This window comes from Diprion similis, chromosome 4, assembly GCF_021155765.1.
Source record: "Diprion similis isolate iyDipSimi1 chromosome 4, iyDipSimi1.1, whole genome shotgun sequence".
Taxonomy (NCBI): domain Eukaryota; kingdom Metazoa; phylum Arthropoda; class Insecta; order Hymenoptera; family Diprionidae; genus Diprion; species Diprion similis.
In genome coordinates this window covers 12,534,870-12,753,748 of record NC_060108.1, presented here as the reverse complement: position 1 = coordinate 12,753,748, position 218,879 = coordinate 12,534,870, and the positions used below count along the sequence as shown (strand labels likewise).

General features: G+C 35.0%; 13 protein-coding genes and 1 long non-coding RNA gene across 34 annotated transcripts; 10 read left to right on the top strand and 4 right to left on the bottom strand.

The window, feature by feature from the left end:
* Positions 1-8,243: 8,243 nt before the first annotated feature.
* Positions 8,244-11,014, bottom strand: LOC124405130. Its single transcript, XM_046879782.1, has 4 exons — positions 10,543-11,014; positions 9,653-9,752; positions 8,824-8,957; positions 8,244-8,620 (listed from the first exon to the last, which is right to left on the bottom strand). The coding sequence occupies exons 1-4, from the start codon at positions 10,762-10,764 to the stop codon at positions 8,498-8,500; spliced, it is 579 nt and encodes a 192-aa protein (XP_046735738.1). The 5' UTR covers positions 10,765-11,014; the 3' UTR covers positions 8,244-8,497.
* Positions 11,015-20,595: 9,581 nt separating this feature from the next.
* On the top strand, positions 20,596-49,440 carry LOC124405127. The gene is made up of 5 exons (XM_046879778.1): positions 20,596-20,846; positions 38,509-38,857; positions 40,779-40,993; positions 47,230-47,579; positions 49,213-49,440. Exons 2-5 carry the CDS (start codon positions 38,527-38,529, stop codon positions 49,340-49,342), a joined length of 1,026 nt encoding a protein of 341 aa, XP_046735734.1. The 5' UTR covers positions 20,596-20,846; positions 38,509-38,526; the 3' UTR covers positions 49,343-49,440.
* A 22,239-nt stretch (positions 49,441-71,679) lies between these two features.
* LOC124405137 (zinc finger protein 706-like) lies at positions 71,680-73,681 on the top strand. 5 transcript variants are annotated; one of them, XM_046879794.1, is made up of 4 exons: positions 71,680-72,109; positions 72,269-72,340; positions 72,538-72,682; positions 73,408-73,681. In XM_046879794.1, exons 3-4 carry the CDS (start codon positions 72,539-72,541, stop codon positions 73,495-73,497), a joined length of 234 nt encoding a protein of 77 aa, XP_046735750.1. In that variant the 5' UTR covers positions 71,680-72,109; positions 72,269-72,340; position 72,538; the 3' UTR covers positions 73,498-73,681. The 5 variants fall into 5 exon arrangements, with proteins under 5 accessions (XP_046735750.1, XP_046735749.1, XP_046735748.1 ...); XM_046879793.1 differs by having other exon boundaries at positions 72,269-72,344; XM_046879792.1 differs by having other exon boundaries at positions 71,681-72,340.
* Positions 73,682-89,392: 15,711 nt separating this feature from the next.
* Positions 89,393-138,420, bottom strand: LOC124405135 (RING-box protein 2). Its single transcript, XM_046879787.1, has 2 exons — positions 138,139-138,420; positions 89,393-89,953 (listed from the first exon to the last, which is right to left on the bottom strand). Exons 1-2 carry the CDS (start codon positions 138,290-138,292, stop codon positions 89,772-89,774), a joined length of 336 nt encoding a protein of 111 aa, XP_046735743.1. The 5' UTR covers positions 138,293-138,420; the 3' UTR covers positions 89,393-89,771.
* LOC124405121 (facilitated trehalose transporter Tret1-like) lies at positions 107,763-134,426 on the top strand. Of its 3 annotated transcripts, none has more exons than XM_046879769.1 (7): positions 107,763-107,905; positions 118,337-118,795; positions 129,810-129,929; positions 131,227-131,350; positions 131,445-131,618; positions 131,776-132,155; positions 132,861-134,426. In XM_046879769.1, exons 1-7 carry the CDS (start codon positions 107,837-107,839, stop codon positions 133,440-133,442), a joined length of 1,908 nt encoding a protein of 635 aa, XP_046735725.1. In that variant the 5' UTR covers positions 107,763-107,836; the 3' UTR covers positions 133,443-134,426. The 3 variants fall into 3 exon arrangements, with proteins under 3 accessions (XP_046735725.1, XP_046735726.1, XP_046735727.1); XM_046879770.1 differs by lacking the exons at positions 107,763-107,905; positions 118,337-118,795 and adding exons at positions 125,238-125,340; positions 129,568-129,608; XM_046879771.1 differs by lacking the exons at positions 107,763-107,905; positions 118,337-118,795 and adding an exon at positions 129,437-129,608.
* A 959-nt stretch (positions 138,421-139,379) lies between the features above and the next one.
* LOC124405128 (17-beta-hydroxysteroid dehydrogenase 13-like) lies at positions 139,380-142,234 on the top strand. Its single transcript, XM_046879780.1, has 7 exons — positions 139,380-139,397; positions 139,629-139,802; positions 140,844-141,017; positions 141,096-141,245; positions 141,491-141,747; positions 141,858-141,983; positions 142,146-142,234. Exons 1-7 carry the CDS (start codon positions 139,395-139,397, stop codon positions 142,210-142,212), a joined length of 951 nt encoding a protein of 316 aa, XP_046735736.1. The 5' UTR covers positions 139,380-139,394; the 3' UTR covers positions 142,213-142,234.
* LOC124405117 (symplekin) lies at positions 139,646-150,222 on the bottom strand. Of its 3 annotated transcripts, none has more exons than XM_046879752.1 (18): positions 149,822-150,222; positions 149,241-149,437; positions 148,662-148,895; positions 148,203-148,489; positions 147,786-148,015; positions 147,517-147,702; positions 146,930-147,375; positions 146,542-146,814; positions 146,281-146,464; positions 145,952-146,193; positions 145,690-145,868; positions 145,466-145,626; positions 145,163-145,298; positions 144,742-144,929; positions 144,450-144,626; positions 144,293-144,370; positions 143,929-144,030; positions 139,646-139,781 (listed from the first exon to the last, which is right to left on the bottom strand). In XM_046879752.1, the coding sequence occupies exons 1-17, from the start codon at positions 149,876-149,878 to the stop codon at positions 143,944-143,946; spliced, it is 3,342 nt and encodes a 1,113-aa protein (XP_046735708.1). In that variant the 5' UTR covers positions 149,879-150,222; the 3' UTR covers positions 139,646-139,781; positions 143,929-143,943. The 3 variants fall into 3 exon arrangements, with proteins under 3 accessions (XP_046735708.1, XP_046735709.1, XP_046735707.1); XM_046879753.1 differs by lacking the exon at positions 139,646-139,781 and adding an exon at positions 141,122-141,241; XM_046879751.1 differs by lacking the exon at positions 139,646-139,781 and having other exon boundaries at positions 143,904-144,030.
* Positions 143,422-143,683, top strand: LOC124405139. Its single transcript, XR_006929068.1, has 2 exons — positions 143,422-143,455; positions 143,569-143,683. It is a non-coding gene; the product is annotated as an uncharacterized LOC124405139 (long non-coding RNA).
* A 2,744-nt stretch (positions 150,223-152,966) lies between the features above and the next one.
* LOC124405129 (THAP domain-containing protein 5-like) lies at positions 152,967-154,659 on the bottom strand. Its single transcript, XM_046879781.1, has 4 exons — positions 154,598-154,659; positions 154,084-154,268; positions 153,774-153,938; positions 152,967-153,565 (listed from the first exon to the last, which is right to left on the bottom strand). The coding sequence occupies exons 1-4, from the start codon at positions 154,657-154,659 to the stop codon at positions 153,186-153,188; spliced, it is 792 nt and encodes a 263-aa protein (XP_046735737.1). The 3' UTR covers positions 152,967-153,185.
* A 461-nt stretch (positions 154,660-155,120) lies between these two features.
* LOC124405123 (sodium/potassium-transporting ATPase subunit beta-1-interacting protein) lies at positions 155,121-164,220 on the top strand. 2 transcript variants are annotated; one of them, XM_046879773.1, is made up of 6 exons: positions 155,121-155,388; positions 156,415-156,552; positions 157,156-157,236; positions 157,591-157,782; positions 157,889-157,949; positions 163,117-164,220. In XM_046879773.1, the coding sequence occupies exons 1-6, from the start codon at positions 155,335-155,337 to the stop codon at positions 163,890-163,892; spliced, it is 1,302 nt and encodes a 433-aa protein (XP_046735729.1). In that variant the 5' UTR covers positions 155,121-155,334; the 3' UTR covers positions 163,893-164,220. The 2 variants fall into 2 exon arrangements, with proteins under 2 accessions (XP_046735729.1, XP_046735730.1); XM_046879774.1 differs by lacking the exon at positions 163,117-164,220 and adding an exon at positions 159,660-161,020 and having other exon boundaries at positions 155,130-155,388.
* A 2,925-nt stretch (positions 164,221-167,145) lies between these two features.
* On the top strand, positions 167,146-183,454 carry LOC124405119 (glutaminase kidney isoform, mitochondrial). Of its 5 annotated transcripts, none has more exons than XM_046879763.1 (12): positions 167,146-167,406; positions 169,988-170,088; positions 173,428-173,463; positions 175,307-175,406; positions 177,051-177,193; positions 177,779-178,152; positions 178,782-179,062; positions 179,690-179,866; positions 180,369-180,529; positions 181,747-181,890; positions 182,352-182,492; positions 183,157-183,454. In XM_046879763.1, exons 1-12 carry the CDS (start codon positions 167,323-167,325, stop codon positions 183,335-183,337), a joined length of 1,923 nt encoding a protein of 640 aa, XP_046735719.1. In that variant the 5' UTR covers positions 167,146-167,322; the 3' UTR covers positions 183,338-183,454. The 5 variants fall into 5 exon arrangements, with proteins under 5 accessions (XP_046735719.1, XP_046735720.1, XP_046735721.1 ...); XM_046879764.1 differs by lacking the exons at positions 167,146-167,406; positions 169,988-170,088 and adding exons at positions 173,031-173,057; positions 173,227-173,360; XM_046879765.1 differs by lacking the exons at positions 167,146-167,406; positions 169,988-170,088 and adding exons at positions 173,036-173,057; positions 173,227-173,360 and having other exon boundaries at positions 181,765-181,890.
* An 11,165-nt stretch (positions 183,455-194,619) lies between these two features.
* Positions 194,620-200,095, top strand: LOC124405118 (glycine, alanine and asparagine-rich protein-like). 8 transcript variants are annotated; one of them, XM_046879762.1, is made up of 7 exons: positions 194,620-194,919; positions 195,696-196,001; positions 196,835-196,941; positions 197,062-197,584; positions 198,041-198,622; positions 198,857-199,044; positions 199,264-200,095. In XM_046879762.1, the coding sequence occupies exons 1-7, from the start codon at positions 194,850-194,852 to the stop codon at positions 199,717-199,719; spliced, it is 2,232 nt and encodes a 743-aa protein (XP_046735718.1). In that variant the 5' UTR covers positions 194,620-194,849; the 3' UTR covers positions 199,720-200,095. The 8 variants fall into 8 exon arrangements, with proteins under 8 accessions (XP_046735718.1, XP_046735716.1, XP_046735715.1 ...); XM_046879760.1 differs by having other exon boundaries at positions 194,623-194,919; positions 198,041-198,692; positions 198,825-199,044; XM_046879761.1 differs by having other exon boundaries at positions 194,631-194,919; positions 198,857-198,926; positions 199,059-200,095.
* Positions 200,096-205,980: 5,885 nt separating this feature from the next.
* LOC124405902 lies at positions 205,981-207,772 on the top strand. The gene is made up of 4 exons (XM_046881171.1): positions 205,981-206,224; positions 206,701-206,878; positions 207,470-207,649; positions 207,742-207,772. The coding sequence occupies exons 1-4, from the start codon at positions 206,110-206,112 to the stop codon at positions 207,770-207,772; spliced, it is 504 nt and encodes a 167-aa protein (XP_046737127.1). The 5' UTR covers positions 205,981-206,109.
* Positions 207,773-211,215: 3,443 nt separating this feature from the next.
* On the top strand, positions 211,216-214,108 carry LOC124405132. Its single transcript, XM_046879785.1, has 4 exons — positions 211,216-211,372; positions 212,054-212,196; positions 212,831-213,050; positions 213,917-214,108. Exons 2-4 carry the CDS (start codon positions 212,112-212,114, stop codon positions 213,960-213,962), a joined length of 351 nt encoding a protein of 116 aa, XP_046735741.1. The 5' UTR covers positions 211,216-211,372; positions 212,054-212,111; the 3' UTR covers positions 213,963-214,108.
* Positions 214,109-218,879: the final 4,771 nt, after the last annotated feature.

Here is a 218,879-nt window from a genome sequence, read left to right as displayed (position 1 = left end):
GGTGAATAAAACCTGCGTTATTGTGTACTAGATAGAATAAACTTGTACGGTGAAAAGAAAAAACACACACAAAAACAAAAAAAAACAAAAACAAAAATGAATAAAAATCAAAACAGAAACAAAAAAGAAGTAAGTTTTACATTTCGAAAAGAATAATAATATTAATAATAACGAAAAAGCGAGAAGAAGAAAAAGAAACGGCCGAGGTCTGTTTCGTATTATTATGTTAGAAATAAAAAATTATAATGATAATGTTAACGATAAACGTAACGTGAAAAACGCTTGGCTCAAATCGGACGAATTTACCCCAATCACAGGTATGCCAAATTATGCCAAAATTCTTTTTTTCCATTCTCTAATATTACATACAATAAAACAGTATTATATATTATATATACATATACGTATATACCTACGATATTATGTAGACATACTTACAATATACTGTATACTTGTGTATAACCGGGATTGTCCGACTGTAAATTCATAGTTCTATAATGTTGATAAGCAGAAGTGGAATAAGGAAGAGAAAAACGATGCCGTATATAATATAATATATCTATATATGTTATACATATATAAATTTACAAGTGAATATGATGTAATGATATACATGATATTTGATGTATGTTTTACTATAACAAGAATAATAATATTAATAATAATAACGACGGTGATAATGATAACAATAATGGAAATTATTTTATCCACATACACCGAGGTAATTACAATTGCAATGAAAAATGTTAAATTATTTAGGAAAACTTGATGCGTTTAAAAAAGTGATGATAATTTTGAATGAATGAAATTTAAACAATCATAAAAACTAGCCGATTTTCCAACGCACTTTGCAAAGGTAATCAAAATTCTTGAGATATTTTGGAAACTTGTTTACACTCGATCAGCTTTGTAAAGTCAGAAGTGATTCTTTGAAAATTTATGAGGACTTGAAAATCAGTTTGCAAATAAATGAGGAATATAAAAATAGTGTTATAATTGAGCAGAGAATATTGAAAAAGAAATAACAACTCGTGTTGAATTGTGTGTACATTTTTCTTTTTGTTAAAAATCGAAAATTTTCCTCAAGCCTCGTTTTATGTGTACAACGTAACGAAGCGTTTTCCATAAGCTTGGAGATGACTTGGCACACGAAAATTTACAACACCTACAAATAAATATTCCAATATTAGGTACAATTAATTACCACTGCCGACACAAATTCAATATTAACCTGTACTTCAAATTTCTCTCCCTCCTTTTACCCTCCAGATTACTCTTGTTAATATTGAACGCGTTGAATGTAAATTCAATCTTCCAATTTGCAAAGAAGTAATAATACTTGATACGATCTTTTGTATTCTTATATCTTATAATGATTATACACATCTTGTGATTCTGTGAAATGATACAAATTGAATCCACAGTTGAATCGAAAAATTGGTCAAGTAAAGGGAGCAAGAATAATAGGAGTCAAAAATTATTCAGAAGAATAGAAAATTGCAAAGAAGAATTAAACAAATTGTATACTAGGTTCGTATATGTATAAATGAAACATTGTAATACCTCGACGGTCGGTTAAAATTCAATTTTTTAGATACCATGAACAGAGAATGCTTCGAAATAAATGAGAATTGTCTTTAAAGCAATACAAAGAAAATGGAATGATGTGAAATAAGAGCTCTGCCTTCCGCCACCCTGAATGTTGATTATAAAATATGATACGAAAGAACAGAAAATCGAGGAAAAAAGGACATCCAATGCGAGAAAATAATAATAAAGATGGTGGAATATTAATAACACTCGTTATTTGAAAAATCTGAATGTATTTATTATTATTAATATTATTATCGATTATAACGACAAATAAACTTGATTTGTTTCGAAAATTGAATAATTTAAGCGTGTTTGTTTTACGTCCCACGCGTTTTACGATAACAAATAAAAAAGGGTTATTGAAAAATGAATAAATGAATCACAATTTCCTCAAAATAAGCTTCTTGTCTTTTATGTTTTTTTTTTTTTTATGGCTGTTTGTTTTTCAACTTTCGTGATTAAATTTAATATTCGGGATAACAAAATTTTCCACCGCAATTGTGCAAACTAGCTCAAAACTTCAATGCTTATATACGCAACAGTAAAATAAATATGATTGTACACATGGGAATAGAAAGGAATTCTTGAACCAACAAAAAATAGATTTTGTTGGAGTCCATTCGCTTCAATCTAGTATCCCTTATTCGTCCCGAAACGATGACTTCAACTCAACAATTTCGATTAAGTTAGTTTGTCAAAATGATTTAGTCAAGGGAATACATTGATTCAACAAAAGCTCTTCTTCTCGCGATCGAGTGAAGTATTGATTCGAGTGAATCTTTTGACATGTTAGCGAAATCAAGTCAACAAAATATCATTTTATTTAAAGTTTATGAATTGTTTCTCCGAATCGCATGTTCCTTGACAGAAACGATTGGATACTTCGAGTAAAATAAGTACACGAATCTAGCCAAGAAGAAATTTGCATCGATCGAATGTCGTACTTTGACGATCTTACCGGAGCTTGTTTGGCGTAACTGGTTGAATCAGTTGCACTGATTTGTTTGCCAAGTAAGAGGAAATCAGCGTGCTTTGAAACAAGTAGAACATACATTCAACGTATACGTTAGTATATCAGTACTACGAACGGCCACTAGGCGGTGAACTTTCTCGCTACGAAAGTAGCTTCAGAAATACTTATAAGACCGGATAGTCGGCCGCGAAGACAGTCACCGGTAACTATAGTGAAATTGTCGTCGTACATGTGATGATCAAAGAAAGCATAACACCTAGTATCGAGTCACCGAAATTAACATTGAATACAAATGAACAAAAACCTATTGACACATATATAACAATAAGTTTTCGGGTTTAACCTTTTATCTAACGAGAGTTAATCCGACGAAATTTTGAGTCAACGGAATTACAAATGATATCATTCGAAAAATACGTTTCGTGCGCTTGAATAACTCTGAAGTTCGGTTAATGCAAAAGATTTTTGTAATAGCAAAATTTAATTACCTGTTTCAACCGTTGAACTCTCGACTCAACAAAACATTAATTAAAACAAGCTCAATTTGTTTTGATACAACAATTTCATAATTTGAAAACCAAACGATTAACTTCAAATTGATAACTTCAGAATCATCAGAAGAACAAATGAGATGATCCGTGGAAGACGTTTCGTGCGCTTGAACAATCCTAATTTAACAACTCTGAACCCTTGTTTCAACAAAACGTGTATAAATACAAAGTCAATTTGTTTTCAAAGAAAAATTTCATATTTTCGAAACAAAAAAATTACGGAGCGTTCAAACAAATGACGGAGAAACAACGCGTACACACATTTAGGCCATGTTTATTGGTGCTGTTCTTTAGGGTTTACATCAATTTTTTTTTTTTTTTTTTTTCTTTAATAACAATACTTATTTTCTACAATAACAGACCCGTTACCAAACAATTTTTAGATCAAACTTCTACATAAACAGCAAAAACACACCCATACATACACATCAGCGTACAAACGCATTTAACATTTAAACGCGTCTTTATGGTTGTCTTTTATTTTTTTCTAACGTTCAAAAAATAGAATATAACAATGTTCTTTAGATTTTTATAAAAAATTAGTTAGTTAGTCATAATATCGCGAAGAAAAACATAGAAGAACAAATTTTCGATAGAAATTTACCTGAACGGTATTAGGTGTGAATAGAAAATTATCTAAATAAACTTTATTTTCAAACAATAAATATTTTCGTCAATCGTAATTCGGATATTTCGTGCAACTAATACATCAGGCTGATTTATAACTTACACACACACACACACACACACGCACATACACACATGCACATATAATATACATATATATCATATAAATACATAATACAATAACAACGACAATAATATTAATAATAATACTTATTACTATAAATAGTTATACTGACAGTAATTTTTTAAATTTGCCACAAATTCATATCAAACGTGTCGTGATAATAAAAAAAAAAAAAAAAAAAAAAAAAAAAACAAGAACAACGCACGATGAGGAGCATTGATCACCGCAGCAAGCACGGTGAGTGGTTGAACAAAATTAAATCATTTACGTTGAATATTGTATATATGTATGTATATAACACAAAACGATGAAAACTAATAAATTGACTTGCAAACACTGCATAATTTTTTTTTTTTCTTTTTTTTTCTTTTTTTTTTGTCAGAATAAAAATCTATACACGACACACATTTAACATCTACAAATTTATTGTTATTATTATACACAATATTCAAATTCTTTCATACCGTTCTATTTTATACATTACATGTATATATATATATATATATATATATTCATACGTCGTCATAGTAGTTTTTATAACTCTAAAGAATATATATGGTTAATATATAATATATTGTATATACACACGAATATTATCCCCCGCATATGTATTCATATAGTCTTAAATCGTTAGTATTATATATAAAACTAACCGCGCGCACACAAAGATTATTTTTATTTTCATTTTATAAGTATCGTTATAAATTTGTTGTCTTTTTTTTTTTTTTTTTTTTTTTTTTTTATCGTTTCTCTGTTATTTTATTCCCTCCCCCCGTTTTTTTTTTTTTTAATTTTGTTTCGTTTGTTTATTCGCCTATTTAGTTGGTATTTTTTTTTTTTTTGTTCTCCTTCCTTTTTTTTTTTTCATTGAAATAGGTACGATTATTTATAATATGTATATCCCGAAGTGATGAAATAAAACGAGCGACTCTCGCCTGACTCGATCTCTTTATTTTTGTCTTCTTTTTTTTTTTTTTTTTTTTTTTTTCTATTCTGAACTTTTGCTTTCTCTTATTCCTTCGTACAATTATTAATCAGTCTATTATAATTAAGCGGTATAAAAAAAATTCATACCGCGAAATTTCTTATAATACTACAATTTTTTTATTCTCTGAAGATGTCGAGCTTAGTCGGATTAGCAATTTTAGATTATGGGTAGGATACGAACGATTTTAAACTTAGCGAAAAGTACGATTTTTTTTTGTTGATATATTCTCGCGAAATTAAAACAAATTAAGTGAATAAACCTTAATACGACGTACTTGGATCATTTTATTTTAAATCTTTTCGAGAAAATAATAAAAACGAACATCATTTGAATTATTTAAAAAAAAATTTTTAAGAAACTCGACATCTTCGTTTCTTTTTGTTCTTTTCCGTCAACATGTTGGTTCAGTGTGTAGAAATACATTATTATATACCGTGTGTGCGTGGAGACTTCCTATTCAATTACTTTAAATTAGGTATCTACCCCCCCCCCCCCCCCCCCCACTCTCCCACCACGTTTCTTTTCTCTTTCTCTTTTCTTCTAGTTTGGTTTTAAATTTTTCCGTTTGCTCGATGAACCGATATACACATTATTACATATATTCTGCACGTACATACGTATATGTACAAGTTCAGGCAGCTCAGATGGAGATACTTTCATTTGTTTCGAGTTTGATTTCCCCAATAACAATATTTATATACTTGGAAAATCTGACTTTATTATAAATACCAACTATTTTATATAGGTATACATATAGTATGGGGTATTTATTAAACACTTTGTATGTATTTTATTATAGAATAGTAATACCCGTTATATGCGTATATATCTATATATCTATATATATATACACATAATAATATGCAACACGTTTGAAAAACCAAGACGTGAAAGTAAAAAAAAAAAACAAAAAAAGAAATCGAAACGTATAACAGTCGGACTTTTCGAAAACATCGTTAGGCATATAATTTTGCACCTATGTTTGAGAAAAAAAATAATCAAACAATCGTCATATTTGAAGAAATTGCAATTGAAAGTCTCTGCAAAAACTTGTCCTTTTGTTTTTTTTTTTTTTTTTTTTCACCCTCAATTTCAAATCACTTTTTATTTTCATTCTTTCATACATCTGTCAATTCTCAGCCTGTCTTCTCGTGTAGCCCGATAATTGAATGGAAAAATTTAGGCCGTAACAGCTGATCCAGAAAGTTTGGAGCAACTATGTGTGACGACACCATCGGTATAATTGCAAATCTCGTTATCAATTCATATCAGACTTATTATCGAGAGGCGGAGAAGAAAAAAAAATTCACCGTATCCTTATTTTTTTTTCAAATTTTTAATTCAACGTTCAACTGAATAGTTTCATGTACACCTGTATCGAAATTATTCAAAAAGTCGCTGCTACACGCGTAAAAAATGAAATAAAATCACAATGCATGCTCACCTTTATAAACTTATGATTGCGACCCTCGGAACAGATGAATTTGAGATAAGTACATTCAACAAATGGTTCTTCTTATTTTTTTTTAATCTTATTTAGAAACTTTTGAATTGCAGGTTGATTTGACCGCGTAAAAAATTTGGAAAATTCAAGAGTTCGCGTATAATATTTTTCATCCTAAGTAATCCCAGTTCTAATCTGTAATCTTCAATTTTATTCTAATTATTTTCAAACATACATCTTTCCAAGAGTTTCGTGGCAGCTTGTTACAAAGGTGTGTGAAGAAATTAATTAATTATCAATACGCTGTTCGTGTAGAATTTAAAGCTTGACATTAATTTCAGATTTATAATTAACGACGCTATTACTGTTACCTGCAGTGATGCGCGTGATCCCATTTTCAGTAATTCATCATTTTCATTAGGTATTTAGGTAATGCTTATGTTTATAAATTTATACCGACGGAGATATTTTACAATCGTTACATGCGTCACATGCTTGTTGTAATATATATGTATGAATATCCGATAGATATATTAATTACGTTGCACAATATATGTATATATACAGGGGATTCCACGTCAAATTAGCAGCCCATGTACCTCATTATCTTCGATTTTAATCATTTTTTAATACGATGTTCATGGCGACCGAAAAAGGTTTCTGAACTTGTTTTAGATTTTTTTTAGAAAGGTCAATTCCAAAAACGCCATTTTGTTTTAATCTGAATAAAATTCACACTGATTCTGTGATTTGAAATGTGATTTTTAGGCACTACATGATACTGCGATCTCAATATATGTATATAACTTTTTCCTCAGTTCTTAGTTTCGCGATGTTGAAAATAATTTTTCTTTCTTATACTCCCCGATCTAAATAGATCACGGAATTACGGAAATAACGTGATTATGCAATTTATTCAGATCGAGGCATATAAAAAGTAATAAAGTGACAATAATTCCGCCATGAAAAAACTAACACTTACGAAAAAAAAGTTAATATTAAGATCGCATCATCGTGTGTTGCTCAAAAATCATATTTTTAATCATTAAATCAGCGCAAATTTTGTAAGATATTCAAAAGTGGCGTTTCCGTAATTGGCTTTGCGATTTTGTATAAATTTCACAAGTGACTGAAGAAGACTTTGTAAAAATATAATACTAGAAATGGTTAGAATCGAAGGGGGTGAGGTATATGGGCTGCTAATTTGACGTGGAATTCCCCATATATATTTATATATGTATATATATAATATATGTTTCAATATGTAGGCCTATGGTTGAATTAAAATATGACCAATATTATTCCACAGTCGAAAAATTGACAAATTTTTTAAACATAATTGTTTACTCATTGTTTTGTTTCTGTATGTATGTACGTATAGTGTATTACATACTTGTATTCGTGGTTTTATAATTTTGTCGATATTAATGTTTTTGTTTCGTTTCTTTCATTCGTTTCGTGTTTTAGCGATTGTTAATACGTACATTTATATTTCTTACCGCACACGCAAGTGTAATTCTAATGAATTTAAAAGTAAATCAATCATTCAAAAATTATATATCTAAAATGATTTTTTTGCTAATTACCCGATATAGCTGAAAATTTTTTCAAAATCCTCACGTTTTTATTCACTTTAAACCCCTAAAATCATGTGCCTGCGATCAAATTAAACGATTGTTAAAAAAAAAAAAACTAAACAATTGTATAGTACTGAAAAAATTATTGCACGACAAAAAGTGTGTAGAAAAAAAATAAAAGATTGACAAATTAGTATCTAATAGAGAAGTAATCCTTTCATTCAGTCAGTCAGATGCGATTTGCAAGATCAGATTAACTAATATAATCCAAGAAAGAAAAACGATGCGATTGTAAATCGCAACCCAATCGTTTGGCTGTTTTTAGTTTATAATCATACTACATTGTTTAAAAAGATAAAAAATAATAATAACTCGCTGATTATTATATAATCATCGTCATTGTAATTTTTGTTAATATTATTAATTATTTAAGATTATCGTTACTGTTAGCATTATTAATACTCTTATTCGTACTGCAGCCTCATACCAAAAATATCCATCTCACTTCTCGGGCGTGTTTCTGTGCCATTCGTGAACCGAATTAGAGATCTCGAGGATTCAATCTACGCCGTATATCGATCGATCACTAATCTGTCGATATCGCGGTACCAATAATCCCTTTATATAATCGTACAGGCTGTACCCTGCATCACTTCCGAAAGGAACATTGGCGTCCCAGCGCCTAAACCTCCGTCCGTTTTCTCCTGCTCGTCTCTCTCGTATTCACAATCGAAGTAATGACTCTGGAATAGATAAATAATAGATTTGACTTAAAATTCTGACGTTAAATCACATATTAATTGGCAAAGGAATAAAATTTTATAGCGATAGTGAAAAATATCCGGTAAATTTTTTAATATCGATTTTTTATATTTTTACTAATTACAATTTTTTTAATTTCATTTATTTTTTAACTTTGCATTTATTGCAACGTTCTGAGGCTTACCTGGCAGTCAAAACACCGGCACTGATCGCTCATCTTGCACGTAATACCCCATTGCTTGGCGACAGCTCTGTACAACTCTTTACTCGACTTGTGCAATATTTCTGGACCCTTTATCGGTGTTCTTCCACCCCGATCTGTTCAACACAAATTCAAACTTCCATTTCACCGTTTGTCTTAAGAGATTTCAAGTACGGAATAAAAATTGATTAGAAAGTTTTTTCATCAATATTCAAAACAACAATCGAATGAAACAAAGTCCGTAGTGAAAACAATTCTACTACTTTATCGTTTGAGGGTTAAAAAAAAGTTTCAAACTATTCACTCAAAGACGAAAAAGTCAGGGAGTTATCAATTCGGACGTTTATATTTAAAAAAATACTGATTATCTACTGAACAATCAAAACATTTTCTGATTACTTCATCATATTACAGTTCTGTTAGAAAAAATTTAGGAAAAAATCTCTAGAGGGACGAATTTTCACTGGTTAGAATAATTAAAAACAGGCCAACTGTAAGAATTTTAATAAACAATTTTCTGTACCTGTTTATAATGAGAAGAGCTTAACCGAACTTCAATCAAGTTATATCAATGCATTTATCTGCAGGTAATTAATACCTTATACACAAAAAAATTCCTCAACTGTTACGATGAAAATAACTTTCACGCCAAGTAAAAGTCAACATCTGCTTGAAACGATGAAATATCTACCAAAGATGCATTGAAATGAATATTTTCTCTCAGAGTATAACAACGATGGAAATGACGAATGTCAGAAGTTGCTTCAACCGTCTGATGTTCGATTATTCCATCCAATTTCATAAACCATACCTGTACCACCATCCGGTATTTCCTCTCTCTCTCTGTTATTTGCTGCAGGGCGAATTTCGTCTTCGGCATTATTTGCCGACTGCCCAACGGCCATTCTCGTCTAAAAGGTAAGAAGAAATTTTTGCGACTTTTTCATTCCCTTCAAATTTCCGAAGTCACGTCAAATGTCGCGGACTCTCGAGATAATACTGAATAACTTTTTTTTTTTAACCGGTGAGTCTTAGGCTCGACATTTCGTTATTCGTGCCACGTCAACTCGCCTCATACGTATAATATATGCATTAGGGTGGCGCAAAAAAACCGACTGTTTTTTTTTTTTTTTTTTTAATTCTCGTGTGACAAAATGTTAGTTTTTGATAGTTTAAGAGCCCACTCCAAAGGACAGCTCAAAAAAAAAATTTTAAGAGGTCGCTCCAAATTTAAAAAAATGTCAAAAATCAAAAAATTATATTAAAAAAGTTATATTTTCAGTATTTTGTTTGATTTTTAATTCATGTCGTGGTGTATTGTTATCGATTCTTTCTTACTAGTTTAAAGAAAAAAAATTTATGAAATTTTAATATGAATATTAACAGGTCGCTCGAAAAAATCCAAAGAAATGCATCAAAAAATTGAAAAAAAATTATGAGCGACCTTTCAAAACTCAAATTTTGAACTGAAACTTTCGGAAACTTATTTTTTTTTTTGTCTATAAAATGATACCGTAACAAGAAAAAAAAATAAAATAAAAAAAATCGATTTTTGACGATTTCTAACGTTTTAAAACATGTGGAGCGACCTCTGAATTTTTTTTTTTTAACTGTTCTTTGGAGTGGGCTCTTAAAACATCAATAGTCGGTTTTTTTGCGCCACCGTAATATGCATGGTAGAATATACATGAGGATAATTACTTCTTCGAGCACGTGCTCGTAGGAGGGAGGCGGCGAGTTTGGCACGAGAGGTTCGTTCTTGGTGCAGAGAGCGTTTTCATCGGCGGAGCCGGGCGTCTCGTCTATTCTCCCATTGGAGCTGACCAGCGCCTGAATGTTGATTGGCTGCTGATTATTCGCGTCATCGCACTCGACGCTGCTGCTGCGACTTCCGTCGTTTCCCCCGCTCGACGACTTCGACATCTTTGAAAATCTTAGCTTGAAGGGCGCCAGTTTTGATGATTTCCGGTCACGACCAGGGGGAAGAAGTATAATCTAATTCGTGAGTCCAAGAGGTTTTCTTTTTTTTTTTTTTCACTTATCTCCCCCGATTTTTAACACGAGCAAATACCTCCAACGTTCGCTAATCGAGGCATTAGTGTGGGCAAATATTTGTGTTTGTATGTATATATCGTGTATATATATATATATATATATACGTAACGCTATTGAGATAAGATTGATCGAAGGAAGGTGGATATTCGTATTGTGTATAATGTGTATATATGTATGTATAAATGAGACGGTAATAAATTGACGAAGGTAGTCAAAAGCGGTGAGTCTTCTTTGAGCTTACTATCGAGTTAGGATCAGGTGTGGATTCTGTTCTCCCTCAATGTATATATACAATATTTGCGTGTAAAGAAACTGTAGAATCTGTAACAAAGAACGGGATCAGACCAAAATTAATAACACTCATCGGATTTTGACGTCGATAAATAGGGTGGATTAATTTTTTCTAATCACTGCATGATTCTAGTGATAAAATCAATTCGGGTGAGAAAAAAATCACCACGCGATAGACTGTTGTAAGAATTAATCTTTCAATTTCAAATCATTTCATTCAACAATGAGATAATAATTTCATACGACTATGCAATCAACACATTGCCATGACAATTGCAACGCCTAGTTTAGATCTGCACGTGAGTTGACCCAGTAACGCTATAAGTTTGTTATATAGGATGAAATCAACGCGGTGCTGAATCGTCGATATCCTCTACCGGAACTCGTCTCTGTAATACAGACAGGAAACGTCTATGATCGTATTTCAATAATAAACAACAACTTTGGAGAAGCAAATCTAAGCATAAAACATTCCCCTGATCACGATTCCAATTCACTGCCATTCTGATTCTCACTGTTTTCGATTCCCCCTCCCTCCTTATACCTAACCGGCGCAAAAAGTGAATGAAAATTATCAGAAGGGTGTGAGTGCGACACACACACACACATATATATACATCCGAACCGAGTACGTGATAAGCGGTGGAAAACATTATCCAAAGATTCGAGTATCAAGTATGGATGGAATATAAAATTTTGAAAATCTTGAGCATACTACGAGTCAAATTTTTTCCGTTTATTATCTTTGGATGTTGGATAAAGTTGAAGCAAAATCGAGACGCGACGTAAGACGTAGCCGCGGCAGCATCAAAACAGACGAGGCGATTACCTTATTGATCGCGAGGTGTAACACATGTTTCACAGCCCAGCACGCACTAGGCAGAAATTTTTGCTCCGGGTTTTCAGGTAGGGGTGAATAACGGCAACGTGGGATGTAAAAATTTTTCTCTGAGCTTGCGAAGGGCCTAGATTTAAATCAGCTACTTACGATAGCAGTCGACTTGGTTCCTCGGCCGGCTTTTTGTTCGGTGCTTTGGTTCGTTGACGATCCTGAGGAGCGTTGCTGCGCGGCTCTACCAACTCTGCAGGGCGGCTGCCATATTAAAACTACCCCAGCGCTCGTCGCGGAGCTTTTTCACAACCGCGGAAGGGTGCCCAACCCCCGAATTCACTCCCTTACTTCGTGTTCCGGTTTCCGGCTTACGGAGCCTTTCAGATTCTACGAATAAGTCGCATCTTCGTTGTACGATTTATGCGATTTTTTTATTTTTTTTTTTTTAAATTTTCTTTGTGATTGGGAAACGATGAGCTTAATTCGTGTAAAAAAATGTGATTTTTATCAATATTAGATTTATTTTTAAGTATATACGGTAAGAAGTTTGGAAAATATTTTGTTTTTCATTTGCAGGCCTTTACACGCAGAGGCTAAAAAAAATGTATTATTTTCCTTTGTTTTTGTGGAGAAAATTAGAAGTAGCATCTTGGAGTATGACCTGAAATATTATTAAATCAGTTCAAATATTCCAAGAATATACCTGAGTGTATCTGGAAAATTCAAAATCCTTGGAATATTTCCCTGGAAATATTTTTAATTTATGTATTTTTTGGAACTGGCGTTTCTTTATCAACCTAGAGTGGACAGAATGTTAAATCAATTTGAAGGAAATTTGATACTTTGACGTGATTTGCGTTATTTATAAAATGTAAATTTGCGTATTATCGTTGTCGAAGGTGAGATTATTCTAGTTCAATCGCGCCGAGCGCGAGAAAAGAAAAAATTTCAACGCATATAAAAATGGAAATTTCTTTCAACCAGATCTTTTGATCGCTCGTTTTTTCGCCGTACAATTTCCGTTCGTGCCTGAATGTCAGGGTCGTGTTAAAGAATTAAAAGTTGAGACAACTTTTATGGAATTGTGTTTCCATTCAATATTTGTTTCTCGTATTTTCATCGGTATTGCAAAATCTAACAACATCCAGCAAAGAGTAAAAACAAAAATAAAAAAATAATAACACTTCGATAAGCGATATTTTTTCAAGTGGTTGACGAAAAGGAAAAACAGAAGTTTGATGATTTTCAAGGAAATTTTTCATCGATATCAAACCGCGGAAAGCTATTTGCAAGAGACCCGAATGGCGGCGATTTATGTAAACGGATCGGCTTACTTATACATTTTTCATACCATAAACTTACACCAAGATAAATCCAACGTGATCAATAAAAATAATTTATCACCCGTCATTCGCAAAATATTGAGTATGATAAGTATACATATCAGTTCGGCACGCAGGATCCGATACGCTTGATATGAAATCGGGACTTGAACTATTGCTCTTTCGTTCACGTATTTCTCTTGTCTTTCCTCATATTTTTTCGTTCTCATTCGTTTTTTTTTTTTTTTTTTTTTTTTTTTTGCACTTCGAAACAGCCTCGCAGATTATTTTTCACAAATAGAGTAAAATTTACTTTTTTAGTAATTGTTTACGCAATATTATAACGTTTTTGGGACTTTTCTTTGATGGTTGCGATAATGAATTGCAAGAAAAAGTCTAAAGAACGTTTCTATTCACTTTAAAATCTTCCCTCGTTAGGATTAATATTCCACAAATGAAATTACGTAAAATCCTCTTCTTTTTTTTTCACTTTTTGCTACCGTAAAAAATAGCCAATAAAATTCTGACTTCGCGTAAGAATTTCAATTCTTAACTGACATTTTGTTATCTCTTTTTTTTCCATTCCCGTAACAGACGAATATGAAATTACTTCGAGGCTTGTTTGCCGAAGATTCTTGATTACCGTACTTGAAATTGTGAAATGGATGGATCGAGTTACGAATACGAAATTTTCGTCTAATTAATGCAGTTTCATCAATCTTTAGCAGCTCCGTCATCTCGAGAGCTTCTCTACACTCAGCAAGTCTTGTAATCCGTGAACTAATGTTATTTAATAACTCTGAATTCGTTCCGAAATTCTCTCGAAGCTTTTTGAAACGATTTTAACAAAAGAAACAATCAAATTCACGAAATCTCAGATATCAGAAGCAATTATTCACCGGCTCTTCCGAGCCGATCACGCACCGAGTTTATAATGAACAACGAAGCCTGGATTAATCTCATCCCATCGCTGCCACCGACTGTTACATTTATTTGAAAGTGATAAGAGTGAGACGCTCGTTTGCAATCGGATCTAGAAATTTTGATTCTCTCGTACCGATTGTGAAAAAACGAAGTTTTGTTTCCCACGTGTCATCAATCATCCCGAGACTGAATGCGTTTTTATTTAGATAAAATAAACTTCACACGTCATTCGATAGACTTTTGTGAAATCTACAACAATACTTGTTTACATACAGTCGATTTTTTTTTTAACAACTTCGGTAAATCAATGCTACTCAATCATCAAGCTAGAGGCATACGTTTTTAGGAAAGTTTTCGGTCAATTCAAAGTTCCAGACGTGAACTGTATTTAAAAAACAAAAGTTAAAGTGAGGTGAGGAAAATTTTTTGAAAATCTAGTAGATTCGATCGATTTCTTTCTGGGATAGAGGATTTTTGGTATCGATTTTTAGACAACAAATCGCCTCAAACTTAGCTGCAGGAGAAATATATGTTAAGACATATATTACGGAAAGCCTTTAAGAAAATCTGAGATACTCTAAAGCTTTCTTTGTTCAATTTTTTTCACTGATGCAATTACAGAAATAAATTATTCTGCAATAGCAGTTTTTTTAGTGATCGGCGTTGCACGGTGTGCTGAAACGAGAAAGCTGGGGATCGAGCTGATTATTGGCGAATGCAGGATACATTGGCAAATGAGTTAAGCTTTAATCTCCCGCAGCGCAAAAATAATTCAAACAAACAAAACACGCACGGACAAAAATAAAATAAAAATTAACTGTCAATATTGTTCGTCGAGGGTTTTCGCACGAAGCTTTTTCCCAATTTTTCTGCATTTCTAGAATACTGATCGAGTAAAACTATCACGATGGAAAAGATTCGACGCATTGTGGTGAATAAGAGATTTTTTATTCATAAAATAGATCTAAATTATAGCCGCATACTTATATTTATGAAAATTTCAATTTTTCTACTTTCTCTTGTACTTTATATTTTCACTAATAAAGTGGAAAACAAATATCTTACCTGCCTTGTCGACTTTTCTGCATAGGAATGATAGAGTATAAAAGAACAAAAATAGTCACTCACGTTCAAAATATTGTTGACGTTTTGACGATTTTTTTTATAAAAAATCGTTTTTAATAACATGCAGGTGATGTTTGAGGTACGGAAATTTCCGCCGTGGTAAAGACACTGTAACTGAAACGCTGCAGCATCGATTTTTGTACGAGGCCCCAAACCCTTCCAGACTAATGTCCGAGGCAAAAATCGAGGCAAAAGAAGACAGGGAGGAGAAAAAATGGCAAAAAATGGAAAAAAAAGGATCGCTGTTGCGCCTGTATAGTACGAGGGCTCATTATTCAAGCTTCGGTGAGCCCGGGTCTTTGTCTTACTGATTCATGAATTTTAAAAGTCCATTCAAACGCCGAGCCACCTTGTATCGCTGCAAGCTGTTCAAATCTGACAATAATTAGCCAGCAGCTTTTCGGCCAATATAATATAACGTTATAATCCTTTTCTCCTGCAGGGTAGCGATTATGCAATAATTCATTTAACAATGTGCAAAATAATCTCGATTTTGTAGGCCGAGAGAAATTTTCGGTTCTTGTTACTATATAGTCGAAACAAATAAATTCATTTTTTGCCATCGCCAAAAAATATGTTCCTGGATGAAAATTTGAAAATAAGTTTTATGGGTTGAAACAGAAAATCTGTATCACTTGTTACTATTATTTTTTATTGCGGTCACTCGGAGCATATTTTCTTTTGATTATTAACAATTATAATGATTATTGACTCGAGATATTGAAGAGAAATTTCCCCTTCCTTTTTCGCCTTAATTGATCCGATGAAAAACTTCCTTAAGTCTTAATTAATTACATCAAAGAGTGCAAGATGATGAAGATGAAGTGACGACAGATGTTATAAGTAGAAAAAAGGCAATTTTAATATTTAATAATTGATTCAATTTTTCGAGGAAAATTTCGAGGATAGTTGCGTTTTGGGTAAACATTTTATGATATAGTCAATCTCATTTCAGGCGGTTATTCCACTCGGTGTAATGTGCAAATTAGGGGATACAATCACGACTCTTGAATACCTCATCATGTACCTTTATACACGTAATGATCGACCAGAGAACACGCTCGTTCTTAAAATATATAATATGACATAAGGGTGGCTCATAAAAAGGTCATTTTAGAAATTCGACCGGCTCGTCTTCCAACCCGGCTCCATATAATTAAAAAACGATTCCCAAATTTTTTCAGAATGAGGATTTCCTCATTCAAACCCTTTTTTCTAGGGATTTCGATGAAATTTGGTATCGAGCAACTTTTTGAGTCGCTGGTTACGAATCTGGACTCAAAATTTGAAAATTCAAAGTGGCGAATCCGATATGGTGGACCAAATCCGCAAAAGTCACTTGATGTCGCCATATTGGATTCACTATTTTGAATTCCGTAATCAGCCACCTGATCTCCGCCTAACGAGTTTCATCGAAATCAAATGACTTTTTCGATTTCGCTCCACCATATTGGATCTGTCGTTTCAAATTTCCAAATGTTGATTTCAGATTCGTAATCAGTGACCCGAGAAGATATACCTCCGAAAGGGTTGAATGGAATCCACCCTCTTTAGGGCGCGGGTTGGAGTCGAGATAAAAATCTGAAAAAATTAGCGATTAATTTTTGAATTATGTGGAGCTGATTTGGAGGATGTGCCGGTCGAAATTTAAAAACGATCCATTCAAGGACCACCCTAAATTATGAAATGCGATTAAAATTATTGCACAACTTCTTCAAATCAACGAAACTATGACGCGGGAATATGGAGGAAAAAATTAAAGGTACTCATGTACGTGTAGTGTACTTATTAATTATGTTATCAATTAAAATGTCATTGGAATCTTGAAAGAGATTTCAATCTATTCAAAAAGGCGAAGGTGAAGATGAAACAATAGAATAGAACTAAATTTGTGCGAAACTTTGGTTTCTGATTTTCAAATAAATTTTTTATTATTCTTATTATTATTATCATTCTAACCAACTTTCATTTCTCTCAAATTTTCTATGTCTACTCTGAGATTGAATCCTTCATTCAAATACCCCATCATCTTCTTTTTCCATGTCTGTAATGAAAATTTTCAAAGCATACTTAATCGACTTACCGTTCCACCATCGGAATACGATACGTCAAACGATGCGTTGGTTTCTTTTCAACCCTATCGTTGAAAATTTAAAAGTTTGCGAGAACGATCAGAGAGAAATCGTGCGCGAAGAGATTGAAAAGAAAATGTTTCAGACAGCTTAAAGATCTCCTCTTTGAATCGTCCTTCGCCTCCGTGAGAATTTTGTCGTCTCTTTTTTGGTGACACCGAAAAATAAAATGACGGTAATAAAAAATAATTGACATTGTGTAAATTGGTCACGAAGAATCGAAAAGTAGGGCAAATTTTTGTAAGAAAAAAATTATAGTCTTAGCAGGTCAACTTTTGTTTATTTGTCATTTAAAGTGAAATATTTTCTCAGCAATAAAATACATTTGAAGAAGCGAAGCTTCGATTAAGCTTTCGAGTACCGTGTACAGCTGTTTCACTGCAAACGGTGATTCAGATTTATCGCGCGAGACTACGTGAGATGGAAAAATCAGCAAGTTGTTCACTTTCACTTTTTACTCGAATGGTTTAAGCCGGACGAGTCAATTTACCCGAGATATGTTTCATGCAGAGATTTCTACGGGTTCTGGAATTTTGTTTTTTATTCTGGAAACCAGATTTTTTTTTTGCATTTTTTTTTGCATTTTTTTTTCTATGCTATGAAAACTACAGGGAAGGGAAAGAATTCTTGAACTAACAAAAAATAGATTTTATTGGAGTCCATTCGTTTCAATCTAGTATCCCGTATTTGTTTGAAATACGATGACGTCAACTCAACAATTTCAGTTAAGTTGGTGTATCAAAATGATTTAGTCAAGCGAATACATTGATTCAACAAAAGCCCTTCTTGTCGCGATCGAGTGAAGTATTGATTCGAGTGAATCTTTTAACGTGTTAGCGAAATCGAGTCAACCAAATATCATTTTATTTAAAGTTTATGAATTGTTTCTCCGAATCGCATGTTCCTTGACAGAAACGATTGGATACTTCGAGTAAAATAAGTACACGAATCTAGCCAAGAAGAAATTTGCATCGATCGAATGTCGTACTTTGACGATCTTACCGGAGCTTGTTTGGCGTAACTGGTTGAATCAGTTGCACTGATTTGTTTGCCAAGTAAGAGGAAATCAGCGTGCTTTGAAACAAGTAGAACATACATTCATCGTATACGTTAGTATATTAGTACTACGAACGGCCACTAGGCGGTGAACTTTCTCGCTACGAAAATAGCTTCAGAAATACTTATAAGACCGGATAGTCGGCCGCGTAGACAGTCACCGGTAACGTATAGTGAAATCGTCGTCGTACATGTGATGATCAAAGAAAGCATAACACCTAGTATCGAGTCACCGAAATTAACATTGAATACAAATGAACAAAAACCTATTGACACATATATAACAATAAGTTTTCGGGTTTAACCTTTTATCTAACGAGAGTTAATCCGACGAAATTTTGAGTCAACGGAATTACAAATGATATCATTCGAAAAATACGTTTCGTGCGCTTGAATAACTCTGAAGTTCGGTTAATGCAAAAGATTTTTGTAATAACAAAATTTAATTACCTGTTTCAACCGTTGAACTCTCGACTCAACAAAACATTAATTAGAACAAGCTCAATTTATTTTGATACAACAGTTTTTAGTCAAATTAAATTTTTAGCCATTTCAATCACACATTTTCTTGGTACAAAAAATTCAAATCATTGCAAGGCTTGATTCCATTCTAAATTAAGTTGTCACAAGTATTTCGTCCTACAAAAATATTTTGTTGAATTAAGCATTGTGTTCGCCATACTGGACTATAGTATTTAATTGAATCACACGTATATCACTTGACTCAGATAATCCTTGCCCCTTCGACGTCCTTGTTTGAATGAAAATGACATCAAGTATTTTGCGATTACACAGCTGTAATTAAGAATGTGTTTTCTAAAAGCAAAAAAAATCTGATGGTTAGTTTTCCCGAAATAATAATCATTTCGAAGTATTACAATCTTTAGCACAAGTCTAAAAAGTAACTTCAAGAAACTAATTTCAGTTTCTCCGGGAAATTTCCTAAAGTAATCGTTCATCGTACGATTTGACAGTTGGGTCGGATTCACTTTAATATTCAGAATTATAACATATCTGTTCTCGAAGATCTTGGAAGGTCGGCTCATCAATCTGTCATTTTAAACAAGAGGTCCAAATAGATTTGATTTTGAAAATATCTACCTTGTAATGGCTCCAATGTAAAGAAAGCTGTGATTATTGCTATGAAGATAATTTTATCATCTGCAGGGTAATATCAATTCAAGACTGTACTGAATAGGTTATTTTCGAAAATTCCACGACGAAACGGAAATAAGTATATTTTTTTTACATCTATTTTGAAGTTACAAAAATCGCAATCGAATTTTCTGCACGATAAAAACTATTAAAATAGAACCTTCTTTAATCAAAAAATAGATGAGAAAAAAAATCTTCATTTATCTTCTTAAAATCTTAAAATCTTCTTTAATAAAAAAATCTTCAAAAAAAAAAAATCTTCCTAATTCGAAACAGTTTTGTGTTTCGGGTCTCTAATACCGTATATTCCAATCCTTCGAGTGATTCAAAAATCCACTCCAAATCCACTCTAAAATTTAATTTCCTAATTTCTACCGCAAACGTGAGGAAAAAGTGGCGTGTAAAAACTCCTGAAAGAGATCCAAGAGCTCAAGGGTGGTGATGCGAACTCAACGGAACGTCGGAAAGAAGGTAAGAGAAGAAGGGAAAATTGGAAGGTTGGAAAATAAAATCATCACCTGTCGGCAAAAACGAATCCCACGGAAAGCAATGAACATAAAATATCAGCAACATCGCGACGCCGTCGTCGTCGTCGTTCTTGTTCTTGTTCTTGTTGTTGTTTTACAGGTACAACACAATATATATATGTATATACTGCACCTACGAACACATGCAGATCTCCGAACATGCCTGAGGACACACGAGGCTTGAATTTTCTCTATTTGCAGGGACGTTTCACCCTCCTCGACGGGGGTGGCGAGGGGGTGGAAAAGGGAGAGAGCCGGTAGCCACCGAGCGGAGCGCTAACGTTGGTAAATCGATGTGAAACGGCGGGCGCGCAGTTCTCTCACCTCGGTTTTCTCTACTGGAGTCAAAATCGTCATTCCACCGTTCGGTTCGGTCGGGTTCGGGTTGTTTCTACCCTTAACGTGCTTTCGCCCCGACCGATACGCGCTCAGTTCGCGCCCGACCAAATCACGTGCTCCTGACACCCCGAAATTCAAATTCAAAATCCGCAGCTTCGAAAAGCGGTAAAAATTCCCACGTTTCGTCCTGACGATGCTGATGTACTTCGACCCGCCTACTCGAGTACTCGAATAATCTCCCAAGCAGGTAAAATCAAAGAAATATGAAACTTGTATCCGTAATTTAATCACACTTTTTTTGATTTCTCTCATTGATTTTTTTTTTTTTTTTTGTTTTTTGTCTTTTTTTTACTTGCACAGGATTTATAGTCGCGGATCGTTTCACCAGGAAGTGAGTAGAACTCAACGTATCTATCAAATTCTTTTTTTTTTTTTTTATCTACTCTTTCTACAGTCACGAGGTAACGCAATTATATGTCGATTTGATAAACAGTTAGCAGTAGTAGAGTGGAAAGTTCGTTTTTCGATCTACTCTCGAATTTTATTACCCCATTATCGTGGCTGCAGGGGATTTACTTGGTCTGCAACGTTTGATTGTAATCTGCACCAGGTATATAAAAAATATATACGTAAATTGAACGTACAAGTATTAAAGTGGATCGAGTTTAATCTTGATGAGGACGGTAATATCAAGTTTAAGAAAAAATAAAACAACTTTGAATTTGAATTCAAAGTTACCCTTCGTTTAGTCAAACAATTTTACAGACAGCAATCGAAGTGATATAACCGCTTTTATTTTTTTTTTTTTTTTTATGCTAAAAGCATACGGACGAAGATTGTAAATCAGAAAAACTCTTATCTTTCTGTACTCGATACAAGTACTTCGCTGCGCAAATTGCATATGTTAAAATTGTTGAAAACTCAAAAGTTTATTCTTAATCACAATCATAGTGTTAACGATTCTATACAATGCAGTTAAAACTTTTTTCTGTTTAAACTTTGGTCGTTTTCTGTGTTTTTTTTTTTTTTTTTTTTTTTTTAAACGTGTTATCGTTTCGTTCGAAGGAGTCGAAGTTAAAAGCAATAATTCGTGCAGTCAGACGATACACAGTGAATATTTCACCAACGAGGCGCAAACTTTTCAAAATTCAGTAATATGCATATGAAATTTTACAGTTGAAATTCGAGTTACTGATTTATTTATTTTTCAACCATCACTCAAGTTTTTTTCCCATCCGTCAAAACAAACAGTACAGTAGAATAATTTCAATGTATAATTACTGCACATATGTACACCTACACGCAATTTTTGTGACACCACCGTATGAATTCTTTCGCACGACAAAAAAAAAAAAAAAAAGAAAGAAAGAGAGAAAGAAAAAAGCAGGATCATCATAAAAATTCATCTCGGTATAACCTGCAAAATACTATTATAACGTTAAAAAAATTATCGAAGCGACGACAGCAAGGATATATATTTTAGAAAATATATATTCAGTCAATCCCACTCGTACATTTTTATTATTATAATCTACTGACAACTCACTCTCTCATACTTATGCTCTTATATATTTTGAATTAATTTTATTCACTACATGGACAAATTTTTCTTATGCATGAGAAAGTAACACCCTATATATACATATATTACCACGAATTTGAATACTATAATAGATATACTGAATGTATAGGTACGTTTTTAAATCACTTCATAACGGTTATCATAATGTCTTGACGATATAATAATAATAATAATAATAATAATAATAATAATAATAATAATAATAATGTTGTTATTACTATTATTTTTTCCATTACTGTTGTGATTATCAATCTTGTGGCGAAAGAGCCGTTATAATTATAATACACGTTTATAATGCTGCGGTGAAAAAAGCTCCCAGTCCAGTAGGGAGAGCAGGAGAGAACGTGTTATAATGATAATAATAATAATAATAATAATTCATGATTATGATGATTATGATGATAATAATAATAATAAAGACGTTGATAATGTTAATGATGACGATGTCAAGGGAAGGTTGAAAAAAAAAGAGAAGTAGATAAAAAGAAACACGAGGCGAGAGGAAAATGCGAGAGGAAATTTTTTTCATGTCTTTTTTTTTCCTGTTTCTTTTTTCTTTTTTTACGATACCGCGCAAAGCAGAAACGAAACAAGTGATTGATTAGCAATTAAAGTGCTCTCACTGATTGCGAGATCTTCAGGTGTCGCGGTATAATTATAATTGCAATTAAGTTTCTGCGTCTTGTTTGTGAGAGACGCTTTGATATTTACTTACATGTATCCAACTTGTCAATGTTTGTGTGTGCAAAGTTCTTCCCCGTAGCTCTAGACTCTAGACAGATACGTACGTACGACACCGAGATACTAACAAGCAAACGAACAAACAGAAAAATAAAAATAAAAAATAAAAAATAAAAAAAAAGTGAGCTCCCACCGTCCCGGGATGACCCAGATTTCCAGTTGTTTTTTAATTGTGAAAGCTAGTGCATCGCGAAGCTTTATTTACCCCTTTCACAATTTTTGACTTTCCAGTATTTTCTTCTTCCACATTATTTCTACGGTGGCTTTACATTGCATTATTCCGTGTAAATAACTCGTGTTGTAAATTTATCACGCGTGAATTGGCGGTTTGAAGTACCCGAATTATCGTTACCACGGTTAAACATTCAAACCTCGTTTTTTGGCTCCGGTATTTCGTTGATTCAAACTCGTTTGTTATACGACTCGTCCGGCAATCAGAAATTTCTGCATTTATATGGCTCGCGTAATTCGAGCTTTATTTTACACGCGTAGATATATATGTATATATATATATAATCAAGCTCGTTTATTTTCACATGCACTTCTCGAGATTCTCTTAATTTACCAGTTCTTTTATACAGTCGTATAAGGTTCTACCTGCCTACTACGCGTTACGTTCGTGATGCTGCAGCATAAAAGCTCTCGCTGGTGGGTAAAGAGGCGATTAGAGAGTTCAAAATTGAGCTTCCACTTCCTGACTTTAACGAACTTCTCTCCCTCTCTCCCTTTGGTTTAATGAAATTCTCGGTACCCCCCCCCCCCCCTCACCATTACTGATGAAAGAAAAAATATTTCTGTTTTACGTAAGTTTGAAATATCGGTTACGATTCCTGTATTGTATAAAATTATTGTACAAATTATGCACAAGTTGCAAAATGTTTTTGCAAATTAAAGTCATACGTATTTAACAATTTTACGAATTCTTCGATCGTTGTTTTTTATTTCCTTTTTGTACTGTTTTCAACTCGTTTCTGCTTAACACTTTTCCAATTTCTAACATATTTCCACTTGACTGTAATTTTCGTTTATGAAGCTGCTGGACCTGCGGTGCTGGTTTTTGTTGCCGTGCGTAGAAGAGAATGTTTAACGGACTTCATTGTGAATTCATGGCTGGGGGAATGAATTGATTAGATTGGACCAAACCTAATTTGAATGAAGCGTGATGTAGGTATAACTAATTCAAGCGAAGACAGAACAGCTAGGTATTAGAATTATTTTCTCAAATTGCTGATTTACATTCGACGTATAAAGCTTTTGGTTCAACAAAAACACTAGTGATAAAAATTTGACAGTGAAAAATTTGTGCATTCTTTTTTTTTATATATATAAACATAACCGCAAAGCAGTTTCAGAAAATTGGGAATTGATGTATGAAAGCATTCTGAGAATATGAAAAATCGTAGTCCACTGCGTTCGAGGTTGCAAAAAATTTTGCGAGAGAAAACTGTTGAATCAGAGAAAAGAACTTCGAATCGAATTTAATATTCTTCAAGTAAGAAACTCCATCGTACGGTTCTGTTGAAAAATAACAGTCCAACATTTTTTTCTAAGCAAAATGTATGTGTGACCCAGACTACATGATTTAGACGACGAGTACGTAAGGAGCTTTCAAATTTTGCCCCAGACGTTAAGTTCTGGTTTAACTCTTTGCCAAACTCTTGTCCAGCCATGCAGAGTTATCATTCAATTGTTCATTCGGGCTCTGCAAAAGTCTGCATCCAACCCTCAAACCCAATCTCTTCGACTTATCCGCGACGTCAGTTGAAAAGTCGAAAGATCGGAGCTTAAGTCAAAAAATCTTTACGTTTTCTTTATCCTTTTCGCGAATGCATGGATATTTATGTAGGGCGTTGAAACGTCAGTTTCCGAGTTTATTTTAACGAAATATTGAAGGTATAATCGATTAGTGGACAAAAATAAATCAATAAATCAAATTCGAGATTGATAAAATCGAGAAATCGACCAGACTTGCAATCCGGTGTAAAACAAACGCCAGAAACTTTGAGAAATCTTTCAAATATTTGGAAAAACAATCAAGTCGTGAACCCAAAACGTCCGCCAATATTGTAGGAATATTTTGAAAAATTATTTGAAATATTTTCGAATGATGTTAATTTATTCTGAAATCGTTTGGAATCGGGCAAAATTTTTTTGAAATTTTCATTAATTCAGTGAAATCATTTTGGGCCCCTAAAATTCTCAAGTTTTATATAATCTTGCAATCAAGTATTTACAATTAGAGAAGAATTTCTGGTTATTTTCATCCTTTCTTTCGGATTTGTACCTTTTTCCAATTCCTCCAAAGATTACGAAACGTTTCAAATCGCGTCACTGGTTTACTTGATACAGAAATAACTTTTTCCTCCATTCACTGTCTCGTTTCCTTTTCTCACTTTCTTTTCTCTTCAACGATTACGACCCATCGCGTCCGTCAGAAAGATTTTGGCGATATTCTATCGCATCTGATGGCGCGATAAAATCAAGCGAGCTTTCTCACGAATGTACAGCTTCAACGCTTTTTTACCACCAGGTCAAAGTTGACCGTTTTGGCGATCCAGAATGGGCAGTTGAATCGAATTTAGAAGGTAGAGTGCCTACGAATATTTCACGAAATTTCAACCGAGAATCTTTTTCTTTCGCACGATTTCATTCGATCTTGGTTTCACCTTTTTTAAATTTTATTATGCAACCCCCCTCCCCCACCCTTCGTCCCCTTACGAAAAAAAAAACCTCAAACCGATAACTTGAGGGTGAATACGTACCGTCAACTTTAACTTGGGGATTCGAATTCACCCCAAGTTGAGGTTTTTTTTTCCGTAAGAGTCGTCGCCGTTGAATCCGAGATCGAAGCAGTGAACCTTAAGCAATTCAAAAAGTAATTTCCAACCTCATTGACCTAGATTGAAGAAACAACAGAGATTTGGCTACTGTGGTTTTTTTTTTTATTTGACTCACGATATTTTGGAACAAACAATAGTTTTTGAAAACATGAAAACAAGTCGGGAAAAAACTCTTGATGTATAGATAGCAGTTGGTAAAATAAGAAAATCCGTCAGTTTCCGATTAGGTCGCCATAGTTGCATATAGTATAGGCTAAATTGAAATCGATTCAAAGAAATGGAATTTTGAGTTTTTCTAAAAATTCTTTACAGCAGCTGGAAGAGGTCTTAAAATTTAAAATGAAGTTCTGATTAAAAATTCATTCTTGTTATTAGTTTATTACGGGACGGCTGTGCATTGAGTAGATGTCAGATTGTTGTGTTAGTAAGCCACAAAGATAATCTCTTAAAAATACAGTAATAGAGAATACTGGAATTAGAAACAAAAGCTACGGTATTGATGCTTGATTTTGAATCGTTTCATAATGGTTGAAAATCTAAATAGATTCCTTAGATTTTACTCTATAATGACACATTTTATTGTGCAGATTATTTTCAATTTTTTATGATAATCAATATTGGGGCAAAGTTGTGCAAACTAAAAAACTAAATGTATAAAAAGCAAAGAAAACTAGTTTCCAAATAGATAAATATATAGAAAATAGTCTTCTCAATAGAATATACTATCGTAGAGTGAAGTAAAATTTCGTTTATACTATATTTTCAACAACTTTGAATCTAAGTAAAGAAAAAAAAGAAAAAAATGATACGCGCAACTCGAATCTCTTGAAAATCACAAGTCGCCGAAATTGTACCAGACTTTGAGTAAAAATTGCTTAAAAATGATATTTCTACTTCAACTTTAGAAGTGAAAAATGGTGGCCCAGATGGCCACAGTAGTTGAACAATGTAATTGATGGGAATATAGCTGATTATTAGTTGATACAGGCGAACGATCCGCTGACCCAGTTTCAGGTCCTCGCCTCAACAACTCAACCTAAATTCGCGATTTCCTGCACCGCACAAACCGTCCCTCACATTTCCTGGTTCGCCATTTATGTCTATTTTATTTTTTTAATTTCTTTTCCTTTCAATATCAATTGTAACGTTCAATAAAATGTTTAGAGAACAACATTAAGAGTTTTGCATTTGCGAGAAAACTTTTCTCCACCATTACTGCATCTTCTGATTTTTATTCCTGCGGTAAACACGCCAGTCACGTAAAATATCCACATTCACGCAAGGCATAAACGTGGTTGATACGGTCTCCCTCCTCGGTTTTTTGCTCTAAAACTGTGAATAATAAAATATCCGCGGAATATATCAGCAGCGTAAGTGTGAGATAGCGTATCACTGGCAGGGGTGAAAAATATACGAGCGCATGCATGCAAGGGGGGGGGGGGGGGGGGGTGAAAATTTTACGAGTCCTGAGAAGCGTAAGAACAAAACCGCACACTCTGCATGAATCCGCACGCAAAAATTGTACATTTCGCTGCGTAAATTCAGTTTCTTCATTTTTTTTCTCTTCTTTTTATTTTATCATGAGTAGAAAGGATAGAGTTATGCATACATATATGTATAGGTATGTGTATTAATAAAAGAAGTAGATTTTCAGTGAATAATAAAATAAATCGTCAAAAGTCAAGTGTTATTTTTTATTCAGAATACTTACCACCGACGTCTATGTATTCACTATATATCTATATTTATACATACGTATATGTACATCCATGTACACTTATTGTAGATTCTCGTTTCAATATTTCCTTCCAATTCAGTTATATTATACCGACGACGGACAGATAAACATCTGTGTGTATATATATATATATACGTTATAGAGGTATTGCATAACTGGATGAAAAAGTTTTATCTATGTAAGTAAGTAGTTTTTGCCATACGAGAGGATTCTGAAGCGAGATATTTCCTACTTTTCTTATCTTCGACGACTATTCCTTTTTGTTGCAGTGTTAGTTTATATTCATGTGTGGAAATGACTGTGTATATAACTATATATATATATATATATATATATATATACACTTTTACTGTGTAACCTACCCCTATTGTTTATTGCAGCCAATCTAATTATATCAGGAAAAGTTTTTCTCCTTTCCTCATATATTTCATTCATTCGTTCGTTCGTTCTTTCTTTCTTTCTTTCTTTCATTCATTCATTCAGTTGTATTTTCGCCGCTTCTCTTTTATCCACCATTCGTTCAACTTGTCCACCTCTCTGCGAAAAACTAATCAAAACTCTCGCTATTCTTCATCCCGTCGCGTCGATTTATAAGATCATCTTTCTTTTGGGTCGTCGTATTTATCCCGCAGCATCCCAAACATCTTATCTTTATTTTCGATGTCTTCATTAGCTGTAATTAAACTTGACGTGAAATTTTTTCGAACGGATTATATATATTGACAGGTTCGATACATAAGAGAATAAAATTTCGATTCTTCGATATCTTTTGTATCGATTGACGTGAGTTTCTCAAATCCTGCAAGTTTCAAATATCTATTACGATTTAGGAGAAGCAGATCGATCGATTTTTCGACTTTGAACAAAGTCTCTCATCTTTTTGACCAAAATTCTGAGGAATCGTAAAAAATACGTCGTTTCAAAAGAAACAGATTTCTTCCAAGTCCTCCAACCGATATCTTAAATTTAACGTTTCGTAAGTAAGCTCGTTGTTTTCAGTTTTAACCAGACATTTTCATGTTATCTACATTTCTACACAGAAATATATCTATAGTTAAACGATTCTAAATAAGATCAACACCGTTTGAAAAATATTCAAAATTTGGATGGAAAATGACCGAGATGCTGAAGAACATAATAGATTTGAGGCAGAGATATAACGCAACCCGAGTGACACGGGCGATAATTTTCCGGCTCAGGAACTCTAAGGAATGGATATAATATCACAATAAAAAATTACGTTGATTAACAATATTTCGGTCGAGTGAATAACCGTCATAATAACGACGAAAATAATCTTCGGGGCCAGATTTTCAACGAAATAAGTTATGCGGTATCGATTTCTTGGTCCGCTTCTTCTCCTTCTTCTTCTACTTCTTATTTTTTCTTTTTCTTTATTTTTCCAGTGAAAAATTCCAGAGCTTTGCGCGACCCGGCTGGTTTCAATTGCTCCATATTGTATATATACCAATTATTTAAAGCGCATTGTGCCGTCAGGCTGCTACTCTCTTTTTCTCCCTTTTTCATCCCTCACGCGGTCCCTTCTCGCTCGAAGAATTCTCAACTCGACGAACGTAAAAATAACATTTCTTATTCTCCTCCTTGTTTATCTACTTGTGATTTCCTCCGCCTCTCCGTGCAGTGAGTACGGTTCTCCTTATTGTTGATATTATTGTTGTTGTTATTATTATTATTATTATTCTATCTAGTTTTCTCATATATTATATTACACGGTATATTTAAAGAAGCATAGCACACTTGCAGCATAAGTTATAAGTCCGAAATGAATTAGAGCTTGAAAATATGACGTACATAAGGATTTCTTGTTTGATACTCCATACTCAGTTTTAAATGGAAAATATTCGGATCAAACAACGACGGTAAAATATTCTAAAATTGTTAATAATTGGTCGGTATGTTGGTTCAAACTTGTGATGAAACATTGTTGTTGGTTTTTTGGGGTTTTTTTTTTTTTTTTTTTTTTTTTTTAGTGAAAAAAATTACAACTGTTTGGATAAAATTTACCTCGATCAAATTCAATCGCTCCTTTGAGCTTTTGGCTCAGTATTTTTTGTGTCGACACTTTCTTTGACCAATCACAATGACAAAGTGGCAATATATATGTAAATTGTAAAGTGGTTACGAAAATGTTATAAAAACATGATTTCAAGAGCTGGTGTGTTTTAATTTAATATTTTAGTAGCTCAATTTCGTCACAGCAGTCCAGAAAAAAATTTGCTTACTCGTACATCTGTTAGAGAGATTAAATCGCAACGGGTGAGGTTTTTTTTTTTTTTGGATCAAACCAGTTGTGGCAAGGTTTTCGAAAGAATGTCTAAAGTTTTAATGAAATATCCGGAAATTCATTGAGATCTTCGGAGACTTGAATATCAGAAGGTTTGGTGGATTGAATTTGGCAAAAATATTTAAATATCCAAAAGCTGTGATTTGAAATTGATAAAAGCTGTTGCGAATATATTTCAGGACTTACTAGAGCCAATAATTACCAAATAAGAAAAGACCGCGCAATTGTTTAATTGAAATCGGGTGAAAATGATCGTAGAAGTCAAGTAATGAATCAACGCACGAGCCGCGCCTTCCGGTCGTATTTAATAACCGAACAAGCATTGGGTGGAGTAATAGTAGTTATTGCTATATACTGATATACGATTTATTAAATTTTCGACCTTTATTAATATAATTATTATTAAATTGTGATTCGAACTTCATTAGATAAAATATCTCTTTTCCTTCGTTTAACGAAATCTTAAACTTTCAGTTTAATTTTGGTTTCGATTTTTCAAACCTGTTAAAGAATAGTTTAAAAATCAAATCCATATTATTCATATCATATTTTTCTATTTGATACTTGTCTTAATAGCACCGTATTTTTTTACTTCACAAATATTTCAATACTATGTCAAAAAAAACGTCGAACCAACCGTAAAGAATTTGAATATTTTTTTCACACTAAGTAGAAAAATACTGGATCGTAAAAACAGTATTTAACTTTTCAAGCATTTAAAATATCAATTATCACCGTGCGTCGCTTAAAGGGTTGTCGAAGCATAACGAATACTCATGAATTTTCAAGTGCAACGGGGGTTTAAATAGCCCGGAGAATAAATTTCATTTCATTTCATTGAGGTTCGGGGTAGACGACTCAATACACCGTACATATTATATGTACATATACATACTTGAACAATGCAGCATGTACATACATACATACATACATAGAAGGGGGGAGTAAAAGCAACCCGTTGTATAAGGCAGGGTTCTTTTGTTAAGGCCGGTAACGGCAAGCAATTATTTGACGTGCGGCCGTAAGAAAATCTCTTTTGTATAATGCATACTTAATATATACTCGTATATATGTTTTATTCCACGGCCATGGCCGATGCATAACCCAGAGCCACAATGTAAGACCATGCGAACCTTCGGCACTGATGTGGAAAATGAAAATCTTAGCAAGACATTAATTTTCGACTCTGAGGTAGCATTTTTCCATAAACCGTAGCACCAAAATAATATTGAAATGATAATAACAATATAAAACATAATGACAGTATAACGGCGCGCAGGAGTGGAAGCGCAAAATAAATAAAGTAATCAAGGTATATGTCAAAAACAGATTTTTTCAAATAACACGACTTCATACTGGTTGAAATATTTCTCTTCGAATTATAAACTCGTTTCGATAAAAACAAAAAACAAAAAAAAAAAGTTCACTTCTAATATCCTCGTATCTCTCATTCGGACGGCTAATTCTCTGAAAATCATTAACCAAATAAGTTGGAATTCGAAAAAAACTAGACGATGAATTTTTGAAAAGTTGATAAATGCCTGGAATTTTATTGATCGACTTACGGAATAAGATTTTATTCTATAGTGGCGATGGATGTCCGTCAGATGTCACTAAAATGCTCAGCGTTCCCGCAAGAGAATAATTCTCCAAGCACTTCGTATTTTCACTACCAAACACGTATTATTTTTCGGTAAAGCACATATTCAGGAGACACTGTACTGCAACACCTGATCAGTTATTTGGAAAAAAATATGTAAAGTCGTCGACTTCGTCATTTTTTATTCGAAATTATGCGACAAGCTTGAAAACTTTAAAAAAAAATCGTATTTGAAGTTGGATTGTTATTTTTCCGTGCCTGTTCAAAAAAATTTTCCATGCTCATCCCCGTGATTTTTTTAACGTTTTTAACTTTTTACATAACTTGTGGGTAATTAATGAAACATTGAAAAAAATGAAGATTTTTGTACGATTGTTTTTATTAATCACTGAATAGGGTTAATATAATAATCGCTCACGCTTTCGTAATATATTACCTGTTTTTTTTTTCTTTAACATGTATTGGAAACACCTAACTTTCCGTATAAATTTTAGATTCAACAAACGGATTCACAACAAATTGCCTAGTATTTATGTAACGTATTTGTTGTATACAACGTTGAAAAATCAGCGTTGAAATTGATCAGATTGTATGCCTTTCAATGTTAAATTTTTTAAAATTTCTTTAATTTTTTATACGATGGAGGGTTGCTTTTGAAAGTTTTTTCAATGGTGTTATTGCTCCCTTGCAAGCCTTCATCAATTATCTAGTTCCGTTCATCACGGATTTTCTACCCTGTTTACACACACAAAGGTAAAATGCGAGCGTGCTTCTGCGCAGACACAGAAACACACGAAGCTCCTAAATCAACTCGATTAGCTTTGCGCTTAATATTTCGAACCGGTAGTGTACGTAGTACGTAGATAGGAAGGGTACAACATCCGGTTCCACGCTGTTCGAGTTCAACGAGGAGCGTGTGCATACATACATATAATATATATACACCTATATGTATATATAGATATATGCATGTTCGTAAGCACTAAAATCGTAAATTGTTTTGAAAACAGAGCTTACGCCAAGTTTACTTCCGCATTACGCGTGGGGAGGCTGATTCTCTCAAAACGACATGAGGGTGGAGGGTGGGTGGTGGGTTAATGTTATAAGCCACTGTAATATTCTGTAATCAAAATATATCCTATAGATAGGCTATACAGATTGCCCACATCGATAGCTTGTTATCCAGATATAAACCAAGTTCCGCTGAATCAGCGCGGGTTTCATGTTAATCAAATTTACTGGTACGTGATATCTTTTCATCTAAAAAGGAAGGGAAAAAAAACGGGGGGAAACACGTACATGTACTTACAAATCTACCGTTGAGTCATATAACTTTGTTGTATTAGTTTTATCTTGTTAAGTTTCTCTCATATCTCATCCTTTCATGATGCGGAATGGTGAAATTTGTTGAATTTCTCAGTAATAGAAATATGAGAGAGAAAGGATGGAAAATGACGGTTTGTAATTTTTTGACAATCCGGATTGAGTGCTTGGTATAGGTATAGCTGGGTATCCGTTCATACCCGTGCCTTCCTCTTTCAATTACTTTTTTCTAAACTTTTAATTGTGGTTAAAGTATTTTAAAGACCATCAAACTTTTTGTTTACAAGCCTGCAATGCCGAGATTGTTGATGCCTGTATATTTCATTTCAATCAAATGTTTCAGAGTCTTGATCGTTGTGAAGATCTTAATGAAAAGACAAAAAATTAGGGCAAAATCGAATGACGAAGTATCTTACGATCTTCGATTCTGCTCAATGTATAATACATAATGCGACAAGGTAGACAATATTTACATTCATATTTTATAATATCAACTACGACAAAAATCAACTGAACGAAGTACTGAAATCATTCGAACAATCGTATTATATCTCGTATATTATAAAGTACCTTTCTAAATTTTTTTGCATTTTTCGTCGTCATATTATGTACCGAGTTATTGCGAAAGTTTCGTATAGCCATATGGAATTCTACGGTAGTACAACACTGTATCGTGACAGGCACGTATGATTTTAATAAGATCACCTTTATGAAATTTTATAAAGTTACGTGAGAAAGTAACAAAATTACACAACCAATGCATACGTTCATTTGATTCTTGACACATTATTTTTTACTTTTCTTATCAACGACATAAATATGTATGAATCTTTCTTATTGACTACTTAAAATACATTTTAATTTATGTGATTATGAATCATATTGAAACAGAATGATTTGGGACTTTTTACATTCAAATTTACAAAATTAGCGTATGTCTATGTCTTGTCTTCGATAAGATGGATCGAAATCTTCATCTTCATTTATTACAATGACTTCGTGAAGATAAATAGCCTAATACGTTGGAATTAGAGCTCTCAGGTAATTCTAAGCAACATGCAGTGTCATCATCTGAGTCACACTCACAATTATTCGAGCTTTTCACTCGCAACAATCTTTCAGAATACTAATCACCTGAGCGAGAACATTTCTTTTCTAGCTATTTAATTTCAGGATAGTATCTCAGTTAGTCAGCTATTAAACGTTTACAATGAGCAAACTCAATCAAACTGCCCGTCCTGTCGTCTTGGACCACTATTTTAAATTGATGCGTTTTCACAGAGTGAAGTTGCCTGCAACTGAAGCTATCAGTATTGGCTATTGCGCCAGTTTCAGAATAAACTTTCTCAGTCAGATATTAACAACGACCTGTCACATTATTAATTTTCATATTAATATATCTTCTGATTGTGAGTAAAAAATGGGCATTCAGCCAATCAGCGGTCGAATACGCAATAATGCGTTCAAGATTTTCGATTTGACAGTCAAGGATTTTTGAAGACGTGGGTGGATAAGCGTAAATCAAAGAAATAAATCTGTCTGCATTTATGCAATTCCGAATATATTTTATCGATCGATATAGTTCACGCTTCCAGATATATTTAGGAGTTCGGCCATGGCAAACAAGGATATAAATGACTGGTAATAAGACATCTTGAAACATACTTTCGGTTCTCGAAATGCTGTTGGATTTCGGTCAGTAATATCTTGAATTGCATATATGCAGGCGAATATCTGTCATGTGTATCCTGAATTGCATAAATGCAAGCGAATATCTGTCATGTGTATCCTAGATTGCATAAATGCAGGCGAATCTCGGTTATGTGTATCCTGGATTGCATAAATGTAGGCGTATTTCGGCCACGTGTATCTTAAATTGCATAAATGTAGGCGGCTTTGCGTTAAATTAAAGCATATTTATAGTACCCTTATGAGTCAAACTACCCGTGTAACATTTCCACGAAATAACTATGCATAATTTGTATGAATATCATAAGAAATCTGCAACATTACGTGTATATGTATAATTATACGCGTGTAAAAAGGTTGCGGCACGTAGATTTCTACTTCAAGTAGCTGTACATTACAAAAACTGCAAGCTTGCCCGAGGGTTGGAAGTATAAGGCTTATCGTTCGCGGGAGCAATAACGGCGTCTAAAAACATGGAATCCTCCTCCCGCCGTCCCTCTTTCCCTCAGTCGCTGCCTCTTACCTCCTGCACCTCTTTTCTCGAGCGATTTTCTCTCATTCCATCCCATCCTCACCCTTTTTTACCCCGCCTTAGAATTAGCCCGCGAGGGCTTAAAACTCTGTCAGTATCCCACAGGTAGTGTGCATGGTGCATGTTATACGGGTCGTGACTCTTTGTTGTACACCTGGCCACGCTACCTGCAGTAAATTCCGCTAGAATCGATCTCAACCCCTCCACGGATAGACGGAGGGGGTGTTGGAAGTACACTTCAACCCCTCCGTCTTCTGACGCCCTAAAGAAAAAACCGAAAGAGAATATACGGCATATAATATAACTATGTATGCTAGACTGTATCGGATTAGGGAATTGTATGTTGTTTTTTCCCCTGCTGAAACAGGGTATAAACATTAGTTTTTGCAGAACTAAAAATCCTCCCGAAGTAGACGATTTTTAGCTCAAGTCTGAACGGTGCTTCACACCAAATGTTGCTTTTTCTAATGTGAGCTACGTGTAAAAAGGTTTACGTATTCTAGTTTCTTCGTGAAATTACCCAAAATAATCTTGCAGAAGACTTTAACGGTGAGACTGGATTTATTTCGATATAAATAATAGTGTATTTACTTTCGTAAAATTTATATCTTATAGGGTTGGCTTCAGTCTCTCACTTTGAACAAGAAGTACAAACAGTCCTGATTAGCCTAACATCTGTGTAAAAAGCTGTTAGTATTTCCAAAAATAATTTAATTATCTGTAATTTTTCTCAAAATCTAAAATTCAAATTTGTTTTTCAGTTAACAATACGAATTTCGCGATAAGAAATTTTTTTTTCCATTCTCGGGAATCAGCCCCGAATGGTTTGAAATTGAATTTTTGTTTTAGTGATGCAGGAGCTTCGATTGTTGTGCAATTATTGAATTTTCTTCAACGTTATGTTTTCATGACAAAAATTTCTCCAAACCATAATTAACGACGACTCTAAATTTTATACCTATAAAAAGAGTTTCTCAAAGTATCTTCGACCAAAGACAATATCCGAAAAACGTGTCGAAAAAAAAAAAACATTTCTCCCCAGTGTTTGCTAAATTTTTTTTTCCAATTCCCTTCATTAAAATTTTTCCCTTTTTCTTTAAATTCTGAAAGTTTCTTCGATTAAATTTTCCACCCCTTTTCCTTTCGCCCTGCTTCACCGCGACTGCGTTGCAGCCCCCGTCCCCAGGCAACGCCGGCAAGAGAATTCCGCTACCCTGGGTGAAGTATCTGTCGACATGGACCGCAACCCCGAGGCCGGGAGGAAAAGGGTGGAGGGTGGAAGGGAGGCCGGGTGCTGCGGAGTTTGACCCAGATCTGCCATCGGGTGGATGCCCTAGCGTCACTGGACCAGCATGACCTCAATAGATCCACGCCCGGTTACCGAACTACCTATATGTGGCAAATCTCCGATATACCGCTAAGTAAACTCTGTCCCCGATTCGGTTTTGGGGTGAAGTATACGTCCTCTGGGTATTTCCCTACACCAACGACGTTATTAGTTTCTGCAACCTTGCCAAGATATAGCTGCCAAGCTACTGGTTTCATGTAATTTGACACAGAAAGAGGAAAAGATTTAAAAGATCGATACATCACGTTACATAAACATTATTTCAGTTCTGTTTTTTCTTTCTTTGGTTTTTGTAAATTTTTCAACAAATTGCAGCAAGAAAGAATAGAAATATCTTTAAAAACTGTTTGAAATGCGTCAAATTTAATTAGATTCGAGTAGATTAATTAAAGTCAATATCTGTTGTTCATTTTTTCAATTTTCCAAATTCTTACAAGATTCTCATAATTTTGATATTCATACCTGAGTACGTCGAAATGTTCGAACTTGAAGTTGAAATGTCAGAGAAAGTTTCAGTTTTTTCATTAGTCACTATATTTCTCTTTGAAATTTGTCAAGAATATCAGTCAATTCGTTCTCATATCGACGATCACAAATTCGAATTCGAATTTTTACAGCATTTCGATAAGAAAATTTTCACTTAAATATCCACATACGTTTGTCTGTTTTTTTCAATTCGTACTACAAACACTGCTGATCATTATTTGTCAATAGAAGGATTTATACAGAAACTACAAACAAGAATAAAAACATTATTTCATCCAATCTTAGGAACTCGATAAAATCTAATATAGACCCGTTCCCTAGTTGCGTTTTTCTCACGATTTGTGCGTACATTTTCCAAAGCTGTTAATATAGTAAAGTTCTTCTGTATTTGTGCAATTCATTTCTAACTCGAGCAGACTTGACGCGCCCAAAGTTAAGTCAAGTCAACATCTACCCCCAAGAGAACGGGGAAAACTTGTTTTTTTTTTTTGGGAGCAAGTGTAGAACTCATAAGCGTTGAAAGTATTTTTATTTGATATATAAAACCACGTGTTGTCTCATTTTTTGTCTCTTCAATATTCATCCCTCTTTTCCGCGCCTTGCTTCACTATCGCATATATTCTGTTTCCTCTAAAATGAGAAAGATTGCGCTCACAGTAAATCAAAGCAGAAGTTTACGGTGAGTTTCACAGAGAACAGAATGCGATAAAGACACGTTGGATTGCCGAATCCTAATATCACACATCTCGATTCCAAGGTGTAGATGTCGCCCTCAAAGTGGTACCGAAATCACGGCAGAACAGCAATGTTGGGTAATTCGAACACTTTCATCCCCTCGCTATGATTATACATATACACCTATACAGATAAGTCGTGTATACACGCAGCTAAATCAACATCTCACCGATTTTCTCAATGCCTTGCGGCTACGTTGATACCTGTAAGTTAAATTAAACCGTATGACTGGCAAACCCTTGTCCTTTTGCCTGTACGTTGGATAAAATTACGGATTTACGGATTCTTCAACGACTTAGTGAATAAATATACTGAATTGAATTGGGTTAATTAATTTTTTTTATTCAAATATAGTTTAACGTATTAACTAATGAATCCTTTTCTATATAACTACACAGCTTATACTGGCTCACCGTGGATTAGATGTTATAAGAAAGAAAAATGGGAAAGGGCTTAGAGAAAGAGGCGAATATTTTTCTTCTTCACAATCTGGAGAGCCGGGAAAGCCGATTTGCCAGGCGAAGAAGATCGCCGGCATAATCTATGCCAAAAGTCGCGTAGATGGTTGGCAAGCAACGAGGGTTGGACCTGAGGGAGTTCTCTGGAGGAAGGGTGGGAACTCGATTAATGGATTCCGTCGCTCCCAGTTCCTGATTGTCGTTGTCACAGACTCCGACGTTTTTTTCACCCCGTAGGAAAAATCTTGCCCCGCGTCTCTTCTTTACCCTAAGGGGATAAAGTTTCCACCACTAACGTCAAACTTCCACCCGATGTAGAGGGTGTCTTTTAGGTATCTGCCACGCAGATGAAAAACACCGGTCACGCGCAGCGATTACCATTGTATTCTCCTTTTTCTCTTTTCTTTAACTCTAAAATAACCGGAAGGATCGTTTTTTCTCTGCAATGACTAACTTTCTAGATTCTCCTCACGATTCTTAACCAACGAGTAATTTGACGAAAAAAAATGATGATCCATTTTTCACGTTTCAGATTTCCACTGCTTCGATAATGCCGAATGAAAGTGTTCCAATCTGCGGATGCGGAGTGGCGTTGCAGGAGCTGCCAAAAAGTCGAAGCGGGAACATGATCCAGAGTAAATCCTGCGGGGTGAGTCTGCAGGCTGCGAAGACATCGACGAGCGTCCCGAAGTGGAAGAATCGGGGAGCAGAGGGACAACAAGGCCCAGCATCGGGGCCCGGAGGTGAGAACGGAGGGACAAGTTCGGTCGGCGATCAGCAATGGAGGACGAAAAAGCACAACGCGAAGCAGGGAAAGCGGTTGAACTCGTCGAGGAGAACTCGAAGTGCTGAGAGACCGGACTCCCACTATACTTACATAGGTAATTCATCCCTGCCTCGATTAGCCGCCGTTGCAATTAGGGCCGAGTGGCTAAGCCGTTGCGTTTAAACATCAGGGATTTAACCCGTATGTCTATTCTTGTGCAAGTTTCACAGCGGAGAACGGTTTAGGGATGAATGGGCCGTTTGGCATCGTCTTAAATACAAGTTAGGAAAGGAAAAATAACCGGTCAATACATCCAACGATGGTAAAACACAAATGAAATGACTTTTCTTCTAGTTAATATCGATGAATTTTGATATATTGTATAATATGTTGAGGAATAGTAAAAAACTAAGATCTCAACGCGTCGGGAAATGGTTTTAAAATTGAAAAGAGATGTTGAACTCTGGTTTTTTTTTTAACCAGTTCTGGGATTTTTCAACCTAATTTCGTCGAGGAAAAAGATTTTCGGAGATTGACTGGAATCTGTTTTTTATAAATAATTATCTTGAGAGTAAATGAAAATGGATTTCTTTGTGTATATAGCGTAACGAAAGTTCGTTAACAGTTAAATTACCGTGTTATAATTATATTATAATTTTAGATTTCTTGAATGATTTTCAGACAAGTTGGGGAGATCTGGCCAGTGAGAAAAATAATCCCAAATACGTTAGAATCGAATAGACATATCAAATTATAAAACGTTTTTTCGAATTCTTAACATCCGAAAAGTCATGTTTAAAAAAAAGTTTATATTTTTCCATTTCATGCTGCATGTGAATTTCATTTTCATCATTTTTCAGATCTGATTGAATCTGTATAACGCCGTGGTAAAAATGAAAAACTTTCAATTCACAGTAAGAACAGAAGTTGAAAAATTTGAAAACCAAGCGTCATATGATTTCCAAGCTTCAATTTCAAGTTTAATTTTTCGTCTTTGCTTTTTTTTCTTCTCTTTTTTGTACACGTCGGAAAGTAATTAATGATTATCCTCTCGCTCTTGGACCGTCGCTACGTGCTCTATGCATACTGAACGTGTTTTCTTACATATTAATCACGGCTTAGGACTGCAAAGATATACGACACAAGATACAGGGAACTCACTCCCAACTCTTCAACAGTACCCTGAATTCTTAAAATTTTTCATTTAACGGATCAATTATTTATAAACATCTAAAATGACTTAGAAAACGACCATTTGTAAATTCTCAAAAACTGTGTTTTCTCTCCCGAATATTTCACGACGAGACCCGTGTTGAACCGATATTCTTTCGTCTATTTTTTGTTGGCACTTTTAATTTTTTTCATTAACCAAAAATTGTTTAAACGGTCTGAATATTTCCAAAAAATTCTCAAAACTTTTACTTCTCACTTCGAACATTTCTAGACCGATTCCATCATGAAACGATTCCAAAAGATAAAAGTTTGATCATTTTTCATGAATTTTCCGATCATTTACACAATACTGAGTTGATAGAAAAAAAAATTGAAAGTGTATAATATAGAAATTTATTTCTGCAATATGATTGTCAGATGGATATAAAAACTGAGATCTGGGAATAATATCTGTGAGGGTAAAATGACCGAATTTTCGTTTGATTGTAGAAAACAAAAGAAAAAAAAAAAAAAAAAGCCATTCCGTATAATTTGAAAATTCTTCTCGTCGTCAGCAGTGATGAATTTTTTCTCCGTATTTCTAAATTTACTTTATTTTGATTGTTATCCCCTTTTGTTCTCGTAAATTTTCCTTCCTTTATTTGCCCTCGTGTAGTTACGACAGGTTTTTCTTTGTCGATTTCGGAATTAGGTTCGATCCAACGTTGCGTGACGGTCGGTGTCTGCAACAATACGTGATAAATTGTCTCTGGAAGAATCAGGCAGCCTCGATTCCCTTCGAACTGAGGGAAAATAAAGAGCGTCGAGGTTCTACGGAGGGTGGATTTGTCGGTTTATTTTAAGTCGGAACAAAACGTTTTCAGACTCAGGTTCGAGCATCGTCGGCGCTGGAATCAGGGAGGATGTTATTCCCGAGGCTTTGTACGCCAGCATCAATGGATCCCCAAACAGAACTGCCAATCTCAGCTCATTGTCGGCCAATAACCAAACCAACGGACAGAATAATCACTCACAGCCAGTTTACGCGATTCCCTCGATGACGTCACCGCCGCCTACCTACGACGTCGCGATGTGGCAGGTCAGTGTGCTTTTAAAATTGAATTAATTCGTTGATCAGCGAGGGGAGAAATATAAGAAGGACGAATTCCACCCCTGCGGCAGCTTGTATACGCAAGTGGAATTTTTTTTCTCGCTGTGTGATGATTATTATTATTATTAACTATTGCACAGATACCTTGAATATACATTATCATACAATTTGATTTTAGAAAGTATATCGAGTAGATATATAAATGATTGTGAATAGAGGAGCAAAATTTTTTTTCAAACAACGATATCATATTCATTAATTCATTGTTTTTTCCCTTATTACAAACTTCGGTAATTGGAGAAAAAAAACTTTGTTCGGTGATTTAGACTGATTCGCTAATAAATTATATCTTCTTTTTTTATGCTAGTTTCTAAATTTGTACGAATAATCTTTTAAAAGAAGAATGCAACACATTAAACATTTCTACCAAATCTTAGCATTTTAGAATTCTCGAAATTGATTAAAATCGGCATTCTTAAAAATCTTGTAGAAGCCAATTATAAATTTGTCGGAAATTTTAATAATTTTGCCAAATCATCTGCCCCGTGTCAATTGAATACACAAGATAATTATCCAACAAATACTAAATTACGATGTTATGCTATATATGATAAGTTGAAAGCCAAAGAAAAATGCTGAGAAATATTTCGATGGTGCAGATTTTTATTCTACAAATGGTTCAAATGACTCATCAACTGAAAACCGAGAGAGTTCATTCTGCGCTTGAACTCGATTCATTAGTTCGGTAATAAACCACGTGGCCAATGAAATTTATCTTTTATTCCACTCAGTTTATTCCGGGATTAACAGATAAGCTGAAACCATCCTGAATTTATCTACACGAAAATCTCTGAGCTCTACGGTTCTGGTTAGCAAAAACTGTAACCATTCTGCTCGAGCTTATATAAGGAGGTTAATTGTCCAAAAATCAATAGACGTTTAAATTTTTATCAATTTTTTGACAAGATAATTGAACACAAATATTCTTTAAATTATCGTAATCATAACATACGAAGATCTTCAAAATACGAAAATCGTAAGAACAGAAATTGGAAGACAACTGTTGGCTTTCGTTTCGAATCCTGTCAAAATGATTAAAAATATAGTAGACCCCCCCAAAAAGCAACTCTGGTTGCCAAAAACCTTTCTCAAAGTATATTAAAAATATGTATTCACCGTTTATCAACAAAAATTGAAATCACGTACTACCGCCGAGTACATGTCTGTTAATTCACAATAAAATCATGTAGCGAGTCGTAACATACCCTTAAAAAATGCGACATTACAATAAATGAAAGGGTTGATAGATACTTATTAAGGATAAAAGATTATGATTCATAAGGCTTTTTAACAGTATTACGCACTATATGAGGAACTATTTTACGCACAGAGAGCTGGCATAGATACGCACAGTAATAAGCAACACATGCATGCAATCACTTGAGATAGTAGATCAGTTTGTACTTTCGTTGTTCTGACTGTTTCCTTAAATTCAAAGACCAGATTAATTTGCACCTCGATTATTCTGACTGTTTCTTCAAATCCAAAGACCAGATTAATTTGTACTTCGATTATTCTGACTGTTTCCTTAAATTCAAAGACCAGATTAATTTGCACTTCGATTATTCTTTCTGTTTCCTTAAATTCAAAGACCAGATTAATTTGCACTTCGATTATTCTTTCTGTTTCCTTAAATTCAAAGACTAGATTAATTTGTACTTCGATTATTCTGACTGTTTCCTTAAATTCAAAGACCAGATTAATTTGCACTTCGATTATTCTTTCTGTTTCCTTAAATTCAAAGACCAGATTAATTTGCACTTCGATTATTCTTTCTGTTTCCTTAAATTCAAAGACCAGATTAATTTGCACTTCGATTATTCTTTCTGTTTCCTTAAATTCAAAGACTAGATTAATTTGTACTTCGATTATTCTGACTGTTTTCCTAAATTCAAAGACCAGATTAATTTGCACTTCGATTATTCTGACTGTTTCTTCAAATCCAAAGACCAGATTAATTTGTACTTCGATTATTCTGACTGTTTCCTTAAATTCAAAGACCAGATTAATTTGCACTTCGATTATTCTGACTGTTTTCCTAAATTCAAAGACCAGATTAATTTGCACTTCGATTATTCTGACTGTTTCTTCAAATCCAAAGACCAGATTAATTTGTACTTCGATTATTCTGACTGTTTCCTTAAATTCAAAGACCAGATTAATTTGTACTTCGATTATTCTGACTGTTTCCTTAAATTCAAAAACCAGATTAATTTGTACTTCGATTATTCTGACTGTTTCCTTGAATTCAAAGAGCAGATCTGTTTGTACTTCCGTTATTCAGGCTGTTTCGCCATACCCTTTTGTAGATTGGTAGCGGTTGTAACACGATAGTTCTCAAGTCTGTTCTATTCTATAAAAAGTATTTATTTCCGAACAATTTATGGTGTACCTAAGTCTCCTCTCTATCTGTCTCTTTCAAGTCTCCCGTTTGATCGAGTGTATGTGTAGCGATATTTCCAAAATAGATTAAATTCCTAAACGAATAGAAAATTATTCAAAAGGAATAAGATTTAGATTTCATAAATCACAGGTAGATAAATAATAAATATCGAATCATATTCAATACAAAAGGAAATCGAGGACTTCATTGTATGATCTTTTAATTTATAAGAGCCCTGAATTCTATAATATTAAATATTCCTTAATTCTGTAATTTTGTCCACCTTTCTTTGATTAAGCAAACGGAGATTATGTAGAAAGTTTAAAGGTTATTACCTCTAGCCTAGTCATATCATTGAAAGTAATTCTTGCATTCCATGTCGATGAATAAGAAGTTTTAATTAGGCCTGAGGAAATAATTCCAAACCTCCTGAGATTCTTCTCTGCTCTCCGATTAAAATATTTAAGAAAAAATACAAACTATAACGCGATTTGTTTAACGCCTACAATATACATATACTTAATCCTCGAAAAAAATAGGAAAAACAACGAAAAATGAGCAAATACGATAAAACGAAAATACGTGACATGCAGACACAAAAAGTAAACGTAAAGATGCGTGTATTCTTCGCCAATCTCCATTTTTTACATATCTGTTTCTCAAACTCCTTGAACACACTCGCATTTTTTTTCTCCAATTGTCGACCTTTCGGATCTTTTTCCAGTGCTTCGAATGAACATTGATTTTCCATCGTTGTAGTAACTATTCACTACATTCTTTTTCAACGGACAATCATTTGCTGTGTCCTATTCTTAAAAGTGGGATTGAATTACCATTTTCTTGTTTTTTTTTTCCCTAGAACAAATTTCAAGAAAGTTCATTCATTGAACCTAGTTCTAATCCTGCCATTTTTCAAATGCTAATGAATCGTTCAAAAAGTATTATTCGGTAGTAAAACGATAATAATAATTTTTAATCTTCATTATTTTAAGTTTCAATCGAAAGTAGGTATATTCTGGAACAATTCGATTCTTTTAATCAATGCTTTTCTCAAATACTGTTTATCATAAATTATTACCGAACTGAAAACCCGTACATAAGCGTCTACATCAGTACAACCGATTCTAAAATGTATAACCGAACTGAATCGTATTTCTTCAAGACGAGATTAAATTAAACAAGCCAAAATGTGATTCCTTTTACAATTTGATAACAGTACAAAACTGTTCTTATTTAAAGCAATCTCTCCTACGAAACATTTCAAACAAGTACTTTATTCGTATCTTCCACAAGTATAAAAAATCCTAGACAAAGAACATCTCTGAACTAAATCTGAAATCTAGGAAAGAAAAAATTCCATTATTTATCTTAGAATTGGAAAAATGAGTGGTGGATGAAAAACTGAAGAAAAAACAAAAATAAAAGCGAAGATGATTTGCAGGGTTAACACATCGACTGACTCGGTACGGAATGCCCCGTAGGCACGTAAAATGCCTCTCGAATCGCTTTCACCCCCTATAAAATACATACAGACCTATGTATATACCTGTTCCGAATATAAAGTAAATTTACATATGACATACATATACACATGTATGTATGTATAATATATATATATATATATATATATATATATATATATACGCATCATATTATACACGTAGACTCGTATAAGAAAAAAAAAAAAAAAAAAACAAACGAAACAGCGTCACTTAAAGGCTATGCGAATGCGAATATCTGTTGAAATATTATAACGCGAAGGGACACTTACGAAGGGCAGAAGTGCCCTGAGGGTACGTCAGCCCGAGAAGGAAATATCTCTTCTCCGATTTCTTTTCAAAATTTTTTATTTTTATTTTCCAACCCCCCTCGCTCTTTCCTTTATCGCTCCACTTTTTTGCCACCCAGCAACGGCTGGGCTCCCTTATTGCCGTCCCGGATCGTGTGTACAGGACGAGGACAAAAATGGGCGGTCAGATTCAATTCGGTTACATTACATCGCCGAGGTTGAGAGAGAAAATTTCATTTCATCTCACTGAACGGGGAAGATTCTTGGATAGTATATATGTATATATGTATATATGTATACACACCTATATACGTGAATTTATATGCTCAGTGCTCCGGATACATATATGTATTTCATTCGCGGTTTGCCTCCCGGCTTCGCTTATATTCTTACATGGTATACCTCGACACACGTGATGTAATATACAAGCTGCATCTTATAAATAATATGATGGCAGATTTTTCTATAAGAAATGAAAATCAGATGACTCGGTGTATTCCATTCTTTTTCTGGCGTTTTTGATTGTCTTAACTTTTGCCTCGTTATTATTAAATATGTCTTTCTTTTTTAACCTTGCAGTCTGTTGATCAGATTAAGCTTTCAAGAACTTTCATCCGAGAAATGAAATCATCCGTACACCTAAAATTGACCGGAGAGCTGGATGGGTTTTTTTTCTTTAATCTACACCCTAAACACGAGTTCGAGGATCGATTGTGCCGTGTGTATTCTGAACTGCGTACTTTTCAATCGCTTCGAGTACTCGAAACTCACTTCTTTGAACAACAAGTCACGTGTTATACTCGCTTTGAGGAGGGTAGGAATTGTTCAAAGTTTTAGCACGAGTTGAAGTAGGTACTTTTGTCAGACAAAGTCAAGTTTATAAATGTTCTTTGAATTTTGACATGTTTTGTATGCCAATTAGATTCTTAATTCCGACGGTTTTGTGAGATTTTGTAAAAATTACTTCCGAAGGACTTGAGAGCAAAAAGAAAAACACGATCATTAAACTGTTCCAGGTCAGAGCAATATTGTTTTTCTGAAACAAGATCCAAGTCAGTTTTTCCTAATTAAAAGTCCTACCGAAGTATCAGATTTTCAGTTCAAGCATAAGAGGAGCCTCGCTAGGGTGGTCCTTATTTTAGGACAGACCGTTGACGATTTTTTTTCGGCTCACCCCCCAAATCAACTTGAAATAATTTTAAAACATTGCCTCATTTTTTTCAGATCTTTGACATTATATGTATACATTCAAAATATACGTGTTTCGGACACATTCTTAGTATATATTTTATTGTAAAAGTAATAATGTTTAAAAAAAAAATCAGAAACTGCGAAGTTTTAGTGGGCATTAGTGCTACTATCTGAATCGCATTTCCTCTAGATAAAAAAAAGAATGTGGAAATCCATATTGTTGGTGGCAAAAATCTGAAAAAAAAACTAAGCCATATTTTTGAATTATTTGAAGTTGAAATGAGAGGGGAACAGAAAAAAATTATAAATTTCTTCCCTAAATAAGGACCACCCTAAGCCTTACGGTTTGTGACTTTGCCCTCATTCAAATGTCGTGTGAAAAAGAAAAAAATCTTACTTATTCTCCTTTAGAATCTGTTTCAGCAAAAGAAAAAAGAATATCGCCCTAATTCGAAACAGTGTAATGAACCTTTCACCATACTTTGAGGCAATTTTTTAAAATTGCATGCAACACTATCGATTGTAAGAATACTGCGTGTAATTTACTTAACAGATTTAATGTGGCTTAAAACGTCGCAAATAAATGGATGATGGTGATCCAGCAATACCTGAAAGGTATTTCGTAGGGACTAAAGTCACGAAACGAGTGTAACCGAAATTTTAATTCAAAGTTAACTGCGTTTCATGGGGGGCTAAAGAAAATCCCAAAATGGATTTTCGTTTTCATTAAAAGCCTTAACAATCATCGATTTGAAAAATATGAAAACTTGGACTCCGTAATAACGAGCTTTTTTCCAACAGTCGGGACTTCCGCCGTCCTACGAGGAGTACTTGTGCCACAATTACCCGATAAATTCTCGCTCCCACACGCCACCACCACCGTGGTCAGACTCTGGAAACGGCCAGCAACAATCTCGTCGAAATATTTTAGCGAGCCAGCCGGATCTTCGAGAGTACTTGAACCAGCTCGCCAAGGCTCACGCCCAAGTAAAAGCGCAAGCTTTGCAAGCACAGGCGCAAAACAATAATCATACATCCGGACGGCTTCACCAGCAAAGGGTTCAACGCGAAACTACAACCTCGGCCTCAAACCTTCAAGTATCGCGGGATCAAACGGTTGTCTCCAACCGAGCTCGAACCAGGATTTCTAGGTGAGCTCATTATTACACTTAATTACAAAGTCCGCAGAGCCTCATTAAGCGGGACTGCCACTGCGTTTTTTTCTTCATAAATTGTTAAAATATGACATAAATTTTTCAGTACGATTGCTAAAAAGATTATTCAGTCTGTTAAAAATCTAAGAAAGCCTTCTAACCGAGAAAATTAGATAAATACCGATCCACGTATTGGTTAGAATAATTAGAAAGCAATTAGTACGAGTGGTGATGAAATTTGTTCAAAATTGTTACGCAATTTTTGCAACATAACTGATTACATTTAGGTATTATATATTCAGCTCGCTCTCAACTATGACCGTTATAAATAGTTTTTATTTCTATCATTCTTTATAATTTTTTTGTCCTTTGCTCGTTTTTTTTTTCATCTACATCTTCATTCATTGCGTCGATTTCTTTTAAAATAAATAGCTGCTTTACTGATACGAGAAGGTTCGAAAATAATCATTTATTCCATATGGACTAAAGATTGAAGTTTCATCTCAATTATAAGCCTTGGCATTTAAAAAATCGTCTATAATTTGTAAAGTTTATGGCAAACTCTGAGAAAAATGTTTGCTCTTTCAAAGAAAATGAATTTGCAGAAGCATTTTGTAGAAAATTTTCTCGTGGAAACACATTTTTTTTTTTTTTTTTTTTTCTTTTTGTAAAAATCAAAATTAACGAAAAACATGCTTATAAATACTAAATCTCAATTTCAATTTAGTTGATTTAATGAAATAATACATTATTCGTGGTATTATAGAAATATTGCACATGCTCTGGGAAATTCAACCAAATCGCTTCATACAGATAGCTAAATCTATTCGGTGGATGAAGATTAGTAAAATTTATCGAATCATGAGAGCTACTAATTGATTAATTTGGTACATCGTAGATCTATAAAAAAAAAATTTGAAATGGCAAAATACTTTTTGTAACACGTTAAAAATCCTTTCTTGCATAATAAGTCAGTTGAACCGTTATTAGCAAGGGATCCGAGCATCTATGTGGTATAATCAGTAGAATAAATGATTCGTGGTCTAATATCATTAAATCAGCCTTTCAATTCAAAATGGCATATTTCCTTGTCGTTGTTTGATGTGGCACTTAGTTCATGCAGCATAAATCACAATCGAACGATAATTTTTTCACCCACAACAATGAAACATTCATTTTTCAATCTTTCCAAAATGATTTCACTATGTAAATCGGATTTAAAATGTGATGTCAAACCTTTTCTTAGACATTGCTGAAACGTATTGTTTTCTACGCTCTATAAGATCAACTACACTTTTCGATTGTATGGAAATAATTTTTGGTCGGATGTATATTAACCCTGAAATTTCGCTTCAAAGACCAGATTTTGGTGATTATGACGACATTTGTTTCTGCGAGCCCGTTAATCCGAAAATCTATGTATCAGAACAAAATAAAAAGTGTTGAAGAACGTGATCGTTTCAAATAAGATAAATTCAGTTGAACAATTATTCAGCATTTTCAAAATTTCAAACGTTGTAGTGAAGATGAAACTACAGTGTCTTTGATATTTTACCTTTTATATTATATGTATGTATGTATGTATGTATGTATGTACCTTCGCTAATCGATTAATCGATATTAATTTCAGATCTCAGAGTGAAAGTCGTGCGCGACAACAACGTGTGACAACGATGTACGCGGATGCTGCATTTTGTATGGAAACAACAGCGATCCAATCGGCTTTCGAACACGGTGTCGCATTTTGCAGCCTAATGTAAATTGATCTACGCGGGTGGCGGATGCAACCCTAAACGCTCTACGTGCAATTCTCCAAGTATTATACAACACGCAAAATGTTTTATATAATTTACGACGAAATCGCTGTATAAAGTATATATTATATACAATATGCATAATATAAAAAACGGGATATTCTGATCGATAAATCGCTTGGGGGGTTAATTACTTTTTTTTTTTAAATTCGTCAAGTATTCTTTCTATTTCTTATACGTCGCCTGAAAAGTTATATAACAGGATAAAAGAAAAATTCTCATAAATTCAATACTCTTACTATATATTTTATAATCTCGTGTGACTTTTTGCGCTAGATTTTGATCTCGTTGTTTTCAATAACTGTCCAATTAGATTTACAGCAAACAATCATACTTTCGAAATATCCTGCCATGATTTTTTTCTTAATTTTATTCAAGAAATTCGCAGAGTCATTTTTTAAATTATTATTCATCATTGAGGTTTGTGAATAATTTTTCTCCCTCCAAGATTCATGGATAGAAATAACGATTATACTGAAACAATTATACACGATGATATTATGTATAACACAATTACACCTACGTATGATACCTATAATATTATATTACATAAATGTTAATCGAGTAAGCATATTATAATTATATAATTATATTTGATATAGAAATTTACATAAACGTTTTAGACGTACAACATAGACTGTCCTAACGACATACAAAACATACAGTAGCATGTAAATTTGATGTTAATAAAAATATTGAAGAAATGAAAAAAGAGAAACAAACAAAAACATTAGAACCAGTAATACACACGGTATTTGTAAAATTACGAACGCGGATTCATTTGTTCACGATTATAAACACGACTTATTATTTGACTCACCAACTTTGCTTCCGTTGATAAAAAATCGAAATCGTTAAGTGCATAAGAGTGGAAAAAATTACTGAAACAAGTGTACACGGAGATAAAGGAAAATAAATTTCCATACTTTTTTCAGTTGGAGCGTACACCGTGTTTATTGTGAACTATAATACAAAAAAAAAAGATATAATATACCGTGTTAGACTGTAAGTAGTATTTAAGCAATATTATGACGAGTGTCATATATTTTATCTGTTACGTAAAAAATGTATATTATTCGTTTGCAGAATAGTCATTTACAAATACTTGAAGAAAGAGGATGGATGCGAATGTATTTCTGTACGCGACATTCTAATGCAAATGTTTGGAATGAGATGAAAAATTCAAATATAGACCGTTAAAGAATGTTGATAAGAATCGATGATATCGAAAAGCAATAAAAGAAACATACATACTAACTTGAATATACGCAGCGTATTTAAAAATTCAATTGTATAAAGATATAAGGACGCGGATTACGATATGCAATTGCAAATTGTTTACTTAACCCATTGTTAAACGTGAAAAATCAAATATCTTTAGTTTCAATTGATAACACAAGTCATTGTTCTAAACACTTTTTTGTTGGGTCGAATAGTATTTCTTAGTAATCAAAAAAAACTTTGTAAACATTCAACCGTGTCGATTGACAAAGGTTGATTTCAAGTAAAAGTTCAATTACATGATTAAATTATACTCCTGTAATATTCTGAGGCTTGAAAAGTAAAATATTGTGAAATCAAAGGAAATTTGTGGAAACAAATGTTTGCAATATGCGACTGAAGTTAATCAAGTAGACTTCAATAAATACAAAGTACCCTTTACGCGAACGAATTTTTTCAACCTTAATAAGGCCTATAAAGAACAGAACTAGAACTCAGAAAACCTTTTTTTCTATAACTTAAAGAAATATTCAAAATTGAAAAATGCCTCGAAGAATAATGACTCTTAGTTACGTAATTACATCTGCTGTCGTTTGTTGCAAGGTTGGAAATTTAAAAGTGAGATACGTATCTGAATGTATAAGTAAGATATTTTTCGATATGAAGAATATTGAGTTGAGCTGTGAGAATTGATATTATATCTTCGAAAGTCGATTTCTCGGCACTAACGTGTAACGAAGTTATGTAATGAATACAGAATAACGGTGCGTTTTAAAATATCGCCTAATTATATAAATTACTCAACTTAAGGATATACTTCATAAAAATTATCGTGAACTTATTATACTTCATAAACTACGAAGAAAAATACCAAAACAATTAGTACTGCGTCGCTATAACCACACGTTATACCCATGAATTTATTTTGGCGTATTTGTACGTTCTTGAAAAAATCCTGATGCAAAAAAAAATTGAAAAACAATTTCATCTTATATAATTTTATAATTATGAAATATATGATCTCTGTTGATTTCAATTTTGTAAATTATGACGCAGTTAAAAATTTTAAGGCTTTATTTAATTGCGGCCGTACAAGAGATGATTATTTTCAGTTCTATTTATTCAAATTTGTTATATGAATACCATCGGTATTAATTGCAGATTTTTCCTAAATGTATAGTTAAGTACCTGCATACGAATGCAAGCAAGAAACATAATTAAACAGTAAATGTATAAGTATTATATTATACACATATAATATATAATTATACAAATATATGAAGAGATAAATGTCGTGAACTATTATTCTTAATATACATGTTGAACGTTTCAAGAGAACATCTGACGATATGTTATTATTATTACTATTATCGTATAGTGAGAAAAGTTATTGTATGTTGTGTAAAAATTCTAATGCGGACCATGATCAAATAGACTTACGCTATACAAAATACGAATATAAGATGTACGTAATCGTGGAAGTAAATACGAATATATAGCATTCGCGACGGGTATGGCACCTTCCTTTCATTTTCGCCAACATTGTCTTCGTGGCGCGCAGAAGTAGGGAATCCAAGATTTTCAAAAGGAGAAAAAAAATCTCACGTACCTACGATCATTTGAAACAAAGTTGGAAAGAAGATTTTACACGGAAGGTATCCCAGGTCGATGTACTAAAATCTAAGCGACGCGTATTTTTTTTCATTTGCCATCAAACACTTTAAGGGGGTGAAACTATTCTCCAAAGTAAAGCACGTCGAGAGGTAATTTGGCATTTTTTTTTTTTTTTTTGGCATGGAAAAAATTAAATTTTCCATTTCTCGTTGTTAGAAAACTTTTCCACTTACATTGGTTAAGGACCATTATGTTCTTGTGGGTGAAGTTGCCAAATTGCCCCTTGACGTGCCTTAGTTTGGAGGGTGGTTTAATCCCCTTAAAGTATTTAATGTCGGATAAAATAAACTACGTGTGGCTTAGTTTTTAGTTTACTATAACGTATTACGAAAGAAATTAAATCGGAGAGATCGACATGGGATACCTTCCTTGCTAGTTCCATAACATTTGTACATTCCTGATTAATTTTTTTTCCTCGACCCGGTATGTTTTGTGACATGGTTTCAAAATAATAAATACATTATGTGTAGAAGTGTTTCATGTTGAAATTAACGAAAGTAAATATGTGTGATTGCATATTTGCAGCCGCAAGCAGTTCAGGAGAAATTAAACTACTTCCGATAATATTTACGCGATTGTGCACAAATTTAAAGTATTTATAAATACGAATATGGACGAGCGTCAAAAAAACGTGCAGGCTTATGCCCTAACTATCGACACTGCGTACGCAGCACACGTAAGCCATGTAATAGAAATTAAATTATCCTTTAATGTGATATACAAATGTTTAGTGATTTAGAAAAATATTGTATGTTGTCTGTATGATACATGTTTAGAGGACCAAATATATAATCTTCCAGTGTGATTTTTGAATTAGCCATTTTTCGTTAGGCCTTCTTTTTTTATACATTATATCTTTGTGAACTTTTGAACCGTGCTTTCTGGCCGTGAATTATGTGTCACGAATGTGACTAAAGTATTAGCGTCGAACGTTACATTCGTTTGAGAAATATATGATCTTCGCAACGGTGTGAGAGATTTGAAAATGGGGATGTAGATGTAAAAATAAAGAAACAAAATGTGTGCAACTCATCAGCATTGTTGAGGATTCGATTACCTGCTCGGATGCCTTTTCTCGCTACTTAGGAAAGAGAATTAAATTGAGTTGGCAAATTATGGCATCATTAATAGAACAGTTGAGAAGGAAACTCGTCATGCAAAATGACTTGACCCTTTTTTTCATTTGAAGTAGTTTTGGTTCCCAGTCTTAGTTTTTTAAGAGTATCTTGGAGAAAATTGGGAAAGTTCAAGTATATCTATCTTTACGCGGTGCTGGATAATTATTTGATGAACACACCTTGCGTACCTTTTTTCATGCCCAGAATGACGCCGTTGCATTGACTCTAGTGTTAAGTAGCGTATAATATGCACACCCCGCCGCCCCCTTAACAACGTTGTCCTTACTTTTTTCCTGATTATTTGAGCCGAAAATTTTTCGACTTGGTATCGATTTGTATGGGTCTTTCTTTATCAATTGGACGCCCAGGAACTCAAAAAACTCTGCCAGAATTGCATGGAATCATCAACGGAAAAATTACAAACAAAACGTTGGCAGCAGGAAGATCACGAAACGAACGTTTCCTTTTTCCAGCTGTAACTTTTTTTCCGTTGCTCGCAGCGTATTGGGACTGCACCTAATCGATTACTCTCGCAAAATTACGTTGGAATAATACATGAGAAAGTTGTTTGCAGCACTTTTCAGAACGTCGAAATTTCCACCAGCAATTCAAAGGGGTTAGCCTTAATTTGCAGATTACGAAAACTCTGATTTTTAGAATCGTTTTGCACTATTGCTCCCGACCGGAACCTCCGGAATACTCAAAATCGTATAAAACACTGTAGCTGAAACTGTAATTTAACGATGAATCAACAAGTATCGGTAATAGATATTTTTAGGGCATGTAACTAGGCCTAGTTACAGGCCCAAAACTGCTCATTTTCGTCCTCATTTCTCTGCTGTTGGTCCTACACTTTTTTTAATGTGCTTTTTGAGTTCCTGGGGTTCCAATTAGCCAAGAAACGGTCATACAAATTAATTCGGAGACCAGAAATTTTCGGCTCCAAAAATCGCAAAAAAAGTAAGGCTAACCCCTTTGGATTTTTGGCGAAAATTTCGACGACTTTGAAAATTGCTGCAATTAATTCTTTAGAGCACTATTCCGACGTAATTTTGCGAGAGAAATCGATTGAGCGCAGTCCCAATACGCTGCGATTAACGGGTCAAAAGTTACAGCCGAAAAACTGCAGATTTTCATCGTCATTTCTCTGCGGTTGGTCCTACGTTTCTTTCAATGTGTTTTTTGAGTTCCTGGGGTTCCAATTAGCCAAGAAACGGTCATACAAATTAATTCGGAGACCAGAAATTTTCGGCTCCAAAAATCGCAAAAAAAGTAAGGCTAACCCCTTTGGATTTTTGGCGAAAATTTCGACGACTTTGAAAATTGCTGCAATTAATTCTTTAGAGCACTATTCCGACGTAATTTTGCGAGAGAAATCGATTGAGCGCAGTCCCAATACGCTGCGATTAACGGGTCAAAAGTTACAGCCGAAAAACTGCAGATTTTCATCGTCATTTCTCTGCGGTTGGTTCTACGTTTCTTTCAATGTGTTTTTTGAGTTCCTGGGGCTCCAAAATCGCAAAAAAAGTAAGGCTAACCCCTTTGGATTTTTGGCGAAAATTTCGACGACTTTGAAAAGTGCTGCAATTAATTCTTTCGGGCACTATTCCGACGTAATTTTGCGAGAGAAATCGATTGAGCGCAGTCCCAATACGCTGCGATTAACGGGTCAAAAGTTACAGCCGAAAAACTGCAGATTTTCATCGTCATTTCTCTGCTGTCTGTTCTACGCTTCTTTCAATGTGTTTTTTGAGTTCCTGGGGTTCCAATTAGCCAAGAAACGGTCATACAAATTAATTCGGAGACCAGAAATTTTCGGCTCCAAAAATCGCAAAAAAAGTAAGGCTAACCCCTTTGGATTTTTGGCGAAAATTTCGACGACTTTGGAAAGTGCTGCAATTAATTCTATCGGGCACTATTCCGACGTAATTTTGCGAGAGGAATCGATTGAGCGCAGTCCCAATACGCTGCGAGCAACGGATCAAAAGTTACAGGCGAAAAACTGCTCATTTTCGTCCTCATTTCTCTGTTGTTGGTCCTACGCTCTTTTTCATGTGCTTTTTGAGTTCTTGGGGGTCGAATTATTCTAGAGATGGTCATACGAATCAATTCCGAGACGAAAAATTTTCGGTTCTGAAAATGACCAAAAAAGTTATTACTGCCATTACTGTTAAAAGTTGTACTGCCAGTTATTACTATACCATACACATGTAATATTTATCTATCTAGAAAATGTATGATACAATAATAATAATTGTAATGATGGTACATACATGAATGTGTAACTGTATAAGTTATTACTATACCATACACATGTAATATTTGTGCATCTAGAAAATGTAAGATATAATAATAATCATTGTAAGAATGGTATATACATGAATGTGTAACTGTATAATGTATAAATAAATACGTATTATAGTTGAATATGGTATGGTATATATAATACAGAATATTATACATAAACAACAAACATTATCACCTGAAGTTTGTGAAATGAGCTTTGGAGTACTAATGAAAATACACGAATTTAATATGTTGAAATAATCATAAAAATAAATTGAAATTTCATGATCCCAAATGGTTGTTTCAATTATCTACAAAATATCCCAATCCGTCCCGTACAACGTATTTCCTTTACTTGCAATGGATTTACTATTGCAAACATTGCTTACACGCTACTTCCAATTTGAGTTAGGCGAATCGGAGAAACTTTAGCGTCAAACTGCTCCTGGTATCCGGAAAACATCTTGAACAAGTAGATTGTTTAAAAACTTCCAGTTAACATGAAGCGAACCAGAAAAATTTCAGCGTAAAATTTCTCCTGGTATCGGGAGAACATCTAAGCCGAGGAAGTGTTCCAAAAACAGGGACTAATTGATTGACTGCTTGCGACATTGATACTCTGTGCTTTGATGCATGCCCGCTTGCTTGAGAAGGCATGTAATCGCTTGCTTACGTGCTACAGCCACTTAGAATTAAGCAAATCGGAGAAATTTCAGCGAAAAATTACTCCTGGTATCAGGAGAACATCTGAGCCGAGGAGCTCTTCCAAAAACAGGGATTGATTGATTGAATGCTTGCGACGTTGATACTGTGTGCTTTGATGCATGCACGCTTGCTTGAGAAGGCATGTAATCGCTTGCTTACGTGCTACAGCCACTTAGAATTAAGCAAATCGGAGAAATTTCAGCGAAAAATTACTCCTGGTATCAGGAGAACATCTGAGCCGAGGAGCTCTTCCAAAAACAGGGATTGATTGATTGAATGCTTGCGACGTTGATACTGTGTGCTTTGATGCATGCCCGCTTGCTTGAGAAGGCATGTAATCGCTTGCTTACGTGCTACAGCCACTTAGAATTAAGCAAATCGGAGAAATTTCAGCGAAAAATTACTCCTGGTATCAGGAGAACATCTGAGCCGAGGAGCTCTTCCAAAAACAGGGATTGATTGATTGAATGCTTGCGACGTTGATACTGTGTGCTTTGATGCATGCCCGCTTGCTTGAGAAGGCATGTAATCGCTTGCTTACGTGCTACAGCCACTTAGAATTAAGCAAATCGGAGAAATTTCAGCGAAAAATTACTCCTGGTATCAGGAGAACATCTCAGCCGAGGAGCTCTTCCAAAAACAGGGATTGATTGATTGAATGCTTGCAACGTTGATACTGTGTGCTTTGATGCATGCCCGCTTGCTTGAGAAGGCATGTAATCGCTTGCTTACGTGCTACAGCCACTTAGAATTAAGCAAATCGGAGAAATTTCAGCGAAAAATTACTCCTGGTATCAGGAGAACATCTGAGCCGAGGAGCTCTTCCAAAAACAGGGATTGATTGATTGAATGCTTGCGACGTTAATACTGTGTGCTTTGATGCATGCCCGCTTGCTTGAGAAGGCATGTAATCGCTTGCTTACGTGCTACAGCGACTTAGAATTAAGCAAATCGGAGAAATTTCAGCGAAAAATTACTCCTGGTATCAGGAGAACATCTGAGCCGAGGAGCTCTTCCAAAAACAGGGATTGATTGATTGAATGCTTGCGACGTTGATACTGTGTGCTTTGATGCATGCCCGCTTGCTTGAGAAGGCATGTAATCGCTTGCTTACGTGCTACAGCCACTTAGAATTAAGCAAATCGGAGAAATTTCAGCGAAAAATTACTCCTGGTATCAGGAGAACATCTCAGCCGAGGAGCTCTTCCAAAAACAGGGATTGATTGATTGAATGCTTGCGACGTTGATACTGTGTGCTTTGATGCATGCCCGCTTGCTTGAGAAGGCATGTAATCGCTTGCTTACGTGCTACAGCCACTTAGAATTGAGCAAATCGGAGAAATTTCAGCGAAAAATTACTCCTGGTATCAGGAGAACATCTCAGCCGAGGAGCTCTTCCAAAAACAGGGATTGATTGATTGAATGCTTGCGACGTTGATACTGTGTGCTTTGATGCATGCCCGCTTGCTTGAGAAGGCATGTAATCGCTTGCTTACGTGCTACAGCCACTTAGAATTAAGCAAATCGGAGAAATTTCAGCGAAAAATTACTCCTGGTATCAGGAGAACATCTCAGCCGAGGAGCTCTTCCAAAAACAGGGATTGATTGATTGAATGCTTGCGACGTTGATACTGTGTGCTTTGATGCATGCCCGCTTGCTTGAGAAGGCATGTAATCGCTTGCTTACGTGCTACAGCCACTTAGAATTAAGCAAATCGGAGAAATTTCAGCGAAAAATTACTCCTGGTATCAGGAGAACATCTCAGCCGAGGAGCTCTTCCAAAAACAGGGATTGATTGATTGAATGCTTGCGACGTTGATACTGTGTGCTTTGATGCATGCCCGCTTGCTTGAGAAGGCATGTAATCGCTTGCTTACGTGCTACAGCCACTTAGAATTAAGCAAATCGGAGAAATTTCAGCGAAAAATTACTCCTGGTATCAGGAGAACATCTGAGCCGAGGAGCTCTTCCAAAAACAGGGATTGATTGATTGAATGCTTGCGACGTTGATACTGTGTGCTTTGATGCATGCCCGCTTGCTTGAGAAGGCATGTAATCGCTTGCTTACGTGCTACAGCGACTTAGAATTAAGCAAATCGGAGAAATTTCAGCGAAAAATTACTCCTGGTATCAGGAGAACATCTCAGCCGAGGAGCTCTTCCAAAAACAGGGATTGATTGATTGAATGCTTGCGACGTTGATACTGTGTGCTTTGATGCATGCCCGCTTGCTTGAGAAGGCATGTAATCGCTTGCTTACGTGCTACAGCCACTTAGAATTAGGCAAATCGGAGAAATTTCAGCGAAAAATTACTCCTGGTATCAGAAGAACATCTCAGCCGAGGAGCTCTTCCAAAAACAGGGATTGATTGATTGAATGCTTGCGACGTTGATACTGTGTGCTTTGATGCATGCCCGCTTGCTTGAGAAGGCATGTAATCGCTTGCTTACGTGCTACAGCCACTTAGAATTAAGCAAATCGGAGAAATTTCAGCGAAAAATTACTCCTGGTATCAGGAAAACATCTCAGCCGAGGAGCTCTTCCAAAAACAGGGATTGATTGATTGAATGCTTGCGACGTTGATACTGTGTGCTTTGATGCATGCCCGCTTGCTTGAGAAGGCATGTAATCGCTTGCTTACGTGCTACAGCCACTTAGAATTAAGCAAATCGGAGAAATTTCAGCGAAAAATTACTCCTGGTATCAGGAGAACATCTCAGCCGAGGAGCTCTTCCAAAAACAGGGATTGATTGATTGAATGCTTGCGACGTTGATACTGTGTGCTTTGATGCATGCCCGCTTGCTTGAGAAGGCATGTAATCGCTTGCTTACGTGCTACAGCCACTTAGAATTAAGCAAATCGGAGAAATTTCAGCGAAAAATTACTCCTGGTATCAGGAGAACATCTCAGCCGAGGAGCTCTTCCAAAAACAGGGATTGATTGATTGAATGCTTGCGACGTTGATACTGTGTGCTTTGATGCATGCCCGCTTGCTTGAGAAGGCATGTAATCGCTTGCTTACGTGCTACAGCCACTTAGAATTAAGCAAATCGGAGAAATTTCAGCGAAAAATTACTCCTGGTATCAGGAGAACATCTCAGCCGAGGAGCTCTTCCAAAAACAGGGATTGATTGATTGAATGCTTGCGACGTTGATACTGTGTGCTTTGATGCATGCCCGCTTGCTTGAGAAGGCATGTAATCGCTTGCTTACGTGCTACAGCCACTTAGAATTAAGCAAATCGGAGAAATTTCAGCGAAAAATTACTCATGGTATCAGGAGAACATCTCAGCCGAGGAGCTCTTCCAAAAACAGGGATTGATTGATTGAATGCTTGCGACGTTGATACTGTGTGCTTTGATGCATGCCCGCTTGCTTGAGAAGGCATGTAATCGCTTGCTTACGTGCTACAGCCACTTAGAATTAAGCAAATCGGAGAAATTTCAGCGAAAAATTACTCCTGGTATCAGGAGAACATCTCAGCCGAGGAGCTCTTCCAAAAACAGGGATTGATTGATTGAATGCTTGCGACGTTGATACTGTGTGCTTTGATGCATGCCCGCTTGCTTGAGAAGGCATGTAATCGCTTGCTTACGTGCTACAGCCACTTAGAATTAAGCAAATCGGAGAAATTTCAGCGAAAAATTACTCATGGTATCAGGAGAACATCTCAGCCGAGGAGCTCTTCCAAAAACAGGGATTGATTGATTGAATGCTTGCGACGTTGATACTGTGTGCTTTGATGCATGCCCGCTTGCTTGAGAAGGCATGTAATCGCTTGCTTACGTGCTACAGCCACTTAGAATTAAGCAAATCGGAGAAATTTCAGCGAAAAATTACTCCTGGTATCAGGAGAACATCTCAGCCGAGGAGCTCTTCCAAAAACAGGGATTGATTGATTGAATGCTTGCGACGTTGATACTGTGTGCTTTGATGCATGCCCGCTTGCTTGAGAAGGCATGTAATCGCTTGCTTACGTGCTACAGCCACTTAGAATTAAGCAAATCGGAGAAATTTCAGCGAAAAATTACTCATGGTATCAGGAGAACATCTCAGCCGAGGAGCTCTTCCAAAAACAGGGATTGATTGATTGAATGCTTGCGACGTTGATACTGTGTGCTTTGATGCATGCCCGCTTGCTTGAGAAGGCATGTAATCGCTTGCTTACGTGCTACAGCCACTTAGAATTAAGCAAATCGGAGAAATTTCAGCGTAAAATTACTCCTGGTATCAGGAGAACATCTCAGCCGAGGAGCTCTTCCAAAAACAGGGATTGATTGATTGAATGCTTGCGACGTTGATACTGTGTGCTTTGATGCATGCCCGCTTTCTTGAGAAGGCATGTAATCGCTTGCTTACGTGCTACAGCCACTTAGAATTAAGCAAATCGGAGAAATTTCAGCGAAAAATTACTCCTGGTATCAGGAGAACATCTCAGCCGAGGAGCTCTTCCAAAAACAGGGATTGATTGATTGAATGCTTGCGACGTTGATACTGTGTGCTTTGATGCATGCCCGCTTGCTTGAGAAGGCATGTAATCGCTTGCTTACGTGCTACAGCCACTTAGAATTAAGCAAATCGGAGAAATTTCAGCGAAAAATTACTCATGGTATCAGAAGAACATCTCAGCCGAGGAGCTCTTCCAAAAACAGGGATTGATTGATTGAATGCTTGCGACGTTGATACTGTGTGCTTTGATGCATGCCCGCTTGCTTGAGAAGGCATGTAATCGCTTGCTTACGTGCTACAGCCACTTAGAATTAAGCAAATCGGAGAAATTTCAGCGAAAAATTACTCCTGGTATCAGGAGAACATCTCAGCCGAGGAGCTCTTCCAAAAACAGGGATTGATTGATTGAATGCTTGCGACGTTGATACTGTGTGCTTTGATGCATGCCCGCTTGCTTGAGAAGGCATGTAATCGCTTGCTTACGTGCTACAGCCACTTAGAATTAAGCAAATCGGAGAAATTTCAGCGAAAAATTACTCATGGTATCAGGAGAACATCTCAGCCGAGGAGCTCTTCCAAAAACAGGGATTGATTGATTGAATGCTTGCGACGTTGATACTGTGTGCTTTGATGCATGCCCGCTTGCTTGAGAAGGCATGTAATCGCTTGCTTACGTGCTACAGCCACTTAGAATTAAGCAAATCGGAGAAATTTCAGCGTAAAATTACTCCTGGTATCAGGAGAACATCTCAGCCGAGGAGCTCTTCCAAAAACAGGGATTGATTGATTGAATGCTTGCGACGTTGATACTGTGTGCTTTGATGCATGCCCGCTTTCTTGAGAAGGCATGTAATCGCTTGCTTACGTGCTACAGCCACTTAGAATTAAGCAAATCGGAGAAATTTCAGCGAAAAATTACTAATGGTATCAGAAGAACATCTCAGCCGAGGAGCTCTTCCAAAAACAGGGATTGATTGATTGAATGCTTGCGACGTTGATACTGTGTGCTTTGATGCATGCCCGCTTGCTTGAGAAGGCATGTAATCGCTTGCTTACGTGCTACAGCCACTTAGAATTAAGCAAATCGGAGAAATTTCAGCGAAAAATTACTCCTGGTATCAGGAGAACATCTCAGCCGAGGAGCTCTTCCAAAAACAGGGATTGATTGATTGAATGCTTGCGACGTTGATACTGTGTGCTTTGATGCATGCCCGCTTGCTTGAGAAGGCATGTAATCGCTTGCTTACGTGCTACAGCCACTTAGAATTAAGCAAATCGGAGAAATTTCAGCGAAAAATTACTCCTGGTATCAGGAGAACATCTCAGCCGAGGAGCTCTTCCAAAAACAGGGATTGATTGATTGAATGCTTGCGACGTTGATACTGTGTGCTTTGATGCATGCCCGCTTGCTTGAGAAGGCATGTAATCGCTTGCTTACGTGCTACAGCCACTTAGAATTAAGCAAATCGGAGAAATTTCAGCGAAAAATTACTCCTGGTATCAGGAGAACATCTCAGCCGAGGAGCTCTTCCAAAAACAGGGATTGATTGATTGAATGCTTGCGACGTTGATACTGTGTGCTTTGATGCATGCCCGCTTGCTTGAGAAGGCATGTAATCGCTTGCTTACGTGCTACAGCCACTTAGAATTAAGCAAATCGGAGAAATTTCAGCGAAAAATTACTCCTGGTATCAGGAGAACATCTCAGCCGAGGAGCTCTTCCAAAAACAGGGATTGATTGATTGAATGCTTGCGACGTTGATACTGTGTGCTTTGATGCATGCCCGCTTGCTTGAGAAGGCATGTAATCGCTTGCTTACGTGCTACAGCCACTTAGAATTAAGCAAATCGGAGAAATTTCAGCGAAAAATTACTCCTGGTATCAGGAGAACATCTCAGCCGAGGAGCTCTTCCAAAAACAGGGATTGATTGATTGAATGCTTGCGACGTTGATACTGTGTGCTTTGATGCATGCCCGCTTGCTTGAGAAGGCATGTAATCGCTTGCTTACGTGCTACAGCCACTTAGAATTAAGCAAATCGGAGAAATTTCAGCGAAAAATTACTCCTGGTATCAGGAGAACATCTCAGCCGAGGAGCTCTTCCAAAAACAGGGATTGATTGATTGAATGCTTGCGACGATGATACTGTGTGCTTTGATGCATGCCCGCTTGCTTGAGAAGGCATGTAATCGCTTGCTTACGTGCTACAGCCACTTAGAATTAAGCAAATCGGAGAAATTTCAGCGAAAAATTACTCCTGGTATCAGGAGAACATCTCAGCCGAGGAGCTCTTCCAAAAACAGGGATTGATTGATTGAATGCTTGCGACGTTGATACTGTGTGCTTTGATGCATGCCCGCTTTCTTGAGAAGGCATGTAATCGCTTGCTTACGTGCTACAGCCACTTAGAATTAAGCAAATCGGAGAAATTTCAGCGAAAAATTACTCCTGGTATCAGGAGAACATCTCAGCCGAGGAGCTCTTCCAAAAACAGGGATTGATTGATTGAATGCTTGCGACGTTGATACTGTGTGCTTTGATGCATGCCCGCTTGCTTGAGAAGGCATGTAATCGCTTGCTTACGTGCTACAGCCACTTAGAATTAAGCAAATCGGAGAAATTTCAGCGAAAAATTACTCATGGTATCAGGAGAACATCTCAGCCGAGGAGCTCTTCCAAAAACAGGGATTGATTGATTGAATGCTTGCGACGTTGATACTGTGTGCTTTGATGCATGCCCGCTTGCTTGAGAAGGCATGTAATCGCTTGCTTACGTGCTACAGCCACTTAGAATTAAGCAAATCGGAGAAATTTCAGCGAAAAATTACTCCTGGTATCAGGAGAACATCTCAGCCGAGGAGCTCTTCCAAAAACAGGGATTGATTGATTGAATGCTTGCGACGTTGATACTGTGTGCTTTGATGCATGCCCGCTTGCTTGAGAAGGCATGTAATCGCTTGCTTACGTGCTACAGCCACTTAGAATTAAGCAAATCGGAGAAATTTCAGCGAAAAATTACTCCTGGTATCAGGAGAACATCTCAGCCGAGGAGCTCTTCCAAAAACAGGGATTGATTGATTGAATGCTTGCGACGTTGATACTGTGTGCTTTGATGCATGCCCGCTTGCTTGAGAAGGCATGTAATCGCTTGCTTACGTGCTACAGCCACTTAGAATTAAGCAAATCGGAGAAATTTCAGCGAAAAATTACTCCTGGTATCAGGAGAACATCTCAGCCGAGGAGCTCTTCCAAAAACAGGGATTGATTGATTGAATGCTTGCGACGTTGATACTGTGTGCTTTGATGCATGCCCGCTTGCTTGAGAAGGCATGTAATCGCTTGCTTACGTGCTACAGCCACTTAGAATTAAGCAAATCGGAGAAATTTCAGCGAAAAACTACTCCTGGTATCAGGAGAACATCTGAGCCGAGGAGCTCTTCCAAAAACAGGGATTGATTGATTGAATGCTTGCGACGTTGATACTGTGTGCTTTGATGCATGCCCGCTTGCTTGAGAAGGCATGTAATCGCTTGCTTACGTGCTACAGCCACTTAGAATTAAGCAAATCGGAGAAATTTCAGCGAAAAATTACTCCTGGTATCAGGAGAACATCTCAGCCGAGGAGCTCTTCCAAAAACAGGGATTGATTGATTGAATGCTTGCGACGTTGATACTGTGTGCTTTGATGCATGCCCGCTTGCTTGAGAAGGCATGTAATCGCTTGCTTACGTGCTACAGCCACTTAGAATTAAGCAAATCGGAGAAATTTCAGCGAAAAATTACTCCTGGTATCAGGAGAACATCTGAGCCGAGGAGCTCTTCCAAAAACAGGGATTGATTGATTGAATGCTTGCGACGTTGATACTGTGTGCTTTGATGCATGCCCGCTTGCTTGAGAAGGCATGTAATCGCTTGCTTACGTGCTACAGCCACTTAGAATTAAGCAAATCGGAGAAATTTCAGCGAAAAATTACTCCTGGTATCAGGAGAACATCTCAGCCGAGGAGCTCTTCCAAAAACAGGGATTGATTGATTGAATGCTTGCGACGTTGATACTGTGTGCTTTGATGCATGCCCGCTTGCTTGAGAAGGCATGTAATCGCTTGCTTACCTGCTACAGCCACTTAGAATTAAGCAAATCGGAGAAATTTCAGCGAAAAATTACTCCTGGTATCAGGAGAACATCTCAGCCGAGGAGCTCTTCCAAAAACAGGGATTGATTGATTGAATGCTTGCGACGTTGATACTGTGTGCTTTGATGCATGCCCGCTTGCTTGAGAAGGCATGTAATCGCTTGCTTACGTGCTACAGCCACTTAGAATTAAGCAAATCGGAGAAATTTCAGCGAAAAATTACTCCTGGTATCAGGAGAACATCTCAGCCGAGGAGCTCTTCCAAAAACAGGGATTGATTGATTGAATGCTTGCGACGTTGATACTGTGTGCTTTGATGCATGCCCGCTTGCTTGAGAAGGCATGTAATCGCTTGCTTACGTGCTACAGCCACTTAGAATTAAGCAAATCGGAGAAATTTCAGCGAAAAATTACTCCTGGTATCAGGAGAACATCTGAGCCGAGGAGCTCTTCCAAAAACAGGGATTGATTGATTGAATGCTTGCGACGTTGATACTGTGTGCTTTGATGCATGCCCGCTTGCTTGAGAAGGCATGTAATCGCTTGCTTACGTGCTACAGCCACTTAGAATTAAGCAAATCGGAGAAATTTCAGCGAAAAATTACTCCTGGTATCAGGAGAACATCTGAGCCGAGGAGCTCTTCCAAAAACAGGGATTGATTGATTGAATGCTTGCGACGTTGATACTGTGTGCTTTGATGCATGCCCGCTTGCTTGAGAAGGCATGTAATCGCTTGCTTACGTGCTACAGCCACTTAGAATTAAGCAAATCGGAGAAATTTCAGCGAAAAATTACTCCTGGTATCAGGAGAACATCTCAGCCGAGGAGCTCTTCCAAAAACAGGGATTGATTGATTGAATGCTTGCGACGTTGATACTGTGTGCTTTGATGCATGCCCGCTTGCTTGAGAAGGCATGTAATCGCTTGCTTACGTGCTACAGCCACTTAGAATTAAGCAAATCGGAGAAATTTCAGCGAAAAATTACTCCTGGTATCAGGAGAACATCTCAGCCGAGGAGCTCTTCCAAAAACAGGGATTGATTGATTGAATGCTTGCGACGTTGATACTGTGTGCTTTGATGCATGCCCGCTTGCTTGAGAAGGCATGTAATCGCTTGCTTACGTGCTACAGCCACTTAGAATTAAGCAAATCGGAGAAATTTCAGCGAAAAATTACTCCTGGTATCAGGAGAACATCTCAGCCGAGGAGCTCTTCCAAAAACAGGGATTGATTGATTGAATGCTTGCGACGTTGATACTGTGTGCTTTGATGCATGCCCGCTTGCTTGAGAAGGCATGTAATCGCTTGCTTACGTGCTACAGCCACTTAGAATTAAGCAAATCGGAGAAATTTCAGCGAAAAATTACTCCTGGTATCAGGAGAACATCTGAGCCGAGGAGCTCTTCCAAAAACAGGGATTGATTGATTGAATGCTTGCGACGTTGATACTGTGTGCTTTGATGCATGCACGCTTGCTTGAGAAGGCATGTAATCGCTTGCTTACGTGCTACAGCCACTTAGAATTAAGCAAATCGGAGAAATTTCAGCGAAAAATTACTCCTGGTATCAGGAGAACATCTGAGCCGAGGAGCTCTTCCAAAAACAGGGATTGATTGATTGAATGCTTGCGACGTTGATACTGTGTGCTTTGATGCATGCCCGCTTGCTTGAGAAGGCATGTAATCGCTTGCTCACGTGCTACAGCCACTTAGAATTAAGCAAATCGGAGAAATTTCAGCGAAAAATTACTCCTGGTATCAGGAGAACATCTGAGCCGAGGAGCTCTTCCAAAAACAGGGATTGATTGATTGAATGCTTGCGACGTTGATACTGTGTGCTTTGATGCATGCACGCTTGCTTGAGAAGGCATGTAATCGCTTGCTTACGTGCTACAGCCACTTAGAATTAAGCAAATCGGAGAAATTTCAGCGAAAAATTACTCCTGGTATCAGGAGAACATCTCAGCCGAGGAGCTCTTCCAAAAACAGGGATTGATTGATTGAATGCTTGCGACGTTGATACTGTGTGCTTTGATGCATGCACGCTTGCTTGAGAAGGCATGTAATCGCTTGCTTACGTGCTACAGCCACTTAGAATTAAGCAAATCGGAGAAATTTCAGCGAAAAATTGCTCCTGGTATCAGGAGAACATCTCAGCCGAGGAGCTCTCCCAAAAACAGGGATTGATTGATTGAATGCTTGCGACGTTGATACTGTGTGCTTTGATGCATGCCCGCTTGCTTGAGAAGGCATGTAATCGCTTGCTTACGTGCTACAGCCACTTAGAATTAAGCAAATCGGAGAAATTTCAGCGAAAAATTACTCCTGGTATCAGGAGAACATCTGAGCCGAGGAGCTCTTCCAAAAACAGGGACTGATTGATTGACTGCTTGCGTCGTTGATACTGTGTGCTTTCATGCATGCCTGCTTGCTTGAGAAGGCATATAGTCGTTTGCTTACGTGCTACATCCACTTAGAATTAAGTAAATGGGAATAATTTCAGCGAATAATTACTCCTGGTATCAGGAGAACATCTGAGCCAAGGAAGTCTTCTTTAAACTGTTATGGTTGCCTTCAATTAGGCACTCTTACGTGACGTAAGATTGGTTGCCCATAATTAGGCACTCTGACAGTACGTAAGATTAGTTGCCTATAATTAGGCACCTTTACGGTATGTAAGATTGGTTGTCTATAATTAGGCACTTATACATTATGTAAACTTGGTTGCCTGTAATTAGGCACTCATACATTATGTAAACTTGGTTGCCTGTAATTAGGCACTTTTACGAAGTGTAAGGTTGGTTGCCTATAATTAGGCACTCTTATGGTCCGTAAGATTGGTTGCCTATAATTAGGCACTTTCACGGTATGTAAGATTGGTTGTCTATAATTAGGCACTTATACATCATGTAAACTTGGTTGCCTATAATTAGGCACTTTAACGATATGTAAGATTGGTTGTCTATAATTAGGCAGCTTGAAAATGAACCGAAACGGCCCTCGTCGATTACGCTATCATCACTCTGTTATTTACACAATTTTGTGGAAATTTCCGATGACATGCAGTGGGGACAGGTAAGTCATAAGTCATAAATTCTTAATTCATATTTTTATTCAGGCTCTACAGACATGTTGTCAACGATTAGTTCTATGGACGTAGGATTCTTATTTTCTATTCAAATTCATATAAAAATAATAAACAAGGAGATTGGTTACAGAAACCAAAAAATAAAATACCTGCAACTATATCCCTGACGAATATAGAGTTAAGCTTGAAAATCCCAATGAAATTGTTAATACTAAGTTGAAACGCTTCAGCATTACAGGTAAGGAATTAAGTGAGGCAATAGCTCAGCCTCCTGTCTGTAAAATTAAATTCCTACCCCTTTGAATTCTCGACGAAAATTTTTCCGACCTTGAAACATGCTTGGGGCCGATTTATTCCGAAAAGGGTCATACAAATCGATTCCGAAACGGAAAATTTCCGGCTCCGAAAATGAGGAAAAAACTAAGGCTAACCCCTTTGGATTTTTGGCCAAAATTTCGACGACTTTGAAAAGTGCTGCGACTAATTCTTTCAGGCACTATTCCGACGTAATTTTGCGAGAGACAACGATTGATCGCATTCCCAATAGGCTGCGAGAAACGTATTAAAAGTTAGAGCCAAAAAACAAAAGACCAATCTCTTCAATTTTTTTGCTCCTCGTCTTTGCGTCTTCATTCCTCTGCTGTTGGTCCTATGCTCTTTTTGCTGTCTTTTCTGCGTTCCTGGGGTTACAATTAGTCGAGAAAGACCCATACAAATCGATTCCAAGCCGGAAAATTTTCGGCTCAGAAAATCACGATAAAAGTAAGGCTAACCCCTTTGGATTCTTGGCGAAAATGTCGACGTTTCCGAAAAGTGCTGCAATTAATTCTTTAGGGCACTATTCCGACGTAATTTTGCAAGAGAAATCGATTGATCACAATGGGCGCAAGAGTGCGGCAAACAATTTTTTCATGTACATACTATTACGGCGTAATTTCGCGAGAGAAATCGATTGGGCTTAGTCTGAAAACGCTGCGAGCAACGGAACAAAAGTTACAGCCGAAAAACGAAATATTTGTTGCGTCAGTTCTGCTGCTGCTGGTCCCTACTCTGTTATTCATAATCTGTTGGACCTACGCTCCTCCCGAAGATTTTATTGAGTTTTTTTGGGTCCAACTAGGGCAGAAAGGGCGATACAAATCGATTTCCAGACCAAATTTAAGATATTACGGCCAAAACAAAAATACGGCTAATCACTTCAGAATTCGGTGAAAATTTTGACATTTTTCAATAATGCCGTCATCAACTTATTGATGCACTACATCGACATCATTCTTCTAAAGGAATCCATTGCGTACACTTTTGACACGTTGTGAGCAACGAACTAAAACTCATGGGTTGAAAAGATAAAATTTGTAAGAGATCGTCAAAGAGGTGAAAGAGAAAAGACACAAACTCATAGCTCCAAGGTTTCAGTTTACGTTTAGTCAGTATGCTTCATTTCTAGTACAAGTGTTCAGATTATAGTGCATACTACTGCTCATACCACTAGTTATAATGATTCATTATTTTAATAATCATGATATTATTGTAAGGTGAAGCTGAACTGGCATGGAATTTCATGTTTCGTGACGTTGTCAACACTTACAGCGCTCATAATATTGAACGTTGAACACATGATTTGATTAGCCAGATTATGACCGGCAGAAATAAAGAGGTTCCTCTCAGCGCTACTTACATGCAGCAACGCGTCTTGACTCGTAGATATTTCAGGCTCTTCTGAATGCGACGTGGCGAAAACCAACCACGTGGAGCTCGGAACGTTCAGTACCTGAGCTCCTGTAAACCATGTACACTTTTAGTTTTTGTTCTAAATATCAAATTTATATGAACACTTGAAGACAAATGGAGTTGATGTGAAACCCTTTTAGCACGGTCTTCTATACAGAAATGGCGACTCAGCCGGTTTTATGGTGGTGGGGGTGTCCCGCTTAACGGGCTCTTTTTCAATAGTTTCACAATATTCTAACCTTACTGCTGGTATTAAGGGGTTACCCCCACTTGCGATTTTCAAAAAATCGATTTTTTTTTTGTTGCATTTTTTTGAAGTTTATTTATCTGAGAATATGTCCTGAAAATTTCAAGTCGATCCGAACAAAATTGACTGAGATATGAGCGTTGAAAGAGAAGAATCCGTTGTGTAAACGACCGGCTACGCGTGGCGCGCTCGACCCTCGCTCCGGTTTCAATCGATTGTTCGAGGAATAGGGTCGTATATCTGGCATTCACAACGTTCATATTATACATAGAAATACATTTTTGTTGCCTGCTATGGTCTAAACTGGTCTAAACTCGTCAGTGTAGCTCGAAAGTTCGACTATATAAGACGTATATTCCACCGTTCCAAATATTATAAGCGCAGTTTTTATTCATTTTACATTGAAAAATGGATCGAAAAAAAGGTTCGCGTGAAACAAGAAGCAGTGAAAACGAACGGAAATCGCGACCGAAGAAAAGGAAGGGAGTTTTTAACCCGAACCTGGCCGAATCGGAAAGTGGAAGTTTCAGCACGTGAAGGAAGAATGCTACGAAGACAGTATCAGATTTCCCTGTTGCAAGCGGCATCGTCGGCGGAAGAACTTCTGTATGGACCCGGAATAGATGACTCTATGTAAGTTTACAAAAAAAAAATTTTTCTCCGTGTAAACTGAAATTGAAACTTTAAACGCGTTTTTCTCAAAATGACATTTCTGAAGTCGGTGACCAAGATTACTCGAACACTAATGAACCGATCTTCTTGAAATTTTGCAGGCTTATTTAGTACATAAAAATGTAGTCTTTAATCGTTCGATTTTTTTTTTTTTTTTTAAATGGCCGTTTTATAGCCAAAAAACGGCCGTTTTTTCTCGTTAAAATCGAACTATTGACTTTGACTGTCCGCCATTTTGTGAAAAATGAATATTTTTTTAAAACCTACGATTAAAGACTAGTTTATACTTATATTTGACTAAATCTATTCATATTTTTTGTTTCAGATGATCCACTTCACCGCAATGTTGGTCACCGCAAACCGTGCACACAACAACTTGATTTAATTGACGGCCATTTACCACTAAATTTTGTAATATTTTTCAATAAAAAAATTACTGAAAGGTCTTCAAGATGTGTTCTTTAAGATGATATATTGATCGATGAAAAAAGTTTTGTCGTTTTCTTTAAAAAAATTCATGGAAAAGGCCTTTTTTTTCGCTCTACAAGTGGGGGTAACCCCTTAACCGTCTTAACTAAGACCGTGTAACCGCAATATTTCTAACCTTACTGCTGGTCTTAACTAAGCCGTGTCGCGTCGTCAACAGTTAGCCATTTCCAAAACAAAACTTATTTCAGCATGCGACTCTAGCGGTAAATGTAAGAACTACGTAGAAGAGGCCCGTAAAGCAGGACACCCTCTCCACTAGAGTTAGAAGACCTGTATAGAAGACCGTGCCTTTTAGCAACAAGGAAATAAAAACCAAGATTTCCGCCACCTGCAGTAGTGAAAACGGAAAAACGTCGCATTGATGAAAGTTGGACTTAACATTTCTAGGGAAATCGTATAGGGACTTCTAGGGAATCTGTGGGGATTTCGACGCGGCTTGTGAAAGCGTCACTGGCCACTCCCGGCAGCCTGCCAAGAGTAGTACAATGAACCATTTACGTGAACACGTTCTAGTTAACTGTTTCTCTGTCCTTTTGCCACATTGAAATCTGTTCGTTGGCTCTTTGAGTATAAGTATTAATAACACGGTGCTGGCCGTCGTGGGTGATCAGATAGTCTGAATATAAATTAATTGAAAAAAATATTTAAAAAAAAAGGAAAGTCCGCATAAACCGTTAATAATCGTAAAATAACGTTAACTCGGTAAAACAATAACACTACAGCACGGGATTGAAAGAGAGAACGTTTCCCTGCCGTCGCGAGTAGAAAAGTAAAAAGTAAAAAAAAACACGCGACATCAGCTGAATAAACTAAGAACACATATCAACTCACGTCAAAAGTCTGTTTAATAAACAAATACATTTATTTCCCCCTTCCCTCCACTGCGCTCTCTTCAGGTAAGCCAACAAGAATGTACACACATCTCTTCGAAATCGTTATTTTTCGGTGGAAAGAGGCTATCCGCCTACATATGTAACCTAAGACAGACAACGTGTGCAAAGACAGAGGCTCGTTTAAAGATGTTCCTGGAACGTGACACTAACCTTCTTATCTAGACGGTCGTCGGGGAGACGAAGGACACCTTTTGCTACTCTTCCTGTATACCTACATACCTCAGTTTTCGAACCGTGGGTAATACAATTTCTCATTGACGCACATTGGTAACGATACTTGATACTTAGGGTACGCCAGATGTTAGAACTATGCTCGCTCCTAGCACGCATTCAGTCTGTCTTACAGATGACGCTCACTTCACCACACCCGATTCTTTGTCTTTCCTGAATATGTTTTATCGATTAACTTATTTTTATTAATTACGTTGCAGAATGGCTCGTGGACATCAGAAATTACAATCTCAAGCCAAGGCTGCTGACAAAGCAGCTAAAGCGAAGAAACAGCAGGGTCACAGTGCCAACGAACAGAAAAAAGCTGCACAAAAGGCTCTCGTTCATATTTGTGCCGTTTGCAAGGTGAGATAGCAAGCGAAGATAAATTAGCTCTTTTTTTACTGACAATGGAATGTATTTCGTCTTAATCATTTGTCCATTATACTCTTCGATTCTTTTATTGCAATACAGTATTCTCCGATCGAATTGGATGCGGTTAAAGTTCATAACATTAGTCAATAACGTGATTCTAGGAAAAATCCTTATTTTACAGTTTTGCAACCGCCGCGTCGAATATACTTTAATATTAACAACTTAATTCACCTTTAAATTCATACCAAAGCTGCAAAGTAATAATTTTTTATCAATGTTTTGCCAAGTTAATGATACCAACTACAATCTCGTAAATTTGGAAAACAGAGGGTCACAAATAAAATAACTTGAGAAAATAAGCAGTTGATTGCCGATCACTTCGTGAATTGTCAAGCATATCAATAAATCAACCTTTAATGAAAGAATATCATTCAAAATTGATATAGAATTGTAATCATGACTCCCTTCACGTTTCATTGCCTCGGTATCCAACTAACGATCAAAGTAGTAAAGAATGCAAAGCTGAAATCTATGAATTGGAACGACTGCTGTGTATTCCATTTATCAAGTTACGCAGCTTAGATATTGTGTTGAATAAAGCAATTGACTCAATAAACTCAAAGTATTTATACAAAAAAAAAAAAAAAAAACTAAGGAATGATTTTGATTCAATAACGTTTTTATTTATTTCCCTTTTTTGTGGGATATTTTTTCAGGCACAAATGCCGGATCCAAAAACATACAAGCAGCACTTTGAGAACAAGCATCCAAAAAATGATATGCCTGAAGACTTGAAAGATATATGAGACTAAAGCTTCTGTAATATTGAACACGAGTGAGAAGAGAAAGTGGAGAAGAAGACGGAGGTGGTGGTGTTGGAAAAAGAAGACGCAAAGGAAAAAACACAGTCAAGAACAAGCCAGTTCATATGACTCTAGCTCACAACGTGATAAATACATTATATACTAATTTGTTCGAGACTCATCAGACTAAAAAAAAAAAAGAACAATAACTTTAGACTACTTGGTATTTGGACAAGGAAATAAATAATAAAATTGAAAATTCAACTGCGTATCAATTACAATCGACAATTATGTTTATGTAGCTAAACATTTCACTCTGTCGGTTATTAGAGTTTAGACTATCTTTATCTCTCTTTCTCTGTCCCTTTCTAGACTTGTAAAGTATCATTATTGTCACCTTGTGCACAAAAATACCCCGTATATAACAATACCATTACATCACATTTTAATTGCAAGTTACAATTTTGAGCATTATTGTATGTTATATATAAATACATATTCATATAAACATGCAGGGTGAATGATTGTTTTGGCAAGAGAATTAGAATTAGAATAAAATAACTGGCGGTAATTGATAGGTAGATAGATAAATAGACAAATAGATAGATAGATAGATAAATAAACAGATAGTAAATGTATGATTAATAACACGCGTGGCGTGCAGCTGGCATTTTTTGAATAGAACTTTTTTAAATTCAGTTAAGATCCATAGAATTTTCAAAGATACTTTATACAGCAGGCATCACTTTCCAAAAATGCGTCTTGGGGAGCATATCAATCCGCTTTCTATCAGATCGACAGAAAATTTAGACGATCCAGGTGGTCTCCCAATAAGCGAACGTAAAAGCATAATAAAAATAGCTATAATTGAATTAACAAATTTCAAGTCCATGAAAATTCACTGCATTAATGATGATGCAATTTTCACGGATATTATACTTTTGTTCCTCATATTTCTTTTTGCTAGAAATCCTCGATTGAAAAAGTATCAATAGAAGCTCTCATTTGACGAAAGTAAAATTATTATGCATGATCCCATCCCTGGATGATTGTTAGTTGAAAATAAATATATTGCCTAAGTATAGGCAGACGTATGAATGACTATTTATTTATTTATTTATTTGTTCAATTTTTATTTTAACGTTTACGTTTTCTTTTTTGCTACAGCTTGTTCTGCTTCCGAAGTACGCGTTCGATTCGGTTTACATTAATCAGTTTCAGTCCCTCCAATAGATTAATTATCGATTAATAATCAATAGGCAGTAATCGATTTTCATATATAGACGAATAAACGTGAGAAAGAACAGAATTGAAACAAAAAAAAAAAAAACATTAATCGGTTATCAGCAACATCAAACCGAAATTAATAGCGCAGTGATATTAGCAGAGAAACCGTTGCTACAATATTTTGTAAAAATAATACATAGATTTTAAAATTTAATGAAATTATAAACTCAATACTTACATTATCCTACTAACTATCTAATGTAAAACTTTAGGTGAGGATAAAGCACTAATTACATCATAAGTGCAAATGGTTACTGTATGCATAGCTGCTTAATTAAACTATAATTATCATCAATTGGTGAATCTTACTCCTGATCACACAACGAAACACTTCGCGAAATTAGTTATTATTACAGAGCGAATTGCATGAATATAAACGAAGCGAGTACCAGCTTCTATTGTGCCAAATGACGGATTGAAACAGTATTAAAGGTGCCGATCATGTACGATTGTAATTAGTACCCAAGTACGATGAAAGTTTAGACATTCGGAATATGTAGTCAGGAGCAAAGTTCGCTTCACTTTGATACGCTGTGGCAGCTTTATCAATAGGCATACATGTACCTTAGACATTGGCTTTCTTTACAATAATAACAATTATTACGGCTATCATGTTTTGTAATTATTAAAACGATTAAAACCTTTTCCAAGAAATACGTACAACTTTATTATACCAATATGCTTTAATTATATGGATCACGATAAATGATTAAGAACTCGCCATAATTTTCATTTTCTTTTCGCTTTTCCTTATTTCGGCCTTATTTACAGGTAAGCAATCGCGTTATTCTGCCCTCTGTCAATAGATACTATTTAGTTGACAAAATTATTTTTAAAAATCCCCATCATTACATGTATTTATAATTCGTTTTGTTTTCGACGATAATTTTCTTTGGTAATTCTTTGACTTCTCAATCATTTCTGTTTCTACGCATTTTGTCCGCACTGTTTTTTTTTCTTTGGTACTTTGATGACAATAAAATTTTAAGGTAAGTACTTTCATCAATGCAGAAGAGGTTGAAATAAAAAATGAAAATCTAAATTATTTTCCCGGTAAATTAAAAAATTCATATACTAATTGAAACGATACTACTAATTGAATCAAAAATGAACAAAACAGTCTACTTCTAGAACGAAAAATGGTTCAACTCTTCCATAACTATAACCGGAAGCAGGATGATCACAATATTTACAACAGACGCGTGTTCACACGTGCCGAAGAATTTCCTTGAATCATTTATTGTACTTTTGTACAATAAAGATAAATACCGTCGCAGTTTTTCTGCTCCCCCACAACGCCATTGTATACTTGTTTACAATCTGCATCCATAAAACGTAATTTACCGAAGAATTACTGTAGCTACGGATATGACACATTTGTTAAACAAGAATTAAGTAAAAGTAAATATGGAGGCGTGCGAGCGCTGCTTCTTTAAATACGGTAAACATTGCATTGATGGAAAATGGGAAATGTAATTTTTCGGATAACCCACAGTTTTGATTTTTGATTTTTACCAGCTATGGTAAACTTTCATGTGAAAGAATTCTTGCTTCACAAGTTTAAGAAAAAATAGATCATCTTAAAATAATCAGGTCGTATTTTTTCATATCCATGACATCGAAGGATGATTGCGGAAGTTGTATGCAATCAACTTTCACGGTTTTTCTCTTTTTATATCCTTCTATCCTATGTTAAAAATTGGATGGACATATGTTGACACTTGTTGCCCTCTTCCTGGGAGTTTTATATAATAAAAATCACTCCGTAATTCGAAATTGAATATAGTCTAACTTCGTCTCAATTAGAAAAGAAAACAAATGATCAAATTATTCTTTTCCAAACTACGGAAATAAGAAATAAAATCAACCTACGAAACTTCTCTGTTTGTTTGATTGCCTTGCAGATTTTTCGTAAACTGCTGTAACAGGAAAAGAATCTATTATTTACAAATTGAAGTTCAAACATTCTGAAAATCATTTTAGCTCATCGACAATAAACAATTGATTATAGCCGTAAACAGATAAACAAGTAACCAAATATTGTTGAATATATTTCTAACTTAAGTTGTAAAAAATTATACTTTTTAAAAATTTTATAAAAACAGAAAATAAAAAATGCAATTCAAATTTTCTGTGGTTCGTGCGATATCGCAAGCTTTCTATTTTATAACGAGACAAAAATCCCAACGAAACAGTGTTAGTGCTTTACATTCTAAAACTTTCTCAATAAATGTCGATTCCAAGTATCAACGATATGATTCGAGATGTGTAAAAAAACCAAATTTCATTGTTAAAGAATGTAAATGTGAATCGTTCGAAAAGTAAAGGGAAAATTCGTGTACAGAAATGAAAAAATCATCATCTGTTGCGTTGACTTCTGTTGCACCGAACTTGGATGTGAACACCGCGTATCTCCAGTTGCGGTACGTAAGGCGTTTGACCAACGGCTGACCGAGCACGGATACTTACTACTGAGGATTGAATTTTCTCCTCTTTCATATCGCAGAGACTAAAGCTTTGACGAAACTTTTTTTATCTACACACTTCGCAAAGGCCAAGTTTTTTTTTACATCTCGTTTGAAGTTCTGGCAACAACCACACGTACAGAAAATAACGAAAAATTGAAAATAAAGTAAAGACACGAATCGAAAAATATGAAAGTAAACGTCTTGAATACGTGAAATGGCGCCAAGGCTGTGAAAGCGTTTGCGGAGAGTAAGTAATGAATCAATACGCACACACAACCGCAACGAACGGGAAATAGGTTTTTGAAGGCTAGTAGGAAGTGTGCATTGTGTTCGGCACGGTGACAAGGAAGCCTTATGATTAGAAGGTGTTCGTTTCTCGTCGAATCCAACGTAAGCTGCTCATTGCGCGGCCGCAGATCAAATCGAGAGAAGGACTTTGACTTGGTTATTGTAATTAAGCACCAAGCCAATGCAGATCTTTGCCTCGTGCCGGTTAATCTTTTGACGGATTATACAGCTTTATCCTTGGACATTCTGCCTTATAACGTTTACGGTTGCCACAACCTTGGCGGCAACGTGTGCAGGCGCACATGTTTGACCGATGAATAAATTTCACTGAAATACCAGATAGATAAAATATAAATATATTTGCATCGAAAAAAAAGCAAACTCTTCATATACAAAATTTGAATGTCGAAAAGCTGCGCGAATGTTTCAACTGCAATATTCTATTCTGAATTTACCTTATCCCTTTAAAATGTACATCAACAATCGACAAATTTGTCATCAGTAATAAATATAAGAAAGAAATTTCTTTTTTTCGTTGTAATGATAAATATTAGTGCATCTTTCTAAAGACTAACATGACAAAAGAGGGAATAAACGAGGGTAAAGTTTTTTTGTAAAACTTGCCGCGCAAAATATTTGTACCTTCGGTTACCTATTTGTTGGCGTTGAACAGCGAGTTGCATACAAAACTTTACCCTTATTTAGATCATCAATTTTCATCAGATTACTTACAAATCCACAATGTACAGAAAAATAAATTCGATCATTCATGCCGTGCAGATTATAAAATTTAATTATAGGCATACATTGTTACGATATTAGGTAATAAACATCATTTCAATGAGATTCCCACATCCGAAAAAACGATGACATTAATATTCTACATATATATACGTTTTTTACATATAAAAGCCCAAAATTGTCTCGCCTTGAATGTCTTGGCAAACATATATAACCAGGACTATATACAACATGAAAAATAGTTAAACGAGCGTGAGGAACTCGTTTGAATCCTTCGCAACCGGTTTTTTTCTAGATCAAAATGCAGAAAACTAGTTTAATAGCTGCGGTCGATTCGCCAATTAGTTGATTGTGAAAGAGATTTTTGGTGTGCTAACACGCTTGATCGGCACATTTTATCACTCGTCGCTGTAAATCGTTTACCATAAAATGAAAATAAAATGTAAAATGACATTTAATATGCAATTTTATTAATAACGATTCAGCATGATCAGGATTACAAAACATACGTTTTTCTCAAGTGAAGGATGATTCATTCATTATACGGGAAAATTTTTTCTAAAAATAATGATTGAGAAATTGATAGAAAATAATGATAGAGAAATTAAAGAAGGAATGACTTACTGCTGGTGTAATCGGCAGTCAGATCAGTCCAGAAATGTGACATTCCCATTTTTTTACAATCCGAGTGTAGGTACTTTGAAAACCTCAAATCTCAACCGTTACTATTTCGGAGGTAATGAAGTCCCTTTCATGAAAAGTACATAGACATTTTGCTCATAGACTGTTTTACCGCAGTTTCCAGAAGCCATGAAACATAGAAGTATAAGAGGTGAATATTAGCAATAGTAGTTTTTTTTTACCAGAATCAACACTATACTCTCATTGTAAGCCAATGATGAAAAGTGAAATTGATTGGAAACAAGTTTAAAAATAATGACAGAAGCAAAAAAAATACGGCTATACTAAAATTGGGTTGAAGCGAGACCATTTAAGGACTCGAGCAATTCACTAACTAATTGATACTGATCCGGCACTAAAAATTTTTTGGACTATGAATCGATCATGAATCAAATTTTTAAGTTTCCTGTATTAATGCAGAAACCTGTTCACAAACGGAACAAAAATAACGAACGATCGTCAGTATATAAAAATATATACATGGTTAAATAAGTTTAATGGCACTCTGAAGTCATATATATAGTATACATTTGCATTTCATTTCCTCATTTTTTTCTCACGATTTTATGCACTCTACTAATTTCTAAACAATTTGAGTACCGATTAAAAAAAAAACGATAATTGATTAAAGTAGTTTTAACACTATTGAATAGGCAAAAATCCTGTACGTTCCTTTTATGCAATATGCGGTGTACGTGGCTCGTGACACGAAGTGCCGTGATATTCCTTGGAATCGCCTTCTTGAATCTCTATAACCGTTTAGATAATTACTGTTGATTTAGCAGCGACGTTTGCCCGGCTATTCATATAACACACCACGTTATTATTATGAAGACACATGACGGCAGTGCTCTGATCGTTTAGTTATAAAGAAACGTACAAGCTGATGATTCGCGAAATGCTGAACCAAGAAAGATATTTCCCAGTCCTGGGATCCCTGATTCGATGAAATGATTTGTCTGTTTTTTATTACCTTAAACAAACTTTATTTAACTCAAAGAAATCTTTCGTCACGCGGAAAACAATTTTTTTATATTAAGACTATTTGTTTAATCTTACAATGACAAATTTTCATATATACATATATGTATATAATAAGTGTAAAAATGGGCTTGAGATGTGATTATATAGATAAAATTCAGCTTACTTCAATTCACCGAAATTATTTACTAACGAACCGCTAACTTCTTTGAATAAAAAATTGACATTTTGAGAAACATGTTTCTGTGTAAATTCCTCCATTAGAATCGTTCAAAAAACCCTTATCAAGATATTACTAAGGTCACCAAGTGATTTGAGAAACTTATAAGTGTGTAATGTTTGCACTAGCGAGCAAGGCAGCATTGATTTGCATTAATAATTTGATAATTCATACACGAGGTGAAGTGAAAAAACCAAAGTAAAAAATGACAGACATATACATGTGCTGCTGCGCATAGATTTCCTCACACATAAAGAGATTTCAACGATATTGGCTGGCAAGTTTAATGCGGTATTTGTTGCAGTAATAACCGAATTGAGGCAGAGACAATTGATAGGTCTTCGGGATTGGACAGCGTTAAAACGGTGCCTGGCGAGCCTCCGCAATATACAACTCATAGAATAATGGCCTTTGACGTCTGGATCTGTCAGCGAATAAAATTGCTCGCTTCAATACCGCTGTGCCAATCAGTTTTTATTGGCAATGTACACGTGTATTGTACATAATGCACACGTAGATGGCAAGAGCGTCGATTGTTCAAGGACTAACTTATAATCACTTTTTATTACTATACATATACATATATATGTGTGTGCGAAATATGTATTTGTTTTTTTGTTTTTTTTTTCTTTTACACGAGCAGAATAACGTTTTTCTACTTTCTTTGGTATTTAGTTCGGTTTGTTTTCTTTGGTTATTCTTATTTTTATTTGGTTAATTTTGTTTTATTTATCATCCGATTGACGCCAAATCAAATTTTTTATTTAATCCTGAAGTGAATATAGATATATATACGCGTTATTTATTTTGGTGTGCGTTCCGCTGCCTTTTATATACCGATTTATTCTTTTTCGGTTTTGCCATTTCGGCTCTACTTCCTTGTTCGTTAAATAGGTATTATGCAATCATTCGTCACGCGATAAACGTTATAGGAATAAATCAATCTTAATCACGTTCTGCGATGCGTGTGTATAGCAAGTCACTTCTTGTTTGAGTGTTACGTAAATTTAGTAAGAAAAAATTCATGTTTGAACACGCCGGTAAAAATCTTTTTCAATTCATAGACAGAACTTACTCATTATCGGCAGATAACGGCAAAAATTTTCAATTATGGATTTTCACTGTGTTGAAATAAATTGATTATAAATTTAAATGTGTGATTAATTTAAGATCGAGACGACAAAGATTTATAAATAATGAAGTTTTAATTTTTATAAGGAACTGACGTAAACAAAGTTTGATTATTTCGTATAATATTTACAGACTATTCCTTAGAAATGTTCTTTTGCCATTTCATTGTGTATGTATATACCTGTGATATTTTACTCTTTACGTGTGATTAGTGGCAACCAATATTTCCTAGCAAAAAGTTAGCACGTTTATAAACAATGAAATGGAAAGTTTCAAGTAGTGACTGGAGATAACTGGAATCCAACTTTCGAAATAGGACTCTATCAAAAGTTCGTGCTTTCTTTAAGCCGTTAGTTTATTCATCGTTAGCGATAATTATATTTGTAAATTAATAATATGCTTGTATTTGTCAAAAGTAGCTACCGACAGTTTGAAATCGACGTAATCCAATTGGTCCAATATGAATTAAATATCATGGTCACAGAGAATAAATTAGAAAAGAAATTCTTTCATATGATTATTCCAAGACCCATGATTTCGTTCGACGTTTAGAAATGTTTCGTCTAAAGTTGAAGAATCGTAATAAAATAAACTTACAAAGTGGGTATGAAAATGTTTTTTTTTTTTTTTCGGAACATTGACAAATTGTCAAGTATTGAAATCATCCTAATTCGTCGCTTCGGACGTTTATACAACTAATCGGTAACCTTGTTAAAATAATTAAAAAAAAAAAAAAAAAAAAAAAAAAAACAACCAAAAATCGTGTCTAATCTGTATTTTTCCAATTCGTCAGGAGTAACGTTGAGTATAGACAGTCACTTTAAGCGTATATAATTTATGCACCTACGCCTGCGCATGCAAAAGTATCCACTGCATAAACGAAACGCTGTAATAAAAGTGAAAAAAAAAATAAAAAAAAAAAAAAAAGAATGGACAGAGCGTAAAATCGTTCGGAACGAAAGGAGAGACTTTTAAATTGTTCGACACCGGGGGCAACGCGCAGTAAGCCAAAACGACCGAGGCACACAAGTTTCGCAATAATTTGTCAAATTTGCACCATCGACCCGGTACCGCGTCACGCTTATATACATATATAAGCAAATACACACGTGGCGCGTCATATTATAATAAGTATATACGGGAAGTTTGCTGAAGCGATATTTCATCATACGAATAACTGAAAGTTGCACGAGGCTAAGGCGGAGGCGGAGGCGGAGGTGGAGGAGGGCGAAAAACGCTGGCGAAGAGATTCTTATCCCCATCAATCAGGCCGGGTTTACCGGCTGTTACTAGGCGAGGTGGTTGCTCCAAAGGTGTGTGCTCGCCGTTCGGCTCAGCCATTGGCCACTGGAGTGGCGAGCCTCCGGTGACCGAAATGACCTTGGCATTCCAACTCTTCGAAGGCGCCACCGTGCGGCTAAAGCTCTCGTTTTTGCAGACATTCAGCTCCGCTTCGCGGCCAGCCGGTTGCCCTCCAGGCGTTCTCCCGCCATTATTCTCGCCTGTGATTGCGAGCAACCGACCTGATGCAACTGCGGAGATGAAATACGCTTCAGGATCTAGTCGAACCACGAATCGTTCTTTCGGCTTGCAACTCCATCCTGGGTTCCGGACCCATCCGCCGATCTTTACGAAACCCGGGTTTTGATTCGATCCTCAGAGTCGATTGAGTCCCTTTTACTCGAGGGATCCACACTGTCGCTAAAGATGATTCGAAATCCTCTCGTTGATTGATTCGAAGCTATTTTGAGCACGGGGCTATGTGATCAATTTGAGAGTAGTTACGAGGTTAGGTTCAACTTTTTCTCGAGACTTCTGGTTTCGAATTTTTTGTAAAATGATCTTACTAACGCCGGAAAATACGATTTGGTCACGTGTGGCTGAATAAATATCGTACTGATTTTTAATCTATTTAATTAGCTGCGAGACGAAGAATTGAGGTTATATTTTGCAAATCTTGCGATTATTAACTCATACGATAATTTATTGGTTCTAGGTGACCAGAAAGCATTTCCGAATATCTGAAGGATTATAACACGAAATTTTTCAGATTCAATCAATGTTTTGGGAAAGATGGGACTGAATTTTGTGAATACTTTGAACTCAGTCACGTGACCCGGTACTAATTCAACTGAATGTGCTACAGTCGAAAAAAAATTTTCTCCACTAGAATATAACGGTATTTCGAAAGTTTCATGACTGCTACACAGGTTTTTTGAAATTATACTACGACTTTATGATGCTCATCAGTTTTTTCAAACAATTGATCTTTTTTCAATTAACCTATTAGTTGATTTAATTTTGTCGATGGAAAAATGTTGACTCGTTTATTGAAAAGGTTTTCTGGTATGCTCCACTGATTGAATTTTTTTTTCGAATCGACTGAATTATATAAACGAGAGTATTTTACCGGTAGTTTATAAACCTATTTAAGGCAGCACCATCGAGAAATCATTGAAAGTGGAACACATCAGAATTCAAACACATTAAAACTGACGATTATGTCCGTCCATATGTGAAATATTAGATCAAATAACACAGTGAAAAATTATTGAAATTCTGATTTCAACGTAAGATGTAATGGAAGAAACACTCTTGGTAGGCTAATACGTAAACACCTTTCAGAAAATTAGGTCCCATAAAAAAACAAGGCTCACATATTTGTATATTTCAGACGGATTCAAAATTTTACAGAAAAACGTTAAGACGCTGAATTGGTATAAAATATTATGCATCTAGGGAAAGAAGCGCGCGTCTTTGGTTGAGCGCCGATGTTTGCAGAACGAGTCGTTAGCGTCGGGCGCTGAAGGCGCTATCACTGGTCGATATATATCGATATGACTCGTCCTGAAAACATTATTTCTCTGCTAGACGCAGCAACTCACAAAGCTATTTCACTGTACAAGATTTTTTTTCCCGGTGGCGAGTTTTTTCCCCTCTTTAGGTCCTCGGTCAATAAGCTGTCACTGCTATCCCCCTTCAGAGGTAAAAAACACGAGTCTTTAATGCATCTGTGGCAGAAAGAAATTAATTCAATGCTTCAAGTGTTCACATGCACGTCCCGTTATCTAACTTACAAATCACATATAATTTTTTATCGCGTGATTCATTTTTCTTGTTGTTTCATCTTTTTTCTAATACCCAGTATTTATTAATATCACTCCTTAAACATGGCTATTTTACCACTTTTTACCGATATCATCTGTCATTCTCTCGGCTAAAACAGTGAGGGCAAAAACGGCTAGGCACATCAGAACAACTGAAAAACTCTCGATTACGTGAAGTAATTTCAAAAATCTGACGCTGCTCGTATGTGGATTTATTTTCACCTCGAATAAAGATGTATGTACCATAGGTTGCCAGTCAGGCATACAGGCAACAAACGTAATTGCATGTACTACAAGTGAATCTCTCGAGTCGGATTCTCGGCTCCAAAGTTCTTTCGAGAATGAACTCAGAGTTATAAACTATTCTTGCCGTTATTGTGTTGGGCGTGAAATAGCGCTTAGCAACTGGTGAGCACTGGAAATGATCTTAGAGCTAGAACAAAATTTCAAGCGTATTAACGGCGGCCATATTGACGTTGTATCAACGTTTAAGTGCGCCGGTCAAACACTAATTCAGAGACATGCCTTTTTATGGCTGCAGTAGCCGCAGGGATCAAGACTTATTTCAGTCCCAGGGCCAGCTAATGACTTGGCATGTAAGAAATTACATTTTTTGCACCACTGCAACACATGCGCAGGATGCGAAAAACACGGTATTTTCATTCTGGAGAATTTATCTCTAGTCAGCAATTTACTCGTACAACGTGTTTATTCCGCTCATACGCTTATGGTCGGCTCTTTACAAAGCAAAATACGCCGAAATTTCCGTATATGAGCCCAAGTCGTGGTAAATTCTACGCCAATGGTCCGCAAGCTGCATGGAGAACTTGGTGGCCGGATATAAACGGGGTTTTTTTTATCCGCGACTCCACGTGCCAAAAAGAAACTCTCTCAAGTCACGTACGCAAGTAAGTGTATTCGACATACGGGCATCGGTGCACGTTGTAAGTATGTCATGTGTAAGTATGTATACGTAATACAGGTATGTAATGGCGATAAAAGGCCCACAGCCGGGTTGGCTTATCTAGAAGTGAGGCTTTTCCGCTTAAATTATACGTTATTAGAAACTTATCTAACCGCAGGTGGTTTGCGTAATGGCGAATAGCCTTTCGTGATTCGTTGATTCCGAGGTCGAGCCTCCAAGAATGAGTTGCACGATACTTTATTATAACATGGGTTGAACATAGATATGCAATGCTCACGTACAGCTTGTTGGTCACGGCGATTGGAATTCGCTTCGAGCAATGTTAAATTACAAGACCCGACAAAAAGAAATGATCGATCCGTTTTATAGTGAATCGGTTCCTCCACCTGGTGCAAACGACCGCCTATTCCGATTTCACGACATCGAATATCTTTTGCGCAATAACTTCGGGGAATCGGATTGATTTCACGTCAAAATAAAACTAGTTAAACGAACGGAATCAAGGGGCTTATCCATTTCTAAAAAATTTTCTGCGCCATTTTATAATATTGCAATCCATTTGCAACCATTTCTCTATTCTTGATATCAACATGAGAAAAGAACTAGAATCACACTAAGAAAATTTACAATTGTACAAAATGAGTCGAGGGTATTTGAAATTTCACTTTGAAAGTATACGAAATCATTTGAAAGCACGTACAGTACGCTCTAAATATGTGAATGCGACAGTTTGGAATCGGTCTATTCGATTTAGTCTACTGCTGAGTTTCTCCCAGTTTTTCCAAAAGGAGCTTCAAGCGCAAGTTGCATTCGAAAATGCACCAAGTGCATCGATACATGCACTCCAGCTGGGGTACCTCATGCGCAGCGGGTAGGATTTCGCTTGATCGTGTGCAACAGCACGAAGAGTCAAGTTTCATCCGTTCAGATAGCTGATTAAAACGAACCGTGGCTCATTGCCCCGGTAAAAGAGAGGCTCTAGAATCTTCTGAGCGGTGATTATTGCACCCTGCACTGTATATGCGCAATGCACATGTCGTAGTAATTATTGACAATATAGAAACGCTCTCTGATTGCCCTCGTGTTGTTTAGTGATTACAACCGTCTGTTGCGTCGCCTTGTAATTGACAGCACAGTTGTATTACCTAAGAAAAGAGTATCAATGCGAAACGGGGTTGAACTGCTGTCGGATTAACAAGACGATAGAACGTTCCAGAGATCCACCAGCTGAACCTGGTAAACAGTTAAACACTATAGTAAGCGCGAGCGCTTGAAAAGTGGAACGTGCGAGAAGGATGAAAGCTTCTAGAAGGTTCGCTCTGTATATTCTTTGCGCGAAGATAAACGAATGGAAATGACAAAGCAAGTGCTGATATTAGCTGACGAGTTTATCGTATTGTATATCCATATAGGAATATGTCTCAGTTCTTTCGAATTACAAAGAAAAAATCATTTTACAGACGACTGTCTAGATGAGTATTTGATAATCAGTCCAAGAATTGCGAAATTTACACAAATTTTAGTAGATCTCACAAAATTTTTACCTCAGTAGGATCAAAGTACGTTTCGTTGGCGTATTTGAAATGCCCCAAAAGGGAAAGATATGTATTCGTCGAACCTGTAGCACAGATATTATTCTATCGGTGAGAAAACTTTGACTTGCCAATGAAATTGTTAGTTCAATATCAACATGGCCGCCATTGATACGCTTGTGATTTGCTTTCGGCTCTGGGATGATTTACAGTGATCGAAATTGATCAGTCGCTATTTCACCCGAAACAAAACGACGGCAAGAATAGTTGAGCCACAATTCCAGCATCGAGAAGAGCTTGAAATCTGTCAATATAGCTCGCGAAGTTATCTCGCCGCATGGCGCGTCAGCAAGGAGTGCATCACGTGTACAGGTTCACTATCAAGATACAGTAGTATATTTAGACACATACCCAGTGTCTGTATATTCCGGGGTACATCATCTCGTCGCGATGAAAAAAAAAGTGATCAGGCGTGAAGAATGTTGCTACGTTTAGGTACAACTTCATGAGAAATTGAACACGCGATTATCATCGCCATCACGACATCGCGCCGAAATTGAAGCATACTTAGTAAGGCCTGGTGGAAACACCCGTTCGATCGCAGGTGTCTCGGATTCCGACTAACCGTAGTCAGACAGAAATACCACCATGCAGGAACGGCGACAATGACGCGAGGAAAACGATCCAAAAAAAGACGAAAAAGAGGGAAAAAAAAGTATGAAAAAATAAGCAAGAAAAAAGGAAGGCACGAGAATAACGATCACGAGGTTAATTCCAGACGGCACAGCTGTCCGGGGGAGCGGTCGCCTTTCTAACCTCTGATTGGCTCGCCTCGGACGAGCCTCCGTGACGCGAGACTCCCCACCCTGACCACGTTTAAGTATAACCTTCGTGACTGCAATCATGTAGCCCGTTACCTAGAATGCTGAGGAAGCGGGTTGCGTGTGTTCTGTACTTGGACGACACGAATGTTGATGCGACGAGACGTCGCGTCGCAAACGTGAGCAACGCAACGCAACGCAACGCAGCTGCGTTGCAGGAGGCGCCGCAACGCCTCGACGAGTCTGTGACGACGTGGGGTTCGATGTTACATCAGGCTCGACTCATCGGCCGCAATCGGGGCCGATTAACCTTTATACGCAAATAAAAAGAGCGTGTAAACACGTGTCGTATTTTTCATTCAACAGATATATCACTGCACGGATTTCGCGTCGTCCTTTCTACGTCAGAATATTGTCGGCGCATATTAATTGCCCGGGATGTAACGCGTCCCGTACGATCAAGTATCGCCATCGTCATCTTTAACTGATTAGTTCGCGACGACATTGTAATCGCCTTATGCACCTACGCAGTTGTCGCAAATATTTATGCCTACGAGACATCCGACAATTATTCGCGTACGATTGAACTGCGAAATATCCTAAAGAATTAATCAGGCATTTCAGGTTGATACGGTTGCACCAGCTATTTAAGGTTTAGCATCATGAACTAGTGGGATACATTCGTGCAATTTTTTTTGTCCAGCAAAAGAAACGTTGTTTTTGGGTTATATTTGCAGCAATAAATTGAACATCATTCTCTGTTCCTTGTTGGGTTATAACAGTTTGAATTACTTTCAGCGATATTGGGAAATATATCAAGTATTTTACCGTTTAGAGTAACGACGAAAGTAAGTTGGAAATGAAGTGAAATTCGCAAAAATATGACTAATACAATATTTCATTCTTTGAAAATTGATTCCGTGCCTTTTTCCTCTTAAGTTTGTCACATTTAAGGCTTTTCTTTCAGGTGGAAATAATAATTAATAAAAAAAGTTGAACATACTTGAAAACTGTACATTCAACTAATTGTACATTTTATCAATATCGAACTTCACAATTGCAATTACGTGATATTCTTATTCGTACAACGGTTTAGTGGAGGTGATTTTTTTTCTGGAAAACAAGTATGGAAGATTTCACTCAATTTTGAATGATGATAAGAATGAATGAAGATGAAAAGAAAAAGAGAACTTATAGATAATTACCTACCTTACATGACAAGAAAAATATTGTAGATTTAACATCTTCTACGTCTAATATATGGACAGCATTTTTTTGAAGTTAAATCTACAGCAATTGTGGCAAGATTTACAGATCCGATAATAAGATTTCAGAATCAATAGTAAAACTTACAATATGTTTAGGTAGATTTATCACAATTGATGAAGATTCGAGTCCGAAAAAAAGCTCTCGACATATTCACCACAACAAATTTAATATAAAATCTACATTACATTTTTTCCGTGTAGTGTATTTACCATAATAGTACATTTTGAATCAAGAGAATAAAGTCGAGATTATTCCCGCAGGTTCGAGTGATTCAAATTTACGAGAAATATGACCTCATATTTTCCGAAAATCCGGGATGAAAATGGTACTTTTTCTGACAGACGGGGAATAAAATAAAGATGAAATAATAGGCAACTTTTATCTCGTTATTGAGGTAAAAAAAAAGCCAAGATTATAGTTGAGTTCGGAATAAAATCTCTTATTCTAAGGTTGTATAACTCATTTTATTATAATCAATGATTTACTATGAATTAAAACGATTTTTATTCCTATGTATACTTTCATCCTAGATGAAAATCATCTTGCATAACAAACAATAAAAAAGCTATCTTTATGCATTATAGCATAAAGTTGATAATTTATACACCCGTCACAGAGCCATCCCAGAGTTCGAGTCGAGGAAGGTGACGTAAAATGAAAAAAAAAAAAAAAAAAAACTAATTAGGAATGTAAAAAAGACGGACAAAAATATAACGAAAATAGTTTTACGAAAAATAAAAACCGAAACTAATACGTGAAAGAAAGAAGCTTGACGTATTGCGCGCGCATAATTGTTTAGGCAAATAAGCGAGACTTGTTGGTTAGGCTATTTTCCCATACGCTGAATTGACCACTCCTGTTGACACAGGGGACAACGGTTATTCTGCTTGACCCAGAGTGACATGCAGCAGTAATGAAAGGAGTGATTGCACTCCCCCCAGACAACGACGCAGTCCTGTTTTCCATAGAAATCTTTCTTGCTCTCGGCCTGGCATCTCAGACAAGCATCTGAAACAAATTGAGAGTAGAATTCGATTACTGAAGGAGACACTTGCATTGAAGGAAAAGTATAAAGCGATTAGAAAAAAAACGCTATTGAGAGTTGACGAGATAATTTTTTGCCATTCAAAATTTTTACAGACTCTTTCGAAACTCGGTGAGTATCCGAAGAATTACTTTTCCTAACTGAGTGCGTAAAATTCGATTTTCCATACCCAAATGAGTGCGCGAAACATCTCATTCCCGCACTAATGCGGGACTATATGCACTATACATAGGGGACCATAATGTGCTATTTTGCGCACGCAGTTAAGAAAAATAGTTTGCGCAACGAGTGTGGTAATCAGGTATTTTGCGTACTAGTTGCGTAATGTATTATTTCACGAGTCTCTTTTACAGGAAGCCAATAGATGCGTGTAAGAACTTTCGAAGGGTTCGATGAGGATGAGAGATCTAATCGTGGTTCAAATAGTAATTAGGGGGATCATGAGGTGACAACGCGTTGATGTTACCCGACGCAAATTGGCCGCTGGACTGCGCCGGAAATTTCCAGTAGAGAATTCCAAGCCGCGTTTCTTCTCCTCCCTTATCCTGACAATAATTTAGCCGCCAATCGAGCTCGGCTGACGATCCGAGTTAGCGCGTGCCAAGTGGGAGTGTAAATTCATGTGCGGCTATGATCTGTAAAACTTCCACTGTATCGACTGATTGTCAGACGTAAAAGAGCTGGTCCATGGGTTTTCCCCCACTCTCTCTCTCTCTCCTCTCTCGTACGCTATTTTTTTCAATTTATTTAACAACTTCGACGTCGACGACGCCGACCTCGACAGCCTGACCCGTCCCAGGGGGGCGCAGCTTCCCCAATGCGCGGGGGTCAATCCTGAAGTAACTTTTCGAACCGCGCCAATCGACCCGCTTCTTCGCATGGCATCAATTAAAGCGATCGCCACAAATTAAGTGCCTATATAACTGTAGCTCCGCGTGTACAATAATTCCTAGGATGAGTTTAATCGCAAGCGCGACGCGATATTTTTGCGGAGTAATATTCCTATATCAAGTAGATACTTACATCTGAATCATACTTGTCGTAATCCCATGGAAATATATCTATCTATTATAAATCAAACATATCACGATACCTACGATAAACAAACTCTCAAAAATTCTAAATTCCAAGTTTCATTTCTGCGTTTACATATGAAATAATCATTATTCTATGACATATAAACATTGATTACTACAGTGGCGAAGCGTAGTGTCAGAGAGAAATCTAGTGCCTACTCACACAATGAAATTTACTGCAAAGGAACCATTTTTTGGCGATGTGCTGGACGACCTCGATAATTTTTGTCGTTTTGCTACACGCCGATGTACGGGAAAAAATTGTTGCTGAATAGGTACGACAGTAATAGATTTTACGTTCTTGCGCAGTTGTGTTATGCTTATATATACCGTTATAATAATTTAACCTCGTTAGACCCTCACTGTAACTGAACCCAAAAGTTTGAGTTCATCATAAAAACAACTACCTACAATGCTTATGATGCTTTGGTGTTTTCAATATTCAGGAACTCTAAAGTCTATATTTTTAATTTTCAATTCAACTTTTCAATCAATTAATGTAAAAGTTTGATACAATAAATTGCATTTTTCAATTCTTATTCTAGTATTCTAATAAAGTTTTGAAAGAAGAATTGGAATAAAAAAAATTTCTGAAGAACAAGAAATTTATACATTTCTAAAAGTATATATAAGTATATATAAGTATATATATATATAAACCGAGTCATACGCAATATTTAATTTGAAATTGCTCGCGCATTATAATTATCGCGGAATTTCAAAACTATGGAGACAAACTGAATTGGATCTTAAGTGTCACGTTTACAATGTCTAAAAGTATACATTTCAAGGCAAAATAATAGATCGTCTTAATACCGAAGGAAATTTTTATCCGTCACAAATTCCAGTAGCTTGAACCTTATCGGGATTTCTTACTTATCAACAAATTCTTTCAGCTTGTAAAATCCCGTGGCGAATATACAGCAAGATTCTCATTAACCGAATACTCATATTTATTCTAGGATTAATCGCAATATCAAGTAAAGTATATATATATACAATGTATACCATTCGTTTAAACAGACTCATATTAATTCTATGAATAAATGAATAAACGAATTCCACACTCGCGAATTCAACGATTTTTAATCGCTAATCAATAACTGGAAATCGAACGACTGAAATTGTTATCTCTGCACAAACAACACGCGCATAATATATGTAAAACAGTATATATACATACATACATTGGGATGAGGATGTTTATAGTTGTGTTAAAAACAGTGAGGCAGATCAGTAACCGACTTTTGATCCGTGATAACGTCTTAATTCACGATTTTTTTCCGTTTATCATCCGTCGTTAACGACGTTGACATATATTCGTTGTTAATCTTTGATTGCTTATTTAACACCCGAATAATAATCGCGGAGCATTAAAGTTTGCACAAGTTTTCTACATAATTCGAGGTCAAGCATTATTGTCGACAAAACTGAGAATCGACGTAACGCAGAGTTCTTATATATATCTGAAACTTCGATCATGGTCATTAGCCGCGGGTCAAGCGACCTCTTCTGTCGCAATGATTGCGTTCTTTTACCAAAGATATGTAAAAAAAAAAGTGAGTGATTAATTCAGTCAATTCTCTTTGTATTCCATTATTTTTTCTCTGCTTATTTTTTTAAGAATAACGTCTCGTTTTCAACAAATAATTTCAACAACAAACCAATTCATTTTGTTGATCACGGGACGATTATGAAGTAAACATTCTCCAATGATCGATTATTATCACCTGCTAAGCAGTTCGGATCAACGATCAAAATAATATGTCATTGCGCAGAGATAATTCAATGAAGGCGAGATTGAAATTTGTTGTCTCAATAGATATATTTCTAATATTAAAAATATGTCGTAAAGAATAAATGTGTCGTAATATTTTTCATATTTCAACTTTAGTAATGTTGGCAACGATTTTTAATCAAGTCATTTAATCAAGTTACAAACAAGACAATAAAGATTGAAAAAAAAAAAAACCAAAAAAAAAAATGATAAGCCAAATAATAAAAGTAGGAAATGCCATAAGATTTGGATCGGTGAGCACGGCCTGCAGTTTTAATCATTTCCGTTATGTAATAATATATATGTTTATTTACATATCGGATGACTTAATTTCTTCCGGGGGTCATCAGCGCGTAGTTGACGCGGTATCAACGGCCTGCCGTGGTCTAAAATAGGATAACGAAGCAATGGAAACAAAAAAACGTACATACTAGAAAATTCTTCATGATACAAATTCACCACACAGTTTGGGGCGTGAAAATGCTGTGGTTTGAGGGGTTAAATGGCTTTTGAAGGACCAAAAAAAAAATCATATGTTGTCTAATTTTTTTTTTTCATGTCATTATAAAATAACTTTGAGTTTGCGAAAGAACTATATTTCAACAATGTTTTATAAAATATTCATTCAAAATTTTTCAAAATTTAACCATTGAACACTGGTTGGTGTGAATAACTCACGATAGCTTTATCTGAAGTTAAAAACCCAAATATTTACTGTTTAAAATAAAAAAGGAAAAATTGAAATTTGAGAATTTTTGGTAAAGTTGTGTGCAAAAACGTAGAACTACCGGTAAAATCTACACCACGTATTGCCTTGTGAAATAAGTTTTGGTCAAATTTTTTCAGTTGATCGGTTGATTTCAGATAAAGTTATCACGAGTTCTCCTGACCACCGTAAGGATAAGCGTTTCTCCAAAAACTAGTTCTCAACGGCAGTGTTTTCAAAAATTTCGATTAAATATTACATAAAACATTGTTGAAATATTGTTCTTTTATATGCTCAAAGTTTGAATGAAATAATTCTTTCATTACATAAAAAAAAAAGTTCTTCGGATCTGTAATATCCACGTAACACCTTGAACGCGTAAACGTTACTCTTATTATACATAATAGAAGAAGGAGAGGGAAAGAGAAAACGAAGGATTTAGTGTAGATTATTCTTCCCTTTGATTTATAACTTTTCTGCATTTTCTGTAAACAAGTTGCATTCGCGTTTCACGTGTCGATCACACGTGACAAGAGTCTGCGTATATTTTTATTGCCCTCTATCATCTCTTTCTCACCGTCGAAGAGAGTAATGAAAAATAAAAAATTAGAGTTAGATAGCATATCGACACGTGAACTCTGCATGTCTATAAATTACGTACGTACATAATAATATCTACGTAAATATACGTAGCGTAGTATCTACTGCAGAGGGAGCTGACGTAAGGAGCTGCCTGCAGAGACTTTGAGGGGCGATTTATCGCTCAACGTAATTTTTTCCCTCAAATTTAATCGTTGAAAGACGCATTAAAATTAAAATATGGCGGAAGAAATGCCTGAAAATTAGAGGAAGTGAGCAGAAGCTGGACTCGTGGAACAGTCGAGAGGCTTTTTGATATCTTTTGCTTTTTCATTATAAATATATTAGTTATACTGCTTCGATGTTGCTGCGAAGTGATTAGCAATGTCGGGAAAAAAATGCAAGGAAAGTGCTTGGATTTTTTATTGTTACCCATGATTCACCGGTTTTTTTCTTTTTCTTTATTATCGACGTGGTTTTTTCTCAAAGTTTTGAAATGCTTAGTCGCATCTAATGATTTTTCAACAAATACAGGATTATTTGTTTTTCAATCGTTTATTTATGTTGACATTTTTACGAAATTTATTATCCGTATAATCATTTGATTAGCAAGATTTTTAGGCTATTTTCATACGCACAGGAAAAGTATTTGCAACAGGTTTTTATTATTTAGTACGATACGCTCTTCAATTTTTCTTCGATTTGAGGGAAATTTCCAAAAATTGTGTATTTAATCAGCAAGCCACGTGTTCTTATCGCAATTTTCGTTTGTTTTATTCATTATTTTTTATTTAAACTTCGACAGAATTGCCATTCCGTAATTTTTTCTTCGTCATTTTTTTTTTTTTGACAATCGAAGAAAAAAGTCATTCGGTTCGTTTTTCGCCACTCAAGTGCTATTAATAAAATACCGAAAATTGTGAATTGGATAGTTGAAAAAAATGTTATATATTATATATAATAAAAATGATTATAATATATTGTATATAATATATATACGTAATAACAGGTGTTATATTATGAGTAATGATAATTGTAACGCGGAACGATTGTTGTATAGATTAATTTAGCGGTAATAATGCAAGACAACAAGACAACAAGTGACAAGAGAGCACTGATCTATAACAACAAAGATTTATGTTGCCCTGAAAATTTTGTAATAAAGATTTACCACGCGATGGTAATAAACCGATAAATTATATTTATTAATCAGTAATAAAGAAAACTTTATTACTTGTTTATTGTACATGGCAATAAAGGAATATTTCACTGTATATGTACCTGCAGACTTGTGTCATCTGGAAGTCTGGACCTCTGTGAGTGGATTCGAAATCGTTTACAATTCGAATTTAAGTTATCTTATCGTCCACGAGCTGATGTAGCCAATAAAGTAATTCCGTAAGCAATACGTTAGGGAATAAAATGTGAAAATAATGATTTGTCATTCAGATGCATTCTTCGGCTTGTGCAAAACTGCATCGTCACGTCAGGAAAGTTGAGCCACAGTTTGAAAAATCCTAGAGACTAAATTACCAGTTTCATCTTTGTAATTTACAAGTATTCTACTCTTTCCAAGAGGGAAAAAACCCCGCGAACTTTATTCCCGTCATTTCTTTCCCTATAATTATATTTTTCCCCAACGACGTTGTAGTAGAACAGCGTATATATATATACATACGTGTTACAAAATATCGGACAAAACGCATGACTATATACATATAATCGCAGGGGTGTATCGAAATTCATGACATGCGTCAGCCTCGTTCCGATTAAATTTATTATATGCGCACAAAGTTCGCGCTTAATATGTGGCAAATTCACTTTTATCCTCGACGACATGCAACACCTACGTACTTAGAACGCGGTCAAAAGTTTTCCGTTGATTGACGAGGACGCCAGACATTCGTGCGTTAAATTATTTTCGTCGTTATTTACATTTTTCTTTTTAAATTTCGTTTCTCTCTCTTGCCAAAGCTGCGATGCGCATGCAAGACGTTTGGCGCTTCGTTTCGTTGTTTGCAGATTTTTGGATCCATCGAGCCCCGGAAATGATTTTTTTCTTTAATTATGGTAGAATAATAAATTATTTGTTCAAAAGCCACAAAAAATAACTAGCGGCTTAAAGGGTTCGTCGTGCGCCACGTTGCCTTTTATTGAATTTATAAAGTGGTGCGATGAAGCAAAATTTCAAGTACAAGTCTTTTCCTCAAGATCGATAATACTTGGTATAAGAACGAGTTTATTTCTTTGAAAGACTCAGAATTCCAGTTTCATTTTTCAAAATTCCCTGACTTTTCCTTTAGTTATCCCTACTATAAGAAATTCCCCGAGTTTTTCCGGTTTTCAAGACTTTCCCTGTGTCTAAAGACCCTGATGAATAATCACCTCGGAGTCTCGTCAGTGATTTGCAAATTAGAATATAAATCCAAGATTTTTAAGGACTACTGAAGCTAAGATGTGATATCGCGCATTGAACTGCGGGAGAGTGAAAGGATGAGGAGTATAGTTGCACAGTCACCGAGCAGGATATTTATTATGTAACCAAGCGTCACTTCGATCGTCACAATCGTTAACTCTTGCCTCAAAGATGACGAAAATAATCTGGAAAACGTCAGAAGGTGGATAAACCGTAGTACAGCAGCGATAAACAAAAATATGAAAGCAGAAGCGATCGAGCCTCCAACAATTTTCGCGTGTCGGTTCGAAGACCCTTGGAAGTTGCGAAAGGAAGGCCGACGGATTGGATGGTAAACGTGACCTCATGCACGGGATTCACGCGGCGTCGTGTTTCGCGATGGAAACGTGACGGCAACCACGTTCAATCACCTTTACCCGCAGGGTAAAAAAAAAAGAAAAAAAGAGAGATCGAGAGAGTAGTTTTTGCGTGGAGACTCAGGTTAGTACGAGAATTCGCAACCACGGCAAACAAATATCTTTTTCTAGTACGCCAGCATCACGCGCGTCTCTTTTGCGCAATATTCACTCTCAAAAGTGTGACGCTGGTGTTCGAATTCCGACGACGACGATATCTCATCTCTATACGAGATCGCGATGCAGTTTCCAATTGTCTAAATCGATCGGAATAATCGCCCTGTTTTACCGACGCGTCGGTATCGGCCGATAATGGGATCGGTCGGTAATCCGTACCGTAATTGCTCAAGATTCGATGGCGTGATAACCGATTTTATTTTATGGCGTATGTTTTTCGTCATCCCACAATATGTTTGTCTTACGATTATGGCTATATGGCGAGATTTTTGACCATCACACGTGCGGATGCAGGAATCGCGATCTTTTCATCGCGTAGAGAGTAATCAGGAAACGCCTGTGGCTTCATCGCCAAGTTAATCATTCATTCCACACGCGAGGAATTCTTATACGAAACAGATGACAACCACGTGAGACACGAATTTACGAACAAGTTGTTTCATGTTCGCTAGAAATGCATTTTATTTGGAATAAAAAGGACAGATTATCAAGAACTTTATTGGTAAAATTTTCTTCGATGATTCAATAAACTTTCACCTAAATTCGAAAGTTTCTTGTTCGAATTTCTAATTATTATGAGGAGTGTTAAATTTTGAAATCTAAAAAGTGATTAAACAACAATACGATGTTATGCATGAAAAACTTTTATACTTCAAAAAATTCAACAGCGGCTTGAAATACGACTGAAAAAAACAGAGAAATGAAAAGAGAAAAGAATTGTTTATAAAAAAAAATTAAAAAAAATAAAAAAAAATTATCATCAAGTTTCCTTATCCCGTTCGCAACAATAAACGTCACATGTTTATCACTACGTCATATCATTTCACAAGTGTATACCAGTGTCATTATACATATGGCGTAATGTATGCATAATCTACATATGCTGCACATTCAGATTTAGTTATCCGTTCATTACTGACCTTCACCGAGGGTGAATGATGATCGTGAAATCGCACTGATAACCACGTGTTACTTAATCTTATGTTTATTAAGAGTTTTAATTATCCACGTGATATGGAATGGGTACACTAATAGATAGAGGAGGGTGGGGAAAAGTGGGCCCCTTAAAATTGTTAACGTCTAAAAAATTTTTGGGGTCAAAGTGGGACTACTGAAAATTTTTAAATCACAAGAGATAAAATTAACTGCCTGAACTTTTTTCTTGAATATGAATTATTCGTAAATTATAATTACTCTAAAACATTTTACTCTGATTTTAGGCATCATTTTCTTAAGGGGCCCACTTTGCCCCACCCACCCTCCCCTACATATTGTACAAAAGTAACAAGTATGAGTAAAACTAATAAGCCGAAAACAAATGAGTAATATTGGATTTATTTTCGGCAGTTATTATACAAGAATGAGAGAGAGCGGATCAAAAGAATAAAAATAAAAATGTGGAGGAGTAGACGTTCCGGTGCGATTTTTTTTTAGGGGTGGGAGTGGGGAAGGGACATTCTATAAATACGCTTCTTCCTGACGGTTAAAGAGTTATCGTAACGACGTACGGCTTCACACCTTCGTTTTTTCTTCCTTCGTATTCGCTTTTCATACTACTTCGTTTTTCTTATTATTCTGATTTGGGTATTGCGTATTTGATCGTTACGTGTTTGCACGATTCAGCTACACAAATTATTTATCATGCATATTTATACACTCGTTTCAAGAAATACAAAAATTAATCAACACCGAGTGACTAATTAACGGGAAATAATCAGCGTAGATATAAACTTTAAAGGTTTTCGACTTAAAATGGTGAAAGTTTTTTTTTTTCACACCCCCAGAAAAAAGACGAAGAGAAAAAAACCCGGTTCACCATTCATTTTTTCATTACGTTTGAGAATTTCTGTCATATTCGTTTTTGTTTTCATTTAAATTCGACAATTTTATGTCTTACAGTCTTTTTTCTTTTACCGAAGATTTTTTTTTTTTTTTTTTTTTTTCCTTCAAGAAAAAAATAACCAGTACCAAGCGTTACGAGAAGTTTAATATTGTTTAATAAGAAACGAAGAAGAGGTAAACCAGTGAGACGGAAACGTAAAAAAAAAAAAAAAAAAAAAAAAAAGAAACCACAAATTTTCAAGGAATTATCGAATAGCCGATATTATCCACCACCGGAATACACTATACATTTATATATATATATATGTACAATTACGACAAAAGAAGTAAAAACTGACAACATGCAGGCGCTGTCTGCTTGTAACATTTCACGTCAGAGAAAAACATAAATAAATTATAATATGTATAGATAAGTAAAAGTATTTATAGAGGCGGGCAATTGTACAGAGAAACGTTAATAACAACGTCGAATAACTGATCAATACTCGACAGAATTTTATACAAGTATTTTTTACCATCCATGCCGTAGAAACGAGTATCGTCAATATCACAATCTATAAGGCACGGTGTACAGCATATATACATTCGATACAATAAGTAAGTGTGAAAACAGATGAAGCGTGGGTGACAAAAAAAATTGAAAAAAAAAAACGATGAAAACGATCAATTCCAGACGAGGAGAAAAACAAACCCATCGTCAGCTATGGCGAAACGCATTCGCGAAGCATTTCGATTTTCTCAAGGTGCCTGCATGGCTGCCGTAGTCCCGGAGTCAAGGTCAAAATTCGCATCTATTATGCAGTTTCCCCGACGTTGTCCAGGCAAAAAACATTCAAAAAAAAAAAAGGGAAAGAAACAAAAACATGGGATTTGAAAAAGGAAATACTAGAGAAGAATCTATGCGATGCTGTTTTGGTTTGTCTTGTTGATTCCTCGTATGACGTTATTGAAACAAATTAATCGCAATTGTATGAATGTGCTGATTTTGGTAATTTCGAACCAGTGTGGTGACCATTGCTCGATCCAATTGTGGCCATATTCATAGCGTGTATATAATATAATTTGAAGTTATGGCGAGAAATCTTACAAAGTTACTTTCATCCATATAAACACCAAAGTGTACCAAATTGTGAAACTTGTTAAAAGTCAGAATTTAGTCACGAATCGAGTTATTGAAGAGATTAAGAAAAATAAATAAGCACAGAACTTTATAAAGGAGCAGTTAAAGTGTCATAAGAATGTCAGAAATTTCATCAGATTGATACGTGTAACGGGATTTCAGAAGGTTTCGCCAATTTCGTTCAACGTCTTGTATAACGCGTTATATGTATATAAGTAATGCTGACCCAGACTCAAGCTTGATTAAATTCTTGGATGAAGTTAGACAAGGTCTTTGACACGTGGAAGAAAAATTTGCGAAAGAAAGATGTCTTTATGTAGAGCAATGATCTAAACTGGTCTGTAATCTGAACTGCAGGCTCAATCGCTCTGTTATCGAAGACGACAAACACATGTTGGCAGGAAAAGTATCTGATCAGAAATTTGCAGTCTCGATAACTGATCGTAGAGAGTCAGGAAGCAATGCCGCGTGGCCTAAAGACATGTGAGTGCCTGATGTCGTCAGCTTTTATCGCACGAAGGCTTGAAGCATTTGGTTACAGAGTTACAAAGATTTCAGATGATTCACAGAAATTTCACATTGTGTAATAAAATTTTAAACGGTTGGATGAAAAGTCTCGAAATGGATTGGAGAAAACCGATAGCGGAACTGACTTGACTGACTATTTTAGACCAGATTTCAAGGCCCGTGAACTTCGTTTGAAAAATGAACTACTTAGTTGTTACAACTGATTCCGCTGCCTTGGCATTGAACGCAATCTGCAATTGAAAAATGCGAGTATAACTTAGGCCGTCGATTATATTAGGCAGATAATTCAATATGTCAGTAATTTATTTTTGAACCTCTTATCTCGCGATGGCATTGAGATATTGCCAATAGCATTATGTGGTCATTAACATTGCGATCACTCTTCCTCACCATGCGGAATTTTCTAAATTCACATCCCGACTGCCGATTCGTAATTTAACGAATCGGTGGATTCCCAAACACGTTGCTAAATTACTCCGATGAAAAGTATGTTCCAAATCGTTCAATCATGCGATTCCAACTCTAATGAGTGATGGATGCGCTGTGAAGAGGTACTTTAATGGAATTACCGGCTCATTGCCATCGAGAAGATAAAGAAGAAACACAAGGACCAAGCCACGTGGATTGATTTTCAAGTCCATAGATCAAGGCAGAATTTGACCCGTTACATCACTCCAATGAAGGTCCGATTTTGAAACTGAAGCTAATAGCCAAAGTTAGCAGTCAAACGTGTTAAACATTTTGGAAGTAAAAAACTGTACCTAGTTAAGCTTCGGCCTCATAATTCTATAAAAGCATTAGGAGACTGAAGTCAGTAACGTTAATGTAACGAACCATCTGCAAGAAAACCAAATTAAAAGTGCGAAGTAACAACGTTACAGTAACGTTACTAACTTGATCTTCATGAAACATTGGGAGTTCAAGGTATTTCCCAAAATTTTGATTTCCGTACTTCGCTACCTTGTTGAAAAAAGCATTAGAACGTTTGGTTTCTATTTCCGGCAACTGGCCTTAGTCTCGTGTCCACTTTACCTTCAGGAAGTCCCGCCAACTGGTCGTTTGATTCGAAATGACCTCAAAGGTGATTAAACAGTCAATAGATGAACACTCGTTACCAGTAAAATGGCGTTGAGACTTATTGCTCAGTGCCGCGGCCTTGTATTAATTAGTTTGAAACGTAGAACACAGAGACTGACATGAAACCGTGTGTAAAACGAGATTGCACTTGTACACGTTAAAAACACACATCGGCTACGTGATAAAGGGTCCAATAATAAGTATTTTTCGGCATGCTTATCTCATCAACAAAGTACGAGCTACCGCGAAGAGTTCTTGAGAAACTGCGATGAAGATGTCGCGTTTATTGTGATCCGAGTAGGTATCCAAATCCTAAAGATATTTCTTGTATTATCTCAGGCTTATGAATCGGCGAGGATGAAACACGGAGATTCCATCGTACACATCACAGATAACGCATCTATCTTTACGACACCCTGGAAACATTGGCTAAACGTCATCGGTCATCGCAGTCATCAAATGCTTGCAGTAATATATTCCATACAAAAGAACAACCGCTAATGACGCCAATATTGTTATTGCATTTTACTTCTAGCTTTCCAATAATGTAATATTTATAACGATGCGAGGTTTTCGCTGAACGTCTACACACCTGATTATCTATTTCTCTTAAAATTATTATACCTGTTGTAAAGTAGTTCAACGATGTTATGCAATGGCGTGTGCGCGTTGGATTGATTAACAACTGTTGAGGTGTATTACATTATACTTTTTTCATATATACATATGCAATATGTATGTATGCATATTAGGGTGGTGCAAAAAAACTGACTTTTTTTTTATTATTTTTTCCTTCGAGTCTCGTGTGACAAAATGTTAGTTTTTGATGTTTTAAGAGCCCACTCCGAAGGACAGTTCAGAAAAAAAATTTTAAGAGGTCACTCCACATTTTTTAAAACGTAAGAAATCGTTAAGAATCGATTTAGAAAAAAAAAAAAAATTTCTCGTTACGGTATAATTTTATAGACAAAAAAAAAAAAAAAATAAGCTTTCGAAAGTTTCAGTTCAAAATTTGAATTTTGAAAGGTCGCTCATAATTTTTTTTTCAATTTTTTCGGTGCATTTCTTCAGATCTTTTCGAGCGACCTTTTAACTATATTCATATTAAAATTTCATAAATTTTTTTTCTTCAATTTAGTATGAAAGAATCGATAACAATACACCACGACATGAATTAAAAATCAAACAAAACACTGAAACTATAATTTTTTTAATTTAATTTTGTGACGATTTTTGACATTTTTTAAAATTTGGAGCGACCTCCTAAAATTTTTTTTTTTGAGCTGTCCTTTGGAGTAGGCTCTTAAACCATCAAAAACTAACATTTTGTCACACGAGACTCAAAAAAAGAAAAAAAAAAAAAAAAAAAAATAGTCGGTTTTTTTTGCGCCACCCTAATACATATAGACTTGAACTAACAAAGAGCTTAAATTTACGATAGTAACGATAAAGCGATCATGCGCTTCGCACGGGATTCTTTCGCCCGTAATTATTGCATACATCACTGCCTCTTTGTGTACATTATGAACCTGTTACGATATCACATCGTCAAATCATGAATACCGAATGTCAATAATGTACGTATATATAGATATAAATTTTATCACTTACGCACGTTGATTACGGATAATAACGGATAATTCACACACATCAAGTGTTTACACTATTCATTGCTTCGAATTTGGGAACAATGTTTACAACAATCACGACAGATCATGAACCGAATTAACCGGACTGACTTCACTGATTTCATTGTCAACAATCGCAGTTACTGCGCGGTTTCGATATACCTTATAATATGTTTATTATACGTACAATGTGTGTTTACATGTATGATATATACTCCTTAGGGTATTAACAGTTCCATTCCATAAACAATTCTGAACGAAAACACTCCGATGCATTTTCATTTCACATAGGAAATAAATAAATGGCGTGACTGTGTGTTTTTTTGTATATATATATATATATATTCTTATAAAGGCCCGAGTTTTTGAATGAATCAGTGATTTGAATCGAGCCTCCAAGCAAGAAGAAGAAGAAGAAGAAAGAGATTTTCGAATGAAAAAAGAAAATCGGCCAAAAATTTATTTCTCCACTTCCGCAGTAAGATTCTTTAATTGCAAATGGAGGTGAGATAAGGAAGAGGATGTAAGAAAAAAAGAACGCGGATTGAGTAACATCTATAAAGAAGAAGCGACACGGGTTGTTGTTTCGTCAATTGCGTATCTAGCGTAAACAAAAATCGATGATAGATTGTTGGATAGATATATGTTATATACTAGCGTATGTAACACATCTTGGTCACATGCTGTACCAGAACAATGATTTGGTATCGCCGAAACAGTAGGCGAGTTGCGTTATCCATCCGGGATGGCACAGAATGACGCATGTCAGACGAATTCGTCACATTTCCTTAACTTGTATACCGATAACTCTTACCAAGTCTTATCAGTTGTATCCAACTAGTGATTAATTTTTTCAAACCAGATCGCGATTTGTTTCAATACTTGGAAATTTAGAGTGTTCCTAAATTTGTTTTCTGTAAATATTCTATATTACCAAAATGAGATAGAATTGAAGTAAATAAAAGAGGCGAAAATTACATGCATAAAAAATGATAATTATTATCGGTGAGCAAAGGAAGTTTTTCGCAACTTGTGTGTATAATAACCATTTTTTGTTAGTAGGTATAATACATTACAGATGTTATGTTTACATAATATTAAAGGCAAGTTATGTAAATGTGTATACAAGGTGAGAAATATAATTTACTGTTCACTGCTTGATGAGTATATATAGTACATATTAATAGGATATGTATGGTGTATAAGACACCCGTGTGTATTATCCGTAATTGAGGACATAAATTGATCAGTTCAATATTAGGTCATGAATTATGACGGAAGAATGAATTACAATGCCATGTGTGCCCAAGTGTCTGGGCCAATAGAAAATTTCGGTTGCTAGGCTAAAAATTCTTTATATACTCAGGCGTCAAGTCTAGCACGTGCGAAAGTTGTTCAAACGACGCGAACGCTCGGCTGAATTTACTACTATTTGTTAAATATGATGTAATAATATTTCCAAAATTGTATTCACAAGAGATCACGCGATTCGAAGACGCAAGTTTTTAACAAATTACAGCATTATCTAAGTAGTAAGTATAACCGATATCGATTAGTGGTTCCATTTTCGTTAGTGGGGTCAATTTTTCAAATTCCATATCACGAGCTGCGTAGAATAATTTTTGTATTTATCTTTGATTTTCGCTGACAAGGTGATAATAATAATAATTCACGAATTCGTCACATTTTCGACGATTCGAATATTCAAATTTGATAAATTGTAAAAAAATCTGAATCCCCGCGTATTCTATAGGCTCATGTAACGTATAAACTCCAGGCAAATATACAAGCACAATTATAATTCCGTAAATCATACATCCGGCACGTATAAAGACGCGTAAAATTATTAAAAAAAAAAAAGAGTCAAAGAACTTCTAATCGCCAATATAACAAAAAAAAAAATCAATTATTAATGTCGTCTTCGTGTTTAAATTTGCAAAATTTACTCGGCGACTTCGTCGTGAGGAAAATAAAAATGGCAAAAAACGGATACGTTAGTCGGATTCAAAACTACGCCGTAGAGTCCAAAGTGCTGCGGGTACAGTAACGTCCATTAATAGGTTCCCAGTGGCTTACCATTTTCTCGTAATAAAACCTGAAACAAGGAAGGAAACACGTTCCAGTTTTAAATAGGGGTAAAAAAAAAATGAAAAAAAAATCGTGAGCCACTGAGAACCCATTAACGAATGTTACTATAGATCCTAATTGATCCTTCACGATGGTATACACGTAAGACTGGTTCTTTGTCAAAAAGCACGCGTATATTGTGCCAAAAATTCAGACTGTCCACCCAGAGGTATATATATTACATGTATGTATATACCTACATATGTGCTCAGATATGGAAGATATCAGATTTCGAAAATAGTCTAACAACAGACATCCGCGTGAGCAATTTTATATTCCTAGCAGGATATCCTTCTGTAACTGTGGTGCAGTATAACGCGAAATCTTTCCACTCTCTACGTCGAGGATTAATTGCGCATACACTATGGATGTGCTTGAGTATAGGTGTGTTTGTGTGTGAAAACTCGCGCGAATTCATACGAAGTATCGTATTGCGTGACATATAACTGTACGTCACTTGAGAATAAACGAGCCGTTGCGTCTCCTCGTCTCTCCTCGTTTCGTCGTGTCGCGTCGCGACGCGTCACAAGGTAGCAAAAATACCCTTCGATTGTGATCAAGGTTACGCAAAAACGCATCTTGCACCTTAGTGCGAATAAACATTTACTATTTTGCAGTTTTTTTTTTTCATCCGAATACAGGGAGTCGATGATCGCTCACATCCTCCCTGTTCTTTCCTTCTGACCTAATGACCTACGTCACCGACCTCTCAGATAATTTGACAGACCTCAAAATGACCCTGCAGATTGACTGGTTTAAACATGAGATTGAATTTCGGGCTAGAATCGTACTCGAGATACGTTATACTGTTATATTGTTGCTTTTGTGGATTCTTACGTGTTTGGGAAAACCGAATATTTTCCGAGTTTTTTAAACCAGACGCTTCAAGTTTTTTTTTTTCTTCTAGTTTTTTGAGTAAGTTACGTCGCGCTTTTTACAACCAGACCAAGAAAGGGGAGAAAAATTTATTCGTCACCTTGAGCGGGGTTCAAAATTTAAAATAACCACGTGACGTGAGTGGAGATAGTGAAAGAGAATCGCGAATTCGTCAATCCAAAAAAGCGGAAAGCGCGCTAAAAAAAAAAAAAAAAAAAAAAAAAAAATTCAATACTACAATGTTTACATCCCTAAATCTCTGACTCAGACTTCAAACATTGACACATGAATGAAACAGTTTCATTGATACAGCAAAAAAAAAAAAACAGAAACAAAATCAAGTCAACAACGACGACGACAAGGAAAAAAAAAGGCGGTAAACGGCGGATGCATAATCGGTATCAGATCCGAAGGAGATCCATAAAACGATCATGAGGAAGATGCAACGTAGATGATCCACGAAGGTGGTTGGATCCGGATATATAGAGATCAAGGGGCTTTTGGGGCTGCGTAGCAGGTCCGGTCGCCGCGCCCGCGCCCGCGCAGTTTGAAAAACGAGAGGCTCCAAGTGCAGGTTGGTATAGGTTCCTGGTAGTCCACGGCGTGTTTCGAATCGGCGAGAAGAAATTCGCACGGCGCACGTCGGCGAACGTCCCCCACCAACGGAGAAAGGGGGCGGCGCCTGAATGCGGGAGCGGCAGTCGACGTGTATATAAAAGACATGCCCGCGATCTGATTAGCAAACTACCAAACACAAAGCATACAATAATTTTTCTGTTCCACGTTTGAAAGGAACCGGGTGAAATCTTGTATATATGGTTTAGAATTAACCATTGATACTATAGATATACTAGATTCGCGCAAAGAGTAGATGATTTAAATTTATAAGTGCACGATCGATCTGTTCCGAGTTTGTTATTGATTGTTAATAATCGCTGATACAGTAACCTTTGAACCACGTCAATTCGTCTATCTTGGAAGAGGGAAAGAGAGGGAGAAAAAGAGGGAGAGAGGAAGTTGGCGACTTGTTTGATTAAAGAAAAGGATAATAATAAAAGTTTGGCAAAAGTGATTCACCAATCGTCGAGAGAACAGAGAAAGAGAGAGAGAGAGAGAGAGAAGAGTAAAAAACAATAAACGATACATCACTAGCAGTGCGGGAATTTTATCTTTTTAACAAAACGCGCCGCGTCGCGGCGACAGTTTTTTTTTCTTCTTCATCTTTCAATTCGTGAAACGTTTTACAACAACAAACAAGGATATATAATCAATACAAAAAACCTCACACTCATACAAGCAAAGTCCGTTTCAACTGTCACAACAAAACCACGTGTTTTTCAAACCTGCACAAGAAGTCTGAACGTCGAAAGGAAAACGACACCAACTAAGAACAAACTAATCGTGACTTCGTGAAGGCGAAGAGTGAAGAAGAAGCTTGAATATAGTTGAGGAGAAAAGTCCAGCTGAAAGTTGGCGCAGCAGATTTTAATCGACGAAAGCGGTTCCGACAAAGGCGGGAAAGATGTCGTCCTCCCAGAGGAGGCAGATGCTGCAACCATGGCCGGTCTGCTTAATATTCTCAAACTCGAAGGTACGTTATAGCTCAGATTTATTTATTCTTCAGTCACAAGGTTGTGATATAAGTGTTGGAAAAACTAGCGAGGCAAAGGTGTGAAAAAGCGGGAAACGGGTTCCAAATTTGAATTTGAATTAAAAAAAAAAAAAAAAAAAAACAGTAGAGCAACGTATCGATGATGAGAAGAACCGTTACGGTTTTGAGGGTCGGCAAAACGCGTCGAAATTCGTCAATTTAAAGCCCTGGACGTCCTCCAGTGCGCAAAATTTGATATCGCGGTGCTACTTTAATGTAGGATTGCAACGTGAGCGAAACGAGCGGTCGCGTTCCGTCGACTGGAAAGTTCCACTGGTAGGCGCCCGTCTCCGACACACCAACGCTGGGACGTCGAGGTCCAAGCAGAAGTACGAGTGCAGCAAACACGAAATTATCCGCCGAAAAAGCCACCCCGACGAATCATGATAATAAATTTCCGATAAAACCGAATGATTTTTCACCGCTTGAACGTCTTCGATAGGGTCGATTTTTCAAATTTTTCTTCAGTTCTGTTGTCGATTTTTTCCACTCACGTGATGAAATCTTCATTTTTTTTCGAACTTTATAAACTGAAAAGAAAAACAGGATGACAGCGTCTGAAGACTCGAATGGGAGTAACTGAAACAACTGCTAGTCGTGCATCTGTAGCAGACTTCACGATTGATGAGCTTTTATTGCTGTTATAATTAGTGAAACAAGAAGAAAAATCGATTCTTTGAATCGTTTCGTGTTTCAGATCCTAAGATCATCCCAAAGAGTAATAATTTCGTTCTCGATAAGATGACGTAACCTAACCTAACCTAACAAACCGGCGTGATAAAAAATTGGCGGGAATTATGGCGTGACGATCAGCACATATGTTTTCTTTTTCTCGGAGGTCAAGTTATTTTCACTTAATTTTCAACTTAATTTTACAGCAGATGTAACACTTTTCGCTACGCTACTTATGTATATAGTTATGATATTTGCGCAATTGCGAATTACCATAGAGATTTGCGACATTCTGACGTGTTGAATTTACATTGTATATACACCAAAACCGTGTATTTACGCACATCGATTGATGGCGTAGGCATTTATTGGTATTCGGCTACGTGCGTAGTTGGTTCGACATTGCCGTCCGCCACCATCGTGAAGCAGGGAAATCATGAGAGCGAAAATATGCAATAAAAGGCGAACGCTTTCGTCTTCCTGGGATTATCCAACATCAAGGATCCAACATTAATTCTTCGGTTCAATAACAATATATCGACTCTTTCCGGTTCCACCGTTCAGATTTGACTCTTCCTTCAAAGAAGTATAATCTACAGAATTCCCATTAAATTCAATCCAGTCTTAATTCGTTGCTTGGTAATATTTTTTAACGGACTGTACACGCGTATGAGTATCCTTAAGACGCTTGGAACGATGGCAAATGTAACGACGAAACAGCGGTTCAGGGATGTGATTACCGGAAGTCGATCGAACTGAATTTGAGAAAAAAAAAAAAAAAGTACTTGAATGAACGTCATAAATCGAATAATCAAGAGGTTACAGGGGGTTTCAGTAACGATTGCTCGATTACTAAATATCCGATATATCCATTATTACATCATACATTCCAACTACCAAGATCTCAGTTTTCAATTTTTCGATTCTGGGTTATCAACTGATTCCTGATACATTCGTATCGCTTAATTGATACGGACAATTCTTTCGTTTAATTCTAACCAGAAATTTTCTACCGGACTGTACGTCTGAGGATACATCCTTAACCGCATCGGATTGCGTGTGTAGTTGTAGGTGTATATATATATACCGCATCTCCTGCGCTCTGAGACGACTGTAATTTTCTCTATTACACGAGACTTGCAACTTTTCTCCAGCGTTGGCATATATCGCCAAAGTCCATCAGCGATACAAACACACACACACACACACACATGTATATATATATATATAACCCGACACCTTTCTACCGATACATTCTCGCCTGTCTACTTTATCTCCTGCTATACACACACACACACATATATATATATATATATATATATATATATATATATATATATATATATATATGTATGTATGTATGTATGTATACTATATATTTATACACTGTTTCATGCATAATGTGTTCGGACATAAGTTATTATAAATAAAGTCGGTTTCGCATATTGATTTCTGTTGACATCACGCGAGATCGTCGCAAGGACGCGAAATGAAACGGGATATAAAAAAAGAGAGGAAGCAAAAAATCTTTGTACCGGCACTCAGCGTATAATAAACTAAATATGTTAATAAATTTGAGGACGAGTGTAGAAAAAGAATAGAGGAAAGATGTGATAAAATATTATCGACTTTAATTTTACTGAAGAATCTAAATATAAAAGTATATTATTTAAATTTACCAGCAAACAACAAATATTTTTTGGTCAGATTTTTTTCTTCTTCTTGTTTTCGACTTTAATTTATTTAATTTTTTTTCTCTCCTTCTACCTTCTTTTGGACAAAACTGCGATAAATAAACAAAACTTGTTCTTTGTATCATCGTGTTTTGAATTCAACGGAAATACATTGTCGTAAACAATCATTGATCATCGGGTTTGAATCGCGACGGAACGTTGCCAGGAAAAATAAAATTTCTTGTTCTCACCGACTTAATTTGTCTGCTGCCTGTCAGCCTACGCAGTTGACATATATTTCACATAGATTTACTTATGCATATATATATATACGGTTTGAGGCAGGTTATGGATTACTGCGACTCGCCATGCGCAAAAACGTCATCCTCTTTTTTTTTTCTTTTTCTTTTTTTAAATTTTTTGTTTCTTCTTTTTTATCGTTTTATTCTTCTCATTTTTCCTTGACTATTTTTCCATTCTTTACCATAAGAGAAAAGTGCGGTTATACATTTTGTAGATACGTGAAGGGTAGAAATGTAAATTAGTATTGTAACTATATTTTATTTGAATTTTTTGGAAGTAACTATAAGAAATAGAATTTTACTTCTCAGCGTATGATAATTCGAAATTGCAGGGACGTTTTATATCGTAACTATATCAACTCGAGAACGTGTTAAGCAATAGGAAAATATATTTACTTGTTTATATAATGATAAAAATTATAATTACCGTGATAACGTTTACGGTGCAACGACAATTCCCGTAATGTTCTTATCGGAAAATTATAAAGAGAGAGAAAAAGAGAGAAAGAAAATAATGAACTAACGATCGACGAAACAAACAAGACTACGCACGTTGGTGTAACGTAAAAGGTGATCGATCTTGATCGTTTCACGCGTATCGTGTGCGTATTTTTAGCACCGTAGAGAATTAATTATACCTGGATGATAACATCGGTACCGAGAAATTGTTTCAAAACCGCATTACATACGCGGTAGTTCGCCGGCGATCAATGATCGGAAACTAGCCGAATCGGTAAAGCAGTGCAGCTAATTTGATAATCGTAAATCGGTAAATCGGTAAATCGAGAATTGAAATAATTCTGATAATTTTCAACAAAATACAGTCAACAGGATCATCGACTGAAGATATTTATTTCAATTGCTGATTTTCAGACGAGGATAATGAAATATTTTTCTTAGGTATTAGTGATTGTTTCGGTTTAATACAGATTCCTTAGAAATCGATCAATCGATCGGATAGATTTTTACAACAGTGTGTGAACATGTTATACATATCGAGTCGGTTCAGCTCGATCTGTGAAACGATGGAAAAATCCTGCAAACGAAGTAAGTAAGTGAGAGAATTGAGTTGACTGGACTGCTGGCCTGATTCGGTTTAAGGCAGTCTCAGCGTTAATGACGAATACCCTGCAGTTCAATCATGACTAATCGTAAGCAGGAGCGCAGAGAGAGAAAGAGAAAAAGAGAGAGAGAGAAAAGGAGAAATTGTGATTTAAGGAGGTGTCCTGGTCGATTTTAACGTTATCGTACGTATCTTCAGATATCAAAGTCCACGTATTTTACACGTAAAAAAGGATTTAACAGCGTCATTCTATACACAATTCTGAAGAAAAAGACTTTTAACGAATTTTCATTTGATGCAACAATAAAGAAATGGTACGAAAATTACGAAATCGCAAATAGTAAACTCGTAGTTTGTAGTTTTCGTGCAATTTCTTTATTGTTGTGTGTAATAAAAATGCGTTAAGAGTCTTTTTCTTCAGAATTGTGTATAGAATGGCGCTGTTAAATCCTTTTCTATGTGTAAAATACGTGGACTTTGATATCTGAAGATATGTACGACAATGTTAAAATCGATCAGGGGCAGCCCCTTAAACTCTTTCGAAGTTTATACGGCGGAATATAGGCAATAATTTATGCGGTGTTCACACCGAGATGAATTTCAAGATGTGATTAATATCCAGACATGAAATATTTTCATTCTTAAACGCAAGCGAAAAGTATGATACCTAGATATGAGTAGAAAATGAAAATTAGATTAGCACGTGCAAGCAGCAGAATAGATATCCGTTAAGATTTATCGTTTTCGATATTTTTTTTTTATTACGGTCACTAAACAAACAGATTTTTTGTTGCAATAACTAGAAAATGTAGCACTTATGACTATAAACACACGATGCAGTTACTTGCACCATATTTTCTTGTAATTTCAACAATACAATATTGAAACCGATACTGTAACGATATCCATTTCATCACGATTATCTATCAAAAGAAAAAAGAAAAAAAAATCCGAATGCAGCGTCTGCATATTATATTCTTGTCTCGATATTTTTAAACATTTTAAACCCATGATCCATGGGCAGTCGAATTTTTCAACGAACATTTATTTCCGTCAATTCATTTAATTTAAATATCTATTCAAAATTCAAATAGATTGGGTAAAACGCAAGTTTGGACAGATCTTAAATTGACACGGAATTTCACGAGTCGTAATTAAAATTTTTCTCTCACAGTTTTTTCTCATCCTTCCGCTGAAAGAATTTTCGCCGTGAATTTGAATAATTTAGCGATTGTGGCCAAAGCTTTAGTAGATAAAAAAAAAAAATCCGACTTCTACAGTCTTACCAACGTTTAAACGTCTCACTCGATTCTGTTTTAACTTCAAGTAAAAATCTCAACCTATTCGCGAATTCCATTCATTTTTAGCCGTACAAGTGTCACGTGTTCATAGAGTAAACGATGATTTATAAATAAAATATTTTACGATCGCGACGAAAATTTTCTCTCTCTTTCTCTCTTTCTCTCTTTCTGATGTACGACGTTATGGATATTCATATGCACTTTGCACAATTTCAGGATATTATTTGCATACTCGAATCCGGTTTAACTGCGTTCTTTGTAATGCCACATTTTTTCATTTATACGTAATCTGTAAAAACAGAGACGCACACATTTTAATTCGATTACATCGTTGTATTATATGTACACATAGTAGGTATAAGGCAAATAAAATTTGAGGATTATTATACGAGAATAAGCGATATTGTATAAACGAATATACCGCGATCTTAAAAGTTTATTTGCATTATTAAAATTCGCATATAAAGAAGGTAAAAAATTTTATCAGTCATATATTCTGTCGTACACTTGTAACGATTTAAGTGTGTTATTAAAAGCTTCAAACGAGTCGATATTTGCTCGAAAACAAACATGAATACGCAATTTATTACCATATATTCAACAGCTTTGCAATAAATTTTTCCAGACCATCGAACCGCGGCACTAATTAGATGCATTGAATAGACATTGTACTTTATAGATATGAAACACAGATATAATCTGCGATTGGATTAATTTCGGATCAGAGAATCGATTTCGGATGTATTCTAACTCTGTAAAATTGTTCCCAGATCGTTCCCGATATCACATGCAAATATTGAAGAATAGTGTTCAATTATACAGAAAGAAATTTTATACATATTTCTTTTTTTTGCAAGAGTGTGAAGTTTGTAAAGTTAATGTAACGATTCATTATTAGTAAAAATCGTTATATTATATTATTATGTAATAACGATTTTATATATATATATATATATATATATTTTTAAGTAAAGTGTATTCAGATTTTGGAAATTAAATACCTTAAACTCGTTCCAAATTTTCCAAACAATAATTTTAGTTTCAGTATTTCGTTACATCGGCGTTACTAACTTCAATCTCGTTCATTCCGGTTTTTATCAATCTAAAGTTTATCGAGCTTTCTTCTCTGCATTCTTATGTAGGCACGATAGGTGAATAATAGTAATAATAATAACGCAAAAAGAAAAAAAAAGAAAAAAGAAAAGATAAAAAACGTGACCTTTAAAGGTGTGAATGTGAATTGTGCTGCGGCAGCAGCTGGTTCGCAAGTGTGTAACAATTCATTCTAAATTCATATTCATTGTTAATCACATGACGTTATGCAATGAAAATAATATAATAGTACATACGATAGTAGAGTTATAGTGTGTAAGGTTAGCATGAGGCTATTATTATATCCATAACGCTTCAACGAAAAAGAATAGTCCGAGAATGCTTTTTATCTCTATTTTATTTTTCATTAGACACCGTCATGCGTCACCTTACGTTGCGGATTGGCGAAATTAATCGATTATCAACGCTTTCGATGCACCTTTTGTAATACAATGTGAGAATAAAGTAACTATAAATATGTAAATAATATATATACACATACACAAGAAATACGAAGATTGTTGTTATCGTGCCGAATGGTAAAATAATAAGGATATTAAAAAAAGGTGGCAAGAATAGATGAAAATTGATCAATCGAAGTACTATAATGTAACTAATTATACAAACTTGAACCAAAATATTAATAAATACTTTTCATAGTTAGTCCCTACGTATATTTTTTTTTTTTTATTTATTCTCTTTTAATTCCTTTTCTTATATATTCCAATCCTACGAAAAATTTACTACGTTTACCTCTGTAGGGTTTATATTATTAGTATTTATGATACTTGCGTAAAATTTTGAAAATAACTAAATAAAAAAATGAATAAATAGATAAGTTGAATAACAAATTTTAAAAGCAAATAAAAAAAAAATAAAAATAAATAAAAAAAGTATGTCACAATATTATACGGAACATACGAATCGTTGTGCAAAACAATATCGGTTGCAATGCAAAGCACCGGACAAAGTTCACGTTTCGCGATCAGCTGAGAGAAATTGAAGTATAATAATAATAATAATATGATACCAGAGAGTCACGGGTGGGTGTAAAAATTATCTATATTAGAAGATTATTACTAGAAACTGCAGTACTTTTAGTTATTTTTATCTACATGCATCCTTTTCTCTCTGACTCTTTCTCTCACTCTCTCTCTCTACCTCGTTTTTCATGACTTTCTAAATTTTTTCGCCATTTTTCATCTCTCCAACATACATTATACGTATAGTCAACCTTGATTTCGAGGACAAGGCCAGATCATCGAGATCAAAAAACTGTCACGCTGAAAATCGCGTGCAAATTAAACGCGCCTGCAGGGACGTAGTTAGAATCTTATTTATATTTTCATTTCTATTTCAAATGAATGAATGAACTTGTAAAATTTTTTTTTTCCTCTCTCCCTATTTTCAAGTTCAACTTTCACAGGTTTAAAATTATAAACGCTTGACCGAATTTATGTATTATATACATAATTACATACTTGTTTTATCCGCGTGTGTTGCAGAAAACAATGCTAATTTCATTCACCATATAGTTATACAGCATGACAATGCATTTGGAACGTCAAACTTATATGCAAATATGTAATAATATATGGAACAACTATTCGTCACAATGTACATAAATTTTAAACATACATTGTAAGCTTCAAATGCCTAAAATAAAATCAGCCATAATTGACTTATGCACATGCAATTGGTGAAATTATGCGACATAGTTATGTGCAATAAATAATTGTACAAAGAGGAATAACATATCGATTAGTAAAATATTATCACAGATTAAATTATACGTCGGAGAATTTGTAACCGAAATATCCAAGAAAAGTTTCTCATTAAAATTTGTATTAATAATATGCGGAATAAGACTTGAGAAATGTTATTTACCACTCAGAATGTAGGCCAAAAGATTATTTTCCTTGTATTTGATTTTGAGGGGGTCCTCTCATCGATTTCGACGTTTACGTATGTATGTCCCCAATATCAAAGTCCACGTATTTCATATGCGAAAAAGAAAAAAAAGAACAGAAAATTCATAACAAAAACATTCCAACGCATTTTTACTTTACGCAGAAATAAAGAAATATCACGTATTCTACGAAATTGCTTTAGTAAATTCGTCAACGATCAACGTTGAAATCGAATCGACCAGAGCATCCCCTTAATACACAAGAATTATTATCGACAGCATGGTAAAAAAAATTGAAAAAAAAATACCGACATTACGCTTTTAAAATTGTTACGTTTGAAAAACTTGCAAAAAGAAGAGACACGTGTCGTAGTCATTATTTAGTTTATTATCACTTGCCTACTTGGTTACAAAGTAACCGAAAAAATAACGAAATTTGAATAGAAAATGAAACGAAAGAAAATACGAAAATGAAGGTAAAAATCGTTTGCTCGATAATCTCGGGAAAAACTTGACAAACTTGTTGTTTTATTTTCATACAAAACGAGCGGAGTGTTGGATAGTCATAATTATGTTACGCAAACGCCTGAAGTCCTGCAACCGATGCGGCACGAATTCGTGGCGGGAAAAAGCGATTAGGAGATAAAATTCTGGATGTTATTTATCAGCCGATTAGTCGATCTCTTCTCAATCATTACTGAGAAAAATCTACACGCGTTAATATGAATGATTAAAAAACTAGATAAGAGCCTTATTTTTTTCTAATTTCTTCTGTCCATTTTATAATAATTTTTATAAAAATATTCTCGCATTCTGGCCTCATTATTATACACACGCAAATAATATTTAACTGAGCATTAAATATACGTATAGTGACGTAATTTATAAACAACATCAGACGTAGAAACCGAGTCGCGATGTCTGGACCGTCCTCGTTTATCGTATATCGTTTCTCCAACAATCCCTAATAATAAATTACATGAAAAATGAAAAAATGATGAATATTAACCGTCTAAATGAAAAATTACATCCGTCGACTTTTCATATAAATATAATTTTTTTTTTTTTTTTGTTTTTTGTGTGTCAAAGAGAAGAATATTTTACATCCATACATACAATATATTATATACATATATAGATGGGTTCTGTGGTGTATGAAATTAGTACAGTCAATGTCGTGTAGATAAAGAATGCGGAGACGACGATGAACCGAATTCGAATTGAGAACGATATTTTTTCTCTCCGTTTTTTCCTTCTACATACAATTTACAATTTATTTTTATACACACACGTTAATTTTCATAATGCTGTGTGGGTTGTTTACGCGATATGATGAGAATAACGGCTTGTAAAAGAACCTGAAGAGTATAATATGCACAAATGTCAAAGGCATGTATACATACATACATACATACATACATACATACATTATACAGAGAGAAACAGAAAACACACAGCGGCATCGCAACTTATTATCATTACCATTATTGTGAAGAAAACGCGCAAGATCTCAAAGTTCGTCACTCGAGAGCAAAGGGTTATCTGCAGGGTGCCGTAAAGACGTATAAAGTTAAAGAAATCATTAAAAGTAAAATCTTTCCCAGCCCGCGAACCGCAGACAGTGAGCGCGCATCGTTCTCGTGGCGAAAGACAACTCGATTCCGATTGGCTAATTCTACAAGTTTTATCCAATACACTCGATACACAATTTCTCGATAAAACCGAGGGTGTTAATATAAATACAAGAAGCGCATATTTTCTTATTCATTTCTATTTAACAAATCGCTTCCGTGCCTCAGTTTGATACCTTGTACGAGTAATACTGCTTCTGAACTGCAAGTCGAAGGTGAAATAAAATTCTAATATATCGTCGAAGGGAGGAAAATAAAGTGCGTGTGTGTCTGTGTGTGTGTTTATCTGTGTTTATACAAGGTGGCCATAGATTTTCGGGAAAAAAAATTTCAAGACTTTACCAGGACCTAAAACTTAGTTTTTCCTAATCTTTTCCCAGTTCTAACAAGTTACTAAAACTATAATCGTTCAAATTCGATTTGAATTGAAGATCAATATAACGTAAAAAAAAACCAAAGTCAATTCAAGTCAATTAAAAAAGTAAACTTGTTACGTCAAAAAATCATTTCTAATTCTCATGATAAGAAATTGATATTTTCACAGTTTTTTCCATGGGTAAATAAAAAATCCAGGTTTCCTAAGTTTTTCACATGTGTATGGCCACCCTGTACTTATAAGATATTTGCCCAACTTAGTGATTAGAAAAAAAATTGTATATATATATATATCCATATTGAACTGAATATTTGGGAAACTAAATTGTGCTTTTTTTGCTGTATCGTTGCAGGAGCGAAATATATTGCCGAAGCAATACACGAAGGTGCCAACGATCGCGAGATCGACGACAACCGATTCCAACATCGTTTACGACTGTGCCTCGAATTCAACCCTAGCAACGAACGCGAGTCCGTTCAACAGTCAGCTTACTTTGTCGGTTGACAAGAGGGGGAAAAACCCCGGGGGTGGTAATTACTACGCCGATAATTTACTGAGTAATCATAAGGGGCTAAAAAAGTCGGAGACATACGATCTTCCGGCGAAGGACTGCGGCAAGGACGAGGAGAGCGAGTACAAGCTTCAGCTCGATCCGCTGCTCCAGTACCATCAACACCAGATACAAAGCGACACCGAAAAGATGTTTCATTCCCAGGAGTTTCAGGTCAAAATGACCGCCGGTCCTCCCTTCAAGACCTATTTTCAAGCTGAGGTTCCCACCAAGAGACACAGGCCACGATACCTCGCTCAGGTGAGTTCAAGTTTTATATTTTACGAAAGGATTTTTCAGGAAGTTAGTTAAACCGCAGGGTGCGGAAATAGTGGTGAAGACAGGGTTTATAATGTCAAGGGTGCGTTTCCAAATGGTGAAAAGATCGAATTTGAGACTATCTTGTTATTCGTTTTTCGACTATGCGAAATAGAGTTGTGGGCAGAAAATGAAAATAAATTTTCAAACTGTGAATAGAAGATTTATGATTGATGTGGAAAAAAAAAGTGTGATGGAGCGGCGTTGAAGTTCCGAATTTTAAGAGTTCTAAAATCCGAATTATTTTGTGGCGAAAGTTGAAGAGAAGAAGTCAAACTTTTAGGGACCAACAAAGTTTCGAACGGTCCGAAAGCCGACGGCTTTAAGTTCCGAAATGCGAGATAACCAAAATTCAAGTTACGATAGAGTGGAATTTCGAAAATTAAAATATATCTACTAAGACAGTGTAAACAAAAAAAATCAGAAAAACCGAAAATCAGAATGACGAGAATTCCGAACGAATCAAAGTGGTGAAATTTCACGAAGCCGGAAATTCGCGAAAAAATTCAAAACTTGGCGCGTTCGGGACTCTTCAAGATCGGAATTTCAAAATTATTGAAATTCATCAAGTACGAAGATTAATTTTCTGCTTAATCAAATAAACTTCGATTAACTTGAAACCACGAATCACTGTTCGGACCACTTCTTAGGTAGATTAAATAACATTTCTTTGAATTAAAAAAACATCTCTTTCGCCATATTTAATCGCCATAAAAAATACTTCGCTGAAATATTGATAAACATTTTCTATGAAAGGGCTGAAATTTTCAGAATTAAACATGTTGAGCATCATGCAGTTAGAACGCGTGTTTTCTGTACCCTTTCAAATGTAGGTTGAGGTTAACGTAAATTCGAATGGAATTGAAGAGTTTTTTCTTTTTTCTAAATACTATTTTGAACCGCAATTTCTATCGAATAGACTTACACATATTACAAGTAAGTTTTACAGTAATCGTATCGCTTCAAAGAGCAAAAAATGCTGCACTAATAGTGATCCAATCATCAGTAATTGAATATATAATTAACATCACTCGAATACGATTATCTGATTTCCATTCTTTGATTAAAAATCGTTGATTCTAAAATCCAGCTGATTAAGGTTGTGAAAAACTATCTTTCCATCTCTATTCAAAACAATATCTAGGAATACATTAAATAGAATCAATCCAAATGAATTGGGTTAGAATTACTTAACGTGCAGTTCTCGTAAATAACATCGTGAGTCGAAGTTTCTTATTTCGTTAGAAAAAAGGAAAAACAACGAAAATCCGAAAACCAATAAACGTCGAAGAGAGACTAAATAAAACCCTTGCAATCGTAATAATTCGAAACAAATAAGACCGTTGAAGAAAATGAATAAATATCTAACAAGCCGAATTTATAGGACTAATCAGTCTGTAAATAAATAATGAAACATGAAATACGGATAAAAGGAAGACATAATTTCATCGGACGATGATGATGGAAACTAAAGTCCGTCCAAACAAGTCCCAAAGGCAGTAAAAAAAAAAAAAATTTACACAATTTTTTTTCCCTTCTAATATATAATAAATATATATTAATACATATATACAAATTATTCTGCTAATAGATTATAATGAAAATAATGATGATTCGACTTATTATATTTGTCTTTGTGTGCGTGTAAAAATTTAGATAATTCAAACGTTTAAATTTGTTACCTGTTTAGCGTCTCCTTAATATCCGTAAAATCACACGGTATTGTGATCGGCAACGAATTAGTTGTACAAAGAAATAGAGAGAGAAAGAGAGAAAGAGAAAAGTTTCAGCTACAATAATATTAGATGAATAAAAAGAGAAAGAGACAGCCAAAAAAAAAAAACGAAAAATTGAGACGCGTCGTCACGAGTCAGTCAATAATTCAGGGGCTTGGCAATTAGCATTTTTAGTATACGTCGCGTCGTCATGAGCGAGGAAATTATTTTCAAAAGACCGTTATTACGAACGCGGTAAGTAATGGCCGCGTGCATATAGGTATATAGGTTCATATACACATACCTGTATAACACATTATACATATACCTACGAGTATATACACGAAATTGTATAATTTTTCTTATGTATGTACGTTGGAAAAAATGTTGTTTGTTTGTTTTTTGTCCCCCCCCCCCCCCCCCCCCCCCATTTTTTGCGCAATTCGAACGCATGCGAGGCTGTACAAACTCATTATATCATAGGTACGCAGATCATCATTCGAGGTTGTGAGATATTCATTTTCAACATCATTTGTCTATTCTAATATAGTATATATACATTTCGATTTGGTTAAAGAATTTGTTGCAGAAATTTTTTTGTTTTTTCTCTTTTAAATATCCCAAATAACAAATAAGGTAATATTTTTTTCTAATAAACGTTTTACATTTAACAAATGATGAAATTTTTCTTTGTGTATCATTAAAATTTATTACAAAATATTGCGTTTATATCTCTCTCTCTCTCTCTCTCTCTCTTTCTTTGGTATTTTACCCCTGACAAGCCTGATGCACACTTCACGCAAGTCCATGCATAATTATTATAGTCTGCATGAAATATCGTTTTCAACCACATTGCGTACAAGCTGCATGAAACCGGGGAGCTTTATTGTTGTTAAAAACTGTGAAAACAAAGGCGAAGGACGGAATGGTAACTACGCGAGAATAACAATGGCCCAGAAAAACTAGAGCGGAAAAAATTAATCGGTGCAGCACTGGTTAAATATTGATTATTAATGTATAATTAGAAGACAAAAGTAAAAAAACACAGTCAATTACAACAATTTCTTATTTTTTATATAAACAATATTTGTAGACACTACAAACTTGAATTTAACGAGAATCGAAGTCATACAATTTGTTTAATTAATTTGTTATTCTCGTTGGAATCGAGAAAAAATTTAATACCTGGAGAAGTTTGATTAAAAAATTAACAACTTTAACGTTACAATTTTTTAGTGGATTGAAACTCTTACACGTGATATAAATAATAACGAAGCCTCATAAACCAAAGGTCATTCCATTTTATATCTACTCACGCAACTGTTTTTGGGTAATTAATATTAATAAAAAATCTTTAGATCCACCGTTACGTATTTTGTTTTCTTTCTTTTTTGATATAATTATTGTGGAATCGTTTTTCTTTCAACACTTTCTGCTCTCAGCACTTGGAGAAAATTTTCCTGATAAATTTGCGTGATAAAATAAAGAATAAAAAAAAATAGAGCTCTTAGAGGCCTCAAGGGTTTCGACTATATAAAAAATGGCGTGGAACGGCTTGTACATAAATATTCTTGCATGAATAATGGAGACGCTGCGGACATGGAACTTGGGCCATCGAAAATCGGCCGTGATACACGCTTTATAAGACTCGTTAACGATCGATCAAGGTCCCATAAAATTCGCCATGGCTAAAGCCAAACTTGACCTGTTACACCGTGCAACTGACACATCGAAGATTTAGGGCAGCCATTAATTAATGGCTGAAGTTAGAAGGGAGCTCACCTCACTTCGCGTGAGGTCAGCAAGCTATCGATCAGGATCGAGATCCAGAGATTAATAGAGACGAAAATACGCGAGTTCAAAGTGAAAATCAGCAAAATTTTACGAGGCTGAAGTTAATTGGTGACGTTACCGCATGGAAACGTTGAAACGAAAATGAATATTTTTTTTATATACATTTAGAATAACTCAAGAAGTTTCCTGAACTTCAGGTGATCCTCCAAAGTTTAAAAAATAACAAATTTTTCGATAAGAACTTCAGCCTGATAAAATTTTTATACAGGAATCGATGTTGAGTAGAAGACTAAGAACAGAAAAAACCGTTTAATGAGATAAGAAAAACTTGCATGCTTACCGAATTTGATGGAGAAATTTTCAAGCGAACATCCGAAGAGTGCAAAAACTTGTATACGATGTCAGTTTCTCCCATAAATGAATAAACAATTTTAATTCTTAGTTGCAATTGCCGCTTAACGCATTGATTGAAAAAATGTTCTTAAACTTGTCTATAATCGGAGCGATTTAAGCTTTGCTAATTGTTTTTAAATAAACATAAAAAGAGCTAAAATTCGGTAAATAAAAAAAAAAAAGGTAGAAAAAATGATCCGAAATTTGGGATTCCCTGGACACTGAGAAAATTTTCACTGACTCGTACAGTTAGAATCACAATTAAATCGCATAATATTGGCAAGAATCGTCGCGAATCTCGAACGACGTATGTTTGTTCAATCGTGAACAGCATCTGCATGAATTGATCGTATAAACTATATTGATTCTCTATCGCGTCATCGTGAATTTCTATCAATGTATGCGTGTAAATAGTATATATACTCAGCGTCAGGTCACGTGTCACGTACGTCATACGAACGATGGAATATTTCTAAGTAAACATACAGGAAATGATTATAATAAATTAACTGCAGATTTGGTGAACAAAAATAGAAAAAAAAAAGAAAAAAAAAAGAAAAGAAAAATAGTTGCCAATTTACTAAATCAGATTGCAAATTTAAATCTATTCGGTTTTAGCGACGTAATAAATTACTATGTGTATAGGTATTTGCCTTTAATTGTTTTTTTTTTTTTTTTATCAAAATCTTTCGACTTTACTAATATTTATAATAATGACAATAATGAGAAGAAGGAGAAAAAAGTGAAAAAGTAATTCAAATTTACTAAATACTGTAAGAAAATTTATTGCATTTCTGGATTATTTACTCTTCCGCGTCCGCTATGCGAATAAAACTTCGACTATACAATATTATAAAAAATTCCATAAAGAAAATTTTTGACAGTGTGTGTATCTCGAGAGGTTTCGACCCGTGAGATTTTGAGGGCCACGTTTTACTTGTGAACGGTGCCAGTCGCCGACTGATTGCTTGCTTATACGACTCACGCATGCAACACGGAGGTCTGAAAAAAAGTCTGCAAGGCAAGGCAAGGCAAGGCAAGGCAAGGCAAACCAATGACGAAAGGTGTGATCCAACTTTTTGAGTACTTTTCAATATTAATACCGCCCGAGGCGCTTCAAGCGCTGTGAATAGAAGCCTAGAGAGCTCTGGAAGCTTAGAAGCGGAGAGACGAGAGAGAGAAAAAAAAAGAGATTTTTCTTCACAAAAGGAATAAGAAGTGAGATAAACAGCACATACCAGTAAACCTTGTACTTATACAGTGCAAAAAATAACAAACAACTCGTTTTTGCTCACTGTTCAAAATGTGTGTACATAGAAAAAAAAAATAAAAAATTACCACTTTGTTTTTTGTTTTTTTTTTTTTTTTTGAAAAATATTCAAACCGCCTCAAACATAATAAATCGCCTCCGGGTTTTTATATAATACGTGACTTTATTTGCGATATTAACAATCTGTGTGTTTAAAAGGTATATTAGAAAAGAAGAATAAATACGATAATTTTATTATTCTTATTTCACTTCGTTTATTTATCGGTTAGCTAAAAAATCAGTTTATTGAGTATAATAAATAAAAATAAAACCGAGAAAAACTATATAATCAGTACGATGAAGGTTCTCATATTTTCTCCATATTTATTTTACATTTTTCGTTTTTTGTTCTTCTTCTTCTTCTTCTTCTTCTTCTTCTTCGTTATTACACAATACTCTTATTTTTCATTATTTTCACCGGTTTTAGAAATACGAAAAATTTTCTTTATCAAAATACTGTCATATATATATATATATATATATATACATATTACAACCAATAAAAAAAAATAATCATTCATGCCCGAAACACTTTTACAAGCTACATGTATGTATATGCAAATTATTGTGTGCGATTGGTTCCAAGTTGTAGTTTTATTTTTTTTTTTTTTTTTTTTTTTTTTTTAAGCAACTTTTTTTTTCGGTCTCGCGGGTTTTTTCTGAGATTCTTTTTTCAATCGGTTTCTTCCCACTCTTCAACTTCATCACCGGTCCGAAACGAAGCGATATTTCGCCCCTCCCGATTTCTTATAGGTATACCTTAGCTGCTTGGAGTAAATTTTTTTATTATTATCGTTACCGTTGTTGTTATGTGATTCGGACTTTCTTTTTTTTTTTTTTCTTCTTCTTGCTTTTTTGTCGTTTCTTTTTTTTTTTTAATCGATGGCCGATAGATATATACGAACGACGACAGCGTTGTTCGACTAGTTGGTCGAGCTTGTTGGTTCGAGCTATCGACCTTTTTGATTATCGAATTGAAAGAGTGACTTCAACCGCAGAACTTGACAATACGCGATAATAATTAATACCTCTGCATTTATATCCGGATTTTGCTACAATAATTATTATGAATGTCATTGTTTTCATGACGAGTAAATAACACAATATTGAGAAAATTATAATCTTGTTGAAAAATAAAGAAAAGGAATAAAAACAAACAAACAAACAAACGACAAAAAAAAACAAAAACAAATATTCCGTCATGAAGTTTTATCGTGAGAAAAATTACAGTGTTGATAATAAATCGAAAGTACAGTACGCGGGAAAATGTTATAACGGCGAAAGAAAATATATAGGTATCTTAACAATAATTTTATATAATTTTAAATACACTCATATATATATATATATATATATATTATTCGATATCGTATAATATACATCGAATTTTGTATTTCGTATATTATACAAAAACGAGTACAACTGTATTGAAGACAAGTTTGTGTTTTTGATTTTTTTGATTTTGTTTTTTTCATCAAAATTTTAAGTTTTTTTTTTTTTTCCAACATCCCCGGTAATTTTTTCCATATACATCTATACGTGTGTGTATGTGTGTATTGTAATATGAATGGATTATGTGTGCTTTTGTTAGTAAGTTTCTGCGTAATAATAACAATAAGAATAACAGGCGAATAAAAAGTATAGAATTTAATTGAAAATTTTGCCACAATTACTGATTTACACTATCGCCGAGTGACAGAACATCGAGTTTTGTATATTCAATTTCGTTTCTTGCGTACTTTCACCTATACGTTCGGTGTTTGAATTTGCATTAAATACCAGTTCAATGAATTTAAAATATTAGTACAAGGCTGTTGCAGCGGTGTCAATTTATAATAATATTATTTGGAATATAAATAACTGCAGAAGCAATGACATCAAATTTTTCTCGTAATTTAAGTTGACAAATGGATCGCAAAATGAGTCACAAAATTATATCAATCATCTGCAATGACACTGTGATTATTTATCAATTTTTTTTTTTTTTTCATATTCAGAATCAATATAGTTATTTTTTTTTCCAATTTATCATAATATCGAAAGCATATATCTACAATATTTTTCATTTAAATTGAAAGTGCAAATGGCGATCCGAAATTCCAATCGCGATTTCTCAAGAACAAAAATAAAACAACAAAAAAAAAAAACACATCTCTCGAGATTTCTACTACCATTTAAAATATCCATAAGCAAAGATGTCGCAAAGTTAGCAAATTTTTTTTTTTTTTTCTTCTTCTTCTCCTTTCCCCCCACGACGTAGAGATTTTTTTCTGCTCAATGCAATATAAGGCAGAAAACGACCTTTAAATTAATTCTCAAGCTTCGGTATACCTCGGAGTATGCAAATAGGTGACATTTTTTGGAGATCAGAATCAGTATTGAAAATATCCTGGCAAAAATTGACTATTTCTTGGAAAAAAAGATATAGAAGATATAGATAAAAAAAAAAAAATAAATAAATAAATTCTGATCCGACGGCCTGATTTTTGTACGTATATTACATATCCAAGATCGAAAAGTTGCACTATATATGTTTTAGGTACATGTAATATGTACATTATATTGTTATATGTACATAATATATACATATATGTATAAACAGGTGTAAGTATACCTTGAATAGCGATTATTCGTGTGAAATGAAATTATTTCCATTTTCATTCATTCATTTGTTTTTCATTCTTCTTCTTTTTATTTCTACTTTTCTACCTCCAACGATAATTCCTAATCGCGCGCGTTACATGTATACATAGGTGTACGAAATTACACGCGTCGTATGACTAGGCGAGAATAAACGATACAAGATAAAAAAAAAAAAAAAATTTACAAAGATAAACAAAAACGCCCTAATCATGTAGATTTTTCGTCACGTTTATTTGACTTTCTTTATTATCCATTATATACACTTAATTTAATTATAACCATTGGTATTCATCACTAGTTTTTCTCTCTCTCTTTCTCTCTCTCTCTCTCTCTCTCTCTCTCTCTCTCTCTCACTCTCTCTCTCGTTTACTTTTTAACGAACTTATCTCATTGATATAAAAAAAAACCGGTTACGACGACTGCAATACAGAAGCAGAGAAAGAGGTGTGAGAAAAAAACGAGACCCCCCCCCCCCCCTTCCCCCCGCCACTTGTGCACACAATCGTCTCTCTTTGTAATGAGACCTGCGTATTACGTATACATTTCGCAGGTGGGTCAATTAATGTATCCTCAAATTAACCTATTGTAAATTCATAGACACGTACAATGTAGGTATATAGGTATTACACACACACACACACACACACACACACACACGCACGCACGCACATGTACACATGTTGTGTATGCATAGTTTATCTGCAAATGGCAGCGAACGCATTCGTAAAGAGACACGCCTGCATATATGCATAAACGAGTGTGTGAGATGCATTTGAATAAAGTCTGCGGTGAGCTTGAAAAAAAAAAAAAGAAAAGAAGAGAAAAAAAAACCGTGGTGGTGTTTGAATGGAGCGAATAGCGACACGCGCATCATCTGCTGATTGTGGCGAATAGAAGAAAAAAAAACACCAAAAAAGAAAAGAAAAAAAAAAAAAAAACAATGATAAATAGAGAAAACACAGTAAAAAATTTTTTAAAACGACGAAAAATTATGGCAGATATAATACCTATAAGTTTTTTGCATTGCTCGGTTGAACAATTCTCGTGCCGCAGTTATTTTTCCCCGTTGAAAGAAATAAATAAATAGATTTGACAGATTATTTTCGAAAAATTTGTATTTGTAGAAGAGAGAGAGAGAGAGAGAGAGAGAGAGAAAAAAAAATATACACATCAGACGAAAAAGATTTAGCCAAAATTTATTTAATGATCATCACTTTCGAATTCCAATATGGGAAATTTAGTCTTAAAAATTAGTGAAAAAGAGACATGAATTTTAGTAAATTTAGATGGTGGAAAAAAAAAATGAATTTACTTTCCGTAAGGAAGCCTGCAAGGTATAAAGATTTTTATTTTAATCAAAGAGTGAATTTTTTTTTTTACGCATCAAAGAAAACTATCCGACGAAAAAACTGATTAGTATTAGAGAAAACATTTTCACGGTTAAAACAATTAATCATGTTTGTTTGAAAGATCAATTGTTGATCTGAAAGAGAATTAAACAAATACTAAACTACTATGCATTCTATATATCAAATAAGTGATAAATGATTTTACTTCTCAAAATCCGATTTTAGGCATGGAATCGAGACAGAAATATTTTACAGATCATCAATTCTCATTCCGTACGGTGAAATAATAATTTACGAGAACAGGAAACAGAAGTAAATTCTTTATGGATAATTGTAAGAGGAAAGAAAAAAAAAAAAAAAAAAAATTATGTTAGAAAAAGAAAAGCAAACTTTTCGTATGATAAAACAGATACCTAGGTAGGTCGGTACAGGATTTTACGTATTATACGAATAATAACAAGATGTAACGAAGTTGAAGAAGAGCTGGATTATGTATAAGTACTAGGATGCAGTAAAGTTATTAACGTTACTGTGAAAATCGTTAATTCGCGCCTTTGTAACATTCAAAAATTTAGTAAAGCATTATTCAAACGAAACAAACTCATAGACTGATTCTTCAAAGACAACTCGTTGATAGTGATCCTAATAAAATTGTCCAATAATAATTTTTTTTTTTCTCCCGACGACGTATTAAAGTTACGTTAACGTTACTAACGTCAGTCTCATCGCTCTGTACGTAAAATCCATTGCGTATTTACATACATACATACATACATACATACATATTCATAAATAAATGGGTAAAACGTATACACCAACTATACCTATGTACTAATTATATACCGTTTTGCACACTCGTTTCGTATTATTATAATATATGCCTAACTGACAATGAATAAGAGAGCGCAAGCGCAGGCGCTTTTCGCCAAAGAGACACACACAGACATGCAATATTCAATGGGTATGCAACGTTATGTAGGAAAAGGGTGGCCAAGGGGTGGGAGAGCAGGGAAAGGATGGGGGGGGGGGGGGAGGGGGAGGGGGGGAACACTTGTGGCTCCCATCGAGATTCCTATATAAGAGTACCGAGACCGGCTCGACACCGTGTCAATGCGTTTTTTATCATTCAACGTACCGAAGTCCTTTTTCTAAATGTGAATAGATTTTTGCGAGTTTTCGAAGACGATGAAATAAAAGTGCGCCGGGAATTGTATGAATGAATTTTGATTTTCGCCTTTTTCTCTCGAGTCCTCTCGTGGTGGTTGAAATTTTTTTTTTTTATATGTATCTTCATTGTTTCAATATTTTTTCCCGTCACTAGTGAAAGACTTTTCTTTCGTATTTTATTTAATAATATAAACTATCGGCTGACTTCTTTTAGTGTCGGTAAATAAAAGCTGATTTGCGAACGATTTAAAAAAAAAAAAAAAAAAAAAAAAAAAAACGATAAACGATAAACGATTTACGCTATGAAGCTTTTAATACGAGCGGATACTCACATTAACATTGAAGTTCCAGGAAACGCACCCAAGGCAATATGGACATTTTCCCAGGTAAAATCGTTACACGAATTCAACAATTTAACAATTTAACGATTAAACTAAAACAAGGTCAGGAGAAAAAAAAGTGATATATATATTATATAGAACGAGGTGGTTTTCTTGATCGATATTTTATTTTCGTTCACGGCTGACGGATTTGTTAATTTGTACTAATTCTTTGCCTTTCGTTTTGCCCTTATCGCAAAATTTCAGGTAATCGCAGCCCTTTCCGTATCTCTGGGTTCGATGGTCGTTGGTTTCTCAAGTTCCTACACATCGCCGGCTTTACCATCAATGAAGAACGAAACTATGCTAGAAGTGACAGAGCAAATGGTACGTAGCTACTCAATAATCCAAATTATTGTTAACAATATTGCAAAAAAAAAAAAAAAAAAAAGAAAAAAAAAATCCCACTCACCCAGATTAATTTTTATACCGAAAGCAATGCACAATCAAAAATAAAAATATTCGATATAAAGCAAAAATGACGAAAAAAGTGATAAACTTTCACGGTCAATTCTGCTTAACTTTACTCCATCGTGTCAGCAATACCATGTGCGATATATAGTTCATGTTGCCTCTTGTTGTGATAATGAATTATTATTGATATTATATGTAACAATTTATTAATCGTAAGCATTATATATATATACTTATTATACATATATATATATACATATATATGTATATAATCACAACGTATCGTCGTAAGATATTATACATACCTACCTATATTGAACTGATTAGACGATATTGAATCGGCGGGGCTCGTCGTCGGAAGTCTTAAATTAAAGAATAAGAAGAGAAACCCAATCGATTGTTAAAAATTTAACCCTGATTCTTGTACGTCATCGGCGCGTGTCAAAGGGGGCTCGATTTGTCACGTACGTGCGTAACTTATACTTGAAGCACAGTTTCATTGGCCAATAATATAATTACTCAACAATTGATACTCTGGGATAAACGAACGGTCAATGTAAATTCTTCGTCGTAGTATTTTTCTTTCTCGCAATACACTTGATAGATTCTTTTGGAAAGAATTTTTCTTAAACAGATTAATGTTTCCGATATAAAGCAAAAAATTTAAAAGTCATTTCCTGCAATTTTAACTTATGAGATAACCGAGTTATCCTTCGAGCAAAAAACTTTTTTCGTTTATACCCTCAAGTGAAGATAAAATTGTATATACATACGTAGACATATAATATAACTAGTCCGTGATTAAATCGATACAAATTGCGTGGGAGTAATTTTTATCGTTGGGAAAAATCTTGTCTATCGATCAGTTGTCGCCGTACGTTTATAGACGCCTGAAGTTGCTTGCGTAATTTCAGCGACAATTATAACGAAAGAAGAAATTGATTTGTTTCATACATTCATGAGGTTTCACCGCGGCCGAGTTTTCTACATATATGTATAGATTTACACGTGCGGATACCCACCAATATTATCTACGTAGATAACCATGACGGCATGGCAGAGAGAATCTGATGTCTCAAAAAAGATCTATTCTTCAAGAACGATATACGTATATGCATACGGAGTAAAAGCTTTCGCGCCTCTTCGCCATATTGATGTCCTTTGCGTCAAATTTCTTTCCCAAAACAAACCCTTTTCTTTGAAATTTCAGGGTTCCTGGATCGGTAGTGTTATGCCTCTGAGTGCGCTTTTCGGTGGAATCGCAGGCGGACCGATGATCGAGTACTTGGGCAGAAGAAACACGATTCTTGCAACCGGATTGCCGTTCACCGGAGGTGAGAGGATAATTAAAGATGAACATTTTTTCCCCCCTCAAATTAATCAAACCCCGGCGAATCAGTTACTCAATCAACATTTTCCCCCATACAGCTTATCTGCTAATCGCCCTTGCGATAAACGTTGAGATGATTCTGTGCGGTCGTATTTTGGGCGGATTTTGCGTCGGCATAGCCTCGCTTGCGCTTCCCGTTTACCTCGGTGAAACTATCCAGCCTGAAGTACGTGGCAGCCTTGGACTGATGCCAACAGCTTTGGGAAATATCGGTAAGTGTCGATTTTTATTTGAGCGCGGTTTATTTTTCACCCAAGTCTAACCCAACTCTGATCCAATTCTGATCCAATTCTGAACCAATTCTGATCCAATTCTAACCCAATACTAATCCAACTCTGAACCAACTCTGAACCAACTTTTGTTTTACAGGAATCCTGCTGTGCTACGTCAGCGGTATGTATTTGGACTGGTCAGACCTGGCGATAATGGGCGCGCTGCTTCCGGTTCCGTTCACGATCCTGATGTTCGTCATACCGGAAACACCCCGTTGGCACATCGCCAGGGGCGACAAGGAAAAAGCGCGTAAATCGCTGCAATGGCTCAGGGGAAAGAAGACAGATGTTTCCGAGGAATTGGGCGCCATTGAGAAGGCCCACGCCGAGAGTGAGAGAAACGCTTCGAGAGGCGCGTTCAGGGAGTTGTTCAAGAGGTCCTACACCAAGCCGCTACTTATTTCCCTTGGACTTATGGCGTTTCAACAGTTGTCCGGTATCAACGCCGTCATTTTCTACACCGTGTCGATATTCGAGGTGAGTAGTTCTAACGGTCGATCGAATGATTTAAGTTCCTCCTTAATTTTTCTTTTTTTTTTTCTTTCTTTATTTCATTTTCGGAAACTTTCTGATGAAATTCTCTCGCAGATGATTAACTGATCGGCCACACAGAATTATCAATTAGACGCAGCTTAACGATTTTCTGTCAATCGGTATTTTCATATTTTCCTATGAAATATTTTTATCCGAGGATATCAAAAATTCTGGCCACAGATTACCGGTTTGGATCGTGTCTAAAAATTTGTAAGATTTTAATCGAGTCACGGATTTCCAAAAGTTACTTTTAAAACGATGAATGTTAAAAAAAATTACAGACTTCTAACTAATTTCATAGTTATTCGTATACCAATGCAATCGCGCTTGTCTTTCAAAATTTTTTTAATAATTCTACACGTCGGTTTTATGCGCGACTAATTCTCATATACCCAGAAGTATAACACATAAAACTGTGTGATGTTTCTCATTCGATTTTCCGACGTAAAGAAAATTCTTAAACGTCATCTTACGGAGGCGTTTAAATAACATAATAATTAAAAAAAAAAAAAAAATCCCGAGACCAAGAATTACCAATTACCACCGTACAATATAAATTTGCCAAATAACCGCAAAGACTCTTTAACTAATCTCAAACCTAGATGACATACAGTATTAAATAAAATCTTTTCTAAAACGATTTCTCAGGATGCCGGAAGTACGATCGACGAGAACGTCTGCACGATAATCGTCGGTGTAGTGAATTTCCTGTCAACATTCATGGCAACTGTGCTGATCGACCGACTGGGAAGAAAGATCCTGTTATACATAAGCAGCATATCGATGATGGTGACGCTTTTCACCCTTGGAACGTTCTTCTACGTGAGATATCTCAAGATCAACGTGGAGGCATTCGGCTGGATACCCTTGACAAGTTTCGTGGTATACGTGATCGGATTCTCGCTTGGATTCGGCCCGATCCCATGGCTAATGATGGGCGAAATATTGCCAGCAAAGATCCGCGGATCGGCCGCAAGTGTCATAACGGCGTTCAACTGGGCCTGCACATTTATAGTGACAAAAACCTTCAAGGACATAATATTCCTGATCGGTGCGTACGGCACCTTCTGGTTATTCGGTGTGATAACGCTGATAGGTTTGATATTCGTATTCGTATTCGTGCCGGAAACGCGTGGAAGATCATTAGAGGAGATTGAAATGAGGCTTACCGGTCCTGTGAGAAGAATGAGCGCGGTTGCGAACATAAAACCATTGCCGACAGCTTGCTAACGAAATTACATAACTTCTTTTTCGCAATCGGCCGATTCGACCTGCACGCCATTTTACTTCAAATTATCATTTATATTTTAAATACAAATTCATTTTCTCATCAATGCACGATAATATTCAAGAACACACATTATAAAATAAGTCCAAAGAATTTACGAAGTATATTATATTATACACAATGGCATTTCAATATAGGTATTCGTTTAAAACCATCGTTTCACAGACAATACAGATACCAATGTATACGCAATATTATTATACGCCAAGAATGGAAAAACGAAGTTGAAAGAACAAACGGCGAGATAGAGAAACAGAGAGAGAGAGAGAGAGAGAGAGAGAGAGAGAGAGAGAGAGAGAGACGCATTATTTTGTGACGCATCTTTGTGAAAGTAAAACAAAAAAAGACAAGAACGAAACAAAAAACAAAACAAATGTTCCTCAAATTTACGAAGCGTGCTATATATAATATTTTTACCCGTATGTTATAATAATAATAATAATAATAATAATAATATAGTGTGCATGTGTGCGTACGTTGTAATTATATGCGTATAAGAATTAGTGTACAAATATACAATATGTATATATGTATAATAGCTGAACAGTGTGAATATACATTATATACATATATTTTTTTTTTTCATTTCCTTTTATCTTATAGACTCGGTGTTGCTGATATAGATTCATGCTGATGAATGATGATAAAAAATGGAAAAAAGAAAGAAAGAAAGAAAGAAAGAAATTGAAAAGAACCGAAAGTGCAAAGAGGGATTATATATATGTAAAACTATAACGCATTTATTTTCGTTGAAATTATTCTCTTCTTCGAATCAACTTTACGATGTTACACATAAAAAATTAATGAGAGTACAAAACGCCGAGTAAAATACGTATACAATGTATGTAATATATACAATATACGTTTTTAGGACTGAAAAGAAATGGAAAAGACCGGAGTATGAGAAAAGTAAAGTAATGAAGTTAAGAAAAAATTAAAAAGAGAGAGAAAAAAGAAGGAAACTTGACCCAGAATCATTTTACAGCAATATTTTAGATGAATTATAAAGCTTTATAAAAACAATTTGTAAGAAAAACAAAAACAAAAAAAAAAAAAAAAAAACAGACAAAATACATTCCTATGTACTTGCACAGTCTCTACCTCAGAATGCGAAGGATTAAAAAAAAAAGATATATATGTATACAAATATATATGTAAATAATCGTCGATTATGACGAAGATAATAATGATAAAAATGAAATAACAACATTCCACGGAAATACAACGTAACGGTGCCTAAATCCTAATGATACGTAGTTAGTTATAAAAATAAATATATATATATATATACATATATTATAGTTCCAGAAATAAGATATTCGTATTTAATTTATAAAAACAGAAATTTATATTTCTATAATGTAATGTATTCCTCTGTAGATAATATTGTTTAGTTGTCATTTTTTTTTCTTAATTTTCAATTTATCATTACAATTGCTATTATTTAGTAAACGTCGATAAGACGGAAGAGAGAAAAATTTAAACCGAAGGTTTGTTTGAAATGAGAATTATTATATTTAGATTTTGTATATAATAATAATATTGAAAAAGTAAAATAATACATTGTTTTTTCCGTATTACCGTTCTCAATGTTTATCTGAACAATATACGATGAAATTTTCTTCGATATAGAAAAGTAAATAATATTGTATGTTACCTGTAGATTAATATTATAATTTATCTCTATATTTTATTGATATATATATATATATATATATATATATATATATATATATATATATATATATATATATATATATATATATATATATATGACGAGATATGACGTACCATATTAATAGCGGGTAGGAGGATATGTTAGATACATAAAAGCATGTGTTAGAATTTTTTTTTTTTTATGAAAATGAACACAAAACTCATACAGTTTATAAAGTAATAAATGGACTTTGGTCGAATATTAAAGAAAAAAATGTTGCACTACTTATTGTTGTTTAGATCAATTTCATTAGGACTCTGCTATCGCAAATTAACACTCATACTGGAACGAAATATATTCTTTTTCAACGAGTTGAGAAAAAAAATGAGAAGAAGGAACCAAACCAGCAGACGATATTGTATATTATATGTATATATTTATGTAGATACTTAATTTAAATAACGTTTGTTCGTTCAAATTCGAATATGAAAACAGCGATTTCAGTGTCCTAATTGAATCTCATCTAACCAAGTAAGAAACAAATGCGATAAAATGTATATTGTGCGTTGCATAAATGGGATAAAATTCAAATATTTTGAAGATCAATAACGAGTTCACACAATGAAAAAGAAAAACCAAGCCACAAAAAAAAAGGATAATAGAATTCAGATTCAATTCGATTTCCAAAGTTCTTTGAAGCTGGAATTTTATTTTGTTTTACGCAAAAAAAAAATGCATTTCACTGAATTTTAAACACATGAATTTTCTTCCATCGATCTGGTCTTGATATCGTATAATATGTTTTACGCACACGAATCATGATTATTATTATTATTATAGATTTAGTTGTCCATACATATCGTTGGAATGGTAATAATCTATTTTTTATCCAAGGATTAAGTGACGAATAAATAATTAAAAAAATTAAAGAAAACTCAAATGCTTTACGTCTTTTGCATTATTCCATTTTAACATCATATATCCATTATACCGAATTGAATGTTGAATTAGTTTTATTACTATACCCACGCTATTGTTATTACTGACACTTTATTCCTGTAATATTATTACAGTCGTTACTTTTCTTCAGATTTGTTTATCATGAATATATACGCGGATAATTCAATCTCAAATTTAATGAGAAATACACGTAAATGTGATAAATGAGAAGTGTTAAAGATTTTTTAATGTGTGTATGTATGTACAAAGCCAATGCATACAAAGAATGGCGGGCGAACTACGCGCGGATATATAAATTAAGTATGTCATATATTATATATAAATTTTTATATTTTTAATACTCACGATCTACTCGCATACCATAATGTAATGTTACACGACAAACATATTCGTTTAGATCGTAAAGGATAATATTTTATGTACAATAAAGAAAAAGTTAGGAAAAAAAAAAGAAAAGAATACATCATATTCAACCGATATGATCTTATTTTTTATCAACCCTAATAGGTCACACCTCAATAGAATCGCATAACGGTTACAGTGGGTGAAATTCATCTCAGCTCTAAAAAAGTGATAACATGCTTCAATAACGAGTTTTCAAAACCTAAAAAAAATCTATGTATTGTTTAAGAATCGCAGAAAAAGCTTTCTCAGTTTTTCAACCCAAAATTGATTATCAAGTTTTTTACAACATCGGCAAAATTAGTGTAAGACAGAAAAAAAATTTCTACGGTAGTGGTTTTTTTCTGGTTTCGTTTTTTTTTTTTTTTTTTACAGAATTGATTTTGAGCAGAAAAAACTATAATAATAGTTTATTCCTGAACTCTACGAGAAGTTTGAAGAATGTTTGGGATTAAATTGACCCAGCGTGACCAGTTAGGGTTAAATTATGATTACAGTTTCCAAATCAAGTTATTTATAAGTCGCATCTTCATCTGAATGATACTTGTGAACGACAATGTTAATAATATTACGGCGATGGAGATGTATTCATATTTTTTTTCAATACAGAAGACTTTTGTTTCGTTAATGCTTTATCCAGTGTAAGAAAGTTTAGGTATACGAACAAGTTGTATAGTTGAAAGAATAAAAGGGTGGGGGGGGGGGGGGGGGGTGTATTTATCGTTGGAAAATGCATTCCTGCTTTCATTCAAATCCTTTTTATAGATCAAATTTATAAGCAGCAGCCAATCAGACAAATGAAACTTGATAACTATGATATACTTGTAACCATTGCATTTTTGATATCAGTATTGATTGTAATTTTTAATTTTTTGGGCGATTCTCGGAAATCAAAAGTTCATTTTATACTAGTCAATGATTCCATCTCTCGGATTTTTCAAATATGTACCACATGGGCATTATTTTCGTTTCTGCATACGTCGAGAATTTCAAAAGACCCTAGCAAATAACTCGAGAGCTAAGCCGTCGAAAAAATTGTAGAATGCAGACTTTGTCAAATTTTCAAGATTTAAAATTCGAACATTCAACCTTTCGATACTCGAGCTCGTAACCACTGCTTCTGCCCTTCTCGTACACGTTTTCAAACATAGCGATAAGTATTACGGGTGATCAAGGATTTTATACGCCTATAATCAGCATTTTCGCACTAGCTGCGACAGCCGTGTACGTTATGTTGCATACATGCAGGCATTTTTGATAAACACTTAGTCCCTGTGTCTCATACCACGAAGTATATTCATTCGATATATTCTATTTAAATAACACTTTTGAATACCAAGTGAACAATTTCAACAAAACACTAACGCATGCCGTTCTATTTTGAATGGTAAAAATTAAATGTCAACTATTTAATAGGTTTCTCTCGTTTATGTGCAAAACGAGCGAGGTTGGAAGTTCTGACGTTAAAAGAAATGTTTGATGACGTATGATTAATAGATACTCAGGATAATCAGGGCGCATTTGAACCGGCTAAAATTTCCTCCGCCAAAGGAGAACTAGCAACTGAACACCTTAGAGAAAGCTTTTTAGGTTAGGTTAAGTTAGGTTATGCAACTCACCCATCACCTGGACCCGGCATATAGCGCAAGTGTCACACTCGACGTCCCAGCTCCACATAGCGACAGCATTCCACTTTTTGAGGGTGAAAAAATTTTCCGTTTTCATGTTGTCACCATCCCCTCGTTCCAAATTATCTTGCTCTGATTCTGCCATCGCGGTGAGGTTCTGTTTGAATCGCCTGATCCACAATGTCAACACACAACACTTTCACAACCACCACTTTAAAATCTACAAGGTTGTACAAGACTGTACAGCTTCTCTATTCGCTTTAATCGCACTTTACGTTAGCATTGGGGTGACCCTTTAAATAACGAGGATTCGGGTATTTTTGTTTTTAGTTCAAGCTAAAAACATTGTTGCCGTCATCCTCGATCTAGAGCCAACGAATTTAACGAAAGGCAACTCTAATATTTTTATTCCTGGTAGTACGTCACTCTTTTCACTCACATGTCAACACTCTACGTCACTTCTTCGATCACCGGTTAGACAACGGTCATTGGTCCGTACCGTCCGAACTCACAAAAGCTACAGAACGGTCCAGCTACTCTACAGGTATTGCAACTCCAGTGGTGGGGGTGTCTCGCTGTGCGATCACGAATTGCATAGTTCTCACATTCGCCGCTAGAGTCGCGTGTTGAAAGGGGTTTTGATTTGAAATATATATGTATATATCTATATATATATATATTCGGGTTTCTCCGTCTCTCTCACTCTGCACTTGATTGGCTAAGTGAAAACGTATCGACCAATCACGTGCAGAGCAAGAGAGGCACATAATAACGAACATGTACTTTTCTCTCTCTAAGTTTACTAGCTTCGGTAAACGTTATCTCAATGGTCTTTACATTGCATACTGAACCCTGATGGTAACATAAGTTTTATTCAATTATGGGATTGAATGGCCACCTTGGCAATGCTTTTTTTACAACAGGCATGCGCGTTAACGAAATAGTCAGTAAAATTTATGAGAGGTTAGAATAAAAGTAGCGTAGCGTAGTATGACGAGCATAGAACTTATACTACGTTTACATCACTATATATAGTATGCATCGTCCTCCTTATCAGTCGAAGTTCACGGTGGCCTGAGATAAAAGGTAGACGCATTTGCGGTCGCCGCTTAGATTAACTTACTGCCAATCGTTATACGGGTGTGCGAGATTTTTAAACGTCAACAAAATTTCATTTCATCATTACGGTATTTTTTTTTTTTTTTTTCATGTCCTTTTTTTCTTTTACGAATATACTTTTTCCAAAAATGGTAAATAAAAAATGTATAAGTAGTGTTAGCAAACACTGAAATGAAAGTTGTTTTTTTTTATATTGCAAAAACAGTCTCCATCCACTTACCAGTTACACATAGATTGTTGCAAATTTTATATCAGCTTATCTGCTTGTCCACAACTTTTTTTTCATTTTGTTTGCCTGAATTTTTTTTATTTTATATAAAAGTTTAACGAATACTGGTAAATTGCTCAGTTATACCTCGTAGGTAAAATCGAAGCACAGAAAGCGACCAACTATGTTGCTCCGTGTTTATTCTTTGGTCGTATTGGCTCTGGACCTTTGCTCTCTTTGCGTTGGAATATGGTTTGCAGTGCTTGTCGCCCTGTTCAGAACACTCAGGCCTCCTCCCTTGAAGAGTCTACAAGGGGAAGTTGCTATGGTAAGAAACTATTCGCAACAAGGAGAAAAGAAAAATAATAAAAAATAGGCAACTCGATAAAGTTGTCTTTCAATCTTAACCATTGCATTCACAATCACATATTCATTTTGGGATTTGTTTCCTAATGGTTGCTTCAATTTAATTTCTTAACATCACACAATTTTGATCAATAGAAAATTGTTAGATAATTTTCAGTTATTTATTCTATTTTATTATTTTCGATCAGATGTAAAGAATAGTCTTTGTTATTCATAATTTCGTGATTTTTAAACAGTTACCAGATTATTAAGGCAAGATTCTACTTTGGGCGCTGGATAAAAATGCTATTTTTATAAATTTTTTATCAGATTATGAATAAAGATATTGATGCAGGGATTGTTGAGCTTAATAAATACGCTCTTGACATGCATTATAAAAAATTTTATCATATATTTTATGCACTTTGAACATAAGAATAAACACCATTTGAATACAACGCCTCGATTAGTAGATGAGTCAGTGCTGGCGTTGAAATTTCAAAAATGGGCCATCCAAAACAGGAAAATTTTGAATTTTCAGGTTCAATGTATGACTAGCGACCGACTGACCTAGACTTTTCAATGTACATGCAAAAATAACAGAATGGCGACGAAAAAAAAAGAAAGAAAGAATTGCATGTTTTTTCACTGGTTTTGGCCGAAAAAAATTGTGAAAATAAATTTTTTTAAACAATTCAAGTTCAGCCTGTTGCTAGTGATACATTGAACCTACAAATTCAAAATATTTCTACTTCAGATGGCCCATTTTTGAAATCTGAACACCAGCTCTGACGCATAAAGTGCATAAAATATGTAATAAAATTTTTTAACTGCCTAACAAACTCTACATCTACATCTTTATTCATAATCTCGTAAAAAATTCATAAAAATAGTCTTTTTTTCCAGCACCCAAAGTAGAATTCTGCCTTTTGCTCTGTGAAATTTTCCTCTTCCGCAAGATCAACATTTTCACTAATCCAATAAAAATTATAAAAACAACTTCATCAATTTCACTTTTATTCAGGTAATAGGCGCCGGCCGCGGAGTTGGGAGAGAGATAGCTCTTCAACTTTCTCAGCTTGGAGTAACAGTAGCTTGCATTGATATAAACATGGAGACTTGTGAGGCGACTACAAAACGCGCTCGTCAAACGGGTATAGCGAGTTCTTACGTATGCGATGTCACTGACAGGGAACAAGTGTGTAATAACGATATGAACAATTCCAGAAGTTCAAATGAATTCCAAAAGTTTTAAATTCTTTCAACACCATTTCAGGTTGGTCATATTGTTGAAAAAGTCAGATCCGAATTGGGTGAAGTTACCATGCTTCTACATTGCTGTGGCGTTCCTAGTCCACGAGCTCTGATTCAAGATCCTCCAGAAATTCGCGAAACAATGGATGTCTCCGTGCTCAGTCATTTCTGGGTAAGATTTTATTATTTAGACCAAGAGCCGACGAAAAATCTTACTTTTATTATAAGATAATGAGAGCCAATGAATTACTGTACGGGACAAATAATCTTTCAAATTTTGACCAATGATTCCCATTATAATTTAAATGCCGAATTCAGATTGCAGCTTGTTTAAATCTCCACTGTACCAATTTCAACTTTTGTTTTTCTGTCAGCTTTAATTGTTTTTCATTTATAAATAACAGATATTTTCCTCAGCTTCTAGATTCAGTGCTGCCCTGCATGCAACGTGCAGGCCGTGGCCACGTTGTGGTTTTATCATCAGTAGCAGGCCTGTCTGGTGGCGCGACTCGAGGTGGTAGAGTGCCGCTTTCTACAGCCCAATTTGCTGTTCAAGGATTAGCCGAGTCCCTACACACCGAACTTAGGCATTCGAATAGTAATATAATGGTGACGCTAATTCACGTATACCCATTTATCGTCGGTGCCGAAGTTGCTAAGGATATTCGATTCAGGTATGAAACTGAGATGGTAATAATGTTCAAAAATCCGGTGCAAGTAACGTTATTTTCACTTTCTTATTGTGGTTTTAACCGGAATTAAGATTTTACTATTGAAACGACAGGATTCCGAGTTATTTTGGAACCATGCCAGCTGCGGAAGCTGCCAAACAGATATTAGACGGAGTTCGAAGAAATTATGCGGAGTTCAGCGTGCCGGGGTATCTTCTCTACCTCGGGCATATCCTCAGGTATAGTAAATTCGCTGGAATTTAATAAAAGCTCTATTTTGTTGAGTTCTTATTTCCTACTTTTTGGAGTATTTCTGCCCACTTTATTAGGTACAGATATAAATTATCGATTATTTGTTGATTAACAACTTGATGACGATTTTTTTCAATATTTATGTATAGAATACTTCCGAAGAAGGCATCGTTCATGCTGAGAGATCTATTGGACACTGGTGTTGATTTCGCATGATTGAATTGTATTGGAATTTGTTAAAAACAAAAAAAAAAAAAAACATATTACTCAAATACATATCTGTGAAATAGTTTAATTTTTATACTTGAGTGGGGTTTCAGTAATTTTGTAAATATGCGCTATATTGCGATTATCAGTTAGATGCCCGGTAGAATTTTAATCCATGTTCAATTTGGCTCCGTTCTAAGTAGCTATAAGACTATACAGACCACATTATGATTTGTATTTATACATATAATATATTGTATATATCTCAGTGTAATTAGGTTTTAGTCTTAAAAGACTGACAAGCCATATCCAGTATACTGTAAGAAACTGCAAACTTTGAATATAAATACACAAATCACAATTAATCATGAAACAGATATATTCATATGCAGCTCGTTAACAAACCGGAGTGGCAAAATGTTAGCCAGGTAAAAATTCGAGCAACGAATTTTTTAGATCTTGTTTCATTAGTTTTTGTCCCTTCCGTCTGGAATTGGCAATTTTTACACTTTTAACATCGCTGAACGTGCGTAAATATAAATTATACGCTTTAAAGTTGATTTGCAAATGCTTCAATATCTCCAATATACATACAGTTTCCAGTAACTCTTCGCGAACTCGTAATTATAACCATTATGTTCATTAGATTGTATCAAAAAAATTGAGTATTTTTTTTTTTTGAAAAATATACTGAAAATATTGTTCAGGATACCGAAAAAAGGCGCCTGTTGAAATAGGACCTCTTAATTTTAATACTAAGAAGTGCCTCATCGCGATTTTCTACTTTCCATAAGAATAACATGGCAAAAATGGTTCTCCCTCCTTGCGATTTTTATAACTAGATAACGACGCGTCCTACAGAAAATTCATAAACATGATTTTGTAGGAAATTGAACGTTCTACAAAAAAGGTCTCTTGTCATTTTACGATAAATCTACTCCTTCAAAAGTTATTTGAGGTCCTTTTTTTGCCATGTTATTCTTATGGAGAGTAGAAAATCGCGATGAGGCACTTCTTAGTATTAAAATTAAGAGCTCCCATTTTAACAGGCGCCTTTTTTCGGTATCCTGAACAATATTTTCAGTATATTTTTCAAAAAAAAAAAAATGGTCAATTTTTTTGATACAGTCTAATGTTCATATGTGAAAAAAATCTGTTTTTTTTTGTTGGTATTTGTAAGACTTACCATTATCATACTAAGTGATAATAGTATTAATCATCTAGTACTTGCCTCAAATAATAAACAATCCCGGTCAAGTTATTTTGAATCAGCTTTTCTTTCGAATTTCAAAATTTTTATAAAATTTCGGTCTTTGCCTCTTCTTAATCCATTTTTAAATTTTGTTTCTAGAGGTAATTAAGGAGATTTTCGGTTGAAAAACATCCAGTCTTGTTTGAATTTTTTAAATGATTGCCACTGTAAGTGAACTTCAAGCTTACCTATATTCACTTTGTAGTCTCAAAGTTGATGGAAAGTAAATCGATGTTTCAAAAATTGTTCAGAATGTAGCTAATGACAAGATATATGGTGAATCCGGTTTCGAGTAAAGAAATCAATTTTATCAACAAAAGTCGTTTAGTAACTGATAGTTTTAGTTTAATTTTAAACAATTCATTGATCGTACCTACCTACCTATGTAGAGCATATTTTTTCCCGCAATCGGAAATTATTAAAATTATCGATTTCTTTAGTTTTTTGCATACTGCATTTCAGTCAAAACGTACCGTTGGAAAATTATACTAATCCAGTCCAGGTGGGGCTGGTTCCGAAGGGTCGGTGTCCATGGGCTCTGATTTGAGTTCTAAGGGGTATTCACCGGGAGGAGCCTGATAAAAATTAAAAACATGATTGCTTTCTCAAAGTTGTGTGTTTAAATTACACATCGAAATATGAGCTTTCTCTGTCAGCAATGGCTGATTTATACCTCACAACTGCGCAAAGCTCATGAATTTGACAAAAGCATATTATAAAAAAAATTTTATAGAGGAACAAAGTAAGTTTCTTATTTTCATTATTCCTTAGTATCCGGAATCTGAGCTTCCAGTAGATATAGAGAATAATTCGTGTTTCATAATTATTCATACTTACAATGTCAAATTCATCGGCAACTACAGGCAACATTTTTCCCTGGATCACATCCATTATAGACTGTGGAATGTGAGCTTTCTAGAAGTATAAAAAGAAACGAAACATAAGTACTTATTTTACACGAAAGAATAGAATAAATAGAAGAAAAAAAATTTACCTGATTCTCGGCAAACGATTCAACGTGTGCGAGTAGAGGTGCCTTCAATCCCGGAGACATTTTTAATGCCTCTGCCAATTGGGCAGGCGGTAATTGTAAGATAACTGAAAAACTCTGGGGCTGAGTTCGCTCGCAGCACTTCACAAACCCTTCCCAAACCTTGTGCTGTTTCCAAACCTATTTGACAACAAGAGAAAAAAAAGAAATGAATAAAAAACAAGCGAGGTTTTAGTTCTAAGAGAGATTGAATAAACAAAGTAATTTTAAAATAATCGTCCAAGTTTCATTGTACCTGTTTCAAAATTAATCGTTGTAAAATGTTCATCACAAATCCGCTCAGTCTGGGGTACAAAGCTAGACTTTGAATGACTGTTCGCATCAGAAGCGTCGGCAGGGGCGTCATTTCCATAAGATGCTGCATCACTACTGCCACCGTTTCTTGTGTATAGACTTGTTTCTCAGCAAAGCATAAAGATGTTGCTGTAATTTCAGAATTTCAGACGTAAATTATATTTTGTCACAAGAATGTAAGTAGTGATTTGTTAAAAGGACCATAATTGTCTATTTCCTTAATGTCCGTATTTTCAAATTTCTCAAAATTCAACCAAGACGCCCGCCAAATTAGTTTCAAATGAAGAAATTCACATTCGTTGTTTTCTTATTGGATAGTTATTAAAAAAAAAAATAACGTTTCGAAATCAATGAATTCATACCTTTTATGACTGTTTTCAATTCTGCTTTGCTTGTATCTATGGTATGCAAAGCGATGAGAAGTTCCGCCGGAGTTATTGGCGACATATGTGGTATACCACTGTCATTATTATGGGTTCCAAGGAGTCTGTTGAATACCTGAAATAGTAATTATAAACTTCATTAACGGCTGATGAAGATGTGTCAAATTTGCACAACTAATATTTACATCAATAATGCTACTTGTTTCTGTGCTGTCAAGTGACTAAAACACCTCATCACTGAAAACAATTTTTTTCACAATAATTATCTGTAAAATTATTCACCTCCTTCACGACAATCGGATTCAACTTAATAAGTTTGGGAAGAGCGGCGATAACTTCTTTCTTGGTCAAGCCGTTAAGAACAGGTATCAAAAATCTAACATCGGACACTCTTGTTTGATACAGTTCACGTACTTTGGCGACCAATTCTGCACTAGGCGCGGCTGTAATGACGTAAATAAATCAATAAGTAAGCCTTAGATCATCTCTGAAGCAGTAGTACTTACATTTTTCCGTAAGGATGTGAATAACTCGTGTAACCAGGGTTTCCGCCCCTTTTGGACAGTTTTCAACAAGGGACAAGAGCTGCGGACTACTCATTCCCAAGAGTCTCACTGGTCCTTCAACCAGGCGTAGGATAATACGCTTAACGTCAGCTCCCATTGAGGTATAAACCCTGGCAAGCCTTTGGACAAAAGTTCATGTTTGGTTCAGGTGATGAGGACATTTTTATTGAGATCCAAGTGACGAAGACGCGATAACACTTACTCGTGAATAAGATCCTGGTGTTCAGACAGTAATGCTAGATACAATCCCAAACAAGCTCGAGTGGTTGACTCGCTCCACTGATCGTCGATTTGCGGTCTTCCTCTGTCCTGTCCGAATACAATTTCAGGTGGATTCGGTAGTCGCAGGAAACCTAAATACAGTACCGCATATTCTTCTATCAACTTGCCCAGCTCTGGTCGGCCGTACAATTGAACAACAAACTCTATCGCTGCTTCACGAATCTGGAAATATCATTGCACCAGGTAATGGAGATTTTCTGAACAAGATAAATTCTTTCTTCTCAAATTGCAAAGAAATTATTGACTCACAGTGTTATTTTCATGTCCTGTATGACACAGTAATACGTTCAAAAATACTAGCTGCTTTGTCGGTCTCCGAATAACCATTTCCTTAAGTAATTCCAAAGGTGCGAGCCCTCTCGTTTCATCAGATGAGACCAGTTTTAAAGCTTCCACAGCGTCTTCTGTGATTAGAGGAGCTTCCAGATACAACCTAAGACAAACACAATAAAGAGAATTGGTCGTAATACTCGACGAAAAGAGTTCTTTGCAGTTTTCTGCATTAATTACCGGGACAACAACACATCTCGATCTTTCCCTGGTACCAAGTCGATTGCAGAAACTAAAGTGCAGAGTAAAAAGTTGTAGGCTTGATGAGGAGCTTCCTGCGGTTTACTCGTCAGAGTCGTACGCCTTTGGAATCCCTGAAGCAAAGCGTACTCCTCGTAGAGCCAGCCGAGTGCCAAATCAAGCCGTGACCTCATGTCTTCAGTTATGTAGCGGAGTACAGCTTCCCTTATATATGGGTTGAATGTAGCAGCTAGGGTTGTCAATATCTTGGACCTGAAACGCCAAAATTCATGAACAATATCTTTAATTGGTTTGCATATTTTTTCAAAACGCATTTTTCAACACTTTTTCCAAAACCGAATTTAATTTCTATTCGTTCATTATTTACCTGACTGGTGCCACTCCACCGAGTACTGCGATCCTTTCAGCTCCGAGAATTCTGCCTACAGCCATTAGGAGCATTTTTTCTTTAGCCTCTCTTTGAAGAGGCTTTGTAATTTCAGATAGCTTCAGCGTTTTTAAACGATTTTTTGCCATTTTAAGCGACTTTTCGTGCGCCTCCAATGAAGCCTTCGCTTCTTTCTCTTTCTCCCTGTCCTTTTCTCGTTTTCTTTCACGTTTTGCCTCGGCTACAGTGATTGTTGGATTTTTTATTAAGTCTTCCATCACTGCATCTTCCTCTTTCGTTTCCCTTTTAACCCTTTTGGCCTTAGCTTGCTTTATCTGTGCGGCTAGTAACCTGGCGATAGTTTGACGTTGCACGTTTATATCGGTTGTAGACGTTGGCTGATATTCTCGTTGGAACACTGTCGTCATTATATCTGGCACCCAAGCCTGCGAATTGCATAGAATTATTTTTTGGCATAAAATAGATAGGTTGTACAAGCTTATACAATGAATATTATCAAAATTTCTTAAAAATAATTTTTATTTGCTTCAGACGGCAGAAAATTTATTCAATTTATTCCAACATACCATACTATCCATAACTAGTTCCGTGGCAATTTCCACACTTAGACGGTCACCGATAAAATTCTCAGAAAGCTCAATCAATTCAGGAGGTTTCACAGGTTCGATTTCCATCGGCTGCTGCTCAGGCTCTTCAATTGCAATCGCAGCCTCCAATTTCGCACGTTTGGCCGCAGACGCTGCCGCTGTTTCCTACAAGTTTGAAAAATTTAATTCAATTCTTCATAAACAGAATACTCTTATGCAAGATGATGCTTAGTTTAAATTGCGATTACCTGCTGCCGTTTCTTCATTTTACGAATATCCTCGACTTTTGGATAGGCCTTCATAATTTCTTGCTCTCTTGCCCCGAGCTGGTTCAATTGTCTTGCCATTGTTGCAGCGAACTCTATGCTTGCAGGGTGTTTTAGTAATCCCAACAGCGTGAGCTTAAGTTGTTTCTGGACACTCGTTACTTGTGAATCGGACAGTGTTGGTGGCAGATCATGCTGTAGGAGTTGTAAGGCTAGGTACCAAAAATTATTCATCTGTTAAATATCATTCTCAACCATTTTCAAGCGCACAGGTTGTTGCAAAGTTTTAATATAGAAATTCCTAAGGTGCTAATAACTTTGGTAATGATTCTCGAATTTTCAAACTCTGCAGCCAATAGTGAGAATAGAAAACTTGAAATATATTGAAAAAATACCTACCTTGAATTACTTGACGCATAAACTGAGGCCTAGTTTTAGCAATCAATGCTAAGGACCCCATACAAGTCATCAAATTGACGCTGCTAACATGCGGAGAACCGTGGAATTTGATCAACAAATCCATAACATGGTTTGCCTCTTCCTCCAGTTTTCTTCTCCGAGCTATTTTTAGTGTTAATGGAATATCTTCCAAGGAGAAATCGTCAGGCTTTTTCGGGGCATCAGGATCTGGATATGTTTGCAGTAAAACAACTCCTTCCAGGAACTTTACTGCCTGGGTTCTGATTCTGTAAACAAAATAATCTGGGTAAAATAACGAAGGAAAAAACAGAATACTAAAAAAACAGAATACTTAATGGCTTCATGTTTTATCATTTTTATGAGTAGGTATTGCACTGCAGCATGTAGTGTACATAAGATATTCAAAATAAATTAGAAAAACTTTTTGTTTCTGTTTACCCGTCATTGTCACTGTCGATCATATTTATTATCTCAACCTTGAGATTGCTCAGTTGAGTCCAAGCGAGCTCCATGTCTGTTGTGATAATCGCAACACTTGATATCCATTTCAATGTCGCCCTGAGAATTCTTCCCGCTGCTCTAAGTGCCCGCTTGATTACAGCTGATGCATCATCTCCAACTAATCTTGCGAGTGTTTGGACTAGTCGAGGAATCAAGTCAGGCTGTTTGCACCTAAAATTGTCAAAGCAAGATAAAATAATATTTCTGCAAATTCAATTGTATATATCACAACCAGTTTAAGACAACAGTAACAAAAGTTGAAGCTATAATTGTGAATTCTAGGCTTCTTCATGTAAAGATAATAATCAATGCATGATTAATGAGCAAAGGATAATTGTAAGGACCAATCTATTGTAATATCTGGTACTAGTGCTCTTATCTTTTCCATAAAAGCACTAATCTATCATTTTCATAATTTTCTGATAGCATCCTTGAGTATTCCAATAGAGAGTTTGAAAGCTCTAACATACTAAAAACCGGAGTTATGAATGAAAATAGAAGGTGAAATACAAATACCCAGCTTCTTCCAAAAATCCTGCGATAAGTTTTCTAACTTCGCTACTCCTATCTAGAGAGAATTGCAACGTTTCGTCCAAGTATAAATCCAGCAATTTGGGTTCCTTATGTATCAAGAACTCGTTGACTTTAGCCAAATTTGTTAATTTTACCGATTCGCTTGTGCTCATAGAAGCATCATTAAGCCATTCTACGACCTGCAAGATTGGAGTAATTACTAATTAGTACATATTATTCCATTGTTCTTATGATTGTTTTACATGTTTTTTCACATGGTCATTTCAGGAACCATTTGAATAAATTTCAGAAATCATTCATGAATAGACTATTTAAAATACGTTCGGTATTTATATTTGTTTCCTTGATTTCCTTCAAACACCTCGAGAGGAAAGAAGAAGCCTCGCGTTTCGAGGTAATCGAAGAATCAGATGTAAATACTAGACGTACTATTAAACTGATAAATAAGCGAGTGATCAAACTTCGAAGAACTAAGAAATTTGTCTTGTTTTCTAGTTTCTTTTTCTTTCTTTTTTTTTTTTTGTTTACTTGTATCGTGTCAAAATTTAGGTTATGTCACTGACCAAGTCGCTCGAGCCCTTTTTTTCCGGCTCTTGCCTTCTGTGTAAGCGTGGGTCCATTGTAAATGCAGATTGACAAGATTATGGGGCGCGGAGAGTTGCTGATTGAATGCGAAAAATTGGCGACGATAATAAAATGTCGTATATGCGTGTGTATCCTACATATGTTTGGTTATGTTTCGTTTATGTACAATTCGCCGCGTCTCCGATACGTCAAAAACTTGCATTAGTTGGGAACATGATTTTTTTTTAATGCTAGATTAAATATGATTTGTACGTTAATTAGTGAAGATAAATATTCCTATTTGATTCGGTAATATTGTTTGCAAAGTAATCTTGATGCAGATATGATGTAACGCGATTTTTTTATGTGCTGGCTAGCAATTGATGGCGCTATGGAATTTCGTCTACGCCATGTTGGCCAATTGCAATATTGGCGATCTTTTCACGCCATGAACAATGAAGCTCACTTCCACTTTTAGATTGGGTATCTCAAGAGTGTTTTAGGACTCAGAATTACACTGTGTACTCTCACGGATGTTTGATCGACTAACTAGAATAAACAGAAATACCGCGGTTCATATCCACTTTGTTGTAGGATAAATCATTCTTCAAAAAATTGCTATCCAACCTTCGTCAACTCCAACTCCAGACTCAAGAAAAAAGAAAGTTCAAGTGTTGTGTCTGTAGCTTGTTTTCTAAAATAAATTCAACGCAATCATTTTACGAATCAAACGGCATGCTGCAGAGATCAGCAATTATCTGTGCGCTTCATACCCACTGATTTCTACATTGCATATATCTTATTCAGCTTGACTATCTTCGTATATTTGTAATCAATGCCTACGGAAAACCGGCAAATGGGCATTGAGAGCCGAAATCAACAGTCACGTGGTACGGCGTGGGAAAGTTTGAATGCATGCACCTCGGGAACAAAATTAGGATTACGAAAACTGGGCTAATTAGCTGAAAGTAGGCTAGCTAAAACGATTAGCCAGCCAAAGTAGTTAGCTGGCCAAAATTAGCTAATCGGCTAACTTTATGCGGCTAAACCTAAAAATATATAAAATCAATAAGTAAATGAATTTTTTACCTTTCAGATTCGAACTTGCAGCTGGAATAAGTGTTATTATATTCACTTTACAGAGTTATTGTCATCCAATTCTCCAAGATGCCTACAAAGTTGATTAAACAATAAAAATCAGCTAAGCTAAGAATAAAAATTAACGTCCGTCAATTTCTAATACTTGTTTGGGCTAACTTTTCAAAGACACTTACGAAGCTCCGCATATTTTCGAATAATTTAATACGTATCATTTCTCAACTGTAGTTAGTATATTATTCAGTAATATTAAAATTTGATTCGCTTAAAAACTTCTCCAATTGTAAGTGAGAAACGTCTATTTATGTGATATTTTTTACTTAGAAGTTCAAATCCAGAAGCTGATAAATTCATTTCCTTGTTGATTTTTTGCATTTTTAGGTATGACTTGTTAAAATTAGCTGATTAGCTATTTTTGGCTGTCTAAGCTCGCGAACCGGTTAACTATTTTGGCCGACTACTGACTTTAGCTAACTTTTCATCGATCATTAAAAAGTTCTAGCTTGTCAATAGCCTTACAAGAAAACGGCAATACACAGCATTATTATTAACATAACTAAATTTATCAATCAACAAACAGTAAGGGATACAAAATTCCGTTACCATCGCATTGAAAAGGACAGGAATTAGTGAAATTATAAAAAGAACAGGCGCTCATTCAAAATCAGAAGTTTAAAAAATAAGATTTGTTTTTATACCTTTACATTTGTGACAACCAGTCAAATAAATCTTACAGTAAACTTGATTTTTGTAAATCCACTGTAATTGTATGTACACACATGATCTGTATTTGTAATTAAATCAATTATCTAGAAAATATTAATAGTAGTAATATTACTTACACCTCTGTAAAAGTCATCGCAGTAAAAATTTAGACATTATTCAAATCAACCCTCATTCAATTTCTACACCACACTGTACTGTACACTGAAGATTGTTGGCTAGTGCTGCGTGGGAGGAGTCAAATTCAGTAAACAATTTTGTCTTTGAAGAAAGTAACTACTTTTCCGTTGCCAAACAAAGCATTGCCAGAAAATTTTTCTTCGGTCGTGGCTTACCCAGATCGCATTTGTACGCTTTACGGAACAGTTTCTTTAGATTACGACAAATTGTCACCACACTAAGTGATGGTATGGCCAATCCCCAGCGTGTCTTGGGGATTATTGAAGTTACAACATTGCAGAGGTTTTGAGGATCAGGTGTTGAATATGCAGTATTACAAGCATGTAGACATTCATCATATTTAATGTGTGAATGCATGGATTGGATTGCAAAGCCAGCTATATAGTCAATGGTTTGTTGTGAAAATTCAGTGATTGAACTGGGTAAGCACCATGCGAAATGAAGGAATTCTTGAATTTGTATATCCATACTTGATGGCGTTGATGATCGATCAAGATTATATTTTTTGCAAATTCTACAATCGTCAGCCTTTTTATAGAGTCATGACAAATCAGAAGATGCTTGAAAGCGGAAACAAACTGAGCAGCTGTAGGGTTTGGACATCATCCACCCCTACTCGTTATGCCTCAAAAAAAAAAACGCAATGGAGCAACTTCTGGTTTAATGTACTTCTCATACATTCGAATTGAATTCGATTGCCACAACTGTAGTGTAGAACCCTACAAACCCGGTTTTACATGAAGATTTAACAACTTGAGCATTCTTCTAATGTGCCAGCCAAATAATCTATAACTCCCAGAATTCCAGTCTGCCAAATCTGCTCATTGTCGAATCTCAGCAAACTTTTAAGCCCTAAGAAATAGCGTCCAAAAACAGATATTGTAGACTGTCTGCACCTAAGCCTTCTGTGATGAAATATCCAAGGAGTTTCTAACTCTGTTCTAATGGAACAAAAAGTAAACCACCAACTTTAGTGGCAACGGATAAATCATCCCAATCCTTCGCACCATCACGAATGTTCACATGTCCACGACCAATACTATTCTGACTTTTTTGGCACCCCTTTTTAATTCCCATATCATCGTACATCAAAGTACAAATTAATCGTTTATGACTAGATTTGATCGGCTCTACTTTTTGTCCTAGAGTTTTGAAATACTCCACCGAAAAGCCAGGTTCTGCATTGACACTACCATACCAGGATCGCAGTACAGATGAGCGGGAGAGTGCAGAATTAAAAGTTTCACGAACGTAATTATATGCATTTGGAGAGTAAAAGTGGACGGTTAAAGCGAAGCTTCGGAGCTCAGGTAGGTACTTTTGTCGGCATAGGTTTTTTTTTTTTTTCAATTTTATTTTCAATCATACGAGTGAACATTTCAGCTGTTTCGACTCCCAAACTGACAGACTGTACAAACCTGTTTCAGAGGCCATTTTCTTTCCCTGCAAGGCTTCAATCACAGACTTCATTGATTTGATAGCTACCTTCAACCTTTTCACCTGTTGCACCATACATTTTCGTTCAGACTGGAACTTTGATATGCGTAAACGAGCAGCATTTAGTTTTTTTCTCAATGTCTCAGGCGTGTCAACGTAATGATGATCATGCTCAACCGATCGACTCCTACATGTTCGACTTTGTGTAGCCTGTATTGCAGATGCAGTATGCAACGTTACCACTTCAATCAACGAAGTTGGCAGTATTTTATCCTTACCATATGAGTCTTCTGTATCATTCACATCTATAACAAATATTGCAACATCTATTTACAAAATATACAGATTATAACGTTACGTGGATAACTTGTAGCGATTCTGGAAAATAGTGCATTCTACGAAGCTAGAATTCCAACGATAAAAGTTTAACTATTGCAGACCTTGTCAATTCTACTTTTGAATTCACTACACCACTTCTTGTCTTGATATATCATATTTGATTATATATCATACCAATGCTTTGCTCACAATCAGAACCAGAGAATGCGCACGAAGGACTCTCTGATGTCTCAGTGTATACCATTGGCATCAAAGTCCTTGTGTCTGATTCGAAACCCAAGTTGATGTCTCTGCACTTGGTTATTTGTTGCGGGGAAATGACCGCTTCTTTATGACGGTCTAAAATCATTTTTAGTGAAGGAAATTGCATTAATCGGCAACTAGATACAGTCCATGAGCTATGAATGAAATAATTTTTCAACTGTAGATACTTCTTATCTCTTCGAAATAAGATGAAAACTCTTTGTAAATGTGTAATAAGTACTTTTGCCATTATCGAGCAGTCCAAATATTGTTGGTAGAGCTCCTTTTCTTAATCGAACCCGATATTCTCCGTAGTCAAAAGAATCAATGGTAAAGTGATCCGAGCACAAGGTATCATGCTTCTTTGGTATCCAATCTTCTCGACCCATATTTTTCATCCATTCCTTGTAATTTTGCTTTGGAAACCTGCGTACGAACATACAAATAACTGTCATATCAATCTCGGCCAAAAAATGAACGGACCTTTAGTTTTTTTTGTACATAATTTTTAACTTTTTCTACTTTTAGATTAGTTCTTTTTATTTACTTAACAGTTTTACTTTGATTATAGTACCCACAGGTCTACGTATCTTTCTGGTTTTTATTTGTTTATTGTTATTTCTTATTTTTTTCAGTAAGTAAATAAATAAATTTAAAAATTTAATAAATTTCATCTAGTTGTGTAAGTTTGAACGAAACATTGCAAAATTTGTGAATAAACCATTCTTTCTCTTTTTCATTATATGTATACTTACTTGAAGAAATGCAACGACGAATGTATTTTCTCTATTTTCTTACAAAAACAACAAAACCCCATTTCTGTGTTTACGTGCTCCAAGTTCAGTCGTGTTGAGTCTGTAAAAATGAATCTATTGATCGATTATCTAATATATTTTTAAAACGGTACATTTAACACCAATATTTTGTAAATTTCAACACGTAGTCTTGATAGCGGAAAAGTTTTTTGATAACTTGTACTTCCATTAAAAATGTTTTTCAATATCAGATGAAAATATTCATTTATCTTTCACTAATTATATCAACTATGTACCTTTAGTGAATAAGATAGTGACAATAATAATTCATACTTTAATCAAATAAATTGATATTGCATTGGGAATAAGAAACAAAAACTGATTGTGAGGGAAAATGATCGAGTCGATCGATTAATCGAGAGAAAATAATCTATGGTATCCATAGATAAGCGCTTCCTTAGTTGCCTTAGTTGCCTTAGTTGCCTTAGTTGCCTTAGTTGCACGGCTTGAGTGCGCAGGTGGCAGCAGGTGGTTGACTCGATACAATATAAAGTGAACAGATGTCACTTGTGGTGTAGAAACAACAAGTGTTGGTTGAAAAATGGCAGCGCCGTAGCGTAGCATCATCAGAAACCAAAACCGCAGTGATGATTTTGTGACAAAAATAATAATATCATAGTTATTATTAGCGCTGCGAGATCCGGTCTGATTGATTAAAATTAACTGGTCCCAATGACATGGGAATTTGTAGCAGAAGGCACTTTCTACTGACAATATGCATCCTTCAGCTTGTGAGTATAATAACTGCTTCCTATAAACTGCATTTGTCGCGAACTTAATTAACATATCGGCAGCTAGTTTACCTAAGTAAACTCGATTCCCTGAGACGGCGTTGAGTCATAGCTTGATATTCGAAATCCGGTATAAATATGGTAAACGTTGTAAAATCCTTTTTTGTTTTCGAAGACAAAACCAACCCACGGTCTTGAGAAACAAAGAAGTTTAACAACTGACAAATCAAAATGAAACTAGCTCCTGGTATTATCGGCAAACAATCTATCTTTCATTCATCATGTAGATAAATCGGAAACTTCAACGTTTGTTAAATTCACGTACTTAGATGCTACTCGCTTTATCAAATCGCACCAGATGCAATCGCACTTTTTTTTTTTTTTTTCTATTTTTCCGGATCATATCTATTCCGCTCGCACTTATCTCTTATAAAAAATCAGCTTTTTTATTCTTGCAATCCCTGTATCTACGCAATGCCACGAACCGATTGTGCATTTTTAACGCTTTATCGTGGAATCGATGCAACCCTTTCTTACATAATAATTGAAAATAAATAATTGAAGATAACTGCGCGCATTCGTAGCCGTATGTATCTGCGTTGCATAGCTGAGTAAATAACTTACTTAGAGACTGCCATGATAGCATTAATTCAGCTGCCCAAGTATTTAGAACACGGACCAATTAGTTCTGGCTGAAATTGAGCGACAAAAAAATTAAACACAAATCAAGGGACTTGTATATGTATCACTCCGTTTATTTAAAGCCTTTCGTCTCGTCTCTGAGCCATGACATCACATTCTCGTCTTCCTCACGAGTACAGCATGCGACAAGTTTAAGAATAAAACCATCGAGCTCCCAACAACCAATTTTAGGCAGGAATATAATGTGTCTTTGTTCTCATGGAATTGTCAAATATTTACTCCTACTTTTTGCTTCGTGAATTTTGCAGATAAATTATTTCCGTTGTTTTTTACCCAGTTATTTATTCTGTTTATTTTTCCTTTTTTTTTTACTCTCATTAACAGATCACAACAATAGAGCGTCAGGTGTTCGACTCACTTGGTTTCATGTGGGCACCGATACTGGTCAATTTTTTCAACATCATATTTGTTATTCTCGGATTTTTTGGAGCGTTTCAGTATAGGCCTAAATACATTATTGTGGTGAGTATTCACATGATTTATGATATCAATGACTGGGTGGTGAAAGAAAGAATGAACGAAAAACGAACTTGGCTCATTTCTTTTATATCTTCCTTTTTTCCTGTTCATTTGTCTGAGCCTAATAGTAGGGATACCTTACATGCATGTAACAAATGAACAAAAATCTTCAAATTTTGTAACAATGCACGATCCTTTCTTTTTATTATTCATATTTTATGATTTTTGTTTTCACCTTTTAAACTTGAATTTACACCTTGCAGTAGAGCCTGCAAATGATTGAATACATAGAATTTCATTTGTGTACAGTGTAACATATAAAAATTTCAGAAATTGCAATTTTTAGTTGCAAATCTTCGTTCCATCAAAGCAGTTATTTAACAAGCCAACTTTTATATTTGATATTTGGTCTTTTCTAACTTTGTGTGGACACACTTTTATGCAATGCATTACTATATGTGCATATTAATCGCGTCTATGAAAATTCAATATTCTAGTCCTCCTATCAATCAGCAATTCTAGTTTTTTACCTGTTTTTAACTGTTATTGCAATATATTGATCCTACATATTTACGTGAATCTCATTTTCTTTCTTTTTACTTCCAGTATTGTGTATGGAACGTACTCTGGCTTGGGTGGAACATATTCTTGATATGTTTTTATCTCAGTGTTGGAATTTTGGACAAGGTAAGTAGATAGGCGAATTAGTCATTACTAAAACGTGCCAAGTGAATTTACCATATTTAGAGCAACTGGATGACCAGACAACGTAATTTAATATAATTGCTAATTTTTCCTCAAGTTTATTTGAAGAACTGGTATGACTCATTGGAATCAATTGTTTAAAGAAGTTTGATCGTATGATCGATAATTGTTAGATATATGAAAGTATTTTTGCATTGAAATGCGTTGAATTCTCCTCCATTTTATCAGAATATTTTTCAAGCATTTTCATTTTTACGAGAAAATGAATATCCGGTGTAAAAAAGTAATTTATAATGATTCGAATAATCCTCGTGACAATAAGTTTCACTTTTTTAGGATAGCGATGTCCTCAATCTGGGCACTGGTAGCTTTTCCTGGTGGTATGCTAATGGGCCGGGATGCAAGCCTAAGTACAATGTAACGGTACAAGAAGAATCATCCAGGCCACCAAAACCCAATGTTACTGACTGTATCTTGGATTATCAAGTCATCGAAGTTTTTCATGCAGGAACGCAATGTCTTTTGGCGGTAATTATCATAAATCATGTAGTTGACACAGAATATTGAGAAGGAAAAACAGCATCGATATTCTGCATAGTTTTTCTTTTTTCAAAATAAACTTTATACTTTGCAGCTGATGGCGACAGTGGGTGGAATTTGCTTGAGTCGGGTTTTTCTTGAGGAAGATGATAGCTGTGAGTATTATAAAAAAAAAACATCGTACTTTGTTTTATCACGTAATGTGAAATTGAAATTGTTTATCTATATTCGTTTTTTTTTCTCCTGTATTATTAAAATCATTACAAACAGATTAGATTCAATACAAATTATTAAACAAGAAAAACCAAAACTATTGTGTAAGAAGAGTGATAATACGTTTTACTGTTCTTTTTGATAAATAAAATCATTAGTGTATAATGAGCAGGTCCCTAGAATTCAGCATAAATCATTATAAATTGCAATATTTGAAACGAAGATAGCATCTATAACCTCAGTAATATGAATCAGATTTTATCTCGTAGGATGTGGTTTGGTGTTGGATTTTTTTCTTTTTAATTACTAAAACTACAGCCTTCCTCTTAATCACAGCCGTCATGTTATTTCTTCATATACTAACAATTCACTAAGAACCACAAGATCTCTAAATAAGGACCAAGGACAGAAAATGTCTCGATCGTGGGTGAATTTTTTATTGCTTTATTTTCTTTACTTATTCTGTCGTTTTTGTTCTCATTTTTCTGCTGCAATTAATTTGCCAATTTAAAACAATTGCAATCAACAATTTTATACATCTCTTATTTTTCTTAAAAATACCCGAAATCGAGATATTTGAATTTGAACCAATAGCTGGAGAATAGACGAAATGTAGTTATCAAATTTAAATACCTGAAGCGTATTGTTAGGGTATAATCACTGCTCTACTTTAATCTGTGATTGCAATTGAAAGGGTTATCGGTTACAGTTGATTTCATTGGTGGATTTGACCCACCACTTTGGTAAGTGCATCCTATCCAATTAATCGGACATCATTTGCACGATATATTTTAGTTGTTATTTGTTGTTATATTGGCATGCAAAAGTATATACCTATGTTTAGTAATCTGTAATTAGTGGTACATACCATGTATCAGTATTTAGAATTCTGAAATATTTTTGCTCTTGCGAGGAAAATTTCATAATTACTTTCAAAATTTTTAGTTACGTCCTTTTTTTCTTTTTCTCATATGTGCTTTCAGCAACAAATATCAACGAATTTAAATCCCTTTACTTGTCCATTATTGAAGAGTACTGGCACAGCTCTAATAGTTGGCATATTGAAGTTAGAAATTCAATTTCTTGCATTTAACAGAGCAATCTGATTTACTATTTCAATAGTTCTTATTGCAGTATAAAATTGAATTTGACACTTTTCTGTAAAGTTTTACACCTGTTGTTTGTCCAATAATAATCGTTTAGATTTATGTTTGCTAGAATGTTAAGTTCATCAATGAAAATCAGATGAACCATTGATATGAAATTTAGCAATGATCAAGACATTTTAAATTAAAAAAAAGAATTTTTCTCAAATTGGATATTGTTAATCAATTACCTGAAACAAGCTTTTGACGATAGTAAAACTGCACGACTGAAATTTATTATTCATAAATTATTTGAGACTGTGCAACTTGTTTGTGACTTGAAAATGTTTTAATACTTGAAGTAATAATTACTGATGATCTGTACCAGTTCTCTTTGGTAATTTCTATCTAACGAGAAGAGACGTGTATTATACGTATATAATTGTATTTTGTGTTACGCGTGTGTTAAGTTTACGGAGCTTGAAAGATTCGTCGAATTGACGAAATGAAATGATATATGTTAACATAAATAATATCTAATCGTACGTGGTATGGGTAAAATTTCAGTTGACTTTGTCGGAGGTGGTGACTTTGGGTTGGCTGGCCACACGCCGTTACATCCCATGTACGTCAGCTATTCGGCTCTTCCGCCGCCACCCTATAATAATTCTAACACGAAAAGTTTGAACACTAATAAAAGCGGCTGGTCAGGTACCGCGGGAAGTTCGCAGCGATCTTTAAACCGCTCGGATAATCATCGTCACGCTAAGAACAGCGATATGATGGTGTTTAACACGTCGACTGCGCGAAGTAGAAACGCATCGTCTAGAAATAACACTGTCAGAAGTAACAAGAGTAATTTATCAGCTGTAAGAAACGTCGTTGACAGGGATAACGCATCCAGACATAACGTAGAGTATCCCATCGATTATTCAAATCCCCTAGATTACTTGCAGAGGTCTGTGTCACCCTGCGACGAGTATGATTCTTTAGACGGCGCTGCCAAGGGTAGATATCAAAAAAGCAAACACTATTATCCGCATTCATCAAAATACAGCCCAGTCGTATCGGCTAAAATGAGGCCTACTCGTACCGTAGCTAATAAACAGCACAGAAATTCTTACAAGCCTCGGATTTTTACTGATCACGTTCGCGAGCAGCCTCTAAGATCGTTTTATTCTGACCCTAGGCTAGCCGTTGAAGTAAACGATACGACTGACACGCAGAACAGAGCAAAGAGTTCCAAGAGAGAAAGTCGGCCGTTGTCATTGTATGGGAATAATTTTTAGTTTAATTAGTTCAGAGTTTATCGAATCCGTCAATTTCTAGTTTACACATCGAACAAAGTAGCACCGAATGCTTTTCAACAGTATGTTTCTAACAAAGAATAATCAGGAACGAGCTAAATTGACTTGTATTTTTTTTTTCTTTCTTTTTCTTCTCTCTATCGACAACCGCGTTTCGAACGCACGTACGATTATTCAATTCCTATACTTGCCAAATAATTCAGATAAGCAGAGCGTTAGTTTAGGTAGATTTTTAGTTCCTCGTACTCGGTTTGTCGCATCAGGATCGTCGATAATTTGAATTAAATGCGATTGAATTTCTATATATTTTCTATTTCATATGCATAAATAAGTATAAATATTTGCATATGACACAGCATAGTAATAACAATGTTGAGGATTTCAGTTCAACCATAAGTTATTAAATTCATTTGGGTTCCTACAGTTGTCGAGAATTACTTCATTTCCTTGATTGGAAAAGAAATTAATTTCCCTACTTCATTCGGTCGTAGATTTTAATTAGAGAATTCTTTTTTCATAATTCTCTTACTCGTCGTAGTTTTTACTTTCGTTTTCAGTTGTAGTATGTATTATTGATAGTCTGAAACTATACGGTGCGTATCTATATTGTTTTTAATTTATTCCAACTACAATTTTTTTAACTGTAGTGCATGACTTTTGTTTGGAGTTTATATAACTTTGTTTATTAAATATTATTCATAGGCTGCACTGGTGCGTTGCGCACTTTATTTAACTTGGCATTAAAGTGTTTTTTGCCATTTTTTTTAATGTGGCGTAAAAAAAAATCGGATTCAGAAATTTCGGTACTGTATTTTTTTTTTTTTTTTCTATTTTTTAAACAATTCAATGGGAGTTAATGTAGAAAGTAGGACAGATATCGTTCTACATTGAAAGAGTTTTGAAAGAAGTTTGAAATAGAGGATGGTTTCAAAGACTTGAACGAAGTATCTATACGTATAGATATATACAATATACATACATATATGGAGATTATGATATATTTATTAAAAATAAATTTTTACTTCATCACTTTTAGCTTTAACATTCCAATACTGTGAGAACAGATTTTAAACAGTATATAGTTGCAACTTCACGTAGCAAAAATATGTGATATAAATAGTAAGACATAATTGACGTTAAAAATAATTATTTCCTCTGTTATAGATTTATTTCAATCACAACGTATATTTTTATTCCATTCTATCTCACTGTACCTTTTTTTCTCACCGAGGAAGCTTTGACTGTTGGAATTTTTCCATTCCATTTATTGAAACCTATACATACACCGTGTGATAACATTTTTGCAATTCAATACACAATTCACGTAACGTGGCTAGTCAATTTGCGCTTAAAAATAAACATAAAGACGAGTAACTAAATAAATAAATAAACAGATAAATAAATAGTTGAAAAAATCTGAGATTGATGAATATATAAAAACTTTCCGTTCATTCAAATATCAACGAAGTACGTTGATATTTCAAACGTATAGTGCAGTCGTCCCGTGTTTTTAGCCGATTATTTAATATTTGAGCTGAGCGTTTTCTTAAGTTATGTCTTTTTATTTTATCATTATCGCTAATCATCATATTCACACTTACCCACATGTAATTCATACCTAAATTAGTTTTCACCCTAGTTTTAGATGGTTCATGTTTTTTTTTTCTTCTTCTTCAATAGAAATTAAAATTAGTTTGGCTGGGTGTAATTTATAAGGCATGCAGTAGGCATGTCTTTTTCATAGTATGTTTGAACTTTTGATACATTGGTGTAACCGTAATAAATATCATCCTGTGTACTATACATATACATATATATTTTATTATAGTAGAGTAATTATTTTGAACAATAATGACAAGAATAAATGTGCTATGCAAACATACTATACCGCTTGCTTTTTTATTTATTAACTCGATCCCTCATTACGTATATTATACTAGATAGTTTCCCTCCTTCCTTATCTAACACGGTTTTTCCGCTTCGGTTTTTTGGTAGACACATATTTAAAACACATTCCTCTGTCTCTTTCTGCGTTATTTTATTCTCTGTGTTTTAAATTTTTTCTTTTCACACGCTCATCGTTCTTAATTCTCTGCGAAGAAGTGCGTTCAGCAACTTAATAACAAGGGGATTCATAAATTTAGAATTAAAACATCGTTAAAAAAAACTGACATAATTGTTAAACCGAATATTTTTACTTCTAGTTCAAGAATGGGCACTGGTATAAATTTTCAACTATTATCAGCTTTTAATCAATTTTATTATTTCAGTATTGAAATACTGTAAGGTGTTGCTCGATGCATAGTGTTTTATCTTTGAAAAGTTCTAGAGATCCAGGGTCTCTAAGATAAATTTTTTATTTCTAATAATATACCGAATAGATTTATTTTTATTTGATCAAATGATCAGCGTTAAACCTCAAAAATTGAATTCAATGAGCGAGTTGTAAAAGAAACAGAACAGACCGCTTTAACTTTTGCATAAAATAGCTGCCAAGTAATTCCTCTATTGAGAAGAATAAGAATTTTCAGTAACCTTCATAATCACAAAGAAATATTTGTAATCACTAATTGTCATCAACATATAAAAAAAAATCCCATCACATGTTGTTTTATCGCATAACATGTAATGGACATGATTTCTGAAAAAGTCAAAGTGTTCTCTCGACTTTGAAAACCCTTTGAGATATGTGGTAAAATTTTTTTTTTCCATTGCAGCAGTACAAACTAAAGATAAGAAGAGTAAAAAGAAAAAGCAGCCAAGGCCGTTATACAGCATCGAGTATTCTCAACCGGAGCCATCGACGAATGACGAAAACATATCCCCAAAGCCAATGACACCCAGGAGAGTAAAACGTCGCTCTGTGATATCAAGGGACGGAACACGGAGATCAAGTCGAAGGAGTTCGGTGCGTCAATCGCGGCGCAAGAATCCGGTCAACAGAATAATAGACCAGCAAGAAAATCTCTACGCCAATACACAGCCGAGTAATTTGACAAACCAAAATGTGAACTCGCTGTCTCACGAACCGCTGAACTATGACAGGATCTCCAACACTTGGGATAGAGACAGGACTAGGAATTCAAAATGGCAACCCGAGGCTGTTAACATGGCAATTTCGGTGCCCACTTTGTGGAACCAGGACTCGAACTACTCGAATACTAATCCGACCACTGAAACGGCCAACCAGAATTGGGACGTTAATGCAACGTCAACGAGGAACCTGACTGACAATTGGCGCTCGACCGAGGCTAACATGCAGTGGCAGGGCCAGAGCAATCCAACTTTTCAACAAACGAGTACGCAAAGCCTGAACGGGGAGGATTTGGACGATGTTTACAGCAACAGACCTGCCAGCGCCAGGTCCAGCTATAGCAATTATCATGGGGTCAGAGCTACGCCTCAAGTTCCCAGTCGAACGGACATTGTTAGACAAAGCCAGCGTCAGTTTGTTCTCAGCGGTCCGCCTGCTTATCAGGATACTGTGATTTGAGATTTAATGAAACAGTATTGCGCTGTTTATTTTATTTTTGTTATATTCCGACGATTGCACCTCGGCCCAATTTGGATTCTTCTTCGCTTCATCGATGCGACAAATTTTAGAGCAGTATTTTTAGCCAGCTGCAAAAATGACTGATTCTGACAAATTTGAGACGCAAAAACGTGGGTTCTGAATAATACAGAATTCACTTTTGGTGGAATGTTTCTTTACTTATTTCTCTTCTGAGCTATGGAAAATATCTTGATGAAAATGCCTTGTACATTGGGATTTTGCAATGAAAATTTCTTTTGTTAGCTCCATATTTTTCAGATACTTTGTGACTTCTTTTGTTTAAAATAATTGTGAAATTCATTTTCTGCAATGTTTTATAGATTTTTAATGCATATCGCCTACTGCGAATTTGAAAAATGGTCCGGCAAGTCGAGGAAAAGTCAGGGAATCTTGCGTCGGTATTAAGAAACAAAGAACACAGCTCTCACGAAAAAGCAAAATTCTAAGAACAGTTTCTATTCCATGATTTTTAGACGGATCATAAACGTATTTTTGAGTACTGATTGATTAGGAGCTTTACTTGTTAGATGCTCGAATTGGCACTATTCGTTCGGACTTTAGTCAGGGAAAAATTATAATTTGATCAGAAATAGTGAGGGAATTTGTTTGACTATTTTTAGCGGCTTCCATGTTCATTAATCAAACAAATTGAAAAAGATTTTTACGGACGCACGGCTCTTTTCGAGTTTTATTCCCCTCTCATAACTGGTAAAAGTTTTAGATTTGAGACTTTTCTGAGACTTTGATTATTTGGCAACGTTTTTATATAATAACTTCTGATTCGCTAGAATAAAAATTATCCTCACCGAGATAAGAGAAGTATAAGACTTGAAGAAATCTCTCCAACAATTTTTTATTTTTCCTTAACATTGTATCACTTGCTCAAACGATTCAGCATCTATTAATATGGTAACTGCTGTACTGATCTTCCTATTAAATTTAGAGAATTATTTATCTGACATTCAAATCATTTTCATCATCTTTTCACCATTCTACCTGAACAATAAGTATCGAGTAAATCTCGAATAAGACATATATGAAGTAGATATATATTTTTCTTACTAATATAGCGATATACTTTTGATATTATAATTGTCCAACCGAATTTATTGAAGATTGAATTACCACTTTCACACGCACATCGCACATTGATATTATTATAAGTTCACAATACGCACTTTTATAATGAATTGCACAGATTTCACCTGTTCATGATACTTTTTTTTGATTTAATGTCGTACGCCAATAATTACCATCAATAATCCTCATTATTGTAATAATGATCATTCACATTTAATTAAATGCAATGAATCTCAAATAAAAAATAAGGAAACTTGTTCGATATAGTAGTAGTAGTAGCAGCGACGTTTTTAAATGTAACTACAATTAACAATAAGTGACACGTATGAATACACGACGGATGAAACTGACATACTGGTACATATGTTTTCATACAAGTTTTCATCGTGATATTATTATAAATATACACTATATCTGCAATTGAAAATTAAAATAGGATAAAAGAAAAAAAAAAAAAAAATTTAGAATAAAAAAATTTTGCTATTTATTGTACATTAATTATAATTGCAATATAAACAATTTATGATGGATATACATACGTATAAAATAATTAACGCCTGAATAAACAAAATTTACGCCGTCTTCCAATTTTTGAGATACACTTTTTTCCAAAAAAATTTTATACAAACACGTGTATTTAACGTGCAATAAATCTAAAAAGATAGTAATAATCTTGATTTTAATAATATGAAAAAAGAAGCACTGACGTGTCGATAAGCTTTGTATACAATTTTAAACTATATTAAAATTGATGCGAAAAAAGTGACTGTAGCAAAAAAATATTCATGTCGTATTAAAATTGTATAGGTATATGAATAACCAAGATCACTGCAGAGATGGATAAAATGCAAACCAAAGTATTATAAATAAATAACGGCAAACTATGTATGATTAAGCCTTTTAGTATACATGTACAAGTTAGGATTAAAATTTATCAACTTTCCTGCACTTTGTATATTTATGATTTAACATAAATATTATTAGATTGCATTATAATTCTGAATCTGATTCGTGGGTCACAGATTATGAGTATTATTATTTTAAACACATATACATACTGTATTACGTGTATGTATAAACTGTTAAGTAATAAGTATACCTATAATGCATGATGAAATTCGTGAACAAGCAATAATTAGCAATTTTACAAGATTAAGTGTTGAAAGTATGTATAAATATATATACATAATAATGACGACCCCGTGACAGTCAAAAATATTTAAAACAAATAAAAAAATCAAATGCACCAGCAATAACGTATCCAAGCGTTTAATTTATGCTTTTTGGCGTCAGTATCCCTTTGTTATTACTTTTACTTCCGTAAATACTATTCTTTACCGATAAACGGAGTATTTGTGTTTTTAGATCGCACTAAATACACATAAGACTGTTTTTTTAAATACTATTATCAGCAAACTATTAATCGAGGCGCTGCCATTGGAGCCATTGCTCGACTCGACGCCCACCTCGCAACTTTAGACTTACGGGATCTATTGACCCTTGTTCGATTTGTAATAATTCGAACTGCTTGAGATTTGACTATTCTGAACAACCAGAAAAATGTCAACATTTTCTAATTTCACGTTGTTACGACAGCGTGAATTTCAGATAAAGTTCGAGCTCCGATGCGCTTATATATGATGAATTGACGAGTGAAGTAGGTAGTTGATCTTTTGGAAATTCGAGATATTCCTTTCTTGATCTTATGGTATTTTTGTCAAAACTCATTCTAAAGCGACGTACGTCTTATCGTGTTTTTTACCTCGTGACTTCAATTTACACTTCCATTTGTTACAATAAATAGCCTAATAACTTTGTTCAAAGCTCGGTATCGAGTTATATTGAACAATGTTATTTAGCAATGTTAGTTACTAAATCAATATTCCAAGTAATATAAACCCATAACGATTGGACAATCTATAATTACGAAGCTCGCAATCAACCCTTAGAGAATTAAAAAAAATTCCAGAGTAATTTTACTACCTAATGAAAAGAAGCATTACGCCAATATGTAATCGAATATATGTATCAGAATCCGAATCGCGCATGCCTAGTTATGCGGTAGTCATGCTCAGTTTTAGCCGGTGTCGTCGTCCCGGCGCTCCTGTGTAAAGTTTTAGTCGTCGCGACGCCGAGCGTCGTTTACTGGATACTTACGTCTCTACCACCGCGGTGTGCGTGAATGTTAATTTCCTCCAACGCATACCTCTATCGATCTAATTCGTAAAAGGAAAGATTTTATTATAGGCTCATTAGACTTAGTGTAAAAGAAGAAAATAGAACGAGAAAAATGTACAGGGATATGGTGAAAGTTTATCGGGTTACGGTCAAGTTGACCGAAAATATTTCCTCGAGAAATTTGCACACGCATAAGGTGACCATTCTTTTCTTATTAACAATATACACATATTATATGTGTATTCTCTGTATTAATTATGATATATCGTTTAATTATTTTCTCACGGTCTGATATTTTACTTTCATATCTTTATTTTCTTTTCTTGTTAGACATTACGGATTACATTTATTGCATACCAACGAAATAGATAATTTTACTCTGAATTTATCTTTTTTTAATTAGGTAAATTTTAGTAACAAAATAGTTTTTTTACGTGCTAAAAATAAGGCCATAAAAGACCCTCGTGTGCAGGAGTGAACTTAAGAAACTAGCTTATTACTGAAATTTGCTTGACTAAAAGAAATGATTTCGCATTCAAGTTATTTATTCTGTTATCTTTTGACCAACAACCAACATCATACGTAACAAAAACATGTCATTTCATTCAATTCAAAGAATTTTTTCTTAAATCACTTACTTCATTCTCTAAATTATTTTATAATCCATACTTTTAGTTGTTTTTTTTCCTAATAACATGTAATATTTTACTTTTGAATATCTCAAATTTTTCTTCCTTCTCCACCAAAAAATTCAAAACCCTTCTCTTATTGGTAACAATTCAAATCTGTTAATACCGTTACTTTTGTCACACATATTTTTCAAGGAGTGCTAAAATTTTTTAAACTTATACTGCAACGAACAGTTGCCTAGCTCATCAGGTTTTCGTTGTTTTCTTGTCTTTTTTCTTTATTTTAACTTGCTTGACACGCGGTGAGATAGTTGCAAGGAAAATCGTTTACCAACTACTTCCTTTACTCGGATAATAAAAATTTCTCGAATAAATCGCGAAGCGCATGGATTGTGACCGATTTCGATCAGCAAATGCTTATCGTTTCAATTTACGTAATAATTTTCTCAATTCTTCAATAATAGCCGGCTGGCTTATTGTTAGATGGCGTATGTATTATTAAAATCGGCGAGGTTCCTGTCACTCGTTCGACTGTCAGGGTGCTTATGCCAGTTACCGAAGCTTGCCGGGGAACCACGTGGTCAATGGCAATGACCGAATTTTAGTTACTAAAATAATCTCTAGTCGTTCCACTAACGACAACCGCGTCTGAAGCTGCGACTCGCTGCCTGTGTGTCGCGGTGATTCACAAGGTCTTGGAACCACCTTTCGATTCGTTCACCTTTCGAAAATCCTTAATTTCCTTATATTTCTTTCTCTAGTCAATATATTTCAAATTTAACTATTACCCATTTGGTCAAGACAATTTTCTTTCCTTGGCGTAAAAAAGGAAGACAGAGTTTTTTTTTTTTTTATTTTTTTTTTGCATCCCTAATCCGCGATTGCTACGATTTTTGCAACCTTCGATTAAAATTTTATCAAACAATTTTACGGCAATGGCTACTTAGTTACGCGATTTATCTGTCTAGAGATTCCAGTGTTACAATTAGGTGTCACAGATATTTGCGTATGCCAAGATCTTTATCTTTGACAGTGAAGAGCTGACGTCGACTACGCGATGATTTACGATCCATGCTGTGTACCGGAACTGATGCGAGTCTATTTTACTCTGCATACGTGTATTGGCCTAAAATTTTGCGATCTCTATTCGTTGTCCCAAAAATAAAAAAAAAATAAAACCAAACCGTTATTCAACCAATGAAATTAGAATTTACAGTGGATTAAAAATCAATGTTTCAGATTAAAGCGAATGGGGAAATTTTCTTCAATATTGCTGAAAAATTCTATCTGTTAAACTGGAATTAAGCTTGATTGTAATAATTTTAGACAGTTCGCAAAAATAATAATCTGAAAACTTTTCTCAGATTCAGGATATGTTTTTGAATTTTCGTAGGAATATTTCTTCCAATGCTGAACCGATTTATCGCGAATTTTTCACTGGGATTTACATCAAACGCTTAATCGGCTTGTCGCACAGCCTTGTAATAGGCAAAATTTAACTTCTGAAGCGAAGAGCTTACGTTCGGCGTTATTTCGGCGATCAATACTACCGGCGACTTTCTAGTCAAGGAACGTCTGAATCCCTTAGAGATTTACTGTATAGCCTGTCCAAAGTACAAGCCACAATGTTTTATTAACGAATATGTATATCAAGATTTATCATAACTAATCATTGAATCAAGTATTCGTTGATTCTACACCGAATAAAATTCAAGTTCAATTTATTTATTGGACGCCCAGATGGAGGAAGATTTTTCTTTAATTTTGGCAATTACAAAGATCCTTTTGGTTCTCTGCATGTAATTTTTTATCGTGAATTAATAATTTTTGCAAACATTGCAAGCTTAAAGCTGTGCTTCAATTTCTATGTATATTTGTTTTTTCCTCCGTCGGTCAAACAGTCAGCTTCTTTGAATTAATTGTATTATGCGTACAATTACCGATAAATCCGATTATTTTATGTTTTCAGTGAATGCCTAGAACTGAAGAACTAAAAAAAATGAGATTCTAAGATTATAGTTCGTATTTAAATTCTAAAGAAAAAGAAAAAAAAAATTGTGATCGTTAAACAGTAAAGTTATTGACAAAATTGAAATCATGAGTAAAATACAACACATCATTGTTGTTAATTTTGTTTTCTTTTTTCAGCATTTCGCTGCGATAGCGGGAAGCAAAATGAAAATGGGAAAGACAAATTACATAGACGCAGCATTTGGAAGTGCCATCGATATGCAGCGATCAAATACACGGTATAATAATTTTGTCAGACGTACGCTTCAAATTTATTGTTAAACAAGAGATCCGTAATATGCACGGCAGTCCTAATATGTACAAAGCTTCGCGGAATATATATCCGAGGAATTTGAGCAAACAATATTAATTATCCCGGTTATAAACAGTTTTAAAGAATGGTTCCATTTTCTTTCGAAAAACATCCGATAACAGAATAATTTAGTTTTTGCATTTTTGATGATAACATATTACAATTTGTATTTTCTTTGTTATTGTGTATATGTACGTATTTTTTTTTTTTTTTGCCAAAAATTTTAGGAACTATCAAAATTTGTTATTTGAAGGAAGAAAAACAAAATTTAAAAAAAAAAAAAACGAAACAATGAAAAATTTCAACTCCTTATATATGTATATGATACTTTTGAATCGATGGAAAATTATAATATTTTGTGTGCATTAAATGTTACCGCGCTGAATACTAACGTTGGTCTTGCTATTCATTTATGGGTTATCTATAACCAAGTTGGAAAATAGCGATTTTTCAGCTAGCTTAAAATAATAATAATTTATGCAGCCATGGAAAGCGGCGTTTGATCGTTAAGAGAATAATTAATACCTGCCACGTTATCACTCTGATCGAGAACTTTCTTGTCGTTGATCGTTACGAGGAACGAAAAAAAATGGAAAAAATTCGGTGGAACTTTGTCAAAATTCAATCACAGTCTGAAAATTAATAACTAATTGATACACGAATTTAGATTTTCGTTGGCGCGTTACGTTTTATCTTATCGTATAATAATAATTAATCAATCATTTTTAACTTTTTTGAAATCTGTTGTGTATACACGATAGATTATACTGGTGAAAATTAATACTCTATAATGTATATTATATTTTTTATCACATGCACGTAAAAGTTTGTTTTTTTTTCAAAATAAACGTTTAATAGCAGAGAATTTACGACATCGTAAAAGTGTCGGTTGTTGGTTTCTTTCTTTCTTTCTTTTTTTTTTTTTTTTCTATTTCCAGTAAAAATTTCTATACTAACATCGGCAGGTTTTTAACCATTATATATAATCATAATCACTCGCTATTTATATTGCTGCAGGATCGATTCACAATTATATCCAAGATTCAAAACCACATAAGCAACTCCGCAGCTAAACTCTATAGACACTTCTATCCTATGAATAGTAAAGTGATTAACACGTCGATCAGCCGTACCAGCTGTTGTTAGCTTGAAACGCTAACCAATATGGCAAAATTGTACAAAGTGTTTCGCAACGCGTAAACTCACAGCTTATTATATGTAGATATAGCGCATGCCCATTAAAGACGCATTAAATTATGCATAACTTTTAGTTTTTACCACCCTTTGAATTGATGGGTTAAAAAAAATTTCTTCAACTTTTCCGAGTATACCTAATAATGAATTGTTTGAAAGAAAAAAGTGAAAAATTCTGGCTCTCCAAAATTCTTCACTAGAATCAAATATGATAATTAACCTATTTATTGATCGATGCTTTTTAAAATCAACCTTTTCTCAAAATTCGATGAAATTTTTGCCAAGCAAAACTTGAATTACGGAATAAATTTAATTATCGCAAATTTTCGTTAATTATTATCTCGAAACATTTGATACAAAAACTAATCGATATTGTATAAGTTCAATGTAAGAATTTGGAAATAAATATTTTCGCAAGGTTTCAATTTCGCATAGAAATCAAAATGCAAATTGTAATATTCATTTTCTCTAAGAAGAAAAAAAAAAATCATAATACAAAAGACGTTATAAATATATAACGATGAGGCGACAGAATCATGAAGTATTATCTATACATGTAAAGTTGTAGCGATTATTATTCACCCTTCAATTTCGTTGTGGATTTCCATTAGTTTAATATGCTGCTGCATTGCCCCCTGCACATATAATAAAGTGGAAGAAACTGTAAGGATACATATAAACGATCAATTTAACAAACCAATAAATCTCTGATTGTTTATACGAACGGAATAGAACGGCACGTTCATTACACGTGATTTAAAATCGATATGATGAACAATTGGTACAACCATTTGACGCATTACAATTCTTCAGGACTTATATATTACGCGTTACGTACGATAAAGTTAGACGATATAGTTAGTCGATAGCAGTCGCTGCTTATTATTCAACTCTCGCTGCAGATGCAAATATTTTCTCGGAATTATCTTAGAAAGTGATAAATAAAACAAAAAAAAAAAATAAAAAAAATAAAGAGTTAAAAATCGCATCTTATTCTTTCTTTCGATTTTAATCATAAGTGCACGACGATATAACTATATATACAAAGTTTTTATTGGTATGGACGATTTTGAGGTGTATCATTACTTCGTTGAAGACATTACGGAAGCTCGCAAACGCATAAATGCAGGGTAAGAAAAGACAAATTATACCTTTAAAAAAAAAAGGACAAATTTTGTGAAATGACTAATTTTAAAATCCATATACGTATCGTGTGCTTTTTGAAAATACTTTAGGCAGAATTATCGTGAAAACAAAGATAAAAAGAAGAAGAAAAATAAAAAATTTAAAAATAAAACAAAATCGAAACTTACTTGTAGATCCTATTTATTTTCTAGGTCGTCACTGGTGGTTATAAATCACAAACAACGAGACGCTAATTTTTGGCTACAGCGAGTTGGTACCGTCAGGTGGTTTTAGTCGTGATTTGCAATTGCTAGTGTATATACTCAAGTGATTCGAGCCAATTTACGAACCACGAAGGGGGGCTCTTGGATAAGTTATATAAGACGCGGAAGACGTTGCAAAAACGTTCATTTCGCTCTTCGGACATTTTTATATCGTCGCGTTAGAAAAATTAGTACACAGTGAATTGCATCGCGGCGCGTTGAATGTGCAGGTCAAGATTTTTTAAACTGAAACGATATTTTCAGTAATAATCCAATTTTATTGTAACAGTGTTGGAAAAACCAAGCGATTAATTAACTAGCGCGATAAAAACTATCAATCTTAATCGCCTTAAATACAAATTTTCTTAAATCCACTTACTCGACTTTTTTCAAACGAGGAATATCACTTTCCAAAATCGTTTTCAGACAACAAATATCTATAAATTACAATAAAAAAATAGTGCGATTTAGGTTTGTTATAATATTTTCAAATATTGAGGGGGTTGTTATTCAACGGTATTGCAGATTGATAAATGTCCGGCAGTATGAAAGACGTGAAAGTTTCTAACGGTGCTCGATCGGACAGATTTGTGAAGCTTCTGGCGAGGTTTCTTAGGTAAATAAAAATTCTAACCCAATATTAATGTAACTAATTGTGTATTTGTTTTTCACTCTTTTTACAGCGAGTACAGCTTTATTCATGACAGCCATTACATGTAGTGAGTACTATTCTCGGTGCCCAATTCATATTGCATGGAGTCTGTAACATGATATTGTCTATAATACAATATGCTTAGCAATCGGTTTGAAAAATATTTATTTGTCGCTTTTTTTAACTTGTTTTTACTGCGCTCCTGTAATCAGTAATATATGTGTCAAGTTATACGGTGAATAATTATTAGTTAGTTCGTTGTTTCTTCTGACTGTTTTCTTTCCGACCAAACCACTCTTGTTCATTATTCACACTAGCTATACTATATACTGATCTAATTGATTATTATATTCAATTAATCGTCAAAAGTACTTGAAATTTTCACATATATGCACATATTTCAAAAATTTTCCTCTGCCAAAGTCCGCGGAGGATTTTTTCACATCAACTTTTAATTTTCTTATAAACTTAGAACAGCAAATTTATTAACATTCAATTCTGGCATTTGTTTTTAAATATTCTCATATTCTCCAAAATCCTTCGATTCAAATATGTCGTGATTTTTTTATAGAAAATTTGCTGTTTCTTTCCTGGGAAATTGTCTTCTTTTTTCAAAAATTCAACTTACAAGTTATACAAAAAGATTTCGAAGTTGTGCAGAAATGTGTAAAGAAACAAAAAAAATAATCAAAATGCCGTTGAAGATGACGGAAGGAAAAGCAACATGAAATTCGATAAATTTTGAGAGATAACATTTTTCTGAACGTCTCTGCAGTTTCTCTTCGCGGGGAGTCTCTGATTACATATTGTTACACCAACTTGTGCAAACATATTTTGCAATCTTATGTTGAGATAAATTTCACCGCTACTGTCAAGCGTGATTGTGATTTAGTAGTTTTCACTCTCACGAAACCTCACAACAGCTAAAAAACATCCACTATCTTCATTTTATACTCTTTATACTGCAAAATATGTGCGTAAAATTGAAAGTAAGAAAATTTTATCGCGACAAGTGAAATAAATTTAAATAACAAAAAAAGATTCAACTCACACGAAATTATTTCATTAAAATATACTTTTTCTTATTTTTTATCAAACATTTCTCTGTTCTTATGCAATAAAAGAAAAAAAATTCATTATCCACAAATAAATCCTTTATTTTTCTTGTATGTGTATCTTGTTACGTAGTAGCTTATATTATAGGAAATTTTTCTTTATCCATCCCGCAACTGTATGTTTATTTCTCCTCCTGTGAATATTTATTATAGATTTTCGGAAACCTTCTCAATTCTTTAGTATAGATGTTAGAGAAAAGTAGATCGAGTTTTTTGAACTATTGCTACCGAGGAAGGAACAATAAAAAGGGAATCGGTAACTCTGCAAATTTTTATTCAATTTAAACAGAACTTCTGTAATATTTTGCAAAAATTATCAAGATTCCTAAGTAGGTAAAAAAAAAAAAAAACCTTTTACGATGCATATTTTCCATGTACAGAACATAAAAATTATTTCAACCACCTAAAGTTTTTACAATTACCGAATGCAATAATTGGACGTCAAAGTAAATTAAAAATTAGTCGAGCAGTTAAATTTTTCGTCAAAATTCTCGGTTCACTGTGAAAAATTCAGTATCAAATCCTTATTATAAAAATTTCAAGCCAAATATTACGCAACGGGTCTATGAAAAATGATTTGTTATGTATTATTTCTAAAAAATCTTCATTTTAAATCCCATAAAATCTAGTTCACAATTAAAAACACGTCAAATTTTCCAATCGGTAGACAAAGTTTCAAAAACTCAACCCTGGAAGGTATCCTTGTATCTTTTACTCGTTAGAGTTGATAGTAATTGATAATAAAAATCCCGATTCCAACGGAGTTTGGAATAAATTTGAATTTCAAACTTTCAGCGCCCGAGATCAGGATCAAGTCAGAAACGCCGAGGACGTGTTGTTCGACATGTTCAAAAATGAAGACACGGGACTTTTGCCGGTTGGGAAATTCCTCGCTGTAAGTATTCGCACATCAATAATCACCGTGTGGGTGTTTCCATCCCTGAACACATAAACACTCACAACTTCCTCCAGAAGACGTTGTGTGTTGTTGTGCACAACGTCTGGGGGAAGCTGTGGGTGCTTAATATCGGGGGTCAGCGTGTCGTTATGAATCAATAAACCGTTTCTCTAACACTCGCGAGAATCTGACGAATAATCGCACCGCCTAGAGGAGAATCGGTTGACTAAACTGAGATTTGCATCGTTTTAATAACGATTGAACGCGAAATAAAATAGACCAATAAGATAAATTTACAAGATTGTTTAAGATGGTGTATAAAAAAAAACATTTTTAAGATTATCTCGTATCCTTCCTACTCATCGTAGGCTAACAAACAGACTAAAAGACAGTACAGAGTGTATAAAAACAAAAGAATAATTTGATTATAACAAAAACCGACGAATATTGTAAATAGAGAAAGGTATAAAAAATAAACTAATCGCATTTTAAGTATATATATATATATATATATATATATATATATTAGAGAGCAGAGAGTTTTGATGACGTCGTGTATTGAAGGGAGATCGATAATTAATATTATTATACGCTATTTAGATTGTTTAAAATGATTTTCCGTTCTTTTTCCTTTTTTTTTTTATATCGAGCGTGGAATTAAATGGATAGTTGATTTGTTGATAACTTACCAGATCAGGATCTTCTTAATAAATGACACTTTTGGAACTTGTAGTCTCACGTAGATTCAAATTTGACCGTCTCCTTCAAGAGTTGTTGGTCTACTGCCTCACTGATCCGCTCAGACCTTGTACTCTGACTATTTGTTTTGATTTGAACAGTATACATCGTCACAGACTGCTAGATTCGTTTCGTTTTCCTCACCAATTCTTATCCGATTGTAGATGTCACTTAATTTTTTCTGTGCACACTTTGCTCAGAGTTGCCTGTAAAATATTAAAGACGTTGAAAAATATGTATTGTTGAAAAATTTTTGTTCAAGCTTTTGTTTTCGCGCCAAGAAAATGAACACCACTTTGACTATATTGTAGCGCTGGTTTTGCGTGGGTATAGTTAACACTGGACAATAAATAATTATCCTTTTTTTTTTGTCTTACAACGAAAGCGACCAGTAAAGTGAATTCAATTAAATCGTGTAAATTATTTTTCACACACAGTGTATAATAAAATAGTCATTTTTGGGTATAAATAAAAATATATGAGAACTTATTTCTAAAATTTAATGCAGAATTTTGCCTTTTTTCGTTTCGTTTGGTAGTTTCAATTAGGCAGGATTATACAAATGGTTGTCTGGGAAAAACACTTTTCAATGTTGATAGAATAGTCTGAAACGTTATGAAAAAAAAATGTATAAACTCGACAGGTATTAATGCCAAGTTGTAAATTTTGAAAAAAACAAAAAAACAAAAGCATTCCAATGAATTTTAAGATTCTCTATTACATCTAGTTTTGCCAACGATTTGTTCGCAAAATTTTCACTCAATGACTTCATGTCTTGAACCTGAATTATCGGGCCGCAATAATTTCACATGAAATAGAAACGCTTGGAACGCTAGGAAAAAGTAGAAAAATCTTTCATAGTCATATAGAGTTGAGTCTATTTTACCCTCGTTTTTGTCTCAGGCACTCAGGAGCACGGGATTGAGAAAAAACGATCCCAGACTTCAAGAACTCTCAGATAATCTCAGAAAAGAACAGCTCAAGTCCGGAGGACACGAAGGACTTTCTCACGAAACTCAGAAACTCGACAGAGAACAATTTAGAAGGTGAGTGTGCCAAATTTAAGTTATGTTGTGAGCCAATTTTAATAAATTTTTAAATAAAACGGGATAGCGATTGAAAAATTTGATGGTTTTCTAGTGAAAAACTTCTCTCTTAGAAAATGAGAAACTATCAAGAAGAGAAAAGTTGACGAAGTTGATGTATTTTTAGACAAGAAATTCGTGGATATCGTCGGTAATTTTCGATTAAGAAAGAAGAAGAAATGTTTCTAATAAATATCAATTCATTTCACAACGAATAATTCGAAGAATTATAATATAAATTTGCAAGACTTTTTGAAATTAATTCAAATAAATTAAGAAAACTATTTTCTACGAATTTTCTGGAACGCTTAATAGTCTTTTAAATAAAATAAATAATCGTCGATTAAAAAATCTAACGAATCCACCTTTTCTATCTTTCAAAGCATCGATACCCAAGCTTTTGTTTATAAATCTATAATTTTTAATTCCTGTATTTTCCACCAGAACTTCGCATATCTTCATAAGTCTGTAATAATTTGACGAATATTCAAAATCGGACTATCTCGGAAAGAGATGAATAAAAAAAATCAATGAAACTCCTTGCAGGATAATAAATCCGAATATCGTCCTGATATCACGCGCTTTCCGGCATCAGTTCATAATACCGGATTGGTCTGGCTTCACGAAGCACATTGAAGACTTCTATTGGAAATGCAAAACTAACACGGAGGGTAAAGTAGCGTCCTACATCCCTCAGCTGGCGAGGATGAACCCCGAGTATTGGGGTGTCTCAGTCTGCACGATAGACGGACAGCGATTCAGCATCGGTGACACTTCGGTTCCCTTCACTTTGCAAAGTTGCAGCAAACCTCTGACCTACGCCATCGCTCTCGAAAGACTCGGACAAGAAACCGTCCATCAATATGTGGGCCAGGAACCCTCGGGAAGAAACTTTAACGAACTTGTTCTCGATTACAACAGTGAGTTTGTTGAGTCCTTGTTGAGATTTATTTTTAATTCCATTTTTTCGATTTCCATCGCGAATTTTTTTTTTTACCTCAGGATCAATAATAAAATTGATAAATTAGAAGCAAATAAAGTACAAATCACATGTGGGTGTATGTAGATTAAGTATACATGTACTATACGAATACAAATGTGATTTAGTATTAATTTTTTCCTAATTACAAATTACGAATTTTATTTTGTATTTTATGTCACTTCAATTTAATTTGATCTATTCAATTTCAAAATATAAATATAATTGATTACAAAATGTTATCAGGCGATGTCCAATATTGATTATAGGATGCTGTTGATGAGATTGTGCAGAGAATAATTGCACATAAAATTTTGCAGAAACAAACTATTTTATGAAACGAGTTTTTCGTGCAGTTTGGAATAGTTTTCAGTTCAAAAGAATGCAGAAATTGTAATATTAGAAAAATTGTTAAATTTTAATGGAGAACCAGAAGAACGGAAATACAAAAAATGAACAATTTATATAAGAAAAACTTTGCATAATTTATCTGTAAATATTATTATCAAAGTATTGAGAGAAGAAAATATCGACAAATGAAGATTAAGAAAACTGTTTTTAAAATTTCAGAAAAACCACACAATCCAATGATAAACGCAGGGGCGATTCTTGTTTGTTCGCTGCTGAAGACGTTGATTAAACCGGAAATGACACTGGCGGAGAAGTTTGACTTCACGATGAATTATTTCAAGAGATTAGCTGGCGGCGAGAGTCTCAGTTTCAACAACGCGGTATTTTTGTCGGAACGCGAAGCTGCGGACAGAAATTACGCCCTCGGATTTTATATGAGAGAGCACAAGTGTTATCCTGACAAAACGAATCTTCGTGAAATCATGGACTTCTATTTCCAGGTGAGGATAACAAGGGGAAATCAAAATGAGGAAATCTGGTGATTAGAAGAAAAGAAATCATTCTCGAGACGTTCAATGAGTTCGAGGTTTTCCATCTTCGGTATTAAAAAAATATTTCATCAAAGTCCGAAAGAATTTTTGGTAATATTTTGAGTGACAAAAAAATGCATTTCGATTAATCAAAACGTGTGAATTCAGTCATCAAGACGATTTCCAGTCATTTCAAAGCCAAAAATAAACTCGTCTTTGACTGAAATTCTGACTTCAAATGATCTAATCTTTGACTTTGCTACTCGAGAGTCTGATTGAAAATTTCAAATTGAAGACGTTCGATGAGTTTGAGCTTTCCCATCTTCGGTATTAAAAAAATATTTCATCAAAGTCCGAAAGAATTTTTGGTAATATTTTGAGTGACAAAAAAAAGCATTTCGATTAATCAAAACGTGTGAAATCAGTCATCAAGACGATTTCCAGTCATTTCAAAGCCAAAAATAAACTCGTCTTTGACTGAAACTCTGACTTCAAATGATCTAATCTTTGACTTTGCTACTCAAGAGTCTGGTAATTGAAAATTTCAAATACCCAAAATTAATTTTTATCAAGACTTTAAAATTATTTTCGACACAGTGCTGCGCGATGGAGGCGAACTGCGAGTCCATGTCGGTTATGGCGGCGACTCTTGCAAACGGTGGAATCTGTCCGATCACCGAGGAGAAGGTGTTGAAGCCTGACAGTGTCAGGGACGTCCTCAGCCTGATGCATAGTTGCGGGATGTACGATTACAGCGGACAGTTCGCCTTCAAGGTGAGCTTTTATACGATTTCTTCGATAATTATGATATCAAATTCGCAAGCGGAACCTTCAATGGCTTCCTAACATTCAAGCGCTGCTTTCAATCTCTCTGATAAATGCATGCAAAATGCAAATTTGTCTGCAAAAAAACTTTTGGGAATCTATATCTCGACAATCAATTATTTATTTCATTTGATCTGGGTTTGATTTGGTTTCAAGCATGCGAATCGAACTTCACTCAAACTTTTTTTCCATTGAAATTTTCATTCTCTTGGTGAAATGGTTGACATTATTATGAATAGAAATTTATCAAAACAATATGAAATATTATCAATAACTATTCATTGATTCTAACAAAATACAATATGCGAATAAAGCTCGATTTACATACTTTTGAATGAAACAAAAAACGAACTCCAGTGAAATTTACTAATTGGCTGTCTAGTCTTACATATTTTCAAAATCCACCCACTTTTCAGCCGTTTTTCCACTTACTTATTGCATTTATTTGCAGGTTGGAATACCGGCGAAATCCGGAGTCTCTGGAAGTCTTTTAGTCGTGATACCAAACGTGATGGGCATCTGCACGTGGTCCCCACCCTTGGATCCTTTGGGAAATTCTTGCCGGGGTGTCCAGTTCTGCGAGGAACTTGTTACTGAGTTTAATTTCCACAGGTTCGTTCTTTATTTGTAGATTTTTCCTCATGTTTTAATATTTTTATTGTACAATTACACCGAGATTTATAATAATATCGATGATTATTTTTACTTTAAACAATCTTCGCTTTACTTTAAACAATTTCTACAGATTACAGTAGTAAATTCTTTTTGTCTTAAACTCGGAGGATTTACAAACTCGGCCAAAAAATCTGAAGAATTTTAAATTCGGGTCATCATATAATATTGGTTAGATATTATTCTAATTCAGTCTAATTTTTAATTTGAACACTGTATTAGAGTGAGTTAGATATTGTTAGTTTAAAAAACTCTAGCTATGAGAAAAAATGTTTGTTAAAAATTTATCAAAAACATCTTCGATCCGTTTTTCTTATATTTTATTATTTGAATTTGAATTGCAAATTTCAAATTATTCCAAAGTGTTTTTTTCTTCAATTTCAAAATAAAAACCTGAAGATTCGAGGCCACAATCACGTGAGGAAAATTATTGAAAAAGCTTAGCTTCTATTTTAGCTGTAGACAAAAAAGTTTCGAGATTGCATCACAAATAAAAATTTGCTATGCGCTAAAATGATATAAAAAAATAAAAATAAACAGAAAAAAAAGTAACGCCATCAGAATTTTTACCGAATAGTTGGTATAATTTTGCAAGCACTGTAAAATATAACTGCTGAGTAGAAAAAAAAGAAAGCTGCGTTTTTTAGCTGGGGTGAATCTGTCATTTAGATCTCTCGATAAGATTGATAATTATATAATTACACATGTAAGTTGATTCGAGTATATAAATTCCACTTTCTAATCGAATTCTTGTTACTTCCTCTTTATTTTTATTTTTTTTTAACTCTCTTCTTCTATCTTTTAAAATAATTCTACCCGCTCCCATACTGACGGTTATATTAATTATCAACATACACTCTCGCCTTGATAATAATTACACTGACATAATTGAATAATTGAAATTTTGAAAAATAACCGCATGCCAAACAAAAATAACGGCGATTTAAAGAAAAAATTACACCTTCACCCCACGTGCATGATAATCACAATTTAAAAATTGGCAAATTCCAACACATACACGCAATTATTCACATATTATTTATTCATTCATCGCTCTGACATTGCGAAATACTTTACATACACGTTTCTACGCGCGTGCGTAACATATGTGTATGTAAAAATACCCTCCCGACCGAAAACCCGATTAGCACCTGTAGCACCTACTATGATCATAGGTACGACAATCTAAAACATGCGACAAACAAAAAGGACCCGAGAAGACACAAGTACGAGACGAAGGGCTTGTCCATCGTCAATTTGCTATTCAGCGCTGCCAGCGGTGACGTCACGGCCATGCGAAGGTGAGTAACTGCAAAAATAGGGTGTGAAAAAGAGGAACCGCTTTGAAGAAATACCGTCATCAATCGTTTTTTGTTTCTGTAATTGGGGTCTAGAGTGTCCGCTTGACTTGCCCAATATGGCGCCTGGCTGGCCGATCAGCTGATCGTTTTACGTGAATTGTGTGAAAACCAAGCCACAAACAATTCCGTGCAAGCTGTCAAGCTTTTTTTCTGTTACGACGAGTAGATGTATCGTAAAATATGCGGGGTAAAAAGAGTTTTAAAATTAAATACGACGCGGTAGATTGTCATGTTTTTTGCCTTTATAAGCTGATGGCATCTTTCAGTACTTTTGGATGACGATTACTTTCATTGTTTACCGTCTATACCAGGAAAATAAAGAAAATCATACTTTCTATGATATATCTTGACTAGTTTAGAATGTCATTTTTCTAAACGTGCTAATTTTCTTCTGTTCTTAGGCACCGTTTGAGCGGCATGGATATGACACTGTCAGATTACGATGGCCGGACTGCTTTGCATCTAGCAGCTAGCGAAGGGCATTTGGACTGCGTAGAATTTCTCATTGAACAGTGCGGCGTTCCTCATGATCCCAAAGACAGGTAAGTCTGCCAGTAATTACAACGATCGTTCGATTAATCCATGGGCTAATTAAATATCGATACTGTAGTCGCTGATTACTTGGTATTACACGAAGTTTTTAAGGTTAGGTTAAGCTATCGCAAAGCATTTCTTTAACGGTGTGAATTTTTTGGGACTCTTAGGATTATCTTCTTAGTTCGCACGACGCGGATCTTCACTTTTATGTCTATATGTAGGAAAATTATCGGAGAAATCGAATCGTACAAGTTAGTTGGGTGAAAACTTTGAAAGATATTTCGAAGACTACAATTTATGTCGAACCACCCAGAACTATATTTCTTACGATTGAGAAAGAAATTAATCTTCTAACATTCTTCTCGATTATTCTCCCGAATAGAAAAATTCAGTTGTAAAAAATATTCCAAGGATATAAAAAAAGTATTAAAAAATTACGGGGTCATATAATCTGACAATGAACCCAAACTTTTTAATTCTAAATTTATCGTGTCATTTGCCAGAAGTTATAATTTCCTATTCTTCCATAATTGCTTACTACGATGTCTCAAAAAATCCTAGCGAACTTCGAAACAACAATAAACAATCTCGTCTCGTAGAAATCTGTAAAAACCATAAAAGTTTCTTACTCCTCTTTTCATTTTTTCTTCGACCGATTATTTCTTTCAGGTGGGGAAATTTGCCTATAAACGAGGCGCAGACCTTTGGTCACCAACAGGTAGTCGAATACCTTAGAAACTACGAAGCAGCGCATATTAAAGATCCGCCAAACGGTACGTCAGGACCTTCAAGTGACACGGAAAGCGACGCGACGTCCACGAAAGAACCGGATACAAGTCCATTGCCATAAATAGTAAAATAATTTTAGGAAATTAGATTAAAGATATTCAATATTTATCCGCCGGTGAAATTTTTTTATTAACATTATTGAACTTATTATTATAATTGCACAGTCCTCAAGCAACGTTTTTAAACATTGATTGATTAAATAAAAATCACAACGAATAAAAGAATAATTTCAGATGATTTTCAGCCGAGCAAACTGATAATTTAAAAAATTGATCGATAACATATTTTGTCAAGACTGTATTAAAAAAAAACAAAATAATAATAATAATAATAATTTGGTACAAATAATATATCGTTCACTACGTGAATAGCATTTTTTTCTCAGTGTATCCGTTGTAATACAAACGTAGACAAGATCGTACCTATTATATTGAAAAAATTTAATAGCACGTATCAATGCGGTGTAGATACGTGAAAAAAAAAACTGTGATGCTTGATTTATTTTTTAATAATGGCCCAAAAACATTTGTCTTCGATTTTCAGCGAATGTAAAGAGAATGAAGATTCGGCGACAATGATGAGAAACGTGAAAAAAAGACAAAGGAAACAATGACAGATGAAATATCCGATCCGCAAGTGATGAAAAGATTTTTTTGATTTTTTTTATCGTTACATAGGTTTTTCTAATCAATTTCACGCCTGCATATGTTTTTGGTAGAATTTGCGAACAAAGAATATGTATTGCAGCTCCTAGCTGAATATAATTAATTTTCTTGATTGAAATATTCCCGGAAGATACTGAAATTCTTCTACTTGTTTCAGAAGACTTCAATTCGAAGAATGAGAAAAACTTTCCGCGCAATGTGTTTGAAAATATTTTGCAATCGTTAGAATAATTCGGTCGAGGGTTTCGAATAAAAAAAATAACATAAAAATAAAACTAATTTTGCATATATTTCAACAACTTTGAAAATAAAATTTACGCGATATATGTGTGATGACTGAAAATTGTATAAAAGATGCGAGAATTCATCAGTGAACGAATGCGACGGGATTATAATTATTTTGAGAATTATAACTATACAAAAAAAAAAAAAAAATTTAACAGCGGAATTTGATGTTTACCAAACTTGAGAAATAGGTATAAAATTTGTTCTACGTAAAATTCTATTTTTAATTTTTTTTTTCTTTCTTTACTGTATAATTACGATGAATAATTATATATATTGTTGTACTAATATTAATTATACACAATATTTCCGCCTTCGGATGAAATAATTATGAGTGCAATAATACTCGTATATTGTTATAGTTGTTAAATGAAAACTTGTACGGTCAATTCCTTGAAATGTGCTCCCTATAATTCAACAGCCTTTCAATATTTGTGGGTGATAAAATATTATACAATACATCTAGACTAGTATGAATAAAATCATGACTCCCATATTATATTCTAAACGTGATGTGTTTGTTATATATATTATACACATATGTACGTACAATACTTAACGATCTGGAAGGTAAAAACGAGAGAAAAAAAAAAAAAAAACGAAAAAAGAAGAAAGCAAACGCAGCAATGAATTTGAATTAATTATACAGTATAATATATTAGCAAAATAAATAACGAGTCGAATGACTCTGTATTATAGGAATAAATTGTACACCTAATAGGAGATTATGAAAATTTGAATTTTGTTAGAATATTATAATATTAGGAGCTGGAAAGTCCGGGGCGAAAACAATAAATTATACACGTTTACTATAAGCTTATAAGCAATATAATCTTTTTGCACTACGCTGCTGCTGAATTCAGATTTACGTACGTATATGTAAGGTGGATGAAAAAGAGCGACGGAATAATGTTTGTTTTTTCGAATCTTGTATCACACGTAACGAAGGTCAGAAATTTACGATCTGCGGTAAATCTCTTAAATTCCGACGATATCCAGCTTAAGCTTTTCCCCGGTCTTTCCTGCGACTGGAAAATTTATTGACATAAAAATAATCGTGACTGTATAATAACGTGTAATATATACAATTTGCTGTTGGAAAGGAAAATTTGATGTCGAATTGGAATATTTTATCCTAACGCACGATTAATATTAAAAAGACAATAATCTTAACGTTATTGCATATTAATTAATTACGAAACATATATGATCTATACGTCTACGTTACAATATAAAGTTTTCATAATAAGGAATTCATAGCTTGTCGTATTATCGAATCACGATTTTCTCTTACCTCGACAATTTTCTTATCATTTTACAATCTCTTTTCACTCCTATCATACACGTGTTAATTTGCAAAGGTACGTTCGGTTGTAAATTCGAAGGTAAAGGAAATTTTGTACATTTTTCAATTTTGTTTCCTGATAAAATCAACTAGAATGTTGTGTCAAAAAATTATTAATTCACGAAAATTTCATACCACAATAAATCCAAGCACTTTGATTTTCTCGTTTTTTATTTTCTTCATCTTACTAGGTATTATTCATACGAATACGGAAAAATGACAGATCACTGATTTCTTTTATATTATATTATTAAAAGTTAATCATACCCGGTAATAAAAATCTGCAAGTTATAATTAACTTTTAAAGGATTTTAATAGGTCATTTAATGTCTAGACAGCTGCAATATCGCGTGTAAACATTTTTTCCTGCAATATTACAGTATTTCTTTAAATAATCGCAATGAGCTTTTTTACGACTGACAATAATTCAATATAACAATTGTACAAATGCCTGTTCGATCTTATTAATTAACACACATTGCTTCAAATACAGACGTTAACCGTAAAACTGCAAAAAAAAAGATGGTTAAAAAACTAAAGTATTGGCATAATTTCGATTTACAGCGATTAGTGAAAGGCGAGAATCAATTCGGTGTCAGTATTAAAGCCTGTACAATAACAATATAGTTTAAACAGTTATATTAGTCCATTAAAATAATAATTGCAACGGTGGAGAAAATATATTTACACCACTAATTAATTTAGATTACAGGTTTACGAATTTTTTTCCTCACCGATCAATGCAAACGTAGACAAAATTGTTTTTTAGAATTGTATTATATATATTATGAGGTATCGGTAAGCGCATTACAGACTATAAATCTCCTTTGTCGGCGATAATTTATCAATGCTTGATCAATTAGTATTCGTAATATTAAGTATGATTAAATACCCCACTTAAACTGCGATGTATTTTTGTTCCTATATTCAATAAAACAATAATTTATAGACTTTAAAATTATCTTCGTTCATTCGATATTAATTATTACAGTTATAAAATGTTTTTGAAAAAAATTATAATGAAAATTTTATTCCTTTTCGTGAGGTACAAGCCGTACAAAATACACTACGAATCACGCAAAATAAACAAGACTAACAAGATATACGTTGCAAATGAACAAACGAATAAACTGTTAAATCACATAAAAAAAAAATCAAAATGTCAAAAATTTGAAAAGGAATTTGTTTGAAGATCCAACATTTTTTCCCCCTTATATACGATTCTTGTTTTTGATTTCAGAAAAGTTGTATTCCGTGAATAGCTGTAGTGTACGTTTCAATGAATTACATAAGGATTTTGTGTTCAAATATTGGCTTCATTGGTTATAGTTATTTAACGTCAACGGTTAATTGCAATTATACGTATTACGTCGTTATTACGACACGAGACTTTTTTAGTTGTGGCAAATTTTCTCTGTAGGTGGTTTAACAAATGTATCGAAACAGTGATAAATTAATTTCTGGTGATAAAATGTTACTCATTTGAAATGATTTTGAACTTTGAATAGATTATTATTTAATCTTCGTGAAAAAATGTAGGTATTTATCGTTAATGATGATGAATAACGAAAGATGTTTTTTTTATCTGTTAATTCGTTACGTGTATTCGATAATTTAGTCCGTTTTTTCAATCAGTTCTTCATTGATTTTTATTACCCCGTTTTGCTTATTACTTTTTTTTTACTTTTTTTTTTTACTTCCAACATGTCACTTGATTTAGATTAGATAAATCTCACATGTAAAAATCACACGATTCTTATTTATTCATTTCATCGACTTTATCAAAAAGGCCGATCAATGTGTCACCGATTGAAATTAATTCTAACAGGTCATATCTCAGTAGAATCAAATAACGATCACACGGGGTGAAATTCGCCCAAAAGTGAAATTTACTTAAAAAAAATGAATTCAAAAAATCTAAGAAAAAAATATCTAGGATCACAGAAAAAGCTCTCTGAGTTTTCCTATAACCAAAATTGATTGTATAAATCCGTTTGTAAAAAAGTGGTGCAATCTCGAAACTCGGTGAAAACTCGAAGGGCGAGTGTGATTGTTGAAGCAATTTAAAACCCCCGTCGATCGGTGGTCTGCAGATGAGGAAGATTGAAATATTTGTGCATTTTTGAAACGTCTTTTAACCGCGAAAAGATTACACCGAATATTTTTTTATATGCGAAAGGAAACTGCATCTTTAAGATTAAACATTTAAATTTCTTTGGTTTGGATGTGTCCACGGTAATTAATTTTTGTTTTTTTTAATGTCTATTAGAGGTTGGATTAAGATACCACGAGAATTGTAGGTTGAAAATTTGCACTACCGTTGATGTCGAATATTCAATCTCTTCTAATTCATTACGTTTTGAAATGAGAATTATTATATTTTATAAATTTCATGGAAGAATTTTCTTTGTAAAAATAAATATGGCCGATTACTTCAACAAACATGGAAAAGTGAAGTTTGATAAAATGGAAAACTGAAAACAACTGGTATCAAAAAGAAAGAGAGTTTTCTCTTGATGTTTGTTTTTTTTTTTTTAATTTTGCTACAAAACTGTTGTAGTGTAATTGCAAAAAATAGTCACTATTATGAAGAAAGGACGATTCAAGAGACGGATGTCGTCATATACGTAGAAAATTCAATGTATGCAGCAGAAGGGAATGCAAAAATTTCTATAATTGAAGACCAAGTTAATCAGATAAGAGATAGATTACCGATTGCGTCTACTTAGACAGACAATTATGAATCTTTGGTGATTGTAATAATTCAGTTTGAATTAACTAACGACGAGGAATTAAATAATCTTGAAGAGCATTATATTGGTGCAATGGATTTTCACCGTCAGAACTGTGATGCGAAATATTTCGCAGCTGAACGAGTAACAAATAAAGGTAATTCCTTGAATGATTGTTACTGTAGTCGTAGTGAAGAAATTCTTGAACCCTTACTTAATAAAATTCAAAATTATGATAGATCGTTTTTATTCGGATCTTTCAATGCAAGTTTAGTGAATTTTGAAAAGAGAAGTCGGGGATCATACTGTTTCGAGATTCGAAGTCAGATTTATTGTCAAATAGATACAAGGCTACATCCGGTTTCAACCGATTCTCTGATACTAACTAAGCTATAGAAAACTGAATGAATCGAAATGCTAAACTTGAATCAAATGATGAAGGAAGAAATACACAATCGAAAGAAAAAATCTAGCAGAACCAATGAAAAATTTTCTGGTAAAAAAGGCTTCTATTTCGCATGAAGAATGGCACCAATTTCCACGACTAAGGGACTCTACGAGGGGTTTTAAAAATTCTTGGGGTGAAATTCACCCCCAGTGATCTATTAGGGTTAATATTGTTTTACTAAATAATGAAGTACATTTGAACACATTCTTGTTAAATTAAAAAAAAAACGCCCTTTTTATCTGTCTTTAACTTTTCTGATTTAACTTTAACACAAATGAATCGGTTTTTTCTTTCAGCAATAATACGACGGGATCATTAACTGCAGCACTCTTCCAAGAAAATTATTTTTCTCTGTTAAAAAAAATCAACTTGATTGTATTTGAAAAAGATTTTTTTAATCGCCTAAATTTCTTTCAAACACAACAATTTTTTCCTCAGCATTTTTTCAAACCAAACAAAACTCTGATTATTACTTGGAAAATATTTTCCTGTCATAACAAACGGATCAAGAAAATAACAAATGAAAAAAAAAAAAAACCATTTTCTTACAATAAATAAATTTCTTACTCCGAGTCAATTCTTTCGATAACTATTTACGGAATGTGATTCATATTAATGGAATTTTGAATAAAAAAAATGTTTTTTTTTTCTTAAGGTATAAAGTTGGCGTTTTCTCTGAGAATCAATGAAACGGCGAGTCTTGTAACGTGTCCTTGGTACAACCGGATTTACCTGGCGTTTCTTTCAATACTACACATATTTACACTAACGTCCACGATGTACTGTTTGCAAAAAGTGCAAGGATGAGACTGTTTTGATGGTGTTGATGATGATTATAATGATTATCGGCGTATCGCATTTGTCCACATAACGGTCAAGTTTAACAATAAATCATTGTTATAATTCTCCACGGAAAAATGATCGGCTATTTTCATTTTGGCCCTCGTAGTGACGCGATGAGTGAAACACAAACGATGACGCTTCCATGTCGATGGTTTTTCCCACCCGCCGTCAAATGCATTCACCGAGAATTTCCCAGCTGCAGGTTACGGAAGAATTTATGCGCCAAATGTTATCGAGAGAGTTAAATGTTATCGTTGAGTGCACAGAAAATTCTTCGGACCTTGGTTATCCATTTTTAATTATTTAATTAATTTTTTTTTATCTCCTTCTTCACTAGGCTGTCCTTAGTGAATTAAATTAGATTGAACTTGAACTTGAACTGTGTAAACTGACATTGTATGAAACATTAAAGTTTTTAAATTTTCAACAAATATGTTTAATATATGTATGAGTTCCGTGTAAAATATCGGGATATCCTTTATCCTTTTATAATTCTTCGAATTTGATATTTCTTATTTCCTGTTTCATTATACCTACCAGTTTTTATTTCCCCTCAAACATTTATTATACTTAGATTCTTAATTGCAAAACATCATGCGAACAATTATATTTATCTTCATTTCAAGCACTTGGATTGTTGCATATTATAACGAACACAATAATATCCAACAGACACGAATGTGATTATATAAATACATAATAATTTACAAAAAAAAATCTCAAAATTTATACTATAAGCTTCGAAGATGAAAAAAAAAATTTTGGCTAATTCTATTTAACAGTACTATCATTTACTGAAGTAACAAAAATATTGAACAACGGTAGCGGTTCGTCGCTGTGTGAAACCGGGATTCCCCTTAAATACGTATAATAAAAGAGAAGACGAGACACGTTTAAATTAACTCTCGTGGTTAACTTGTTGTTTACGCATATACTTAGAGTGTTTCTTCCTGCTAGGATATGGACGTCAATTTGTCAAACGAGATTCGCGGAATACCGAAAAAAGCTAATAAGCACATATACAGAATGAGCAGAATAGAATTTTTAGCACTTGATAGACTTGATTTAAAAATCCTGTAACAATTCGGAAGGACTTTTGGTATTCCAAGACTAAAGTTTAGACGTTGTTTCGGTAGAAAAAGAAAGCTTTGTAAACTTTGAAGAAATAATTAATCGTTGATGAGGAGAAAAACTTATTAAAAAACAGAGTTCAACAGCTGAGACAAATAGACAAAATTCGTCTAAAACAATCCACGAAGAAGCATTGCAGTCAGCCATCAACGTGAGTATTTAAGGAAACCGGTTGGCTAATTAGGCGTGTAATTGACATCCGCTATTTTCCTTCAGCCGGTTTATCATCGACAGGTAGAAGCGTGGTTAGGCAATTTCGTTGAGCAAATATTATACGCACACAAATAATTAACGTGTAGAAATAGACGCACAGAATCATTGCGATAAAAGCGAAATCGCGTCATCATTTTCTCTGCTTCTAATGTGTCAAATAATGCCACAGAATCGGGTTCCAAATTCTATAAACAATTATCTATTATTATTATTGATTGATTATTATCAAAACTGTAAAAGTTTCCTTATTGCCAGGATTATTCCTCCAAGATTGGTTGTCTGAGTAATTCTACTTTGTTTGTTGCGGTCTCAAAATATTGAAAAGTACTTTTTTTTTTTTACAAATTTTAGAGAGACAATTTGTATTTATGCAGAAAAATTGAAGATAAAAGATGAGTAAAAATTGCGTCAAATTGTTTTTAATTACTAAATAAAAATATGATACTTTCCTCCATCTTATTTCTGCAAAGCTATTCCTGAAACTGTCAGGTCAAAATTGCAATCAATTAACCGTCGAACGGGCTCGTTGTATTCTTCGAATTCGTAAATCTTATTCAAAATCATTGAAAATGACAGATTGGCTGAAACAGAGTTCCTTTTTTAAGCAGTAAACTCAACATGGCAGATTTGCTGAATAAATTATATCGGTGCAACGTTGTGAGATTAAATAATTACTCATGCCAGCATGATAAAATAAAAGGATTCAATAAATTTAGTAAATCTACTAAATTTTCAACCATTTTGAACCGATTCGAAATGAATCATTCGCATGTCTAACCTTTTCTTTATCATTCCGGTATGTTCTGTTTTATATTTTGAAAGAGATACTTTCTTGTTCACGAAAGATGTTATTTGACAAACACTCGTATTAAAATTAGTAGTAAGTATTAATTTTTGGCCAACTGACTTCCGCCAGCACCACTTGAAACAAAATTTAAGAAACGTTAAAAAAATTTCCGGCAATGTTGTTTGAACCAATTATTGTAGTCAAGACGAATTAAAAAATATTTCTCTTATCTAATAGAAATTGCTGAGCAAATTCTAACAACGGAAGCTGAGATATCAACACTTTAAGAAAAGTCTCATAGTTGAAACGTTCAAATTAATTGAGCTTCATTGTTTTTGGGCTTAGTTTGATCACTGATCGTAATTGCTTAAAAACTGTATAAAAAAAACTTACATTACAGCGTAGTTGTAACGCGTAAACGTAAATATTGACAAACACGGAAAATCTGTTGTACCGTACTTAAAAAATCTATTTTCATTCATGCTGACGAATAAATATTAGCAAAATCCTTACGTCGACCAAAATAAGCCTAAAACATTATAATTGTTAAAAAAAAAAAAAAAAAAAAAAAAAATCGGCAAAGTCCGATAATTTCGGTGGCTTTAATTGCAAACCTCGTTTCGAATTATTGATGACATTTCAACAGCTGAATTGTGTCATTCACGTTCACAATCATTAGTGCAAATAGTGCAAATATATATTATTCGATGGTTTCTTTTTTCTTTTCCCAACTTCGTATTCAGTCGATGGAAAGCCCCGGAATCTAGCTTCATAACAAATTCCCAGCATCTAACTCCCCAAGCGTGTCAGGATGCTTCTGTAAACGAATGGTCAATGCCGGAAGCTGTGATTCGAGCGGGGATCTTTGGGATCCGACAATTGCTGCTTACGGTGTAGATATAATTTAAGTAAAATAGGTGAGTCACGCTGCTCGTATATTCACCTGGGCAAATACGCGGACTAAACGTACCTGCATGACGTCAAATGGGCGAACAGGCAACACCTTGATGGACTTGACACGAATCGCGCGAGTATCGGTTGACTACGATTCATATTTGCTCTCTACCTTTCGCCTGCAGTTTTACAAGAGATTCAAAATCGTAACGAATGTTGAAATTACAGGTCATCGAATGTTTGCGAGTGTCTGCAGTGAGTAAAATAAATTCCCAGAATATTTCAAGTACAATTATTTATTATTGTTCACGACTTATGGATCGGTATGAAATTTCACAATCCATGATTTTCGAAGGTTTCTGGAAATACCAAACGACTTCAAGTTCGGTTTATATATATATGCGGTTTGCGGTTGTAATCTTCCAGGATTTTTATACCGATTTAGCACTTCGGTGGCACATTATATGTATTATGTTATAGGTATACTGTATTTAGACGTCTTCCTCACATCGTCGCTAACGATTGCTCAAGGTTGACGACCGACTAAATACAACGTTCATTAGTTCCTCGTTTAATTTGAGGATTACTTAGTAACGAATTTTCGCACATATTTCAACAGATTTTTCTGATTAATATATTTCTGGCGCTTTATTATTCAGAAATTTCATAAAGTTTCTGGAAAAACCTGTATTTTTTTGCGAATTACATTGTGTGTGTGTGTGTTTTTTTTCTTCTTCACGCAGCGTATAAATGCTTCTATCGATTACGTTACGGTGAAAAATCTACGATCGAATAAAGAAGTTAAATAAAACAGAAGTTACTTTTACTACTAATTCGCCGAATTTCGTAGGAATTTTCACATCGAAAAATGCAGTACAAACGATATTCGAAACAGAGGATAAATCAGTTATTCGCAAATAATATCTATATACCTATATATATATATATATATATATATATATATATATATATATATATATATATATAATATGAAATTTTGTTAAAATTTTTGAGAATCAATTCGAAGAAGGCATATTTTTAATGAGTAAATGACAGCGATAAGAATATATAGTGAATAGCAATTGAATCGAGAATTTGAAATTACCAATGAAATTGTAATTCCGTTGAAAGGTTTTTATTATTTCTAACAAAACAATGAGATATTTGTAATCGTGTATCATAGGTTTTTCCAGTAAAGTCTGTACCGACTCTCATTACTGAATACCTTTTGCAAACGACACCTGGGCGTGATTCGAATTTATCTCGATGATCTCAAGCGACGAACACAATAGGATCTGAACCTCGATTATTATTATTATTATTATTATTACTATTATAATTATAATTATAATCATTGTTCACGCGGAAACGATCTTTAATAATTTACACAGTAACTGCATGCGTGTATTTATAGTATATATTAACTATGTAACGTGATGATAAATAATAAAAGCGAAGGTCGACATCTCGGAATAAGAGACTAAATATCGCAAACAGGATACACATAAATTAAAAGATCTAATAATCTAGGTTACGTGCAAAACTTCGTAATATCGTCCAGATTTTGGTTCCGATGACAAGAAGATAAAAAATCGTTTCAGGATTAATAAACCAGCGAATATCAGATGCAATGGTAGGTAATCTGTGCCATTCTTAAAGGCTCATCCACAACACGTCACCGTTTACCAAATAAATGAAAAATTGCGAAAAATTAATGACGATTCAAAGAATCGTTCATCAATGTTGAAAAAAAGTACCAATCAGCGCTATGTGCTGGCTTTGACAGTCGGATGAAAAGTGTTTCTTCGAAGTGTACGGAGGCCGTGACCATGGAGGAGCAGGTTGGCGTCACACTGGATGGTAATTAATTGTCCATTGTGGCATTCGGACGTGGCTATCTAAAGGGTTTCGAAACCCTCGAGGGTCTAGAGGGTCGGTTTGACTTTCGGATCGACCATCGCGCCCCGCTTTCGACGAAGGAGTGCGTGGATCGGTGGATCCCGGATCTCTTTTCGAAAAGCCTAAGCGTCCGCGGTCCTTCGGACAGTTGTTTCACCGCCTGGGGTATTCGAGTTTGTCCGCGCGTATAAAAGATGTTGCTTCTTATCCGAGAGGTTCAGTTCATCTTTCGACTCGAAACGAGGTGCGCATATTCGATAATCTGCGGTAAAGTCGCACAGTGAATGTTATATGTAAAATAGGATTTCGAGATACCGGATAACCGACGATCATGGAATTGCCCAAGTGCTCTGTGACAGTTCTCCTCCTACTTTTGACGACCGACGTCTTTGCCAGACCAGGTATGTCTTAATTTTTTATTTATATTCTCAAGTTGTGACAGTCAGAGTGAGAAATTAAAAAGTCGGAATCCTGGGCTGACTTGAAATATGAGAGAATTTTGTTCGCGTGGTTTGGAAAATTCAGCAGGAAGTGAATAGTGGAAATTGGAGCGGGTCAGTCGTGTTCAATATTTGATGTGTTAGGGAAACCGAATTTTTCTGATACTTTGCGCATTATCAACTCACTTGAAATGACCTACAAATAATAATATAACGTAATCATTGAACTATTTAAGTATCTATTTTCTTCAATACAATTAAAAAGCTATCAAATTCCAATTGTTATATATTCTACAGTTCACATTTGACTGTGATTAATAGTAAATTTATACAGAGAATCGTTTAGCAATGATGCAATTATTTTTTATAGTAGAAAATCAGTTTATTAAGCGTAAGAAACACAATTTTTCAGTGAATTGCACACTTGGTTCCGTTTGCACTTATAAAATCACTTGCAAAGTGTCCCAAACCTCGTTCGTGCGATTGACATGATTCGTCGATATAAAAAACGGAGTTTTTCCGTCGAAGAATTTCGATTCAATGAAATAAATACTCGCGTTGTTATCTAAAATCGTGAAATTAGTTGACTGATTGCACCCTGACGAAAGTGTCAATTCTTATTTTTCAAAAGCAAGTGATACAACTCATTAGCAGTAGATTGACATCGATTCCTTGAAGCTTAACTCCACTTCGTTTGACTTTCTTGAACAAACTAATATTGACCTAAAAATTGGCAGGTCTTCTCAGTAGCCTGACTGGTGTCCAAACGGGGCGTCTGCTGGATCCTCTGGGTCTGTTCCATAAGCCAGGAGACGGGAACAGTGCGAACTCCCGCAGCGATGCCCTGAACACTAATTTCAACCTTGGACCCATCGGGATTTCGACGAGTTTATCGCACGCTGAAGCCTCTGCGACTTCCAACGGCGGTGCTGGATCCGCATCAGCGAATGCGGAATCAAAAGCAAACAGCTTCGGGGGCTACGGCGGAGCAAATGCGAATGCTCAAGCATCAGCATCCGCGAATGCCGGAGCCGGAGGCAAAGGTATGTTGAAAAAGAAGAAACGAAACAAAAAACAAAAAAAAAAAAAACAGAACTGTTAAATCCACGTATGTGAGGAAGAGCGGTGAGGACTTATCGTTCGTGTCACAAGTGGCAGCTAATTATTTAACTCACGTAAGAACAGAAATCACCTGACGTAAGAAATCGTGCGGAGATGGTATGAAGTGCAACGCGTTAAACTTGTTGTCTGCATCATTGTCTCATTTCAAGGGTACGACTATAGTTCGACCATCATGGTCGTATTGGACAAGAGAAGAGAGATAAGAAAAAAAAGAATGAGAGAAAAACTTGCCATGGAATACAAAAATCGAGGAACATCTTTGTTCGGATTATTCTTAAAGTTTTATTGCGACTCGAAGTCGTCGGTGTAAAAACAAAATTATTGCCAGATCGGCATGTTTCTGGGGAATAAATAATATACGGTATGACGCACGGAATGGTCAGAACCATGCGTGTCGACGAAGCTTATGACGGTCAAATCCTTGCATCGACATGAGGTGTGCCAATAACACGTGTCAGCCCGTTTGGTACCGAAATATTTTTAGCAACTTAGAGTATGACAAAAAAGTTTTCAATCATCGTAATTACACGATGCACAATTAGTTCTAGGCTTCTATGAAGTCACTTGCAGCCACTTGAGGTTACGTAAAGTTACTCGTAGTCACAGGAAATCATAGTCACTTAAAGTTTTTTTAAGTCACAAAGTCCTGAAGTCAAGTATCCACGAACCGGATTTTGTCATGATTGGTTACTCCCTGGAAGACAGTCCATCATCCTGACTCTATCTGTTACTCATCATCTCGTTTGGATTACAGGATACGGTGGCGCCAATGCTAACGCACAGTCACAAGCTTCTTCGTCAGCCCAAGGATCAGGAAATGGATATGGCGGCTCCGAGAGCAACGCACAGGCGAATGCAAACGCAGAGGCAAATGGCGGTCTTTATGGCGTTAACCAGCAACACGGAGGGTACGGGAACCACGGTTATCCTCCGCAACCAATTGGTGGCTCTGGAAGCTCCCAGACTAATGCGAACGCCCAGGCGAATGCAAACGCAAATGCCGGAAGTGGCGCGTACGGTGATGGTCAAGGTGTAGCGAACGGTGGCGACTATCAGTTTCAACAGCCCCCAAAATACGGTGGAAATTCGCAGTCAAACGCAGGCGCCAACGCTTTCGGATCAGCAAACGGAGGGGGTCAGCGTCCGATCGCTCCAGGTACAGGACCAGTCGTAGACGGCCTTTATAGTCAGGGTCAAGTCTCGTATGATCAGGGCCAGGGAAGCTACGAACAAAGTCAATTCGATCAAAGTCACGGTCATGGCCAGGGTCAAGTGTCGTATGGTCAGGGCCATGGAAGTTACGAACAAAGTCAATTCGCTCAAGGTCACGGTCATGGTCATGGTCAGGGTGGAAGCGGCCAAGTGCTAGTGGTCCCGGTAGTTCTGGTTGGAGACCGGCATCCTCACCCTCACCCTCACTCCCATCCTCACCCTCATCATCACCACAACTATCCGAAGCCCGACGTTATTATCGTCCAAGAAGTCAGCCCGAGTCAACCCCACGGTGAGTCGATTGTTTTAAATATTTATGCCGAACAACGACGTAACCCGTGAATCCGAAACCAAATCGGGGTTGGGCTCTATGATTTTTACAGATAACGTACGATGTTTGAAACTCGGTCTGGAAGTCAGGTGTCGTTGAAACCACGAGCTTCGATTGGAAGAAGGGGAAATTTTTGTAGCATCATCGATTAATTATCATTGGTTCAATTTAGAAGAGAGCGTCAACTATCAAATGCATATTTGGAATAAAATACACTTTCATCCTAAGACGGTACCAAATGCGTTCTCACACTGCGCGGTTCTCGTATCCACTTCTGTGGAATCGACAAATACTGGACTGCTTTAAACCAAGCCTAGACTCTTTGGTCACTGTAGTACCTTATGACACTTCGGCATTAGAATATAAAAAAATAGGTGATCACAAACAGCGTATCAATACATATTTCCATTGTTGCAGGCGGCGGTCATGACGGTTCATACAATTATGGAGGAGATTTCGAGTCCCAGGGACAAATAAGTGACCGTTACAAGGTGAATCCTTTTTTGAACGGCGGTAGTGCAGCCAGTGCAAATGCGCAGGCGAACGCAGGAGTTCAAGGTGGGCAAGGTTCTTTCGGTGGTCATGGAAATATCGCTGGGCCCCAACAACCCGGTCAGAACTTTTTATCCGGTGGAGGATCGTCCGCTAACGCTGAAGCGAATGTGCATGGCCAGGCCGAAAATATCGGAGGAAACGGGAACCCATTTTTGGGAGCACCGAATGGTGGCAGCTACAACGAAGGCTCTGCTGGAGGTTCAAATACCTTCTTGCAGCAAGGAGTAAACTATGAGCATGGTCAAGGACAGCAACATGGACCAGCTCCAGGACCAGTTGGAAGTGGAAACCCCTTCTTTAACCAGGGCACTTCAACTGCGAATGCTCAAGCCAATGCCAATGCTAATGCTAATGCCGGAGCTCAACAGGTTCCTGGAATACCTTCGACAAATCTTGGAGGATCCGGAGGATCTTATGAACAACAGAGTGGAGGAAGTTACGGTAGCGCAATTGGTGGAGGTACTCAACAAGCTCCTGGCATTGGCTCCACGGTCCTTGGAGGATCCGGAGGATCTTATAATCAACAAAGTGGAGGAAACTACGGTGGTAACAGTGTAAGTGGTGGTCAGGCCACTTCGACAGCGAACGCAGAGGCGAACGCAAAGGCAGAAAGCAGTTCCAGCGGCTCTGGAGGATCCGGAGGATTTTATGATCAACAGAGTGGAGGAAATTACGGAGGCGCAGTTGGTGGAGGTGCTCAACAAGTTCCTGGAATTGGCTCCACGGTCCTTGGAGGATCCGGAGGATCTTATAATCAACAAAGTGGAGGAAACTACGGTGGTAGCAGTGTAAATGGTGGTCAGGCCACTTCAACAGCGAACGCAGAGGCAAACGCAAAGGCAGAGAGCAGTTCCGGCGGCTCTGGAGGATCCGGAGGATTTTATGATCAACAGAGTGGAGGAAATTACGGAGGCGCAGTTGGTGGAGGTGCTCAACAAGTTCCTGGAATTGGCTCCACGGTCCTTGGAGGATCCGGAGGATTTTATGATCAACAAAGTGGAGGAAACTACGGTGGCAGCAGTGTAAGTGGTGGTCAGGCCACTTCGACGGCGAACGCAGAGGCAAACGCAAAGGCAGAAAGCAGTTCCGGCGGCTCTGCATCGTCAGCGACCTCTTCAGCAGTGTCTTCAGCGAACGGTGGAGGCACTGCGAACGCAAATTCAGAGGCAAAGTCTTCCTCGTCCGGATCGGGCGCTTCGGCGACGAGTTCAAGCAAGGCGTCATCTTCGATAAACGGTGGAGCCTCATCTTCAGGAAGTTCCGAAGCGATCTCGAACGCTATTTCCTCTGTCTTTGGCTCCACGTCACAGGCTTCCAGTTCAAGCAAATCGACCTCACAATCAAATGTCTTCGGCCAAAACGCGAGCGCCACGGCGTCAGCAACCTCTTCGGCAACCGCATCGGCGGGTGGAGCTGGAGCCAGTGCCAAAGCCAGTGCCAATGCTCAAGCCTCCAGCGGGGTTCCGAGTGTTGAGTCGAAAAGCTCAGCCTCAGCGTCAGCCTCGGCTGATACCCGCGACATGCTCATTTTTAGCAACTAATTATATGTGATATATTTTTGTGAGTAATTGATTATAAGCAAGCCGAACGATTGGCCGGTTTCCTAATCGTTGCTTATATTGCCGCCGTGAATATTAACAACTATACACGACTGTAAATTGCATCGATTTGCAAAATGTGACCAGGAATTTGTGTTATGCAAATTTATTAAATATTGCTATATTGAGAGCGTGTATCAAATTTATAGTTTATTCTCTGCTATTATCGATAGTATAATAAGAACCGATTACGTGTAGCCGATTCTCAGCCACATATTTGCCAATTTACGCTGCACAACCGACTGCTTATTTATTCGACTCTTTACGATTGCTATTCTATTTTTTAATTTATATAAAAAATAAAAATGCATTTGATTGATCCTTATTTTTTTTTTTTTCTTATTGAATCGAGAATATGTTTGCTAAAGAAGTTGTAAGACGTTTTTATATAAACTATTGCCTTTGATTATTATACCAATTTGTGTTCTTTTTTTCTTCACGCATCTCGATGCAACTGATTGAAGATATATTAAAGCTTTTAAACAATTCCGGGTGAATAAATGAATACGAACATAAATGAATATCAACGATAAGATCATTTTTGCGCGCTGTTTGTGTCAGAAGAATTTGACTGGGAAGATCGAAAGATTGCAAGACTGTACGTTAATAAAAATCTTCACGTTAATGAATAGCGAAAAATTTGAATTTAAATTCAAAGTAAAGGCAGCTATTACCATAAATTTAAAAGATACTCTATCCAATAAAACTCTCTAAAGTTAGAACGAGGAGGCTGAACAAAAAAAAATGGAAGATAACATACTACTCAAGAATTTTTATAGGTATGTTATTAGTCTTCCGCTGAAAAAACTTACAATTTCGTTGCTAATAAACCGGCAAATATCTGTCGCGAATAAACATGAGCAAATTGAATATAAGTTGAAAATATAGCTCTACGAGTATTTGGACGATGCCATGTAACGACTTTACGATTCTACGTCTCCTCACATACACTCGTTGTATTAAGATGGCTACTCACTATACGCGAATCGATCGTCGGCTAATTTTTCTAATTCATGGCTCATTGTAAAACTAATCATAGAGATCATTATCTCGGTATGTATCCGTTGTTATTTTGCTCGCTGTATAATAGAATATTCTTACGGGCGTTTCGAATTACGCGCAGATACAGATCGCGAAATTGCTGCATAATATCTGAATTCGTTATGAGTATGCACGACGTTGTTTTTGGTTGGAAATAATTTACGTTCGGAGGAAATTAATTAGCGATTTATTTATACTCCATCTAAATTAGAACCTGGTGTATCTTTTTTTCAACTATAGTTTGGACCTCTTTGCTAATTATCTACATGTTTTAGAATTGGATAATTCTATCGTATAATAGTTGTAAATTTAAATTAACGATATTTATTAACAACCGCGCGGGACGGTCGTAATTCATACGCGGCATTTAATCATCTTTGCAAGGTCAGATATATCTCATCACCTATCTATACGATCATTAACTTTATACAATTTCTCACCGATTGTTATTGAATTACTACCGCAGTTTTGCATTATTATAACAATGCCTGAATGTCATATTCTTTCGTTGAAAACGTTGCTGTATTAATCGCATCGGCACAACGACGTCGTTATTTTCTTGTTGATTTTTTTTACTCCACGCGGCTGCAGAGTATGTGCACACATGTGAATAATAAAAACTAAATGCTTCTCATAATTATAAATAAACAAGCAAAAAAAAAAAAGAAAAAGAAAAAATATTCCGCAGTTAGCGGAGAGTAATAAATAATTCAAGAAACCAGGAATTGTCCTTGGATAATAGTTGGTTTCATCACTTTGCACCATCCTTCAGCGATTCAAATTTCACATACCAAAGCAAATCACTTCCTCAGAAACGTTAATTCCTCATTCGGGTTCTCACCACGCTCAAAACTTACGAAATGATTCAATTTTTTTTTTCATTTTTTGCACGATAAAATCCTCAGCAAAAATTATTTTTGTTTCCTTTGATTGGTTACATTTAAAACTCAGCTCACAAGCTTACATTGAACCAGTTTAGCTTTTACAAAGTAAGATAACGAACCAACCGATAAATCCTACCATTCGTTTGCAACGTATTCTTTTATGAACTGTCGTGTCATGCTTTATTTGGATATGGGACCAGGGACCAGACTACAATCTGAACTATGGAATTGCATAAATTTCAACACAACATGCGAGCATATCATACAGAAATCAACGGATTCAATGCCAGATGTGGGTACAGGCAATTACTCACACGGTTAATTTAGCCTGGGGTTTCCAAGTGAAAGCATTACGCCGGTCTTTGACTTGCGTCTTTTCAAGGCTGAACAACAATCCGTGTTAGATATTAGAATTTAGTCAGTCACTAGATTATACAGCATTAGAATACGACTGACTGCAGGCGTCTACGTATCGATGAATTGCATTATTTTCCTGACACAGCGTTTTTCTCCTCCCTCGATCGCTGAATCACATAATTTTCTGTGTTGCTGTATAAACATACTCGGAGTTTTCTGTGAAGCTGCCCGCTAGACGCCAGTAGATAGGCAACCGAGGCTACATTTTGAATACAAGATGCAGATTCGGTTGCCTATCTGCTGGCGTTGAGCGACAAATTTCACCTAAAAACTCTTGGGAAAATCATAAATTGTTTACATCGCAATCGAACAGCACGCTTTTTGTTTGTCCAACTTTTTGACAGAGCCATCGATGCTCAAAATCAAGAAAAACAGGAACACGAGTTCGTCGTTCGATGGTGATATTGTGTTAAAGTGCCTTCGGCCAGAGCACACGAAGCTCGCTTTGGTTGGCCGATAACAATCAGGCAGAATAAGATGAAAATATTATTAGAACAATAACGGAAACGGTATATTATAAGGTATATTCCATTGATTTATCACTTATATTCGGATATTCTTCTCAAATACGGCTCACTATTGGCACATTTTAGCACTGCTTAAATTAGTCTCGGTCAATTATTTCAGCGTTTACAAATCAAAAAAGACTTTGATTGAAAAAAATCTGGTCTTACGAAGTTTGTTTTAACTTTACGCTAGAGCGGAATGCCCCATATGAGTCCCTCGAATGCAGCGCAGCGCGATCTGCGTTACAGTTGAATTCCACTTAGTTTTACTCGAGGCGATATGAAATGCGTTTTGGTAAATCAATTATCGATGAAAATCGAGTGCTCCCACTCCGCAAAAAAAATTTCTTTATATTTTCGGAGTTGATCATTAGTACACATGCAGTTTGACAGTTGAACTCTGTCAAGATGTACGCAGCTGAACTTTTATTCGTCGTTTTCGACGCAACCGCAAGTGCAGCTCCAAACCGGGGTAAGTGTGTTGATATAAATTGAAAAGATTACAAATAAATTTGGTAGGCTTGATTAGAAAATTGTTAAATAAATATACATATTCCGCGTGCATCGATTGGCTAGAATGTTAAATAACGGGACCGATTTATTGTCTCTTTCAAAATCTGACGTAAATGCAATGTCGCGAGAAAATGACGGTTTTATTGAAGAAAAATTCTGTGTTTTATAACTAGATCTGCTGACTGGGACTCTTGGAACTGTTGGACAGTCTTCCATCGCTGAAAGTCACAGGTAAAAAACAGATTAATGCAAGATGGGCAAAACGCCGATCGAAGTTCATTGAATTCAAATTAGGTAATTATAGTTCATTTTATTCATAATAATGAATTCTCTTTTGTATTGAACTATTTATGGATTATCGAATACCGATTGCAGAGAATTCTCGAGAATCCATTTGCGAATAAAATGAGCTGATTTCATTGGGTACGTTATTTAGTTGAGACTATATCAGCGTATTTTTAAAATCAAAAAAAAGTTCTACATTTTCCTTTATTTCACTGCCTTTAGATTATAGATTTTTTTGCCCGACCGGCTGATCGTCTTTCAATGCGTACTATTTGAATTATCTGACGTGAATCTTCAAAAAGTAGTAATTTTATATTCATCAGATTTTCATACCACTATAATTTGTGCATTCAGAAATTTTTAGATTCTAATAATCAAGCCGAAACCTTGAGAAATAAAAGGCTGCATTAATTGCGATTTAACGAGTCAGTAATTGGGCGACATCTAGCAAAATCCAAACTGAAATCAAAATCTTCGAAATGGTGAAAAAAGAAAGAACATAAATCTACCAGTTTCTGGTTTCTGGAGCACAATTGTTACATAAAATCGTTCAGAATCAAATTACCAAATCCTAATTCTAAATCCTTCAAAGAATTTTCAAATTCGTTCGTACAATGTCGTTTGCGAAATTTCTGATAAGACGAACCTTGATCTTTTATTCATTAATTCCACCTACATAACTGATTTCTTATTAGGTCAGTGATTAATCGATAATAACTAGTCAATACGATTGTAAATCGATACGCGATGACCCTGAAATAGCAAAAAATAATCCAATTTTTCCCTTTTAGCGCTGTAATATCGACTCCCTTCAGTAATGTTGGCTTTTCTTCATCGTCATCGGTAGCCAAACAGAAGTTGGTCATACAAAACGCAGGCATCGGGGCTGCGGGACTTCCGCTTGCGGCCGCAGCTGCAGCAATTCCCCTGGCAGCAGCTACGCATGCAGCAGTTCACGCTGGAACGATCTAATCAATTCAAGGCTAAAGCCTTGCAGGCAGATGAAATTGAAAATTGTGAAAAGACGAGCAAAATTTAAATGATTTTTTATTTCTTTTTATATATTCTTGCGTTATTTCGTTGTTCTTCTTTTCTATACATCGTCAAAGATTCGGGGAAAATTTACACCGGTGAAATTTAACGAACTGTGATCAAAATAAAAACTAATATTGTTACGTTTAATATTTTTAATCAATTAAGTTGACCGTCGCGCAATATTACGTTGTTGGTGTTACTATGGAGAGTATCAAGACTGTTTGTATAATAATTGTATGTATGATTAAATAATAAAGATATTCATATTCTGATGAATGAATTTTCCATAACAAGCTTTTTGGTGCAAAATTTAAAGGAAGTACCAGACTAGCATTTTAAAATTTTTCTTTAGAAAAATAAACTGTAGAACAATTCTTCTGTAGAAAAATTCATGTAGAATTATTTCTGATATGAATCTTGAATTCCTTTTTGTACAAAAATATTGCGTCGAAAAATATATCTGTAGAAACGAGTCTGTAGAACTGATTTCTATAGAATCGAAGTGCATTCAGTAAAAATGCATGCATGCATTTTTTGGTACATTATGTAACAAAGAAATATTGTCGGACTTTTATTCCTGTGTTACATATATGACTTTATTTCCGACTGAAAAAAAAAATGGAAATGCAACAAAAATAATACTTAATATTTCATCATTCGTTGAGACAGCTGTAGATCTATGCTGATGAAATATGGTTAAAGAAACGTAATCGTCTTGTGCGAAAAAGAAAGAAACATGAGAAAAAATTATGCCTTTCAACATTAACTATTTGAATTATTGAGTGAAACGGTATTGACATGTGATGGGAATGAAAAATACTTGAGTCAATTAATGATTCATTCCTCTGAACTCCATTTTAAAGATTTGGTAAATTTATTCTAACTGTACGAAATCATACTGCAGTGTTCGTGTAATACTGTGCAATTTTCGTGTTATTCAAATTACATTCGTTCAGACAAATGATGATATTTAAGAAGTGAGAGTGTTTGCTGTATGAATACTAATTTCGAACTGCCCGCGGAAGGAAGGACCGTAATATAATATAAATTTGCAGAAGTTATCCTTGTCTGAGACTGGAAAGTAAATCGCTTCCCGTTTACCCACGCAAAACAATAATTACATCAGACATCGTCGAGCTCATCGTATTGAAAAGGAAGAATAAGAGGAGGACGATGAGAGAAAGTAATCTCTTGCAGGTTTTCTAGAGTCAGTGATAACTGAAAAATCGATTCAATATTAAACGCTCTTTCGAGAAAAGTGAATTTTTGCGATAGTAAAATTTCACCGGAAATTGAGTAGCGTTACCGTAAAATAGGATGGAACATCCGTTACCGGCTTGTAGCCGAGCAAGCAAATACTATCCATCGATGATGCGATTTGCGAATTCCGGTTGTCCCTGGACCGGAAGGCCGCCGAGCAAATTTCCTGCGGAATATCAGCCGATGTCCTTGTCATCTGAGAGTCGATAATACGTTTAAAAAATGCGTCTCAAATATGTAATGAACATCGGAGAAGGGAGCATTCGTAGTATAAAACCATTCGAAAATGAAGTTCAGTTATTCGGAAACGATCAGCGGATCAGTGATCATTGGAATATCGTGAAACCACGGAGTTCTAGTGCCCTCAAATTGCTGACGTCATAAGCACCACGATGGCCAGACTTTCGGCGTCTTCGATCCTCATTTTCGTCCTTTGTGGTGTAGCTCTTGAAGGATTTGCCAAGCCTCTGGAAACTGGTGCGATTTCTGAACCATCCGACGAAAATGGTACTCATCGTGTTATGTAACGCGGTGGTGGCAGTTTTTTTTTTTTTTTTTTTTTTTTTTTGTCGTATATGTCGTGTATTAAATAGGAGTCCTAATAACATTAGATTGAAACAAACGGAGTAACTTAAAGTTGTGGATAAATTCTACGGACAAAAGTGAAAGTTTGTCACTTCTCTAATTTGCGTAACTTATCCAAGAAGGCAATTTCATATTTGAAATATTATCAACCTTGGACACGTTTCGGAAGCTCGAAATCATTTGTGACTTTGGTTTTTTTTTTTTTTTTTTTCTTTATTGTGAAAAACTTATTTGACTTTTCGTGTGTTAAAATCACTAACAACGTTCGAGTAAATCAATGAAAATAAATTTTTTCCAATTCCATTTTACTGAATATTGAAACGAGCACAAGATGATGAATCGCATTTTTCGGAAGCAATAGTGACGATTGTTTCAATAAGCGTTTTTCAAATCCCCAGCATACCTCGTGAGACGTGAGCGTTCTCCGCAGTTTTCATTTGGCGATTATGGTGATTACTCGTATTCGGACGTACGCTCGCGTCATTTGAAGCACAAACACAAGCCCAAGCCGTCTCATGGTCCAATCAATATCCAAGGTGGACATCAGCAGGGTGGCTGCAGGAGTCACGGTTGCGGGTAAGACTTCGTTACGTCATTTGGAAAAGTTCACTCACTTTTTATAAAGTTGTGTTCCAAAAGCTTGATTTGCTGGTCGAAGAAAATTCATCGAAATGGTTTGGAACGTCAGTGCTTTTTTTTGAAAAAAAACGCTAAGACCGCGAGAATTCAAATTCAAATCGAAGTACCTAAGAACATAGAGTTACGCTGAATACTCGACATTTGTTCATTTATTGCAATTGAGATCCAAAGTTTGCGAGCGATGTGGGCAAGATGGCGTTGGTCTCGATAAATTATGCAATACATCAACATACCACGAGCATTGTGTTAACCATAATGCTTTTGACAGTTATTTTGTTACGCTAATTCAATGCCCAGAGATTAAGATATAGGACAAAACTCAATTTCGATAATTGAATAAATATGAGCGATGATTTGATGTCAGTGATATCCTTCACCTCCAAATGGTGTATTTTTAATCTTTGTACTGATCAATTAGAATAATCAGCGTCGATGGATTGTCGAATTTTTTTTTCTCACCCTTCATTCTTATGACGACTTCGAAGAATTAACTTTTTTATAAAATGACAAAATACAATCGTTCCTCAGATCCTACAATAAGCCGAATTCCGGTGGTGGATCATTCGCCGGAGCTTTCGCGGGATCGAATGGTGGAGGCAACAACCACAACACCGCCGCCGAGGCCTTCAACATCAATGTGGGTAACCTCATGTTCAGTTATGCCTATGCTGGCAGCAGAGATCGTCAAAAATACGGTGATTACGGAAGGTAACTATCGCTGGACTTTTTCACAATTTTTTTTAAGTATACACATATAGATAAAAGTTGCGAATGATTGAAATTCCCTATGATCTTTACAGAGAATTTCATGAGTTTGCAAAGCAAGATTAGAATCTGCAAATGGTTCTGATTTTCGAAAGATCATGGGGTGAATCCTCCTAAAGCGTTCTTAGATACGCTAATTATATACAAATTATAAAAAATGTGTTCAATTCACCCAATATGGTGAATAAAATGTTCTGTTAATTCACATGAATGTGGTATCATTTATTGTTGCCAGACAAATGACATTCATTTAGAAGAACGAAACATTTTTATGGCTATATTATTTCTCAAGTTCTGGTTAAGTACAACTAATTCTTTTTCGATAGAATATAACAGTTCCTAGATCCGACAGTTTGCCCTTCCGAAGATTAGCCTAAATTCTCGAATTAGAAACTTCCGGAATTCCGATCAATCGAATTGTCAGAATGCACGTAAAGTTCGATCTCATAAACTCACGTAGTCTATGGTAAATCAATATCCAGCCAACCAAATCAACGGGATTTACGTAAAGTTCAATCTCATAGCCTCGCATAGTCTACGGTTGATCTAGAATCTAGATCAAATCACCGAACTCCAATAAAATTCGATCCAAATAACCAAATTAACGGTTTTCACATAAAAATCAATCTCATAGACTTATACAGTCTATGATCGATCTGAATTCGCACGATTTGAAGTTCGGAGTCCCACCCGGCAGATGGTGCGAGTTTCTTTGTTATCAGTGCAATGTCCCGAGTTTAATGCGAGTTGGCGACATGAATGGTCTCGAAGAGAAAAATAAGAAAAAGTGCCACAGAAAAAAAAAAAAAAAAAAAAAACTTACATCGGACAAAGCTGGACGGAGCTTCACCCTGTCAGTTTCCCTCTCTCTCTCTCTCTCTCTCTCTGCACTTCATGCGGCCAGCGATGCAGTTTATAGTTCTCACAGCATTTAGTCTGGCTATAGCTACAGGTACAAACCCTGTCTGCAGCTCTCAGAACGTGTGAGCATGTGTATTTAATCGCTGGTGCAGCAGACCAGACGGCGATCCCGGCGATGGCGGGCTGCAAACTCGTTTTAAAATCGGGCGAACATAATGCAGGCTCACCGGCTGTCTGGTTTATCCTTCCACGTGTCACTGTGTGCGTCTTCCACCTTCGTAACCCGTGTTTATTGTACTTCCCACGAGCTGCAGACATGCGTTAGCTGCACTGCAGCTGCAGTGGCTTCTTCTGCTCTTCGAGCCTTTGTATGCTGGTTAAGATTCTGAATTCACGAATTACCGATATTTCAGATTTTTTACCCCGCTTTGAAAATTTACTGAATTTTTTTCTACGCGCTATGTTAAATGAAAGAGAAATAGCGAATATCGTGTCTGTTGCAATAGATGTAACGGATTTCGAAAAGACTTTTGTTTCGTGTGAATTTCTTTAGTCTGTAAGAAAATTGCGTGATTTTATGATCTACTTAATGCAAAGTTTTTTTTATATGGATTGAAGAGTGTTTTAACAAGGTTTAACTGTTATTGTGATTTGATTTTGTATCGCAGAATTTATTAGCGGATTTTTTTTAAGTACTTAACATTTTTGATTCATGATTTACCGCAAAAGACGATTTAAAAAAAAAAAAATTCCAAGTCTGATCTTAGCCTTTTGACGAAGATATGAAGTTAATAAATTCAAGCATAAATTGTATGATCACATTATTAAGATTACATGTTTCGATTAATTATTATAAATCCTCACCACTCAGAGTCAGAGATCTACAAGCTGAGTATTTAAACTCTAGATCAATGATGTAAGCGAATCTGTACGGACTTACGAAAATCCAGGATGAGATGAATTTTTATAAATCCGACTAAAAATACGAAAATAACTAATATTGCGATCAGGGATTTTGATACCACTTTTTTCATATCGAAAACAATTTTAAACTACCGCTATTACAGAAATAATCAACACGCAGTTTACGATACAAGTAAAATTCAAGCTATATGTTATAATTTTTTCATCACTTTACTTTGTTCCAGTTTCGATTACTGAACGCCTAGACTGATCATCCATCGAATATCTGCGCACTCATCACAGTCATCAAGTTTCTCGTCATTTTTTATACTGTTGATTATTTAATTTACATATTATACCATCACATTGTTCATGGTCTGTTGTAACGAATCTGCAATAAATTTCGTTAAATAACCTAAATAAATACCCGCCTTTTGTGATTTTTAAATCCATTTAATAGCCGCATCATGGGTTTTAAATATACCTCTGCAATTCTGCCCCTAAAGGTTAATTCCCTCTGCATTTGCCAGATGCTGCACAGTCTGCGGGATTTTCTCTGCTTAAACCTACTCTTTACATCGTACTTTTTCCCAAGTGCATTATATTCCTTTTGTTGTTTTTTTTATTTCCTTCCTTCGAATGAATCGACGCACAAAAGAGAATCAGGAATAACGAGACGGTGGGAGGAACGAAAGGGGGAAAATAAAATAAGGTTAAATAAAAACAACACAAAGAACCCCTTTAAACAAATCTCCTCGACTCCATATACGTGCATCTCGATCCGAAAGTTTCGAGCGCAACGACCCGGTTATCTTAAGCCAAAATCTATTCCCATCGCAGTGACGTATGAAATCCAGGGTGTATCCCTTATAGGGCGAAGCAGACTCTGCTTCGATGGCTGAAAGCGTTGTTTCATCATTTTTCAAAAATATTTTCACTCCGTACAATTCGTGTTTTTCTCTCGTATATAACGAATCGATCAAAAAAAAAAAAAAAAAGTACAGACCAGATCACCTTGTAATTATTTTTCAACATGCGTGGGTTCTTCGAAACCATCGCAAAAAGACAAAGACCATGAAGTATAAATAAATATATTATATTGATCGACAGAATATTTAAAAAAAAAAGTTTCAACTTTAGCTGAATTTTTTGTAAGTATCGAAATTTCATCGCAATTTCTTCCATACATAAGATAAAACGCGAACAACTGAAATCTCCAACAAATTCTTTTGATTAAAACCGTACAATTTCTTTTCAACAATAAAACTGAGTCATTCTTTTATAAACTTACATGCATAATAAAATTTGATGAACGAAATCAAATGAGCTTCAAAAAGACTATCCTTTCGTTAAATTATAATATTGATTCTGAATTGAGGAATGAATATTCAATTAGCAACAGTGGATTTTATTTTCAAACGTGTCAAGCTATACATTCTGAAATTAAAACTCCAATAAAATATTCATATCCATATAAGTACAGATAAATCTGTAAAACTGTTTAAATCAAATTTTTTTCCCCATCAATTTGTGAAAATTTTTAGATCAGGGAAAAATTTCGGCGCGATACGTCAGTGGATCAGTTGGCAAAACCAGTCGCGTAAAAAATGAAATAGAAAGTGGTTTGTCCAGTGCGACTTGTCCCACACGTTTATCGTGTGTAATGTCTATACATATATATATATATGCACGCGCCTGCCTCTACATATGAAGTGACTCTCGTGTGTGTGTGTTTCTCATTTCTTGTACGCAGGTATATATCCGTCCGATATAGACAAACCGCATATGCTGCACTAGCCAAGAGGTCTGCAGGTAAGTACCGAGGCCGTTCCTTGGTCTTCAGCCACATTTCTCGTGCGGTTGTCGACTCGGAAAGTTCCTTCGCTCCTCTGGATTATCACCGTGAGTAAACAGACAGATTGCAAACTTTGTAATTTACACCTATTGCGTGTTGAGTTCGAGTTTTCGTTCAGATAATGAGAAACCGTGTTTTATTTTTTGATATTTTTTATTATTTTTGAAATTCGATTTGTAATTATTTGTCGTTTTACTGGAAAACTTTTAGTATTTATTTTATTTTTTTTATGAGAAAAGAAGTTTCCTGCTCATCGAGAGGGATGAGATTTATATTTGTTTTCTTTTTATCCTGTGGTTTCTTAATGCGAATCAGGCATTCTCATAAATTGCACTGACAGATAATTACTAAGAATTATCCGATGAATCGGTATCTTATGTACCAGCCTTTTGTACGCATAAGTCTTTGTCAAAGTCGTTGACGTCATCCGAATTCAACGTACAATGAATATAAAAGCACATATTTTCTTTGTATGCATTCGTGAGACGTAGATGTTAATCACAGGAGATACAATAATAAGATTAGATATTGAACGCCCTTTGCCTACAAATTAAAAATCCTTAGGAAATATTTAGGGTGTATTTGAATTAAAATTTAATCCAAGTAGATGTGATAAATTCTTTCCAAATTGGAAAACATTAATTGTTTAAAAATAAAAATTGCATCGAACTCGTAACGAAGATTTAATTTTTTCAGCTGTATGATTTGTTTATTTCTTTTCATTTCAGAATCAAATATTTCGGAAACATTTGGAATCAACTGTATTTACAAACTTCTCAACTAGCAATGGCAAATCTTACCCTCTTTTTGCTGATCGTAATCTGTGCCTGCGTTTTCGTCAACGCCCAATCCTCGACCTTCGGCCAAAAACGTAGGTTCACTCAGAAACAGGTATTTTTGATTTTCCTCTCTTCATTTGAAACGAAATTGACGAAACCGCATTGGTTCTATTTCTGATTGTCTCCGTTGAATAAAGCCGAGACAGCTGTGAAATAATTCATTCACCCCGACGCAGTTTAATGCCCGCTATTTTAATTTGGATGTCATTTTCCGAACACGGCCAGACCATAATGGCCATTTCTACTTCGACTGCGCGCCTACTCGAAGGCAACTTTAGTAGCATTCGTGTGTGGCGTTACTCGTTTCGATGTCCACAAAAGGGGCAATAGTCGTGTAACAGAATCAACAGCTTTCAAATTATTACTACTGAATCGATACTTGAATGAAATGAAATGTCCTTGAAATGAACACTAGATCGATTAAATGGTAATTTACAATTTGAAACAGTTTTTAATGATAAAAAAAGTCGGAACCTTTCTTCTCTCTTTGATTGTTGGTTTTTCAATCACTCTTACGCTCGATACTTGGAAACATTATTTAATTGTTTGTCAAAACAAAGAACCTCATTTCAATTTGTCCTTCGAATAAAGAGAAAATACTTATTTCCGGTTTATTGGTGATGTTATTGAAACGCGAGCATTTATTATTTCCTTATAACATTGCAGAAAACGAGGGCCAGACTTTCGAGGAGATCATCGTTTCCTCGGATTTGAATGTCCGCCGAAAATCGAAGGAAAATCGTCAGGGAAAACAACTTTTAACCAATATTCCACGGGTCACGACAGAAAAGACCGGAAGTCCAACTGTTTCCCGGCTCATTTCGAACGACGGAAGCCGCGTTGAGCTCCAGAAAAGAAACCGCCGCAGTGATTTTACCAAAAACAGGTAAATTTTTATACAGCATCAATCTCAATTCGTCAACCTCTTGTACGATATTCAATAGTTTGAAGATTGAAGTGTGACGACGAATCAAAAAAATCAGTCTTTCAGACATTCGTCAATACAATTTATTTCATATTTATTATAAGTATAATGTATGGAAAAAATTATGATACTCTCGAAGTTTGTATGTTTTATTGAATTACGAAAAAGTGAGGAAAAATTTAGGCCATAGCTTTTAGGCATAAGCAGTCACGAAATAAAAAAATAAAGTAAATGCGACAGGTGGAGAAAAAAAAATAATCTACAGCTGAAATTACAGTTTCAGACGGAAAATCGTTTGAAAAATTTACAGAAAAATTACAATTCTGACCATTTTGATGTAAAAAATATTTAATATGACATTTTGCTATGAATATATTTTTGACTTAATAGTTTATTATTCAATAATCTCATTGTCATTGCAGTGTTTATCTATTTTCCGTTTCTTAAAATTTGTTAAAATTATCACTCTTTGATATTATCAATTGTTTTTTGCATGGCGTAAAAGAGTTGCAAAAAATTGACAAGGTAAATCGAATGACTTGAATTTGTTTAAAACCAAAAAAAATTATTGAGTATTCCTCGCAAACGAAAAGATCCAGTATCATTTTGTAGAAATATTTGAGCATGAATTGATTAACAAAAATTAATTATTGTGGCCAGATTTTTTCTCAATTTCTTGTCGGATTTACGAACTTAAAAAACATCAAGAAGTTCTTTTTCGACTTGGGTTGCAGAATGGAAAATTGGTAAAAAAAATATCATACAAGGGTCGTGACGATTTATTTTTTGTATGTAATATCGTTGATCACTATCGTCTTTATTTTCAGGCTCAACTTGGGCGTTGCGGAATACCTGCTGCATTCTTCGAAATGACGAGGGGAAGAAGAAAATAAACTCAAAAGAAACAAAAGAACAAAAATTCATAAATAGACAACCGCACGATTCTCATCCAACTCATTTGTTATCAAAATATTCGGAACTCCTGGCAAATCATGTACATGAAAAAATTGGAACACCATACAAAAAAAGCAACACAAAATTTAAATAAATTCATCTGCGCCATAAACTTGTCACATTGTCTTGTGTTATATTTCATACCCATGGTGTCCTATAAAATTGTTATAAAAAATTCCACCTTTCCCAGTCGCTAAGTTCAATTCGATTTTGTCAAATTTCGTTTACTCGTAAAAAAAAAAAAACATGAGCACACCGTTAGCTTTGAAAAAAAAGTTTTCGAGTCATACATGTGAAACTGTTCAGTATTGAACGCTACCTTTTTTCCCGTTTATGAATCTCAGTCCTGATAAAATTGAATTAGTTTCGTTTTCAAATGGTCTATATATATATATATCAACAACTTCCGAATTAATTGCAATCAGTGTAAGTATTTGCAAACTGTGCAAGACGCAAAATTATCTTATTTTGAATTACGCGTTTTTCATCAGTTTCAAGAAAATGATTAAATTGCGTAACCAGGATGCGTCCAGTCTAACCAGATCCGATTTGATTTAGTATTTCAGCATCGTATACGTCTGTGACGCACAATTAAAACGTAGGTCCTGTAGTAACTCGTACGCGTGGTATTTCACCGTAAACCATGAATCATTCACAAGAGCGACTGGCCCCTCACTTTTACGTGTCTCAATTTTTATATCCGAATAAGTACATTAAGAATATTTAACCACGCCAAGGTTCCTTGATTGTACGATTAGTCGTCATTTCTTTATTTCGCTACTTTACTTATTTTTATTAAATATATCAATATAAAGTTTCAGAGTATGTTTGAAAAAAATTTATTACAAGTATTGTTATCATACATATATATATATACATATATATATATATATATCATTAAGTGTTTTAGAGTACGGAAATTTTTTCGAACATACTCTGAAACCTTACAATTTTTCATCATTTTACATAAATTTTTTATTACAATTTCATATATTTTTTTTTTTGTCTATCGACCAAGATTTAAAGTGAATATATTCATTGATATTAAATTAACTTCAGTGATTGTCGATTCTATCGAAACGTGATAAACAAAATTCAATTTCCACTAAATAGAATGAATTTGTTAAATATCAAAGTAATCCGTAATCTTGGAAAATGAAAAGAAGAAGAAAAAATTCTTGAATTAATTTCATCGCTCACCTCACCGAGAAATGTTGAAAATAATCCTTAGGTATGTCCTAATGTCAGATCTTTGCAGAGAGATTTATCGTTGCAGTTATTTCTCGCAGACAGTATGCGTACGTGATTTTCGAAAAAAAAAGTTCAACAGCCTGCAGTAGGTGAGTGAAATATGGCAGGGCGACTCAAAAGGTTGCCGCATCGACGTGAATGATGCATCTTCGAAAGCGCACGTGACCGACGTTTGGATTTTAATCACGTGCAAAAAGGGCAGACGATGAGTTTCTGCTGCCTACGTTTCGGGGTTTTTGGAAACCGATGCTATCGCGGATTGCGCCCGTTGCTGGAATTATGGACCTGCGTGCGAATAATCGCATGCATGCGAGAGTAACAGTACAGCACGGAAGCCGTTCTAAAAACAGCCAATCGCGATCCCCTCAATCATTCCGATGACTTGCACGCTGCAACTGCATCGAGTATAATAATTTGACAAAAAAAAGAATTTCTTACCACAACTCAAAAAAAAAAAAAAAAGAAGGATTTTGTTCTAATTTAAGCTAATCTAACCCGATATTAGATTGACTCCAGTTTTTAATAGAATCATGATTGTATTCGTATTTTCTTTGTTCTTAAACATTAAAATTCTCGGAAGAAATCAGGGCAACGAGAATTTTTTTTTTTTTTTTTTTTTTTTACTCTTCTCAAGCTCAAGAAAAAAATCGAATTTTTCATCTAAATATTGCGTTTTACAGTCGTATATGAAAATTTCGATAATCTATTATACGTTTCAAATTTTTATTCGAAATTGAAAAATGGAGATTTATTTCGTTGCTATGATCCTTGCTGAATTACAGAATAAGAAATTGGCTTCCGAATGATATATTTATGATATGTAATGGCAGTGCAGCAAAAACTTATGCAATTATTTCTATTTTATTTACGCTTATTATAGGTTTCATTTCGCATTTAATGTTTGATTTCGGTGTTAGTTAAAACTCCTCGGGATTTTGAAATTTCATTTAAATTATTTAAAGAACTCTTTTGGACATTTTCAGAAAGTCTAATTCAAAGTATTTCTGCAGAACACGTTCAACGAAGCGAACTTAAGGGGATGTGATAGAATAGCGGGTCGAAAAACAGCTGATTCTCTCGATTTGTTTTTGCGGTGTTTTCTATTTTTTTCACCCGTTTACGCAGCCGTTTTCACTTTTTCAGAAAAAGTCCGCTAAAATATTTTTCAATATTTTCAAGAAAACTATCAATAATTAAGATAAAATATCTTTATGTTACAAAAAATTTGGTTAAAGGGCTTTATGCCCATGGTACACAATATACTATACTACTATACTAAAAACGTTTCTGAAATTTCATTTAGAGCCTCATTCCTTCAGTTGATTTTAACATCGTAGTCTTACAACAATTTCACGTGATAATTTTGAAAAATTTTCTAACATGATGGAATTTACAGACGAATATATATAAAAAGCCGTTCAACATTGAACGATTGGCGCGGGAATATTTCGCAGAATAAATCCACGTGCAGCAAAGGGTATGCAATAAATATATATATATATATACATTGGAAATATATCAGTTATTCGTATTCGTAGCGCGATGCTTTTGCCTAGAGCCATACATTTAATGGCGGATTCGTGATTAGAGTTCGCGATCCACAATCACGCATATATACGAGCAATTATGTATGCACCAATGATGTTGTATTTTTTTTTTTTTTTAAATAATATAATCGAGAGTGATAAATCTTGTATCGATGCGGATGTAATCAGCCATGAGAATGTCGATCAAAGTTTATAGCCTTTAAATTGGCCAGAATTAGAAATTATCTTCCAGGCTTCTTCAACGTCTGCATCGAAACAGGTTGGCCAAAAATTGTTTCATGACATTTCCAGATTTTCCAAGATTTGAAGCCTAGTTTTCCCCGACATTTTCCCTGTTCTAGAAAGTTACTAAAACCTAAATCGTTCAGCTTATTAACTTTATATACAAAGAAGTCAGTTTAAGTCAACTTAATTTTTCGACTAAAAAAACTAAATTCGTTTTCTCAAAAAATGATTTCTTATTCCCAAGATAGAAAACTGACATTTTCACGTTTTTCTATGACTAAATTAAAAATCTCCAGGTATTTACAGTTGTTCCAGGTTCGTGGCCACCCTGATTAAAATCTTTTTCTTATCTTTTGAATACTCGATTGTCTCTCTGCTACGTATATTTTTCAACAGCTTGGTGAAACATTAAAACCACTGACTACCGTTCGATCAGTAGTCACGGTAGATTCTTGAGAGATTTAGTGCCACTTTTTCGAGAAAAGACATAAAATAAGACAGGCGATCGTCTCGGACATAAACGGTTGTCTATCGGGCTACGGTTTCTGCATTGACAAAACTGCATTCAGGCTTCTGCATTGTATCGCAGACCAATGAAAATAAATTTTGAATATAAAGATTTGAACAAAAGAAAAAACTACCATGCAAAAGCAAAAATGTAATTATAACGATCGACGAAACGCTGCGAGTTGATTTATAATGTATATTACAGTTGTTGTCTTGCCAAATCTCATATTCTTAATCTGCTTTCATTGTTTTTATTTCTGTGAACTCTAAAGTCCAAGCTTTGCATTATTATTTGCAAAAATCGTGAAAGATTTTTGTCTTAAAAATCGGTAAAAAAAGATCGTTTACAAAAATCGCAGTTTTGAATTGAATGAATGATTAAAAAATTATCGTTTTTTTTCGATTAGAACTTGACAAGTTTCTAAGCAAACAAATACAAATACATAATTGACGAGTAGATTTGAATCGCATCGATTTCATTTTTGTGAATTACGAATGAAGATATGTTACGAAAAACTGAACGATGTGAGACCGCGAAATGCAAAGTGTGTTGATTAGTTGTGGCAAGTTATGACTAATCAGGATTACCACCGCTCGTAAAGAAGTTCGATAATGGCCTTAATTAACATCGTTTACGTGCTTGTGTTAACAGCTATATCAAGCTTCGATACTTGCTGTTCGCTTCGCCATTAGGAAATGGGGTCAAGTAGTTTTGAGTGAACCATTATGGCTGAGGTATAATTACGTAACACGCGAATAGCAGGTGCGATTATTACTCAGTTGCAGGACTTTGAGTAGATGAGAGCTGCAGATGAGATTGATATGATTTTTAGATCGAGTGATTTAGGAGATTGGTTAGCCAAAAATCGATATCTTTTATCTAATTCGTTACGAAATAGACGTAGATTGAGTATTTGTCAAATTATTACATTTAAAAACTATAAAGATTTCTTCTAAAATACGAAGACAGAAAATACTCGAATTTATAAACAAAAGCTTAGATTGTGTATAATATCGAAGCATGGATTCAAATAATTATTCTAAAGAAGATTATTTTCTATAAATTCATTGAGATGGATTTTTTTTCAGCTATTGATTCAACGTTTCCACTTGTGTTGATTATAATCAATATCGGTGCATTTTGTAAAATTAAACATCAGACGATCGTGAGAAAAGTGTTTACAATAAATTTGTAGAACGTAATCTTGACAATAAGATGAGTCATCGCAGAGTGAAATCGAATAAATCTAATAAATGAGTAACAATTTTGAAGCAATTTATTCGATTGAAACTGATCACTTTTTTG

Bases quoted from the DNA above. Each gene is read 5' to 3' on its own strand.
- LOC124405129 (XM_046879781.1), bottom strand. From the start codon at position 154,659: ATGGGGTTTTGTTGTTTTTGTAAGAAAATAGAGAAAATACATTCGTCG. The intron at 154,269-154,597 runs GTAAGTATACAT...GTTCGTACGCAG, and splicing joins TCGTCGTTGCATTTCTTCAA to GTTTCCAAAGCAAAATTACA. The intron at 153,939-154,083 runs GTACTTATTACA...AAATGATTTTAG, and splicing joins ACTGCTCGATAATGGCAAAA to ACCGTCATAAAGAAGCGGTC.
- LOC124405127 (XM_046879778.1), top strand. From the start codon at position 38,527: ATGCCGAATGAAAGTGTTCCAATCTGCGGATGCGGAGTGGCGTTGCAG. The intron at 40,994-47,229 runs GTCAGTGTGCTT...TTTTTCCAACAG, and splicing joins ACGACGTCGCGATGTGGCAG to TCGGGACTTCCGCCGTCCTA. The intron at 47,580-49,212 runs GTGAGCTCATTA...TATTAATTTCAG, and splicing joins GCTCGAACCAGGATTTCTAG to ATCTCAGAGTGAAAGTCGTG.
- LOC124405135 (XM_046879787.1), bottom strand. From the start codon at position 138,292: ATGGCAGAATCAGAGCAAGATAATTTGGAACGAGGGGATGGTGACAAC. The intron at 89,954-138,138 runs GTGAGTTGCATA...AATTTGTTTCAG, and splicing joins ATGCCGGGTCCAGGTGATGG to ATGCTTGTCTGAGATGCCAG.
- LOC124405902 (XM_046881171.1), top strand. From the start codon at position 206,110: ATGGCCAGACTTTCGGCGTCTTCGATCCTCATTTTCGTCCTTTGTGGT. The intron at 206,225-206,700 runs GTACTCATCGTG...TCAAATCCCCAG, and splicing joins TGAACCATCCGACGAAAATG to CATACCTCGTGAGACGTGAG. The intron at 206,879-207,469 runs GTAAGACTTCGT...ATCGTTCCTCAG, and splicing joins TGCAGGAGTCACGGTTGCGG to ATCCTACAATAAGCCGAATT.
- LOC124405128 (XM_046879780.1), top strand. The intron at 139,803-140,843 runs GTAAGAAACTAT...ACTTTTATTCAG, and splicing joins TACAAGGGGAAGTTGCTATG to GTAATAGGCGCCGGCCGCGG. The intron at 141,984-142,145 runs GTATAGTAAATT...ATTTATGTATAG, and splicing joins TACCTCGGGCATATCCTCAG to AATACTTCCGAAGAAGGCAT.
- LOC124405137 (XM_046879794.1), top strand. From the start codon at position 72,539: ATGGCTCGTGGACATCAGAAATTACAATCTCAAGCCAAGGCTGCTGAC. The intron at 72,683-73,407 runs GTGAGATAGCAA...ATATTTTTTCAG, and splicing joins ATATTTGTGCCGTTTGCAAG to GCACAAATGCCGGATCCAAA.
- LOC124405123 (XM_046879773.1), top strand. From the start codon at position 155,335: ATGGGAATTTGTAGCAGAAGGCACTTTCTACTGACAATATGCATCCTT. The intron at 156,553-157,155 runs GTGAGTATTCAC...TTTTACTTCCAG, and splicing joins GGCCTAAATACATTATTGTG to TATTGTGTATGGAACGTACT. The intron at 157,237-157,590 runs GTAAGTAGATAG...TCACTTTTTTAG, and splicing joins GTGTTGGAATTTTGGACAAG to GATAGCGATGTCCTCAATCT.
- LOC124405130 (XM_046879782.1), bottom strand. From the start codon at position 10,764: ATGTCGAAGTCGTCGAGCGGGGGAAACGACGGAAGTCGCAGCAGCAGC. The intron at 9,753-10,542 runs GTAATTATCCTC...CTTACCTTTTAG, and splicing joins ACGAGCACGTGCTCGAAGAA to ACGAGAATGGCCGTTGGGCA. The intron at 8,958-9,652 runs GTATGGTTTATG...TGTGTTGAACAG, and splicing joins AATACCGGATGGTGGTACAG to ATCGGGGTGGAAGAACACCG.
- LOC124405132 (XM_046879785.1), top strand. From the start codon at position 212,112: ATGGCAAATCTTACCCTCTTTTTGCTGATCGTAATCTGTGCCTGCGTT. The intron at 212,197-212,830 runs GTAGGTTCACTC...ATAACATTGCAG, and splicing joins CTCGACCTTCGGCCAAAAAC to AAAACGAGGGCCAGACTTTC. The intron at 213,051-213,916 runs GTAAATTTTTAT...CTTTATTTTCAG, and splicing joins AGTGATTTTACCAAAAACAG to GCTCAACTTGGGCGTTGCGG.
- LOC124405121 (XM_046879769.1), top strand. From the start codon at position 107,837: ATGTCGTCCTCCCAGAGGAGGCAGATGCTGCAACCATGGCCGGTCTGC. The intron at 129,930-131,226 runs GTACGTAGCTAC...TTGAAATTTCAG, and splicing joins TAGAAGTGACAGAGCAAATG to GGTTCCTGGATCGGTAGTGT. The intron at 131,619-131,775 runs GTAAGTGTCGAT...TTTGTTTTACAG, and splicing joins AACAGCTTTGGGAAATATCG to GAATCCTGCTGTGCTACGTC.
- LOC124405117 (XM_046879752.1), bottom strand. From the start codon at position 149,878: ATGGACCCACGCTTACACAGAAGGCAAGAGCCGGAAAAAAAGGGCTCG. The intron at 144,930-145,162 runs GTATGAATTCAT...CTGAAATTACAG, and splicing joins ATTGAAAACAGTCATAAAAG to CAACATCTTTATGCTTTGCT. The intron at 144,031-144,292 runs GTAAGTATGAAT...AATTTTTATCAG, and splicing joins TTGCCGATGAATTTGACATT to GCTCCTCCCGGTGAATACCC.
- LOC124405118 (XM_046879754.1), top strand. From the start codon at position 194,850: ATGGAATTGCCCAAGTGCTCTGTGACAGTTCTCCTCCTACTTTTGACG. The intron at 194,920-195,695 runs GTATGTCTTAAT...AAAAATTGGCAG, and splicing joins CGACGTCTTTGCCAGACCAG to GTCTTCTCAGTAGCCTGACT. The intron at 197,585-198,040 runs GTGAGTCGATTG...CCATTGTTGCAG, and splicing joins CAGCCCGAGTCAACCCCACG to GCGGCGGTCATGACGGTTCA.
- LOC124405119 (XM_046879763.1), top strand. From the start codon at position 167,323: ATGTACAGGGATATGGTGAAAGTTTATCGGGTTACGGTCAAGTTGACC. The intron at 177,194-177,778 runs GTGAGTGTGCCA...AACTCCTTGCAG, and splicing joins GACAGAGAACAATTTAGAAG to GATAATAAATCCGAATATCG. The intron at 178,153-178,781 runs GTGAGTTTGTTG...TTAAAATTTCAG, and splicing joins ACTTGTTCTCGATTACAACA to AAAAACCACACAATCCAATG.